The 288,358-nt window shown below is 40.5% G+C and overlaps 1 protein-coding gene and 3 long non-coding RNA genes across 5 annotated transcripts; 1 reads left to right on the top strand and 3 right to left on the bottom strand.

Annotated features, from left to right (window-relative positions):
* The first annotated feature begins 46,988 nt into the window (after nucleotides 1-46,988).
* Nucleotides 46,989-248,946, top strand: DYNLRB2 (dynein light chain roadblock-type 2). The gene is made up of 4 exons (XM_057401157.1): nucleotides 46,989-46,992; nucleotides 242,785-242,861; nucleotides 246,304-246,471; nucleotides 248,635-248,946. Coding segments are annotated over exons 1-4 (291 nt in total). The 5' UTR covers nucleotides 46,989-46,990; the 3' UTR covers nucleotides 248,679-248,946.
* On the bottom strand, nucleotides 85,300-88,437 carry LOC130594902 (uncharacterized). Its single transcript, XR_008971187.1, has 4 exons — nucleotides 88,348-88,437; nucleotides 87,789-87,936; nucleotides 87,064-87,212; nucleotides 85,300-85,385 (listed from the first exon to the last, which is right to left on the bottom strand). It is a non-coding gene; the product is annotated as an uncharacterized LOC130594902 (long non-coding RNA).
* Nucleotides 111,722-118,620, bottom strand: LOC130594901 (uncharacterized). Of its 2 annotated transcripts, none has more exons than XR_008971185.1 (3): nucleotides 117,713-118,620; nucleotides 117,317-117,405; nucleotides 111,722-112,634 (listed from the first exon to the last, which is right to left on the bottom strand). It is a non-coding gene; the product is annotated as an uncharacterized LOC130594901 (long non-coding RNA). The 2 variants fall into 2 exon arrangements; XR_008971186.1 differs by lacking the exon at nucleotides 111,722-112,634 and adding an exon at nucleotides 113,682-115,418.
* On the bottom strand, nucleotides 124,763-189,295 carry LOC130594903 (uncharacterized). Its single transcript, XR_008971188.1, has 3 exons — nucleotides 188,152-189,295; nucleotides 126,871-127,092; nucleotides 124,763-125,125 (listed from the first exon to the last, which is right to left on the bottom strand). It is a non-coding gene; the product is annotated as an uncharacterized LOC130594903 (long non-coding RNA).
* Nucleotides 248,947-288,358: the final 39,412 nt, after the last annotated feature.

The following is a 288,358-nucleotide window of genomic DNA, read 5'->3' as shown; positions in this document are numbered from 1 at the left end:
ACATATGATCATTAGTGCTATTTACTTTTCATAACTGCAAAATCATGATTGGCCAAATGACAGACCAAAGGCTTAAACTGATAGAAAGAAACACCACTGAGCAGCAACACAGAGAGGAATCAAGCCCATATTATGTCTAAGCTGATAACAATTCTGGAGTACTTTCTGAAACACCCAAACTTTGAATCGCTTTTCTGACTAACTCAGTTCATCAAACACATCATGGTCAGAGAAGCTAGCACCGCCTGACACTGGGGAAAGTCCTCACCATCAGAGGGTAAAACCAGGGGAATTAGCACAGAAAGTCTCTGTCAGTTGCGAACTGCTACAGAAGGGCTGCGATGAAATGTTCACATTTCAACCCAAAAGAAGCAAAGCCATCCCAGCTGGCAGGGTAAGTGACTCCGATTGGCAGTTCTAACATGAGCCTGAGTCAGAACCTCTCCACATTGCTCCCCATTGTTCTGTCAAGCCCTGATGCTGCACACATGACACCAACCCAACCCCGCGATTCAAATTCATGGGGCTGTAAAGCTCTGAACAATGAAGAAAGAAGGGCCTATGGGCATTAACAGAACATTCACAAATAACAGCTAACAAGCTGTGGCACAGAAGGCTTGCCAACCAGACAGCTCAAAATGACCAAGACACTCGTTCTTTGGGTTAGCTCTTTTAATATTAAAAACAAACAAATAGAGAACATCAAAATACTCTGAAATTAAACTGCCCTGCCCTCCTCTTCCATCTGTATTCTCACATTAAGCTTTAATCCCTTTGGAAAGTACGCGTGCATTTGGTAGGCACATGAAGGTGAGCTCACAAGGTGGGGTCCTGAACCACAGAATGACACAACAAACACAGAGGTTGCACAAGTGCGCACAAGTGCATGTGTGCACGCACATACACAAAGGCACTTTCTATTAACAGCCTCCAAATCTCTGCCTTTACAACTGCCTTTCTGAGCAAATCCATTTTTATTTTGTCTCATTTTCAGGTTTATTTGAGGGGGGCGAGGGAAGGGAAGATATAGGCTAGTCAACTAAACTACTGTCTGCCCTCATTATTTCAATTCAGGGACTGACAGTACAAGACTTAATATTACAATAAAGCAAAACTGGTGTCAGCAAAAAAAAAAGTTTCGATGACACACTGATATGGAACACTATGATACACTGGTAAAAACTATGTGAAAACCAGAAACACATAAGACTGCAATTTAATCTTTTTATTTGAAATATAAATATTGTTACTATCAAGCTTGACAGTATAGAAAATGTGTGCCCTGCAGCCTTCTGACAAAACAAAATTTATATTTAAAACTTCCTGAAATAATGCCTTTCATATGTGGAGTTTTGTCACATTGCAGCGGCTCTGAGCCTACCTTATGGTCCTGCACCTTTAATTATTTTATGCCTAGAAGACACATTTTAAATAGAAGAGGCGGGTTACAAGAGTTTTGACAGCTGTGGATGATTAAAATACTGACAACATGCACTATATAAAATTCCCTGAGGTTTTAGCTGGGTACTCACGCGAAAGTTAGCGATTTGATTCCCTCCCCCTTGCCAAATCCCACCAGCATGAAATGTTCATACTACTGGCCTGTTACCCTCTCCTCTTTAGGCAATGTAAACCTGTTTCTTTCCTTTTTTCTTTTTCTTTTTTTTTTTAATATCTCAAGGCCACATACTTGAAAATTGGTCAACAAATTTGATTTGATATTTGACAGTAATCTGTTCCCGTTTAACAAATATGCAGCCAGGTTTCATGACCAGCTGTTCTGTATCATTGCATGAATGGAGGGAAGGGAAACCATTTAAAATGTATGAATGGTTTTAGGTTTTGTTTTCACCCTCCCCCTTTACACGAGTTTTGTAGCTTGTGTTAATTTTCTGCCCTCTTGACCTACATGTTTTGGTTGGGCAAAATATTATATTATGAGGGAGAAAAGAGCACTCCCCATTTCAGAAAAACACTGAAGTACATTCTTAATCTTAACGCTGTTAACTGCCTCCTGACTTTGTACACTTGAGCTAGGGACATATTTATGTATTTTGATTAAACTGGGACTTTACCATTCAAGTTCTTTGAATTAAAAGCTGCATGCGAAATAGCACTAGTTGCATCAACTTTGAGTTGTGGCTACGACCATGTCAGTCTGTACCTCCCTTTATTACACTACTGGCTATGGAGTCAAATCCTAGAAGAAGCAAATCACATCCAAAAATATATGAGCAATTGCAGGGTCAGACTATCTGAATGTGGGTCATAGGTTATTGTACATTTTTATTATCTTCAATTTAATTTGTTTAGGCACTTCAAAGTGCAAGAAAATACAAAGAAGAAAATCTTATCACCCAAAGAGCAGACATCATTTGGACCTGGACCTTCCTTTCAGCCTCAGAAGAGAGGTTTGTGACAAAGGAAAGATGGATCTGGGATAATCCACTTTCCACAGTGACAGTGGGAAAGCACATCTTTCTTCAGTCTCATGAAACCCCCTGGCAGAGATGAAGTTTAAGGATGGATGGTAAGGAACAAACTCTGTGTTCTAAATAAAGCATAAATGATCCAGAGATAACTTGCAAGCCAGGAAGCAAGAACAACATCAAAGCTGATGCCCTAGAATATGCAGAAAGACACCACCAAGTTCCATACACCATAAGGGGGAAAGGGTGCAAAATCTCTTTGATTCAACTCAAATCCTTGTAATTCTGCTAAAATCTTTCTAAGCAGCTATTCCATCAAAATCAATACACTTTGTGACACCAAACATAGTACTTATTTGCCAAGCAGCAACCAAACTAACATGGTGGAACTTAAACTCTTAATTTGTGTAATACATGTTTCTTTTCTTCAGATTCAATAACAACCTCCCTGTTGACTTCCATTCCTGAATACTACCAGCTACTGTGACATCTCAGTGAATCCAGATAGGGCTGAGCAGGAGCAACACCCTGCTCTGCTGTCCCTGTGCTCATCCTACCCCATTCCCACCCCAGCCAGCCCTGGGTGAGCTCATCCCTCTGTGACCCAGCCTCTCAGAAAGAAACCCACATATCTAGGTCGTATGAGAAATGGGTTCAGCTCCTGGTTTGGGCAAGAAGAAGACAAGGTCTGTAGCACACAGGATGCAGCATACCTACCCCATAGGCTAGCATACCTGTGTGTTACCTCCTAGGTAGCATACCTACCCATAATTCAGAGGCAGCTGCTGATACCACTGCATGAAGAAGTGACTTTCTATCAGGAAGTTTCCACATGCTTTTTGTTTGTTTAGGAGCAGCAGAAAGTGGCTCTGCTGTGCAGAAGGCTGCAGCAGTTATTTAGCTTCTAAGCTCCTACTCTCCCACAAGGCACACAGAATACTTGCAACTATGTCATGGTTTTTTTTTTGCTAATAATTATGTATGTAATCTTGATAGTAGAGCTGCGTAGGCTGTTTTGGTTTAATAGCCCTGATATTAACAAAGACAAGGAAAGGACAAAGTTTTCTCCTTACAGTGCAGTGCAAATTACTGAAGCAGAAGTAAAATTGCAGAGACAGGAGCCAAAATCAGTTGAAGTATTCAATTAAAGAACAAGGACATAATAAGAATTTACCAAATGCTCCTAATATGTCTGGCCAAGGTACAAAATACTCCTTTTAATCTTCGATATTTGTAAACAGAATGTTGGCTATCTTTTTTTCCCATTAGAAACAAGGATTCTTCAATCCTTGCAAAATCAGAAATCCACCAGTTACATGCTGCAGGAATGAGTCACAACAATACAATTTCATACAACACCACTTCACATCACTTACACCAAAATGTATTTGGGAAATGATGCACATAAACAAGCACCTTCAGCCATGTGCCTTGAGGATTTCAAAGTGCATCAGACAAGCAAATAGGGCCTTCTTCCTTCCTGCTCTTTACCTATGTGGAAAAAAACAATAGCTCTGGAGGCAATTTATCTAAAAAGTGAAACATATGTAAATTATTGGAGTGGCAATAACCACTAAAATCATCCAGGGTTTTTAACCTTCAAGACAGTGAGAAATAAGCCTAGGATTCAGTGCCAAGGAACCGGTTGTGCAGAAGATGGGCATCCATGCACCCTAATTATGTTGTCTACAGTGTCATGGAAAAGCTGTAAGTGGGGAATATGGGTGCTCCTCCACCCCTTTTTCCATCACTTGGTCATCCCTGTGCAATAAGCAGCATCTGCCCATTTCCAGATTGTTGTCCTAAGAGAACTCACATTGACAATCACTCCCCTTCACCCAGCCAGCACCTACTCACAGCTGAATTCCTCAGGGGACTATTTGCAAGAAGTGTCTGACACTACCAGAAATCTGGGAGCTTCTCTTTTTTAACAAAGACAATCAGGGAATATTTAAAGCATCTCCATTACCCTGCCCCTGGGAAAATGAGTTATTAAAAACACTGGAATGCATTCTGTGTCAAAGGAGACATTACATCAGTTACTTGTCCACCTGCTTTTTGTTGTTTGTGTTCTCAGTAAAGCAAAAGAATGAAATACATAACCTAGTGTCCTTGTCTTCAAACCTTCATTGTTATATATAGGATACTGCTGAGTATTTTATGACTGCTGCTGTTTCCTCAATAGAAACTACCCGATACAGATGTTCCAGCATTGGTCTGTAAAACACTATGTCTATTAGAGCAGTTAAGCCACACAACTCAGCTCTTTCTAGCTTCCCAGTTCGTTACATATATCACACTGTACATTATTGGTTGAATCATCACTTTCCAACTGATTTTGCATTTTCACAATGCACAGTTTCTAATCCACACGCTGATCTGTTCAGGGTCTGTCTCCCATCTTTCTTCACATAAGTAGTTACAGCTTAGTATTTTTGTATCCAATTATGAAGAAAGATGAGAATGAAATGGGAAATGAAAAGAGTGACAGGTAGTATTACAGAGCAAAATGGCATTGTACACTTGCTTGATGCTTACTTGATGCTAATTGGTTTTCTTAACTGTTTAAAATCTGGGATGTAGCATAAAATAACCCAACAGGAGGGGTCTGCCATCAATTTCATTTACTTAGTTGTTGCTCTAATACATTTTGGTTGCTGAGGATCACAACAGACACACCAAGGATGACCTTTATGGCACACAGAAAAGGGGTTATAAAAGAGGAAACATATTCTTTTCTTAAAGAAAATGTGAGCTGGTTTAGATTAGGTGAAGTTTCCTTCTTTTTTAACTTATGAAAGTGGCAAAATTTAAGTAGATGAGCTAAACGTTCAGCACTCCTGAGCTTCACCATCACCAGTAACTTGTACTTCCTTTCACGTGTTACTGCTTATTGTTATTGATAGAACTTTTAAAGTCAGCTCAGCTGAGACTGCAGAGAGGTCACTGTGATGAGCAAGTGGGAATGAGAACCTCCAAGTGACAGCACACCAAAGTAATTTCCTACAACTGAGCAATTTCTCAGCACATGTTGCCTGGGTTTGATTCTGAGAACACCTAAAGAAATACAGAGAGTGATAAAGAACTGTTAAAATATCTGTGCACCAAAAATTATGATACTAACGTCATTCTGCTGTTGGGATGAGAGCAGCAGAGTTGTTTGAAGTGCCTTTATCCTGTCTGTCCAAAAGACAAAGTGTGCTTTACAGCTCTAGCATCCTAAATCTGAGTAAATAGATGTTTACTTTTCATATGCTAAGAATGCTGGACATCTAAACAGGTGTGTAAAATGGTATTTCCTCCACAAGCATTGACACGATACACACATATACTTTATACAAACACTGGTGAAGGATTCTCACTTCTGAAAACATGGCTTGTGTATGGCAGAGGCATGACAAAAAGGAATTCACCCATTAGCTTTCAATAAAAACCGAGCTTAGAAGCTTCTGTTGCCTTTGTATTTCTCCTCATCAGTACAAAAAGTGACGAAATTAAAAAGGTGCAGGAAGAGAGAGAATAAACTTTTAAGCAGTCTTAGACACAAAACCAGATTTTCAGTTTGGGCTTCAGGAGCAAGGTACATAATAATCTTAATACCACCATTTTCTCTGGAGGATGATGCTACAGAATACTAGGCATAAACCAAATAATGACTATCACTTTCTTTGGAACTTTGTGAAACTCATCTCATTCAAACTTGAAAGCACTCTGAGATCCCAGCAGCCAAGTGCTGTAGAAGAGCAAGGCGCATTTAAAATTGAGCACTTTGGGCTTAATTTATGTTGCCAACTACAGCTTTTGGGATCCTGTACATTAGCTGTATATATATTTTTATATATGTCTAAGAAAAATGGTCCTCCGAAGATGATGAATAGCATGCCTTACCAGAAAATATATGACAGGTTCTAAAAATGGTACATTTTTAAATTGGTCTAGATATTTATTCTTGCTCTGATCCTCTGAGATGTATATTGAAATTTGTAATATAAACAGCAAAGGGCATTCCAAGACAAGCAAATTAAAATGAATTCTGCATCATTCTCTCCTGTCCTATTATTTTAAGTTCTCAGGAGGCCTACAAAAATTTGTATGTGAGCTAAAACTGTATGTAAGTCTAGTAAAAGTTACTTTAAAAAAAACTAATCTTTTATTAGATCACAATGTAACTGATGTTTAAAATAAGAAGTTAGGGCTATTATCACAATATATAAACACAGTCTGTGGTAGATATCACTAGTATGCTATGTCCTTATAGCGCTTTACATTGCATTTTCCTATATATATTAAAATGTATATATTACCATCAATTCACGATGAAAGAACTTTATTTTTTAGAAAATAATATCATCCCCATCTCTAAGAGAGAGCTGTTTATCACCATCTGATAACCCCACCATTCATTCATAGTCTCTTGGCAGTAGCTTTTTGCTTTTTCCTCTTGGGTCGCTCTTCACAGGTAGTAACATAGGCCTAGATAGGACCTCCCCAACCTTCAAATCATTAGTAGTGCCAGACCCTCCCTTAACATCTGTCTACCCTGTTCTAGAAACCCTCTGATGAAGTCTGCATCATTACTCAATTTCCCCCTGTGGTTAGAAAGTTTTCCTCCCAGTCATCCTAATGCATCTTGGCTGAAAATTAAATTGGTTTCTTTTGAATTCCCTGAAGTGGAGAGAGAGAACAATAAGCACCAACCTTTGTGTAACTTTCTCATGTTGGAAAGACTATCAAGATGATTTCTCTATAGGTTTATCAGTTCCCACAACTTTTCTTCATAGATTATGTCCTATAAATCTCAGATTTTCCTGTCACACTCCACTCAATTTGATATGCCTTCTTGATATGTAAACTATGGTGCTCAATTAAGTTCTTTGCTTGGTGCTCTCTACTGGATGCTTTTCCCCCTTATTTTTCACAAAGACATTAAGTGAGACAAAAGCTGAAATCAGGATAATTCAGCAACATCTTCCCCCTTTCCCTGCATAGTGGTTCTCTCAGACAAAGAAACCAGATGGATTTGCTGAGAACAAACCATTTCAATCTTATGCTACCTTTTACAACCTTTTCAACATTTGAATAGTTAGAGAGAATTTTTATTTTTAACATCTGTTCCAGTATATTTCCAGCAATAGCTGACTGGTTTAGGAATTCCTTATCCCTTCTTTTCCTCCTTTAAAAAGGTGGGTACAACATTTACACTTCTCTCATGCCTTAAGGTTTCCCTCATCCTCTAAAATTCTCAGAACATGATTTAGTATTTGCTGAACAGAAATCCATGCTGCTGCTTCATTTCTAATATATTGATGGACTTGTTCTAAGACCTTCTTAGAGAACTAACCAGCTAAAAATTTAATTTGAACATACAGGAGCAGCCCAACTTCCAACTCTGAGTGAACCTATAGGTGAAGTTTCCCATTATAGTTAAGGCAGTGCCCCACATATATGATCACACATGCCTGTGCTTCCTGGCTCTGTACATACAAGTAAAAAATGAAAAAATCTTTGGCATTAAATTGTCAAAAAAAGTAGGTAGGGGTGCGGGAGGGAAACAGTTTTCTGCAGATGCCATTGTGTAGCTTCAAGGGATTGGAGACATCAGTGATATGGAGGGATGGAGAATCAGAGCTGCTCCTTCCACCTACTGCTGCTTATTAGATTGGTTTTCCTATAAAGTGGTATCTAGCCAAAGGGATGCAAGCAGCACATCACCAAATCCTGGCTTATTACTAACAACAAAGGATGAATTTGAAGCCAAGGAATACCAGCAGAATTCAGATCTCCAAAAGCTTTGACTTTTGGGTTTTAGGGTAGTTGCTGCAGTTATTCAAGGTTCTTTCTGCTATCCCACAGGACTCTTCCACGAGTTTCCCAGCCTGGCCTCTCCTGGAGTGCACAGCCTATCATTCATACTATCATTTGGTTATTGCAAATATATGCCACTTATAAGTAACTTCATGAACGCTCAAAAACTGGTATGTATGACAACACTTCGGAGTCCTCAGTTTTAAGCACACTGATCCAAGCTACAACTTACAAGCTGTGGACCACTCCTATAGAGCATAGAAACTGCAAGAAAAAAACAATACAAATGTCATTTTCTGAGTTGCAAGGGAATTACCCTGCTCTGCACTCCTCCCACAGTGCCACCCAACTGGCAGTCCCCCATGGGCACCACAGTAAGGACACTAAGGACTCAGTTAACATAGCTGTCCCTCTTTTGGTAGCCTAAGGAAAAGGAGAGAGCACTGAGAATCAGAGCCAGGGATCTGGTCCCAGCCTTGCTACCACCTCCCAGCTACAAGCATCACTGCAGTTATTCCTGTGCTTAAAGTTACACATGCGAGTGAAGTGGTTGCAGGATGGGTTTCAGGTTTGTGCTTACCTGAAGAGAAACTTTAATAGTGGAAAGTAGGCAACTTGAAACCTTTAGCGAGTGTTGAATGTTCTTAATAAAGAACAGAAAGCAACTTCTATCTTTGTGTGCTGCCCCATCTGAGTATTTTTAACATACCATGGGAAAAAGAAGTCTTTATGAGGAGCTGATTCATGTGTTATGTCACTTGTACACTAAATACTATGTTATCTTCTGAAATTATAGAAAGGAGGAAGATATTTTTAGTAATTGTTCACTACTCAAGCCACTGAAAGAAAGTATGTTTCTCTGGGTACAACTAATTCTGCTTGTGGTTTCAGAGACCACTGCCAATATTTCAATAATATATATATTACGAACTGCTACAGCTGGCAAGGTGTATCTGTGTTGTCTATTCCAGGGAACGATTTTGCTGCCTATTCAAAATGAATAGATTCAGAAGTGGAATCCAGCATGGAAAATGAAGGAAGGTCAGGGGAAGGGTAATATTTATGGAAGATTGAGCATTTTAGTGTGCTACTGGCTTCAGGGTCTGAACTCCCTTAAAAATACCAGGTTTTGTGCACTGGAGTGCTGAGCAGACAGAGTATAACCAAAGCATTTGTTTGAACCTTCAGAAACAGATAGTCGCTTTGTATTCAAAAAAGGAAAGCAAGAGAACTTTTGCATTTTATACCACGTTACTCAAATAAGCAACCCCAAAAAGGGCTTTTCAATCAACGAGAACAAAGCTCTCAGAAACACACATAGTTTTGACAGCTAGTATAGCAGTACCTCACACTCTCTCCCCATTTTAAGTAGAAAGACACAACATTCTGAATTGTTTGTGCATTGAGGGACTGGATAGAACAAGTGCACGGAGTGCTGCAAGACATATCTGAAGGTTTGAGAGAGATGTGGGGTAGGGTACCTCACACCATTCAAGAATTACCAGCTGTAATTAAGATGCAAATAAATAACAAGACTTAACACTCCACGGCTGAGTTAGTTTTTTGGAAATACATGACAGCTAGTCAGATGAAGGATGCCAGAAAACTGTTCAGTCCAAACAGGTGCATAGTTTAGATGCAGAAATCCAAGAGGAAAAAACTCTTATCTTCATGTGACTGCATTCATTGATTTAATGCTTGTGGTCTAAGCACATCCCACCTGTAAACTACATAATCTTTCCATGCTAGTAGTCAAATATGTATAGTCGAAGACCGAATGGACATGAATGCTATACAACAGGACTTCTTTTCTACACCTACAGAGACATTTTGATAGAAAAGAGGATGAAAATATAAAGTGCTGTAAATAAAGAAATATAGAAAACTGTCCTCACAGGTAACCAGAATCAAATCATTTTAAGAGCTTCCAATTTTCTATCTTTAAGCATTAAACTCAGGGGGTGGGAGGACATGAGGGAAGAGGCACAACAAAGTATAAACAGTAACTCTAAAAGTACCCTTGCAGAACGCAGCAAAGAAACCCCATGCATTGGGTAGCAACAAGAACGAATTGAAGCACTTTGCTTCTTTACAGCACAGTGCTTTGGGTCCTTGATGCAAAACACATGAGCACTGATGCATGCTTCCCTGTTTTTCCACACCCTTCAGAAGTCTGAGGCTTCCCATAAGAACATTTTCAGCATGACAATGATGAAAAAAAACCCAAACTATTATTTACTCAATGCTCAATGACTCTTCCCAGAGAATTTTGCTCAATGGCTCTTTCAGAGTTCTTATTAATATCAGTTAATTACATGTGGAATATACTCTGTATTTCCTAACGCCAACCGGGAATTGATTTTTGTCTTGGTTAACTTAATGACCAAACTTGCATTCACTTTAGTTGGAACATATTGGACCTCCGACCTCTCAGATTTATTTTTATGTGCCTGGGAGCAAAATTCCAGTTATATATCTGTATTCACTCTGCAGCTACTCTTTCCATATCGAGCATAAAAACCTCCCTAAGCAAGAAATGAGCACTGCTCCAAGGTTCAAGCAAGCAGGTCCTGCTCCGTGCTGTTTCTATACGCATTTTGTTTTCCTGCAGTACATAAAGTGACTTACAGGAAGCTTCCAGTAGTGAAAAGTTGTAATTCATCTGAAAAGAATCTGTGCTTTAAGAAACAGGCAATTTCTTATTGGATCTTAAATAACATAATGCATATAATGCAATTATTCTACATCTCCTGGTCATCACATGGCCTGGGGAAAATTGTAGTCAGTTTTTTAATACTGGGAATATAAGTAACCTATGGAATTACAGACTACACAGAAAAGTATTCTTCTCTTTGCATAATCTAACCTCTCATCAGAACAAGCCATTTTAAAAAATTATGATCCATTCTCCATTTCATATGTATATGCATAAAAGTAAAACGCTACAAATGTGCTTTGGGGTGGTTGTTTACCCAAAACACATCAGACAATTATATGGTATGCTGTTTTAATTAGAAACTTTCTCTCAACAGGTCCCATTCGAAATGTGCGGCACTCCTCTGTACTCCATGGCTGAAGTTGAGTTGTATTGCAATCACATCCCCAGTCAAAGAACATTGCCATTTTTTCCTAGATCAGACACCTGCTATCAATTTGAATGGTATCTGATTGAATATTTGCACAGGAAGGACAAGAATCAATTATTCATGAGTACTAAACAATAGACTGTATAAACACAGTTCATGAACCTGAATCCTTTACAACCCAGCTTATCTTCGATACATTTATAAGGGCAGTCACATCTTTTAAACAACTGACATATTTATGGCACCAAAAAGGGGGGGGGGATGGGGGAGAAATAAAAGAGGAAACAAATGTTTTTGTTGAAGAAAATGTGAGATGTTTTGGATTAGGTGGAGTTTAGTTTCTTTTGCTTATAAAAGTGGTAATATTTAACTGTTTAACTAAATTTAACTAGACATCTCATGTGACAACCTTTTCCCTGAGACTCTCAGCTCAGATTCTGCTGAACCAGGCCATTTGAGTAATTCAGACGAACAAGAAAATATACGCAGCTTTTGGATCCTTAGCCAGGAGTCTTGTGTGAGTTCTGGACTTCTACCTGTTCTTAGCAATTTAACAGAAACAAAATATTTTGAGGTTCTCTTGTCATTAGGTTTTCTCCATTGACACAACCAGTGTTCTTTCCCTGGCAGCCTCTTCTCTTTTAGGTTTCCAGTGCAATTCAATTAAGCTCTGCTAGCTCTGCAGTGCTGATCTGGTTGAGTGCATGCCAGCAGAAATCCTGCACCTTGTTGTCTCATCTGAGCTTCATAGTGCAAATGTGGGTGATGTCAGAATGGGAAAAGCCCGATGCACAGATTCAGGGAAAATATAAACCTGACATTGTGATGGAACAATACAAATGAGACCTGTAAATAATGTGCTCTGTTAAAATCCTTCCTCCCTCCAAATAAGGCTGTTAGTGTTGCTGTCACGTTTAATACATTTTTATGTATAGCCCTTTTCTGTGCTGGTTTTGGCTGGGGTAGAGTTAATTTTCTTCACAGTAGCTGGTAGGAAGCTATGTTTTGGATTTGTGCTGAACACAGTGCTGATAATACAGAGATGTTTTAGTTACTGCTGAGCAGTGCTTACACAGAGCCAAGGCCTTTTCTGCTCCTCAACCCATCCCACCAGAGAGGAGGCTGGGGGTGCATAAGGTGTTGTGAGGGAACACAGCCAGGACAGCTGAGCCCAACTGACCCAAGGGATATCCCATACCCTGTGCATCATGCTCAGCATAGAAAGCTGGGTAAGAAGGAAGGGGAGGATGTTCAGAGTGATGGTGTTTGTCTTCCCAACCAACCAATAGATGTGGTGGAGTCCTGCTTTCCTGGGGATGGCTGAACACCTGCCTGCTGGTGGGGACAACTGAATGAATCCTCATTTTGCTTTTCTTGCACGCATGGGTTTTGCTTTACCCATTAAACTGTCTTTATCTCAACACAGAAGCTTTCTCATTTTCACCCGATTCTCTCCCCCATCCCATCAGGGGGGACCGAATGAGCAGCTGTGTGGGGCTTAGTTGCCATCTGGGCTCAAACCGCGACATTTTCTTACGGCAATCGTTTAAATTTCAATACAAATGTTTAAAGCATGTGACATTCTGAAATTACAGTATCCATATTTAAAGACTCAAGATTACAGCTTCTAGTAGTGAGCCCTTAAACTAGTGTGAAATACAATTTGATTTAAAATCAATCCTGCAACTGACTTTAAAAGGCAACTAGTGCTGTTTATTTGTTTTTATGGAAAATAATACAAGCAATTAATTTATTTCATACTTTAAGTGTCTGAGTTATGAAAGTCTATAATGTAACACGGCATGCTTGATGAATAACATCTGAGGTGATTTAGTTTAGAGCAAGTGATTGGCAGTTAGCAATTTTGATAAAAACTCACTGCATGATTTGCAATGGGCAACTCAGCTGTACAACTGATTCAGTGAAAACTAACTCAGAGTGAAAAGGAATTTTATCATGTTGCATTTTTTGCTGGAGAGTCAGAGAGAAGGAGGAGGATGTAATTCTTTCCTAGATCTAGTAGCTGCTGCTTTAAGAAAAGAAATGACAAGGTTATGGGTTCTCCCTCTGCCATGCATCTCCTTCATAAATTTTAGCATTAAATTATAAATAAAACATATGAGGCCTCAGCTCAATAAGAAATATGTCTGGACTTTGGCACTGTATAGGTCTGCACAAATCCATACGAGCTGCTTAACATTGATTTTCTTTGGCGTCTTTTGCAGCCTTATGCAGGCTTTGCAATGCAGAAGGCAGACATGCCTTTTATTGTATCAGGCCCCTTGCCATTAATTACAGACATGCCTTTCCTTAATGACTGGGCACAACTGCCTGTTGATACCATGGCTGGATCACCAGAGGATGTAATCAACAGCACAGACCAGGGCTGTCGACCATTTGCTGTTCCTGGCCTCCCCATTCTCCCCATGCTCTTTGCCCTCCTTGCCAATGAGAGGTTGAGGCCACTATCTCAGTGGGCTCAGTCCTTCTTGCTCACCCCTCCTTCTGTACCAGTTTATCCAAAGGAAAAATAACCCAGTACACATCTCCATTCACCTTCAAGCTGAGGTCAGTGGGGAAAGCAAGGGAAAAGACTCATTTTTCATACACCTAGAAGTGAAAAACTCCAGGGCAAAGCCAAAATTATCATCTTGCTCAACATGGAGAGCTAACCAAACACCAAACCTCCTGAGTCTGCAGAATGGAGTGGAAAACTTGACAAAAAAATAAATAAAATTGTGCCTGTGGTATTTTCACATCTTCACTCTGGCCCTGGATAGAAAAGTAAATGGTCTTGGTGGTTAGTGCACGGGGCCAGGAGTGAGGAGGAGCCCTGGGCTCTATTCATACCTCTGCTACTGACTCACTGCAGGAAACTGTTTGGACAAAATTCTTGAAAAGCATTCACTAATTTGGGGAGCCAAATCTTTTGAGTAAACAAGTACAGACATGCAGGCGCAGAGCACCTACCGCTTCCCATAGAGCCAGAGGGAGATTCTGGCACACACCGCACTGTCAACCATCCAGACCATGATCTGGACTTCTGTTTAGGAAGATACAAAGCACTCTTCCATCTGAGTCAGAAAGTTGAGAGCTCCTCCTGTGCCCATGAGAGATGCTTCCAGGGATGCAGGACTTGGTGTTTAAGCATGACAGCTAAAATTACTGGACACATGAGTTTGAGCACTCCCTGCTTCTCCCATATGCTACATGGGCATTATATATGTGTCATAAGAGTCCTCTGACCTCTTATTATGGTGTCTCACAAACCGCGGCACTTCCTCAGGATGGCATCTGTTCCAGAATAGCAAAAAATTGCTATAAGGTTCTTAGAAGAAGGTTTGGTTCAGGTCTGTGCATCTTGCAATAGACAAATATTTGTTGGAGGATAATTTTAATTTTTCCATATTAGTTTATCCTAAGCAATATTCCTCTGTGTATAACTGCTTTGTTGAATTCCTTTTCTTAATAAACCTTTCATACCAATTGCATCCTGCTGATTAGATTTTGCCACTTTAGGAAGAACTACTGAAACATGTATCTGATTAGGAAAACAACATATTCATGTTAATTTCATGTTTTATCTATTTTTACTTAACTTTGACATATTTCCTGGAAGATCTATCAATAATAGCCAATCCCCATGATTGGTTCATCCAAATAATGACTGTTGAGCATGTAAAACAAATTGGGCAAGACCCTGCCCTAAAGAGCAGAGGTAGAGCTCTCATCAAAATCAATTCTCTCTCAGATGTAAAAGGTCACTGATAATTATGCACATGTATCTAAGAATGGAATCTGCCTCATTGAGTGATATTACCTCTTCACTTGCAATAACATAGTAAACAGTAAAAAGACAGAACTGGCTGAGACATCCTCACTGTTGTTCTACTGGCTGAATATCATGTTTCCGTTCTCAGTTCATTTTCTGCTGAATTGCTTGCATTCAGCACTCCAAAACCTGATGGTTTTTTTTGCCCTGGGCAGATTATATATGGCATGTTTTTCCCCTCAACTGACTTGACAATTCTTGTGCTCCTAGAGAATTCTCCCCCCCAGTTTATTCAACTCATGTAAGAATTTAGTTATTAATTGAAGAAAAACATGGCTTTTCAAAATAAGATCTAGATGTGAAGTCCTGGATCTCCTAGTGAATTGCAGAGAAAGACTTCATGTTCAAGGGCTCTGCCCTGTCTGTTACAGTGCTAACAGAGCCTGTACTGTCATGTCACTGGTCTCCATTGGAAAGCACTAGAGTACAAAAGTATTTTACTTCCTCTACATCTTTCCACCCTCTGAGCAAATCATTAAGAAAAAAAAAAAAAAAAGAATTAAAAAGCCAAATAGATGCTATTGCTGCATGAGCAGAACACAATCAATAATATTGTTACAATTTACTATTTGAAAGAAATATGTTTAGAGAAAAAAAGGAAATGAGAAAATCAAATCAACCGTGTCTTAAAAACACACGGTGAACATGTGCCCGGCCTTATGTCCTTTATGGAAATTGTGCTTATACAACAGATAACTCAGCAATGCAGTCAATAACTGGCAAACTTGATACTTCCAAAGGCACTAAGGGGAAATGTCAACCAACACTGATGAGCAGCTTTGAACACTTGGCCTTTCAAATGCAGGCTGACATGTTAACAGGCTTTCCTTCCTCAGTAGGAAGGAGAGGTTTCATAGCCTGTGTTCCTGTGAATAAAATGCAATTTGAAAGTACTGGGCACATGCCACGTTTCATAAAAGGGTAAGATTACCAGCCCCTCTTCATACACTGCAGGATGCCAATGTATGTTTGTACTCAGTGTGTTTTTTCCAGTGAAAAAGGGGAACAAAAAATCCACAGAATCTCCCATACATGGGAAACTACATCCATTCAGCAGGGAAGCAAAATGGAGTCTACTTGAGTTAATTTCTCCTCATGTATTTATATTTAGCTCTGCAATAATGGTTCAGCAGCTCCCATTCCATTGAAATGGCTCAGCATTACCTCTTGAAATTAAAAAGCTGCTGGATAATCACCCAAAGTGCTTTCTACATATGGCACTGAGGAGGGGAATCCTTTTATTTATTAAACAACAAGCAGAAGCAAACCAAAAAGGATTCTGTTGGGCTGCATGGTCAAAGAGATTAAAGGAGATCTACTGGTTAGTCAGATGCGTTAATCAGGGAAAGTTACACATTTATTTCTTCAGTCTGACGTACACTATCAGAATGTCACCACAGTGGAGCACACTCACAGAAACAGGCATTTTGGGTTCAACAGGCACATGAAGACCATGTCTGTGGCACTTGGCTACACCCATCCTTAGTCTACATGTGAGATCCTCATTCGTAAAATCAGAGCAGCCATCTTAAAGCCCCTAAAGAAATAACACTTTGTATTCCCACTTCCAGACTTTTTATATACACTTAACTACTTTGAGAAATGTTCATTATTCATTGTACAATTCACAAAAGCACAGAGATGACCTAAAAAACATCTAGGAAAGCTTAAGAAAAGGAGTAATGCTCTTAATCCTCTCGGGCACAGATTCTACAGCTCTGATTTCTCTTTTTTTCTTAGTTTATCCTATGTTTCCATAGCTACAAACATCATTTGTGATTGGAAATGATCCTACCGCTTTTTACCCCCCTATCCCATAAATACATAGTTGAATTTAAAACCTAATTCTAAGGTTTGGGTGATTTTTTTTGTTGGTTTTGTTCGTAAGTACAATATTTCCATCATGTTGTAAAAATTGTAAGTATTTTCAGGTTTTGGGAGTACCAAGAGCAAAAGTGTAGGATATGTAATTTTCAGAAGTGGACTTCAGTCAAGCTTGGTATTGGATCCCACAGAATGCGTTCTTTAGCAACTCTGTTGTTTGTATTGAGATATCTGGTGAGGTCTTTTGGGAAAACATACCACATATCTCTTTAAGGTCCAACCAAAATATCATCTGTCCTGCCCTCAGTACAACAGCCTTGCTGAGATAAATAGTTCAGGGGAAGGAGGAGGGTGAAATCTTCCACTAACCAAACACTGTTGGACAAAATTCTCTACCCTCTACTCCACTGAGATGCTGTTTGCTCAGTAGGGAGTCTGATTATTTGACAAAATTTAGGAGGTTAAAATTAAAACAACATAACTGCAGCCCTCTAAGAAATTATTCTGTTCTTATTTTCTTGCCTCTCTTTTTCTTGGCACCAGGGGACTCTGGGTCAAAGCTAAACAGCTTATGAACTCATTTCCTAAAATCTTCAGTCTCCCAAAAGCTTGCTTTCCTTGGATTATTTTTAATTCAGTCAATTTGTAACACATATTCAGCCTGTATCCTCCACAATATTTTACGATAAATCCCATTCAATTTCACATGTACAGTTGCAAGCTTTATTGCTTAACAAACATTTCATCTACTCTCCCATAATTTATATCTGAATGGGTTTATTATAGACATAGCATTTCATTCATTGTGCAGTTAATTCTATAACATGCTGCCTGTTTTCTGTATGGCCGCTCTACCATTATGTGCTTTCAGTACAATTGAATTTTTCCTTGGGAGCTTTATAAAATGGTTTATGAATATGTAATACAAATTGTATTAACAAGGCAAATGTACTTTTTATTCCTTTTGTGAGCATTTCCAGACAATGACTAGCAAGAAAGCAAGCATGGTAGCATGTGTCTCCCTAAATTCCTGTTCACTAGGGCTACCCATGCAATATTATTTTTGAAAGGCTCATCACTTCAAAAACAAAGATGTTTTAAAGTTTTGGTTGATGCTACATTCAGCTCCATGAAAGAGAACACAACACGACTTTTCCCCTTGTAGAGACTTTTCATCTTCTGCTTTGGTAAAAGGATACTATTATGAAAAGGCATTTCAGGTAGTTTATTGCCTTGATTACCATTACCTATTTGTTTTTCATTAACACCTAGAAACACCAGTCCTCTTGCATTACATGACTAAATGCATATTAAAACAAAGAGGCAATCCTTGCCCTAGGGCTGTGATTGACAATGCATCTACCAAGACAAGAGCGGATATGATCAAAGAAGTGGAGTAAGAACATGGTTAGAGAGGGTTGCAACACATATGACATATTCTGTGTGCTCATCAACTGCTGGAGGGACTGTACGAGGGGGAGGTATAGATGATGTTAATGGTCACACAGATTTTTGAGGGAGCTCCTGGGATGACTGACAATATATTCATATACTTGAAAAATGAGAAGCAACATGTTTCTTTACCTAAATTAGGTTGTTTCCATTTGATAGAAAGTAATTTACACACTTCAAAATTAAGGTAGGCCCTCTGAGAACACAGAAAGCTTCCATACAAAGGGATGTAGAAGCTTATTTTACATCACAACCTCAAAGTTCACCACAACGCCCTTGATAAACCTCACAGGGGGGTTTGCTAATGCACTTTACCTACTAACCCACTTCCTAAATCTTCAAATCTGTCTCTCATTTGAGAACATAACTCCTATTAAAAACCCCATCCTTCCATGCACCTTTTTCCGTGCTCAAGATCGGAGCGTCCCGACACGTAGGAAGTCAAGGAAGAGGGCCAAGAGACCTGCGTGGCTAAATAGGGAATTGCTGGGTATGCTCAAGTGGAAGAGGAGAGTTTACAGGTCATGGAAGGAGGGGCTGGCCACTTGGGAGGAATATAAGGCTGCTGCTAGAGGATGTAGGAAGGCAGCTAGGAGGACTAAGGCATCCTTAGAATTAAACCTGGCAAGAAGGGTCAAGGACAGCAAAAAGAGCTTTTTCAAATCCATGGCAGACAAAACTAACACCAGAGGCAATGTAGGCCCACTGATGAACGGGATGGGTGCCCTGGTGACAGAAGATACAGAGATGGCAGAGTTACTGAATGCCTTCTTTGTCTCTGTCTACTCTGCTGCAGGCAGTCCTGAAGAGCCCTGTACCCCTGAGACCTTAGATGAAGTCAGGTCGACGGAGCGGTTTGCCTTACTCGATGAGGAATGGGTTAGAGATCAGTTGAGCAATCTGGACATCCATAAATCCATGGGTCCAGATGGGATGCACCCGCGGGTGCTGAGGGAACTGGAGGAAGTCATTGCTAGACCACTCTCCATCATCTTTACCAAGTCTTGGGAAACGGGAGAGGTGCCTGAGGACTGGAGGAAAGCAAATGTCACTCCGGTCTTCAAAAAGGGCAAGAAGGAGGACCCGGGTAGCTATAGACCGGTCAGCCTCACCTCCATCCCTGGGAAAGTGATGGAACACCTTATCCTTGGTACCATCTTAAGGCATATCAAGGATAAGAGGGTTATGAGGGGCAGTCAACATGGCTTCACCAGGGGGAAATCATGTTTGACCAATCTCTTAGCCTTTTATGAGGAAATAACACGGTGGATGGATGATGGCAGAGCGGTGGATGTGGTCTACCTTGACTTCAGCAAAGCATTTGACACAGTCTCCCACAGCATCCTCACGGCTAAAATGAGGAAGTATGGACTGGATGATCAGGTAGTGAGGTGGACTGCGAACTGGCTGAAGGAGAGAAGCCAGAGAGTTGCAGTCTATGGGGCTGAGTCTAGTTGGAGGCCTGTAACTAGTGGAGTGCCTCAAGGGTCAGTACTGGGACCGGTATTATTTATTATATTCATCAACGATTTAGATGAGGGAATTGAGTGTACTATCAGCAAGTTTGCTGATGACACTAAGCTGGGAGGAGTGGCTGACACGCCAGAAGGCTGTGCTGCCATCCAGCGAGACCTGGACAGGCTGGAGAGTTGGGCAGGGAGTAACCTGATGAAATATAACAAGGGAAAGTGTAGAGTCCTGCATCTGGGGAGGAACAACCCCAGGTTCCAGTATAGGTTGGGGAACGACCTGTTAGAGAGCAGTGTAGGGGAGAGGGACCTGGGGGTCCTAGTGGACAACAGGATGACCATGAGCCAACACTGTGCCCTTGTGGCCAAGAAGGCCAATGGCATCCTGGGGTGTATTAGAAGGGGGTGGTTAGTAGGTCGAGAGAGGTCCTCCTTCCCCTCTACTCTGCCCTGGTGAGACCCCATCTGGAATATTGTGTCCAGTTCTTGGCCCCTCAGTTCAAGAAGGACAGGGAGCTGCTGGAGAGAGTCCAGCGCAGGGCAACGAAGATGATTAAGGGAGTGGAGCCTCTCCCTTATGAGGAAAGACTGAGGGAGCTGGGTCTCTAGAGAAGAGGAGACTGAGGGGTGACCTTATAAGTGTCTATAAATATATAAAGGGGGAGTGTCACGAGGACGGAGCCAGGCTCTACTCGGTGGCAAACAATGATAGGACAAGGGGTAATGGGTACAAACTGGAACACAAGAGGTTCCACTTAAACTTGAGAAGAAACTTCTTCTCAGTGAGGGTGACGGAACACTGGAACAGGCTGCCCAGGGAGGTTGTGGAGTCTCCTTCGCTGGAGACATTCAAAACCCGCCTGGACACATTCCTGTGTAACATTATCTAGGTGTTCCTGCTCCGGCAGGGGGATTGGACTAGATGATCTTTCGAGGTCCCTTCCAATCTCTAGCATACTGTGATACTGTGTGTGTGATCTTGGCCAGCACACTTTCTAGAATTCTGTCCATTGCATTGGTTCATGACTGATGGCTTGCCATATATTCTTACTTACAGTGCAGGGAATTAATTCCTCAGTGATATGATGGGAAGGCTAGAGGCTTCAGTAGGAAATAATGTGGTACTGACACAAAAAGGAGGAGATGGAAAAAGTCTGAATATATTCCTGTTCAATTGTACAGATTACAAGAAGGGAAAGCAAAAAAAAAAATTGCCTCTGGAATTCAGATTCTTTTGAAGTTTGCCCACAGTCTCAGTAACATTTATACTACTACCTATACTAGGAGGCAAGCAACATTTATCAGGGTTGCTTTCCTCTTAGAATTAGATGTAATAAAAGTACAGCAAGATAGATTATAGGGTAAGGTTTGGATAACTTCTGTTCTCCAATGTCCTGACATACACATGGAAGAAAAACCCCTGGTGTCATTCGAGATCATGTTAGCTGGATTTGCAGGGGAACCATCACAAATGAAGAACAAGTAGAAGTATAAGAAGGGTCTCTCAAATTTCATGAAACTTACGTGTTTTGTAGAAGCGTTCTTATTTTAGCACAGGAAAGACCCCACTTCTAAAAGGATCTTCTTATCCACTTTGCATCTGCAAAGTGGGGTTCAGTAATACAGCACTCAAGCAGAACATCTTGTGCTTTTCTAGATTAGCATCATGGAAGGACTCAGAATTAGCAGCATGGATTACTGAGCCATACCTACTCCTTATTAAATTCCTCCAGTGACAATTTTACTGATGCTTTATATTAGTGCTAACAAAGGACCTGAATAAGATGTAAGTAAGAGATGTTATATTTTAAATAAAAGTCCAGGTAATGTGCCACTGGGGACCTTAGGATCAAATGAGCTTTTATAGTTTTGTGTAGAACGTAATCACTTTTTTCATTATTGTGGTTGCTACATTACTGTTATTAAAGATTTTATTACCCTGTGGGGGATACTGCTCATTGGAATTACATGCTTGCAGACCGAAAGAGACAGTGTAGCTTCAACTCTTAATTCATGATACAGCCACAAGACAACAGAACATTAGTACACTGGGACTGGTGCGACATGCTGGGTTCTCAGTATAATTCTGCAGGTACCACAGGAAGTCAGAGCTAGATGTAATGGAATTGGAAAGTCATTGTTATATGGTTATCTGGTTTGCAGACCTTCAGTACATGCTGAGTCTCTAGCAGGCTTTTAAGGAAACTGTCCAATATACAACATGTGAGGAGAGGGCAAATTGGCCAAAAAAGGCAAGGTATTACATGAAATGGAAAATTACCTAATGGGCCACTTGTCCCTATTAAAAACTTTGGAAAATCTTAGAACTTCTTAGACTGTTATACAGCTATCATTTATTATCAAGGTAATCTTTAGCCTTCTCAGCCTTGGCAGTATTATGCTTTCATGAGAATTATTTTTTAGCATAGCAGTCAATTTATTAGAAGACCCACTCAAGCTCCACGCTAGAAGGAAATGGGTCAATACCCTCCTCCCACTGATTTGTATTTCAGCAAGCACTACAGTGAACATTACAGAGAAGAAAGGGGCCAGCTCCCGGGACAATCCTACTGGCTCCTTCCTCATTAAATACCTCTTCTTCTACCTCAGCCCCAGCCTGCAGTCACGAGGACTGACATTTAGGAGGGAGGTTCATTCTACTAGGTTTGAGTTTCTGTGGGTCCCATTGTTTCCCAGAGCTGTTTATTCCTAACAGACACATCACTGTAGCATCTATTTGAATACTAGGTTGACAGTTCTGATAATCTTGCCTTGTGAGGTGGCCACCCTCCTCCACTGTCAATTACTGAGCAGCTTCCCCTCCACTGGTTATTTATTATTCAACACTCCTGCAGATACTCTGGACTACACAGAATCCTATGTCAGACTCCAACATCTGGGCAAGGGCTTTTGCAGGACAAAAGGGCTGTCTGGTGCCCTCAGAATGGCTACATTGGTATGAATGATGGCACCTTTCAGTAACTTGGAGTACCATCAGCAGTAATATAAAATCAGCTGCTGCTGTGCTTAAACCACACACCCTATTTTGCCTCTAAGGCAAGGCTAGGCTAGAAGCAAGCAATTTCCTAATTCTCCCGAGTTAAGGAGATTTACGCTCACCCTCACTGCACCTGCACAACATGAACTCAGCCTTTACACAGCCCCACAACTGGGAGGCACCCCCCTGTCCTTGTATACCCATTCACACATCACATATCATGTAACTCATAAACCATGTCACACATTAATGAGATCCAAATAATGCAGAATCTACAAAGTGGTAACATCTGTAGTCAGACTATTTAGCTTAAGTCACAAGGATTAACAGTCCCCCTGGTTCTCAGAATACACTAATCACATGCAAGGATCACAGAAGAATTGTTGCCATCTCGCACTGCCTGGCTGGCCAAGTGATTTTAATCTTCTTTTGGGATAGATGCTGGATCTTACAGACCACTGGTCTGTTGCCTTATAAAATGAAAGAATTCCACAGCCCCTGTATTATCTCTGTCCCCCCATTATGTCCTTTTTGTGTAAGAGGCAGGAAAATCATGTTTCAATGTGAAAAATTTAGCATTAAAAAGAAAAAGCAAAAAGCTATTTCAAGACCAAGAAAAAACTCTGGGATAGAGCTTTGGTTTTCATTTTAATGACCCTTCCACGGCCTTGTTTAACAAAATCCTATGAGTAGGAGATAACCTAACAAATCCAAGCATATCTGCAAATGCAGTGAAGCAAATAGATTACAAAACCATTTTCAACCAGCTTTTATGAAGAAAAAAAGAAAGCCCAAACCCCTGGATGAGCAGGTTGTGGTTTTTCATTTTTCTGTATATATTCTAAAGTTTATTAGAAATCTGGTTATTAAACAGCATCTTTTTAAACACCTGTTATAGTCCTGCATTTCCAATACAAGTATCTGTACTGAAATTTGATAGATATATTATTTTATTACTATTTTTTTTAAGGAACAACCAGAAATGACAGGATTCTTTTCACTGAATTCTACAGGCTTTCATAGATCACCCAAGAGGGTGCCACAGAAGAACAGTGTTTCAGTAATCCGTACTTTGAGTAATAGTTTGAACATAAAAGATTACTGTGCTGAAGGCAGCCAGTGGACATATTTCATACTATCATGGTAACTTTCTTTCTTATCACTTTTTTTTGTGATATCATCTCCCTTGAAAATATAAGACTGTCTGATATTTCTGTCTGCTGGAGTTGAGATGAGCATAACGATTCTATCTGGTTCAGTACATGATAGCACTCCTTCATGTTTTCCGTGAAAATATAGAAAATCCAAGGGAAGGATTTCAGGGAAACAAACCTCTATACTATGCTTATTCTGTGTATGTTTGGCTTTCTCTTTTCCTGCAGGCTTGTCACTACTGCCAGAGAGTGCTGGCCTAAAACTTTCTATAGAAAGAATAACCATAAATCTGCATGAAGTTCATGATGATTAGTTTCTCTTGAAGCTGGGCCAAAGTATAAGCCTTTCTCCAATACAGACTTCACATGCAGGCTCAGTCAAGAATTCATTTATTAATCCTTTCAATCAAGCCTGGATTAAGCCATTCAGGGGCCCTAGTGACATCAAGTAACTCTGTGTCTTGAGACATGCCTTCCAATCGAAAGATCTCCAAAACAGCATGTAGAGGTTACCCCAAACACAGCCCATGCAATATCTTTACTGAATTCTGAAGTCAGAATGCTAGGGCACCTGGATCAGGATGTCCATGCAGAGTCATCACTTGTCTCTTTGCAAGCACTGAACAGCCTGTGCCACATTTTAAGTGAGGATACACCACACAAGTGTGTTACATGCCAAGGGGTACATTTGAAAGGTATAATGTGTTGGAAAGGACAGTTGACTGAAGAAGATCAGGTCCAAGAAATCCAGTAGCCAACCTAACAGTTTCTTTACTCTGACTCTTTTATTCTAACATACAGCTATGAAAATATTTTAGCAGCCACCCAATGTGTCAAAATCTACAGACGTATTTACCCATGCATAGCATTATTTTTGCATCAAAGGCAGCCATACTTTGATTCAACTACTACATTCTATAAAGCTGTATTAAAACTCTGTCCCTCCATTTCCTAAGAGTTCAGCTGAGAACCAGTTTCTTTGGCTTTTAGCCGCTATAAGTTTCCTAGTTTAAATTCTTTGTCTTTCACTTTCAAATTCAGATTTACAGTTGATATCCTACTGCAGAAACAAGATTAAATTAAAAACCTAATTCCCACTTTATTTTATCTATTTGGTTATTCCATTTAAATAGAACTAGCAAGATTTTCCTGTTGCAAAGTTCCCACCTGGTCCTACTTGCCTGCAAGGTTAGTGTCTCCTCTCAAATGCAGCTGAGTTCAAAACCATCTTTCTCCCCCTTCCTATCACATCCCCCTCTCCATCCAGGCAAGATTTGTTGCAAACATTTCTCAGAGCTCTAACGTTGTGTGAACTCTTGCAGAATTATTGTTGTTCCAGGAGTGTCCTGGGGGATTTTCAGAGCTGCTGTGAGACAGTGATATCCCTTGTGGAGGACTAATAGACTGTCGCTGTTTCCACTGGGAACAATGAAGGTCAGACGTGCTAGCTAACCTATGTTAACACACAACTTCCTCGCCCTGCTCGAGAACAGCACTGAAAATAACACCATGCCTATATACCCCTCCTTGCCGTTTCATTGAGATCACATCGAATCAGCCCTAATAATGCAGTCTTTTTTGCTTCTGCCAGTCCCCAGCAAATCAACTCAATATCCCCACAGGGTCCACTGCTCTGGTTGCTCAGTCAGAAAGTGTCAAAGGACAGAAAGAGAGAAGCAGGGCAGGAGGAAAAGTTGCCTGCTCGAAGGGCCTAACAGCTCAGCCCTGAGCCCTTCCCTCACCCGGCAGCATAGCCCTACTACTCACTGTTCAAGCTCTGGCCTTATCAGCTACCCCATTAGCTGATTTTAACTCATTTGATAAATCCTCTAAAAATTGCCCTTTTTTTTTTTTTTTTCTAACCAACCCACCACCTCATTTTGGGGTTTGGGTTTGTTTTTTTGGTTTTGGGGTATTTTCTTTTTTTTTTACCTTTCAAGTCATTTGGATTTCTTCCAGAAGAAACAGACTGAATGTTCACAACACGGCAAAGGCTGGTGGATGAATTCTGCACCCCTTTGTATTTGAAACTAGGATTTTGTTGGGTCCTTCAGAACAGCCAAAGATTCAGGGGAGACCCGTCCAGGAGTCCCTGCATCCTTCCTTGTTTAATTCTCTATAAAAGATAAAGGTTTGGTTGACAGCTTGTGTACTTGCAAGTGCTATTCGACGTTTTGTTTTAACGCATCTATAAGCATCTGTTGATCTTTCACATCCCAATGTGTTAATGGCCCAGAATTTTACTATATTCTGAAAAAATACAGGAGCAAATGTAAAGCTGGGACATGGGAGGGAAGGGGATTGAGAAGTCTAAACGGGAAAAACTGTAATTCATAAATATTATGACTACAAGTGAAAATGAACCACAGCTTGATCACACAAGAAGAATAGCAATTAGGAAGAACTGTTGAATTTAGTTTAGGTATGCAGCATACGTAGGTAAATACACTGAATGCTAATGGTTTTATAATAGTCTTATTAATTCACACACATAGTTAATGTTTAAGATAAACTCCCCATCTTTAGAGTAATTTATGCATTCCGCTTTTATAGAATTCCAATTGAATGAATATGAACATAATCATTTTGCACAAATGTTCTCTAAGGAGTGTGCAGAGAGTCTGAGGCAATGCTGAGGCTCCCCACAGCTTTATTCATAATGGATCAGTCTATTCATTCCTTATTAATTTAATGGAGTACAACTGAGCAGTCTAGCAGCTTGAGCTTATGAGTGTTTCACAAATGGGGCTTTTTGCCTGTAATCACTTAATCCTACTGGCTAGGCCTCATAAATTGAATAAAGGAGTGAACTAGGTTTTAATTAAGTCTAAGGAATGAGCTTGTCTGAAAGATACTTCAGCCTCTTAAGATCACAGTGGTGAAGTGTGTTTGTCCAGGAGCATAGCAGGGGCAAGCATCCTAGGCTAGTTAGGTTAGAGACCAGTTGCTTTGATGTAAGGTATTTGTTAATACCTCTTTCCCTTTAATTAAAAATCCATTCTCCACTGTCAGTACCATCCAAGAGCACAAGTGAGAGAACTGCAGCAAACCTGTCCAGTTCAGGAAAATAGAGTGGTTTGGGATTCATTCTTTCTAATGCCGCAAAGCAGCTGACAGAGAAAAGCACTGGCACTGACAAACAGGGAAGAAAACATTTGGTCTTAACAGTTTCCAACTGCTCTGCCTCAGGGCTCTGTGCCCTGGGTTAAACACAGGTCAAGCAGAAACAAGGGGGAAAAGTGCAGAACTGTGGGCTCTCTTCCCTTTCGGGGGTCCTGTACATTAGGTCAGAGGTACCAAACTCCTACGTGTTACCCCATACCATCATTTGTGGCTCTGTGCACACCCAAGTACCAGCTCAGGAGGACTGACTTGGTACCAAATCCTCACTAAATCTGGGCGGGACACATGAATTCACAACTCCTTCCTCAGGGGTCCAATCCCATAAGACTTTTCTAAGGAAAACAGATCGCATCTCTTGCAAAAGGTATTTGCAGCCACTTTCTTTTAAAATTCAGGGGCTGCAGAAGCAATTCTGCTCTAGGTTTGAAAATTACCTTGGCTTTCAACCAGGCTAAGAAAGTGTAGCATTCAAATCCTTCCCTCCCCACAGCAGTCTCAAGGGAGCAAAAATTACCATGGTCTATGCTTTTTCTCCAGACTACCTGTTGAGGATATATCCTGGGCAGCAAAGATTTCAAGATTCATGGTGGTTTACAAGCCTTTCATATGCGTCTATTCCATTTTCTACTCTAGTGGGATGCCTGGAGTGTATGTATTAGGTAAAGCCAAGATGGTAGGAACTGAACTCGGGTGCCCTTCTCCCTCCTGGGACCTTGGCTGGAATGTAAACTATATTGTGCACTGTAATAAAAACTATCGATTTGGTAAATCATCTTCCAGGATGTGGGGTTTTCTTTTCATACATGTAGATAAAGAACAAGATTCTGGGGAATCCTAAGCCAAGGGGTTTGTTTGCTTGTTTTTCTGCATACTGAAGGAGGAAAATGCACTGTTTCTGCAATCATTTTACAGCTTATAGTACCCAAAAGTACCCAAAATTTTACAAGTACCCAAAAGTGTTCTGTTACCTGGCTGTAGTTTTCAGATACTAGTGCAACAGTACAGTGAAGTCTCAACAAAAATCAGACCTCTTTTACTGTCTGAATAAACATATAACAGATAGGTCCTGACCACAGACATTCTAAAGTATCCCACCTTGCAGCAGTATTTTAAGGAGATTTGGTATTCATTTGTAATTTTTCTTCCATCTTTGAAAACAAATAGGAAAATGTAAGGCTGGTGAAAGGATGGCTAATTTTCCTGGCTTGCTTCTTATGGGTTTTCCTGAATTATCCTGCTGCCCTTTAGTCATGTTTTGGTATTAACTTAGCTGTAGGTTTAAGTTATGCCAAAGGCAGGAAGGATATGAATTTTAATTAGGCACCCATCTCTCACTGAATTCTCCTAGGCTCCTTTGAAAATCCAGACCCTAGAGCTGTCATGTATGTGTACGTGCTTGTTTCTGGGCACGTTGTATATATTTGTGCATACACAAATCTACATAAATAAATAAAGTGACATGATCAGATTTTCAAAGGCATTCAATCTTGAGAAGCACCCCCGTTGCTCTCAACAAGAGCTGGTGCATGCTGAGCTCTTCTGAAAAGCCAGCCCAGATCTCCAACTACGGGGAACGCTGAACTTTATACAGCCAAGGTCTGAGACAAACATACATGATTTCTGATCACAATTAAGTTTTAATTGCTTTAAAAGATTCCAATCTGGGGATGGGCAAAACAATGCATCTTTCTAAATGGTTGGCTTTTCAGTTTAAACCCGCTTCTCCTAAGCGAGTGACAACGTTAGGCATCCTGCCAGCTTGAGTCTGGAGGGCTCCGATGAACAGCACACAGGCTGTGACAGGCTGGAGGAGTGCAGGCATTCAGAAAGCCTGCCGCAGATCTTCTATTATGTTAAAATGAGGTGAAAAAGAAATAAAGTTAAACAAACACCAGAAGTGCATGTTAAAATGTAACTGCAAGCTGTATTTATTTAAAGGGCTGTTATGATTGCTTAATTAGAGTTCTTTTTTTTTTAAAGAAGTAATAATCTCTGGTATTTTTTTCCTCTAAACATCTTGGGTTTTGTGCACAGCTAGAAAGGCAGGCAAGTCATCTCGGGGCTTGACGGACCTACAATGGTCAGCATTTTCAAAGCTGGTACCTATCCAGGGTCTAAGACTAAGGCAGTTTGGATTAAATTTTCTAAACTACTAAAAAAAATAGATCATTTTACAGGTAAAAAATAAGGGGACTCTAGTATATGAATATGGAGGAGTAAAGATTCCTACATGTACTTCTGAGAGCATTTCTCATGGCAGGCAGCCTCACTGGAGTCAGTCTCCCTGCGGTTTTGAAGGGCAGCCTTACTTTGAAAAGAAAACAGAAACACAGAGTTGCAAAACCACAAAATCTGTCAAAAGCAGAGACTGGAATGACATCCCCCTCCCTTATTAAAAAAAGGCTGGACTCCACAAGCAGGAATTCACTAAGGGGCAAAGAACTAGTTAGGGCGAAAAGGCATCCGTGAATTGTGGATGAAAGTACTGCACCCAAGGAGCTCAACAGCTACTGGAGTCTGACAGTCATGAGGGGCTCACTAACATGCTAAAATGGATGTTGGAACTTGTCTTTGACTAACAAATCCCTCAGCCCTAAGCAAGCTGCCTCTGTAGACACCACCTTCTTCAGCTCAGTCCCTTGCCTACAGTAAGCATCTTCCCCCTGTTTCCATACTGACAAGAGCCTTGGGTCACCACTACCACAGCTCAGCAACTGCAGAGCATAGAGGAAACATCCTATGGAGCTGCTGGAACATCCCAGAGTATGGGCAACTTAACTTTGGAAGGAGTCACACATATGCAAGTCAAAAAGACCCTTCTATATCCTTATTTTCAGTGTGAGAAGTTTATGGAGCAAGAGCTTGAAAGTACTTTTTGAATAAGCAGAAAACAGCAGGTACAGTGTCAACTGTCTACTGAATAAATGCATAAAGCCTTCTAAATCAAAAGCTGCATAATCAAAGTACTGCTGATCTATTTTTAAAACCAGATAATTTTCTCACATTTTAAACCAATGGCACTTAAAAGAGATAACATAGAATAGAGTGCAACATTTTCCAAACTACTGCAGTTGTTAAGGTGTTGCTAACACAGATCTATTGACTGATTTACACTAATTACTTAAAAAAAGATGCTCCAGGGCAAAACACACAATCATCTCAGTCAATTTCAAAGGAGGTCATTCAGTAACTGACAAGGTGTGCACCTCCTTTTGAATAGCTGTCGGACTGAAAAAGTAGTAAGTACTGAACTCAGAGAAAATATATAGAAAATATGGTTAATCTGACACAAAATTCTCATTATATTGTTAATTGTAAATGTTAATGCTAATGCATAATTTCTCTCCTTTTTGTCATCTGGCAAAGGAAAAGGGCACCATCAGTATATATATTAAATCTGCGTGAGAATTAGTCCAAAAGTGCTAATTTGAATATTTCCCAAAAAAAATATTTTCTGCTTTCTGTGAAACTTAGCACTAGTGACAAGGCAGGTACTAAGGCATGCAATTTCACAGGAGCGACATACACCTATGGAAAGTACAAAGTGTCATCCCCTTGTGTTCATGATTCGTGGGAGACTTTCTGTAATATACATAATCCATCCAGTGCCACAAAAATCTTTGCTATTATCTGACATGATGCGCAGCAAGCTGGGATCATTCATTTGGAAAAGAGATGGAACAATTAACAGCCCACAGTGGCAGGGTCAGGATAGAGCCCAGATGTTCATAAAGGCATTTGAATAAAATCTACATTTCCATTTATACCTCTGCTGCATGCCCACTGAAATCAGGACAATCAGCCCAATGGGCTTTAAAAAGATGTTGCAGCCACAAAGCTGGTTGTCTGCAATGAATGGGCAAATCTGTATGCATGCTCGCACACTGGTCACCAAGCTTCCCACTTCGCTGTCTGTAATTCCACACTATAAAGGTGCATAAACAGGTGGGACAAAAGGGTTGACAGACTAGTAGGCTCTTTCACATTCCAGCAATACGACAGAATATATATACAATCAAAAACCAATTTGCATTAGTATCAATGGTGAAAAATAGGATGCCAGCATTGTCTACTACAACAGCTGTTCAGCAATGGAATGAAATACTGTATCCAGTATTCACCCATCTCATAACATCCTTTTTGTAAGTCTCAGAGGTCACCTAAACACATTTATTGACTTCATTATTTTTATATACGGAGAAAAAATTGATGGTGCTACAGAGCTGAGCAAATAACTCACAATAAAATCTTTATTCAATATATTTCATCTTTTTTTTTACTGTTCCTGCAACACAGTGAAATTCTTACATTTAGCCATTATCTAAAATCACTATCTGAGAATTTCTGCAGTAAATTTTTTTATGTACAAGATGTTCTTGGAAAGTTCAGTTAATGTTTACCATTAAAAATGTGTTTATTATTTAGATAAACCATGCAACAAGGTTTCTGTTCTCCAATTGACTCATATCCTTCATAGTAGAGTGCGACTTGTGAATTTTACTGGTAAGTGTACCTGACAAATCCAGGAACAGTTGGTTAGAGTGGCTCAGATTCTAGGACTTGTCAATAATTAATTTCATAGGGAGTAAAATTAAAAGGCAATTTGGAAGGATCACATCCTAAGTGTCCTAAGTGTCCTATCCAGAAGAAACAGAGACCAGAAAATGTGATAGCAATGTACAAATCAGAGGTTGATTAGTTGTGCGTATTCTAAAATGAAACCCCCTGTGGCATTACATGAGAGCCTGGATATAGTTGGTTGTCTGCTTTTTTTTATTTTTACAAAAATATTTAATCCCAATGAGCACCCATTTCTCTCATTTCCTGAGTGGGAGACAGCCAAATCCTCAGATGCTATCAACAACCCCATGCCTTTTGGTAAAAATCTAGATGAACCCTGGATTGTTCAGGGGTACGATATCAATTCCTGCTGATAGAAATGGGCAGCAATTTACTACATGCAGCTCTGGAAAGTTGATTTGCTTAAGCAAGCTCCTCCTTGGATGTTTAGAAGCAGGGTAAGGAACTGAGATAACCTCAAGTACAATTCCATGTGTTTTTAGAGTGCTTTTAGGGGTGAGACTCCTCAAACTGAATGAAGTCTGAAATTTGCTTGAGAAAGCTTTACTCACCCTTATTAAAACAAAGGATCCAAAAAGTCAAGGACATAGCTCATTATGACTGTAAAAATAATTCAAAACAAGCCCTCCACACCAGCTCAACACAAAGGGATGGCTCATTCGTTGTGCAGGGTATGAGTAGGAACAAGCACAAATACAAAGTGTACTGAGGATGCAAACGTTGCATGTATGGACAATTTTCATCCTTTAACTGTGCACAGGAGGTTGTTCAGGTGTCTGCTTAAAAGTATGTAAGTAGCAAGTTCTGCTATTCTATGATGGGGAGACAAGTTACAACCATTTCTAAATGATAAGCCAAGTTTTATCCAAATGTCCTCTGAAATTTTGTGCATTCCTGGCCATACTAGTTTTGTATAATTAGCCTAGGAAATCTAAGTGAAGCACTGCTTGATTTCTGTAAATGCTAGAAGTACACCACAGGAAACATAAGCCTTGATATTACGGCATAAGAATGATACAAAGAGGTACCACGTTCTCAGGTGGATGGACTCCTCTTTAATCGGTAACCAACCATGAGCAACTCGGTAAACCACAGGTAAGGTCCAAAACTTCTCTTCATTAATATACAAACACAAGTCTAGCTCTACTGTTATCTTGTACGGACCCTGCTGCCACCACAGTTATATGACATTTTAATAGAAAAAGACAGGGTTCAAGAGCTGCTGAAAGGATAATTGTTTCATGCAGTCTGCACACACCATGTGAGGAATGGTAGAGAGAAGCTCTGAGACAGCTGTCTGACATCCTTGTACCAGAATTTTTGTATCACTGATATAAAGGCATTAAGACACTGTCAATCTTACTTTCTTTCCAATCCTATATACCTCTTAATACTACAAGTGATTTGCCAGACGATCACTCGGAAGAGGTTCACCGAGATGCCCACACACTGACACCCAAGTTTCAGCAGGTACTCTTTAAGCAAAAGAACAAAATGAATTTGTTCCTCTAATGAGCTCCTCTTGATCTGACACATGCGACATAAGTAGTATAGTATCATGTTAATTTCTAGCAGTCACACACATCTTTCAATTGCCCTGTCAGTGGGACTGGTCCCTTTGCAGGCAATCTCAAAAGAACAAAGCAACTGAGGGAAATAACTGAAGTGAAGTACATGGAGTACTTTCCTTTCTACCTGGTGAGTCTTTCAGAGGGTCTTCAGGAGTGACACACAAAAAACCCAAGGTTAAAATCCCCCATCTCCTTGAAATCAATGGGATTTTTGTCATCGGCTCCAGGGAACCAGGATTTCTTTCTCAGAACCTTTAAAAACTATTGCAGTCAGCCTTGCTTGGTAGTGCTAACCCCTGTATCAACGCTGGCTGCTGCTGCTTTACACCAGCTGAGAATCTGATCCTCTGTACTGCAGAGAGAACAGATTCATCCCACTATCAGGCTGCATTGTTACTCACCAGCCTGAGCCTGTGCTGCAGATAAACAGAGGGCTTTAATCCCCAGGACTCTCAATCCAATACCTTTCACCACTGCCAGATTCACATTGTGTTTTGTTTCTTTAATACAAGCTTATAGAAGAGCAAAACTGATAAACTTCTTCCTGCTCAGACTGCAGGAGCACAGGATAATATAATAAGTTAAATGAAACATTAGGGGAAATAGAAAGCACTTCAGAAAACATGCACTGCCTCTTTAACACTTCAAGTTTTTCTTTTAACGTAAAATTACAGCATAATGTAAGAAAGGAACCCAGCAAGATGCTTTATCACAATACTTGGGCAACTTTAACTCATCTCAAGTGTTATTATAAGAAATAGAATTTACCGGTATGGACTTACATTCAATAGCACTCCTTCCCTTTTTAATGAAATGTCATTATTCCAATACAAATCCTTTCATTCTGCAACCCGCTCCCCCCTTCTTCTCACTATATTTCATTTCCTGCAGTTATGTGATATTATTGCCTTTTTTTCCACAGCTATTGATTTAGGTGTATATGGTTATTACAATGCAAAATAAAACAGTTCCCCCATCCATTCTACCTTGTACCGTTGAACATTAACTTAATTTGTTTCAAATCTGCATTTGATTTGGCAAGGAAACCATTTATCTTTATGAAGAAAGCCCTCATAAAGTAGGGACTTCAGGACATCACTGCTTTAAAAATTTAATAGCCTTGTGTCTTATACACTAGAAAAATGAATTAAACCTTCAAATATTATATGTCTCAATGTACCCTTTTTTGCATTTCATACTATGTTTAATTTATTATATCCCAGGAAATAAATTAGATAAAACCTCACTAGATTTAGAGTGGCAGTTGGTTCTCAGTTTTGTTTTGACTAGGGTTGGGTATTTTACATTCCAGGATTAAAAGTTTATCAATACGATATTAGCAGCTGTACGTGGCTGGTGTTGTTAGGCTGGAGGTGATTGTGACATATGTGATTTTCCTGGTTTGGTTCTCAGCCCTGATGAGAACCATTAAGTTCTGAAGCCACTGCCAAAGTTAGCCTTCCAACCTGTATGCAGCATATCATCTTTAAGGATGATTTCTGTGGCACGAGCAAAGACCAAGCTTTGAGAACCTAAAGCAATCACAAATCAAAATAATTTATGTATTCTCAGTAGAGATGGAATATTTAGATTGCAGTGTAGGATATGATGCCTTTTGCATGCCTGGTGAACAAATAAGTTAGGAAGCAGAAGTATCTGTGACTGTAAAGGAAAAGTTCTGGTTTACAGAAATAGTCATTGTATGACTAAGCCGATGAACAACACTAACAACCAAGGGAAAATAATCATATGGTTTTGCTGGGGTGAGAATTGCTGTAAGTATTTATGTCCCTTATTTCCTGGGAAAATTAAATTTCACATTGCCGCATTAATGTAGTCATCCTGGACATCTTTAAAAGAGTGGCTTTCCTTCCTTCAGCTTGTTTTCTACTCTGACCAACAAAAGCTGTGCTAATTTCACTTATTCATTAATAATTCATATTTGCATCATCACTGAAGACACCAAAATCAATTGCAGTCAGAAGCCTAAATACCTTTCAGGACCTGGGCTGAAGGGCCCAGAATCATTGTCTGTCTCTGCAGTGCCAGAGCTAAGATAAAGGTCTCGTTCCACACACAGACCAACTGACCAATTACTCTGAAACCTCTAGGGCAAACCTCTACACCTCTGAACTCCAGCATATGAATTTGATTGCATCCTAGCACAATCCCTCCCACACTCTATTTCTGTGTGTGTTTCAAATTTGAGTCTTGAGCACAGGATTCCAGACAGCAGCAATCTTGCTATTCCCTGGTCTTCTCTCCCAACCATTCTGCCTACCCATACACCTCTCCTGTTCCCTTTGGTCAGAACAAGCTCAGCCAAATAAGTATCAGTTTTGTCAGGTTGATTCCTGAATGTCAGCTTCACAAATACAGGATAGACATGAGGCAGACTAGGAAGACAGCTCATACGGTTTGGTCTGGCTGAGTATGAGTTTAAGCCTTAATTCCTAAACCAGAAAAAACACAGCAACAGGCTCTCTCAAGTCAAAGCACTAGAAGTCAGTGAAACTGTGAGTAAAAATTAGACCACTTACTGACATTAAGAGTTATAAAGGTAAAATACCCAACTTCAGGCAGGTTGACCTTAGTAAATGGAGATGAAAGACACGATCTTAGCACGGCACACAAAATATGTATGTATTCTCTCTCTATGGCAGTATTACCTAATTAATTGGGTTTATGTTAGGACTCTCAGGAGTGAAAAAAACATAGGCTAAAGATACCTAGAATGAGAAAAGAGCTTTGAAAGGAGAGCCATCATGAAAGAGCTCAGCAAAACTTAAGCAGAAGAAAAAAGCATCTCAAAGGACTCCTTAAAGAGGACAACCGTGTAAAAGGAAAGGGTCAATAAACCAGAAAGAAGAAGCTCATAATGTTCAAATTTAATATAAATTCACCATCAGTACAACTTCCATCAGTCTGCATTGCTGTATTACTGAGCTATATTCTTTGGTACACCTAAGTTTTATTGATTTTACAACTATAAAGCAAACAGCGGACACTAGAAATACATTGGATAGGTCTCATTACAAATCTCCCTGTCTGTGTCTTAGAACATTCTTAAGCTGCATTTAGCAAGCAACCTGGAAAGTGCTGATATACTGTGTACACACATTAAGAGCCATGACTATATTTGCCTATATCTTCCCAGTAGGTAAAACCAGGCTGTTTTCATTGGATGATCTCCAGAAATGAAATCAGAGCACGGTATTGTGATTACTCAGCTCATACAATGAATTCCCAGTTTCAGTAAGAATAAGTAACATTCTAATTTAGAGTTGATATTTGACACTGGATAAGAGGGGAGGGGTCTACTTTCCATTTTCTCCTTAGACAACAGCAGTAAACTGCAAAACTCCCTGCTAAAACATATGATCTTTGGAGAATGCTAATTGACCTACTAAAGTTGGCTTATTTTATTTGGTGAAATTTGCTTATCACAGGCCTCTAGGTGCTGTACACAAACAATATAAACGAAAATAATGAATAGACCAAATACCTAAGTGACAATGGGGACTACATCAATAGCTGTCTGCCCAACAGGATACGATTCAAAAGAAACTGTATTATAGCATCTGATCACCTCAGAAGAGGGAACTTTTCTCTCTTCTGAGGTTTTTTTTATTTCCAAGCACAGGGGGATTTGTTAGTTTGAGGAAGATCAGGTTTATCCGCCCCTTGCAGACTGCAGAGCACAGCAGTTCTGTGGATTCAAGCGTGTGTAGAATGGATGCCATCCTGTGGGTGTGGGAAGTGGATATTCAGCGAGGTCAGGCGATCATGATGAGAACTGTACACACTCCCACACTGCCAGGGGAGACTGCTCCAGTGCAGTGGCTGGTTCGAGGCTACAAACAGAGCAAAGCTGTTGAGCTCACAGACACCCTTCTGTTGATCCCCTACACTCACACAGGCACGAGGAGAGGCACACCAGCAGCAGAGGTTATCTCTGATTTGATGCATTTTCCAAAATAGAGGCTTTCTCTCATGACAACATGAATTATTTTATTGTTGTTGCTGCTGCTATTCCATGCATTAAGTCTAGGGAGTCTGAACGGGACGAAGCGAGCACATTGTCTTCCCATGGAAAGGCTCATCGAGCAGCAATGTTCTCTCTAGGTCAACAAGTCAGAAAACAAACCGCATGTGTAGAAACATGGGCAGGATCTGAGACTAAAGCAGTCATTCAACGTGAGTCACAACAATGCTTGAGGGATATAAATTATGAAATTGCAAATTTAATATTGAAATAACCAGACTAGGCTGATGTCAGCTAGCTAATAAAACAAAGTTCATCACAGCTTCATTCACCTGGCTGACCAGGGAGCTTCGTTGCTCACTGGACTTGCCAAGTCTAAGTTGGTAGTGATTTGGAGTCTCAGATGGCTCTACAGTCCATTTGTCTCATGAGAGTAGCTTTGAAATACTAACTGCCCTTTCTGATGTGAGGGACAGAGGACAGACCAGCATTCATCTCCAAAAGCAGGATCCTAACAGGACCAAGACCAGACACTTGTGTTTCACTGACAGCAGCCCCTGCGGTGGAGGGTCCATGCTGGGATAGTAGACTGTGAGCTGGGACTGATGCATGTCATTCATGAGTCTCAGAACTATCCCCTGCCAGTGAAAGCAAAGCAGACAATAAACACCTGTTCTTTATAGATTTCATACCACTTAAGAGCAGGTACATGGTGTCAGAAACATTCCCCCTTTTCACAGTTTGGATAGGACATTCAATCTTCTGCTAATACAATACGAAACACTCTTCACAGCTGTAATTTCCTGTAGCATCTAAAATGTTTCCTGTTAATATTTTCCATGTTGTTGCTGGTTTTATGAAAAAAAAAATAAAAATACCCTAAATATTAACATTTTCAGATGGCAGAATGAAAAAAGCTAGCATCACTCTTAGAGACACAGCATACAAATCCAGAAATAGATCTAAAGCCAGATTTCTTAGCACTCCCTAAATTCTGGCATGGGGAACCTACCAAAACTCCAGTCCAGCCTTCTGCTTTTCTTCACCCAGTGCTCAGATGCTGCAATTTAACCTCAGTTCTAGCCAGAAGACAACCCTCATTTCTGTAGCGTAACACAGATCATGCACCTTCATTTTCTTATTGTATCCACACTAATTCCTTTGTTGCCTCCTCCTCCCATTGCCATGGCAAATAATAATCCTACCATCTATCTCTTAGAGTGTTTGGAGTAGAAAGCTTGGGCTCTTTCTCTCAGAGGAAAAAGGTATTTACTATCTATAAAGATAGCCACTCTGCTCTCGCTATTAGTGTTTTTAGCTCAATAGGAGTTTTGAGAGACAGGGAATAAACACAGTAAAACTACAAATTAGCCAAAACCAAAACTAAACACCATCCCCACCCCCTCCTCGATTTTAGTCCTATAATGGCTCTCAGCAACCCTTGCAAATTCCATTTTAAAACATTTAATGACTGTCCATGTTGTGAGCAGTTAAAGGATGGGGATGTCTACAAACACAACCAGAACTATGCCAGCAGAAGTGTGCTCATTGTTCGCTAGGAGCCTTATTGCCCCAAGAACACTAGAAACTGCCTTACCCTTGTAGACAGCAGCGACATATCCAGTAAACAACTTCTATTATTATTTTGCTGTTTCTTTGTCCACGCTGCCTGGAGGGCAGAATCAGCTTTGTGTATTTGTTTAGCTACCCTGGCTGCCTAGCTTAATTACTCAGCAAAAATCCAGTGGGCTGATTCCTCATCTGTAACTCAGTGAACCCTGCCAGTGAAGCTAGGTGTATTGTACCAGTCCTGCTCCAGCTGTCTCTGTATCTGCATCTCATCATCTGGCACGGGGCTACGGGATTTAGGCAGCATCTCCTTTCTAAATAAGCAAGAAAAATACCAAATTTGACACATTTGCAAGATTTTTGCTGAACTGTGTGTGCAGACTAACATTTATTCATCTATCTGCCTGTTCAGGAGCAAGTTTTCAGTAATGATCTCTACAGCTGTGGCCATAATTTGTGTACCCAGAGACCATGGCTGTTGGCAATCAAATGTCTTGTGTGTGCCCACAAATCTGGGAAATATCTAACATGGGATCAAGGCATGCCTTTTGGGAGTTTCCTTATTCTGCCCAGATACTCACTTATTCCAATGGAGAAAACAGCAAATTGGTTGAGATCCTTGACTGCCAGAGTGACAGAAGGCAAGCAGACCAGTCTGAAATGTACCTTTAATGTCAGAAGATCTTGCTGCAAATTGGCCTGGTTCGTGGCTTATACGAAGACTAAAAAATACTCAGCTCTTCCCAGATAGTATTTGGGTTCTGCCACAGACAGTTCTCAGCTGAATGTTGCATACAGCTTATGAAGATCTTTGGGAACTTTCTGATTGAAATCAAAAGTAAAACTACTTGTATCTTGTCAAAAAAGCATATTTTTTTTCACTGAGAATATGCATGTGTTTTCAGAGTTGTCATAACTCAGTCTGTCAAATTTCTAGCCAGACCTTTGTTAAAGAGTGAAAAGAATGCCCATTGCCCTGGCCATCTTGCTCCTGAATGGCGGCATACATCAGTCACATAGAGTGTCATTACCCGGTTTTCATATTTGTGATCATACCCTCATATCCTGCCATTTGTACCTCTTCATATTTTGATTTTTTAGATGCAAATCCACAGCACATAACAAATTCCCCCTCTCTCAAATTCAATCGATTTTAAAAGCATGCAGGCACAAAACTGGGCACTCAGAGCCTTTGCAAGTGTCCATGACATGAAAGACTTTAAGTGACTGTAAGCTATTTTCCTGGCTGTCAAGCTGCCAGATGATTTTCCTGCTATTAGCACATGCCTATACAGGCCAAACTAATGCTTGCTTTTTTGGACATATGTGAGGAAATAAATGTAATTACAAGCAAGATGTAATCGCAACTGCTTTACTATTAAAGCTGCTGTATGCTGTCATGGTTTAGTTAACAATACATGCAGAAGAGTGGAATTGCTTGATGTTCTCAGAAAAGGGAAAAAGAGGGAAAAAACCTTAAATATGGCCTCTTTCATTTATATCTGTGGAAACACAACATTTAAATGCAGAATTTGACTTTACAAATATCACACCAAAAACCTTTTAACAAAAACAGCGGGGAGAGAAAGCTCTTTAAACCATGATATTCCATGAAGGATTATGAAAATAGAGGTCATTGCAAGAAAGAGAATTGCAAATACAACTTGAAAAGCTTCTCACATTTGTAAATACATCGAGCAGAATTTATTCCTCTCTGGTTTTGCTACCAAAGGATATTTACAGGTTCCCAGGGAAAAAGGAAGAAAAAAAATGACATCAAATTTGATATACTCTGTGTGGTGCAACATGCTGATGTGTAGTAGTAACACTCAACTGAGCTTCAAAGGAAATGAGTTTTCTAGGCTGGAGTTACACATTACAGGCCTGATCCTGACAACACACTGAGCCTTTCCTGAGAGCTTTTGTGTGCCCTCAGCTCTCGCTGAATTCGGAGACAGCTTTTGATTTCTTTTAGTGCTGGATTATGATCAGAAGTAATGAGACAAAAAAGTAGTGTGTTTCAAAGCAAGAGCTGAAGCTTGTCTTCTCACAGAGCCCATCACGCTGGGTCCCCCGCTCTTCGTTAGGGCTCCCAAATGATAAAATAATAACAATTGTGATCCTAATAACAAAGCAAATCTTGGTTTGTCTGCTCAGACGTTGCCAGACTCTGCACGATGACATATCTTCCATACTCGGCACAAGAACAAAATGCATTTGGGCTACTAGCATAGGTGCTTCAGCACATCACTGACACAGAAGTGCTGAATGCGTTCCCAAGCCTTTGACTGACAGCAGTTACTGGCAGGTTTCAGTGTCCTGGATCAGCAAGGTCTGTTTTTCAGCAAACCCTAAGTACCAACAGTCTTAAAATTATACCTCTTGAATGCATAGGCTATCTTATTTCCAAGCATCTAACCTCACTGCCATGTGCAGACAAGGAGCAGGCAGCCCCCTCAGACTCGAGCCATAGGAGGTGCTAATTTGTGACAGACGCAGCTAGCAGATTGCATGTGCCATCCATTACTGATGAGTGACAGAAGCTCAGTTCAGGTGGTATATGCGCTCTCAGATGACCTAGGCATAAAACTTCTACTGCTTTGAACAAGATTGTCTGAAACTTCAGACATTTCCACAGTCATACTGTGAAAATAAACTGGAATAAAGTGACACACACCAGAAGCAGCCTTCCCTGCCCAAATTTTTGGTAAATCTAAACACTGAAGGAGAACTCTCTGAAGTCTGTGAATAGTTGCCCACACCAAAAATAACCCAGTCCAAACCCTGCCCATCTCTGTCAAAGGGCACATTGAAGTCCGCCTTCACTGCTTGGGCTGTACAGTTCTGCTTGAACTTGGCAGTTATTTTACAGCTGCAAGGTGAAACTGATGCCTGAAACCAATGGCAAAGCTCTCACTGGTTTTAGCAGAACTAGGATTTCACCTTATGATTTCCTTCTGTATGAAAAAAAATCAAGCAGAGACGGAGCTCAACTTCTCACTGCCCAGACATCTGATAGCAATAATACTTTTTTACTCTGTCCAAAACTATATTTAAATTGCATTTCTGGCAGGTTTTGAGATGTGTGATATAGATCTTCTGCTATCACATCAGATGTAGTTTCCTTCAGAACTGTTGAACCAGATGTAAAATGTAAGAGATGTAAGAAGTAAAATAAAAACCCTTCTCAGAGTAAAGTGTTTCTGGCATGTTGCTATTTTATATAGGGTTTTTAGATGTATATCTCCACTCCAGCCATTTAAGAAGGTACACAGTACCATAACTCTATTGGAGCTGATTAGTGCCAACTACTTGTGATCAGTAGGAATTTAAAAACCAAGGGCTGCCAAACACTAACAATTTATAAACTGTATGCCAGCAATGTGCTGCAACCGAATATTCTGTAGTGCACTTAATTTCAAAGTAGAGCCATATTTAGAACTCTGGGGGTGAGGGGGAGAAGAAACCAATATATCACATCAGTATTTGATTTTCAACACTTAGAACTATACATGTTCTGTTTCTTACTGACGAAGAAAATTGGAGGCACAGAGTGAAAGGAGTTCTTGTGAGGTTGTCAAGCGTTTGCACAGACAACAGGTATAGTTGTAAAGTAATTCTCCCTTTTCAAGCATAAAATTGTCTCTTACAAATCTCAGTTGCAAATGTGTGTAGGTATAGATTTGAGTTACAAATGAAGTGTGGTGAACAAATACTCTGGCAGCAAAGGTGAGCCAAAGCACCGTGACACCGAGGAAGAAGCAGCTGCACTCACAGCACATTAGCATCCTGATTGTATCCCACTCCCCACAGACTGCTGAATGATCACTTGCATAACATTCAACACTACCTGAGGAGCAAAGGAATTTAACCAACTGACTGCTCTTAAGAAAGAAGGGTAATGATTCTCTTGTCACTATTTTTATCTCTTTGTGACCTCTTTTTAATTTAAAGAAATCAACTCTGATTTATTGTACTGGGAGGAGAATTAGTCCGAGTCTATTTCATCACAAGACCACAGGTCCTCCAAGAAGCAGGGCTTCCTGTCTCCCAGGGACTCAACTTTGTCCCTCCCTGGTGATTATGTGTCTATTAACGTCCCAAAGACATTCTGCTGCACAGCTCCTTCAGTTAGCTGCTACAGTTTGGACCACACTAAAAATGAATATAATTGTTTCCTATGACCAAACCAAGAGAAAAAGGAGAAGGGGGGAAGGGGAAGAGGAACTATAAAACCTGTTCACCCAATCATCAGGAATCAAAAAAGGCTTCTCAGGAAAAAAATCCAATGAGACAAATATTCTGCCTAATCCCAGGAGAAAGGAGATGTCTTCATTGTATGCAGCACCCTGACACTAGCTCAGAGATGCAGAGATGGACACTACTGACAAATGGGCACAAAGAATTGAGTCTGCTGTAAAGAAAAGGAGGCTCCTTCTATCATTCTTGTCTATGAAAGATACCCAAGGGACCTATCTTTTTTTTTTTTTTTCAGTATGAACAAAAGACTTCCACAGTTTATCAAGCCAAAAAGCCTCACTGAATTGAACTGAGTTAGAAGTAGAGCTAAAAATATTCACCCGTAATCCTTGTAGTTAGTCTCTATCTACACAGTGTTTTCTGTAAGTACCTAAATCCCCTTAAGTAAACACAACATAATGGAAACTCTATACTTTGCCAAGCTCTTGCACTGGTATGAGCAACTTTTAGGAGTTCAAGGAAGCAAAGATGCAAATCAGATCTTTGACAGCACAGTTCCCTGATGCAAGACATGGGGCACAGGAACCGAGCGAAGAGGCCCAGCATGACTGTAGAGCAAAGAATGTGATAATTCCTGTCCTTGCTGGCTTCTGGCAAGTGCTGCTTGGATACTTTAATATCACTGTAATTTTTAATTGTCCAAATTGATGACATCCCAGTTAATGGAGCTATAAAAATTTACACGAGCTGAGGCTCAAGGCTCAAAGGCATGCCTGTAGCATGGAGATGGGGATCTGGGCAAGGGGACTTAAAGCGGCCTCCATGCTTGATACAGGCAACTTGAATTGGGACATTTTGATAAAACATAGAATCACAGAATCATAGAATACCAGGCTGGAAGGGATCTCAAGGATCATCTGGTCATCAACCTTTCCTGGCAAAAGCTCAGTTTAGACAACATGTCCCAGCACCCTAACCAGCTGAATCTTTAAAGCATTCAACACTGGGGAACCCACCACTTCCTCAAGGAGATTATTCTCACTGTGGGAAATTTTTCTCTTGTGTCCAAAATGTCTGAGGATGCCCAGGGAATGATTTTTATAGCACCAACAATCAGGAATCTTTCACACTGGCACTGGCAGGGCATCTTCAAAGCTTACCCACTGTATATTGCTCACAGCTAACATGGGAATCCCTGAAAACATGTTTGGAGCACCTTGCCCTAGTGCATCCAGCTGTGAGGCCAAGTGCTGAAAACAAAACAAGATCCATGATTATTCGTAACCAGGAGTATTGCACATTCTTCGGAAAGCACAGCTCATCCTTTGTACTCAGGAAGAGCTGTGATACACCCTGGTTTACCCAAAGGGCCTTAGCAGAAGCTGTGGAGTTAGAAACATACCTGTGATGACAAACGGAGTGATTTCTCAATAGGAATTTTAATTTGAGATCCTACACTGAATTACCACACCCCAGTCCTGCAAATGCAATCTGAGCTATGGCAAATACTTGGAGATGTTCTCTCATAGAGTATTAGAAATGATCACTATAGGCTATGTCCAGTAGATGCCAGTTACAATCTTTCACATACAATTTTAGAGAAATGATGTAATTTAAAAGAAAATAAATAAATTGATTCTAATGGTAAGTGACATTTTAGTTCAGTCACAATTACAATCAACCAGACTCACTCTTTACATTAGTAGCAGGATATGATCCTGAAGTTCATACAGGGTTAAGTTCATCATCTTCAGAGATTTCTTAATGACCCTTGTTATCTAAACCCCTCTTCAGAATGGTGGCTGTGTATTATGTTTTCAGTGCACATCCTCAGACATATTAGGACACAAAGTGAACCTGACAGGGAGAAGAATATTTCCTTTCTCCTCAGAAATGCCCCAGGAGGGTTTTCTGCAGGTGACCTCCTCAGACCCTGGCTCTACATTAGAGTTATTGTCCTGAGAGAAGATTCAGTTAAAACACCCAATTCATTTCATATAGTGCTCTTGAGTTTATTCTTGGTGGCAGCTAACTTGTAAAATTTTATTATGGATTCTTCTTTGGTTTGCTTGATGGAAAACAATTATTCTATCATCAGGTCTAAATGCTAAACCTTGGCAGATCACACAATTTTCTTTCCACTACTATTTTCAGATAAAATGTTAATTTCTGCTTAAAAAGAAGTTCAAAATATCCTTCCTAAGATGATATCAATATATTAATTTAGACCTCACACTTCTAAATGGTTGTGTTCAAATATGCCAGGTATCCTAATATTAGCTTTATGGCTTTTGAATATGTGTTCATGATGATGATGATGATAATAATAATAGTAGTAATAATAATAATAGTAATAATGATAATAATGTAGCAGCAATAATGTTGGTGTCTTTCACCAGCAGAGCTCACTATCACAGACAATACACAAATTGGTAGGTGTTCATCTATGCCTTAAAAGTGCTTACACTATGCCCAAAGAGAAAGACCCAGTGAAAAAGAGTCCTATCCTAGTAAGTGAAGCTGAGGCACACAAAAACACACGACTGCACATGAACAGACGGAACAATGTCTGAACAAGCGGATGTGTCTCCACAGCCTTGGAGGGACACCAACTCACACCCCAGCAGCAGCAGTGGCCCTGTTTTAGCAGTTCTGCTTTCTGAACAAGCTGATGCAGCTGCACTGATTCCAGGTCTAGCCTATCTAGAAGTAACTCAGGTAGCTTTGCACTTAATTACAGAGGGTAGACGTACCCCATGTAACTCGGATAGTTTGAGAAGGGTTATGCTGCCATCTAGAACCAAGAGTAGTAAATCCTAGCTAAAAGTAGCTCTAAATCTGTTTAGGTGTGGGGATTCTTATAGAATAGTCAGAGAATCATGGAAAAGTTGGGGTTGGAAAGGACCTTAAGATCATCTAGTTCCAACCCCCCCTGCCGTGGGCAGGGACATCTCACGCTAAACCATCTCACCCAAGGCTCTGTCCAACCTGGCCTTGAACACTGCCAGAGATGGAGCATTCACAACCTCCCTAGGCAACTCATTCCAGTGCCTCACCACCCTCACAGTAAAGAATTTCTTCCTTAAATCCAATCTAAACTTCCCCTGTTTAAGTTTGAACCCATTACCCCTTGTCCTATCGCTACAGTCCCTAATGAAGAGTCCCTCCCCAGCATCCCTATAGGCCCCTTTCAGATACTGGAAGGCTGCTATGAGGTCTCCACGCAGCCTTCTCTTCTCCAGGCTGAACAGACCCAACTTTCTCAGCCTGTCTTCATACAGGAGGTGCTCCAGTCCCCTGATCATCCTCGTGGCCTCCTCTGGACTTGTTCCAACAGTTCCATGTCCTTTTTATGTTGAGGACCCCAGAACTGCGCACAATGCTCCAGGTGAGGTCTCACGAGAGCAGAGTAGAGGGGCAGGATCACCTCCTTCGACCTGCTGGTCACGCTGCTTTTGATGCAGCCCAGGATACGGGTGCTTTCTGGGCTGTGAGCGCACACTGAAGCCGGCTCATGTTCATTTTCTCATCAACCAACACCCTCAAGTCCTTCTCCTCAGGGCTGCTCTGAATCTCTTCTCTGCCCAACCTGTAGCTGTGCCTGGGATTGCTCTGACCAAGGTGTAGGACCTTGCACTCGGCATGGTTAAACTTCATGAGGTTGGCATCAGCCCACCTCACAAGTGTGTCAAGGTCCCTCTGGATGGCATTCCTTCCCTCCAGCGTATCAACCGAACCACACAGCTTGGTGTCATCGGCAAACTTGCTGAGGGCTCACTCAATCCCACTGTCCATGTCAGCGACAAAGATGTTGAACAAGACCGGTCCCAACACTGATCCCTGAGGGACACCACTCGTTACTGGTCTCCAGCTGGACATGGAGCCATTGACCACAACTCTTTGTGTGCGGCCATCCATCCAGTTCTTTATCCACCAAATTGTCAGTGGAATTTTCTCCAAATAGCCTTAGTATTTACTTGGGAAAAAATGTCAATGACAGCAGAGCTAGGCCCGTACAATTCATTTACATGGCTGTTTTGTGACGATTGCAGAACGTACCTGACCTCGAGATATACTGCTCTAAAGGGACTTTGGCAGGGAGCTGTTCTTGCACTACAATAACATTTTCAGTGTTGTGGTGCCACACTGGTTTCATGACATTGCCTTTACACCTGCTCTGAGGCAAGAAGTTAAAGCCACCCTCTCTTCCCTGAATGCCGTGTGTTCTCTAAGATAAGTGGATAATGAATGTATCCAAAACCTTTGAAAACTTCACCAGGATTAATGAAAATAACCCAACCATCTACAAACTGCAGCAGATGCAGTCGCTTAGAACCAAAGGCATTTTCAGAAACAGACAAGTCTGCCTCGGATGAGCCCATTTTATGGAAAAAAACAGAGTATTATTACAGCTGCTATATGCCTTCTCTCTTTCATACAGACACATGCATTAGAAACCTGATATGCACTTACAGAGAGTGAAAAATTCCCACTGATTTCACAGGCTTCAGGTAAGGATGGTCTGTGCTTACAGGAGGTTGAGCCCAAAATATTTGTAACAAGCCTTTTCTTTTAAATCCCTGGGCAATGAGCATTTAAATCGAGGTTCACCTTTTAACCCACAAATTCGCTGTTTCCAAGTTGCTGTTTCTAGTAGAATTTTCTCTTGCAAAACAATTTGCTATCTACTAAAAAAAATCACAGATACTTATAGAGCTATTATTCATGTATTTGTTCTATATCAAGTGAAAAATCCAAGCCACTAGACATATTATGCAGTTTCTTCAGTGTGGTGTACAGTCAGATTGCTCTGATGAGATGGCAGATGCAACCTAGGAAATTAAAGTAAAGCTAGTGCTGAGGATTTGTATTTAGAATCTGGTTGAAAGCACAAGGAACGTTTGAAGCAGCTTTTGCAAAGCCCATTCACAGGGATGAATCTTGTTTTGTAGCAAATATCATGGTGGGGTTAAAGTCAGTTGAAAAAAAACAAGTCTCCTGGAAGAAAATGAATGCAACGTGATTTTATGTCAGGCCTAGTGAAGAGTCCTAAGAAATCATTAAGTGGGGTTTTTTCATGCTTGCATATACATTTGAACATCAATTTGGAGGCATGCAGAATTATATGATCCCATGGCAATTAACATGGTGATGAATATTAACATGATAATTAATAATACATTTAAATGTGTGTCATGCAGTTGAGCGAGCCAAGAATGAACCAAATGTATTGTACCAACTAACCCCCCACAGTTACAAGACAGAAATGAACAGCATTTTGTAATTATACACAGTGACATATTTTCTTATATCTACTGCCAAATAAAATATCACTTTTTGGAATTAAAAGAGAGAGCAGCAAATAGAAACAGCTATGTCATCAGTAATTGCAAACATGTTTTCAGCTCCAGCTTCTGATAACTATCCAAAGACATTCTTTTCATTGGTAAAATTGACAAATGTCCAAAAGGAAAAGAGTCTTTATGGGCCATGTTCACTCCCAGAAAGTCAGATAAAGAAATCGGAGTGCCAGAGGAGTACCTAGAAAGTTTTGCAAGAAGATGGGAATTAGCAAATAAGCAGCAGAGCTGAAAACTAAGTGGTGCTGCTTGTAAAGGGGCCTTTAGATAATACAAGATTCTATTAACTTTGCCCCATGGGGCCTGATGAAGCTGCCCATGAGAGATGGACAACAGATTGACTTACTGTATTTAAAATATAACCACGTCTCACAGGAACACTAAGAGGATTGCTTAAGCTAAGTCTTCTTAACACAGGAGCTCTCTAACGTGATAAAACAAGCTGGTGAAATCCAAAACAACTTTCCAGCTGATAGAGAGTCAGAGAACTTGGTTCCATAGCTTTGCAACTAAAAAATGATTTTGCAGGGCATTATTCTTGGATGCAGGTGAGATCCCAGTCCTGTTCCTCAGTGACACTGGGAGAAGCTAATAATCCCATACAGAAACCTCCACCCCACTCACAGGTAAAGTGGCTTATGTAAATGAGGTCTATAAAATGATCCAAAGGCAGGCAGAGGGAGACTGCCAGGTCTCCCCTGCAGCCAAAAAAGATACTTCACTAGCCTGCTCATGTTTGAACATTAATCCTTACTTAACTAGGATTAATGCTTGATAACATCAGAGGCAAGCAGGAAAGTAAGGTCCCTACTCTGAAGCTTCTTATCTAAAGAAATTCTGCCTTTCAAGTATCGTACTATACCCCTGTTAAAAAACGAAGCCAGAAGAAGCATGTAGATTCTGGTCCTTATGGACTGAACAGGAATTAGGACACTAGATGCTTCTGAGTCTAGGGAATCCAAAATCCAAAACTTATCTGCAGGTCATAGATGACATCAAGTAATGAAAAAAAAAAAGCAACCTTCAGAGATAATAGCCTTAGTGCAAATTCCAGCTGGAACTGGCCTAGGAGAGTTAGAATCGGAGAATCTTAGAATAGTTAGGGCTGGAAAGGACCTTAAGATCATCAAATTCCAATCCCCCTGCCATGGGCAGGGACACCTCACACTAAACCATATCACAGAAGGCATCATCCAACCTGGTCTTGAACACTGCCAAGGATGGAGCATTCACAACCTCCCTGGACAACCCATTCCAGTGCCTCACCACCCTAACAGGAAACAATTTCCTCCTCATATCCAATCTAAACTTCCCCTGTTTAGGTTTTAACCCATTACACCTTGTCCTATCACTACAGTCCCTAATGAAGAGTCCCTCCCCAGCATCCCTATAGACCCCCCTTCAGATACTGGAATGAGCTGCTATGAGTTCTCAGCAAGAGAAATATCTCTTTAGTCACCTGGCTGAATAACCAGTACTAAAAACCTGTATGTTCTACAAATTCCTGTCCACTCACCATACAGGGATATTTCATACATCCCATATCAATATTTTGCCATTTGCTACTGACGGTTGTGTGAGAAGTAAGTTCAAAGTGACTTTACACATCCTGACCTTTAAGTTCAAAGACATTGTTGTATTGTCGCTCCCTTGAAATCAGCATTTCTCCCTATGATTAGCTGCCTCCTGTCTACTCATACTGTTTAGGCTACTAAAAATACTGTACTCAAAGAATGATTAATAAAGCTTGTTGCGGGCCCAGGAATTGCCATGGGGATAGCTTTATGTACATCTTAAAGTATGTGTAAATATGCATTTGGACAGCTGTTAAAAACATGTATAATTTTTCTCAAACACCACAGCTCTTTCCAAATAGCATAGTTTGATGGCATAATGCACATTTAAAGATTTCTTAATAGTCTGCTTTATTTATAGTTACTTACTCAATAGAGTACATAAAGCCTTCAAAACCTTTGTGGGCTATGTGTTAACTAAGTAGGCATTTACCCATTTTTTTAATACGTGTCATTTGTGCAGTTGATCGATTCGTAGAAGACATTACACCCAGACAATGTGCTCAGAAAAAGTGAGACTTGAATATTAGCTGGGGAGAGTCACCATGATACTTCTACATTCACATGGGAAAATTCTGCTTTCAGGATGGCAATATAAATCCAAACACATACATTAAGGCAATGCTCTTATACTGTTTTTTTTCTTCTTGGTAAGTGGCAGAATAATTCAACTCTTTCTGAAACACATGGAAAGTTACAGAGAAGGCAGAGCTCACTGTTAGCAAGATTTCCAGTAATTCAGTTTAAAATACAATATGAGCAAACATTGAGTGAATGCTATCAGAAAATCCTGTTTCTGTCCATCTTACCTGGCCTCTTTCATGCAAAACTTGAACTGAAATCTCCTTTTTAAAGCTTTACAACAAGCTCAATTCAAACATGGTAATACATATTGATAAAGAAAGAATCCAATGAGTAGCACACCACAAGTTCACCAAGCAAAAATTATTTTGAGACATGCTTCTCATTGAATGTTTCAGTCACAAAAGTCTGGTCCTATTTCAGTGTTGTAACTACTCTGTTGGTAGTATCCTGGTCATCTCTTAACATAACACCTCAGTTTTCTCCCTCTCCACAGTCCTTTGCAATTTGCTTTGAGATATAATGATGCAGAGTTCTCTAATAACTAAAAGGTTATGACAAGTTTCGGTGTCTTTAATGTTGTTAAGCAAAGTTTCTTTAAATGCTTGAGATACTCTTCCCTCTAATGAAACCACTACAGTTTCCAGATACTGTTGCATCACCAACAAAGCTGGAAAATATTCAGAACACTTGAGAGATTTGCAGAGACTCAGACCTAAGACGGTAAAGTGCATCAAACGACTTACCACAGGCTTATCTGTATATCACAGATATCAAATTCAACTTTGAATGCAAGAAGGGGAAAAAAATGAGATACACAAAATTCATATACTGTAATTAAATGGAAAACACATGCAAACTGTAGCAGAAAAATAACAGAAACATGAATCGTGTATATTGAATCTGTCTGCTATTATGGTAGAAGTGGCAATGGTTAGTAGAAATAGGCTTGCAAAATGATTTCTTATATAATATCACTTCCTGTGCCCACAGGGTAACTGTAAATAAGGACAACTCACCCTTAGGCAAAGGCAAAGGCAGAAAGCACAGTTCTTTCTGCTGGGAAAGAGAAGCACCCAGTAGCACAGAAGGCTTGCCAGCCAACAGAGGTGCTGGCTTCTCATCCTTTGAAGGTACCAGCAACCAGTCTTGGGGTTGGCATAGTTATTTGAGAGAAAGATACCACTGTCAGGGACCTACAGCCTAAACTATCCTAGTCAAAAAAGAAAAAAAATCTGCTTCAAAATCATCCTGCACAAGGGAGGAATGGTAAGAATGCTCTAAAAGCCTTAAAAAATGCTGACTTTCGTGGGCAGTGCTATGCAGCTTCAATGGCGCATAAATGTGAGCTTTTGCATAGACAGACTGGGACCTTCCATTAAGCACACATATGAATGGCCCCACTGAGTGCAGAGAGACTATCCCCATACTCAGCATTATTCATGAGCATTGTGCTATGCCTTTCTATGTGTCAAAGGGTACAGACATGGGTGTCTCTCAGGGTCCTAGCACATGTATGACTTCAATGGGTAGCAGTCAGACATGAATATATAGTGGTGATGGGCGATGCAATTTTGATTTAAGAGTTTAACCCTGAGGTCTTCCAGAAGCAGAACTTAACACATTGCCTAAGACCACAAGATAAACCAGTGGCAAGCTTGAGCTGGCAATCTGGGTGGAGGATCTTCCCTCTCCACCCAAGGATGACTCATTGCAGCTCCCTGCAGTCTAAATATGAAGGGACAAGATCTTTGTTGGTGGTTGTTGCAAGCAATCAGTTTGGCTGCCTTTCAGGAGTGCTGAAATAGGGGACCTTAGCGGGGACATCTGAAGCTTGAAGCACTCAAGTTCCACATTAGGTTTCCTGATCACCATAAAATAGGGTGGTCTCTAAGAGATTTAACTGACACTCTTTTTGCAGCTGCACTGACTCCCAAAGGAATCAAGTGAAGGGAAGCCAAACTGGCTTAAAACATCTCTGCTTTCTCCTGATTCCAAGTTCTGCATCACTCAGGCACGTCACTCCAGTGGCCAGCTATTGCACACGAGACCAGTCCTTACACACATGCTGCTATGAGCCCTGCTGCATTAACTGAGCAAACAGAAACCCTCCCGGATTCTTTATGCACTGTGCTGGTTTTGGGAAAGGTGCAGGGAAGAGGCTATTTTTCTGCAAACAGAATTTTTCATAAAAGGCATAGTCACCTTTTGCTATTACAAATACAAGAGCAATAACAATATATACAGGCCTGAGCAATAATGGAGATTCTGGCAGGTATTTTTTTCCCTGTCATAAGCACACTGGGCCTAAGGCAAGGTTTTCCTCTATTTAATAAAGAAAATGGAAAGGTAGGGGGAAAAATAAAATTAAAAAAAAAACCTGCACTGCCTCTCAAATTACACAACCTGCTAAATATTTAGGGCATTCTTTCCCACAAACATTTCAAATGGATGAGAACAAGGTTTGTCTTCTTGACAGTTCGCATCGTCTTGTGGGCCAGACTCATTCCTCTGGAAGCTCACTGAAGTCAGGGATACAGTGGCAGGGATGACAGATGAAGCTCACAGTCCACATTTTCGTAGTACCTATCTACCATTCATACAAATCAGCTCAACATTAAGATGCAAGTGAAGCTGCTAAAGGCTCAGGTTGAGGAGACAACTAAGCAGAAACAGTCTAAAATCTGTGGCAAACGTGTGTTTAATTTCACTCTAAGTCTCTTACATAGAACAGAAGGGCTTGAATGATTTAACAGCAACTAACACTGTTCCAGTATTTGCTTAGAGTGACAAGTATTCTTGCTGTTTGGGTTTTTCTTTTCCCCCCAGTTGCAGTGAATTGCCACCACAAACTCTCATGGCATGGCTGGTTATCTTCATTGTAAAGAACAAAGTGACAAGTGCTTACAGTTGACCAGCAGTGGGTCACCCTGCAGCTTGCAAATCGTCCAAAACACACTTAACTTCCTTCAAAACACCAGAAACTTCTCTGCCCTTTAAACTGGAAATAGCAAGTCTGATTTCAATAACAGGCCTCTCAGTTTATAAGCAACTGAATTAGAAGTTCACCTCAAGTCTGAATGACAAATCAGTGAACAGTCATTAGGTAAGTAAAAATGAAAGCAAAGAAGACAAGAAGCCACAGCTGTAATCGTCCATCTAAAATTACCTTACCAGCTATCAAATAACTGCTAAGTTAAAAGCTTTGTCATGTTAGGCCACTTGTTCTTCACAGTAATTAAAATACAATACAATGAGGGTTTCATTTATATTCTGATAGTCAAGCTGGCACGTAACTTGACTTAGGGCTGCTCTCAATTAAAATCTGTTTATGGTCTCCAAAATCCCTTCTTGGATGCTTCTCAAGTTCTGCACCAGAAAGAGGAGGGGGAAACTGGCAAATAATAATAGAGATGTGAGAACTGAGCTGGGGGGGGAAGCAAAAACCTCCTAGAATCTGGATTCTGAACTCAACCAACACCAAGCTGCACTGAAATGTAAAAGTTTGGCCAACTTCCTAAATTCTAGTATCACGATTTTCATTTGCAGTACTTATTTCACAGCACGTACTGATTTCACTTTGAGTAAAGCACTATTCTTAAGACAAATTTTCACTTTGCAAGGTTTTCACCTGCACCTTCTCACTCCTGTCCAGCACACTGAACTTCCCACCCAAGGACCCAGCCTGAGCTGGATCACTAAGTCACACAGCTGCCCTTTGACAACCCTATCTCCACTGATCACATCTTTATAGACACACTAGTACAGTGAGGCTGAGCACGTTCCGCGTTGTGCTGGCCTTCCATCACCCGATGTTTCTGCAGCTGGAGGCTGCCTCGCTGTCTAACAACACTGCTGAAGCACAGCAGCGTGCAGCACACACCCTCTTGGATCTTTGCAACAGGGGAAAGGTAAGGGCATGACAAAGCAGCAGCAACTGTTCTTCCTTACTTCAAAAGACAACTCCATGCCGTTAATAATCCTTCACACTTAAGTAACAGCCAGCTTTATAAACAGTAATTAAAGATGCCTTCTGGTGTACCTGCGAAGGAAACATCATTTTCATTCTCCACAAAGACCACATTTTCTTTAGTGTCATTTGATTAAAGGAGCCAACCTTGAGCACAAAAGGCTTAATTTTCAGGGGGACAAGCAGATACAGGTCACATTGTCACACGCCACGTTAGCCTTCTAACAGTGTCTCCTAACATCAGCTAAATGTTAAAATCTGACATGTTCAGCAGAAAGCCTCACAGTTTTCCATTTCAGACACTTTCTGCATACTGCTATTCAGTAATTTTGTGTGAGGGGCAGGACTCGCACAGCAAAGTATTGTGAAATCTGTTAAACATTTTTACATACAGATATTAACCCCCCCCCTCCACACACACACTTAGTCCCCTGACATCTCATTGAGTAAACACCAGCATTCTGAGATTCACTACACGGGGGTTGTTCATCTGCCTGTTCATCTCCTGTTGTTTTTCATCTCTGAACTGGCCAACGCTTTCCCCATTCACCATTTAACTTCTCCAAAAACTAAGCCTTCACCGAGCAGTAGCTGGAAGTGAAAACTGGTGACAGTTACAGCCCTGCCCACCCCAAAAACCCAGTGCAACCAGGGTGAGCCCAGAGACGCCAAGTCACTGCTCTGTCTAATTACAAACCCGAGGCAGATTAACCTTTGATGACTAAATTAATCTTCTAAATAAAATGAATATGCATCAGCCTGCAAATTAGGATTAAATGCTTAGCAGAATCTTTATGTGATCAAGCAGGTTTTGTGGTGCAGATGTTAACCATTAACATGAAGCAATAAAATCATTCTTTTTTCTTATAATAACACCTAACAATTCTAAAGCCACCTTTCATCTGAGAATCTCAAAGGGTTTCATAAGCATAATTAATTAACCCTCTCAGCATCCGAGACAAGATCATAATAATATCCCCATCCAACAGCTGAAGAAACAGAGGCATAGCAACATTCTAGATCGCGTGCCTCAGACTGTGCATAATGTTACATGCTTTGAAGAAGAAAAGACCAGGTTTACAATGGCTTCATCCTTTCTCTCACGCAGACTGGCAGGGCAGCTTCTCCATAAGGCTGAACTCTGGTTCCATGCACGTCCCTGTCCCAGAAATGCTTGTGGTGGCTCTATACAGCCTTTAAGGTCAGGCATCACCTCTTCCAGCCATTGAGACACCAGACACATGGATACCTCACCCCAGGTTACCTGCCAGGGCACATTCATCTGCATCAGGACACCTTTTTACAATAAAGAGCAATGGAAGTTGTCTCACTACTGATCAAATAAAAACAAACAAGGACAAGGCGAAATGGCTTTAAACTGACAAAGAAGAGATTTAGGTTAGACATTAGGAAGAAGCTCTTCCCTGTGAGGGTGCTGAGGCGCTGACACAGGGTGCCCAGAGAAGCTGTGGCTTCCCCATCCCTGGCAGTGTTCAAGGCCAGGTTGGACACAGGGGCTTGGAGAAACTTGGTCTAGAGGAAGGTGCCCCTGCCAATGGCAGGGGGTTGGAACTGGATGAGCTTTAAGGTCCCTCCCAACACAAACTGTTCTATGGTTCTATGAAACACTGCACTTTCTGATCTACTACTAAATTCTGAAATAAATCATTCCAGTGGTGGGGGTAAACCTGTTATGGAGAAAAAAACTGTTTCTTCTTGGTTCTTCCCTTGGGCAGTCAGAACTACAAGTCCCTTAAATTATTTGTTCCTTGTACAGTTACAACAATGTAGTCATAAGGAAACCCAGATGATGGCAATCCCACTCCTTTTTCACTGCTGGTGGAACAGTTGTCCCTGCAACGTGATTCCTATGTCTACATGGAGTAAAATGCTTGCATGGAAAGCTACCACTTCCATCCAAATCCTGATACTCATGCTGGAAGAGATGTGGCCATGGTTCTTTCAGGTTCTCCCAGAACAACAAATAGTTTCAAGGAATTAAGGAAACCTTCTGCTGATGTCCACTTTCTGTGATTCTCCTTCCAATGGGATATTCATTTCCAAGTGGTTTACAATGAGTTTAGACAAATGTATACATCATGACTGACTTACAGCCTTACTACAACTGATTTGAATTTGATTAGTTTCAAACATTGTGCATTTGATTATTATCAAACTATAATGTAGTACTCTAATGAAGAGTACTAGTGAGCTATGAACAGACGTGCAAATTCATGTGTATGATAAATAGAGTTCATTGACACATTTTGTTGCGCAGACATTGCAGCTTCTCCTAGTATGTAAACTGCAAATGTAATTTTATTTGCTTAAAAGGGAACTGGGTAAGTTCTTAAGGTCAGTTTGTTTAAATTTCTTGGCTTCTAAAAGGAAACTTCAATTAGAAATTTACAATTATTTTAGAATACTGACATCACATACATAATTCTGGCATGTAAGTAACTTCCACTTCCACAGTATTGGACATTAGACATTTGAAAACATTTGTTGTTTTCATACAATGACTGCTAAAATCCAGGGAAAAATTCCAAGGACTTTAATAAGCTTTGGATTGAGCACATTATTACTACAAATGTAATTCTCGATACCTCTCATAACATCCCAGGCCATGTGAGAAACTTAGAAAAAGCAATTAACATTCCTCTATCAACTTCTGTATTCACATTTTATATTTACCATTTAAGACTTTAATTCTCCATAAAACTGCTTAAATATACATAACTTTGCTGTTATTTAAATGTTTTATGATCTTCCTGAAATGATCAGCTAATTAAAATCACTTAATTTAATACCTTAAATTTATCTTCCTTTATTTGGAAGGAATTGTATTTAATGTGTAGGCTTTGTTTATTTTCTTTCTCAGAAAATCTTAATTTGGAAGGAAAGTCATGATTACATGTTAAGGAAGAGGATATCTTCTAGGCTGCAAACATAAAACTACTGGTAATCATTAGCTACCATGTATGACATGGCGTACATAATTAAGAAATAAATTTATTATAGAAACTTGGAATTATCAATTAAAAAATAGTCAGTGCAGTCCCACAAGCTCCGATATGATTACCTACGTTATCTGGGCTGTCACTTCTGATGCTGGTTTGAATCTCAAAGACCTCTGAGGGGTGCTCCATGTGTCAAGTTAAATAAGTGAGACAACCTTAGTGGAAAAATGCAATGATAGAAGCAGGTGCAAACACAACTCTTCCCGAGGAGAATAAAGATGTCAGCTTCAACTTGAATATTATTGGCAAACTGTTCTTCCTTCCTACTGTACTTCTGAATGGACTGACAGGACTGTTCAATTCATGGCTGTGCCACAGTCTGACAGGTCAGGAGGGGCAGAACCTTGGGAGTACTAAAGGACACTCCAGCCTGTTATGGTTTTTTCTTACTTATTACCTTTGCAGACTTTGATTTTTCCTTCTTCAGAGATTCCTCAAGTTTAAGACCAGAAGAGACAGTGAAATTACCTAGCCTGACCTTGTATATATGCCAAGCCAAGCTACACTCACTGACCCACCCTCTATGAATCCTTCTGCTTTTCTCTAAGCTACTTGTCATAACACTGATCTACAAATATGTCTTAATTATGAGGCAGTAAAACAGTGTAAAAAGAAAATGAACAGCTCCTCCCACCAGTCTTTTTCTCCAAAATCCCAACTCCAGCAAAAAGATTCTGCTGCTCCCTCTGAAGTGGAATGCAGAATTTGACATCCTCTGATGAATCAGACTCTGTTCCTTGTGCTGAGTGTCTCACACCTCTATTGGGCTCTAGCTTGGACTAGAAAAAAAATTAATAGAAAGGGTCACTTCATAATGGTTTTCACCTGATTGGGGAAGATTAATCTTAAACTATGTTCATTTATGGAGGATGGGTATACCTATTTATGAATTCAGATACAAACTGTAATTAGAACACAATTTGTTCATCCACAGGCTCAAAATAAAGTCCAATTTTTTTCTAGCACTGTATAACTTCTCTAAACCAGTATACATCAGGAAACCTAATATACTCAGCACATGCCTAAGCAGTAAAAATTCTGACATTTATCAGAAACAGGGAAAAAAATTGTAACAGCTAAATCTAATGATACCGTTATTTACAATACAATTTGAAGACTGTCTCTTGGCTCTGAAATAAAAACTACTGTAGACACTGGAACACTGACAGACAGTGGTAATCTCTTTTAAAACTATGCTGACAGCATCAACCGTTGTTCAGTTTGGTCTCAGGGAGTGTCGCTAAAAGTGAAATACTGCTTACCTTACTGCATCATGCAAAATACAACATCTTTGTGTCTCCCTAAATTCACCCACAAGCGCTCCAAGACATGCGCAACAAAACCACATGAAACTCAGATGATTTCAGATCATGTTACAAAGTCAAAACACACAACAGATTCACAGAAACATTTGCTAAGGTTCACCAACCTGTTGAGTGAACCTGGGCCCAGTTCCAAGCAAATCTGGATTGATTAATGTTTTCTTTAAATCAACATCACCTGACATTCTTTGCTACTGAAGTGAATCTTCTCCTTGGAATTTTGTATTGGTTTAAGTACAGAGCGGAAAACAGCACATGGAATGCACATCCATCCATGTACTAACTGAGGAGCATGTATTGCTGTTTCCTGCAAAGCCACGAAATATTGCAAAACCAGCACCCTGCCAGCCCCATCCATATTTTGCACTATTATTAGCTTCTTGGTGAGGGCCAGGGGTAGGGCTCTTTTCAAACTGTTCATGCATTTAAGAGCATAGCAGTAAAGGAGTTCTTTCGACATTTCACATGAGGCCAAATCAACATACGCTCAGCTACATGAGGAATGGAACCTCCCTCTAACGGACCCCCTGAAATCAATGGCACTACTTAAAAAGTAATATACCATTTCACCATTGTTAGTAAGACCTACTGTAAATAAGCTTTGGAAGCTATATTCCAGCTCCAGTTGCGCTTGGTGGTTTGTAATATTCCAGCACTTGCTAAATATAAATAAATGAAATAAAGTGGGAGATAGTGATACTGTGATTTCTGCTAGCACTGACTGTACATTTGTTCCAAGTGTCTGAGCAAACAGAACACTACATAAATACCTTGCCATGCCTGTGGGATCCCATGCTAAGCTATAATCCATCACTGAAGCAGGCAGCCGCTCCTGAAGACATGCTAAAGCATTTCTGAGGTGGAATGTAATTCATTGCTACACTCTCCGGTTGCATGTTTATTTCCTTTAGCAGGAAGAAGTGGCTGCACACAGAGCAGCTGTATGCTGAAAATTTCACTCAAAATTTGCATCATATGAAACAATTATTGACCAAAGTCTCTGTAATTTATCAGCTGATTTATCTTCTCCTTTCTATAAAAATTCTCTGTCAATAACCTCTACATTCAGGAACTCTACCCTGACACATAGCTTACCTGTAATTCTACCTGTATTTGAAAACTGCACAAGTTTTCAGGATTGATCCAGGCAAAACCATTCACATAAACAAGAAGCTGTCCCACCTTGCCCTCACTACGCACACACAAGAACATGCATTATGTGTGTATAAACCCTCCCTTGCTTATCACAGAGTTGCTTTGTTTATTTTCTTCATTTCACACTCCTGGTTTCAGACAAACAAAAAACCGAGGAAAATGTTAAAGAACTGCCAAAGTTTCTGTTGGAATAGAAAAGGAACAGGAATATTGTAAGACAGACCGTTCCCTCAATTTCTTCTGGCCAATTTGTAGTCCCAGCAGATTTACACAGACTTTGAACAAGCACAGAGGCCTGGCAGTGCTGACATGAGCTGAACAGCTCTTGCTTTGTGAAATTCAACCACTGCAACTCCATAGACAGCTTTGGCAAAATAAAGAGAAGATCAACCCAAAAGAACAAGAGATTTAAAACCTACTGGATTCTTAAGGAGGATTTTTGTCAGCAAGTTGAAAAAGCCGCCAATATTTCACCAGGGAACTTTCTAGCAACTTAGTTTTCCACTTATACGTGTGTATTGCACTGGAGTGCAACCCAGTGTCCTGAGTTCCTGCTTTTTCCTTTTACTACTGATGCAGAGTCGGTGTCCACTAATGATCTAAAACAACAGTATCTTTAATGGTCAGGCTGTAAATATGCCATTTAGTCCCAGGAGCCTAACATCTGTCAAAGGCATGAAATGATGACCATGAAAGGGAACTCCACATCTGTGTTTGCTTAGCAGAGGAACTGCAAGGCTGACCTGTGGACTGATGTGGCTGTTTAATATGGTCTCTGCAAACTGTTCAATAATGTCAGAACTGTACTTTAATCCTCTTACCAGTACCATTGACATTATTTCATGTCCTACTAATTCAAAGCCATCTGCAGAAATACTTGCCTTTCTGGCAAGCATAGGCCAATTTTTTTAAAAGGCTCCAAGCCATAATCTTCCACATATAATTTCAGAACAAGATGATTATTTTCTTTCATGGGAACATTTTTGCATAACCATATAGACTGAGTCTCACCTCAGTTTTAGTCTCCAAGTCAGGAGTAAAGGTTATGCAAGGTGAGGATCAGAGCCCAAAGCTTCACGAGATTGAATTTTCTTAATCAAATATCCAAGTATATTTTGAGACTCTTATCTCCAAATGTGTTCAGATGCAAAAAATCTTAATTATCCGGCTTTTGGAAGAATTAATAATATATTTAAAATACAAAGGTGGGGTTTGAGAACCTTCAGATGTATCTATATTTCTATTTTGCAACCTCATGACCAGTTTTTGGTCATTTGGATTTCCTATGGAGAGTTTGTGGAAATCATATAAACGGACACAACCTGTTTTTCCACATGGCGAATTCTAATTCAGTGTTCACATTACAAAACCCACTTAAAAGTACTGAAAAAGAAAGAAGAAAACAAGTTGTTAATAGTACCTCAACAATTTTCCAGTGAATTTCCAGTCACAAGGAGCTCTAGACCTTGAAGGGGAAGAATCCAAGTGAGTGAAAACTTTCTGGCTTTGGTAAGGAACTAATGGTTTTGATGCTCTCCAATCACTCTTACTTCTCTTTGCAACCTTTGAGGAGCTATAATCCATCCAGGAGAATCAATTATTGAATAGAACAGTAAGAATCTCATGCTACCATTTGTGTCATGTCACTGCCTTCCATTGGAGAGCACAAGTGGATCTGAAAGAAAAGCAGACAGTGTGAAAGAACTGCAAAAAAACCCAAGTATTTCACAATCTGGAAGACTGGTTAACACCAGTGTCTTTCTGAGAGTATTGCACACCACAGAAACTGGTCGAGGAAAGAATGTTTCTATATACATTTCACTCAGGCTCCCACTATCACTTAATCCCTCTTCCATCTATGCCAAATCCCAGCTGCAGCCCATACTCCAAAGAACCAGAGCTAATAGCAAAGTAACAGTCATATCTTCGCCAGCATTTCACAACAGATATCATATGATTAGGTGTTAAGTGGGACTATTTGCACTTTTGCTTATGGCACATATAATTATGTAATTCTGTATAATGCCAAAACGACTGTTTAAGTAGCAGCTGCACAAAACAGAGACACTGGTTGGACAGCACAGAAAATACAATCTTAAATAAAACTAGCACAGTAAAAAATGCACATACATATACATATAAATGCATTTATATACCTTCAGGACTATCTAACATGGAAGGTTTTTACAAAAAGACCACATCAAGGGTTCTTAAGTAGGATTCTGTCTCTCCTCTTGCCTATGAAAGCTTTGCCAGTGACAGGCCAGAATCCTTAACAATACAAAGTTGGTTTGACAGACCCTTAAAGTTGTCCTGGGGTAAAGGCTGGACTTGATGATCATAAAGGTCTTTTCCAACCTAGTTGATTCTACAATTCTATAATGGATGATACCATTGGATTTCATGATCTCACCCATCAGCTGTTGCTGGTGTTTGTCACGAAGCACTGGCACTAGGTGGCTCTATCAGTGTTTTAGGTGAGGTGGTGGTGTAGCACATACTTGTGCACCAAGTTTCCAAATGCTTCAAAGGTCTGCCTGCAAACAACCTTGTGGGCAGCACAGCGATAAAGACGGGTATAGGTAAACCATATACAGTCACCTCCGGCAGAGTTCCTCCTGGGAAATTAAATGAATATTTATCCCTGCCATAAAAAATATGGAGGAAGGTAACTTATTTAACTTACTTTTATTATTTTTTCAGAGGAGATGTGTCCTAATTTCATGGCACAGTAACAGAGCTCCCATGAGCTTGACTAATGCAATCACAAAGTATCAAGGTTAGTTAGAAATACTGTTATATTTTAAAATAAATCCTTCTAAGCATATGGGTAAAGTGGTGGCAGTGGTAGGGGGCTGCCACAAAGGTGCTCTACAGATGTCGAAAGATCATCATTTGTTTAATTTAAATAATTCAATTTGTTAAGCAAGGAGCTGCTGAGATTATACAGTCAGAGGGTGGGGAGCAAAGAAAGATAATTATTTTTGTTTGCATAAATCATTTTCTTATTACTTGGAGATCAGGGTGGTATTGTTTGGGTTCAAGAAAGGAGGGCAAAGAAGATAAGTATATCAATTTGCTGATCGGGGTTACATGGGATTTTGCTGCTGGGGCTGAAGAAGAGAAAGAAGATCATTATTTTTATTTAAATAAATCAATTTGTTGTGATCAGGGATCATGCTGTTTGCAAGGAAGGCATAGGAATTTCTCCTTTATGGACAGTTTGGAGTAGAACAAATGTTCAGGTACTACTCTATCAAATGGAGAAAGGACAAAAAAAAAACCCTTCAAGACTATGAAGCTGGATTTCTGCTTCTTTCTTTTGAAAGACTGTCTTCAGCATCTTGTATTGGTCTTCAATTGGAGTTAAAACCATGGCTGTTAACTTTCAGTAGAATGAATCAGGATTACATTTAGGCATGTAAAGCATGTGTACATAAACCATTTATATAGATAATTAGATGGATAGGTAGACAGACAGATAGCCACATGGCAGCAAATGGGGCCCAATCCTGTAAAAGCCAGTGCTTGCTGCAACAACCAGTAAAACTGTGGTTGCCTTCCCAGGGTGCAGGATCCATCCTCCAGTGGGGAATATTCACTGAAATCAATGGCCATTCTGTGCACATACACTTTAAAGGCCTGATATTTGTTTCTTCTTTTCTGAGGCAATTAATGAAGCTCTGTGTGTAATTTTAAAGGCCCTTCATGAACTAACTGGAAATCTACAGTACTGAACATCAGTGAACTCATATCCAAAACTAATAGCTTCAGTATCACTGCCAAAAATTGACTAAGCGCTCTTTGTGCCTGCAAATGGGGTTCTGTAGGCAGTATCCTTCTATCTGCCTTCAAGGGATAATCTCCTCTTACAAATAAAACAATTGTTTCATTTGCTCATTGCAATGGTTGAATGAGGCTGCAGAAATGAAACTCACTAGTTTTGAATGTTCCCAAGCCAATCAAGTGAGGATTTGGGGAGTGGGGTTGCTTTCAATTAACATGTGTTGCTATTTGCAAAACTAGTTTAAAAGATGTCTTTTCACAGGTTTGAATGCAACTCATGCCAACTAATAAGCAAATAATTCCTCACACTATACCCAGTTAAAACATGGCTTAAATATAGTCTAAAAGTCAAAAACCTTATCTGAGGGATCAAGGTGTCCCGTTTACCACCTTGGAGCAAAAAGAAGGAATCATCTAGTTAGATCTTTAACAAATGAAACTACAGCTAAGTAATTACAGAAAACAGTGGGCCCCAAACATCCCTTGGACGTTTTCAGAGCCAGTGGCATAGTCCAGGGAGTGAATTTGCATTTGTAACAAGAATGATAAATCTAACTAAACATCTTTTTTTTTATAGTACGTTAAAGAAGCATTTTTATTTAGCGCAGTCATGTATCTCCACATTATTTTGAAGTATGCTGCTTTATTGCTTTTATGTCTTCAGAATTGCCTGAGGAAAGCATCCTTTTCTCCTTGTGTTTCATTGTTGTTACACTTGTAGAGTATAACTTGCACAAACTTGATTATGATTGAGGGTTCTGGCAAATTATGTTTTTATTCCTTTCCATCTAAGTCTTCCATCTGCTCAACAAAGAAAAAAAGGAAATTTTACATCTATAAGGACACTTAGGGCTTTCTGGGTAAATCACCAGAACAACTTGTTCAGCAGTAATGTCTACGGGTGAAGAAAGTCTTCCTTCACTCTTACATCATCAACACATTAATGCATCTCCATCCTACTAGTAAGTCTGAGCGAAGATGGTAACTGGTCAAACCACATTTGATCCAAAATCTTTGTTGCAGAGATTTCAAACTGAATCAAACCAGTTTAGAATATTGCTCAATTAGATCCTACCACTTAAGTACTAAGTCTGTAAATATAAACACCTGTGTCCTCCAGCCTAATGCATGTAACATCAAGCATGCTAGTTAGAAGAGGCTCTGCTTAAGTTCTTACCCAAGGTGATGCAGCTGCATATACCAGCCCATTAAGCCTGGTGTACCACATCAGATAAGGCCCTTCCTTCAGGGTTTATGATTCAGGTATAAGCGCCTGCCATCCACTGGAAACTGGCAAATAAAGTTGTACTTGGCAGTCTGGGGTTTTCTTAATGGGATGAATGACAGAAGCAAGAAGTCATATTTAACTTGTGTGAACGCAAGGAGGAAAAGGCAGGGCTTTTTCATTTAAAGACAGCCTTGCTCTCCAGTCACAGTATCACAGTATCACAGTATGTTAGAGATTGGAAGGGACCTCGAAAGATCATCTAGTCCAATCCCCCTGCCGGAGCAGGAACACCTAGATAATGTTACACAGGAATGCGTCCAGGCGGGTTTTGAATGTCTCCAGGGAAGGAGACTCCACAACCTCCCTGGGCAGCCTGTTCCAGTGTTCCGTCACCCTCACTGAGAAGAAGTTTCTTCTCAAGTTTAAGTGGAACCTCTTGTGTTCCAGTTTGTACCCATTACCCCTTGTCCTATCATTGTTTGCCACTGAGTAGAGCCTGGCTCCGTCCTCGTGACACTCCCCCTTTATATATTTATAGACACTGATAAGGTCACCCCTCAGTCTCCTCTTCTCCAAACTATAGAGACCCAGCTCCCTCAGTCTTTCCTCATAAGGGAGATGCTCCACTCCCTTAATCATCTTAGTTGCCCTGCGCTGGACTCTCTCCAGCAGCTCCCTGTCCTTCTTGAACTGAGGGGCCCAGAACTGGACACAATACTCCAGATGCGGTCTCACCAGGGCAGAGTAGAGGGGAAGGAGGACCTCTCTCGACCTACTAACCACCCCCTTCTAATACACCCCAGGATGCCATTGGCCTTCTTAGCCACAAGGGCACAGTGTTGGCTCATGGTCATCCTGTCGTCCACTAGCTCTCTAACAGACCCCAGGTGGGGTTGTTCCCTCTCTCCCTACACTTACTCCCTGCTCTCTATCCACAGGTCGTTCCCTCAAGTGTCATCAGCAAACTTGCTGATAGTACTGGATGAATATATTAAATAATACCTGGGAGTTGTTACCTGCCCAGATGCAGGACTCTAGTCACTTTCCTCCACTGTGTTATTTCCTCATAAAAGGCTAAGAGATTGGTCAAACATGATTTCCCCCTGGTGAAGCCATGTTGACTGCCCCTCATAACCTTCTTATCCTTGATATGCCTTAAGATGGTACCAAGGATAAGGTGTTCCATCACTTTCCCAGGGATGGAGGTGAGGCTGACCGGCCTATAGTTACCCGGGTCCTCCTTCTTGCCCTTTTTGAAGACTGGAGTGACATTTGCTTTCCTCCAGTCCTCAGGCACCTCTCCCGTTTCCCAAGACTTGGTAAAGATGATGGAGAGTGGTCTAGCAATGACTTCCGCCAGTTCCCTCAGCACCCGCGGGTGCATCCCATCTGGACCCATGGATTTATGGATGTCCAGATTGCTCAACTGGTCTCTAACCCATTCCTCATCGACTAAGGCAAACCGCTCCGTCGACCTGACTTCATCTAAGGTCTCAGGGGTACAGGGCTCTTCAGGACTGCCCGCAGCAGAGTAGACAGAGACAAAGAAGGCATTCAGTAACTCTGCCATCTCTTTATCTTCTGTCACCAGGGCACCCATCCCGTTCATCAGTGGGCCTACATTGCCTCTGGTGTTAGTTTTGTCTGCCATGTATTTAAAAAAGCTCTTTTTGCTGTCCTTGACCCTTCTTGCCAGGTTTAATTCTAAGGATGCCTTAGTCCTCCTAGCTGCCTTCCTACATCCTCTAGCAGCAGCCTTATATTCCTCCCAAGTGGCCAGCCCCTCCTTCCATGACCTGTAAACTCTCCTCTTCCACTTGAGCATACCCAGCAATTCCCTATTTAGCCACGCAGGTCTCTTGGCCCTCTTCCTTGACTTCCTACGTGTCGGGATGCTCCGATCTTGAGCACGGAAAAAGTAGTCCTTGAATGTCAACCAACTATCTTGGGCCCCTTTACCTTCAAGCAGCCCTGCCCATGGGATTTCCCCTAGCAATTGCTTGAAAAGGCCAAAGTTTGCCCTGCTAAAGTCCAGGGTTGCAATTCTACTTGGTATTCTACTAGTCCTGCCACACAAGATCCTGAACTCCACCATCTCGTGGTCGCTGCAACCAAGGCAGCCCTCAACCCTTACTGCTTCAACCAGATCCTCCTTGTTAGTGAGGATGAGATCCAGCAGCGCTCCTCTCCTGGTCGGCTCATCCACCATTTGCAGGAGGAAGTTATCATCCACACACTGGAGGAACCTCCTGGACTGCGGCTGGGTTGCCGAGTGGTCCTTCCAGCAAACATCAGGGAAGTTAAAATCCCCCACGACGACCACGGCCTGTGACTGTGAGGCCGCTCTCAGCTGCCTGTAGAAGGCCTCGTCAACTTCCTCACCCTGATCCGGTGGTCTGTAACAGACACCTACAACAGTATCCCCCCTGCCAGCCTGCCCCTTAATTCTCACCCACAGACTCTCAACTTGCTCATCATCTGTCCCTGGACAGAACTCGGTGCACTGTAGTTCCTCCCGCACATAAAGAGCAACCCCACCACCCCGCCTGGCTGGCCTGTCTTTCCTGAAAAGGACATAGCCTTCCATGACTATATTCCAGTCATGTGAGCTGTCCCACCACGTCTCTGTAATTGCCACCAGATCATAATCTCCTGACTTAACACAGGTTTCCAACTCCTCCTGCTTATTTCCCATGCTGCGCGCATTGGTGTACAGGCATTTCAGGGAGCGAGCTGAGCACACCGATTTCACCCTAGGATTGTAGGAGGCCTCCCAGTCTTCATTAATTCTGGAGCGCTGCCCCACTGGGGCAAGCCCAGCTACAACCCCATCCCCCTTCGAATCTAGTTTAAAGCTCTCCAAATGAGCCCTGCTAATTCGTGCCCCAGCATCCTTTTCCCTCTGTGAGACAAACCTTTCTCACTTGTCATTGTCCAGACTGGTGCCCTATAAAACCAGCCGTTATCAAAGAATCCAAAGCCCTGCCTGTAGCACCAGTCTCGAAGCCAATTGTTCATGAACTGAATCTTCCCATTCCTTCCCACATCATCAGTGGAAGATGGAAGGAGAGAGGAGAAGATCACTTGAGCCCCAGACTCTTTCACCATCCGCCCCAAGGCCCTGTAGTCTTTCTTCATCCCCCTCAGATTGCGGGAAGCAGCTTCCTCCCCACCTGTCTGGAAGACCAGCAGCGGGTAATAGTCTGTCGGGTGCACCAGGTTGGGGAGCGCCCTGGTGATATCCCTGATCCGGGCTCCAGGCAGACTACACACTTCCCTATGATGAGGGTCAACTCTGCATATCGGGCCCTCTGTTCCTCTCAGAAGGGAATCCCCTACTACAATGACCCTTCTTTCTTTCTTAACAGAGGCAGTCTTGAGGTGCAAAGTCGACTCCCTTTTCCTATGTGGCCTTGTGGGCTGGCCTTGCCCCACATTCTCACCTACCTCTCCTTCAAGATCCAGGGCCTCGAACCTATTATGGAGGGACACCTGGGGAAGCAGGGCAGGAAGGGGGGAGGGTTTCCCACGACGTCGACCCGGAACTCGCTTCCAACCCTCGTCGTCTTTTTGGTCCCCTACCTCTGCGCAACAGCTACAGGGCAGGGGCTGCCTCAGGCCATCCCCCTCTGTGTGAGAAGGCAGGGGGTCCTTCCCCTTTTGGGGGGTATCTCCCTGGAACCGTTTTGACTGGCCCGCCAGGGAGTTACTCCACCAGTCGATCTCCCTTTCACACTCCCTGATGGTCCTCAGTGTCTCAACCTCCTCCTTAAGTCTTGCCACCAGGCTAAGCAGATCTTCTACCTGCTCACACCTCACGCAGGTGGAATGCTGTCCTCCCTCCCCCGGCAGCAGCAGGCTCTGGCACTCCCTGCACCCAGAGACCTGAACAGCCACGGTCTGGGACGGGGTCTCTGTCTGAGTTGCTGTAGTCACCTTACTGCAAGCTCTCTTTCTGGAAGCAACCATATTGGTGCGCAGTCTGGGACACCAGCAACACGACCTGCTTGTTCCTCCCTGTGCCCGGTGGGCAGCGACCGGTCGCTGCCCTCTCAAAGGCTTTTTCAAGGCAAGCAGCAGGGGAGTGGTCGCCGTCACCGTGGGAACGCCCCCCTCCACGTCAGCCTCTCTCTCGCAAGGGCTGCTGGGGCTTCGGGGATCGGGAGATGTCGGGAATCGCGATGTCTCTGCGCTATCCCCTCTGATTTTCCTAATCTCCGTTGACCCTCGCGTCGCTGAAGCGTGCCGGCTGTGGCTCTAGCTAGGCTAGCTCCGATCAGCTGACTGAATGCTAGTAGCGAGTTTAGCTAGTAGCGAGTTTAGGCCGCTTTTAAATCTCCCGCCGTCACCGTGGAAACGCCCCCCTCCACGTCAGCCTCTCTCTCGCAAGGGCTGCTGGGGCTTCGGGGATCGGGAGATGTCGGGAATCGCGATGTCTCTGCGCTATCCCCTCTGATTTTCCTAATCTCCGTTGACCCTCGCGTCGCTGAAGCGTGCCGGCTGTGGCTCTAGCTAGGTGTGTAACAGGCATGGTTTGTGTAGAAAAAACAATTCTGTGGAAAAGACAGTATGAATCAAGATTCCTTATGGCAGAGCAAAAAAAGTAGAGAGGAACAGATGATTGCTACGTGGCTGGTAATACAGAGTCACTGCCCGTACTGCAGGAAAGAGCAGTCACATCTTAGCAAGGAAGGGTGTTCAAGTCCAAAAGGGATTTATTTCCAGTTGAGTCTCCCTAGATGTTGGTAGAGCCACTTTAACATTCTGTTTTCACACAATGGAGAGGCTGCATTTACCCACCACTGCACAGGGATCTTAGTAAGAATAATTCACCCAAGGACACTTTTCCAGTGATATGTATTGCCATTTCCTCCTGCAGTGACAGCTGGGATAGAAGTGAGGGGTGTCTGATGTTTTTACCCTTCCAAGAAGCAATCCATACACCTCCAGACCCAAACAGGATGTCACATAGAAGATTTGGTGTAGAGTAATAGAGTAATCCATGACAAAGCCACTGGAATGTGTGAACAGAAACCCCTGGAAATGTTGTCCCAGCTTTCTTAGGGGACTACTATAACATAAGCGTCCTGCCGCAGTCCTCCTTCGTCCCTTTGCTCACACATCATGTATACACAAGGGCACAAGAGTTAATTCAGTCTTCTGTGCAAAAGCTCTGCATGAAGCCTCTTTAATTGGGCTTTGTGCGAGTGTGTGAATCTCATCCTGATACTTCCAGGGTACTCAGGGAAACATTAGAATGGAAGCATGGCAGAAATGGAAAATGCATTCTCATTCATTGGCAGCAAATAATTTATTTGATATCCTCCCTTCTTTTTTCTTTCCCTGCTGGCTGTGTTTGTGATTGTATGTGAAGTTAATTTCTGAAGAGTTTCGCTAATAATTATTGGTAAGAAGATCCTGTCAGTCTCTCGAGATAAACAAGAAATGGTTCTGGCTGACACAGATTGTGTGTCACATGATTATCCTATTTTTCTGATTTAATAAATATTAATCTTTCTGCCTTTTAGGAGCATTGTGCAAGATTTTTTTTATCTTCTGATTTGACATGGGAATGGCTGGTACATGCCAAAACTACTCCTATTATATGAAAAAGCAAATTTTCCTTACTTCATTTCAAGACAAGACATTTTTCAAATTAAAATTAATATGCACACAGATTATATCTTCTCTTACACAAATCTATGCAAGATGCTATTTAGGGTGTGCCTTTATTCCTAACCGCAAATTCTTCTATCAGATAAAAGAGATTTATGGTCAGATTCCCACTTTATCTGCTAACTTTTGCCTAGTGGGAAAGCATAAAGGACACAGGTGACCCCTCAAAAAGTGTAGAAAACGATCGTACATCAAGGCACTTGGCAGAAACTCTAATGATCTCTTGGGAGTTGCCAACCTTGCTGAAGATTTTCCTCACTGCCTTGAGCAAATTGCTTTTCTTCTTTGTGCCTCAGTTTTCTAACTGTAAAGCGAAAGGGACAGGAAGGTATAATAGTTCTTTCTATTTTCTTTCTGTCTTATCCTATTGCAAACTCTTCAAGACAAGTCTGATTATGCAAATCATTATTTAGCAGATGGGGCCTCTAAATTCAGCTGGAGTCTTTAGGCACTACTATAATATAAATAACAATAATGATGATGAAGTGTTAAAATAGGCAGAACTTGTTCTTTGTTCTTGGTAATGTGAATCAAACTGTGGCTGGACTTAAATTTAACATCACCAGCTAGTTTGCTTATAAGAGGATTTATCAGAAGTGGTTTGGTTTAATTTCCTCTAATTCACACGGTATGAAAAATGGCAACTCTCTGATTTTAATCTATAAGTTGATGATAGGGCTTCCCAGAAATAACAAAAATACCACATTCAAGGTATCCAAACAGTTCCTGTAGGAGTGTAGCACAGGCTGATTATGCCTGCTGCCTCACACCTCCACCCCTTCTCCTCCCTGTCTTGTCTCTTCAACAGTATCTGCAAAGGCCAGAATCACTGAAGCAGTACATAAACTATTATTGGTAATAAAAAGACTTTTTAGAGTTCAAGTACCTTCCTTGGCATCTTGACTCGCAGAAAGAGTTAATCTTTTGTTCTTAGACTGTCCATTTTATTTTCCAACCAAGTGGATGTGTGTTTGTTGCTCTGTCTTTTCTAAGGCTGAAGGAGGAGGCAGAGGCTGTGAAAAAAAACAGTCATTTTCACATGGAACAATTGCATGAAGTTAAATATAAATGTGCATGGACAAGCTCACAGATTATCACAGAATGAAAAATAATAATATAAAGAAGATGGAATTCCTTTTCAAACCAATAGGAGAAAGATCCAAAAGCAGGGGCAATCAATACCACCCTGTGATCAACAGGAAATGCTAAGAATAACTGTATATCATGTGTGGCTTCAAATTTACAACCAGGACATATAATCTCATTCTAAGAAGAGAGTCAAGTTCAAGAACTTAGCCTCTACAGTAAAGCTCTCATTTTAACTAAAGAAGCTGAGGTCGACAGCCTCTCAAATGAAACAGATAAGGCGACATAGGGTTCTTGTCAGAAACAAATGTTATGTCTCTCCCTACTGAAAAGCTTAAAGATATTATCAGCAAAAGCCTAGTTGGGCCTGAAATGGGTCCCAGAGAAATAATATTAACCAGGCTCCTGGCAGATCATTTATTTATCTCAAGCTAAATTCAATAAAGAGAGCCATATATAAGTGAGGGAAAATAATGCAGCTGCTAGTAATTTATCATTGGATAGAAAGTCATTGTTATCCTTATCTCTCCAATGATGTTCTATTTCCAACTGGTAATGAATTATGGGGCTTGCCACATCTTTACTATGTGACAGGTCAACACTACCTCATGGGTACTGTACTGTATTTATGCAATCAATAGAGAGTTTGCTGAGAAAATATTGGCAACCATTTTGTGAGAGTGACCTAGAGCTGTATGGCCTTATGATCATCAGTGGTGGTCAGGGATAGAGCAGTGTTTCTATACTTCTTTAAAACAAAGATGTCTCTGAGTGCTTTAGAAGTATTTTTCACTTTGCTCTTTATAAAGCTAAGCATGTGAAGTGAACCACTGGATTGTTAATTATAAAGCATTCTGCTCATTTAAGCTGGCTCAGCCACCAAAGGGATCCTTTCTGTTTCTTGTTGCACTTATTAGAGGGATTTATTAAATCAAACTTCAGTACAGACTTATCCAAAATTATTTGTGCCTGTGGTGCTTGGGGCATAGCGGAGGCACGAAGAGCAGAGGTTTGTCCAGGCTGCTGCTGAGATGTAAGGACAGGCTAATGAGCAGCACTGGGTGCCCCACAGAGCTCCCAGATTCCATGCTGAGTTTTAAGGTGGAAGCCATGCAACACAACACTGCATCTACTTTCCTCAAATCAGTTGTGAGAGACACCCCCCCAGCATGACCCTTGCAACAGAAGCTGTGAAAACCAGCACTATCTGATGGATGGCTTCAGGAGGAAAAGCTCTGCTATGGGGACACTTGGTAAAGGCAGGGGTTTTGGAGGGGTCCCTTTTCTGGCTCTGCTCTCCCACTCCTGAACAAATTATGTCCGTGTTTTCTCTCTTCTCTACTTGTCCCCATTGGGTTTGGCCTTCATTATTCACAAGAATAGCTCATGTGGCCTGAAAAGTTTGGATTTATACTGAAAAACAGTCAAACAGAAATACACTTAATAAATCTTGTACAGAGTGGAATATATTGCAAATTACTAAAAAATTTGGATTTTGAAAACCACTGCTTGAAAAAGAACAAAGAATATTTCCAAATATATTACAATTTTTTAGGAAAATAAATAAAAAAAGAAAGCAAGATTTTAGAATAAGCAGCTTTTTGTCATTAGAAGTCACAAAAAAAAAAACAAACAAAAAACAACCAAACAACAAACAACACAAGAACCACATTTTGGCTTATACCTCCATTATGCCGTTTACTTCACCACCCCCCCTTGAGCCTTCTTCTCCATTGAGAAAAAAGAGACTACGTGGCCACGGACTGATTCAAGAACTGAACAAGCCAGAAAAAAATCCTATTTTAGTTTTGATTTTTTTTGTGGTGGGTATAGGTAATTGAACAATACACGTCCCTCAAGACAGAGCAGGGACTTATTTTAAAAAACAAAGGGAATAACACTTCCACTGAAGAGAAGTAGCAGCCATGTCAATGGTAAAAGCTACTGAGTGTAATATCACATGTTTTTTTTAGCCTTGGAAGGGGATGTTAAGATGAGAGGGACCACTGATGCTGAACCCTTAGACCTTTCTAAAAGAGCACAATAGGACAGGACCTGTGTGACATCCAAATGAAGCAACAAGGGGAAGAGGAAAGCTGTCTTTTCCCATTATTGTGGGAAAAGGAAATTTGGACACATTGGCCAGCTACAGTTCACTTAAATAATGAATTAGGTGATCTAAATTATATTAACTAAGGTGGCTAAGATTAATGCAGATGAAAAACAAATGCGGCTAGTTCTATCCATTGTTAAATAACAAGAGTGCTTCCTGGTCACAGAGACATATTGTGCCTTCTGGTGTGCATGCATGTGTTAATATGTCTCTTTGGCTCTGTTTGTTTAGGAAAGTCTTAGTAATGGAAAAACAAGGGTGTTGTAGGTGAAGGCTGAAGTCCTTTGGCAGAGCAGTGTGTGCAAGAGCTTGCCCAGAGCCTGCTGGATTGTACTTCACCCAAGCCTGTGATAGCAGTCGGTCAACTCCACGAGCATTAATACTCATTCACAAAGATTCAGAAGGTCAATGAGAGCATTACCATATCCTGGAGTAAGTAACATCGTTTTCCCATGTACAGACTGAGATATAAATTCCATATGGTTTGGCTACACCAGAAGGGGTCTTGCCCAGATCACGTTAACATATGAAAGCTCTGATACTTTCATAATCAGCTAACTGGAGGGCTCACCTAGATGATGCCAGGAAGATCTTGCCTTTCTTTTCATAGTTGAGAAAGTACAATGCATTTTTAAAATTTAAACAAGTAATGTAAATATCAAACAATAAAAAATCTAGGTGTCATAACTCATATAAACCAAGATAATCCAGAGAAAGACACCACTTGAAATCAGCTGTTGACTTCTGAGTATCACAACCAGCAAGGAGTCTGCTACTTGTCAGACACTCTTTCTCACGTATTTTCAAACACACTGTCAAAATTGTGTATAGCTTCAAGCTCCCAGGCCTTCTACACACATACCAATCACTCAATTCACTTTTTAATTTCCATTGTTTGGAGTCCTATCCCCAAATTTTTCTAAAGAAAAAAACTAAAAAAAAACTAAAATATTGACTTAAAACTAGTTAGGTTTACAGAGGTACAGTCTGCTAAGAATGATGTATGTGTTTAATAATATGTTCCCTGGCTAATAAAATACTAGATTATTTTTGGACTACAGAATTTAAATGGAAGGAAGCTTAACCATTATGAACCTGTTTACTATTACCAAGAGAATAGCCAGTTGGCAGGTCAATAGCTATCAGCACAAATAAAGAACCACAGCAGCCACCTGTGCTTAAGGCTTGTCCCTGTTAGGAAAAAAATAATGAAAGGTCAAAAACTGACAAGCAAACCTAGAGCATTCTGGGGCTTTTTTCAGCTTAAAATAAAAAACTAGAGGACATTGGTCTAGGACCACTGATTTCAGAGTTCAGAGCAAACGACAGCCAGCACTTCCAGGCTGTTTATGATAAAATAGGCAGCAAATATCTCCATCAAACTTTTTCTCTAAATAAACAATTGAATCTAAGGCATGTTGAAATGGACAGGTTCTTCATGGCATGAGGATTAGCTGTGAAAGGAAGTGTGCATGCAGGGATGTTTCCCCTTCCTGTGTGAATAGTCCCATCATTGAGCCAGTTGGAGATTGGCCATTTAGAGTTGAAAAGGCCAGTAGACACCTGTGTGAAGTGCATCCTTCCTTTACCAGATGGAAATAGTTGGAGCCCTGAGAAAGTTCTCACTTATTGTCAACTGAATGGGTCGAAGAGAATCACACCTGCAGCAGAGCTTCACTGTGTATCTCACAGACCACCACATACTGGTTAGAATCATGTTCCCTTTAGTGTCAATGGGACTTTTGTTGTAGAACTTGAGGATGAGGCTATCTATTGCCAGCAGTGAACATTTTCAGAGGCAATGAAATCTTGTTCCTACATAATCTAAGACATACATCAATGCTGAAATTCAACACAGGGGAAAGAGTTTTTTTCCTTGTGATTTCTTCCACATGAAGACTATTCTTCCCACTATTTTTCTGTCCTAGAGACTTCTTTGTGTACATATGTGTGTATATACTATATTAACATTTGCATATCATTAAAAGTAAATTAGTATCATGTGCTGATTCAGATATTCTCTACTATAAGCATAGAGAACAACTGTATTAGTAAATGACAAAATTTTAAAGGCAAGTACCCTACATAAAAAGTAAAAAGCTCCTTATTAAAGATACAGAAATATTATAATCCCAATATCAGCTACATATTGAAATATTGCATGTTTAGGTGACGGATAAACCTACAAAGGCTGTAATTTTTTTTTTTTTCTTTTATTTCTTTCCAATGCAACACCAAGACACTTGAATCCAGTCCAAGTTGGTGTAGTCCAAAGATGTGCCATTTTTCAGAAGGAAAGAAATCTTCATTTAGTAAAAAATGGGCTAAAAAAGCAGAGCAGAGGCTTAAAATTCCAAAAAAAAATCATTAGAATTGATCCAGTCAGAAAGGAGGCTGGTAATTTTTTTCAGAACATTTTCTGTAATCACAAATTTTCTATGACTTCTATGATTCGATATAGGGGAAATTTAGGAAAACGCTTGTTAACTGACTTCCCTTTTAAGGGCTCAGCATGTCATACAGATACAGTAGCAGCACCTGCAGATCACTCCTGTGCTCCTGACCACCTCCTGGTGGTTTCTTAAGGCTTGGGGAAATCAAACAGCACTTGGTAGTTTTATATCTGTTATCCTATTTACAAGTTCACCATACCTTAACAGCTGTTACAGATATTAATGGCTAATCAATTACTATTACTGCAATTATTCTTCTCACCCACAAGGAAAGTCTTAAATAAATGGTCAAGAATTAATTTGGGCTCCAGCTGATAAGGTTTCTTCCCCATGCTTGTTTGCATACGCTTCCCTTCTGAACCCTGATAAGACATTTACAGAGTAAAATAATTATTGTTGCCACAAACAACTTTTAATTCATTATCACAGGACCTTAACCTGGACTTGCTGAATGTTACATAACCTTCTGGTACCCTGACCCTGTTTGTACCGTTTAATGATGACTAGTAGTGAGAGCACAGACTTGCTTTCATGGCCTAGGACCAGCACACCACCCAAAGAGCTGTTCAGCCCACCCTGCGACCAAAGGAAATGCTTCCACAATGGTCCAAGGTAACACAGAATGCAAAAAATGACATTGCCTGCAGCTTTCTACTTGCCAAAACACTATTGCCAAGGGGTCAGCAAAGGCTGAGACCACTGCTCTACAGCTTGTGCCATGTGTTCCCAGAATGATCAAAAAAGCACAAGGCAAGGCATGAAACCTGAATATTGGGGCATGATTTATCAATAGAGGTGAGTGCAATGGGCTCAACAAACCTTCAGAAGGACAAGCTCACAAGGGTTTGACTGGATAACAAAGCTACAGGTCTAACTAGGCAGAGGCTGATTGCAGCAAAACCTGCATAAATCAAGACACCTTCTCAGCACACACAATACACTTTTATCTTCCTTTGAAAGCAAATTGTCAACTTTTAGTTCTATGTCGGCTTGCTAAACAGTATAAATTTTTTTCAACTTCACTATTTCCCAGAATCAAGCCTTTAAGTTTATAAATAAAATCTTTAACTGCCAGAAAAATGATGGGGTTTATGACATATAGGAACTTCACTACAAATATTTTAGAGGAAAAGCTCCAGTTCTCAAGGGTACCTTGTTTTAATGTGCTATTTCTTTGAAATCTTGAAAATATTTGTGAACTGATTTGTAAAAAAATAAATCTCAATATATGCAATTCTTAGTCTCATCTGAGGTAATAAGGGCGTTGTGGAGAGAGACACCACTATATTTGCTTCCTTTTCTTGTACAACCTAAATTCTGTAAGTCAGATAATCGATCCACAAGAACAAGTCAGGATGAGTGGCAAACTATCCAAGGCAAACTCTCCGTCACTTGAGTTTTTAAATTAAGGTTGAATGTATCTCTAAACTAAATGCTCCAGCTCTACCATAAACTCAATGAAAAAATTACTAAGTAAAATCCTCTGGCTTATGGGAGTCAGTCAAGATGATTTTAATGGTTCTTGCTGGCCTTAAAAATCAGTAATATAGGTGAAATGGAAACTATGGTTGGGATTCATCCACATGAAAAGCCCTGTGATTAAACCTTTTCATGCAATTTCAGCCAAAGTGCTTAGAAAATCTTAGACCACCCTGCATCCAGTGCAATTTCTAGGGAAAACCCCCTGAACTACACATGGAGAAGAATGGCTATGTCCAGCCTTATTAAGGTTTCATTTTGCATATTGTGCGAGCAAATAAAAAGGGCCTTCTGCCCCAGGGTTGCTGCTAGAAGAGAAAGACCAGCTGGGACCTCTTGTGGAATCCAAGGGAAGCTTAACATTTATCTGCTTTTGCTCTTGTTGTTGTTTGTTGGAACAGCACTTAAAATGTCAATCTCCAAGGAAAAAACCTCAAAGGAAGCTTTTTTGACCTATCAGCAAGTTTCAGAAGGGCTGGAGTCAGTGGTGGCTTTGCTACGTATCCTCCAGGCTCACCAAACACCCAGTCTGTAATGAATAACACTAAGGCGCCAGTGTAGGAGGACACGCACCTTGCAGCGTGGTACATGAGAACCTCTGGTCTGTGAACCCAGAAACCTTCTCCATTTAAATAACGTCTATTGTAGAAAAAAATTTATCACGGGAAACACTGACTCCACAACTCAGTAACATAAATCATTTGTTGAAAGGCAAAACACATGAAATTGCCTTGAGATTTGGAGCCGCTTGGGAAGCGCATGATTTTAGCATACCACATTTGGCCAAGGCTTCTCACTGACTCCTGAAACGGGCAGGTGCCCACTGCTCCTCCAGCACGCATACACAACCCAGGTCAGTGGGCAGAAACTGACCGCAAATACATTCACACAAACTGTACATGGGTATTAGTAAACACACAGGTTCCACCATAAAGAGATTATATGACTCTTCCCTGGCGTCTGGAATCCACATTATGTTACCAAACAAAGGAAATTATGCAAAGTTAGCCCCAGAGGCAGAATAACCATGATCCGCTTCTACTTGTGAATACTGGGCAAACACTTACTAGCCACAATTAATTACCTGCCTCTGCTCGTTTTGTTAAATGATCAAAGTAATACATCCACCGGTAGCACAAGAATGTGACTATTTGTATAAAATTACATATATACAGTAGCGGTGCAGGGCCAGATCCTGCAGTATTTGTCACTATTCACATGCAAGTCACCTCACTGCAGCAATTGCTTCCCATTACATAGCATCAGGACTGCAGGATGCAGCCGGACTCCTGCAATATTAAGGTGATAAGTTTATACAGCAAGAGCATGGGTACAATCAATTGTTCTTAGATTCCTTCTCTCCCCCATCGGCCCACCCTGACACACATGAAATATTTGTGAAATCCATTTCAGAATGACCAGACAAGGTACTGAAGTACCACAGTCAGTTCATTAGTTGGCTCTTACAGGAACACTTCAGGAATTAGGATGGAAGTATATTACTTCTTTTCCTACAGGATAACTTCAGTGAATAAAATAACCCTTGTTCCAAGAGATACTGCCTTACACACTCTATCAAATGAGCATCAATTGCCCCCTTTCAGCTGTGAAAAAGACCATTCTACAAGCTTAAACTTTCTTTCCTCATTTCTTCAGCACTGTGCAGCATTTTGTATCAGCAGCAAATCACACCGAGGTCCTTCAAAATCAGGTTTTCTGTCTCACACAGTCGTATTTAACCCTCAATCATATGTGGTCAGTTCACCTCCTTCACAATACAATCAGAACCGTGGATCTCGCTCACGAGTTTGGCTGCATATGAGAACTGTATTATCAACCCATCTGTAGCAGAAAACACAGAGCAATAAGGATTCTAGCAGGGATTGATTCTTGGGCCACTAATGTCCGAAGCAGAGTTCGCCTGCCCACAGTAGGTTTTGGAGGCAGACTGCTAAACTTCCATCTCAGGCAACTGAGTCCGTATTTTGCTCACAATAAAGCAGAAGTTTTGCAGCCTTAGCAAATCTGGCCCATGGTTTTACTTTCTTTATGAGAACTTTGTATACGTTCTCCTGGCACAGAAAAAGGAAAACTTTGCAATGAAGGTATGGAATTAGGTTCGCTAAGTTTTGATAAAAGTGCGTACAAAAGGAGCCCTACTTAGAGCCAGTGCAGACCCTTTAAAACACATACACAAATATTTATGTAGTTTCCCTTTCTTTTAGAAATTGTTTGTTGCTGTGTTTGATCACAGTACTTCTCCAGCTCCTAATATTTTTGGATAATGTTCTTGCTTTCATTTGTAATCGCTCTTTATTCGGTGTGGAAGATGGATTTTTTCAATTTTGTGCTATTATATACCTTAGCACGGAAAGGATTAGATGGGTTTTTCTTTTTCCTTTTAGTCCTTATTTAACTGCGTGTGAGCTTCAGGGATTTATATCCCAGTAGGTCTAATTCCAGGATTATAGGTATCTAAACATCCAGTAAATCATTTAGCAGCATATAGGTTTAAAGCAACTCCAAATAACCCCTCCGATTAGCTCTCCAGCTAAAAACTTAAGTTAGCTAGAAGCACTAGATTTGAGTAAGAGTTATAAAGTAATACAGAATCACTAATTTAGAGTCTGATTCTGCGTGCTTCAAAGGCGCTGAGATAAAATTTATACACACTCCAGCAGGAACAGGGCAAGGCCTTCATACCCTCTTGCTTTAGATGCCTTCCTTTTTCCTAGCCAAACACTAATCAGGCTCCTCCTCCTCTGATTTAAGGTTCAGCTCTCATTCCCATAACTGTTGCATTCTTACTTAGATAAACGCTGTCAGGTTAAGTTGACCCGAAGTTTAGATTTATTAAAAATGAAATGAGCAACAGAAAGCTTTCTGCATTTGTTTTTTTAAATTCCAGTGAAAACAGCTTCTTGGTTTGGACTTCAATTTTCCTTGGCATCATCTACAGCCTGAACATTGCAGCACTGTGCTCGTACATGAAAACAAATAAAAGGACAGAGAAAAGTGAAATTGAGTTATAGGTTTTTCCTTTTTGGGGCTTACTGACAAGTAAACATGTGGTATTAAAGATCAAAAGCAAATCTGGGTTTCTTGAGATCTATCATTCAGAACAACCAAAAGCAAAACTAATAAGCAAAGATAAGGGAAACAGCGCTTTTAACTGGTGCCTTTTAATTTGCTCGTGCCCCTTTAAACATGGCACAGCGAGTAAGAAAGGCTTTGCCCTGCCAGAGCACCGAGTACAACCACAGACCTGTGCTAGTTCCCACCAGGTGTGTCTGAGGGTTTGTCATGCTGCGGTTTATGTACGGCATTGTTCCACTGGCGCTAACACCAGGAACGCCGCACAGGCACAGGTGTTTCAAGGTCAGGTTGCTGGTTTGTATTGAGGTGCATGAGAGCGTTATATCCATCATTAGATGTATTCATAGCACCGATTCTCTCCAGCCTGTGCAAGTTGTACCTGACTGTTTTCTTGCAGCAGGGAGCGGGAGACTGCTAAGTGACACAAACCACAGCATGGAGGCCACTTACCGCACACGGGGAAAGAACCTGGTTGCTCTAACAGAGCCTGGAGGAAACCAGGACTGCATCTAGGGTGTGGTAAAGTGATAAAACTGAGCATCCCTCCCACCCTTAGGGGTAAGTGCTTGTTTAAACTCTCTTTGTATTGGGTGTGTCAGAGGTGTGGGCCTAGAGGATCTGTCATAGCCAGAATTAACATGTGTTCTTCTTCTGTAGAACAGATATAAAAAGGCCTTTCCAGACAGAGATTTTTCCCCTGCATGAGTGTCAACACAGAGTTCATTTCAGGCAAGTTCTGTGGTGAAGAGAAAGGTAAGGTTAGGTGAAGAGCCCTTCCCATCAAACCAAACTTGAAGGAAGGCCAGGACTGCAGGGCTGGATTAGGACTGGGCACATCCCAGCACATAGGGTGGTGAGTAAGATGCATCTCCTCAAGAAGGCATCGAGCCTCAGAAACACACCTTACATTTGAAGTTCCCTTCCTCGTACAGGATGGGAAGGTGGGACTATTCGTTTTCCATGCAATACCTACCATCCTATGCACTGGCTCAGGCAATAAGGCCAGTGAATAAAACGAGCAGATAATCATGATTTCCCTTGCCTCCATGTCCATCCTGCAAATGGGCAACCAAGCAGGTAGGCTTGTTTACTCCTGCATGCCTGGATCCATGGTCCAGATAGCTAAGCAAGCGGACAACAGAGTGTTCAGTTCATTTACTTTTAACTCCTGCACAAGACAAATGAAGTCACCATGTGGCCTTCCTTTACTGACCACTCAATCTTCTCTGCAAACCATTCCCTACCTATGGCCACAGCACGTTCACTTCAAGCTCTTCTTAAAAAGGGCTTGAGAAAGCTCATTTATAAATGGATGAACTGTGAATATGGAGAAATAACACATTCCATTGGTGCTGTGTCATCCTGCTCCATCATTCATAAAACTTCACGTGTATCTAGACCCTGTCAACAGATCTGCATTAAAGACCATGCAGTATCAGCAGTCTATAGCGTCAGAAACAGACAACATCTAAATCCACCACCATTTCAGTAACATCTCTGCCTGATTATGATAGATAAGGATTTGAGGAAGGCATGTCAAAGATAAAAGGAAAGCTACCCCTTGCTCTTGTTTAATTTCCCTTCCAATTTCCTAAAAGGCCTGTTGCGGGAATGACTGTCACCAGAAAGATACAGGGCCCAATTTAAAGCCATCGCACAGGACTGCAATAAGCAGTTGCAGTCTATAATTTTCAAGTAACACCACATTTATGAAAACTGCAATGATCCCTTTTGCTGTGATTTGTGGACTCTGATGGCAGAAGAGCCAACCTCTCTCTCGAGCAGCAGAGAACAAGACAGAAAGATGAAGAGAAACAAACTGGCTGCTGCCTCAGCATGTAGGCTGCAAAATAAATAAAAAACAGTCTTTAAAAGTGTTAATAAAATATCTGCTAAGAGTGGAAGGGGAGATTAGAGCTGACAAGTTGGCCATAGGGCCTTCTTCAGGCTCTTCCAGTAAGAACTGAGACAAGATGACAAGTTGAGAAATAGAACTCTGTTGACATGGCCTGCATTTTCATAAATTTCCTGTTTCTTAATATTAAAATAAATTAAAAAAAAACCTGCAAAATTGAAACCAACGCCTGGAATACTGCGCAGTTCTGCTGAGTATCCTGTACCAGGCTTTGGAACAAACACAAGAGTCACTGAAAAGCCCATAATGGACAATGTGCTGTATTTACTCAGTAATCACCTCTAATTTTTTTCACTGAGGATTCTATTTGAGTAGAAAGACTTCAGCATGAGTTGGATGAAGTCCCAGATCATCCTGCAGTGTTTAGGGAGAGCAGCGTTACTACTAAAAGAGCGAACCAGAAAATGTACTGGTTAGAGCTTATTATCTTTTGGGTTTTTTTCCAAATCCTAATAAAATCAGCAGAAAAGCTTTCATTAGGTCTAATCCCTGTCTGAAAACCAGTTAAATTCTTTCTGAATAAGGATTAAAATTGTGGCATTTGGGAAAAATTCATGAAGAAACCTAGATGTTTTAATAAACAGCTGAAACAGCAAGTGTTTAGTGCCATTATACCTCTGAAGAGTCAAACCCAGATTCCCCATTATCACCATTTCATTCATTCTGTGCTTCAGGCAGCTTTAATGCTTCAAATCTGAAGTATCTCCTCTTCTCTCCCCCCACCCCCCAAAGCAGCTTCATTATGAAATAAATTATAACTCTGCCTCTAGTTTTGCTGTCTGGGAGTTTCTTTCCCAATCCAACATTTGGGAACTAGGAGTTTTTCTCTAAATTGCTCAGACTAAGCAGAAGTAACACAAAAGATTTTCCAATTACATCATTTTATTTTTATCATCATCATCATCATTATTATTGTCATGATCTTTTCTTTGGCGTTTTAGTTATTACCTAACCGAGATGTATAGTGCCGCACAGCACGTACTCTGCTTTCACATTTCAAGCGAGCATAGCCACGCAGAGATTAGAGGTCCAACAAAGAGTTTATCATAAGTGCATCTAGTATTGTTTCTAATCAGTGAACTGCACATCAGTACAACTGTGCCAAAGGCTGGCAGGTTACAGAAGTATTCCTCATGCAGTGAGCTCAGTAACAAGGATGTTTCAGGAGAATGGGGTTTTATTAGCTTCACTCATATTTTCAGCTGCATGGATGTTTTGATATTCACTCCACCTTCCTTGGTGGATGCAGTAGAAGATGTAAATCTTAATCCCTTCTGAGCAGGGAAGACTTGAAAGGTAACAGTATAAATCTGTCCTCACCATATTAGGCATGGGGAGAAAGCAAAAAAGACCCTCAATATACAGTTTACACCCCTGTAATGAGAGCTACAATCCTAAACCTCAGCAGAAGAACTTAAATCATTAGTCCTGCTGGGGAAACCATGCCTGAAAAGGATAACATTTTGGCAAGGGCCTTCTCTTTGTTAAGGCCTTTGTTAAAGTTGTGTCAGAAAGTGGAATCATCTGTGGTGGAGTTGGCCTTTAAGTGAGAATACACTGGGCTTTTGAGAGATCATAAGAAAGCTGGACCTGTCAGCTATGCTCCTGTCCCTGGAAGAGTTCAAAAACAGTGTAGATGAGGCCCCCAATTATATTGTTTAGTGGTGGTCTTGGCAGTCCTGGGGGAATGGTTGGACTTGATGATCTTAAAGGTCTTTTCCAACCCAGCTGATTCGATGATTCTGTGATTCCTCAGACTATCAGGTGAGACTCTTAATGAAGAAGTTATGTAAGGCAGTTAGTTTGATTCACCAAGCTGCCACACTGGCAACAAGTTTACACAACTTCTCCACCCAAAATCAAGAGATTTAACCTGTAGGAATAATTGTACCCCTTTGGCAAGGGTGGTATCAAACGCTTAAAAAGGCAATCAAAGCAGAGAAAAAGGGAAAGCAACATCATTTTGGATAATTTGAGCAAAGAGGTAATACATATCTCTGTGTCACAGAGAAGATTGGCCAATGCAATATACATTTATTCTTATCTCAGAATTGTATTTCTCAAAGTAAACCATGCTTAAGTTAAAAGGAAGCACATAAATCTTCTCTTATTGTCATCTTGCAACTCAAAGAAGCTGCTAATTATATTATAGATCTTCCAGAAGTATGTATAGTAATTACCAGTTTCAGCCACATTATTAGACTTGCAAATAGAGTTTGCTCTTTGCAAGCCTGTCATGAGCACAGGGTCAGACCCAAAATTGGGTAAATAAGCACAGACTCAAGAAAGTAGGTGGGAAACCTTAACTGTACCTACCTACTCCAATATGCACTGGATGAAAACACCACCTTTAAGATGTACATAGCTTCCATTTTGATGTGCTCACCCAAGTCAGGAGTTACCTCAGGCTTTCCTGCATGGCCATCTCATAGCAATCATCGGTGTTTGACTTGGGCCCAAACTCAATGTATTGGAATCAGGTCTCCTCAGATCTCAAAATGTTTCAGAAATAAAAGTTTCCTATTGTTCTTAAAATAAGAGTAAGTTAAAGGCCTCTGGAGTCCTTGAGAATCCCTTGAAACTGCATCCACCTGGATGATGGAAGCAGCTTTTTTCATCATTTACATAAACAGGCAAAAAGGAAATATAGTTAAATAGCAGGGTCTGGTTATACTACCCACTTTCTCCATATACCATAGCTGAAGACAAAAAGTGCTACCAGCATTAGTCTTAAGTATTTACCTAAATTTTTAATGCTTATATCTAAATCTTAGGCATATATATGCATACATACATGGGAAGAACCAGTTCTATCACTTATTTGTTCTATTTGTCTGTGTTTTCTATCAACTGAGCACTGGCTGGAATTCTTAAACCAACAGGAATTATGTGGGCAAAAGACTGAATGATAGGCATGCAAAGTAGTTTTCAAAAGCATTATGTGACTTACAAGCTGAACTACCACTATGAAGAGTCATGTTTTTGATAAAGTACTCTTAAGTACAATGTATTATTCCACAGATAATATAGAATATAGATACTAATATATATCTACTCAGAATTAAACTTTCTTCCACATTACATCTCTCTACCATATGAAATCATCATTAAAATCTCTACCTCAAAAGGGTGGTAGAAATGTAATAGTGAGTAAAATAATAGAGTAGACAAATGGTTAATATTTTCTCCTAGGCCAGTTGTGACATTTAAATATCATCATCTTTTCCTACCTCAAGCATCCTCTGAAGCCACAATAATATGATACAAGTATGTGCTCTCATTGTGAATTTAAAGTTGCAAAACTTTTTGATACCTTTACCAGAAAGGTTTAACATGAGTGCAAAGCCATTTTTTTAATGAAAATAAGCCATACAGTCATTTAAACAAAGACATCTTCCTATTGCTTTGTGGCTGCAGTGTCTACTCTTGCAAAGTACCAAGGCTTCTCTGTTCTCATTGAGAATAAGAGTTGAAATAAAAGTGGAAAACATTCTTCTCTGCCCAGCTGGATGGACAGTGTTTAATGTGTAACATCCTCCTTGGGAAAAGACTCTAAAGAAGAGTTTCAAGATTAATATCCAATTTCCAGGCTTTCACACTATTTGGCAATCACTCAAATCTAACAGTGAACCAAGGGAAACGTTAAAAAGCCAAAGGCCACAAACCTGTTTAAACTAGTATAGGGTTCAAAGTTTCCTCCAAGATCTTGAGCTATAGTTTCCAGGTATCACTGAAGTAAAAAAAATAGGCAGCCCCACAGATAAGCTCCTATTTACTCTAGATGAACCAAAGAACTATAATGAATCACACTTTGGACCTTGTTCTTAGCCATAATTAGTACCTGATTATTTTGGCTGCTTACTGAAAAGTGACTTCAGTACAAACTACAACCTTTCTGAAGTGTTTAGGAGCAAAACAGCTGGAAAAATAAAAAAAAAATAAAGGAAAAAAAAAAACCAAACAGTTGCTACTAATGGGGAAAATGATGGTGAGGAGATATTTATGCCTCCTTGCCAAGTGCCTGCTGCAGTCATTGATATTCCTGTTCTTGCTGAAAACTTCGTAAGAATTCCACTGCCTCCAGAGATTGCAAGAGAGAGTGTTCACAACCAGAAGCGTATGTGTGAAAGAAAGCAGAGACAAAAAGAAGTAATAATGCAGAGTCCTTACTTGTGCTTGGCATCTACAATCCCCTGGTTGTTACACTGTCTTGACATAGTACTGGTTTTAGTTCTCTTACTGGGTGTGATCCAGATCCTTATATTACAGCTTTCACAAATGAGACTGCCAATAGGAATCCTTCCTCTCTTTCCGACCATCTTACAGGAATAAAAAAGGGTGCATTTTGAGGGAGGCAAACCATTTAACTGTTCTCCTTTAAATAAAGCACAGTAAAAGTCCATTTTACTATTCTAAAACTCCAGACACCGAGCTTAATGAAGGTAGAAGAACATAATCAGTATCATTATGCTCAAGTAGCACACAGTTATTTATATGATTGTTCATCCAAAATACCAAGTACTGAACACAGGTACAGCAAAGAGTGTAAACAGACAAGGAGAACTAGAAGAGGAGACAGAATACAGGCTAAGTCAAATATAGCTTTTTAAAAAAATCAGTTTCATTTTCTAATGACAAAATACTGAACAACTTTTTCCTTCCTTAGAGAAGACAAAGTTTTTTCTCAATCTGCTAAATATTTGTGTATTATGTGATGTCCTCATCTGATTACCTGATGAAATTAACTACTCTGCACGTTAAGGTCTGGGCTATGACACCTTATGCCAAATTACTTTTTTAGTAATGCAATCTTTTAGTAATGCAATTACTAAATTTAGTAATGCAATACTTTTTTAGCCTGCAATCCCTTTCCTGCAAAAGAGAACTAAACTAACCTTGTTGATAGTTAGGGAAACCCCAAAGTTTACAGTAAGTATGAAATCACCTTATATCTGAAGAGGGATATATGTCTTTTGCAGTGAGATTCACAGGATCTCTCTTGGCAGCTGATAAACAGTTGTCACAGCTGGGCAGGATCAGGTTCTCAGAAAAGTATGTTGAGCTTCAATACATTGACTCCAAGGTCACCAAGAAACCAGTTGAAAACAGGAAACATCTCTAGCCCCATGGATTATAAAGATTCCATATAACAAGTGGTTACAGTAAATTCCATTATAAGGAAATGCCACCAACAGCTAGGGCTGTAAGCTTTTAAAAACAGGGGGTGTGTCACTTGATTCTTGGAATCAAGGACTTTCTTAAATCAACATGAGTGAACTGGAGGGAAGAAAGACTGACACATTGTCCATTATTTTAGTCAGGTCTCATATTTTTCCATAGAAATTTAATACCAAGCCAGTTTTTACACTGTTGGGTCCGAATGCACCATCCTGAATAACCAGCCCTTATCAGTTCAACAGGCTGGCACCGTGTATGCCGAGGATTGTCACTGACCTGTCCTCCCTGGTCTGGCTCTGCAGTGCAGGTAAACAACTACTGTCTTTCTGTGTGAGCAGCTCCTGCTGGCAGCTATTCCCTGGTCTGGAAAACAAATTGCAGACCATTATCAGCTCTTCTGGTAATTGCTGCAGAATGGAAACTGAGTGCAATAAATCACAACATCATTATACTAAGGCCCAAATGGTCTGGCATATTTTTTGCTTAAGATGGTTAATACAGAAGTGGTGTAGCCTACAATGGTAGACAAAAATACCCTATATTGACTGGTTTGCCTGTGGGCTTTTTTTGTACTTGTTTACATTGCAACACTTTTTAAATTACTAAAAATAACTTTGTCTTTAGCTACAACACTAACATTTTGGGTTTTAACTCTGTGGGAAAAAAAAAACCCTCAGTCTTTACATATGCAAGCCTTGAACTCTGCATGAGGCATTACATCTGTAACAGAGGTACCCCACATACCTAGTGACTGTCGGCTAAAGGTTGCTGTATTTTCATTGTTTGTATACTGTCTTGAAGGCAAATGTGCAGTGACCAACAATATCTCAGTGTTTACATGGACATCACATGGTTTCCAGTAAAGTTTTTCATGCCCAGGCAAGAAGTTACCTGGGTCAAAGTAAAGTTCTCCGAAGTCCAATGTAATACATGAACTTCAAAACTCAGATCTTAAAAGAAAGAAGATGCAAAACCGGGCAGTTTCAAACAATCATTAGGTCATGTGAACAGGAGAAGTTTGATGGGATTTCCCTTGGGATATTCCAAGTACATGTACAAACCCAGGCGCTGAGCCAGAAGGATCCAGGCATGTCAGTGAGGTGCACGATAGGGAGAAGTCAGCAGTCGTGTTCAGAAATATGTGTTTAATGTTCAGCCAAGGAGCAACATTAACGGCATTTGTGGATTTGCCATATGCCCAGAGAAAAGTGCAAGGATGGAGTAGAGGGAAAGGAAATAAATAAAACTGGAGAGGGAAAATTATATATAATAGAATTTTGCTTCTTTCTCCAGTTCCAGGCCAGCTCATCAAAGCCAAAAGGTAATTCCATTCATTGCACTATCTTCCATCTTGTTCAGATTTCATCCATGAATAAGCAACTGGATTTCTACCAGACAACTGGAAACCTACCAAAAGCACAACCCTCTGACATGCTAGCAAAGCTGGAATTAGATAAAACATTCATGAGAAAGACCCACAGATTTAGTGGATGTGACTTTCATAAATGTTGGTGTTCAGAAAGAGCAGCTTTATAGAAAACATTTGCCCCTATTCCACAGTCTCTGCTAAAATGAGTTTAAACTATCCAAGTATCAAATGTATCTTCTTTTTTTTTAACTTTTTTTGATGGTGGCATCATTATTATTTTCATCCAGTTAAAAAAAATAAAAGTCTTTGCAGGACTTGTACTAAACAGGTTAGGATTATTATAATCAAGTTTTGATTGAAATACTATTAATGATCTGTCCTGGGAATACAAAGTATGATTTTTGGATTGATAGCATGTTTGTGATGGAAAGCACATTGTTTTAATCGGATTCTTGGAGAAAATACTGTAAAGCTTGTTTAATTCATATTTTAATCCAGACTGCCCTGTGCGCATGTACGTGGCTGCAAACATTTATGTTCATCACTACTTCATGGGGAAAAAGTATGGGACAGAGCAGCAGATAAGGCAGTATGCCTCTTTTCAACCAAGATCATGGAAGTGCTACTAGATGCTACCACAACTGACAAAGGCCGCATTGCCATCAGTGCCAGACACACCTCCCCTGGCCATTGGCCATGGTGAGCAAGGCTGTTCCCTGCCTGCACTTCAGTTTTTGTGACCCTTGTACAGCAACACATCTAAGCTAGAAGAAGAGCCATTAAGCATTTTCTTTCCTTTTAATATTCACTACTCTGTATGTTCAAAGCAACTGGTACCAGCAACATGCTATGAGCCGCACTCTGTACGCTGGTAGCTGCTCTGGCACTGAAAACAAGATGCTGACTAAAGGTAGGGTAAAACAGTGGTATGGAGCAATCCCAATTTAATTGAGAGCTGACAGCTATTTACATCACCAAGGATTTAGCTGCAGTGTAACTGCTCTTATGACAAGCTGTGCAGCTTTCAACATTGGACAGTATACTTCCAAATCTTTTACGTTTTGACAGTCTCCCTAATCATTCAGCAAATAAATCCCCAAATGGCATTTTCAAAAATGACAGGTTTACTGCTACCATCTTTACAGCAGCTATTCCACAGCAACTGTTATTTTTGGAGTTGTTGGGGGGTTTTGATTATTTAAGAAAAAGAAACAAAACAGGCTGCTGCCAGTACTCTTAACCCAATAAACACTGCCTCTTACATACAGACAGTGAAAAACTGATTACATTATGGAATAGTCAGTAACAATGGCTCTTATACTACCATCTATCTACATAAATGTAACTTCTGGTGCTGGTGAAACCTAAAACAATATATTCAAATGCAGACTACTTGCTACCGCTTACTCATTATTTCAGTGTTATCATATCGCTCAAATTAAATACAAGACAATGTCACGTCCAGTCTGAGCTTCTGGTATCAGAAAATGCTGCAGAAGTGCACAATTCACAGGACTTGTCTTTCTACAAAACATTTTGCTGATTGCAATTCTATCAACAAAAATGAAATTCTTATTTAGAAGAGTGGATACTGGCAGGGGAAACTCTAGAACAGCTTTGCTAATTCCAGCTCTGTCAGATACTTCAGTTTGCCAAATACCTGCATGGATTTCTGAGTGTCTCCCTCCAGCATTACCCTGTCTTACAGTGACCATTCTCAATACTAATGTTATTTCTGAAAAACAACTTACTGTGACGACATTTCAGCTAGAATCAGCATTGTCTTTAGGCATTTGGGCTGTGTCTGAACTGTAGAAGAGGTGTTTCCTCAGTCTACTCCTATTCTTCAGCCATGTCCACAATTCCATTTTAGGCCAAAATCCAGAAACATATCACAACTTAATCCTCTTGCTCTTTTTTATTGTGGGAAGGAACCCAGGTGCATGTGCTGGATGGGAACTTAGACGGATGCCTGCGGCACCGGGATCTCCTGGCACATTGCCACTACTTTTGCAGTCCTTGCAGTACAGAACATAGTCTCAGATATGAGGTGATGAGTGCTGCATAAGACACATCAGCACTTATCACAGCATTATTGAAGTTGGGGGTTGGAAGAAGATGGACAGATGGGATGAAATCTATAGCTGCTATCCAGTTCCACCTCCCTCCCAGTGCAGGGCTAGTGCAACCTGTAGATCAGACCTGGCTTTGTCTGTCCAAGTCCTGAAAGCCTCCTTGGATGGAGGTCCCAGGTCTCTCTGGGTTACCTGTCCCCAGCTGCACTGCCCTCCCAAATGCAGTGAGCTATAGGAGGAACTGAGGAGTTCAGCAGTGCTCATAGCACCAGGCCTCTTAAACACAGTCTAAATGAATTTTCTGAGAACTGTAATCAGCTAATAAAATATTTCTAATCTCTGAGCTGCATAAGAGGCATGGTATTTCATTGACAGTGATTGAAGCATTTATCACTTTACCACTTGTTTTCCTCACTGAAGAGAACCATTTATCTGCAGTGTCACCTGGAGAATGGTGGGTGTTGTCAGAAGATCAAGGTCCAGCATCAGGTTATGTAACGAGCATTAACCACTTCATCCCACTTCCCTGGGCAGTATTTTAACTTCATTTTTTATTGAGCCCGATTATTAGTTTACAACAGGCTGTAAATGATACAAGCAGCAAACCTAGATCACCTCCTACTGGCCAAAGAGAGAGATGACTTTTTCCTTCAATAGAACATCACTGCTCCTGAACCTGTGTCCTGCAAAGGACAAAGTTTCGGCAGCCTTAAAAAGCACTAAGATCAAAAGACAGTTCTAGCTAGGCTGAACTGCAGTTATTTATGTCAGCATTAGATCATTATAGGAGATTATCTTCTAACGGTTTGAATTTTTGGGTTAATAGCAGGGTTCCCCATGTATGTGCAATCAGCCAGTATAATAGGGAGTTTCAGCAAATCAAATTAAAGGGCCCAGGAGGCATCTGCCCACTTTCTGTAATCAGAAACAAATTCTGAAAATGAAAAAAGATTATTTTTTTTCTTATTTCTTGTAATCCATTTCTACAAAATGGGGTTTATGCAGGCTATTGTAATATGGGGGAAAGAGCGTATTAAAAGTGTAATATATTCTCTTTACTGATCATGATCTGAGAGTTAAAAGTGTGTTTGAAACATTGTGTTTTGCAATCCAGCCTATGTGATGAGTGATAAGTTATATAGCCATAATTAACAGTGGTGATAAATAAAATGTATTACATTCTGTACAGCCCTATTTGCATTGCAAAAATCCCTATTTAGATTACAATGAACTCTAAATTACAGAGTAAACAAGTTTTGGCTACATCTTGGGGCCCAGCAGGGAGGAAGGTATCGTTTGCCACCCCAGCAAAGGAATGCTGTTTACATCCAACTGGACTGTACTTGGAGACTTTGCAGCTTTAACACACAAGGGGCTGCAATCAGACCCCCTCCCAGCCTCTGTGCTTAGTGGTTTTTATTGGATGGCTGTAGGCTCTCTACTCAACACCAGAAGCTTTCAGCAGTGCTTAACTTTCCCAAAAGTGGTTAGGGCTCAGGGGATTAGGCTGAATATAGCCTACCTTTGAATCAGCTTGCTGGGCAGAAGACCTCCGGGTCACTGAAATGAAATGCTATTGTGTGCTTTCATAAATAAACAAGTCTGTCATTTCATTTTGGAATAGAAGTAGATAAGGGACAATAGGATATTTAAACTCGCTCTTGTCTTTCCCCTTATGGAAAACATAGCAACATTCCAGTGGCTCAGATCACCCTGACCTCTGTCAATCTGCGCATCAGCATGAGAATGGTACAGGCTATGCTAATTGTGATGGTTGATGATCTCTTCTTAGAGTAGTGTTAAGAAGAGAAGGATGTTCACCTTCCAATATCCAAACACTAACAGGTCACCAGTAGGTATTTGACATATACTCTTCTGTGCTCTAACGGGTTTATACAAAGTTCCAAGTGTATGCTTCCTTTCATTAAATGCACACAAAAGGCTATGAGGAGTGAGACAGCTCCAATTCTGATGATGTCAGGATGACAAGAGTGTCTTTTTTTGACCTGGCAGGGTAAGATGAGGTCTGGAAGTGGTACAGACTGTGAACAGCACCCAGAGAGGACTTGCATTAAAATCTGTTTCAGATATTGGAGGCTGACTGCCACCTAGTTTCACAACTCACAGAATCTCATAGGATCCCCAATCTCTTTTGGACAATCAGCTTCCCAGTTTCTATTCACTTTTCTCCATCAACGATGACATAAAATACTCCTCTCTATTGCCATCATGACCATGTTCCATGCAGTGATTTGTCAGGAGTCCCATCCTGAAGTCATCCAGAAACTGAAGGTGGTGCAAAAGGATCAACTCTCAGCTACAAGTCCCTTGTAGAGCCAAACCATACCAGACCCACAACTCAACAGCTGCAGTGCAGTGCAGCAAATTTTTGCCTATCTGCAAGCTCTCAGATCACCACAGAGAGAATCACAGCACTGATTACCCAAAACATTCAACCTACAGAACATTCCATACTTAAGGGTAGGATGTTCAGAGTAATTTGAAGGTACTTGACAGGAATTGATTTTATCCTCCTTGTCCAAAATAGCTTAAATTAGTTATTCTACAGATATGCTGCAATTTTCTTCTCTGGACGAAAGAAAGAGGCAGGAATGTCTTCAAAACAGAAGGAGTCATTAAGCAGAGTAGGGCATTTTTCTATTTTTACTTTGGTGCATACTTTTGTTACAACTGCTACTTTTTTGTATATAACCTTAAATTACAATCAATAAGGATGTGCTTTTGATTCTTGTTGTAAATCAGCCCATATAATTTAGATTTAGGAGCTAATTTTGAATGCTTATTCTTTTCTACAAATAGTTTCTATAAAAATTGGAGCCAGAATAAAAGCTTGACTGGCCAGATATGACTCCTGTTCTTTTGAATTAAGTAGAATTCTCTTCCTCTTATCTGTGCACTCACAGTGTTTTTCTTCTGCATCCTCCCATTTACTGTTTGAATTAGGATCTGAAGTGCAGAAGAGGCCTAGGCACATGCATGCAACCAGTTTAAAAAACAAAACATGGAGGGGGAAAAAAGAGAACAGGTTTGGTGCATAACCTGAGGTACATATACGCCGCAATAAGCAGGCACCAGAATCTTCTGGTTCAGGTGACAACAGGAAAAATAAAACACCTTGTTAAAACATTACCTGAAGCAGAAGTTTCTAACTCTGCCAGGTGTGGTACATGCTTGAGCAACTCTTTTCAATTAAGCTATCATCCCTGAGATCCCTCGTGGGTGGCATGGCTCCATTCTGTCCTCAGTGTGAGCTAGATGTTCTACCACATGCCTTTACACTAATTATTATCTTTGCTGTCATATGTGTTCATCAAGAAGCCATGCTTTCATCATCCCAGCTCAGCACCCACTCCTGTGAGGCAGGTACTACAGACCATGGAACTGATGCCTCAGTAACGTGAACAGCCAAAGAGAGCAAAGATGCTTACCACAGCACACGTTGCTCTTCTAAAAGTTCCCCAAGCTTCTTCCCAGATTCCCTCACGAAGCAGACATGTGCCACCAGTGACTGTAAAACCCAGCAGTTCCCAAGTCAAAAATGAATTTTCCATGCATCAGAGTTCCAAAGTCAAGGACAGAATATCTTAGCAGCCTCTGTATTCCTTGGCTACTAATTCCCCAACTGCTGAAGGCAATGGCAATGTAGCAGAATAACAGACAGATTTGTCTTGGAAAATAGGAAGACTTTCTGGCTGAATTAGCTTTTCTCTGCTGTCTCTAGAAACAAATCTCCCTAAAATATCAGAAACAAATCAATTTTACTGCTTTTCAGTAGAGAGCAAGGAAATTACCTTTTCTGATTTCAACCTTCCTCCAGTGTCACAAACCCATCAGGACAACTGATCTCCTAAGAATTTACCATACATTCAAATTGGACCCTGAAAATAGCCACAGAATGAAGTTTATGTTCAAGGCACCTTGAATCTGGAACCTCTCAAAACGTGAAGGGGTTAGGTCTGTACTTGTAGCTTTGTTTTCTGTTCCATTTCTACTGAAAGATAACTTAAAAAGTAAGGATTAACAGTTTATGGATAGAAATCTGTAAAAAGCTCTGCATCCAAGGTATTAGAAAGCAATATAAATTCTTTTGTGGAAATGTAAACGATACTTTAATTTAAGTAGGTATTATACCCAGTTGGTTAGATGGGGACAGTGAGAGTCTCTGACTAGCTTTTCTGGGAATCAGATAGGTCCCTAGATCATTAACTTAGTATTAAATCATCTTACAGATATAAATAAATTGAGGGACTTATTCAGGGATGTCTTGCAGAACCTAAGTACTTTCTAGATGAATGACTCATAAGATCAAAGTCAAGGAAGACACCCATTTAATTAGGGAGAAAAGTCTTGAGCAAATCTGTAACAACACCTTTGCCAGGGACAAAACTTTTCCTGTGTGCTCTCCAGTCTCACCTGGCTGTTCTGGAACACAGACTATCCTACAATCATTTAAATGAAGCTGAAAAGCAGCTGATCTAGGAATCCTACTCCCAATTCCAGACCTCTCCAACCTCCGATAAATATTCAAAGGGTTTTCTACAGTGCAAATTACCCAACAGAACAGGTTTGCTGTCAGAACCCTGCCTTGCACAAGTCAGCCTTTAAATTCCACGACAACTTTATCAGCTCTCCCCTTCAGATGCTAAAGTAGCCTGTGTTCACAGCACAGTTCAGTGCAGTCATTACATGGTCCCTTTGTATCACAGATGATCTCTGTCTGGCATGGTATACTTTCTCATGAAATAATCAATCATGCTATTAAGGAACAACTCATCCATCCTTGATGGCTTATTCAGAACTAACCAGAAACCACAAAATTCTTTCACCATTCAAAAATATGCAGCACTTTCCTATCGAGACAGCCAACATATTTCAGCTGACAACCTGAGCAGGGCAGTTGGACTCACTTTCCAGTGGACTTTCAGAAGTTAAAAAACTGAATGTATTCTTAAAGTCAACACCCAAACCCCTCCCCTTTGTATTTCTGTGTTTTGCATGAACTAGGAAGTCTGGCATGTCAATAAGAAGAAAACATTTTTCATTCTATGAGCTAATGTTTCCTCTGATGTAGTTATTAATTTAGTAGGTATGTGTCCATTATGGAGTGGAAATCATGGTCCTACATGCTTTATAGTGTGCCTTGGTTTTATACCAGCTAACTTTATTTCAGCTATTTATAATTACATTTCACAGTCATTGTTACTATTGGGTTTAGTATCACAGAAACTGAAAAATGGATATTCTCACTACTGAATTCTCCTTGTCCATTTTGTTCCCTCCCCATCCAAAGACAAGATCTTATTTTATGATCATTCACCCTGCATCCTCACAGCACTGTCTCCAGGTCTATTCTGAAGCAGCAGCAGCAGACTATACTAAATCTCTGCCATGGTTTGTTTCTTTGATCTCTCCACAATATAGAAGAGACAAGAGCACAGCCATTATAATGTGCTGCTTACAGTTTTCAGTGGATATCTCAAAATTAATCTGAGAATCTGTTGAAAATGGTGAACTTCAAAAATCAACTGCAATTTGTCAAAATCTAGTGCACAATTGTTTATGAAGGGACTGTCTTCCTTGGGTCTGGCTGCTAGCAATACTTCGGAATTTATTAATTCAGTGTGAAGATAAACTTATGTAAACTTAAGTGTTACTTCCCTATAACCCAATTGCTTTTGTCAAGCAGTATACACAGTTCCATTTCCCTATGCTGCAGAAGTTAAATAAGGGACGATGGCTTACATGGCCAAATTTTCAAGTCCTTTTCCAGGAAGCACTTAGCTCAAACTCTCTCACAGTACTAAAACGTATGTATGGCAAAAAAGCGGATGAGCCCTGAAAGCTAACCTGAGGAAGCAGAAGAGGATAATCATTTCTGCTCAGTTTGGAGCATCATGGGACTGTTGTACACCTCTGCTGCTCCCTCTCACACTGGCCTATGGTTTCTTTCATTCAGAAAATGTGAAAGTTGCCCTTATCTAAAAATTGACAAACATGAGAATATGTTGCACTGGCAAAAAAAGCATTTACCATTGTCCCCCCACATCCTTCACTAGAAAAGCTGATCTGGGTTTTCTATAAATGTCACAGTCTGAATGAGAGAACTATCAGTAAAATTATGATGGGGTACTGTCAACTGTCTGGACTGAGCCCTTTTTGCTGAAAAGCCACTGTTACCAACAACAGCAAAAACCAGGAGAATCTTAACAGCATGTAAGAAAGCATGGTGGAGACAGCTGAGAAGGACTTGAATGCAGTCTGTGCCAAGATCAGGCAGAGATTACTGTGATCTTTCCCAACCACATTTTCAGTCCTCATCTCTCTACAACTGTTAAATATGAAGAAATAAAGATGAATGAAAGCAGAAAAAAAGGCAGGCATTTCAGAGAATGTAGGGAACAACAATGGAGTGCAAGTGAAATAGTATCTCAGAAAAAAAGACACATCAATAAAAGTAATTACATCTTCTCCTTTATTTTTCTGTACTTATCTTATATGGTCTTCTGCTTTTCTATGCTTTGCTCAAAACAAAGGTATGACTGCCCTAATCATTCACCTTTCTATTACTGATTCTTCTCAATTTTGTAATGAAAATAAGAAAATGCATCCAGCATAACTAAAATTAGAGGTACAAAATGGGTTTGCCGTTTGCCATGTTGTATTCAGAAGCCTGGCATACCACAAACATAAAGAAAGAAAGGAAAAATAGTTATCTGTTGCCCTAATTTAAGGTGTGTAATTAGCAAAGCAGGAATGCAAACACTTTCTCTGTTCAACTCACTGTGGGTGTATATATATATGACATATTTAATAAGAAGCTGAGCATCCAGCCACTAAGATGCTCCTATAAGCTGTACCACAATCCTCTTAAGGATTTAGGGAAATCAGAAGCTCAGCTTTGCCATCTGTGGCTTAATAAATATTTTCTTCAGAGGCTTTGTGCCTTGTTTTAGCAACCAAGAAAATAGTCATCCAGTAATTTCTGAGACACAGCATTACCACAGAGCTCCTTTTGTCTTTCCTCAACAACACATTTCTCAAGTGGACAACCTGCAGTAGCTGTACTGTATGAAGCAGCTGAAATACACCTTCCCAGCTTCATCGTGTGACCCAGCAAGGCTGTGTTAGACCAAGGGTTTCTGTGCACTCTGAATCCCTACCTTTGGGAGAAAACTGTCAAAAATGTCCATAAAAGCAATATTGCCAGGTCCCTTTCAGTCCCCGATGGACTTACAAATTGGCATGGTCCCACAGCAAAGCAGAGGATCCCTGGGGAGCAATTCCCACCTCTGACGCAGACCTCTCACATCCTCAGCTCTGAGGAATGTGATATATCAGAAAAGATCATGTGAAAATGTTGGTATATGACTCAAAGGATCCAAAATAATCCCTTCCATTTTTGCTCAGAGTCAATAGGCACACTATTTTTACCAGTGCTGTTTAAGCAGCATCAGCAGATGTAAAGCTTTTCTGCAGTTTTGTAGTTTCTTCACCAGATGCAGTGGTGGAGCTTCATTCTGTACTATCTCCACTGAGGACTTCAAGTTCTGCTTGCTTTAACAGTGCTATCCATACCTTCAGGCTCTGAAGCTTCAGAACTATCCAAACCTGGTTTAGAATGAAGGAAATCAGAAGAAGCTGGTCAGCTTCTAAGAGAAAGACAAAGAAATAAAGATGGATAGCATATCCCTCTAGAACTTCTGATTAAGACAAAGAGGGCTTGTGTAGACCAAGGGATGTTAGCATAAGAGGTGCTGGTATTTAACTGGGTTTAAGAAAGCTTCCTAGGGAATTCAAGAAAAAGTCAATAATTTCCAAAGCTTTTACAAGAAACTGGAAAAAGAGGGAGAGGAGTTTGGAAATAAATATATAATAGCATATGGAAAAAATATATTATTATATTGGCCCAGTGTTAAAAGAAAAAGGCTTAGAGCCAGAAAGCCTAATTTCCAGTGCTGACTTTGCCACTGGCTTGGTGTATGATGTACTTGGTGTATGACGGTGGTGAAGTTGCCATTTCTCTCTGAGCCACAGATTCCCTTCACACGTGTGTATCAGATGTAATCGAGTTGAAAGCTCCCTCTTCTTACTTATGTTTCAGGCTTTGAGGGGGTTTCAATTTCTGCTGCAGCCTGAAGCTGTTAAGTTATAAAAATAAAGGCAAAACAGAATGGAAACTATAAAATACTGTTGGCTGGTTTGTTTTGATTCTTTAATGGCTTCAAAAGTGATAGTACTCATAATTGCTCTGCTTTCAGAGGCAGATCCCGGGCCTGTGCACATGGTAATTTTTGCATGTATTTTCATCAGAGCCCTGTGCACAACGAGGCTACATTTTAGCTGGGAAACACATTGTGGTGGGAGTTTTGATGTACTGCACTTAGCACATGCAAATCTTAACAAGCACATCTGCAACTGCTTCAAGAAATGTTCTGTGAATAGAACTACACAGGAATAAAATGCTGCCCATAGGATATTTCAGAAGTCTTTCTTTTCTGAAGAGCCATGTCCTGGATTCCTTTGTACTACCACACATCAAAGGGGTGTTGAGAGGGGGGGGACGACACAGCAAATGAAAATCCTTTGAATAATTTGTCCTAGGAGAGGATCTGCCCTTGTCAAATGAACACACCTCAGCCTATAATTGTCAATTTTAAGGAATGACTGAGAGATGCCATTTATTTAAATTGAAACAAGTACTTTGGAAAGCAGGCCACAAGCAGGGGCAGATTTGCAAATCAGCTGCCAAACCAATGCATGCAAAAGACAAGAGCATTTCCACTTCGCATATCCAAATGGACAATTCTGACAGTTTCTATGTGCAGTTTATGTGAACTGCACATGTAATCATGGTAATTGCATGCAGAAATTGGATGCAAACTGCACAGCTAATTTGTTGGTTTTTTTTTAAAGGGAGTAATCTTACAACACTGTATACAAAGGAGTCAAACAATAATTACAACGTGCTCTTCAAACCCTCTTAGAACAAACTCAGTGTTTCCATGCAGTTGTGTAAAACATTTTCCAGCTGTCAATGTGCCTGCACACTGATGCAAAGATACTTCTTTTTTCTAATAACCAGGAGAGATTGATGAATTTCAGTTGCTTGACAGAATGCTTGTATAGTATTTCTTAACGAAGGGTATCAACAGCAGCTTATATTGCTGGTCTAAGGAGTGCAGATCTGTAACAGAGCTCTTACCAGATCCATAAATGCATTAGAGAATGTGGTGAGGAGTCAATGGAGTTAGGGCAGTTTGCTCAGAAGGCCTCAGCTGAGACTGGGCATTTTGCCTGGGATGGCAAACTGAGGATTAAGGGCTTTATGGGACATGTGAACTCCACTCAAATGCAAACATAAGCATGATTAAAATTTAGCAAACTATGATGTACGAGCCCTTGGGCAAAATCCAGTAGATACAGCTGTATTTATAGGTTGATACAAAGAAGAACTGTTAGACCCAACAGCAATTCAGCAACATGGGGTACACAGAGGAGTTTGAGATCTCTCACAGCTCTACAGTGCTATGAGTCTCAATCTCATGCAGCATATCTTTCTCTTTACAGCTCCCTTTGGCAGCTTTGACCATACAGTTACTATTTGGGACTATTTTTCCTATAGATCAATACATTAGCAACTATAATTAGGCTCACAGGAGAAAACAGCATTGTTCTTTCAAAAACCAGGTGTCTACACTGCTAGTTAGGACATTTTTAGATGTTGGCTGAGGGCTGCACTTGAATGGTCTGTGCTGATAGTGAGAACAAAAGAAATTTGGAAACAATAAGAAAGATTAATGGAGAGGAAGGCAGTACTTTCTAGAATGGCTGTAGGGTATCACATACAATGAAACACTTCACCAGTAGAAGAGAAAGAAGTGGAAATGAGGTGTTAGTATCACTCAGGAAAATCAGAACTTCTGCTGCCAGTTTTCTGCAGCAAGAAGAAATCTGTAACTTCATTCTCAGGGTGGCAGGGACCAGTAACTGGTTATGAAACCTCCCCCTTACCTTCTCCAAGTGAATCAACTTTATTGCTAGAGGGAAAGGCAAGAAACACACATGGGAATAATCATGGATTGTACCTTTATGACAGCAGATTATGAGCTACCTCTGCCCTAAAGAAAACCACCTGTAGGACAGCCACCTGATTCTGAATCAATGATGGGAACAGCAACCTCAGTGCTGCTTGTACAAAGAAGCAAAGATCTCTTACTTTCACCCTTCAGCTACAGTTGTACATCACCTTGCTGCTATAGTAGTGTAGAGCTAAGCTGTTTTCAGGGACCATGTGGCTTCTCACCTGAATGAGGAAAAGGGGTTTTTGATTGGCCAGAAAGGATAGTGCACTGGAGCACTCTGAGATCCCTGATCTCTGCTTCATCTCCCCACAGCATCCCTCAATAAATTCAACACTTTAACTGTCAATTGTCCTGTGAGGCTAGAGTTTTTTAGGATGTTATATATGAAGAAGTAATTCATGCATCTCAAATAAACAATTAAGTTCCTGCATTAAATGCTGAACCATTCTCTTGATTTCTTTTTACAAATTTCTTCCTACATCTGAGCTTTTCATGACTGACAGTGAGTATTAGGGAGGCATTTGCTCTGCCCTGAGAGTAAATGACTGCATGACAACTAGGAAGAGCCAGGTTTCTCTAATCTAAGTAGCAGTGTGTCACATCAGCCTTCCACGTGCTCTCCAACAAGCAATGTTGATGCTTCTCTTCTGCCTTTCACTGAGGAACATCAGGAAAAGGACCATTATTCTGACTTGGATACTAAGAGTTTTCAGCATCAAAGCGTACTGCAGGGCCTGACCAGAACTGCAGGTAAAAAACAGAGTAAAAGAGTCATCCTGGAAGTATCTCTGCCTCCTGCTGAGTCTCAGACAGGAGTAGATATTCACCTGTGTTGGAGTGGCACTGGAATGCAGCTTTTTCCCGGAGATAGAGGGCAGCGAAGCGCTGGATTACATGGCTGTCATCACTGCTTAGTGGCTTTTGTTCTTTTCACATCGCAAGGCAGCAGTGAGTGGGGTGCCACGGTGCTGTGCCGGGATATTCTGAGGAGAAGCTCATTGTTCATGTACTGCAAAAAGGCACTAAAAATGAGGGGGGGGGGGGAAGTAGAGCAGCTTTCCTTTTGGAGCTCCAGGAGGCAGGTGCATTGCTGCTGACCATGGCAAACAAATATTCTGCACTTTATCAAAGTAATAATATTTAGGAATAGATTCAAATGACCTTAACTGTACTGCCTGCAGTTCTCTTGGAACTGGTGCTGTGTTCATGGAGTAAGACACATTTCTACACTAGTAAAAGTATAAAAAAGTATCAGTAGCATTAAAGGCTCAGAATATTGCATTCCTGTTTACAGAGTAGCACGTGCCAGTAGAAGCTTTAATTCTTGTAATGAGGTTCCTCAGAGATCAAGGAAAATCCAGGCAAAAATGGGATCAACAAAATCTACCCTTAATATAGTACAAACATATATGTGATATTTGACTGTGTGACATCAACTAACTATGGATTATCTTGGTTGTACTCCCCAGTTTTGGTAGGTGAGAGTCTCAGACTAAAGGCTTCACACTAAGACAAAGGCTGTATAACTTTTCTAGTGTGCAGCATTCTGCAAGCTGCAAATATTCTGTATATTCTAAAGCAGAGTATAGTGCAGGCTCATAAAAATAGAAATATTTTTTCTAAAGAGGAAGCAACAGTAATTATGAAAGTATAGCAGGTAATAAAACTATATGAAACAGTCAAAACCAAAATGAAAGAAAGATTGAGAGTAAGATGAAGTAAGGTTTATGCCTTTACCAAACATAGTAGCTATGGCAACTCATGCCACTTCCACCTGAATCTTGTACCAAAAAAGCTTCCTGTGTCAGTGCATTTCAGTGCTTAGGTGAAGTCTGGGGCTTTTTGTGCATATTTAAAAGCAGCTATAGGCAGTGAGAGGTTGATCTAATCATAAGAAGTGGTCTGTGAAGCACTAACTGTGGTGATGGTGCTTCAACCCAGCAAGAAAGCACTCCTTTATGGGGAAGTCTATGTTCCGCAAAGTGGAACAATGCAGCAGATGAGCTGCATTCGTATCTGCACCAGGGCTCCCAGACCATCAGCTCAGTTCTCCCAGGTTCTGGATAGCCCTCAAGTCACTGCTGCAGTCAAGAACGACTCTCAGCTAGGCTGAGCCCTCATCTTCCCAGAAAGAAAATCCATGTTGCTCTAATGCACGTAATTATAACTGTACCTTAGGTACAAGCACTTCCTCGTGCAGCATTTATAGGGTCTCACTTGCTTTTTTGTCATTCTATTCATTTGTGCGTTGTTTTTTAAATATTTTAAATTAACTTCAAAGGCCAACTTATTTATAAGGGGAACAGTCAACAGAGAGTCTCTCCTTCTCCAGTATCAGTGTGAGCCAGGCGGCCACACTTTAACCATTTCCCTTTAATCACTTAAAAAGAGCAACTGCAAGTAAAAATATATTGGGATAGACGTGTCAGCTGGTGCAAAGAGCCCTAACTCTACCGACTTTAGGGAGGAAGGAAAATTCATAGCAGGGGAGCTGCTCGCCCCACTCTATGTCGCAACCTCTAGTCATTTCATTGAGTCTTGCAACAGCTAATGTTTTTCAGTTTAGCTTCAATCAAGAGACTGAACAAGAACATAAGCTTGTGTGATTTTTGTGTTGGTTTTTGCTTAGGTTCAAGTTTCTAGTCTGTATGGCTGTTACAAAAAAAAAAACATTAGATGAATGCTCTTTTGTAATTAAACAAACTCCATAATCATTATTCTTTTGCATTCCAGTGCATGTTTTTTATTTGTGAGTGGTAAACAAATAGTAAAATCAAATAGGAATCTTCAAAACATGTTCCTAACTCTCTCTGAAACATTTACAAAACACAAATGAAGACTTCTGAAGACGGCAAAGGTGAAAATCTGGGTCGATTTCACTAGTCAGCAGAGCTGGAAAGGAAGGAAGGATGTAGCAGTAAGACCTGTCCTTCTTTTAAGAACAGAAAAGACTTTTTCATTCCATGCTTCACAAACACTGTGTTACCTTCTTGTCCAGTTACTTGTGCTATACAGATGGGATATGGGTAAGCAGGTGTTTTGCTTAGTCTCTGCAGCTTCTTAAATACAAGCAATACTAAAATACAAACAAAGTAAGAACAAGAAGGGCAGCATTTGAAAACTGATCAGCTGAAATGCATAGGACTAGCATGAATACGTGTAGGGATTGCTCTACCCTGTTGGGATTGCTCTACCCTGTTGGGATTGCTCTGTCCTGCAAGGACAGTGCTTATAGTAAGAGTAGGAGTTCCCTTGGCAGTGATCACCTTTTTATCCTTTTTCTTTGTATTTACCCCCTCACTGATTCTGCAGAAACCTGTGGAGTTCTCTTCAAGGACCAGGGATCAAAGTGTTAAATACAATTCAAATAGAATATGTTAATAAAGATAAAATTCACTATTAGGAGCACACTCAAAACACATCAGCATAGCACATAACAGCTTGAAAGATAAACTTGCCCCTTCCCCTTCCTGTATTTTTTTCACTCAAAACACTAAGCTAAAATGGCAGAAAACAAGGCTCCTTTTTCCTCTTCAAATACACAGCAAGTCATAAAAAAGTAATGTGCAATCAGGCCCTTCATGTTTTTAAGGTAGTAGCAGGAACTGATACTGCCCAGAGCAGCAATGAGTTCCACAAGTGGTAAGAGAAACTGAAACAAGGGATGCATGGAAAATCCATTAGCAGAAACCTACATGGAAACAAAACATTTTGGTTTTTGACAGATCTCAAGAGGTCCAAGAAGAGCATGCTAATGTTTATGATAGAAGTCAGTCAGTCTCCAAGCTTATGTTATTTTGTTTTGGTAAAAGAATATGAGATGTTAGAATAATTACTGGTATTTTTACTGACTAACTCTTCTTAGCAGCTTCTCTCAAGTGTAGCTGGTTTTAATTTGTGGAATGAGGGTGGGCAGAGCTTAACATTTATAAAGCTCTACTTGAGAGCATTTCCCTCACAGAGAACAATAACACGACATTTATTTCTTAGAAGTTTTTAAATTGGATGTTTTGATTTCAGTTGGCAAATTTCTGGAGCAGGTTTTTTTTTTTGTTTTTTTTTTTTTTTTTTTAAAGTCCTCTGCTTTTCTAGTGTGACTAAATCCAAAATGTTTGTACCATTAAGATGACAGATGACACGGCCCAAAGGCAAACACATAGGATCATCTGTCAGGAGCTTGGCCCTGCTGTGGTTTACTGTGTGCTTTGCCAGCAAGTCTTAGCACCTTTGTGTGCTTCTGCTTCCTTACCTGTAAAATTGAGATAATGACACAAACACACTTTGTTAAAAGCTTTGGCATCCTTTCTTTATAAAAAGTGCTATACAGCACTAAAATACAAATGTAAATGCTTAGATAACCCTATCTCACTACATAAAAAGGAGAGTTGACAGGGCAAGAAACAGCAACCTTTCTCTCAAGGGATCTGGGGTTGGTTTTGGTTTCTAGTCTCTATTAATTTCTTTTTACCTTCCAGAATTGTCTGAAACATCTGCTGAATTGGCACAATGTGAACGGAGAGATTGCACCTCATCCTAATTTTGTCCTGATGCAAAACTGTCAATGTCTGGTGTTTTCAAAGGCAACAATTTTTTCTGAGTGCAATGCCAGGAATAATCTCCTGCTCTTAGACTCAATCTCTAAGCCCACAGGGTTATGTATTTATTTACTTATTTATTTTGATGTCTCTAAAATAGCAATGCATGTTGCTCTACCAGGCTGCATGCTGTAAAACAGTGGAAACAAATAAACTGCAATTGTTAATGTTAATTGGTCTTACTTTACCATGTCATTTCCAATTTTTTTCAAGATGGAGATTAAAGAGGGTGGGAGAAAAAGCTATGATTTTGTCATAAGCAATCCAGTTAGCAGAGTAAACTGAAGGGATTTGATTGTTCAAGCCCTGCACAACCAACGAACCGCAGAAATTCACATTAATCTGTCTGTCCACACCCCTTTGGCCTTGTCTGCATAGACCTGTGTTCCTGTATACAGGAATCGTGTAAGCCTCTGAGTGTGCACACCCCTGTGAAGAAGGGTCATACCATCCTGCATGTTTTGCACCATTCATCTTTGCGCAGACCTTTGGAAGTGTAAATGCTGAAATGCTGATAAGCTTGTAACTCCATGAAGTCTCGAATGGCCTGTTCAGGCAAATGGCAAAGGTGATTTTGACTTTTCACTTGTGGTTGACATGGGGTTTGTTCTGTGGAAAACTTTAAAGTGAAATCCCAGGAAGCACAGCATCTTGCAGACTTGAGAAGCTCATACAATCTAATAAACAGTTCAACTCAGCCACCCTTCAGTACAAAGGCAAAACTGCATCCCCACAGCGCTGAGCAGAGTATGCTCCCCAAACTGAATTTAAAAGACTCCAAGAAGAATGTTCCACCCTAAATTATCTAATTCATTCAGGATGCTTTCATTAAAATCCTGCTTCAATTTTCCAGTTGATAGTTTTAGTCCTATTATTCTTTGCAATCCCGTAATAAACTGCCCTATTGTCTTTTTCTAACACCATGGTGTTAATGCCCTTCACACTCCTATGCACAGTCACTGCCCACTCCTATCCTTGCTCTCAGTATCAGGAGCTCTCAGAGAGACTGAGCCACTGTCACTTGGGTGCACATAAACACATCCACATATGTACAGGTAAACTTGCTGATTTTCTTTGAATTTCCACCCAGTCTGCTCTCGAGGTGCACAAAATGGAGCAGGCTGTCCTGAGAGAGGTTATTTTTCTGGTCAAAAATTCCTGCCTCTATTCCTCATTCCGTCTGGGACTTTATTGTTGCCACACCATCACACCAAAACTTTGTATTTCATTTTCTTTTATCTATAAACTTGGATCCCTATCAGCAAAATGTTCTAGGTGTCTCCCACAGAATGAGGTTTCCTTATGTATTAGCTTCTCGTTTTCCATACTGCATGGCATTGTGTTGTTTTTTGTTCATATGCCCACCCTCTGTAGGTCTATTTGGACATATCTGGGGAGCTTTACTGTCCACACAATCTCCCAAGTGACTGTCATCTAAAGCTTTTATTAGCACAGCCTTCCTGCAGATTATTACCAGGAGCTAAAAATCAACATAAATCCCATCTTGGTGCCAACCTCTGCTAAACACCTTCCCAAAACACAATACATTGCTATTAATAATTATCCTTCAGCCAGTTCTCAGTCCTTATGACACAATGTTCATACTCAAATCAATGTGCAAACTCGTTTTGCAAGCAAGACTGTTATGAGAAACCACATCAAATGCATTACTAAAATCAACAGTAGATCCAGCAAATTGCCTTTTAACCACTAATTTTGTAATTCTGTTTTCTAAAAGAAGTTTGAAAAATCTATTTTCAATTTTTTGCTACTAAGGCTCATTTTTTCCTCCTCCTGTAAAAAAATTTCCACAGTGGTCCTCTTTTTCCATTCCTGCATTCCTGTTCTCAAGCTGAGATATTCCCAACACCTTTATTTAATTAGCTAGGAAGACAGGATTTGTCTTGGTTTACCCTGCATTGCAAAAGCCCATGATAAATTCAATGTTTGTTGCAGCTGTGAAGCAGATGTGGGCCCTGAACTCTGAGATTTTTTTGTTCCCTCTGTGTAACATGAGTCAGAATTTTTAGGGAAATGCATATGCCAACAGTTACCAGAGTGTGATACCTGGAATGCCTCAATGTTTGTCTTTTGAGGGAGCAGGATTTAGCTGTAATATCTCAGATAGTGACATTTGCTCTTGCTGATGCAAGTCATGCCAAAGAGCTGTTTCGGGCTTGGAACCTGACCTTGGAACCTGGAGCCTCAGCTTCCCTAGAACTATGTAAGACTTCTGGCACAGATGAGATTAAAGTCAAACACCACAAGGGTACCCTGAGTTGTCCAGGTAGTTGGCATCTCAGTTGTACTGAAAGAAGACTGAATTATTCACTGCTTGAACTCTTTTGGCCCCAGATGCAGAGCAAGAGGCTACAAAACCCCCAAATACCAATGTGGTGGCAGAAGAGACATCACTCAAGACCAAACATTTTGTTCTATTTGATTGAAAAAGAAACCTTGTCATTACAGGAGAGGAGGAAAACAGGTAGAAAGTATGAAAAGTCTGGAACTGAGTAAAAGAAAAGAGGTTACATACACTGTTAGAGAAGATTCGAGCCTTCAAACCCACTAACAGTAAAATTCACTGCACCTTTGAAATATACAGAATTCTGCCATTGAAATCAAGTACAGCAAAATGGAAAAAGGATATGCACAGACAGCACAATCATATGGCCAACATATGGAAATCAAATGGAAGAGCTACTGGTTTTTAAGCTCCGCAAGAATGACGAATTGAAGATGAGCAAGAGACCTCTTTCCCTCCCTGCTGATAGCCCTAAATACCCCACCACCTCCCAGCACTCACAGCACAAGTAGCACTTGCACTGTTTTTCAGACATTTACCACTTTTAATTCCTAAGAAGCCTCAGACTGTCCCATAAGTACTCTAACTGCTTTCCTGAGCAAAAACACGAAAAGAAACAGAAGATCAAAGTCAACAGAAGACTTGGGATGCAGTTTCCTGAAAAAAAAAAAACCTGCAAAAAACCCACCACCAGTACTGGGCTCATTCTTACAGGCAGATGAAGAGAGTAGCATGTAAGCATCACTGTGCACACACATATCCAGTGTGTTTAGTTAACCACACACTTATAAAAGCCTGTTGAAATCACAACATATCATAAGCCTAGGCAAAACGTTTTAATTAAAGGAAACACATTTTCTTCATTAATGCATTGTATGAGTACCAAGGAACATGACATACTCCTGTGGCATGAGGGTTTTTTTTGTTCTCTGTGTGTGAACATCTGTACATTTCCCCAGAAGCCGAATTCAACACATGTGATGCAGGAACAGAAACGTCTTTTCAGTGGAAGTCTAAAGCAAACAGACGTGTCAAGCATCTGCCAACAAGTTACAAGGAAGTTACTTCTGCTCCAGGACATAATAACTTATGCACTTCTCCTTAGAAGAATGCTTGTCTTTTGTGGAAAAGATACACCATACTATGAGATGTATTTCCAGCTGTATGAAAAATACCCACTGGATAAGAGGATCATAGGGTTGGAAGAGACCTTTGGAGACAGCCTAGTCTGATCCATCTGTTCAAGAAGGGTCAGTTACAGCAGGTTGCTCTGGAGCATGTCCAGAGGCATTCTGAGTACTTCCAGTGATGGAGACCCCACACACACACTGTGTAATGTGCTCTGGTGTTTGACCACCTTCACATTGGGGAAAAAAAAAAAACAACAAAACTTATATTTAAGCAGAATTTCCTATATTTCAACGTGTGCAGCTCTGAGAAGAGTCAGGCTCTGTCTCCTTTTCTCTACACCATCAGATCTTAGAATCACAGAATCATAGAATCAACCAGGTTGGAAAAGATACTTAAAACCATCAAGTCCAACCATTACCCCAGGCCTGACAAGACCATCACTAAATCATGTCACTGAGGGCCTCACCTACATGGTTTCTGAACACTTAAAGGGATGGTGACTCCATCATTTCCCTAGGCAGCCTGTTTCAATGCCTGACCACACTCTCTGTGAAGAAATTGTTCCTAATATCCAAACTAAACCTCCCCTGGCGCAGCTTGAGGCTATTACCTCTTGTCCTATCACTTGTAAACTGGGAGAAGAAATGGACACCCACCACTCTCCATCATCCTGTCAGGCATCTGTAGAGAGCGATAAGGTCCCCATTGACCCTTCTTTTCTCCAGACTACCCCCCCCCCCCAGTCCCTCAGCCATTCCCCATCACACTTGTGCTCCAGACCCTTTGCCAGCTTCACTGCCCTTCTCTGGACCTGCTCCAGCACCTCAATGTCTCCCTTATAGTGAGGGGCCCAGAGCTGAATACAGGATTCATCAGTGCCCAGTACAGGGGGACAATCACTGCCCTGGCCCTGCTGGCCACACTGGTACTGATATAGGACATGATGCCGTTGGCCTTCTTGCCTGCCTGGGCACAAGCTGCTCATGTTCAGCTCGGTCAGTCAGCAACCCCAGACCTTTTCAACCAAGCAGCTTTCCAGCCACTCTTCACCAAGCTTGGAGCATTGCATGGGGTTGTTGTGACCCAAATGAAGGACCCTCACTTTGCCTTGTTGAGCCTCATACATTGACCATAGCCCATCGATCCAGCCTATCCAGATCCCTCTGCAGAGCCTCCCTATGCTTCAGCTGATCAACCCTCCCAGCCAGCTTGGTGTTGTCTGCAAATTTACTGAGGGTGCACTCAATCCCCTCATCCAGATCATCAACGAAGATGTTAACACTGGCACTGACACCGAGCCCTGAAGGACACCACCAGTGGCCAGTCACCAATGAGATGTGATACCATTTATTATCACTAATTGATACAAACCACCACCACACCTTGATACAAACTGGCTAGATATCCCTTGAGCCTTCTCCTCTCCAGGCTTTGTCTCCAGGCTGTCTGTCTCAGCTGTCTTTGCTTTGCCTCTACCCATATATCAGATCCACCTGTCCCTTAATCATCTCTGTAGCCCTTCACTGCACACACTCCAGTACATCCGATCCTTTCCTGCACTGGGAGCTCAGGTCTGGACACAGACCCCAGATGTGTCTCACCAGTGCTGAACAGAGGGTAAGAATCACTTCTCTTAACCTGGTGGCAACGCTCCTTCTAATGCAGCCCAGGATGCTGTTGGCTGCCTTTGCAGCAGATGCATGGAGCTGACCCAGCTTTTAGCTTGTCATTCACCAGGAGTCTTACCCAGGTCTTTCTGTGAGATCTCTGGCTTCTGGTAGCTCTGGTACACATGGACACTGTTTTTAAATCTGCATATCTAAGCCCATGCACATGAATCCATATCAGGCATGAAAAGAAAAGGAGGTTGCTATTCCAAGGCACTGCATACCTACAGCTCCCAATGGATAAGAGTGAAGTGTTATGATTAAAGCCCTGTTTCATGTTTCCAGGTTGCCTGCAGCAGAGCCTTCATCATCAAATTGTGTATAAACGAAGTCTCTGTACAATGCTACATTTCAACTAAGCTCTAACAAGAACCACTCAAGAGAAAAGTGGATTTCATTCCAGTTTATCCCTTTGTTTCCAACTGTGGTAAGTTACAAACCTATTGTAAAATAGATACCACACAACATAGGGGCATGCAGCTCTAAGATAACTCATCCTAAAACAGTGATCTATATGGAAGGCTAGATAATGCTGCATTATACATGAAAATATCAGCTGCTTTATGAACAGACCCCCACTGCCATGTGCTGGGAGGTATGAATTAGACATGATGAAGATAATAAAGCAAAAACACAGTGTTTAGGCTATCTTTTTACAAAGCACTTGTCTGGTTCTGCACTTAAAATAGGAACCTGCATCCATTCCCTTATTACCCAAGACAGACCTTCATCATTCTTGAACCCTCTTGTTAAGGTGAATAGCAAAAAAGGGAAAAATTAGATATTATTGCTAAAGCCCCATGCCTGGCCCCTGGGGTGCCTGGTTGTACAAGATAGTTGCAGAATGAAAATGCAGAAATGAGCACTACAGAAATGCTTATGGATGAGGAAATAGTATCATGAACTGTTATGTCAAGTGAGACCCTATTTATAAACAGACAAAGAGCTTCTTGGTGTGTAAGTGATGGGAGGCAAGACATTGTTCACTGTAAAAATGAGTGCAAAATATGACAAAAAGGAACTGTAGGGCTCTCAGGAAGAATAATACATGTGCCATTATCATTTGGACACCAAGGACAGTAGCATATTCATCAGTATTGAGTTGCAGAGAACCTGCGCCTATCCTTTGTGAATCCTGTGGGAGGTTATGTACGTGTTATGTTTTTGGGGTAGGTCTGTGGAAGATCCTGGAGTTCCTCATCAATGCCAGGGATTGTGTACAGTAAGGCAGGTTTGGGAGAAAGGCACAGGTGTCGTGGTTTGAATGTACTAGCTCTTTCTCTCTGCGTGGATGAGACGTTTCAGATGTCCACATTGCCTTGAAAGCCATGGTTGGAAAGGTACAAAAAGGGGGGAGACAGACTGGTCACTATTTCAGAGAGCAACAATAGCTCAGCAGGTTACAGGGGCAACTATTTGCACTACAGACAAAACAAAGCAGGGACCCTGCCTGTAAGATGCCTGCTATTTTTCTAGTGGTTTCTAACACTGCCTTTTTTATCCCCTAGGTAAATGCAGCAGTGTGTCATACCAGCCATTTATTCAATTTCTTTTCACTTCCTTCCTCCTTCCTCCCTCCAGATCAAGCAGTCACAGCTGGACAAGCATTCAAGCAAAGATGCCTGTCTAGGCCAGGTTGGACAGGGCTTTGAGCAATCCAGTCTAATGGAAGGTGTCTACACTCATGGCAACGGATTGGAACTAGATGATCTTCCAATCCAAGCCATTCTATAACTCTATAATCTAAGAGTTAGATCCCAGGGTAAAAACCCAGACTGACTGACAGCTTTCAAGATGCAACAGAAAGCTTAGGACTTGACAGTCAGTGTCCAGGCTGAGTTTAGACTCTGGAGGCTTAAAAATCATCATCAGCTGAAAGTAGCATGGTGAGTTGACTAGATGCTGCCACAGCATTCACTCACAAAATTGGGGTAATGGTGTTTTCTGTCACTAGTCATTACAGCCTACAACTACACAAATCTCCTAGTGCTATAAGAAAAGCTATACCCAGTTCTGTTCCATCAATACCATGTTCAAGACAAATGTTACAGTGCCTATGCCTTTCACAGTGCCAAACCAGGACCTGCTTTGGAGGCTGAAAAGCACTTTCAGATGGAGGAAATCTCCAAGAAGGAATCAAAGTCAAGTTACTCTGAAAGACTACAGTGCCTTTGCATCTTCTGTACAACACGTACAGACACATCAAGTTTAACTTTTCCAAGGACATTGATGGGACTTGGAAATCAAATCCCATTCAGAAGGTACACTCCGGACATGTATTGCAACTGTAGTGCTACACCGACCACTCCAGACAAGACGCAAACAGGGGACAGTGGGTAAGACGCTGAGTTTGCAGTGTTAAATATATTTGTCGTTCTCTGTCATTGCTTTAATAGGAGCCACTATAAAGACGTTGTTCAGAGGCACTGATTTTTTTCCTTTTGCATTTTCCTAACCTTGCCAGTCTTTGAGACAGGGATTATAGCAGTGAGTAGTTTATCTCTTCTGAAGAAGTAACAAAATGCCATGGCTTTCAGACCTCTTATCTCATAGACCCTTATCTTTTTACTTCCAATTGTACCTGGGGAAAGGATGAGGAGCCCATAAACACCCAGAAATTTAGCACATTATTAGTATTTTTTTAACCCAGGGGGCAAGGAACAAAACAGGGGAGCTGAGTGCTGTGAAGTAGCGCGCTTAACTTTGTCTCCTGATCTCTGAATCTAGCACATTAAAGGATGGTGTTGCCATTTGATACCTGCTGCTGCTAAGAGAATGCATAATGATAAAACCACCAGCTAAGCTCTTACATCATTTTACAATCAGGCATCTCAAAAACTGTTTATCTGATCAGCACCAAATTCTGTCAGAGCGTTGACATGTGCATTTCTAAATAATTTCAGTATGTCAACCTGAATAGACACACAGAATAAGAGAGTTAATTATCTTTGACAACTTTGCCAGCTAATTTCCTATTTATATGTACCAAACTAGGGGCCTCTTTTATCCTTCCTTGTCACAAAGAGTTTATCAATCAAATCAAGGCCTAAAATTGGCTGCCAAGGCGGTCTGCCATACCAAAGGGGAGTTTATCTGTTTGAAATCTTCTCGACTACCTAATGACAGCAACATTGACATGAAACATAATAGGCACTGGTTTTTGTTGTTCCCTCTCTCTCCCTGCCCCCTTGCTTTTTCTGCTCAAAGCGGACATTGCCTCTATGGGAGATGGTGAAGCTCAGACTGGTCCCTCCCCTGCCCTCCCACAGCTCCTCGCTTCCTAAACATGCCTGCTCCTGGATGCAGCTGTCAGGACCGGGTTTCAGATACACACAGTTCACCTCTGGATTTGAGCTGACAGAACCTGCCCGTGTCAACTCCATCCTTGTCTCTGCCAATTCAAGCACATTCGTTGAGGAATATGAACAATGTTAAAGACTAGCCGCTCTTGCTGACAGGCATTAGATGGCAGAGCTTTTGGTGCATGTTGTCACTACTTTTCCCTGACAGGCAGTTATGTTTTACTTTAATAGCCATATATCTCCTCTCCAGTTCCCTTTAACTGGGTGGAATTTTACAAGGATACCAAGAGGTTGTCACTTCATCAGTGCATGCTGCTGTTATCCCACATCAGGGAACTCCCCCTTACGAGCATCGTGTAAAAACGTGCTGCAACCCATGGCAAAGGTAACAGAAAACATCATGGTCCTTGCTGATACCTTGCTAGGATTTTCCTTCTCATCCTGGGTTTGGAGAGGCCAAGCAGTCAGGGCCTAATGGTCAGCTGAACCCACACAGGCATTTTCTCTGGAGGAGTTATGCTGGTGGTGGCAAGATTCATTACACACGATGTTCATAATCAATCAAGCCACCATTACTAGTTAAAAATAAATAAAGCCATAGATCTCTCTAAAAACATTGAATTGTTGCTTATACAGTCACCACTCCTGGGCCAGACCACACAGGGAAGATTATTTATTATGTGAGGAAAAAACAAAACGTGGTGTCATTTGCCTTCTTGAAGATAGGGCCATTTCTTTTCTCACCAATACACCATGTGGTGGAAGACACTCAGTGCTCTGTCTTGCATTCATGCTGAACTCTGTAGATCCAGAGAAGATAAAATGTCTGCTCCAGTGCTCTCCCTTACCTCTGGGTGTCTAGGCACTTTTATCTCAAGGTTGTTCTCCTTGAAGTGAGCCACAGAGAGATAGAATCACAATTTTTTAACACTCCATTAACTTCTGTCCTTAGAAATTGGCTTCTTTTCTATTTCCAGCCTTCTATCCCAAAAGCTATCTCCTCATTCCATTTGTTTCAGAAGATGGCGGGCACTGCGCTAGCCAATACCCGTGTCTGTAAGAAGAGCAACTGAGCTTGTATTCTTCCTGTAGTTGAAGTAGACATTCAAGATAAGCACCCTACCCCTTACCAGATGGGGTCTCACAGAAGGTACAAAGCATCTGGAATGAAATGTCTCATTGTAATGAGGTCTTGAAAGCAGATTATATGTTATATTATTACTTACTATCTGAAAGAAGACGTGAGAGGGGAAAAAATGATTGGCAGATTCTTTAATGTCACCCAAAAGCCTCAAGGGCCCAATTAAACAGGAAATATGTTTGGTTTTTGGACTACAGTTGTCCATTCCCTGGGGCTTCTGCAGCATGGGGGCTGGACATATGTTACTTGCTCATGCTCTAAGAAATTATATTTGCATGGGGAGTGATACCTGCTTGTCCAGAATTAAGATGTCAAGACCTTCTCTCATTCAAATGCCAGTGCTCTCAGACAGAATGTGCCTGGAGAGGGCCCACAACCCAGTCAAACAGCTTGGCTTATCACCTTTGCCATTCCCATGAGAGTCTGTGTGAAGATCCAGCTGTTTGGGAAACACAGTGGAATAGGAAATCAGAGAATGTGCGTTCTACACACTCCTCTTTTATCACTGAAGATTATGAAGTCACTCACCAAATAACTCAGGTCATAAGAAAAAAAGATTTCACAAACTCACAAAACCGATACAAAGTCCTTTCCAGGCCTGCTGAGTCAGTGGAGAAACCTCTTCCACTTTTGAAATCAATGACAAAACTATTTGGGTATTTCTCCCCAGATATACAAGCCAAGAATGGCTTTAAGCTGTTAAAGCTGAGCTGGTTTCTTTGCAAATTGTCAACATCAACTTCAAGGTTTATGAGTCTTTCTCACCTGGGTTTCTCATCTTTTCTGTCCAGAAGCTTTGGAACTTTTCAAAGGTACCAGAAAACCTAGTAGTTTTAGCACCACTGAATAGCCAACTTGTATTCACAGAAAATACTCTGGCAGCCTAGAGGTTCCTGTGTACAATTTATTCTGGGACGCACAAATAAACCTTTCTTCTGATGCTTGTCCCAAACAGCATACACTTCAAATGGTAAAACCCAGTGACTGCTGGACTACTTTGATCTACTGAGGCTTCAGAGCAAATCCATATTGCAAGCTCCCACTGCCTGCAGAAGTCCACTTTTCTTGGGAGGAGTGGCTGCAGGTCAGACCTGTACACAGATAGGTGCATTCAGACATATTCAGTATGCTCCGGGAGACTTCTAGGGACAGATCTCAGACTAGCTCCAGCAGCAGAACAAATGGCTCATGACACAGCTAGGGGAGTAATGGTGTGGGCTAAGGTTGTCTGTACAATGGCTATTATTTTTATTTCACAGTTTCTGTAAGATGAAGGCTCAAAAATATTCTTAAATACGGAGCAAAATGACGGAGCTCAGACCCTAGAGAACAATCCTCAGTGATTAATATCCTGGTGGCAGTAGCCCTGTTAGTGCTGTGAAAGGCTCCTTATAGCTAGTGAAAGATCGCTAACATTTCACCGAATGCACATGCAAGTCACCAGACAGGAAAAACTGGAAAACAAAGTTCTCATCATTCCACTGTATTAATAAAGCCACTGCAGCAACAGTGCAAGATCTCACATACCACAGAACCAATTCTCGGCAGTGAACTTACATAAAAAGGAGGAGATTACTTCTGGATGGTGCCTTTGCTGAGACACCCAGCACACGCTGTTGGTGATGCAGATGCTTATCCAGTAGAAGCTGGGCAGAGATCAGCAATTCATTTCCCATTAGCCGGTATTGAACATCAGTCACTACAACCAGCACAGTCCAGATCTGAGCCAGTGACCTAAGGGTGAAAGGCTGCAGCTTCCCAAGCCGGTAATCATTACGTTTTGACACAACCAATTATTCAAAAACAGTCACTCAGAGCTCAATTAAAATTTTGGTAACTTAACCTGTTCTTTGCTTCTCCTTTGTTTCCCACACATCGTGTTCCCCAGTCTAAATAAACAGAACACTTTGTCACTGCACTATATAATTCTGTATTCAAACTGTCAGGACCTACCCTAGTCACCTCTGTCACTGTCTCTACCAATCCCAGTGCACTCGCTCAGGCCTCTGAAGAGTATTAAAGTGCTTTTCCTGACAGACACTTTGATAACATCACCAAGCACATGCATTGAGGAAAATTCCTTCTGACAGCATTCACTCAACAAGATGAAAACTAAAGAGGTATACGGGTTTGTTTTACTTACCCTGCTTTTGTGATAAATGTTATAATTAACTCTCTGTCTAATACTGGGAAGCTATTGTTAAGTTTCACGGCCTTTGAAGATTCACATTTGTAACAGCAAACCACTCAAATGAACACATTTAGCAATGACTGCATTTTTCAGTGATTTCTTAATGTTGCCAAACAGCAGCACTGAATATTTATAGAGTTTCTGTTAAAAAATTACACATATCATTGCTTGTTTTTGCTTTGATCTAGAATTTATTGTCTATGAAGTAAAAAAAGACAGACCCTGCCACACACCTCCTATCTTTTTTACACCTCCCAGTGTATGTTGGCTGCTTAAGACATCGTTTAGAGGCAGGTCATCTCAGACTCCAGTACAAACCTAATTAAATTAATGCAACTCCTGGACAACACAGAATCATTATTGCTGCAATCATTCTAACATTTATCACATCCACAGAGTCATCCATCAGAAACTAAATGCTTAGTCTCCAACACTGTTTAATGGTTCCAGTTACATTTTTTCTCCCCAGCAAGAGCAAATTATTACAGATGGACCCTACAACGATGTGTCCACCTTTTGTATTACCAGCAGAGTCTGCAATGCAGCTTAACAGTGCGTACTCCTGCCCTGGGAGCTTCCTACCAAAGCAAACACCGCTCGAGACCTTTGGGAATGGTGAAGAACATGGACTGACACCAGTTCCTTGGGACGCCACCACAGGTAAGGTGCATGGCTGAGTAAATTACTAGCTTCAGAGACAGCCTAAGCTCTCATCACTGTGTTCTGCAGTGGAAAACTGGTAGAATCATAGAATCACAGAATAGTTAGGGTTGGAAAGGACCTTAATATCATCAAGTTCCAAACCCTGGCCGTGGGCAGGGACACCTCACACTAAATCATATCACCCAAGTCCTCGTCCAACCTGGCCTTGAACACTGCCAGGGATGGAGCATTCACAATCTCCCTGGACAACCCATTCCAGTGCTTCACCACCTGAACAGGAAAGAATTTCCTTCTTATATCCAATCTAATCTAAACTTCCCCTGTTTAAGTTTTAACCCATTACCCCTTCTCCTGGCACTACAGTCCCTAATGAAGAGTCCCTCCCCAGCATCCCTATAGGCCCCTTTCAGATACTGGAAGGCTGCTATGAGGTCTCCAAGGTCTCCACGCAGCCTTCTCTTCTCCAGGCTGAACAGCCCCAACTTCCTCAGCCTGTCTTCATACAGGAGGTGCTCCAGTCCCCTGATCATCCTCGTGGCCTCCTCTGGACTTGTTCCAACAGTTCCACGTCCTTTTTATGTTGAGGACACCAGAACTGCACACAATGCTCCAAGTGAGGTCTCACAAGAGCAGAGTAGAGGGGCAGGATCACCTCCTTCGGCCTGCTGGTCACGCTCCTTTGGATGCAGCCCAGGATACGGTTGCTTTCTGGACTGCGAGCGCACACTGAAGCCGGCTCATGTTCATTTTCTCATCAACCAACACCTCCAAGTCCTTCTCCACAGGGCTGCTCTGAATCTCTTCTCTGCCCAGCCTGTAGCTGTGCTGGGATTGCTCCGACCCAGGTGTAGGACCTTGCACTTGTCATGGTTAAACTTCATGAGGCTGGCATCAGCCCACCTCACAAGCGTGTCAAGGTCCCTCTGGATGGCACAAGGGAGGAAGTGAAAAAAGCAGCTAATAAGAGGGTAGAAGTTTATGTCAAAATAGGTCTCTGTTTAGAGCTGCTTGAACGTCCATCAATTCAGAGTCCCTCAGACACTCCTACCATTTGCAATACCATGGATGTCACCTTTGCATTTGGCCCAGGGTCATGGGTTTCTCTGTTCTGTGAGAATGCAGAGGGATAACAGCAACTGCTTTTCACACTGTTACCTTTCTGAAATGCAGCTCTGAGGATAATGTCTCTGATGGAAAAAAACTAAAACAATCCCCCTTACATGCACTGATACTGCTATATCCATTGCCTGAACTGCTGTTCCTCCTATTTCTCCTTGGAACATGGATGAAATCAGTCATTTTTGATTTCTACCTGCCAGGAAAATGATAGTGAACTAACTAAAAGGGCTTCAAGCTCCCCTACCGCCCCAAGCAGCACACACAGGTGCCAGCATTTCAGGTCAATGCTTTGCTGCACTATGCGAAGACCAGTGGGGTCTTGCTCTTTAAGGCAGCCACAAAGTGCTCAGCAACCATAACATTCCTGACTCCATGCTGCAGAACTCACTGGTCAGCAGGATGTGACGAAAGGAACTCGGCAACTTCAGTTTTGTGAGTTTGAAAATAAACAAACTGCATCTGGAATTTACTCCCCACCCCTAGTTCCACCCCGTTCGTTACCATTCTGGGTCTTTGCCACAGTGAACTTCACAGTACTCTCGTCTTCATTAGCTCTGCAGGCTATCTAAGTTTTATAATAGCCACAGTGACAAAAACAAAGACACAACCAGCCTGCCTCAGGGAGACAAAGAGTCTTGCATTTTAAACAATTTGACCACACACGGCACATGTTTCCTATAGAGCTACTTCAGAATGTGAATAGAAAGGATAATTTGTCTGAACTGCCTTCACATAAACAGTTATTTAAATCATCTTTCTTCTTTTATTACAATGATTTTTTGTTTAATCTTGAGATTGATTTTACATGAAAACCTGTCACTACTCTTTTAGCAAAAAGCAATAGATGAGGGTTTGTTTTAATAATTATTGTCATTCCCTAGGCTGTCTTAAGCACAGACAATAGTATTGTTCTGATGAAATCTAACCAAAGACTGATTGAGCTGGGTCCTCCTGTCTTGCTTTCTAGGTAGGTGAGGTGCTGCCATTCTGTTCACAAATATGGCACTGGAGCTGAGTATACCTTATTGCCATGGTAAATGCTGTGTCCATGTTTCCACTGAGAAATGTTTCCTTTGGGGTTTATTCTGTAACTTGCTTATGCATCTGCCTAAAGTTTGGTGGAGAAGTTTAAGAGAACACGATTTTAAAGAATAATAATAATAAAACATTTCAGCTTCTTTAAACTACAAGAGTATTAAGAAAACACAAGTTAAGCACTTTAGGAAGCTTAAATTTTTATAACTGTTCTGGGGTATTGGTATAATACTTCAAGAAAGTTCTTCTTTCAGTGTACATTTCTGCAAAATGCATAACAATACCTGCTTAAATTCACATTTACCCAGGAGACCAGAACATCTTTGAATTGCTGGTCTGCTTTTTCATGCAAATTTTTATTTATCCTAAAACATTCTAAGGGATAAATAGTATATAGTTTAAAAATATATATTATACTTTAAATATATGTGCAATGTTTGAGAGAATAAAGATTAAGGATTAAGTTTTCTGGGCCAGTATAAACAGAGAGACTTCATTTGCTCCAGTAACTTTTCTCAGATGTACAGTAGTATCTCTAAGATAGAAATGTGGATTCTTTACTGATTATGGCCTGAGATAGATGTGTTCATTATATCCTTTTTGGGATGCAATTTATGGATACACATTGCATTTAGCCTCAGTATGCTGCATTAAAACTCAATATTCTTAACAGTCCTTAGTCTCAGAAACAACTGGAGCTGTGACCCACAGCTGTCTGTTTCCCAACAGGATTTTACACACAGGGATGTTTCCTGACATGAGGAGATTCCTTGCTTAGAGCCTAGAGATGACCCAGCTACAGCCTCTTTGCGCTGAGAGGCACAGGGGAGATATAATGCAATGAAATGCTACCTAAAGAGCTGGTTTGGGCATGCAAACCTCCCTCAGCATTTGTTCACTTCACTTCACTCAGTATATAGCTGTTTCCAGAGACACTTGCTGCTGTAGATGTCTGGAATTAGCTGTTCTGCTGCTGGATCTCCTGATTTCACCTCGCACATAAAGATAGAATTTTCTTTCTGCTGAAGAGGTGTTATTTTTTTAAGATATTAAGATGTACATGTTTTATTACTAGATCTAATTTAAACTGGTGAATGCAATCACTTGCCTGCCAACTTGTGACTTGATTTTTTTCTGGGTATCCTTGCCCCTTGACCAAACCTGCATCAGATTGGGGTTTTTCCAACATTTGTAAACCAATTCATCTTACTGTTTCTTTACTTTCTAATACCACATCTGATCTGGGAGACACTGAGATTCTTGCTGGCTTTGCGATCATTTTTAATTCTTTCTTTTTTTTTTTACTGATATCAACTTCTGGAACAATGGCCAGTGTTGCACAGTTCTCCTGGTTGTTAGTCGAGCTGCTTCTCAACTACTAGACATTATTATTAACTACTAGATAAGGGGAGGTTTCTTTGTTTCTGGTTACTGGTTGGTACAGAACAAGATTATAAAGGATTTACTGAACAAGGTGCCTACTGGCTGAGAAATATGCTGGCAGTCCATGATGTTCATGATTGACAGTGATGAACTCAAGAGGTGCCTGTGAAGTTCCCTCTTAAGATCTATGATTATTTTTGTGATTTGGTATCACTTTCTCCAACAGTGAAAATATGAAGAGGTCAGGATCAGCAGGTCAAACATTAGTCTAGCCTTCTTTAATCTGCCTTTGATTTGACATTCCTAGCAACTCAAGTCATCATTTCTTCCTTACATACTTTGTTGAGAGGAATTAGTTTTGGTTTAGCTTTTGCAGCTGATGCTATCCTAACTTCAGAAAAACCGTCTGCTTCCCTGAGGTTTAAATGGGTGGTAAAGGTGTTATTGCACATGCTAATGATAGAGCTTCATCAGTTCTGAGAAGCTTTTTAGCACATCCAATTTCAAACTAAACCCATTTGCCACCAATGTCTCGCAGTGAATGAAAAGATCAAGGACATCTGATTGAACTCTTTATATAGATTATAGGAACATTCATTTGTTCTCTTGCCTATTAGGGCTACATTTCTATGAATTCATTATGAGATTAAATGGTATTTTCATATTTGGAAAGCAGAGCAGATATTATACAAAAGACAGGACATATTTGATACGTGACCATTAGGTTAAGTCAAAGGACATTAACCAAAACAGAGTGGATCTGTATAATTAATCCCCACTATCGGAAGTAGGTTTAAACAAAATTCATGTAAAAGAATTCATAACTGATTGAATGAGAAGTTCTACATTTCCTTCTGCTAGTAATAATACCATTAATTTAAAAAATCTAGATGTCCTCAGCAACTCTGTAACAATCGTTTGGGAAAAATCATATATTCTTTTCGACCATGCAAAAAGCATATTTTAAACACATATTTTATTTTACACTCCAGCACCAATTTCAGGACAATGTACACATATTGCAATATGCCCAATTAAATGAGACATAAATGGTTCACCTTTCATTTTGTATCACTTGAGCGACCAAGAACATGGGAATTTGGGACAGACCTCCAGGGAAACAATAGATTAAAGCAGGAATGAGGAACCCAAAAGATTGTACTCTCCTAACAGCATCTCATTGCTAAGCTGAGTCCTACACATGGTACACAGTCCTCCCATTTGCTGGAATAAAGGACAAACCCAGTACCTTTTCTAAGTAATTCTGTTTCCTGCTGCTGAGTCAAATAACATCTTGCTGTCTGCCAGAAAGGATCTGTTAAACTCAGAGCCACTCTTTTCTCTATTCTGCAGTTTAGCTTCTATCCTTATGCCCTATTGCTACATAGGTATAATAATTACACAATTTAACTATCATTAACTATATAATATAATAAATAACTATAATATAATAAAATAGCTATAATAATTAACTATATACAGAGTTTATATAATCCTTAACAGAGTCCATTGTTAGAAGATCTTCATATTTCTCAGCTGCTTCTTTTTTATCCACTGTTCGTAGGTGGATCCCTTTGTAATCCCCTCCAAATTATACCAAACAAACTTCACAACTTTAAAGTACTCTCTAAGTAGAAATCTAGTAAGTTCACATGCTGCAGACAACTCACACAATTAATAACCTAAGTATTTTAATGGAGATGTAGGATTCTTCACATCCAAATGCACAGGGTTTTTATCCTGTCTGCTAAATGCAGCTCCAGAGGCAAAGGGAATGGAAAATGGATATCAAACTAGCTGGAAAGCCACACAGAACAGTAAGCACCTTGGACAATGCATGTAAAGTAGCTCAGATACTTACTTATTTGTTTGCAATAGTCTCCCAAGCAGCTTCTCACTAAGGCAATATTTTAAGCGCACTGCAACCTTTGGAACCAAAGAGGTTTCTTTTTAATAATAACAATAACCAACAGCAATAAACATCACAGGTCAGCATCCTAACTCCCATATGACCAACACAAAATACAACACTGGAAGCTGACTTTGGGAACATTTCAACTGTTGGAAGTCAGAATATTTCTATATCCTCCAAGAGAGTTGCACTGATTTTTATCACCTAAGAATCTGACCGTTGTAACACAGTATACACAAAGGAAACCTAACATTATATCAGATAACTGGTTAACCAGCCCTTTGCTTTTCTGTCTCCTGTCTCCTCAATTGCTGCAAGCAATTAAGTGCCCACCACTTGTTTGAACAACCAAACCAAAATAATTACAAATGCATGTTGCACTACAACAATTGCATATTAACAAAGGCTTGGGGCCAATTAATCATTACACCATCAATATCTAATTTGCATAAAACTATCCTCTTTAAAGACTCCATGTTTGGGGTGACAGGGTTACCTCATTGATTATGCAAATTCCCCATCAAGCTTTGCAGAAGCAGTCAAAAGAAATAAAAAGGCTTGTCTGTTTGCAGCCAACATCCTACAGCCATGAGGCAAGACAAAATTGGGGGAAGAAAGCAAGCAAGCAAGCAAGAAAACTGAAAGGAAGCAAGAAAGAGAAAAGCAACATAGACTTCAGTGTTAAAAGGCCGCAGCACAGCTCAGGCTTAGAAGAATAAGGCTGTAAAGAAACCAAATCCAGAGTAGCTCAATGAAGGCAGCAGTGGTGGATTGACTTCTTTACAGCCATGCCATGTCATAAACCCTAGTCTCAAAATCGTTTTCTATTTTACCTAGAGCTTCCTTAAAGGCGCATCCTTAAAGTAGATATATGTTATATAAGAGAAATATACATGTCATATAAGACAAACCAAAGTCCTACAGATGAACCCACCAATAATAAAATGATGCATTCCTCCTATGATTTGGGACATTCATTTGCATGAAGATTTTCTCTGGAAAAGCACTATCTTCTTAAATTAGCAATTTTCTCCTTGAATATGATGAAGAATTCTCACACTGACTGTGGGTGACAATTGTAATTATAATGTTTTCCACTTGCACAACTAGGCTGTGAAATGAGCAGGCCATGAGCTCTAACCACTTTGGCCTGGCTCTGCAGCAAAAGCCAAGGGATCTGTTGTGCTGCAACATACAACCCAGATTACCCAAAGTCATGGCCATGGCACAGCTCGGTGTCACCAGTTAGCTGCTGGGACAAGGCAAAAGGAGCAAAGGACTCTCTGTATCTGGACTCCATTTTCGGGGTGATACAAGGCAAGCCAGATTTGCTTTTTTATCCAGACCCGTGCAAAGTGGGAAGTACTGTATGGAATTCTTTTAGGAATCTTTTTTCTTTCTGAGACTGGGAACTGGAATAAGCAGGCCTCCTACAGGATAATTAAGCCCCTTTCTTATGGTCAGAGAAAGGCACAGCAGGCAGATTTATCTTTCCTCAGAGTTAGAGAACAAGCCTCTAACATGGATACAAAAAAAAACCCTCATCTCTGAAAGGCAGGATTCACTGCAGTCACATGCTTTTAGTGCTGCAGTATGGTAGACAGCAAGACATAAACCAATTTGACCAGGTTTCACTCTATCCAAAGTACATATACCTACAGAAGAGGCCAAATACTTGGAAATTCAAAATAGCAAGCGTCCAAGAAACAAGGCCACTGAGTAGGGAAAGCAGAAGACTTCCCACAGCAAGTACTGTAAAAAAAGCACCAGTGTAGCACACAGTATACCTGCAACGTACTTCAAGCTCTGTTTTCCATGGAGGGCTTTTCAACACCAAAATGGGGGACAAGGTGAAGAGAAGGGAGTTTAAAGTGCAAGCTGCACTCTCTGCTCCAAAAAGCACACTGTGCTGATTCAAAAAAAACATTTTCAAAAATGCCTGTGGGTAAATTTGAGCTGCCCACAGCTCCCCAGGGGCAGTCGAACTTGCTGTCGAGCCATTTATGTGGATTTCAGTCAAATTCTAATTTTAGTGTTCATTAAACATGGGTAATTCCCAAGCCAATCCCTGCATCACCTAGTATACATAATACCTCTACAATATAGGTCATCCTAGCTTAGAAAACACATACAGACATCAAAGTGCAACCATTTCATTGTAAGTATTAACTTTATAAATAATTATGAACTTCTTAATTCTTTACAAGATGCTGTATAATCACAAATATTTAAAAAACATCACAATAGGAAGATGTGTGGGCGGTTATGGTACATAGGTATACATGTATACAACCCACCCACACATGTGTATTAAAGCAAGCAGAGAGGTCTAAATATACATGTGTCTGCCTACCTGCGGCAGAAGGAAGGATGCTTCCCTGAAATGTAGGCTGCTGAGAAGAAAGACTGGTTTCTGTTTCAACCAAAAAACAGCCTCAAATCTACTGGTCTGATAGGTGTTGCTCTCTCTGTCCTGATCGATGTTGTTCTCTCTGTTCTCTACACAGCTTTTCTGTGCAGGGAGGTCCAACCAGGCAGTATGCTGGTTTCAGGTTCCTTTGAGATGCTACGGTTGCAGTAGGGTGCAGTAGCAAGGTTTTGAGTATCCTGCATCAAAGTTCGGTGCTCGTGGATCCCTGGCAGTGTTCAAGGCCAGGTTGGATGGTACTTGGAGCAACCTGGCCTAGTGGAAGGTGTCCCTGCCTGTGGCAGAGGGTTCGAACTGGATGAGCGATAACGTTCCTTCCTGTGACTCTCCACAGAAGTGTATGAGGTTCAATCATATTCTTCCTTTCCCATTCCCCTTACCATCTCCAGCCCTGTGACACTGAGGCTGCAGGACAGATGCTCCACTCTGTGTTTTTAGCAAAGTGTAACACTTCTTTTGTTTGTCACAAAAGAAGCACATGTTTATACCTACCTTTTGTGTGCGGCACTGGGGCTTGAGAGAGACTTACACTTTCAGAAGCCACCTGGAACTTGAGTGAACAGGTTGAGCCTGATTACTGGAGAGGGGATCATTCTATGGCTCTACGAAAACAAAGCAGAAAGGAGATAGCTCAGCATGAGCTGATCTAGATTATGCCAGAACTCATAAAATAATTAAAACTGGATGATTATGTTGAACCAGACAACTCTGACACACAAAGCAAGAAAGAAGTAACACCAGAAGTAAAGACTGTACTGAAATTAACCCTACAAGAGGATACATTTCCCAAAGGACACAGACACAGCATTTAGTATCAAACACTGCTATGTTATCAGAAGCACGAACACCTCCAGTGAACCTCAGAGATCTCCAAAGATGCTGTCTTGAAGCCAGACAGGGCCTGGATTGGGAACAAAAGGATCTCAGAGCAATAACGCAATTGAGCCCATTTTTTGACAGCTTCAAAGATGGCCCAAAGAGCACCCACAGGGCTCAGAAGCCCTGCCCTCAGCTGCTGCTCTGTCCCACCAGAGAAGGTGGTTGTAGAGTCCAGCCTGGCTGTGCACACATTCAGAGTCACTCTGCACTGAGCGGCTGGTGCACACATATGACCCAGGTGACTGCTTCGGATGGCCCCAAAGAGAAGACCCCTCTGAAATAAGTCACCGCAAGAATCATTTATTGTTTCCTTTGAACAACATCTGTTACTAATCTAATAGCAGCATTTTAAATATTCACCCTTGCACAGCATTAACGTGAGAAAGTGGATTAAATGTAGTTTGACTGCTTGTGTTTTAACAGCTCCATAGCTAATGTTGTTTATGGGCTGATGGCTTTTTATTAATTTATATTGATTTTAAGTGCTCAGAAAAGCAAATCCTGATAGAAAGAGCTCGAGCCAGGCAAAGTACTGTTCAGCAGTAGGCACACATCCCCACACAGACCTGCCAGGGGAACTCATTTGCAGCCAGCAACATGCCTGCTACTCTGTACCAGGTCCCCTCACATGAGCCTGTTTCCCAAGCCAAAGCATACTTCACTTTTCCACAAGGTGAGCCAGCAGTATCCTAGGTCAGGTTGGGGTTACCCTGCTTCTCTTAGTCCTGGTCTAACCTAAGAGTGCTTTTAATGTTGCTTTCAAGAACTCAACCTAGAAACACACAGGTCTATATTTCAGAACAAAAAAACAATGGCTATTGCAAGAAAATGGCAGAAAAATAGTAAATTCCTGATCAAGGAGCTGCCCATTCCATTGATAACACTTCTGCACTGAGCAGGCAATGAACAAGTAGCAATTGACACGGAAACCCTAGAGTTGCACAGTTCATGGGCAACTGCTTTTCTATCACCTAGAAGCAAACTCAGACCTTCATTCCATCTTCTCCCTCCAGTGCTTTATAGTTTATACAATTATACCACCTCACCATTCCCAGGCAATTCAGGGTAAATGAGGCTAATCACTGCTGCTCAGTACAGATGACTCTTATCCCTTCTCCAATCTTACTTAGGAAATTGCAGCGGGATTGATTATTTGGGATGTGATTTCAACCCCTCACACTCCTTGCTAGGTCACATGTTGTGGTTTATTTATATCTACCTCAGTCATCCTAAGGACAAGTGGAAATTTGTCAGTCACCATTCTAGGGCATTCAGACAGAGTAAGAGTTGAGCCAAATGGAAAGGACATCTTTAGATTTCTTTCTGTCCCGGCCCTTCACTTGCCCTGGATCTGACTGCTTTTGAGAAGTTATTGGCTAAACCAACCTTGCCACTTACAGTAGTAGAAGGAATGTAAACAGAAAGTTGTGATTGATACAGGGAGCATCACTAATTAGCTCTGAAGGACACAGTTAGGAAAGAAGGAGTCTGGGTAAAATGGAGAGAAAGGAAAAAGCAGCTATTTATGAATGCTAAGTGCGCATAAATAAAACAGCAAACAAATAAGGGTGCAAAAAAGGAGGAGAATTTAAAACTTTAGATAAAAATTAGAAATTAAGAATTGTAGAAAACTGATAAGAGAGGAAAAAGGATATAAGGGTCAGCAGAATTAACAGCAATAAGAAGAATTTCTTTTTAGTATGTTAAAAACATACGAAACCCTAAGAATGAAATGGAAAGATGCCAAGAAAGGCAGATATGTTCACCCACAGTAAGAAGCTTTGTTCAACACTGCAAGAGGCACAAACATTGGCAAATTGACAAATATTTACAAAATATCACTTGCAAAGTGATGAAAAAATGCGTAAGTTCGGCATAGCTGTATGTGTTGAAATGTCACCTTCCACATGAGAAGAGGCAGGCTGATTTTAAGCAGTTCTCAAATATGGTATGCAGTGATCTTTTCAGGCTCTAAAGCCTTCACAGAAACACCACTTTATTAATCTGTATGAAATTTACCACCATCCAAACCAAGTGCTAATGTGAATGCTGTCACAGCTATAAAATAAATTTGAGCCAATGTTAACAGAACACATGAAAAATAAATCTATTAGGAAATCTAGAGTATCTTTCTGCCCCAGTTCTGTGATTAAATACAGTTCATTTTGTCACTTGGTTTTCCAGTTTGTAAAAGGAGGAAAATAAACATCCCTATATAGCAAGTTTCTAAAGTTAAGGAATGATTTGAGATGCTCTAGGATTGGCAGTTTAAGAGTATTATACACGATGCTATGCATTATCTAAACCACCTTTCTCAGCGAAGAAAGATCTACCCATCACATATAAGCACCACACATGTTTCACAGCACTTCAAGGACAGAAGAAGAATAGGGGGAAAAGATCTACTGAGGCCATTTAGATAGTCCAGCAAAAATCAAGACAGAGTATACCCTGCAGCTCCTGACTGTCAGTGGGATCAGGGAACCTCCATCCCTTTGAAAAGCTCAGCTTAAATACTTCTTGGTTTTGTCCCATTAAATCCTGCACAGAAATTAATAAATACCTCACTTCAGTTCCTATCATCTCTGCTTCCCTCTCTTGCTGGCAGACCAATACTGAATTCATTAAATTTCATTAAAATATACATCTGGTTCCTGCTTTTACAAGGCTATGAAATCTATGGGCCTTTGCAGAGCAAAATTGGCTGCTCCATTTAATACGGCCTTTCTGGCATAGGGACACTAGCTGCAAGTTAAAGATCCCCCTTACTCAGCTGACAGTCGGGGGTTTGTGTGGTACAAGAACTAGTTCAGTTGAAGATCATGGAAGATTAAGGTTGGCTTAATGATGGCGAGGTTTGCTGCTCTGGCATATGCAACACTAGAAAACTACAATTCCCATAAGACTCCCTGGCAGTCAGGGTAGAAACAGATTACATGTCAATGGGACCCAAAATGTAATTTGGTTCTAAATACCACAAACTCATGAAGTCCAAGAGGAAACAAAATACTTCATTTGCTTTCCCCAATGGAGGATTAATATTTTTGTGACAATAATGAAATTTCCTCTCAGAAAAATTCCATAAATCATGTTTTCTATTAAAAAAAAAAAAAAAAGAAAAATTTGTGGTAGAAAGTTCCAGCAGTAATTGGAGGTCTCGTGGGATTCTCCATGCATTTGCCTAGTCTGGTTTCACTCATAAACGCATGGAACTGAAATGAACTGCATTAACACTGACAATTGTTCCTTGTGGCAGATCCAAAATACATCATTTTGACTTGGGACAGATCCTGCTAGGATAGGTTCACAAGGACTTGGCATTCCATCTACAGGCTACAAGGAAGTGATGTGCTTCTCCCTTTCTTTCTCTGAAACCCAGCAGCTGGAGCTCTCACCTCGGGTGTGGAAGATTCAGGTTTAATTCCCACCCCTGTGGAAGTCACAGTAAAAACTCACCTGAGAAGGCACTGTTAACTGTTGGGCACCCACAGGCTACAGGCTGTCACAATCTCCTTGTTAATACTGACAAAATAACTCCATTTAGTAGAAACAACAAGTGTATTGTGCATAAATCTGCACTGCACTTTTGCAAGGCACATATACAGATCCCACTGTAAAGTGAAGGTGAAATGCAGTAAAATCTTACTCTACTTCGTTATTGTAATGCAAAGGAAACTTAGAAAATTATTCTTACCCTGAAAATGCAGAGATTACTACCACCTTTTCAAAATATGCACTTAACCTTATTGGCAAAGACTAAAATATCCCCAACCAGCACAACCCCACTGTACACACAGACACGCTGCCACCTAAATCCCTCTAACTTCTCCTTGGAGTCAGAAAAAGTCATGCCTTTGCCATCCCCATTCAGAAGTTTCCGTACCTTAACAGTGGCTATTTTCCACCTCCTGTGACCTTGAGAAGTGCTGTTCCCGCCAGGCATGCCAATAGTTGTAAAACAGGGAGTGCAGTAGGAAATGGATATGGATAGAGTGAAAGTGATTCTGTTGTCCTTTCACACACCCTCCGTGAGATGTTGAATGTGTTTGAATGTGATCCATCAAGGCATTGATCCCTTGGGGAAGTGGAGATGTGTAAGGAAACTTCAAGTGCTTTCTAACCAGATCTACCTACAGGAGGATGTACTGAGCAGTATAGTAAGAAGATACATATATTATCTATAGTCCCATGTCATGGGACAAGTCACGGCAGAGGTGAGGGGAAATCAGATGTGTTCTGGGGCTCTGGAGGTTATACATTCACTCAAAGCAATTTCTCCTTGAAAAGTAACGAGCAAGCTGCTCTCTGTTGTGATCTCTTCAGCTACCTTGTGTTAAACTCAGCTGCAGGAAAAAGGGAATGCAAGACAGAACAATACTTTTTAACAGAACATTTTACAGGAAACACTGAGGAGATGGTATTCTATCTTAAAGCTGCCAAACTCCACAATTAAAAGAAAAATGCACACTTAACTATAAGAATTTTCTGCTTATGTTTAAGATCCAAAGAATTAAATCAAAATCCTTAAAAGCCATTGCTAAATGAAGGAAACACATGAGCTGGCCCTAGCAGTGAAGTCTGTCACCAACACAGGCTTTATCCAGCTTAAGCCACTTCATTCTTTGATCAGAAAGAGTGGCTTGAGTGGGTTTATTTTAGAAGGCTGGCAAGTGTCTCAGCTAGGACAGCTGCGTGCTCAGAGCTCATCTCTAGGAGTAATCCTGCTTCCCCCTTTTTCCAAACCCCAGGGTCTGATCTTGCAGCGGTGCTGCCAAGTACCAGGAGTTACATTCCGGTCAGTGGGGCTGAGCACAGCAGTAGACATCACACACTTTGGGCTAGTTCAGAAGGTCACTGCAAGCAGCACCATATAGGAAGAGTGAGCTACAGTTTCCCTCATTGACTTCAACCCTCACCTCCCAGGACCCACTATGAGACTACAGACCATGTCAGCATAGGAAGATGCTGGAGAAGGGACCTTCCGAAGGCACTGCCTCAGCTGCACAGTGCTCACCTCTGTTCTCAGTCCTGAATTGTGCACCCCTGACCACCCTCAGACTTGCTGCGCATGGCTCCCATGAGGCCAGAGCTGGAGAAAGCCGCTGCTACCACACTGCGAGCACCAGATACAGAGCAATGGAAGGTCTAAAGAGCTTCTCACTTGACTATAGATAAGGTTTAAGGCTCAGCAATCCACCCCAGTAGCACGCCACATATCAGAGCATAGCCTTAACTGGATTAGACAGAGCACTGGGTTAAGGTGCAGAATCAGATTTAATTGTCACTAATTGCATTACAAGACCAAGGACTGAAGCCTTCTAAAGCCTGCTTTCTCTCTTATCCACCACATGATCTGCCCTGCGTACTGGGGGGGAATTGGAGGAGCCCTAACATTTAACCCTCAGAAACCAACAGCAAGCCCTTTACAATCTTAATGGTGACAGAGTAGGGCATCCCTAACTAGGAAGTGCTTGCAGGATCACACCTGTGTTCAACTTCTAAGGCGGGAGTTATTGAACATGAAACTAAGCATCCTGCATAGCTGCTTTGTGTACTTATTTTCACCAGGATTGACTTTTGGCAGTGATTCTTACTGTTGGTGATAGAGGTCTTCAGTGACGGTGTTTTGGATTTAATTCAAATCTAAATTTGATTGGCTAATTCATCAGTTTGGTTTCTAAAGAACCTGGAGACCAGTGGAGCCCCTAATCATGAGAAATGTGATGCTGCTCTTTGATTATCAACTGGGATCTCCAAGCTCTTTTGGCCTACAAAGCCACAGTTTCTCAAAATATACAGCAACTAATATTTCATTTCATCTGGCAGGATTCCATAAAATGGTTTGGACCTTACACTGCACTTAAACCCTTTGATAAACAGACTGTATAGATTGAACAGATGGTGGTTCAGGAGTTCAAAATGCTCAGGTTTCTAGCCGAACATACAATAACCTGTAGGCAGGAGCAGAATAACATCTGAACAGGTTGGAACTATGTCTAGGATGATCTGTTCTACTTGTTAAATGCTGAGAGCTGGTCTGAAACAGTAACACAGGAGTGGTTGAGATAGGTCTTGCTATAGGAAAAAGCATCCAGTCATCTACTGTTACAGGCAGCTGCACCATTGCATAGCCCTTTTTACAAGCCAGCCTAGTTCCATCACAACAGTAGTTGGCTGATGTGCCCCCATCACTTCATTTGGAGGGCTGAACACAAATCTAATTGCTCTAAGGGACAGATATGGACATTTAATCTAACTTTTAAGAGCACTTACAAAGAAATTGAAGCTTTAACCTACCCTCTTTACCTTTGAAAGGGAGATGCCTCTGGGAAGTCAGAGCCATGTGTGGAAAGGCAAGAGCAGATTGGCTTTTGAGCTGAGGTGCAAAGCTAGAAAAGAAGACAGATTCTGCAGGTTGCCACTGCTGGGTGTGCAGGGTGTGAGCCATGGTTCCCCACAGAACCTGCAACTCCACAGCTTCCAAGAGCACAGAGTTCAAATGCATTCCCATTGGTGAGGCCTGCAGGACTCACTTCAAGCACATTTTTCCAGTGTTTTCCCTTTCCAGGGTACAAATGACCTCATGGAAAACATGACTGGATGGGCAGAAAAGGAGATGCTGAGCTAGCCATTCCTGTGCTTGAGTTACATTCTCCTCTTGGGATTCTGATGCCCAAGACCAAGCTTCTCCTGTAGAAAACGGCCAAGTGTAGCTGCAGGAGTTGCTAATTTCCAACTAGAGGAGTTGAAAACCTTGCACAAGGCTGGGCAATTTGATCCCACAATCTCTCACTCCCTTGAGTTGTCTTTGTTAAGTCAATGGATCTACTTACCCTGGTTACATGAAGAAAGAATACCAGTGCTGAATGGAACTTAGTGGTAGCGGTTGAAAAGGAGAAGGACAACAAAGAACTTCTCATATGCCAAATATTAAACCTTTCATTTGCATGAATACTTTTCCTCCTTACAGGGCTGGATTTTTGACTAGCAGTTGCAGCAGTTATAGTGCCCAGCAGAAAAGCAGGAGTTCTGGCACCACATCACCATAATATAAAAAATATTAACTCAGGCTTAGTAACTGTACAATTTCCTGGTGTTCTTTTAACAATGGGGAGGAAGAAAAAGATCTATGTCAAACATGCACATCTAATGAGTCCCATGACCTTATCTGGAAAAGACTCATCAGGATGCTGAAAAAAGCCAGACCTGAGGCACTATAGAAAGATCTGCTCCTTAAGAGTTGAATTTACAGTCATCTGGTAAGGTGTCCCCAGATAAATGCCAAATCATATTTAACTTCTGAAAACAGAAGCTTTCTTTGATATTCTGGCATCTCTCACACTCTGATATTCTCAATTAATTAAGCCCTCAGTGAAACCTAGAGCATCAGCATCTAATGGCTGATGTATAAGTACCAGTGATCTGGTCTCTGCTTCCACTCTGGTACCAGTCTCTTCTACAGCTCTGGCCATCAGCCTAAGCAGAAATATTGGAGTGGGCCTCTGATAAATAAATAAAAATTCTTGTTTCTGGTAGTCCTTCTTTCTCTCTTTAAATTAGCTAATATGAAAGCCAGGCTTTTTGTTTTTTTCTATTAAAAAGACAAAAAAAAAAAAAAAAAAAAAGAAAGAAAAGAAGCAGGGAAAAAGAATATTTCCAGAAATTAAATGGCAAGTTGTGTTATTTTTAGGGGGTTAGATGACAGGAGGCATCACATTTGAAAGTACTCACTTGATCAAAGAGCCCTAAAAGGATTCAGCAGCACTGAGAACTATATATCAAATAGGATTATGACAGAATTAAGGGACTGAGCCATTTATAACTTAGGGCAGTCTCCCTCTTTGAAGCCTGCCTTGGTAATTGATCCATTTTTCTATAAACCAGAACCATAGCATTGCATTAAAAATCTGTATCTATTCCAAAACTATTAGCTTTCTACAAGATAATGGGGGAAAAGGTAACATTTGTATGTGACACCAAATTTTCACTTGAAAAAGAAAATAGTCATGACATCTAAATAAGAGAACATTTTTCTATCGGTATTACCGTGTCCAACAAATTCTCCTCTGCAGCATGTCAAAGCACCAGTTGGGCATTATGGAAACATAAATCACAGAACAGAAGTGGAAACTATTGTTTTATTTTACACAGATTGAAAAGTTCATGAATGCATCAGTGGCACTTATTTTACTTCTTGGGACATTCAAATAGTGCTGAGAAGAAACCCAGAGTCATACACAAATCAGCCCAGATGCTCTTACTCATGCAAGATGTCTTTATTTGTGGAAACACCCTCCTAAGGAGAAATACTGGCCCTGTTCAAGTCGAGAGCAGAACTCCCAACTGCACCAAAAGGACCTACAGATATCAACAGACTGCATGGAACAGCGGCTCTTTGTCTGACAAAAAGGTATCCCTATACTTGTCCATTTATTAGACACATTAAAGTAACTGAAGAGGAGAAAAGGAATCATTCCAAACTACAGACTCCAAAACTCATCACAATTATTAAAGCACTGTGTTCAGTCAGGTCAGGGATTTAGCAAACTTAGTGGATGAAAGTGCTGCCATGCGTCTGTCTCATCCTACAGCAGACAGATCCTATCTTTTCAGACGATGTAGATATAAATAGGACCAATGTTAGCATGTCTGAAATTCAGAGAATATTTTTACTACCTAATATAGCTGCTAGAAAACATTTAATAGCCTAACTTGTTCAGGCACTCTGGTTTATCCTCTGGTGGCACTGACCTCCCCTCATTGACTGTGACAGGAACTTCATAAATCAAAGTTCAGAGTTAGCAACAAATGCCCACTCCTTCACTCTGCACATGGCTTCATCTTAGGAAGTCCCCACTGCAATTAAATCCATGGCACTTTCTAAAGACATGTCTATGTGTGTGCATATAAATATGTAAGACTGAGAGCTACCCAGCTCTTCTACTGAATTATGCATTCATTTGATTTGATACTCAGGTTTTCCCTTTTATTAATAAATACTCTTGGTATGATTTAGCCTATTGTATAGGAAGTATCTCACAGCTCCTTTATCTAAAGCAAGCAGAAGATGTGCTGGAGGAGTATATTCTCTCCCGCTATTAATAGAAGTTGCACCTGGCAAATTCTTAACTGCTTTTACACATGTATTTTATGCATGCACACACAGAGATGGAAGAATCTTTACTATAAATGCTCTTGTGAGGTGGAAAGGATGTACATAAACTAATGCATAGATTAATGCAACTGCAGATTAGCTGCAGCTTTAGATCCCACCTTTTTGATATTAAATTGTAGTATATTACTTATAGAGCTAAACTGCTCCCCCACCATCAAAGACTGTAAGAGTTTTCTCTGCTGATTCGAATAGGTGCAGAAGCAAGATGCTAGGTGACAGATGAGCACCCGCTCTGTGTGTATCTAGACTGACATGGTGTGCTCCACAACAGGCAAAAACTTCTCTTATTCTCCAGGTGTGTTTCCACAATGAAAAGCTCCAATTCTTGCTTTGGAGGTGAAGAAAAAATACACACAAACTGTTTAAATATATTTACATATGAAGAATTCTCTGGTTCCATTGATGGATTAAATATTACCATTTAGAAAAATAAAAATGAAATTCTGAATGTGAATATTTCTTCTACACATTTCTAATGTTGGATAAAATGGAGGCTTTTGGTCAAAAACCATGAAAAATTGTAAGCTTTTTTAATCCATGTCTACTCATTATTCACTTGGGTTCCCTGCCAAAATTCACCCTGAAAGTCAGCAAAACCCACTCAACTTCATAGACTTAGACTGCAAATGAATTTTTCACTCCTGCCTGCCTACTCCAGGGGTAAACAAACACCATTTGACCTTGTATTGATTTCTTTGATTAATTTCCCATTTAAGCCCCATTCTGAGGGGTTTAAGTGGGATATATGAGATTCAAGGCATTCATGCAGGCCCTTTACACAGGGTTGGATTTCTCCCTTACCGCATGCTACAACGCAAAATTATGAGAACAATCCGTTCCTAACCATTCACTTCAGTCCCAATTACCAGACACACCATCACAGCCAGCTGGGTTACTCTAGCTAATCCAATATCCATCAGATTCAGCCTAAATTTTGCATTACATGTTGCCTATGGTCTTCCCATTTAAAAATATTTACATAAGCTTACATTTCAGCAGTATTTACAGTTACAAACCAGCAATTTCTGTTAGGAGAGTTCATCTCAAATCAGGAAATGATGTTCAAAATGTCACTGAAAATGTATGGCAAAGGTTGGTTTGCTAATTCTGTGCTCTGCTTGTTTCTTTTAACAATCAAATGAAACTTGACTTGCTTATTTATTTTGCAAGAAGGCTCGGAAAACAACACTAACTCTAAAGGGGGAAAACTGAGTGTTGGTTTAAATTCTCCTAAACTTCCTATCTCAAAGTTTCACATAGCAGAACCGGTTCCCACCGTGTGAGCACAGGTTCACTAACCTTAAACTCAAAGCACTTCATGGAACTGAGCTGGACAACTAGTTCCCATGTTAAACCATGCACATCTCATAGCACCTGAAGCCAGGGATACAGGGACACAGCGTGCAGATACAGTAGCAGGCCTCTTGCTCTATTTCTCTAGAGCAAGAAGGGATTTAGGGGGAAATCCCAGCCTCAGAAAACAATAAATGAGAGGTCTGCTTTTGACTTCAGTGAACTGAGTGATAAGTCTCTTGAGGGAGATTAGCCCACGTTTAATGGGCCAGCGTTAAGTTTTGTGCGCTGATATTCAACAGGAGCATTATGAAACTGTGAGCGTTGCAGAGGTCTGATTCAGCTGCAGAGCTGATGCAAATTGCAGGGAAATGTTGTTATTACACTACACACAATTACACTATCACCCAGAGACTCCAATTAACAGTATAGTCTCATTGTACAATCCCAGCTTCAAAGGGAGTTTGATTTAAATAGACAAGGCAGGTAACTGAAGCCTTAGGATATACACTGTACAACTGAGAAATGAGGCAAAAGTAATTAAGTGACTTGACCAGGATCATACAGGAAATCTTTGGCTGAGCCAGACCCTGATTTCCATTATGCTTAGCCCTTGCCTGCAGCCATAATTACAGCAGCATTCTTCTGCTCTGACCTCAGCCTAGCTGCAAATGCACGCACACGTCAAAGGCATGGCTCCAGTCCCTTCACCCCTGCAAACCCTGCTCCACAGCACTAGTCAGCGTGACCCAAGAAAGGGGAAAAAGGGCTTTTCAAGTGTCTGCATATCTGCTCCTGCCTACCCTCCACACCCCAGTGCAGGCACACAATACTGCCACACAATACCTCACAGCTCTGAGTTCTGCACCCAGCCTGGCTGCTGTTTCAGCAGCCATAAACTAATCCAACAGTTTCAGTGTGTTAAAAACACTGTTGATTATATGCTATAGAACCAAGATGAACATGATTTTTATGGGTCTTTTTCCATTTCTTTAGTGATTACATTTTCACAGGAAGCCTACTAAAAATTATTGGTGGTGGTTTGGACAAATGCAGCCTTGAAAACATTAACTGACGCTTGGACCTGCCAACATTGTAAACGATCAGTACCTGCTGTAATTTCAAGAAGAAAGTGAATAAAACGGGGTATTTCAATAACTTAGTTTTCTTTTTTTCTTTAAAAAATACTTCTTAGAATATACCTGACATATTTCTTGCCCCAGTTTCATCTTCTGATGCTGTCTGTAAAGACGCCAAATAAACTTAATTGAAGAATATAAATACCTTTCTTTCTTTTCTCTCTTCCTTTCTGTAATAGCTACTGGAGGAAAAGCTCTTCAGTAAAGCTTACTGTTAAAATTAATAAGAAAAAGTCAACTCTAAAATCCAGGAGCACCAAACCACCAGCTACTAAAAGCTGACATAGGTCCACTAGCACTTGGTACAGGTGAGCCCTTCCCCAAAACCTTTGGAAAATATAACAAAAGCAGACCTGCAACAGAAGGTCAGTAATCAGGCGGAGAGCTTGCCTATACAAATAAGACAGGCAAGGTATGTCTCGGTTCCTATGAGCTCTTTCCTCCTTCTTACTTGTTTTTATAACATAACTTACTGCTTTTTATATATCTTTCTATACCCAGCTGCTGATCAGCAGGTTGACAGAGATCCACCTGCAGCTAAGTGTTTGTAGCTTGTTACCTCCTGTTAACCTAGTATGATTTAATACACAAATTAATTCTTCTGGTAGAGTTGACTGAAACAGAAGCACGTTGCCTTGTGCGGACATCTCCATAATTTTTTATTTGGGCAATACTTCCTCTCCTGGCTGACATTCCTATTAACTGGCAGGACATTGCACCATTCTACAGTCCAGGCAGTCAGGAAGGGAGAAGCTTTGCAACATGTACACCAACTGCAAAGACACAGTACTGGGTTAACCACGATAATCTAACACCACAACATATCTATTCCCCACATCTCATCCGACAGAACACTGTGTTTAAAACTGCAGATGACAACATCTCCTCCAGGCTGGGGTTAAACACACACTAATTTGCTCTAGTTGGTGAGGAGTAAGGAAACAGAGAGGTTTCTGTTCATGCTTTTCCCATTGAGCTACAAGCTCCCAAATATCACTTCTCTCTGGGCCGTGCACTCTTCAGTACATCAGGAAGCTCTTGAGCACCTCACCCATAATTGCATAAATCAGTTATGATCCTAGGTCTGGAAATACTGAGTACACACTACCAGGCACTCAGCTTCCCCCAGGCCTGTAGCACAGGTGTAGGTATCTGTAACCATAAGAAAAATGATCAAAAATATATATATCAAGGATTTACATGAGGAAGATGAGCCACCTAAGAGATGCATTACATATTTTAAGTAAGTCATTATGAATGAAAGGCAAAGACTGCAGATTAATTATCCAGCTTGCTCTTCCATTGCTGCTTAGTGAGATTATGACTGTGACTCTTGCAGAAGGGGGACACTGCAGTGTAATTGTCTTAAAAGCTCTCTGTAGCTTAGTGAGATTTAGCCTGTTAGCGTGATAAATCTGCATCAAACAGAAGCAGAGAGCTCAGGTACCTTGTGCTGCCTCTCCACCTTTTCTGAGGCACTGTCACATCACAGATAGATCCTACAGTGATATTCATTTTGCATGTTGAAAGCATGAAATGGTCAGTCTGACTGATCACTGTGCTGATTTCACCTTAGCATATTTCACTGCTACCATTTACTCAAACTTCTGAAAGCAGGAACTGCATGAAAATGGTCACATTTTCTTAGCTGGCAATTTGTCTAAGATTTATAATGACATTACAGTTTGTTTATTGATTGATTCACAAAGGAACGGAAATTAACACATCGTGTCCCTCACACCGATGCCTGGTGCCAGGGTAATACTTCGACATGCCAAAGCGTAAAGTCCTTCAAAACTGAAAACAAGCAGTACTGCCTCCAAACTTTACTTGCAAAGGAACAACTAATGAGTTTTTGGGAGACACATATTAAATATTTTCTGACTCTGCTGTCAGAGAAAAAGTCATCATTTCCTCCCTGAAACAACCCCAGCCACTGCACTGCTGCATTGCTCAGTTTTGGTCAATAAAAAAATATCATGTCCTTTTATTTTAGTACACTCCTGCCGTTAAGAGCATTTCATAATTGCCATGAACTCCCTGAAATCAGTTGTTTCTACAAGCAGTGACTGATTACACACAGCACTACATATTGCAGGCAACAGTTCATTAACTCCCAGTATCAGACAGTATGAAAGGACTCAGTTTTAATTCAATCAGCTTTGTCCACAGAACTTCACAGCACAAGCAAATTGTTGTGGGGAATTGTGTTTATGTGTCTGTGTGGGTGCAGAAATATTCCTGAACTTTAAGGAAGTTCCTAATCCTGACCTGAATCTAATGTACCTGGCCTTGCAGGTGGCCTAACCAAACCTCCAGATATGAATGGCATGATACGATGAAACCTCTAAAATCTGAGATAGATTCTGCAGCTTGGCCAATCTGAGGGTTTCTCTGTAAACCTGATTTACACTCACCTATAAAAAGACAATTGAGGGCTAAGGGTCAAACGTTTTTCTAAAAGGAATTACTTCAGAGCTTTTCTTTTTGAAGTGCATTGATTAGAAATATACTAGAATTAATCCAGGTAGGGCAGCTAAGGAAAGCACAGCAGCTGTACATCTCCTTTAGATTATGATTGGGATTCATCATGTAATGGCACATTATTTATAACATATAACCTCTGCTACCAACTTCGGAAGCAGAGGAAATCTCTGTACCCGCAGAGCCTTTCAGTTATTGACCTGGGTGTTAGTAGGGCCAAAAAGATAGCGACAGCCGCTAGTAAAAAAAGCAATCGAACAACATTCATTGACAGAATTCACCAGTCCCCATGGACTAGCTGCAATTGGCAGCAACTTCTCAGTTTCAATGTCCAAATATAGTAGAGTAATCACAGATTACTGATGTATCCACTGTCCATTCTCCTCTTATCAGCAATTTCTTTTTTTTTTCTTTTCTTTTTTACCATGGAGATTAAAAGACTAATATCAGAAAGCAGTTCAATGCCAGAAATAAAACAATGAAGAATTATACAAGCAATAATCAGGAAGATTTGTTTTTTTTAATGAATGGAAAATAAATACCTTGTTCAAGCACCCTGAAGTCAGAGGAGAAATTCTTATTGACCTCTCAGGGGGTTAAATCAGGTTCTTAAAGATGCTACTAAATGCCCCAGGAAATGTTTCAAATCATTTATGATATGATCTTTTCCCAAAGAGAGCTTTAGGAAAAAAAACTCGTGTATTGTCAAGGTGGAACTCTGTATTCTAGCTGCAAATCAAATGTCATGTTCAAAAGTCCTAAGGAGCCTCTCTCAGGCTGCACTGAGTTACTACAGATGCCTCTTTATCCAGAATAAAATCATAGCAACAATCTTGTTCACTGTACAAGTCAATACAGTCTTCCAAGAGCAAGACTTCATGTTCATCAGTCTTTAAGACCTTAACATTGTACATTGTCCAAATGTGAACCCTTCTAATACGCAAGGAAAACCTTGGGCCCACTTGTAAGTAGTAATAAACCACCTATTAGGTATGCTGTGTCAATGAAAAGTGAGATGTCTTTCCTACAAGGATCTGGATTATGAATCCTGAAAGTTAGTCCTGGCTGGTATCATTCTCTTGGGATGATCAGTCCAGTTTCATGCCTTACATACCATGAAGCCAGAATTCAAACAAAATGCTTTCAGTTCTAAGTAGAGGAATAAACAGGGGAGACAAAACTTCTAAAACCAGTAGTACTCTTTCTACTACCTCTCACTGCATGAGAACAATTCTTTTGCAATACACACATGCTCCTCTCCATTGTACATTCTTTCCTTGATCAGTAAAGAGAAAAAAAAGCAGCGCTGCAGGATTTCCTCTTTCCAGTAAAAAATGTTCAAATGAATGCATCCCAAAACATCAAGTAGAGACAAAAATAGATAACACTTTAACAGGGCTGTCATGTTTGTCTGTGTGAGAACATCTTCAGTGTGTACGGAATACAGGTTGTTAGATTACTCTAAACCAGTACCACAATTAAAAGTCCTCTTGCATCTAAAGTGGCTGTTGAGAAATTAAAGGAGAGGTCATGTATTTAAATTCCTCAGCAAAATCCTTGTGCCCAAAATAACTTCTCAGAAAGTAGCTAACATGGTACTGAAGAAGGAAGAGAGGCGTCTGGTTCCAAAATGAGGGAAAGTAAATCAGTTTGGGAATACCAGTTGAGAACTCCGTGTTTATAAACACTTGCATTTGTTATGAATTTATCCTTATATTTTAATTCCTTGTCTTCCCTAGTATGTTTGTTTTTAAAGCTGTCACTCCAGAAGTAACAGGCACCCAAAAGAGAGATAAAAGTAAATTCCAGGCTGAGAAACTGTATTCGGATTTATTGGATGCAAGCTGTAGAAACGGAGATGCATTTCCCAGCCTTTTTACTAATTACAACCTCTTATATAGCCAGGACTGCCTGGCAAGCCTGGCCGTACATTATTATAAAGCTTTCTCCAAGTCATCCAAGGTGATAACCCATGGTTGGCAATTAAAACTCTCCCTCAAGTTTCATATTGCTTCCCATGTAGGCAGAGGATAGATGACCTCATTAAGAATGCACACGACCTCTGGCTGAATACACTGCACGGAGCTGCCGCATGCTGCAAAGGAAGACACAGACACGGTTAGGTTTCTGCTTCCTCCCCAATCTTTAAATGTTGGCTACTGTTGCTTTAAATATTTATAGCGGATGCAGGAAGTGCGGCTTGAATATAATGCAAGGGAAGAGATGGCAAGAAACTCATTCTCTCCAACTTTTGTTTCACTTTAATCCCTGGTTGCCAGAAGTCAAGAATTTTGATACGATATGTTAGTGCTAACAGAGGCTGTTGTAGATTTAGCAGGCTCTGGGCCCCTTAGCATAGGGTTAAATGTCAAAAGCAGAGGAAGAAGCTGTCTGTAGTGAATGTGAATTAAGTTTTCCCTTTCTCAGCAAACCAGGAAAGAACATTTTCCACCAGAAAGCAGCAGAAACTTCTGTAGCACAGTACTGTAATACCTAAAGTCTTCTTGAAGACATTATAGCAAGCTGTCATCTGCTATGCCTCCAGTACTACCTATGAATGAAATCCAGTGGCGCTATGTGGACTGTCTTTGTTTCAAGGTATTGGCTTTAAATCTCATATTCCTCATCAAGAATTCCACCATTTATCTCCCCCATCCATCCTGGTCTTGCCATATACAACACAAATAAACTGCTATTAATTATATTAATCAATTATGATCTATCCTGTTCTTATAATTAATCCCATTCATTACAGTGGAATCTTGCATAATTATGACCGTATGTTAGCAGGTTAAGATAGCTAAACAAGCCAGTAACAATAATAATGCTTCCCCCTCCTTACAAAGCATCATTATCAGGTGAGCTCAGATCCCATTGGCTGCTCTCAGAGAGGGAAGAGCAATGCTTGAGCACAAAAGGTACCTCTGACAGCATGTTATGTTGGGCTCGGTCTGACTGCCCAGATGGACAGATTATATTACCTGCACTGTCTAGGGTGGAAACTGAGGCATGAGAAATTACCTGGTAGAAACACACTGAGGTGAGGGCTGGGAATAAAACCAAATCTTTCTGTTCTAGTAATAGGATATTTTCCTACATCTCAAAAGCGTTTCCTAAAAACAAACATACCCTGACTAGACTTGACTCCAACAAAGCTGTGTTACATTATGATGCCAAGGGAGCTGAGGAAACAGTAAATAAAGAGACACTGCTGGCTTTTAAAAAAGAAGGGGAGATGTCTTCACCCTAATTTGTCAGTGGATTTGACAGGCTCAAGAGCAAGTGGACATTATTGACAACTCCGTGAGACAAGAACTCAGAATGCCAAGTATATTTACCCTGACTTTCTGGATCCAACAGCGAGGGAGTTTGTCTCTGGAAGTTTTGTCAGACCCGTGACACAGAGATGTCAGTTATGAAGGGCCAGGACCACAGGGGAAACACTTTCTTCCTGTGGGCATTGAGCAGACCTCAGGACAGTATCTGCAGCTAAACTCTTCCAGATGCTGAAGATGGAGTTCAGGCTTGATTCCACAGCTCACCCTCACCTTCTGCTTTAAGAGGAAAAGGGGACTCCTACAAAGATCTTCAATTACAAGACCAAACCATGCTCTGGTCGATGACAGAGTAAGGGAGGATATGAGGGGGGATATGTTCAAAGTTTACCTGTGTGGTAACTTTTTGTGGTTTTGCCAGGAATTAGTAATACTGGCTTGGCCATGCACATGCTTTGCTCAAGAAGCTGGGAAGCTAGGAAGCATGTGTAACGATATGGGCTGCACACTGCACAGCAGGGAGAAGCAACTGGACAAAAAAACCCCAACAACAAAACCAAAACATTCCACACAATGCCAAGTGCTCTGGAGTGATTTTTACCCTCCATAACTAGAATTAATATTTTCACCTTTCACATTTTTCTACATAGTATTTTTTTCCCCAATATTTCTAGGTTCTGAATTACCAAAAATATTTTTTCCCACTTTGTTCTTTTTATAGTCTTTATTTCCCACAAATTTGTGCAAATCTAAATGACCATTTCAGGAGGTTTGGGGTTTATTTTTTCACTTGAGTTCTTTCTTAGGCCACACAGAACTTTCTCACAAAACAAGCTTTGGAAAATTACAGGCTCAAAAGGAATACTTTTAATCAAGTCATCCTGAGAGCACTGGAAATTAAGGCAGTTGCCTCCTACCCTTCCCTGGGTCTTAAATGTGAGCTCCTGAATGGATTCTCACGTGTCTGGTGAGACCTGAGTGCACCCATGCATCTGTTTTCACAAAAATTGAAGGCACTTAACCTTGACACCCATGTTGTCTGTCAAGTTTTGTGAAACAGGCCCCAAAAAGTCACAAAAAAGAGCGACGAATGAGCCTTTAGGATACCATGATATAAAGAAAAACAATAAAAAAGAAAAATTATAAAAGTTCATATATAGGTGATAAAACAAATAAAGGAAAACTCAATATTCTGAAAATTCAAAGTTCCATGTAGTGGTTATAATTATTTGACTGAAAAATTCCAGCCTTATTCTATAGCACTAAACTTTGTAAGTACGAATAAACGGAAATTATCTGAAGTCCTGGTTTTGCTCAAACAGTCTTTAAACAGCGATATTTGTGTCACAAAAGCTATGCCGTTTGCAATGACAAGAAAATAGGTACATGAGGTTATAATCCACCTTTGTTCTACAAGAGAAATTTCCATGGAAGATGGAGCTGCTGGGTATTTCCATCCTCTGATTAAGACACAGAGCAATCCTGTTTGGCCTCATGTACACTCAAAATAAGTACAGACACATAGTGTGTTACAAATAGTAAAGGGAAAAGCTTTTCTAAAGTCCTCCAGAATTACACAGAAAGGAATAGTCTGGTCCTGTCCGACCTACCAAGAGGTTTCATCTTAGTACGATAGGCTTGACTCTAAGAGCATCTGGAGATCTCAGGTCACCAGAGCCTTCATCTCCTCTCAGCCTGGCTCCAGCTACAAGACTGAAAGCATCCAAGGTACTAGCAGTTCATTTGTTTTCACCTTTTTGCCATTTGCTACATGCAATTGCTTGTACTAAGCATAGGAAAGTCGGAACATCACACAAATGACTTGTGAAGCGCCAGCACTGGATAAATTACTGAGCCTGCCACCTGAACACAAAGCAGAGCTCCAGGAGCGAGGGCTGTAAGATTATAAAGGCTGATGATGTATAAGTACACAGAATGTTCCTCCAAATGCTTAATGATGTGAGTAACCTTACTTACAGACAGAAATCCTTTGAGTAGCACAGAAGTCGCAGCTGGGTCCCTGCCTAACGTTTGCAATTCTTGGACATCATCTTGCATTGTTAATTTTAACTACACTTTTGTGAAGTGACATCCATTGCAGTTCTAGGCCATTTAGCAAAGGAAAATTACATGCTAAATCCAAGCTGTATGGGACTGTTGCTCTGAGGGGTTTTTTTGTGGGTTCCTAGGAGGCAACAAATGGCTCATACACAGGGTGTATTAGGTGATGAGGCCTTGAAATAGGAAAACATGCAGGCAACCAAGATCCAGTGCAGCGCACGAAGCTGCTTTTCTCTGCTTGGCAAGTGGCTGAGACCACCTGCATTCCTCCAGTTGCCTGTGAGCTGATGAGGAAGGTGACAAGACAGCCGAAAACTGCTGGGAGCTGGCATGGTCATGCATGCTGCTGTAACACAGGATCCTGCCTAAAGAAGTGCTGCTGGAAAGGGATTTGTCTCCCTCCTCTTACAGCACGCTTACCTATAGCATTTACGAAGGAGATACCACGCACAGCTGCATCCAATTGAAGGCCCTCCATGGGCTGCAGAATTTGACTTCCTGAGAAGAAACCACTTGTCACAGATGTGCCCAGCCAAAGAGTAAGTCCTTTAGACGCTGACCAGGTAACAAAGAACAAAATGCTCAGTATAGTTACCAGGAGACCCACTGAGGAAAACAGCAGTAATGAAGTTAAACTGGACATTTTGAAACTCCTGTCTTCTTTGGAGTTCAGATGAAGGAGGTGAAGGAAGCCAGTGCTTCATGAGTTCAGTGCAGTACAAACCTTTCTGTGAGGAGGTGAGTACATGCCTTTCTTCCAGGTGACAATCCATCTAATCTGAGTATTTGCATGTTCAACCAAAAACTTCTACCTTTATGATCTGGCCTTAATTTTCTCAACTTTACATAAGTGAGCATAACCAAATTAATACAACTTATGATGTCCTTTGGTGGCCATATTCTGGCATGTTGCTCTTTATTTGACAGGGACTTCTTTAAATCTCTATGCATAACCCCAGCACAACTCATGCAAGGCCCTTTGCCGTCCAGCAACAGTTTTGTTTATCTCTTCACCTTGACTGTCCCACATTCTTTATTCCTCCCTGAATTTCCCTCTGCACTGCTTCATTCTTTGACCTTTGTCACTGCATTAGTTCTGGGGAGATTCACTTTTCAATGAAACAAACAAAGAGAAAATAATTTACTTGGAGAAAATGGAAAATATTTAGCCCTTTTATGTAACTTTCTTTTCTAGTGCAGGGGGTTTGGGGGTGACTTTTTTGTTCACTTTGACTTTTATACTAATTAAAGGCACCTCGCAAAGTCAGATTTACTTCGAAAAAACGTGAAAATCAAACTTTGGCATTTATACAAGAACCATTTTATTATTATTAAAAAAAAAAAAATCTCTAGGTAGAGTTTTTTAACTGTTTCCCTTGCATCTGAAAGTATAAGGTAAACTTTTCTCTTTGGAAAAAACACAGTTTTGCAAAAAACATGCAAAATTTTTTTAGGAAGGACCTCACTGCATCCCAAACCTGGATGACTGGAGTGTTAAGATCCTTTCTATATGACCAGAACTTACTGCAAAGCTAAAACAGGCTGACAAGAGCAGCAGACAAGAGTTGGAGATACACACCTCTATCGCTCTAGGCTTAAAATGCTTATTGTACAGCATACAGACATCACAGCCCACCACCTACAGGAGCACCATCCTTGGAAGCTACAGCAAGAAAAGGGTTTCTGACAAGGAGGACTCTCTGGTTAATGATCACCTCTGGGGGCAACATCCAGAGGAAAATAACAGCTGTAAGGACAGCCTGATGGGTTCCATGGGGCTTTTTACAGAGATAAGCAGATAGATAAGTCTTCCTGCCCTCCCCAGTAAGCAGGGTAGGAAAAGGTCCTGGAGATTAACTGATGAACTTTACTTCAGTGGAATTTAAAACAAGCCTCTAGGAAAATGCCTAAAATATACTAAAGGAAGAACATGTCAATTTTGCAACTGTCACACATCTCAAAAAAAAAAGTTGGCATTTAATTAAAGATAACTGCTCTACTCCAGAGAATCTTAACTTCCAACTCACTTGGGTATTGAAACTCAGAGAGGAAAAATTATTAAGGAAGGTGCTTAGGCATGTGAGAGTAAAACACAACTCTGCATTTATTATTACTGTTGTCATTCAATCTTCTGTTCTTTGAACATTTGGGCTTGGCAATATTGCTTCCCCGATGGGCAGAACTGCTCATTAATACATGTGATACATCTGCTTCTCCATGCTGTACAGCACAAGCAAAATCAATCCTGGTTGTGAGTTTGAGCTTGGAGCTCAAATAGAGACAATAGTACAATAGAGACTGTATCTGACAGTACTCTAAGCCCAATTTCCCATTTCATAAAAAAAAAATATGCTGTGAGATGATTAAGATGTGGCCTCTTCTTCCATTCGTATCTGCTGGAGTTTCACAAGCAAACAGAGAAGTTTTCAACCCAAAATTCCACACCTGGTACCCTGGCTTTGCTCTGAAACTGGCACTAAAAACTGATCATTGATTTCAGCAGTTTGTAACCACCTTTGCTTCACTCAGGATGCTTCACTACTCGTGTGGCCTATTATCCTGAACTGACAACTACGACATTGTGTGCTGCTGCTTCATCACACAGTCAACAGCATCTCCCGGCCTAATGTGCATCCACTTCAAAACACTGCAACCGCTTTTCCAGTATAATGTTAGTAAAATTATACTGAAGTTATTCCAATACCCAGCAAAGTAAGAGATGTCACTTTTCCAGATGCCTTGGTTATTTCGATACCTCAGGTCTGCCAGTGTAACAATTTAGCTGAATGGACTCACCGGGACAAAAAAAGAGAAAAGGAACATCTTTAGTAATACTGCTGCATCAGTTATCTGGTGCTTGTAAACCTGCCTTCCCGACCTCTTGACAACAAGGGAAATCAGACATTTTCACAGCAGTGGAAGAACTTATACAATTCTGTTTTATGTAGAACTCCACTTTAGGCCCTAAGGAACTGCTTTTTCATTTTATCGTTGCCCTTTTCTCTTCACCCTGACCTGTCTCTGTATTCCCAAGTTGCTCAGCCTTTATCTCTGCGTATAGAGGGCAAAAGCCTGCGATTCAGTGTGTTATTCTGAAGTGGAATTCCTGCCACATGAACACTTGAACATCACTACGGACTGACAACGTCTCCCTGAAATATCATTACTGAGCACTCACTATGTAGTCAAATTGCACTAAATGATGTGTGCTCTGCAGATGAGAGAGAAAATAAATAAAGGTCAATAATTAAATTTTCAAAAGCCTGCAGTGTACAGGTTACCATCTATGTGTTAAAGGTTGCAAAAATCCTTCAGGAGTGGGTTACTGTTACTGGTAAAATACCTTCAACACATGTATGTGTAAAGCCATAAGGTCAAACACATTACACACTGCTGCTGATGTGCCAAAACCAGAATAAAGCTGCTAGAACTTCAGGGCAACGTGTATACAACGTGTATACAAGGTTTTGAGTGAACTTCTTTATGCTTAATGTTTAAAAATCAAAAAAGCCTAAAACACATCAATCCTGGGAACTATTTTTACATGGAAAGTTAGTTTACCTGTCTATTTACCTAAATATCCATTGGGTTTCTTGTGTTTCTACTGCAGGTGGATACTACTAGCATTGATAGATCTAAGTATTTTTAAAATGTCACATATTAAATACTTAGCTGGGAAGGAAACCTAAAACCAAACCAGCAGCAACCAATCTCTCACTCCAGTGGGCTCTGGATTCCAGAAGCCTATACAGGCTCCATGTCCTGACTATGGGGTCAAGCTGAGATACAGTAGATCTTCACAAGCCTCCACCAGATTCACTCCTGCACTCATGTAATTCTGCAGCTTCTGGTCCTGAACCCCATACAAACCACCACACACTACAGCCAGCATGTAAGCATGCAGTAGAAACATCATGACCCAGTGTTATCAGTCACTCTTTTTACACAAATAGGATCCTAAATACCAACTGATTGTTAAAAGGACACTTACCAAGGTTTATTAAGTACATACAACATAAATCCATTTGGCAAGTAATTAATTCAAAATTACATGAGCACTAAATGTGCAATTAACTCTGCAAGGAATGTTTAGGCCTTTAGCTGGCATTTATAAAGGAAGCTACAAGTTTATTAGCTAGCAATTTATTGCTAAAATACTGGCAATTCATGAGTATGTTGATTGAAATCTAACTTACTATCACTATACTGTTATAGGGCAATTAAGGATCTAAACAACCCTTTCAAGTAAATTAAGAAACAATGGAAGTTTTATGCATTAATAAGAATGCTGTTAACCACAACACTAACAGGTCTTTTACTAATGCCCAACAAGTGTGCTTTTCCACAGCTGTGGAGAGCCCTTTCCAATGCACTCAAAAAACTCCTGCAACATGTTTCTAACCTTCAACAAGATATTAAGGATCTGCAGGCAAAATCCTACCACTATTGCCAGACAAATATAATGGAGGTCATTGAGCAGCAGGTTTTAGCCTGAAAGCCACATTTTAGAGACTCTTCAAGTCAAAACCATACGATGTCAGCACACATGCTCATAAAGAACGGAGCAAAACCAAGAAAGGGTGTTACTGATCTCTTCACCTGATAACTCGTCCACTTGAGCACACAACCAGCCAGCATGGAAGAGCACACTCACACACATACTGCTCAATATGTTCTCCTGGTCCTACCATCCTGGCGCTCAGATACACCAGGCGTGTTGGCACAGAACTCCAAGCTGGTACAGAAGTGCCCTCATCAGCCCAGGAGCCTACATAATAGAATGGTCTTTGAGGCTCTGTTGTTTCTTTAAGTCATTGTCAACAACAAAACTCCAGCTCAAAAGGGAAACACTAGTTTACAAATTGCTAAGTTTGGATTCAAGCCCAAGCTTCATGGCCTGGAGCTCTTTTTATGATGAACTAAATACTGAATCTGAGAATCCACAAATTTCTTGTAAATACATACTTAATATGAACTTGGAGACTAAACCCATAGTCCAAGTCTATTACTCAAGTATATATACTCTCCTGGCAGGACATCTAGTTTATGATTACTCCTTTATCTCTGGAAAACATAATCTGTCCATAGCAATGTCAACAGACAGCCATCTGCAGCACATATTTTGCTTCAACTTATAACCTCCACCCTGTGATTCTTTTCATGTAAACTAATAACTAGCTCCCATGCGCCAGTACTTTATTGCAGTTGGGGCACTGCACCCGTTCTCTGCTGTAGTTATTGCATACCCCAGTTTACATTTATAGAAGCCAGTTCAACCAAATGAAGAGCTGACAACAGAGAAGCTGCCCCCTTGCACCAAGCCTAAGCAAAGTGGTGATTTGCCACCTAAGATTGCAGTAGCATCATTTTTTGGCTTACTTTTCCCCCAGCATGAAATTTTGTGTTATCAGTGAAAATTAATCCCTCTGCATTTTGCGGAAGAGCGAAAGGTTAGAGAGAACCACAGAAAAAGGGAAAAGACAAATTGTTCTAGGATTATCTTTTAGTGTCAGGATCTTTTAGAAGACTGAAAGATCAGATAAAGCAAAATGAAAATAAAGATGGAAAAAAAATAACACTCCAACTGATAGTCAAGACGAATCTTATGTCCCTAAGATACAGATCAGTTTGTTGGCATGCTCCTTTGCCTCACTGAAACCCTCCTAGCCGGATCAGGCAATATCTCGAGGCATCACACAAATTGCTCGAGCACACATCACTCCGCGGATAGGCTTCACCACCTCTGCAGCACGTTTGTGGCCCTCTGTATTGTATACTACCCATAACATTGTGTTTCCTACATGCTATCTATTACATTTTTTTTGCAACAACATAACTCCATTTGAAAAGCCACAGATGTGCTGTTTCACTTGACAAACTATACTACAGGTTGAGTTGCAACAGCTATTTTCTGGTTCCGTTGCGTGGTCAGGTGCTGACCACCTGATAGTGACCTGCAAAAGGATCCACAGATGCACAGGATTTAAATCTGCAGAGGACAAAACTGGTGCTGAAGGCTTTGAGCAGAGAATGGTGAGACTGGAATAATTAGACTTAAAAACTTAATGTACAACCCCTCCTCCCACAGAAATCCATGATTAAATCCAACACTGAGGAAAACCAAGACAAAAGAAGTGAGGAATTGTGTTTGTTGATTTTTAGTCATATCCTTACATTTCAGTATTTTGGGGAAGGTTTGTTTGGGTTTTTCTAAGGAGCTTCGCCTTTTGCCTTGCTCAGGGAATTGAGAGTTAAATGTAACTTACAGAATCCAAGGGCTCTGGCAAACGTTAGTGTTTCTCTTTAGAAAATCTGAATGCAAATATTACAGGTGACATTACTTTGAAGTTCTATTCTTAGCTCTCCAGTAGATGTTTAATGACATCAGAAAACATTATCCAAGGCAATACAATTAAGCTCACTCTAAAATCCCTGAACAAAAGATGCCCAGGACTGAGCACACATGCGCAGGATAGAGTGAACTGTCAGATCCCCACACTTTCCTACGTGTTGGAGGGGATGATTCTGAGCAGAATCAGAGCTTAACTTGCTTAAAGTTGGTTAAACTTGCCTAAACCTCCCTGTGGACACCACAAGTGTCTGACTGGCTGTTCAGCTCACACATGCATTAACATCTCTCAGTTTTTACAGCACAAACTAGTAGTTACCAGGCTAACTTAATACCAGACACCCCAGATAATGAGAGTTAGCAGACAGAGGCTGTGCTGGTGCCTTACAAATGGTAGGATTATATACTGTGAACCACGGAGTGCTTTCCCTGGCCAGGACTCCGAATTGGAGATTGTGGAGCAGAGCAGTGGGAGACAGAGACTGTGGCACTGCCCTAGCAATTTCTAGCTCCTATTTAAATACCATCTTGCTTGTTTACATTGGATTTACAGTGTAAAGTGACGTTCAAGCCCATGAGACATTGGGAGAGAGGTTTAATATTGGGGTAAAGCTGATATTCTTCTCAGGGTCTGTATCATGCTTTGGGTAGCTGTACACCAGGACAAATAGTCTGTGCTGAGCTTTTGTTTTACATATTAATGCTACTAATTTACATGCAACCTTCATCCAATCCTGGCCAGGCCCTATTTTCTCAACCTCCACCTGTTCCTAAGCCACAGGGCATTTGTCTCAAGCCGAGATTGATGGAACAGTGGGGGAAGAGTTGATGGGGTAGTTCCATGGAGATGCCTAACCCTGGTAGACGTCGAAGAGGGGTTTATATGCACAAATATATTCACGAACAACAACAGGGGAGCAGGATTTACTGGTGCCTGCCACCGAGTCCTGAGTTATGATGAGGACTGTGTCAGTTGAGCTATTTTCAATGTTCTTTTGTTTAGGGTTGATGAGAAGTGCAGTCTGAACTGTGCAGCTCCCACTGGCAGCCTGATAAATACAGGCACAGCAGCTTTGTTGATTGTCCTCCTCTCCTACCCCTTTCACTCCCTCTCCTTAAAAATGCATTTTCAAAACTGCTCCATTCATTCTGCAGTCAGGCCACCAAAGGAAATCAGAATTTACTGAAGGCCTTTAGTTTTCAGAAGGTTATTTAGGGAATGCAGGAGAAAAAAAAAATCCCTTGGGAAAATCTCATCCAAAAAAACCCGAAACAAAACCCAAACCCCACAGTGCACAGAGAAAAAAGATGAAATACAAACATTAGGCATGAATATACCAACATGCCACTAAATAAAAATAATCTTTAGAGCTTACACAGAGCTTTTTGATGCTGCAAAGCAAACATTAACCAATTAGTTAAAGCTAAAACACAAGCGTTAAGGTCAGCTATGCACTAAGCTGCTGCACTGCAAATCTGAACTCAGTCCATAGATTTAAATCATCATGCTCTGGATTTCCAGCAGCATGCCTGGCAGCAAAGGCTGGACAACTGATTAAATGCAAAAGATGTTCTAAACTTTCACAAGCCACTTTCTACATGCATGTGTACCACTAGAACTTGATTGTTTGGCTACATACATTTCTTCCACAGATATCCAGATATCCAGGACCAGTTTTCCACTGCCATCCCTGTTGTCCTCAGCAGCTCTTTGGAGCAAGCAATTTCTTTGAAGCTCAAAGCTTAGTAGAGCCAGGAAAAGAAAACAAATCTCCAAAGGAGCTTACTGAACTTCCAAGTTTTCCAGCTTTAAAACAAACACGCTTCTATCTCTTTAAATCTGCTTCCTCATAACCACAAACATGTATGTTTTTCATAAAGCTCTGGAAATTGTACTGGACCCAAGGGAAAGTGCCAAGTGGAAACCCTGATATCTTGAGATTAGAACTCTACTAGTCCTGAGGTACAATGTGCTGTTTGTAACAATTATAATAATACACCTGTACTACCATTGTCAGTGTGGAGTAGCCACATGGGGTCTCATTAGTATTGTATTAGGACTGCATGGGGAAACAGATAATGGCCCATAATGAAAAATGCCAAATTTTCTATATAATAAAAATGAACTTGATTAATGAAAATCACTTTCAGGGAAAGAGTTACAGCGTTGTTAGAAATAAAAAATGATGTATTAATCCGACACTCTTACAGATGGTCCCAACCTCCTGACAACTGCTATTCATTTGAGATGCTATTAGCATGCATAATTATGCTAATTAAGTTGTAATTAAGCACCAATTCTTCAGAGGGCTTTTTTTGTCTATCATTTAATACAACTCAGCTTCAAAGAGTGCTTAAAGCTTTACACAGTGTTTCACGAGAAAGGGGTTCCCAAGTTTCCTAGTAAAGATTCAGCAGCTGAGCTGTGGAATAGGGCCTGTAATCTTTGTTTTGGTTAAAGGGAAACCAGTAAATTGAAGCAGGGTCTGCCAATTGTTGATAAAATAATTAACACTTTCTGCTAAAATAGCACAGTTCATACTGGGACAATTATGAAAAGGAGAAAAATGGTATAATTATCAATGGAGCCAACACCAGTGGCCTATTATGGCTGCTACCCCTAATTTGAAAAAAAAGTAATTCATTGAAAAGTAGATTCCTGTAAATAATAATAACGGTCCTGATTCAGATACTCTTACTCATACTGTGTACAGTCCCTCTTTCCAAGACTACTCCTGCAGGCCTCATTTAAATAACAGGGCAAATTGCATCAGCTCAATTTATATTGATCTGAAGATCAATTTAATTAAACCAGGGCCAATCTCAGTGTGAACACTCCTGCTTCATTTTGACTTACACCAGTTTCCAATTGATCAAGGATTTGATCTAGTAAAGGAGTGCAGATAAAGCCACTCTTGTTTCAGGATTTCCACTGGTTTAATGCAACTTTCCTGTTTAAACAAGGTTAAATCAGATGCAAAAATAATAATCCTGTTTGACAGCTCATTTCTAACATTTTTATTCAAACATTTGTTAAAATGAGGGAAACTCTTAAAAGCAAGCAGAAACCGAAGCCTCTGTTTGCAGTTGCTGGCAAATCCTCTCCTCCTTTTTGGAACAGGACCGAGCAGCATCATGAAAGCAGTATTCTTACAGTTCCCCATCTGCCTCGTTCTAGCACAGTAGATATGTACTCCTATTTGGGCAAAACTCTACTGTCACATTAAGCCAAAGGAAGATTCTTATTTTTAACTGATTCAGCTGATTTCTTGTCTTGTGAGCAGAGCTGAAATGGCAAACAGCTTCATAAAAAAACAGAAGATTACTCGTGATAAAAATATTAAACTATGTACTGTACGTGCAAGTTGACATTGTGACTATCCAGGCTTGGCCAATTTCCTGGGACCCAAACATTTGGCTCTAATCCTCATTTAAAGAGGCTACAGGACCAAACCATTTTGCTTTCTCTTACTACAGATCACAACCCAAACATTAAATGTATTGCCAATAAACCCTAAAGCAATGTATTATTTGCCTCACGTGGAATACTACACGATATATATAAAAGCATATAAATATTTTTTTTTAAAGTAAATGGGGAACATGCACTGTAAAATCAAAAGTCTCTGCACTAATCTTCGGATAAACACAACTGGTTGCTGTTAAGAAAATGGCACAGAGGGGATTATCTAAAATACTGTTATGCTGCTGACAACTTGGCTGCCTCTCTTTTTATTATTTTATTATTTTATTATTTAGTGCTCTGTTCTATCATCTGCTGTAATTTCAGATTGGTCTTTATTTCTCAGTTAATTCAAGTTCTCGAGCCCTGGCAAGGTCGTTTGGCTCACATTGCAATTAAAGATGTAAAAAGCAGAAAAGCCCAATTTTCCTGACTGGGATGTTTTTAACATTTGGGGTCTTCAGGAATGAAAAGGCAAATTGGGGGCAGAGGGTTTGACTTTCTTTCTGAAAACAAACAATGACATTTTAAAATCAGGTTGGACTGCTTTGAACACAACTGATAAACTCCTCTTAGCCAGATGTCAACTAGAAATCCCTTGAACAATGTCTGGAGCCAAACTATCATATTCTTGTATGAACAAGCTCATAGGCAAAATGTGCATGACTTCCATAATGTATTTTTCCATTCCCATATATGCAATCTTTGTAGGGTCATCCATAGACTGAACCCTGTTGCAAGTTGCTTACAAATACAGGCACACATGTGGCAAGTCTAACATCACCCCCTGCGTCATTACTTTTCTTCAAAAGTAAATATGGGTGCTTAAAATGACTATAGGAAAAGCCACTGAAAGAGCAGAATATGGGCATGCTCAGCAGTTTAGCCCTAATTATTCAATTCTGCTAAACAAATACCTACTAAAAAACTCCAACTAGCTCATGCTATGGAGGATAGACACAGTGAAGTCATGATCTCAAGTCTGCAATCCCATACTCTGTATGTTCTGAGTATCTTTCATTGTAAGGCATCATGAGAACTTACATTGTGCTTACAAAAGACATTCTCTGGCAGAAAACACAGCATCCATATCCTTCAAAGTCTTTTTCCTACCAGGAAAATATCCCAGGATCTGTCCCAGAATGCTTTGTTCATCTGTTCATTCATCTAGTAATGTTCCTGGATTTGCACTGGTGGCACTGACTTCCTATCGCAGTGTAATTACATCAAGGAGAATACGTGGGATTTCTTACACTTTCCTCATTCCTCTGAAGCTCATGAGCACTAACCAGTGCATTGCAGCAGGAACCCTGTTGTGCAGACACCCCAGTCTCAGACAGTCAGTGCTTCCTAAAAGGGCTGTGTGACACCAGCTTGCTGCACAGCTGCCTGGGCTTCAGGCAGTCATGAACAACATGAACTCCAAATTTTCTCCTGTCAGACAACTACAGCACCATGATTCCCTGTAAAGGTAATTCAGTGAATCTTAACAAGGTGGCTATTGGGGAGCAACACCACCTAAACTGTAAAACCTTTGGCAAGATTCCAACAGAGTTTATTGCCTCCTTGTGCAAAGCACTGAGAGCACACAAATAGGCACCAAGCCTGGCACTGCACACCACATTGGAATGACACAGCAGAACAGGAAGCTTACCAAGTCTGCCTATTGAGATCTCCACTAGCAATATAGGATTAGAGCCAAAGAAGTCTTACCACGTGCTTGTCTGCACCTTTAGACACATGTATTATTTCAGCAATGGGTTAAGTAAGTAACTTACATCATCTACAAAAGAAAGGATATACAATACACATGATACATGCCCAAATGGAATATAATGGGGCTCTTCATTAGGGACTCTAGTGACAGGACAAGGGATAGTGGGTTTAAACTTAGGGAGAGGAAGTTTAGATTAGATATAAGGAAGAAGTTCTTCCCTGTGAGGGTGGTGAGGCACTGGAATGGGTTGCTCAGGGAAGCTGTGAATGCTCCATCCCTGTCAGTGTTCAAGGCCAGGCTGGGTAGAGCCTTGGGAGATACAGTCTAGGGAGGGGCATCCCTGTCCATGGCAGGGAGATTGGAACTAGGTGACCTTAAGGTCCTTTCCAACCCAAACCAGTCTATGATTCTGTGATAATATAGCAGATACTGTTTGAAAGCTTTTTATTCAAAATATTTTGTGCATTTACTTTCAGTCTGCTGTATGTCAGCTATATTGACAACTACCCAAACAACACGGTAGTTCAAAGACAACAAATACAGGTTGCTCTTTCAATACAGATTGTATTAAAGCAATCATGTGTTCTATGAATGTCAACCAACCACTGAGTATTGGCAAAAAGCAATTTATTTAATAGCAAGGTTAATTGAAATATCATTGAAAGCTGGTTTCTATTGTACAATCGAAATTAGTGGCTTTACCTGAAAAATCCAATTGGCATTGAAAAAGGTTGCTAGCTGATCATAAGATGGTGAGAAGACTGGTAGCTGAATGAGTAAAATCATGTACAGGCAAAGAGAACATGAGACATTTGGGTGAACCGTTGAACATGAATATTCTCTACTGCAAGAAAATGATAATAATTGAGTCAATCCTGAACTTACTAAAAATGTTAGAAAACCATAGGAGATTTTAGATTCCCATGCCTGGGAAAGCATATCTCTGAAATTCAGCAATCTCAGAGAACAAAATGTAGCAGACTCACAGCCACATGGGATGAGCTGCTTTGTCTGCCTTCCCTTGCTCCTGAGTACTGTACTCTTTTTTAATGTTGTTGGTATGATCCAGACGTCATCTATACTCTTGTTTCACTATAATAGGAGTTTCCAAAAACAAGGTCTTAAAAGAATGGTACAAATTTGAAGTTTGTAACAAAATCTGAAACTAACAGATATTTTCCTTCTAGGATTCTGCTTACATGCATGAAAACAGTTTGCAACACAAGTCTGATGCAAGCACCAAGGTAAATGGCAGCCTTTCCATTGTCCTCAGTGGGGTTTAGATGAGGCCTACAGTGTCCATTTTTAACTGGTTTAGGCAGGAACAGAAAAGATCCTTGATCCATTGCATAATTCTGACCTCCAAGCTCAATCAGAAAATTAAGCAGTGTATAAAAACTATAAAAATTAAAGTCTAAGTCTAATTCCTGTCTCAAGCAGAAGTAAAAATGGGATTCCGTGTAACCTGTTTACCCATCCTCTATGAAAGAATCTTCCCTTGACTGTACTTGATAAAAAACAAAACCACCATTGGCTTTCTTTGAAGAACAAACAGAAAACAATCCAGGGGCTGCTTCCCTCCCTCCCCACCGGTGCAAGAAAATCAGTGAGAAATGACCTTTTGTTTATAGCAAACTCAAAAAGCATCACAGTCCATATTGTACAGACTGTGACACCTTCAAATCAGGCCTCAGCTGCAGTAAACTCCTATGAAGAAGACATAAGAATGTGAGTTGAGAAGGAAAGCTTGTAGGTATTCCTTACACTGAAACTTTGTCCCCATGTAGTAGAAATCTGAAGTAATTAAGTGATGTATTTTAGAAACCAAAGAATGGAATGCTTTTTAGTGACTCCTGCAGAAGACACTTGGGATTATTTTTCAAGAATAAACACTGCTGTCCCTATTGCCAGGGTCTATCATAGCAGTGACATTTGGCTGTTTCTCATAGGGGAGAATTTCTTCCAGTAATGCACCAAGTTTATTGTAAACCACAGAACAGGTAACATGAATATTCACTTTGAGCGAAACAACAGCTCTGATGCTGTTTTGCTTTTCTTTCCTACCAATTCAATAAGATTAACACTTATCCACTGGAAAGTTTATTCACAGTTAAGCCAGAATGAATTTTACTCAGCAGAGCAATATGCCCTGAATACAAATAAAGCCCTTACATTTTTTGATTAATATTATTTCATGCTCCCAGGACACTGGGACAGTATCACATGAGGAGCTGGAAAAGTCCTGGTAAAACTAGAACATATGTTAGTGTAAAGAACAGAACTGCACACACCAGGGAAAGAAGTATTGGAATTACACCCAGAAAAATGCTTTTGCCCACACCTTTTCTAGGACAGGTTCCCTCAAGGACACTTGCTACAAGAGCAACCAGTCTATTCTTACATTTCCAGAGCAATGGTATTTCCACCACCTCTTCTGATAGGCTGCATGTATAAGGTCCCTACACAAAGTCATCCCATTGCTGTTTTCTCTCACCAGTGCCCTCCTGCTTCAGCAGTCATGAAGTATCTGAACAACCCTCAAAGAATACAAAGACATGCTTTGTTCAGGACTGAGCATAGTCAGACTTTTATGGTACCAATCAATACCTTCAGTGGACCCTTTTAGTTCACTCACTGCCTGATGAGTTTGGCAGTTGTGCACTGTTAACCTAATGGTTAAGCATATCATTTTTGCAGCTGGCATTCAGAAAGCACTCTTGGGTAGTTTGAGCTCTGAGAATCAGGATGACTAATTCCTGCATTGTTCATCTGCCTTTTTTGTCTGATACTGAGTTAATTACTTCAGATCTACAGCTTCAGTCTGTACACCTACACAACAGGACCACCGAGAATCATGGCAAATGACCACTTTTTTTAATCAAATCTCAGTGGGTTTAACCTATAATACTGACAAATACTAGTAATTCTTTTTTACAAAATAAAATAATATCTTGATGCTATCCCTTTTAAAGGATATTCCTTACCTGAGAGCTTCGTTTTCTAATTAAATTCTAAGAACTAAATATGTTTTCCTTTTTTAGGAGATCATTCAAAACATTATAATCCTCAGTCACACAAAGGCATAGCAGCTCTACTAGGTTTCCAAAGCAGACATCTGGATTCATATTTTCATCAGTTATGTTTGCACACCATATAGGGAAAAGAAACCTCATTAAACACCACTAAGGGATCCTGACAAAGGAAAGGAGTCAATTGAGTGATCCACACAGAAAGCTCCTAACCATGCCTGCCACTTGACCTAGAATTAACAGAACTGCCAAGTTTAAGAGTAAAGTTTCCTCACTGCAAAAAGGAGGTGGGGGAAATCTCTACCCTTCTTTTCCTAGTCACTCCTTCAAGGAAAATCCTGAAGCCAGAATAAAGTTTGCACAGGGTTTTAGTTACAGTTAATGTATAAGCCAACGATGTTTACTCAATATTATATAGGCTTTGCAACACACCACGGCAGTAAATTAGCTTGATATATTAGCTCTGTGCTGAGAAAATGAGACTGTCTCCAAGATCTGTAAAGCACTGCAAGTATTTCCCCTATGGTACAAAGATGAGTTCAGGTCACAGCAATAAAATCTAGGCCAACGTGCTGTGTTGCACACAGAAGAAAAACAAGCTGTAGGATCCTTGCTGCCCTCACGTACACATGTGGAAAACATCCACTGACCACCGCAGCGGCAACACTTGCCAACCATAAGGACAGGGGCTTTTTCTTCTTGTTTTCACCCCTATACCCATCCCAAGAGAGTTTTCTATGGAGAAAAACAGATTTATCCTTCCTGTTCTTTATCTTCCTTCTGACTTTCCCTAAAGATAATTTTCTCCTGAAATATAAGGAGAATTAAGGACAGTAAGATAATTTCAAGCATATCTTGATTCCTTGGCTGTGTCTTTCCACCACAAGTTGCTTAGAGCAGAGCTTTTGCTCATCACCAATGCTTCCATTCTCATCCTTGCTTAGAGGTAAACAACAAAATGGAGCTGAGAGCTCAGGGTCTTTGCACAGGTCTCTCATGCAAATACAGACATCCTGGCACTGTACCAGCTGCCTGCTACAGGGAGACCTTCTAGAACTGGTAAAGCTATTCAGCTATTTCCATGTTCTGTTCTTCTGTATACCCACTTGCAAGAAGGAAAAGTAACAGTTCTTCTGTGCTAAGGAAGGAACTGTTTTGTTCAAGAATGCTAAGAAGCTGAAAATAGAAGCATTTGTAAAGAGCTTTAAATTATTGACTAGAAATAATTCAATAACAGCCAAGTACTCCCAGCAAAGCTACAATTTGAAGTATGTCCCTATTTGCTGACAAAGACCCTTGAGTTACCGTCTTTTTTCATGCTTGTGGCTTGTCATTTAGGTGTAAAGTGATGAATGAAGAAACAGCTAGCTGTTCATTTAAAATCCAAGACCTTGGACTGAAGTCACTTATCTCTACAGTTTAACCAGAAGAAAGAAAACACTATAACCAAATCAAACACCAGTCATGTGATCCTCACTATTGTACAATGATAACAGAGCAAACAAAAAAGGTATCTGGAAGGACATACAAGCACTTCAGCTTCCAAGAGGTAAACTCCACATTTTGCCAAACTGACATCTTTTCCATTGCTGGACTGCCTCTGTAACTGTGATAACTAAGAACAGAATAAAATTACTTGACTGCCATCTTGGGAATTTTTAATTACTTCTCCAAATCAGATGGCATAAATCCACACTAGAATATGGGTAGGTGAATTCTACATTTGACAGTTGATGAGCATTTTCATACATTCTGAAGTACTGTATATATTATCGCATAAGCGTAGCGTCCTTAGGGAAAAGTATGTGCAGTACCAGTATTTAAGACTACCATTCAAACACACAACCTTTACAGTAACACCACTACCCTCAGCAAAAGCATATGTTTTGATTGTATCTTATTGAAAGCTATTGTTAGCAAGGTTGTAATAGCTCCCATTTGACTACAGAACTCAAAATGTTTATCTGCTGAACAAACAAATGCTGCTGGATGTTTCCACATTCATGCAGTGTGAACTTTGTAATCCTAGCATAGTATTATCCAGGTTTCACTGAAGTTTGCTGATTTGAACAAGTGATGAACGACTTCAGTCAAAAGGATCCACTCTTTTGCTCATACTTTAAAATCATGATTTTAACATGACTTTATACGTTTGATTTAAACTTAACCCACTCTTCACCTTCTGCTTCATATGCTTTATTCATTTATTGAAAAATATCTGTGCGTGATTTGTTAGAACGTAGATGCTGCAGTGTGAATATCAGAGCTGGTTAAGCGTGGGCATTTTTTAAACGTTAAAAATGTGACTTTTTAAATGTTAAAAATGTGATTTTTTTCTTGTAGTAAGAAAACTAAACTGTGGAGCTGAAAATAGAAACAACAGAAAATAAAACATCTGGGCTTGTTTCATAGTTTTCTAGTGAAAAAATATTTAGAAAAACATCTCCACTGACGGCAGCAAACATTGCTATCAAATAACTCAATACTCAGCATAACATTAGGACACCATGGTTAATTAGCACAAGTTAGCTATGCTGTCCTATACTAAAGTCAGGATTAATTCATTGTCCTGTTACTCACACCTGGTACAGTCACGATAGGAAATCCAGGAACTCTCATGGAGATTTTGGAAATGGCAAAGGGTTTCAATAATCAGTGCAAGACCAGGATTTGTCGGGGCACAACTTTGGTTCCCATTGAAGTCAATGGCTGGTAGGGACACTCCTCTCTTCAGATGAATAGTTTTGCAAACAGAAGTTGAGATGACTATGACTCAGACAGTTCTGAGTATTAGATATATGTGGAACTTGTTAATGATAGCAAATAAGTCTTGATAGCTAAAACCATGTGTCGTCAGGTCTTACTAGCATATGAAACAGTTTCATCTTGCACTGAAATCTGGGACACCATTCTTTCCATAGACTGACCCTGAGCAGCGTTTCTCTTTTTGGTACTATTTGTACACCTGTCCCAGTAAAAATTTATTGCCTAGTCATTACTTTAAACCATCAGCACTGCTCAGTAACGGGGTTAAAACCCATTAGCACAATATAAATAGTACCAGTGCTAACAGCCTCCTATCTTTTTCATCAGCAGAGGCGATATCGGATCTACTAGTTAAGGCAAATAGGGGTTATTGAGGAAAAATAAGCTCCTGCCCTAAAACAGGACATAAATGCCTAGGCAAATAAATTTAGAGCTCAAGGAGGAGACAGCGAGGGATGACTAGAACATCAGCTAAACATCCCAGAAATGGTCACCTAAAACTGCACTGGAGGGTGTACTTTTTTTCTGACAAGGCTTACCATGACAGCACTAAGATAACAGATGCCAAGCGTACTCCCTTACAGATCATGCATGGAAAGCTTCTATTTGCCTGGGTATTATAAGCTGATCTTAACCAAGTGTTCATGACAAATCACAAGGTAGAGCAGAGGTAAGTAAACTTACTTTCTTTATTCAAAGTTGCTGAGAAAATCTCACCACATCTAGTGAGTAAATCTCACTAGTATGAAACCAAAGGGCATTTACAAAAATGAGAAGTCAGGAACTAAATAATAAATAAATGAATTTATCCAGGTATATATACAACTAGGAAAAAAAAACAGTATGTGGTAGTAGGAAAACCAACAGAAAATGAAAACCAAATGCAAAACAACCAATATTTTTTTTCACTGGGACATTCAGTATTTGAGTTCAGTTGATCGCACCATGTTACAAGGTCCACAAAACTTGTTTCTACAGGCATTAATATGCTTGTCAGTTTGCTACACACCGGTTACTCAAAAATATATGGAGAGTTTTGTTCAAAATTGCATGCTGGCATAGGAGAAGAGTAAGTCTTCTCAAGTCTTGCAGTTACCATTCACTGTTGGAACTAACATAGATGGAATGGGAATAGCAAGTTCACACTTGCATTTTCACGTGTATTATTTTTGCATGAAAATAAGCTGTAGCTTAACTCTTGCTTTAAAGGGCAGCACACATGCCCACACAGGACATCAGTGTGACACACCCTGCCTTCACACCTGAAACTACCACAATGACTTCTTCATATAGGCAAATCCACAGAATGACCTCCTTAGTGATATGTATAGATGATCCAAGCAGACTAGGTCGAATCGTGCACTTCTTGCAATTAATGGCAAAATTCCTGCAGACATCAATGACTGTCTAAGAGCCCTTGTTTTGCTAATGAGAGGATTCATCTCTACAGGACAAAAAAATAAATAAATAAAAATGCTCCATTCCCATTGAAATCAATGGGATTGGAAAACATTCAACATGCTCCAGCCATTCTGGCCCTTCCTACAGTACCCCTCTCCATTCCTTTTTTTCTTGATATATAGCCACCCACACACACAACTACAGCTAGTAGCATTTCTTAATAAATGGATCTTTACTCACTAAGTGCTAGGCTACAGAAATAGCACATTTATTGTTGTGTTTTTTTTTCTCTAAGCTGTAAACACCCCCAGGGAAAGCCTTTATTTCACTTGCATGACAGTGGGCTGGTTAGATATTCCCAGGTTAGCACTCCAGATCTTGTGCTCACATCTGCTCTCTGCAGTCTTCATGAAACCTGGACAACAGTCCAGATCCAGAAGAGGAAATGCAGTTGCCTCTTTTCTATCTTCCATGTGCAGCTGCCATGAACATTTTAACACCTAGTTCACTGCAGGTTTGGAGAAAGTAATGATGTACATCTCCATTAACTGCAGCATAGCTCTACATACTTCTTAGTTCACATTTATATGGTGCTAGTATCCAGAGGCCTCTGAAAGGCCTCTCTCCAGCTCTAAAACTAACCTCAAGTATTTAGTGAGATGCTACTGGAAATAGCTTTTCCATTTGCTTAAGTGTCTTCTGCTCTACAGTTACTTTGAAGTGTCCATAAAAGCTGAGATTCACAGAACATTGATATTATTTTTATGCAATCATATACTCTTTCTCTGGTTCTAAACTGCATTTTTCCTTGACTTTATAAATAACAATAATAATTTATTTAATGACTGCTGCTTCTGTGATTACAACTAATCTTACATATACCATTCAGGGCAAGGTTCAGCTATTTTTTAATCTTTTTTTACCTGCTTTATGTACTTTTTTAATTTATACTTTGAGTCAGGCTACCAAAGAGTATATTTGAGAAGGCAGATACTGCAAGGGCAAAGACTACTAAAAAAAAAAATGACATTAAGTTTAACATCCTTTTGAGGGGACCTGCTTAATTAAAAGTGGCCTTTGTTCCATGAAGTTGAATAAAATATCATTTCAATAGAGTACTTGGGGAAACTTTCCCTGACTGTGACAGCACTGCCAAAATCTAATTAGAGATTCATCTAGTCATATATATCAATGTTATTGTCTGTCAGGCAGCCACAATGTATCACAGTTAAGTGGATTTTTAACTGTCTAAATCAGTCTGTCTAAACAACATAAAATAGGAAACAAATCACAAGACCAGTTAAAATCATGGAAGTGACACGTATTTATTATAAAACAACACTTGTTGTATTAATTGGTTTAATGGCAGAGAGATGGAGCCAGGTGTGTCACAGCAGTGATTTTCTGCACAAGAAGATGATGTTAGTGCTAATATAAGAGACAACACTCTCCAGCCTTTATAACTAATAGGACACAATAGGCTTTGCCGTGTTTCATCAACATCCCAGCATGGTTTTAAGGGGCAGTAGCTGTCACAGTACCAGGCCTTCTGATGTCTTACAAAACAGTCTTAGAAAGCATCACATATGCATTACAGTGCCAGCCAGACTTCACCTCAGCCACAGAAGAAGCCACTTTTCCCGCAGGAGAAAGCTGTGCGCCAAGACTCTTCAAGAACCCTGTGAACAGCACCACCAGGGCAGGATGATTCCAAAACAGTACCTTTATTTTAAACCCTTTTATTCTCAACTTTCCAGTCTTTAAATTTTTAACTAGTATTTCATTTTTAAAGTTATGCTTTAATCACCTCAGCTGTTCAAAAAGTAATCTGTGCCCTCTACATCATCTCTAGGGGAGACCTTTTTATCACCTCTTCCCTAGCAAAGAGATGAAGCTAATAAGGAGCTGATAGAGAGCAGAGATGAACTTCCTGCTCTGTGGCTCCATAAGACATGAGATAAGAAGAAACAGCACAGCCTTCCAGCTGAGGCTGCTGCCCCTGGGAAGCAAGCAGAGGAGCTCAGGTCAGTGCGGGTGCTTTCCAGCACTGACCACAAGGCAAAGACTGGAATTACTCAGCTCTTCTCCATCCACCCCTCAGGTTTTGAGGTTTGGTTTTGGTTTGCTGTTGTTTTTTTCTTCAAATAAGTGGGGTTCCCCTTCCTCCCCCCTCCCCCACAATACCTTTGTGCTCCTTTATTTGTTCATTTTGTTCTTCCATGAGGTTGAAACCACTTTACATTACACTTGCACAGCGCTATGCACAAGGCAGATTTAATCTATGCCTGTAACACCCATGCAGCAGCATGTTATGACTATAATTTTCCGTCACATGTATGTTGTTGACAGAACTGCTTTTTTTCTCTTTATAAATAAGGATTTTTTCAATACTGAAAAGTTTCAATAATGAAAGCTTTTTACAAAGGGATACTTGTATATCCACGAACCAGACAAGTATTCACTGACCAGCCCCGTTGCTACTCTAAGGAATGATTTATGCTGTATTAGTACTGCAAATACCACTGACTCACACATAAAGACCATTTGCAGGAGAAACCCACAGCCAACCTACCACCTAAGGCTGAGGCTGCCAGTCACTGACACAGTGTTTCTCTCAAACAGCCACAGCAAGGAAGGATTTTGGTTCCTGAAACTGAAAACTAAGTGGTTATCGTGGCTGGAAAGGCTGTATTTTAAAGGAACACATTCATTCTTATGCAATGACATGTCATGAATTTTGCATGAGGCATAGCACTTGGTGTCAGAAATTATATCAGCTCCTGCTAGGGGGACAATGATACATATGTTTGTACAAAACACATAATATGTTTTATTTAAAGTGTGCCATAAATATTTTTGCCCTGAAGCGGAGTTTAAAATGGGCTCCATAAGGTGTCATAACAAAATCTATGTTCAGAAAGTAGAAAGAGGTGCATCTCTTCCTAAATGTCTAACTTCATCTGAAAAAAAATTGCTGGATATTCACTGATAAAGCTGCCACTCCATTCTGAGATGGCTGATACTAATAGTAAAACATACAAGGCCACATTTTCTGTCATGGCTTGCAATTTATGCATCAAACCTTTTCTCTTTCAAGCACCTGAAGACAGCAGTGCACTGAGAAAAGCAGCAAATCACACCACACATTACAGAGGCACGACATTCAGTACTATCCAGTGTGAGGAAAATGAAACCCATAGCCTGGTCTACAAGGAAAGAGGGTTTTGGAAGCAGCAACCTCGAACACACTGACAGGTCCCACCACCTACCCACCCAGACAGCCCTTGCTCTTAGCTGTATGTGGGCCAGACCCAGCCATAGACAACCAGTGTCTCAAGAGGAATGGTCCTCAGGGCAAGGCACCTCTCCTCTGCTCATTGCTGCCTTCAAGAACCTATTCCAATTGTATTTACGGCCTTAGTCAAGCAGATAATGGGGAACGTGGATTCTGGAATTGTGCTCAATGACAAGGCACAGAATAGGAAGTCAACTGGTGGATCTGTGTTTTACTGCAGATTTGTTCAGCAGAAATTATTAGAAAGAGTAATTCAACCACTGAGACGTCACATCTACTTATAGTAGATCACTGGTCGAGCAAGGAGAATGTGTTGCTTTCTTCAGCACTGGGGTGAGATTTGAATTTGTATGGATGTACACACACAAGTACACACATCCAACAAGCAAAGTAGGAAACAAAGCCAGAATAGCTCAAGGCAGCCTGGAGTTGCACTCCATTTAACACTAAGTCACTCTTAATAAATCAGAATTGTCTGTCTCCTTTCTCCAAGAAATAGCTTTAAATTACTCCAAAATCCTAATCCAGTTAATAGCCCTGCTACAGCAAACTGCAAGAGGCAGATAGTCTGTGTGCTTTCTAGTCACTAAGAAAAATTAAGGTTAACATTAAATGTGCAAAAGCAAAATAAATCCACAATAGGATGTGACAGGGATAATATTTTGGAATTATTACTGTGTTCACAGTTGTAAATGAGGCCAGACTTAAAGCTGTGGGCAACCATTTCTTTCTAGGTATCCTTTTTCCAATACATAGGTTCAGGTTTCACAAAACCAGTGAGAGCCACAGGCTTCATGCTGCTATCTCAACCCTATTCTGTTACTGAGGGAGCTCAAGGTGTCACTTAAGATTTAGAACTACCAAAACAGCACCAGAAATCAATGAGGGATTCTAAATAGGTATGTATGGGCTTCCATTCTCCATTAATGAAAAGGCTTAGAAATGGTCTTATTTTATACCTGTCCCCAGCCAATAGGTGTTTGGCTGAACTATAATTATCTGATTAGACAGGCATTAGAATTAGAACCAGTTTGTTCAGAGTGATTTGGAATTGCCCAAATGCCATCATCAGGAAATTACTGCTGGTGGATGGGATGTTAAGTTCAGATCTGCTGTCCTGAACACAAAAGGACACAAAACCACTGATGTCAGAATGTCAGAAGTGGCTATAATTTGCATTAAGGAAAATTAAAAGTTTATTTCAAAAAATAAAAAATTAAATTAAAAAAAAAAAGACATTCAAAAACTAGCACAAAAAATGGCAGTAAAAGGCTGCCAAGGTTACAAAGCTCCAGTACCAATCTTAAAAAAAAACCCTATACATGAACTAGACAATTTGAATCAGTATCTTACATGCTTAACCTTGCCCACAAAGAAAAAATACCCTGGGAACACACCCACAAGGTATGGTAGATCTGTCCTGTTTGATAGAAGGAGAAGAATTATATTTTTAAAGCTTAGAAGATGGTAGAAAGAAGGAAAACTCCTCCGTTTTTACATGCAGCACCTCCATTGATTCTGAACCATCTTCTATGAAATCAATGGCAGTCTTTCCATTGACCTCAGTAGAGGTTGGGCTGGACCCACAGGGGAATCAATCCCATAGGTAGTAAAACAAATGAAGGCAATGGATTTCTTCATGAGCTAGTCACCAATAGAATTAAGCCAGTCAAATAGAATCAGATAATGATTTAAAATTCAAAGTAAAGTCGTCTTTCTCCCTAGCCCACACTTGTCTTCCTCAGATATATAGATGTTCAGGATCTGAGCCAGCCGCTTTCAGTGCAAGAAATTCAAATACTAGAACCCCTGTATTTGTGTGTTAGCTAGCTCAACAGCACTCAGTCTAGGTGGAGACTAACTGAATAAAATAAATATCCACAACATTGGGAATTGGAACTCAGACAGGTCTTTAAAAAAAACCCCAACTTGTATTTGTATTTTTGATGTGCAACCTAATTAGACCAGAGCATCTTTAATTAAGTGTGTCAGTCCCAGTGGAAGCCACAGAGTTCAACGCTAATAAAGCTGATAAGGTTTTTATTTTTCAGACTTAGTTTATTTAATGCCTCATCCATGTTAAGCCAATCTGTAACATATGGGCAGTTCTCCCACTATGGATTTATCATTTGGGTGTTTCTTTTTGTGAATTAATGCAATCAAACTCCTGCCAGTGTTAATTATTTTTCTCCAGGAGCAAATCCCAGAATTGAAAAAACACACCTGTTATTTGCTGCATAAGCCATGGCATAACAACCAAAAAATGATTTTAAAAATGCTGGGAGAACCCAGAATATTTCTGGATTGCACAGAAGAGATTTGGAAAAGGGTCAAGAACATACTATTTATATTTCCAGTCGTGTAAGTCAATCAGTAGAGGTGCAAAAAAAACCCAGCTATATCCATGTAGAAAGGAACAATCATTTTAGACTTGAAAGATTTCTCCTTTACTATTGCTTTACTTAAAAGAGTGGGAAGAAAGCCAATTTCTGGAACAAATTTTAAAGTATGGTAGCAAATTACTTACGTTTTAGAATACTAAAACCTAAACCTACTTCTGAAAAGTTCAATCACAAGTAAAAGAACTTCACAAGACATCACTAGGGATATTGCACAGAGCTTATGTTACACATGAGAGTAGGCAGCCTTTGCTGCCTTTAAATCTGTGAAAGGATCTTCCAGCCTCCACCGCTGGACAACATAATGGTGGTCTTGGCTACTCACCTTGAGTCAGCAGCTCTTTGATGTCTCAAACTCTCTCCTGTACAAGCCATAAGACTGGGAACAGCAAGTGCTAAATCTGAAACATGATTTCACTGTGTTTGGACTTCAACAAAGCCACTGATCATTTTCATGGCTCATTTGTGCAGATTAATTGGTTAATATCTATGCAATGTTTTAGAGGTGGAAAGTACTAAACCATTGCTCTCATCCCTGATAATTCTCTGTTGCAGTCTCATCCTCCCAGCTCTGGGCTCTCCATCACTATTTTAAATCTCTTCTGCTCCATACTTCCTCCTTTTGCAAGCAAGCATCACTTTATAGGGGGAGAGAAACTAATAGGATTTTTCACTGCTAACTTTTGGCATTCCTTCATCACCAGAACTACAGAACACTGACTGCAGGATTGCTCTTTTTGTTTTCCATGCATATTAGTGATGCTGGCAGTAGACACACAACTGCTTATTACAAGACTTGCAAAATTCCATTGGTTGCTACTTCTCACAAAGCTCTTGTATATCACGTGCCAAATAATGCCAGCTCTATCTTCTCAAATTCCCTGCACAGAGCAGGTGCTATTCTGCATGGAAAGCCACTCCTGAACTTACCTGTAGACTCTCAAAGTCTCACTCAGACTCCATGTGAAAGATCAGTTCTTCTCTGAGGCATGCAGGAAGCCAGCAAAACCAGAACCTATTTCTTCATGATCACTGCATGATTTTGCCGAGGAAATTCAACACCTTCCTTCCTTCCTGGCCACTTCTCTATCCATTGCTTCCTCCCTTTTCTTTCCAGCTACGCATTCATACCTGGTTAACTTCATGTGCATATCCTGTTTGTCATGTAAGGTCTTAACTGAAACTTAAGTTCCTTGTAGCAGGGACCTTGTTCTCACAGGTGTTGACAGAGCATCCCCTACACCCTCCTATAGCTGTAAACCAATCTCTTCCATATAAATAACTACAATGAACTCCACAATCCATGATCTGCTTTGTCCCAAAGTTTAGCCAAATTAAACAGGATTTTATTTCCTTTCTCCACCTTTTCAAGAATCTGCTGCAAGCACCAAACAGGTAGTACTGACCCACAGCAAGGCTGTAATTTATTTAGGTTTGCTGCTGCTAACAACAGCTCTCTATTTTCCCCATTTACACTATGACAGGCTGTCAATAAGGCAAGAAGTTCAAAAAAATCTATTTAAACAGCATCCTTGTATTTGTCTTTTTTTTTACTTATTCAGTTGCTGGTCATTAGAGCACTTTGTATCTGCTTTCTTTACTTAAACTGCAGAATTCCCAAAGGAGGGCAAAAAATGACTGGTTTTCAGGCCAAAACAGGATCTCACCTCAGATATAGATTCCATCTTTCTAAGTGCATACAAGTATAAACCAGTGTTATGAGTGACAGAGCTGTATAAACTTGTTATCCTCTGAATTCTCTACAAGGAAAGAATTGGGCTTCCACAGGTTATTTGCTGATACTGTTTTAACAGCAGGGATATTACTACACCTCTGATTATTTATCTCAGGGATTCTAAAGCAAAGCAGCTGAAAAAATAAGTGCAAATACAGGGTTATTAGAATAAGGAGAGCACGACTGCTGTCTTAAACTGTGGTTTAACTGTTTCCATGACCTTTGCAATCTCCCTTTGGAGTCCTGCTTTTTACAGTCCGAAGATACTGAGAAAATAGAAACTATTTTGTTTTGCTCTGCCACTTTTAACCCTACAATATGAACGTTATTTTAGAAATTGCCTTTTGAGGTGTTGATTAGCTATGCAACGACATTAAAAGCTGACAGCTATACCGTTATAAAAAGGCTGGCTTAAATTAATATAGTCTAGTATATATTTATGCTATAAGCACTTTTTTTCAAACTCATTTGAAGAATCAGGATAAAAAGTTCCACAGAAGAATAGCAAGTGCTGTGACCCTGAACTCATATATCAGAACAGCGTTCTCTCAGAGCTATTGAAAATCAGTGAACATGAAAACCTAAACATGCACTAATATCTGTCCCTTCTGAACCGCATAACAGGCCTTTCAGAAATTCAACTACAAACCACTCAGAGAGTCTTCTTGGCAAGTTCCTTTTTAAAACTGTCTTCTATGTCTGACCTGCTCTCTTCCAGCCTTTCCAAGACATGAAGGTACACCTGAAGCCCACTAGAATATAGATTGTCTCCTCTATAGGAAATTAAAGGAACACTGGGAGCTGGAAATCTCTGAAAATCAAGAAATCAAAGTTACCACATTTCTGAGAATTACTTCTCTCACATTCAAAGTAGAGAAAACACAGGAAAAAAAAACGGGGGGGGGGGGGGGAGTAACAACAAACCCTTGGGAAGTATCTCACAAACAAAAGCCCAGTATGAAGCAAAAAGAAAAATAATCCATTTGGAAACTGGGCCAACTGGAGAAGTAGTCCATAAGGAGAGGACTTTTATCACTGGCTAATGTAGGCTTCTATTAATGTCAGGACCTGAGAACAATTAATTGTGCATGAAGTTATTATTTTTAGGTATTCTTTTTAATAAAATAAATTAAGACTTTTCTAATAACAAAACACAGAAGTTAATATTGGTGTTACTTATAAAGCAAACACACACAGTAATAATTCCCATACCTGTTGGGGGGTGAGTACGCCATCCAGGATGATTCTTAAAGGTTTATCATCTGGATTCCTGCTACATCTGAGAATTTCAGCCTCCCTTTACTCATGAACTTGAGTGGTTCAAGATGACATTTCATACATAGAAAAATATACCAGAATTTTCCACACAATGACAGAACAATTTTTAAAATCTAAGTTTATAATGTCATTGGTGAATAAAGTATAGCTTTTACAGTATGGTGTTAGCAACTGTATTTTATACAACCAGCCCTAGAACTCCACACATGGAGTGACTAGAACAATACTCCTGTCTCTATCAGTGCAAATAACAACACTCCCAGTCAATTCAGCTGGAGCTAATGTCCCCAGACTTATGTGGAATCAAGACCTGTCTTTGGGAACAGGCATAAAACTAAGGGAAAGCCCCAGTTTCTTAATCCATCAGTTTATTCAAACTAAGGGTGAGTGCAGCCTTCAGGACACAGCAGATGCCTACAATGGTCCTTCTCTCTGCCTTGTCCTATTCACCCAGAGCTGCGGGGAAGAGGACAGCACAGAGAGGTCAGAAAACAGTTTTAAGCCACACACTTGCTCTTCTCATTCTCTTCCCTCCACATGAAATCCTTGCGGCAACAGAAGGGGAGGAGGGCACATAAGCTTTTGTAAGAATTTGAGAGTTCCCAGATGTGCTTTTTCACTTTGCTAGTGGCCCTGCACAAGAAACTGAGCCAGTCTTATGCACGGACCTCACAGGTCATGTGTGCAGGGAAAAAAAGCCAAGATAAACACAGCCCCGAAGCATCCATAACTGTGCAGAGAGAAACAGGGGAGCCTGTCAATCCACACGGCAGATTTCATGCTGTCTGTGGGAACTCTGAAATGGCACAGAGAAACACACAAAACTGCTCCTAATCTCATCACTCTCCTGTAACAGGGGTCCAGGCAGCTGTTTAACAGCATATGGGGCTTCCTTCTATGGCCTTACTGCCCAATATGCTTCTAAGCAGCAGAACTTTGTTGTTGCTGTTCATAAAGGAAAGGCTGCCATTCGCCATATGGGCTGAGCCTGCAGAGTCCCTCAAAGCCTGAAAAAAGTCCTATTTTATATGGCATATAGATAAGTGTCTTTGAGTACTTAGGTCTCCTGGGCACGGTCAGACCTTGTCTTCTACTTGAGCTCAGGGTAGGAGATTCTGAGATTTCATTTTTTGGCACCATACCACACCCTGAGCCAGACAAAGCTTACCTCTACCTACATTACACTCATAGTTCTGCATCCATTAATCAACCAAATTAGGATGTGGCTGTTCATATTATTTGTTTACTTGCCTAAGAGTGGCCTGTACTTATTTGCACACTGCAAATTACCCTTCTGTGTACACAGTCCCAGCCTTTTCCATTACATGGCTATGTATTAAGTTTCCTGCATTTTCACACTGCTAAGGTATTGCTTGCCAGCTAAGAATCATGTTAGTTAGAAGATAACCATTCATCTAACATTAGCGCTTCCATTAGTGTGGACAGTTCAAACTGGGCAAAATGCACATCTCATGCATAATTTAATGGACTTCATATAGTGAGTCAAAAACTGTTAGTACAACAGCATAAACCCCAGACTATTTCTTTGGAGACTGGGAGCTACTGAAACCAAGGCAATTGCCCAGGACTGCCACAAGATCAGCAGTCTTCTTTGCATACAGCAGCAATAAATGGTTTGCACACCACCTTTGCTCAGCTTCTGAGATGTTCCACCAATATCCTGTAAAGCTTTTCTGAATCAAAAAGCCATCCTCCTCTTTCACCAAAATCTCCTACTTTTCCTTCAGAAACTCTTCACTCAGTATCTCCAAAGCTTCTGGCTTTTGATCCCAATGGTTTGTATCTGACTGACAGAGAACACAATTTTTTTCAGGGGACAGTGTAGCTTTATGATACTATTTTTGCTTGTTTAAGAGATAACTAAGCTTCCACACAGTATAATAACCTCTCAAAAGAAACAAAGCAAAACTAGAATCCCATGCAGATTCTTCCTCCCAGACAAGAGGCATGATAGGCAATCAACAAAACTGAGCAAGGATAGTCTTTATTCTCTCACCAGACCCACTATCGCCACTGATTTTACCTGAAAACCACTTACATTGAACAGATTGGCAGAGCAGTAGAGCACTCCAAGACATATGCATGCACACTACTCCACATGCAATCTTCAGACAAGACAGGCTGAATCCTACCCCTTAGATCTGAATGACATCTGCTGCAAAGCATCAGAGGCTCTGCCTGATACAGACAAGACAGGCTTTGAGCCACCACCACGGAGGGAAGGCATGGACATGGGAAGAGGTGCTGGGACCAGAACCCTTATATGTTCTGACCTGCAGTGACCAGTTTCTGTTCTTCTGTTCCTCCTTGCAGTGCTTTACCTGCATCATGCTACACATGGCACCCAAAAAAGGAGGGCTACAGGCACTGCAGGCTGCTGCTGAGCTAGCAATGTTACCAGAACTACTATACCTTCCAATAACCCATTTGATTTGCTAGATTGTTTCATCTGCATTTTTGGATTTCCAGAATTTATCAGTTTATTTACACACTAGGAAAGTTTCTAGCTAACTGTTTCTAAAAAGCTCAAGTATCTCTAGGTAAAAGGAAGAGAGAATGGGGCAGTAATTTATGACCTTTACCTGGGATCATTCACACACCGCAGCCCAATCCTTTTGTTACTTTCCCAAATCAGCAATCCAGAAAAGAGGGTCGGTTACCATTCAATCCCTGTTACTGTGACTGGAGAATCATCCAAATATAGCGAGAGGAAATGACTGATAGAGGATAACACAAAGGCGTAGTATCACAAATTGTCATTGACTTACACCACTTGTCATTCCCACTTCTCCCTTTTAAAGATTCTTACAAGTGTACTTGGGCTGCTTGTGTGAAGCTGCAGTGAATTAACATGACTGCATGCTTTCCACATCATGCCTTTCCACTGCTGCACTGATCTTATCCTCTACCATGACTATCCACCCAAATCTAGCATCACTTTGACCTCTAGTACTGACTTGATCCAATTAAACCCCAAAAGGGGAGAGCTTTCAAGCTGTAATAACAGGCCAAGTCTCAATGCAATTTTAGGACAGAAACTTCTCCAGTAATGGTCCTCATACAAGACTGAATGATATTACAGTTGCCCATGCTGTGCTCGTGCTTCCTCTGATCTGCTTCCTCTCGCTAAGCAAAATACTCATCTCAGTGTCACAGTTCTCCCTGGGTTGAAGAAAGATAACCAGATTTACCTTTATTGAAAGGCATTTTTAGACCCTTAAGAAAATGCTTTAGGTGAGATCTGAGCATTAGAGAAAAACCTGCCACATAAGTTTAAAAATCGAATAAACACGAAATGTCATTTCTTTAAAAAAAAAAAATAAAAACCCATCAAGACAGTTCAATTTCTGAGCTTAAAAACTAAGAAGAAAAAAAAAAAGACCAAATACCTGACAATGAGAAAAATAAAACTATAGTGTTTTTAATAGTGAAAATATCAGGAGAATGAGAGAATGATAGCAGAGCATGTCACACACTAAAGGAGGGTCAAGAGAGAAAAGAAACAATTGTGATCTATAATCAAACAATAGCAGTTGGGATGCATAATGTATATAATACATGTAATATACTGTGTGCATTCACAGTGCAGAGATTTTTTTCATTTTTTATTTAAATCACCTTACAACAAAGCAATATTCTTCTCCCCCATCCATGGAGAAGGTTCATAAGGCTAATGTGAGTGATCACTTATGAGACCACTGGCCTCAACTTTAAATGAATGCGACTTAGATAATGATTTCTCTCCAGCTTCAAAGTCAAGACTCTTCAAAACAGCCAGCAGAAACAGTACAATAGATCTGTTTTGAAGACAGAAAACAAGAATTACTGTTCATGCACTTTTTTTTTTTTTTCAGTCTCCCAGCTGCCAGACCCATTCATATGAACAATGTTTGAAGTAAACTACCAGCCCCAGATCAAGTACACTTGATGTCAAAAGTGACTGGCTGAGGCAGACAAGTAACGCTCGGTGCCTGAACTCCAGAGTCACTGCAGGGTTTAACAAAGATGAGCCGGAATGGTGGTGGATGAAAAAAACATGAGCCTTCCTTCTTGAAATCATCAAATGTCTCTGGAATCCTTGGAATCAATATTTCTTCACAGATGTGTGGAGATGGACAACTGAAACCTGTCCTCAGCAAACTAAAGTCCTCGTAGGAAACGCATATTTGCCCTTCTCCGTTCCTATGCAGGTCCAGGTACCCTGAAGTTAATTTACCAGAATTGTAAAGAGTTTTATGGGATAATTTGTTGTGGATTGAACAAGTCAGCATGGATACAGGAGCACCAAAATTGGTCAGAAAGAAGTGCAGCTTAGAAAGAAAGTACTTTGAGTTGATTACGCTCAAGGAAGCTCCTTTACACATTTACATTAATATTTACATATTTACAGTTTGAAGCTGAACAGCAAGACCAAGAATTTTCTTGATAAAGAACGATACCTGAATTTCAACGTGAGTACTTTGCAGAGAAGAGAGATTAACCTGAAATGTAAGGTCCTTTGGCTTTAGGTAGTAGCCCTGGATGGGAATCCTGCCCAAGAATGCTGGGCATTAGAACAAGAAATTACAAGCACTGTGTCTTCTGAGTGACTTATTATGCTCCATGAAAGTAGTGAAACATTCGTGTTCTCTGTCCCAGACACTCTAGAGCAGGATGTTTTATTGAAGTGCTACGGTGTTTTCTTTCTGTGATTTATAACCTTACATATTCCCACATGTACTGAAAGACACTCAAAATACACAGGCAGTCTCCCGTTTAATAAAAACCAGATCCTGTTTCAGCTAACTGTATTACCTGAGCAATCTCCATCTTAAGAACAACAATGAAATCGAGGGAAGAGACAAAAGGTAAGACTTGCAACCAGAGGATTAGATGACCATCTCAGATCTCTGTTTTTTCAGATCTCACCACAATCTTGCAACAAGCTGCCACAACTTACACTCTAGACAAATGTCACTGAAGCTTTAAGCTCAACTGTGACCCAAGATTAGACCAGCAGATAACTATTAAATCAAAGTATATATGCTTTCCCTGTGTAGCTCAGAAGTATAAAACCAAATAACAACCAACAAGGAAAAAAAAAATTGCAAGAAATAGTGGGAGAGTGTCTAAATAGAAAATGAGATTGCTGGGTTACAAAAGGAGAAAAAGCATTAAATACCACTTACTGTAAAGTGTTGAAATATTTTTTAACCCAAAGAAAACCTATCTGAAAAGCGTACGCTACAAATATTACTCTTAGTTTTACAAATCTAAATGAAAAAGAACAAAGAAATAAAAGACATTAAAACAGAACTATAAAGCTTCTTTGTCTTTCAGACTTGGGTTATTTTAGGCCACTTATGGTGTCTTCCCCTGTGGGGAATATTGTTTTAGAGGACTGCAATACACCATATGACAGAACTCTGAGCTTAAGGTTAATGGAGAATTAAGTATCTTGTAGTGAAAAGCTCTTTAAAAAATACAGGAGAGATTGCTCTTCTTACTCAGTTTGATAGTAGGCAAAATGCACTACTATTGGATAACTATTACTAAGCACATTTTAAAGGGTTTTTTTTAAGTTTGAGTCACAGAATATTTAAAGAAAATGAGACATTTCCAAGGGAATGCTATCAGCCTTCTAAGGAACACAGTCCACACCAACATGAGCTCACACTCAGCTCTACACCCACCCTGCGCACAGCCTCCTGAGTTAATCATCTCCATCACAGAAAGGGGCCTTGCAAACGCACCACCATGAGCTGAAAGACAAGACAGATTAACAAAGAAGCCATGCCCAAACCTCAAAACACACCTTGGCCATTACTTACTAGGGAATTATGAAGTAGCTCCTGACAAAGGTTCTTGTTGTTGTATTTGTTTGAGGTTTGTTGGTTGTTTGTTTTTTTTTTTTGTCATAGTCCCCCCTTTCTGACAGGTAACCAAAGCCACCACCCTATGTAGTTACCTAGGCATTTCTATTGCTTCATCACTGGATAATCTTGGCATTGATGGCATTGGCATTGGCATTGAAATTGATCTTCAATTTCAACTTTATTCTCAAAGTTCCCAAACAGCAAAGGAACATTACGGTGCTATCCCACAGCTGTGAAATACAGACCAAAGAGTTGAATTAATTGCCCTTGGTCACACATGATGGCTACAAAAGAGCTGAAAATTCAACACTGAACCACAAGAACGTGCCACACTGTCACTAATAGTTTCTGTTGCATAAATCAGCCAAGTGCTGAACATCTTATTAGGCTGAGAATGATCACTTTGCAGCTAGACTTCAAATGCATGACACCCATAGCTAGTAAACTAGATGGTAAATGTTTCTATAATTCATTATTTTACAGCATTTTTATGTGGCAAAGCAAAAATGTATTTCCACTTACTTTTCCGTAAGACTATAATTAGCTGTAATTTCATATGCAATATAAAAGACTCATGCTTTCTGATTTTCTTTAGTCATACACACCCTGTTTCATATACATTCAACAAAAGAAACTTCACTGTCACTTGGTTGGGATTTTGTGTGTGTGTGTGTGTGTGTTTTCTTTAAATTAAAAGAACAATAGGCATATTCAAACCTTTTCTTAGTGCACAAAGATTTATGTTCAGAAATCCCATTAATCAATGCATAAATCACAGTACAAATATGCTCCCATGAGACTGATGACAAATAACAAAATGGAGATTGTTTAGGATTTAAAACTCTTCCAGCAGTTCAGCACCATGGGGCACATTTCAAAGCTAACTGTCCATCAATTTGCTAATTAAGTTCAGTTCACAGCCCTTCTACCAAAGTCATAAGGGGCTTCAAATGAGATGTAACTGATAAGATTTGATTGCCCATCAGTTAGACCCATCAGAGGAGGAGTGCCTACACTGAGAACCAGCATCTTCCATGGTTGTTCACTGCTCATGACTTATGAACAACATCCAGAATAAATCAATAATTGATCGTTTGAGGAATTTCCTCATTGTTTGGCTATCCTGAACAACTCCCAGTGCCATTAACCAGCTTTATTAAAGAGTTCAGATGCCACCTTTCCCTAAGATGCTCAGAGAACAGAACTCCTGAAGACTTCACTGGCTATGTGTTGTCACATACAATGCAGTGTACAGAAAGGACATACTTTAACATTGTCCTAATCAACTAAGGATCATCCTCATTTTTTGTTCCCTAACAAACTTGATAGGACCATTTTATTTCAGTGGGAAACACAGATACTCTGTATTACACAAGTTTCAGAAGGTAGTAAATTCATGGGTTTCAGCAGAGTTACATCTGTTTAACACATGCATACAGAGTAAGAGAAGAGCCCTACAAGGTGCTCAGCGCATAGCAGGATCACTTCTTAGCATGATATTCTAGTGAACATTATAAAGAAAATAATCTCAATTACAGAAAGCCACACAGAAAAAAAGAATATTCATTTATAGATTTTCTACAAGGGTGAATTTCAGCCATGTTCCCCAGGATTTGTACCAGCCACACAGACACTGGATTTACACAGTGGATAGATTCGGCCTTTCTTACATATGTACTTGACAGTGAGGCAAATTGTATTAACTCTAGTAACTTCCTCAGTTTGTCCTAAGCTATGTTTTATTCTTTCACATACACCTCAATTTGAGAGGAAAAGAAATAGATATTAGATGTGACAAGTGTATGGTTTTTTCCCCTGATATCTGACTGTTCATTTTGCCTTGGAAGGGCTGAAGCACCTTTCAAAAGTTTTAGCCCTCTGTTTCTGAGGAACTTATCCTTGTGGCATGTCTGTCAGTTTTCACAGTGCTCAAGCAAGTCTTTGCAATTTTCACATAATGGCAGTTGTTGACAGGTTGTTAGGGCTGACAGTGAATATGTTTGAAAAACTGTCAAGCTGGTGGAAAAAATTAGAGGGAGGGAGAGGGAGCCTCCTTATATTTGCAACAGCATGTTAAACTGTAAATGCATTCTCAAAATGCATAGGCCTACTTCCAGTCATGTTACTTGCTCTACAATGACAGCATATGTGAATATGTGATCCCTAAAAATTAATGTCAGATTGCCACTTTATAGGTCATGGCCACGTTACTACAAAACTGTTTACCTTTATAGAACTGATTTTACCTTTAGTGCTCAATAATAGCTGTTTTAAGAACAAAAAAAAATCAAAATAAAAAAAGTGGCTAGAAATATGACGCTACTAATCCTAGCTTTTAATTAGCTTAATACTGCTTTTTTCAGAAGTAGGACTGGCTTCTGAGCACCCAACAAGGTATATATAACCTGCCTTATATCTGAATGCCTTTTCCAGCCTTCTAGAGGTGGTATGGAAGGTCTTCCAAAGCAACTCAGCTGAACAAAGACAAGTGACCAACAGCAGCTGTGGCCAAGCCCCATCCTTGAATCCTCTTCCACAGACACCAATACCAGGTTCATTGAGAGTCCCTTTACTCAAAATTGTGGCTGTCTTCAGAGGAAGCAAATCAGTATGAATTGCAGCATCTTTAGTTACATTCAACAGCAGGGTGCTCCGAAATGGTCCCCTGAACAAAGCAGGCTAACTTGTAGCACCATCAATGTACGAGAAGAAAAATTATTTTGTCTCCTTACTTAAGAGAAAATCTGCTCATTTTGGTGACAGTGTGGTCAGTATCTGATATTAAGGAGGAATTTCTTCTCTTACATGTTTGCATCATGCAACAACTTGGCAAGACTGATTTTTCTTCTGCAACAAGTTTTAGGATTCAGCTTATTTCTGTGAAGAATTAACTTACCATGTTCTCCCATCCAAACTCTCCTTCACATAAGAGATTTCTTCAATTAATTTTTATTCAGATCTTAAACACTTGTTCTTGCAGTCTGTTTATAGCACTGCTTTGGTTAGCATTTCAAAGGAAAGACTGTGAATCCAAGTTGTGAGGCAGGTCTGTCTTTGTCTAATATTGGAACAGACTAAAATAACTGGAAGATATAAAGGGCAGGTTAGCATAATCACAGCCATGAAATTATTGTAACCATGATAGAGTACTATGTACAATATTCACAACAAGAAAACTGGTCTAAAATGCCTCTTAAGTAGGAATTTGATAAGGTCAATTATGTAGAAGCAGTGTTCCAGTAGACAGCAGTTAAGTTTGCAATAACACATCCAGCAGAAAAATAAAGTCATTAAAATAAGGCAAAAGAATTGGAGTGGATAAATCAGTGAAGGAAGAGGATTGCACAAGTGATGTGGAAAAATTCATGGATGATATCTCCCAGGGTAACATGCAGTGTCAGGAAGTGAATACGCTGGGACTCGGAAAGATATCAAAAATATACATAAAACATAACCAAAATAGAATAATAAAGAAGATTAAAAATGGATCATGCAAGAAAGTCTATATATAATATGACCACGAAACACCAAACTCTACTAAAGCAAGGAAGGAAGGTCCACGAGGTTGAGCATAGGTTGGCATCTCAGACTGAGCTCAAAACTTGATGTGTCACAGAAGACTACTTCCAGCTCCTGCTGAAGTCAAGAGAAGAACTCCCATTTATTTGAAGAGAAGCAGGATTAGGTCCTAATCCTTCTGCCTCACTACCCAGTAAAGTGAGGATAATAATTGTATTGACAGGTAATTCTGTCTCACAGGAGTATTCTGAGGATTACGTAGCGTCTGCACTGTGCTGTGAAATGCTAAGTGCTAAATATGATTATACAGGGATTTCCATCCCAAGATCTCAAAGCACTTTCCAAACATTAATAATTGAAGCTTTATAATACCCTTAGGACTGCACATGTAAAGAAGGCAAACAAGATTCAGGGCTCAGCAAAGCGGGTAAGGATTATTAGACTTATTTTATAGTGGATAAACTGCACCACAGTGAGATTAAGTGACTTGCCCAAAGTAGAACAAATCAGAGACACTTCAGAAAATGAGCCTACAAGACCAGACTCCTTTGCACAGGAAAGGAAAGATGCACATGGAATGAGAGGGTCAATCAGCATTTGGAAGGAGCTGGATGGGTCAGGGCACAGCAGAGAAGTGGAACACTCAGAAGACTGAAGAAATAACAAGAAAAACAAACAAAAAGTCACTTGTTTGGAGAGTGTGCTAGTTTATTTTCAGGTGCGCAAGCAAGAACCTATAGAAGAGACAATGCCTTAAAGCAGCAACAAGTATAGTTTATTGGCAGGAGGTATAGCCACTACTAAGATCAACATCAATTCTTTCCCTCACAGATTCAAAGATAGAGAACACATGTCAGAACTCAGATTAATTTCCCAGGGGAAGAACAAGCACAGAAGGAAATTAAAATCATGTTAGAACAAAGAATCAAGAAATCAGAATAACTGAACACCAGTAAGGAACAGTCTTCAGTTATTCTACTGATGGAATAAACTCTTTTCAAATTCTAGAGCAGAAAACTAAGCATTTACAGAATCCTCCAAAGTCATTCTGGTATTGCAGAGTTATAGAACCTAATCTGACACTGAAATGGACTTGAAACTTGGGATCGCTAGGATGGTTTCAGGATATCCCAGTGGTCTTGACATAATAAGGCAAGAACACAAATGTAATCAAAGACAGCTTCTGAGAACAGTTGAGAATCCAGTTTTGTACAAAATGCCAAAAGATCTTGTCTTACAAGTATGACTGAATATCAAAAAGATGACTCAAACTGAATTTACTTTCTGTTACAGGGTTTGAACAGTGACAACCAACCACGTTACAAAGTGCTGATATCCTAGCACATTAAAAGTGACCTTCATCTGACAGCCAGCAAGACTTGGAGCAAAGGGCTCTGGTACAGTGTTGCGATATTCAGATGAGGCATCACAGCAGATGCTGAACATGAAAGTCTGTTGTCAGGACCAGCATTTGGAGATGACTATTTCTCTCACAGCAGTAGGTACAAATCTCTTAACAGGCTTCTGAGCTAGAGGGAGTGTAAGACAAGGTTTGAAGGAAGCAGCAAGTGGAGTACACTGTCAGTGATTATCGTGACATTGCTCATTCTCATTTCATCCCAAGAGTGAAAAGAAAGGTTTCCACTGCCTCAGCGCAACAAAGTGGTTTGTAGCAAAAAGTGAACACTCCTAGCCCAAGACCTGGTTTAGCCACTAGAAAGGTTTAAAGAGGATACTGCAAATCTATACAAGCATAGTTTGTTTTATATACAAAGACGAAATTGAGAAAAAATACATTACAGTGAACTCAGGAGGAATACAGAAGTGTTACAGTTATGTGTCTACACAGTTACACACAGAATCACAGAAAAATCAGTATTTGCTTTTGCAAATACTTGGTTTTGCTTTTATTTGCTTTTGCTACATCTTTTTCTTCTATGTCATGCCATATAATACTAGGCATTTAGCTTGAAAAGATAGTACCTAGTAATTCCTCAGAATGCTATACGTGGTTAGTACTGGCCAAAAGAATAAACTCCACAGTAGTATTTTCTCCTCTTTAGTGGAATTAAATTAGAGCTGAGCAATAGGATTTGATACAGACAGGAGCCTCATGACCACCTTTGTTACAAATAAAATATAAGCAATTTTTAGTTAAAAGTGACCTGAAATGTATTTAGTGTTCTCCTGCTTAGAAACATTTTAGACTCATTGTGAAAGACACTACAGATCTGGAGAAAACATTTGAAACTTCTCTGAAAACAGACATCTGAAGATCTCAATCAATTTCCTTTTAAGCCAGTGTGAATATTTCCATTCATTTTCAAGAAATCATTGTGAAAAACAGATACAAGTCAAGCCTATATACAGAAAGATGAAATCATAGAATCATACAACAGTTAGGGTTGGAAAGGACCTTAAGATCATCAAGTTCCACCCCCCCTGCCATGGGCAGGGACACCTCACACTAAACCATATCACCCAAGGTCTCATCCAACCTGGTCTTGAACACTGCCAGGGATGGAGCATTCACAACCTCCCTGGGCAACCCATTCCAGTGCCTCACCACCCTAACAGGAAAGAATTTCCTTCTTATATCCAACCTAAACTTCCCCTGTTTAAGTTTTAACCCATTACCCCTCGTCCTATCACTACAGCCCCTAATGAAGAGTCATCCCTATAGGCCCCCTTCAGATACTGGAAGGCTGCTATGAGGTCTCCACACAGCCTTCTCTTCTCCAGGTTGAACAGCCCCAACTTTCTCAGCCTATCAAATCCCAAAAGGATTTGGGCAAAGGCAAAAAAATCTCCTCTTAATCCTCATTTCCTAAGTTTCCACACTTCAAACTAAGTTAATTGGTGTTTTGCCACTGCAACAGGACCAGGATCAACATTTTATGATATAAAATGATAAACTATAACTCAATTCCTTTGCTTCCTACAAAAAAATTTAACATCTCCATCACCTAGATGCTTTTTTGAATACAGCCGATGAGGTAAGAAGCTGATGACCTCTCTGACATACAAAGACTTCTTACTCTAAATAGGGTGCTGTAAATTCAGTTTTGATAAAATCTGACTCCCTGGCAAGTCAAGAAACATATCAGATATCAAACCTTCATTCCTACACTTCTCACTGACATGAGAGTTTTGGCAGATTAAGGAATTTTTCCCAGCATCAAGACCATGGAATTTTATCCATTATCTTTTCCTATAGCCAGTGCAAACAACTGGCACTATTCTTTTTGTACATTAGAAGCAAAATAACCACAGCAATCAAAGGAGACTAAATAAGAGCAGTCTCTAATTTGTAATGGATTTCTATCTTTTAGACTCAGGACTGTACTTCAGCATTTTAAAATTACAGATTTAATGTATTTTTTTACAATACTTTGGAAATGAAATCATTTAAGGCACAGACTGTACAATCCTCACATTGAAGGAAGTTTAAGTACTGCCAGCATAAACCTTGTATATCTGACTTGAGATTGAATAATTCCTGCTACCTAGAGTAGAAGAAATTGGCTCCGATGTAAACACTTGTATTACTAAGTGACTAACAAAAGCACCTTCTGATTACATTTGATTCTTGATATTTCTGCAGTACATGTCATGTTTGGCATCACTAACTAGTTTATGTTCGAAAAAGAAGCACAAACATTGTGTTCCACGCACAGATTCCCAGCTTTGATAACTTAAGACAGTAACATTAGGAAAATTTATAACATTTATAATAAAATAAGCAGCTTTTTTCCATTCTAAAATAAGCAAATTTTTTTGCTATTCATTGCCATTAACAAGGAACTTGTGATCTAATGTCACAATCAGTTTCATTTAATTAAAATAATAAATATTATACAGTAATGCAGATTGACATTTATGTCTTCATTTACGTGAAGCTGGATTTACGATCAACACTTTGTTTGATGGAGGCCACAAATAATGGCTATTAAACTGCCACAGGATGGACACAAGATCACATTAATGAAATTAGACAAGGCAAGGCACTGATATATGGAGCCCTCCTGCTAGAAAATAAAGTAAGTCATGTCCAAAGCAGATGTTTTCTTTGGCTGCAGTTTAAGCTTGCTAAATTTTCAGTGGGCAGTTTAACTTCACATACACAAGGATGGAAAGGAGCAGTACCCCCATGACAATGCCTTTCGAGATGTATCACAATTAATGCAGCACAGGAGATCTGCTGCCCTTGTCAAACATAACCATGCAAGAATGATTCTTAAGGGTAAAGAAATGTCTAATACACTAATTATAAAATTTCAGTTAAGAAGCCTGAAATAAGGTTTTTGTGCTTATTGGTGGAATAAATAATTCATATCTCTATTTTGCTAATTAAACATACATCCAGGAAGCTAACTAGAGATACAGTCACAAGGTTTTGGATCTTATTTTCTTCCTTTTTAAAAGAAATATATCAAGAGTTCCAGAACATTGGAGTAAGGTTATTACAGGACAAGCAGAAGGGATGAGAGGGAAAAGACATTTCTATGAGGGAGGACTCTCCTCTTACCTCTGCAGCTGCACCCCTACCAGTTTTTCTAGCCCATCCTGGAACATGATGCATTAGGCTGTTGTTCATTGCTCCTCACTCCAAAGTTTTCCACAGAAGATAGTACTGCAGTATCTATCCTCACAGTGCTTGCTTAACGAATCAGGGTAGTCCATAGCTCTGCTGCAGTGAATAAACAATTTCAAGTAGCAGAACATTGTGAAAAATGAAACTAACTTGCCTTGTGGGCAAATTATCTAACTGGATGCTGTGTGTGAAGTTCAGATAAACATTCAGTTACATGGAACAGCATCTCAAAGTTTGATATTTATCTTTGTGGATTTATTTTCACCTCAGGATCTTCATGTGCCATGCTAATGTGATGCCACACAGGTTCAGGAGGGAAAAAAAATAGTAAGTCATTTTGGGAGGCAACAGAGACAATAAGAAGCACCAAAACAATGAAAGTCATTATATTTTCTGCTTCTGAACTAGACAAATGGCTTTGAAAGCTCTGCCTTCTAAAGAATGGCTCAATTTGGTCATTTATGCTAAAAATTAAGCATACAAGCCTAAGGGTCTGGTCTAAATAACAATACCATCATTAATCAATTTATAACAGCTGAGATTCTATTTCTGGCTCTAGAGAGGAATCCAATATAGTCAGCTGAAATTTGGCCTCACATTCCTCAGGCTCAGGTGAAAATGGCACCGCAAATAATTTAGACATCTCTGGACAATTTATTCAATAAATTGTCCAGCTTCTTGATCTATTTATCACAGGGAATGGAGCTGATTTAACTAACAACTTTACCTGCCTTATTCCAGAATAATTTCTGCATTCTCTTTCAAATTCTCCCTTGAACAAAATTAATTTCCCTATACAGATAAATCTATGCTTACGTTTTGAGACACCATCCGCAGATAAATCTGAGGCCTTAGGCACTTTTACCTCCACACCACAAAAATCATGCAGTGATGAAATACTGTTGGCTCAACTTGTGACTTTCAGCCATTGTCAGATGCAATTCCCAGGTCTGCAAGACAACACAATCCCTTCCCAAGAGTCCTGCTAGATGGGCTCAATCTACAGCCTACACTATTTCCCCTGCCCTGTGCAATTTGGTCTACCTTTCAGAGCCACAGAGCTCTGCAGAGTGATGCAGACCTGGTCAATATTACAGGCCTGTTCTCCTCATTCCCTTCTTGGTACAGGCAGTCGTGAAGCAATCTCTGCCTCACACAAGACAACCACAGAGAGGTCTTGGGCCAGTCTTCACAGGTGAATCATATGAAATCATCAGAAGGCCTAAGCTAACTAAATGATTCATTTGCTGATGATCTGACCCCCTCAGTGAGTCCTTGGAGCCTGAGGGATTCAGACCCATGGTAATGTAATTGCAACACCCCACCTGCCTGTGGCCTCAGAGTGAAACGATTCTGTGAAAGGTCATAACAAATAAGATGAGCATTTTATAGGAATATTACCCTTTTGCTCGGTACCTGCCTTTATCCTCATGCAGAGACTCAGGAATGCTGTGAGTGCAGAACACACCTGGGTATGTGAGGTACACAGAGTGCAGTACAGGGTATGCTGGTGTTCACACATTATTGACAGCTCAGCTGCTTATTTTGGAGGAGGAACACAGCACACCATTACCAGCACATCTCAGGGCCCCTCTACAACATGCTACACAAAGGTTCAAAACTGTGCTTGAGAGCAAGCACTGAGAGAAGTCAGCAAAAAAAAATAAACCATTAGTTGGACTAATTTCTTTTGGTTTATTTTTTAAATATGCTTACTCAGCATTAAGTCAAAGGACAGATTGAACCCTGAGGTTCATCATCTCTGTGATGAGCACCCACTCTAAGCAGAATTGATGATGGGGCTACAGAACTAATGGACAGGGGTAGAGCAGTTGATGTCATCCGCCTGGACTTGTGCAAAGCGGTCGACACTGTCCCGCACGACATCCTTGTCTCTAAATTGGAGAGACATCAATTTGATGGATGGACCACTCGGTGGATAAAGAACTGGCTGGATGGCCGCACACAAAGAGTTGTGGTCAATGGCTCAATGTCCAGCTGGAGACCAGTAACGAGTGGTGTCCCTCAGGGATCGGGGTTGGGACCGGTCTTGTTCAACATCTTTGTCACTGACATGGACATGGGATTGAGTGCGCCCTCAGCAAGTTTGCCGATGACACCAAGCTGTGTGGTTCGGTTGATACCCTGGAGGGAAGGAATGCCATCCAGAGGGACCTTGACACCCTTGTGAGGTGGGCTGATGCCAACCTGATGAAGTTTAACCATGACAAGTGCAAGGTCCTACACCTGGGTCGGAGCAATCCCAGGCACAGCTATAGGTTGGGCAGAGAAGAGATTCAGAGAAGCCCTGCAGAGAAGGACTTGGAGGTGTTGGTTGATGAGAAAGTGAACATGAGCCGGCTTCAGTGTGCACTCGCAGGCAAGAAAGCAACCGCATCCTGGGCTGCATCAAAAGGAGCGTGACCAGCAGGTCAAAGGAGGTGATCCTGCCCCTCTACTGTGCTCTTGTGAGACCTCACCTGGAGCATTGTGTGCAGTTCTGGTGTCCTCAACATAAAAAGGACATGGAACTGTTGGAACAAGTCCAGAGGAGGCCACGAGGATGATCAGGGGACTGGAGCACCTCCTGTGTGAAGACAGGCTGAGAAAGTTGGGGCTGCTCAGCCTGAAGAAGAGAAGGCTGTGTGGATACCTTATAGCAGCCTTCCAGTATCTGAAGGGGGCCTACAGGAATGCTGGGGAGGGACTCATCATTAGAGACAGCAGTGACAGGACAAGGGGTAATGGGTTAAAACTTAAACAGGGGAAGTTTAGGTTGGATATAAGAAGGAAATTCTTTACTGTGAGGGTGGTGAGGCACTGGAATGGGCTGCCCAGGGAGGTTGTGAATGCTCCATCCCTGGCACTGTTCAAGGCCAGGTTGGACGAGGCCTTGGGTGATATGATTCAGCATAATGTGTCCCTGCCCACGGCAGGGGGGCTGGAACTTGATGATCTTAAGGTCCTTTCCAACCCTAATGATTCTATGACTCTATGATTCTATGATACCTGGCTCCCTGCACCAGAGTCCCAACTGTCCTGAGGACAACCATTAATTAGCCCACCAGAACTGAGTGCACCTCAAGCTTTGCTCAGATCAAACCTACCCGCAGTACCCACCTCTCTGACAGTGGATGCAGCACCTCTTCCAAGTTAACAATACTTTCTGGGTTTTCTTCCACATCTTACTCCGCCACACCACAAGGTTGAATTGAACAGTTTTCACTGACATCCGCTTCTGCATTACACACATTACACCAAAATCCTAGAAAGGCAGGGCAAATACAAAAGCAGAAAAAGCCACTTTGTACATGTAAAAGCAAAAGAGCAGCTGGAAAACCAAAATCATAGTGATCTTAATGACTGAAGAACTAAGCCCTTCATTTTGGTCAGCTTTCTAGGTAAGTTATAATGTGCTCTCTGATACATCTTTCACATCACAGATAACCTTCATTAAAAGCAAACAAGTTTCCTCTGGTGCACAAAACCTGTATCACATTTCAGCAGTAAGCAATGTGTAATCATTGTGTAAAGCAGACATCCCACAGTATACTGTTATTTTATGCATACATATAAATTGAATGAAATATAAAAAAACAGCTTCAGGAAGAGAAGAGCTCCAGACAACCTGGTTTTTTGTTCCTACGCATCTCATGATATTCTGTTAAGCCAGCCCTTCAGGAAAGGGCTTCACAACATTAAGTGCTTTATCAGTTCATGCAGATGAGTCATTAAAAATCAAAAGTTCGTTGTCAGAAAGCCAAGCATCATTCATTCCTTTACAGATAGTGACTTCTGGAAAAAATAATAAAACCCTTGTCTGCATCAGGTTTCTGTACCTTGTTTATGACCTTAGTCATAAATATGGACACACAAAGCCGAATTATAGTCCTGGTGAAATCAAAAGCTTTGCCATTGTAGTGCTCAGTCTACCAAGTTTCAACTCCATCCTATCACAAATTAGGCTAACTGAAGAGACAGGATTCCTTTAAACAAACCCAATTGCCTTTACAAGCTACACTACTTTTCACATTCCTCGTTTACCATGTGAAAGTTAAGGCAACATTCCTCCTGTCAGGCTGCTCACCATGAATAATAGATACATCATTTTTTAACTGTCAACAAAGTATCTGTAAGAGGTGCACTTGGTCCTTTTAAATATCTACAGCAAACTGTTTATTTGGCATTACACCAAGCTCATATTTTCCAACTAGCAAAGAAATTACTAAGACAGACAGACATGGCAAACCATCGGAATAATTTTACTCACACCTTATTATCCTCATGTAATATTTAATTATCTCCTCTCCTACTTCCCTGCTTCAGTGACAATTTGCTCAATTATGTGTCAAGGAGATGGAAAAAAACAAAACAAATGAGGTCAAATCTGTGCAGTAATACACTGGTGTTTATTTACTGAGGGTTGAAGCCTCAGCGGCTGTTAATGGTGCAACTCCCGTGCAGCAGTTGAGCTCTGCTGACTTACACCAGATGTGGACTGGAGCACAGCCGCTGAGAAGCAGATACCATTTCTATGATCTGAAGTGTAAACCAGGTCGTGTTTCAGGTACAAAGAATAAAGACCTTACAGGAGAGCTGAAGCTGCAGTGATAAGGTGACAAATACTCCATAAACAGAAGAGGACAAGTTCTGGAGCAGTGTAAATGGCCACACTTCCCTGGAGCTCAGCTCAGGACCACCCAGTGTTTGTCTTGCTGCGGTCTCAATTACTTCCTTCATAACAATTAGTCTCACTTCTCCTATTTTCCTTTCAATAGTCCATTCAGAAGTGCTTCAGCATCACTCTTCTGTCAGCAGCCCATCTGATGCCTTCAGCACTCTCCCCTTCACCGCCATTCCCCCTTCACCACCACACACTGGAAGCGTCCATCCCCCCAGTCATGCTAATTTGACCCTTTCTATGGCCATGTTCCAAATCAAGTATGCAAAATTATACTTTTCAATAATAAAAGATGATGACTGTTGGAGATGTAGAGCCCAACCACACAAAAAGCTGAGCAGGAAAAGCAGAGCAGGCAGTGGGAACAGGAGTTACGGGTGATGGTGGGAAAGGATGAGCCTCTGAAACAAGATCTGCCACCACAGAATTATTCAAACATCAGCAATAAATCACCTTATTTCTTTGGGTTATAGCTGGGCTTCAAATTTTGTGAGTTTCTATCACAGATTATTCCAAGAGCTACCTGATATTTAAAGGGTGAACAATTCCTTCTCAGGGGAGAATACACTACACTGGACACTGTCAACATTTAAAACTTTCCTGCATACACGTGGATATATAAGTAACCAGATACTTCTGTGCCATAGTATAACAATTTGACAATGGCCAAAAAGTGGCTGGTGGCGGGGCTGGCATCAGAACAACCATGTTCTTAACTAGATGACAACAAACACGCTGGAAAGGATCGCAGCTGTCTGTGCAGTGACCAGCACTTACCCGTCATGCTCTGGAAAGAGTTCACGTGTACGTATGTGTGTGTGTGTGTGTGTATGTGTGTGTGTGTGTGTTCAGGGTGCCACACTCTCCTCCTTGTTTGGAAGGACCTTCCGATTTCCCTCCAATGTAACTGGCAACAGGAGCAATGGTGGGTACACAGCATGGTGGTTTAGGAGTCGCATGCATTTGTTCTCAGCAAGGCAAGAGGTCCCTTTAAAAAACAACTACCCACTTCCCACACACCAGAGTTTTCATTCTTGATAGCTCTGCTACAGCTGAAAAGCTGATAGGAGACACTGGGGAAAATTAGGACAGAAAAAAAAAGGAAGGAATAGACAGCCCTAAGAATGAGGATCCCATTACTGTAACTTGACAGACCATTAAAAAAAGGCCAGTATCCACTTTAAATACATGAACAAATTAACAGAATAGACCATGTTCAGCTACATGTTAAGAAGCATTAATGAGAATAGTTTGCAGTTCAGTTTACTTAGCTCTTTAAATAAACATGGGCTATTGGAAATGTTATACAACGCAGGCACCGTAAGTGTAGCTCCAACTCCTGTCATTCCTGCAGATGAGTTACAAATCTACAAGAACTTGTCTGCTCCATGCTTGCAGCCACCGCTAAACTTAAATTAGTAACTATGTAGGCCTCTTCCAAGGCATATCAGAGACCAGCTGTGCAAGGACCTGTCACCTTCTTGTCAGTGAAAGTTTTCTGTCCAAAGAACTTTCGTCATCCCCCATTCCTCAAGTAGCTGGATGTCACTTGAAGAGACAGCTGAAGTCACTTGCAATGAATGGTCTCAAATCAGAGCTCACTGCCCTTGTCACAGAAAGTCTCACCCCGCAGCTAAAACTGTCACTGATCATGTTTAGATATGTACACTGAGGTATCAGATTAGAAAAGAGTATGCACGAGATGGGAGCTTAAAAGAGGCCAAGTTGCAAGGAAAATCTTAATAGGGAGAATCGAGGGCTTGAAGAGTTAGCCCTTTTCCAAACCCAATTTATATTTCCCATCAAATCCAATAAAAAAAATCTAGCTTCTAAAACCGGCATGTTTCCAACCAACATATTCAAGAAGAAGCTATAACTTTAAGTACTTTGGCCAGAGAGAGTGTAGATTGCTAGGCTATTATGGCATCTCTGCAGCAAGGTATTTCATTAACAGGAATACCCAAAAGGCATATCCTGACCTCAAGATTAATGCTCAACATGGTAGATGCATATCCAATAGTTAATAGAAAAAGAAGATATTAAATTGGTATATTCTTAAGAATCTCTTGAGAATATGAGAATATTTGCTGCTTGTTTTTGAACCTCTTGCTTATATTAGTAATAGGAGCATCTCCTACTGGTTATGGCAAGAGATGGAACAATCCAGGCTCCACAGTTGCTTTCCCGTCTCAGGTACTGACTTTGGGGTGACTCGTTTAGACTCTCGCTAACTTCTAGGAAATCCAGCTTAACTGTTGGCAAACCTAACTGCGTGGGCTTGCCAAAGAGCACTTCAGGACACATTTCTAAGACTGACCTCTACACTAAAAATAGCAAAGCACAAGCTGGGTTGCAGCTGCTAGCAGAAAGACAAAGGACACAGAAACATCCAGAAGATGCTCACTATGTCCTACATAACTTTATTTTACACTTTTCTTCTCAGATATTTCTGTACCAGTGCATCATAGGATCTAGATCCAGGAGAATGCTCTGCAGATTTGCCCATGCTGCACTGCAACCTCTGGTGCTCCTCAGAAGCAGCCCCAGAGCAGTGCAGGAACAACAGAAGGTCTAAGGGACTGTATTTCCAGTTCAGCAGCTCCAGAACAAGGGTTTCTCTGCTGTGCATCTTCTCAGATGATGAACTGTAGTGGGACAGTTAGCTAAAAGCATGGAGACTAGGGCTTAGTCAACAGCTTCAGAAGACATTCAAAGGAGAATGAAGGAGTGCTTTCCTCTGTACATAGCTACCTCCTCAGAAGCTGGAGATAGCCAAGCAGCCCTGGACAAATCTCATTCTGTTGCAGCCTGGAAATTAATACATACTTGAGCTTTCACTCATGCCTGGTTCTCCTTCAAGGCTTTGAAGGCCTTGAATATAATATTTGGGCTCATCTCTGTCTTAGAAGTTGAATTAGCCTGTACTTTATTTTCCATATAAAAAAAAAAACGTAATCTTCAGTCAGAAGCATCATAAGCTTCTTTCCTTCTGCCCTTGCACTGTTGGCTTGAAAGCAAAATAATTTGTTACAGCTGCTTATTTGTAAAGACTTTGCTTTGTTTATGCTTGAAAACAAGGAGAAATTTTACTTCGAATTTCATATGCCAAAATTGTCTCCACAAATGAAGCTCAATAGCATGAAGGGAATTAATTTCAACATTTTTTTAAAGTATATTTCTTTTGTTCCTGCCTGAAAGTACAGCAGAGAAACTGTATTGCAAAAAATATGCAAGCATTCTGTTCAGAATAAAACCCCAGGTTTAGCCCAGGAAGTTTTATTCCTGATCTTCCAGGCTCTCCAGAGATCATAAGCATGTACAGAAATACAATCAAAATTAGTTTGCAACCAGCCTTTACAGTTTTTGAAATACCAACTGCACACTAAGAACCAGCAGCAGCTACCACAGTCCACTTCACACTGGAGATGTCCCAGTGGGGTACTGTGACCAATCAATGAAGCCCTACCGTGGAAGATGGCTGACAGATGCCACGCAAGGATGATGTGTTTGTGATGCTCAGAACAGGAGATAGAAAGTCACCACAGCTATGGTGAAGTTGAACTTTCAACACAAAGAGGATTGAGGGTGAAGTCTGTTTTAAACAAAGACTATCAGTTCAGTGGGTAAACTGGTACATGAACTTCCTTAAAATAACTGATAGAGAGTATTATCTTCTGGAACCAACCAGGCCCGCAAAGGGAAGCGTATTATGTGGCTCAGCTCAGGGTATAAAATTGAACAACCAAAGTGACCTCTGAAAAAACCAACAGGCTTGAGCTGGCTCCAACCCACATATTCCTTCCCAGAGACCAGGGACACCAAGCATAATGACGGTGAGCATGTGGAGACCAGCCAAGGGAGTTACATTTGTATTGTGATCGAGTGGTAGGGTGCCATCACTATACTGTGTGTGTTGCCATTTTGGACTATTGCTGTATCACTCCACTCAACCAAAATCCCATAAAGCACCAAATACCTACAAGTAAATTTTATATTAAACACTAAAGCCCCTCATGTGGAATATCTAAAAACCTGCCCAGAGAGCACTTATCCCAAACAGGAGCTCCTGGATGCTCAGTCCTTTCAAAAGTTAGGCCACTGCCTTAGAAACCTAAACATAGACTGAGGATTTTAACTGTAGGCTCCTATTTTTGAAAGTCCTTGGTCTTTAATTTTCATAACATGGTAAACAAAGCACCTTTTCCTCCCCTCTAGAAAGTACTCAGAGTTCAGAAGTTTATTGGAAACATAGCTGACATCCAAATCAACACAGACTGCAAAAACAACAGGGCTGACAAGACAGAACGCTTTCAAAACATCACACTGATCATTAGAACAGCAGAGCAAAACATTAATATCATAAGCTCTTGCAGTCAAGGTCTCTGCTCTAGCTGGGTATAGCTCTTTAAGCAACGGAAACCTGGGAAAACAGACTTTGAAGATAAATAGATGGATTTGCTTTCCAGCAAACAAATACAGGATAAACAAAATTGAACATGATGACTATTCCATAGGCAACAGTGATGCTGCCATGCAGATTTTCAGAAGTGTCACTATAGCAAATAAGCCTCTGTTTTGCTCCTGGGAGGAACAGAAGTGAGAAAGTATATAGCAAAGGACCTTTTGGCAAGAAATAATAGATGAAAAATAAAGAAATTCTTCCCATCATTAAGCTCAACTTTCAGTTTACCCAGTCTAGGTCAGGACGGTGGGGGCATAGATTTAACAAAACAATACATTTTTTAAAAGATCTTCAAAACAGCAAAACCATTATTTTAGCACTGTGGAAGAGAAACACACTCAGAAATAGCAATTCAGCTCTAATAGAGAAGAGTCCTATGTACAAAAGATGTTTAGAGTAAAATCAGCCCTATTTCCCCTAAATTCAAACCCATTACTAGATGAAAGCCTCATTCTTCTGATCCAGACTGAAACAAATTGCAGCTTTTTACACTAAGACTGGAGATACTTTTTTGAACACTTAAGAGTCTTTATTTCACATGTGGAGCTTGACAAGAACTCCCTACAAATATGAACTTCATACATTTTAGTGACATGAGTGCCTGTAGTCCTTTCACAAACAGACCCTCTAATGATCTCAAAGGGAGTTGCATGCACAGAGAATCAATACTGTTGACACTGAATTAATGGCGTGCAGATATACTATGTTTGATACATGAACATAAGAAATAATAATTCAGCAGTTTGGTCTTCAAAGTTGGTAACTGTTACTGGAGGTGCTGGGCCCTTCACTATTTATATTATTTCATTATTGCATTCTTTTCCAGAGCAATGACTTTGACCTGGCAAACACCTTTTCCTTGCCAAAGTATGTATATTTACAACAGGGAAACGAAAAAGCATCATTCCCCTAATGTCCACACAAGACAGTTTGGCAATAAAGCATATCTTTATTATTGTGTCACACACTCTGCTGTTATAGTTAAATATCTGAGTTTCTCAGTATTCCCATTATAACCCTGATCATAAAAGCATGTTTTGAGTGAGACAAGTGAGAGGAGAATCAGGGCCTTTGACTTGAAGTCATATAAATTAGGAGTTAGTGCACACATGGCATGCAGGAGAAGGGGGAGAGACTTGAGGTTCTGGGGAAAAAAGGAAAAGAGGATGCTTTGCACACATGATGCTCAATGTGCAGACATCTGCAGATACAAAGGTGAGCCCATTTTGGCCCCATTAGCTCAGACTTTCACTACAAAAGCATTTGCACAAGTTCTATAGATAATCTTCTACATATTTAACAAATATGAATATGCTGTGCTAATTCTAGGCTTACCTGTCTCTAGAAAAGTATAATATTGGTATGAGGGAGACTACCTTTTAATTGAACAGGTCAAGTTTGAAAATTGCGTTTTAAATTAAAGGCAAATCTGATCCAAGAAACAAACACGGGACTATAAAGACAGGAAATTTCAGATATTTATCCTATTTCTGCCCATGATTTGATGGATCCCCTTATTAAGTTCACTCAGTGTTTGGATTATCACACATTCACTGATTTTTAACTGAGGATACCAGCACTTGCTAATTTTTTGTATCAGGGTGTTGTGAAGATTCAGTAACATTTCCACATGTGAAGCGTTAGAGAAATGCTAAGCAGTTATAGCGTCTGATTTAATGCTCCCTTTTCTGGAAGCTGGGGTAGAGTTACACTTTTCGTTCTAAGCTTACCTCATACTGCTTGTCTTGGTAGAGGAAAGGTCTCTCCTTAGCTACATATCACACAGCATATATTCCAAAACCAGAACCAGTGAGTTCCAGGCCATAAAAGAAAAGCTTTAGATGGCCATGACGTGCATTCTGGTCAACTTTAAAGGACAAATCCAACCCCATGCGCCAGTGTTTTATTCTCATTTATAAAAGCTCTTTAATTTTTCCTGCATATTTTTCCATTTTTTCTGCCTTGGTTATTTTGTTCATCTCTGTACTTCACCAGACTCGCCAAGGTCACACTGCTGGATATGACATCACACATCACAGTCCCCATGGCAACTGCCATGTTGTCACAAACAGTACCCCAGAGGGAAGAGGGGGAGTAGGGCTAAAGAGTATTTACACACAAATATCTTGGCAATCTCAAAGACTGGGAAAGGAAATGCACAAAAGAGCCTATGACAGCTTAATGAGGTTTTGGTAACATGCTGTAGTTTCCCAACTGTGTTCAAGTGTGATCTTGGTTCTTAAAATCTGATTTTTCTTACTTTTATGGACTTAAAAGAACTACATCCATTTTGCTCAGCACAGCAATCTGAAAGTTCACATGTCTGATTTTATTATTTAATGTGTAGGAAGAATTGCATTTCAACGCCTGCCAAAGAAACTGCCTTTTATAAAGACAGTCTACAGAGATATGTTTGGAATTTTAAATCCTGGTGTTTTGCTTTTTTCTTTAATCTTTTATTAATGGTTTGTGTTCCCATTACTCCAAAATGAGCCTTAGGTTGCTGGGGAAAAGCGCCAATCAAATGTGTACAGTGACTGGAAATTATTTGAAAAAGAATGAGGGTTAGCTGATCAAAATCACTGCTGCTGAGGGTTAGGCCTGTGATGGACATCTTGTACTGAAGGAAAGAAATTAGAAAAAGGAGAATCATCTTGACAAGCAGCAGGTTGGGAGGCAGTGAGAAAGACTGGAAACCGGCTCCCATTTTGCTTTAATTCTGACTGATCAATCTCAAGAGGTTACGACAGAATCAAATTCAAATGCCATTTACTTTTTTGTGACAGAGATGGGCATAAATGAATTCTGCCATCTGAGCTGACCACAGCTCCTCCTGGGGTCCTTGCAGCTCACTCCTACAGAGGATTTGTGTCATTTGGGTCATGAAGGATAATGGCCATGATTTGCTCATTTGAACTCAGCCTATGAGAGAAATGAAACTAAAACTTTTTCTGTCAATACTGACAGCTAAACCTCCATTTTCTGTGCTTCCTCTGCAAACCTGAGCAATTGCTTGCCATTGTGTTATAACTGTATATGTGATTATAGAAAAAAATTAAAATAGAAGTGTGTGGCTGAAAAACAGTATGTTCACATACCAACCTTTCCCTCCACAGGCACAAATGCAGCCCTGATTAATCAGGTTGCACAGTAACCGAGTTCTTCACTACGCATGAAGTCCTGGGATAAGAGATAGCAACTCATTTGCTACCTCCCTGCGAGAAGACAGCACAGAGCAGAGATGGAGGCAGAGCAGCTGCAATGGGCCCTCCTATTCCAAAGAGGATGCAGGTCTGCCCTTGCCAGAGCTATGCATATTTGACTGCTATTACTACTACCAGAGCATACTATCCTTCCTTCTCCACAGATTATTATTAAACCATCTTACAGCACTTAATAGGAAATTTTATCACTGCTAAGGAATTCTGATTTAAAATTATCTACAAGAGTCATTTTAGCCTGGCCAGTGACACTGCTCATTGCGTCCTGATTTTAAGGTCACTGTTTTGAGCAATATTAGCAAAATATTAACATAAATTATTTTTCTTGTGTTCACCTGAGGAGTTGTGTGTCTTCAAGTGCAAACTATACCTAAGTATCACCTTTAGGAAAGTCAGACAGACAGAAGGAAGGCAGCATCACAATACTCCTTCCTCGGAATTCACATGAAAAAACCTTGTTGGGGTGCTGATCAGCGTGCATGGCCATCACTCCAGGGGAAGACAGGGTAAGAGGTCAAAGATGTGAGTAGTATTAAAAGAAAATAATGAAATCAAGGGCATTATATTAAAATAAAGTTAAAAAATTGGAGATGATAGGATGTCTCCTATTTTCCTAGCTATTGATATTTGAGTTAAAAATGAGTAACACCAAAGTGTCAGAAGGAGCACTGTAGCAGTAATGCAGCATTTGAATACTCAGTTGAAATATTCTATTTCATGCAACCAACATATGATTGACTAAACACTACATGATAGATACTGACAAAATCTTAAACCTGTGAAGAATGACAAATGCACAATGTAAGAAAATCGAAAGGATTACTTCAAGATGAGGCATGTTGCAATAAAAAAAAATGGCCTTAAGTTATCTCAGCAAAGTTCAACAGGAGCCATTTGCAGCTTGAAAACAGACTCCTTAAACAACGAAAATGCATTTCTAAAAGCATTATTAAAAGCAGATATGCTTAGGATAGTCTTTTTCTCCTTTGGTAGTTAGGATCAGCTCTGTTCTGCAAGTCTTTTCTACCTATACAAATCAGCTTGGTTTCAGTGGTTTAAAAATGATGCACAAAGTGTTGTAATCACACCCAGAATAGATGAAACATGATAAGGACCTACAAGAAGTGCAGCAAGTTCCAGCTACCCTACACATTTTCACTGCTGAGTATACATGCTCACCTCTCAACCTCACTTTGCTGCACTGTTGCTACTGTTTTCCTTTTGAATCTTCCCACAGTTCAGAAATGTTGTAAGGGTTCAGTCCCAAGACCCACACACAAGTCCCAAGTCTACTTATACACATCTTAGACTGCCATGTAATCTTGTGAGCACACGCTGCTGTTGATCATGTAAAGCATCCAAACATATCCTTTTCAATCCTCATACATGTAACAGACATTGGTTTAAAGTGATATTAAACATCAGAAGTATAGATTTTAAAGCAAACTGAGCAGCAAGTTTTGTGTTCTGTAATTACCAGTACACTGCAAAGGCTGTAGGATACTGTTTCACAAGTGTACATTACATTTAAAGCAAACTATTTTGATGCTGTAATACAGATTTTATTCTGTATTCACCTACATAGTGCTGCACAGAAAAAAGCCTACATATTGCAGCCCCAGAGCTCAGAAATTACATAGTCTATATCCTTGGTGGTGCAGAAAACATTTTCAGCGGAAATGCATCTGCCCCTCAGGCAAAGAGGATTTTTAGGAACCAAGACAGAAGATGATTAGCTGGTTTAAAGGGGCATGAGGGAATTCTGGCCAGAGAAAGAGCAGGTTGGAGGGGCAACTGAGGATCTTGGAGCCCAACAGAAACAGGGATATAGTGTGAGCTTTCCCCTGGGGAAGTTACGCCAAGGTTCCCTGACAACCTATGCTGCATAGAGTGATACTTCTGTATAAATACAACAATATTTAAGAAATTTCCACTAAAATCATTAGTTTCTTTCATTTGGGGTAAATCATCTGAAACCATTATTTTTTTTTTTTTCCTGCATACCAAGTCCTTCCCCTTCCCCACTAAATGTAATTCTGCAAACACTCTTTTTAATTAGAATCTCACTGGTTGAGCAGTTCATTTTAAGATAACTCTGAATTTTTTTACATCCAGATGTTCAGACAGGTTGGCGTGACAGCCATTTCCTTGTTCTGAGTGGATGATCATCTCTTACACAGACTCAGACTTCCACTGTAACTCTTTAGGAACAGCAATTAGAAGTATCAGCTACTAATAGTCAGATATCGCCTCTTAAAAATCCCTGGCATTCATGAGCTTTCCAAAACCGGAACTGTATGTGAGACTATTCCAACAAAGCAAGGACAAAGGAACCACATACATATCTGAGGGAATTCTTTTAAAAAACAAAGAAGTATCTGCTGTGACCTTCTGCAGTGTTTCTCTATTGCCTACTGTCCATAAATGAATCAAAAACTCCTGGTATGAAGCTCTGTTAGGACTGCCTTTAAAATCACTTTCTCACACTCCTGTGAAATGTCACATTGCATGTTACAATTTCTTTTTCCAGTTCTGGGACTGAATAAAATGAGCTCTTTCAAAACATGCAGGCAAACTGACCCGAATATATTATTTGAAACAGTCAATGAAAGCCAAGTGCAGCTGAAATAAAACACAGTACTCTTGAATAATATCTTAGTCCACTCTAAGAACCTGATAATGGCTATCAGTAATCTAGTCCTCACCTCAAAATAGTGACCCCCCGGCACAACCTAGTGAAGAGAACATGCCCAAGACCAGACACCACAGGCTAATTTTGACCTCCTAAATACATCACCTCTGTGCCCTATCCTGTTGCCAACAAAACTTTGTGCAATAAGAGATACTGCACATCCCATTCAAACAACAAAACCACGCCATTTCTGACCATTTCTGAAAAGCACTGCAGTTGAACAGTAACTTTTGCTATTGCAAAACATGGAACATTCTCAGGTTGTTTCATGGCTTATTGCTTTAATCACCAGGTATTTCTGTGAGTTCAGGCAAGCAGCTTATCTGTAATATACAGGACATGGGCCTCTGCTCCACCAAGTCCTTTACTGTCTCACTTAGCTGAAGTTACAGATGGGCTTCCCTCTTCCTTTTTGCTTAGTTAACTACTAAGTTAACTACTTAGTTAACTGCTACTGTTCCTTATTTACAGCACTCTAATTCTGCTACATATTGAGCAGTCCTTGAGTGACCTATGCCAAACAAAACGAGCTGCTTCTGTGAACTTACAGTTCTAATTACAAAGGAAACACTACCATCTGGTGGTCTGTTTGAAAGAACTGTTACATTAAAAAAAACTGAAAACTCATATAGTGCTCTTTCCAGCCTGGTGCTTTACAAAAACCCAGTTCCTTTTCCTAGGACTGAAGAAAGCTCAAGTACTCAGATTAGATAAGGAAGCATCCTCTGTGCTGTTTCTCCCCTCTCCTTCCCCACAACCATCATAGGAAAGATTTGATTAAATCCTATCTGAAAGAGTGGGAAAACCCACACCTTGTACAATTTCAAGTAAGTTTTTGCTTGTGTGTTGCAGTCACTCCACAATGGAGCAAGTTATAAAGGTGGGAGAACCTTGCCTGATGGGACAAGCTTTTGTGTCCCTTGCCATCATAAGCAAAGTAAGGCTTTGGCAAGGCAGAGTTTTCTCATCAACAAATGGGGCTCATATGGAACACATCTTCCAAACCTGCCCAGATGTACAAGATTGCAGGCTGCACGCTCCAGTCTGAACTTCACTGATGCTCTCCACCACAGCAGGTTAGAAAACAACCCCCGAAACAACCAGATTTAATGCAAGTGTAACTTCCCACAGGATATATGATCCAGTTTGTCCAGCTTCAGTTCTGTTGCCCCATTCACATTATGTAGCTCCATTAAGGGGCTAGGAAATTTTACTTTTTCCACTTCAAGAAGCAACCTTTGCTGCATGGGGCTCTGTAATTTATTTCCTTCTAAAAATCTTATTCTTTCAAGTATACAAGGCATGCAGAATTCAACACCACCTGTCAGTACCCAGGGAACAGCTTTACAAAGACAATCTCCTTAGATAAAATAAAACCCTATTGTTTCTCTTCTTTAAGCCATTAACTATTTTCATACCCTTTGCATCAGCTGGGAACTATATATCACAGACAAAGACAACCTCATTTGTTTTAATGGCTAAGTAAATTCAGAATGGAAATGACTAGGCAATTTGTTCTTGTGCTTTTTTAATTTTGGTCTCTTTATTCCTCACACCCCTCACCACCATCGCCTAACTATCCCCCCAAAAAATCATTTTAGTCAAGGACTAGACTTCTGGCAAACCATCTTATCTGCACTGAATTCAATATAAACCAAGTTTAAGTAAATCAAGGATTTTGCCTCAAAATTTCTTTAACCTGCTAGTACTAGGTTAAAATGCTTTATTACTGGCATTCTTCATTAGAAGGCTTCAAAGTTCATCTTTCAGTGTTATCCTCTCTAATGGCCAACAGATAAAGGAAAAGTGTAATAGATAAATAATGGTAGCAGTCGCTGTTAAAGCTATAGCTGTACCAGGTGCTGTGCAGGCAGATATAGGTCAGTTCCCGATGGATGTACTACTTTGCCATTTAACTGGGGCACACTAATCCTTGGCAAGTTTATCAGTCATCTGCCATTCCTACACTTGAGCTAATCCTAATCTGCATTTTGCAATGAGTGACTCCAACTCGATTATAATTTTTTTCAGCATTTCTAAAGACTGAAGTACTTGAGAAGACAATCTAAATAGCAGTAAGAAGGAAAACATTTTTATTTAGTTATCTAAAGATTCAAAAATTTTGGATAACCAACTCCTATCATTGTGCTAGAGTCTGTTTCCCTCTACAGAAGCTTCTCAAAAGTCTGGAGCACATGATTGTTAATACATCCAAGGCCTGTGGAACAGAAGATACTGACTTCATGTTCTCATTACTTTGAGGCACCTTTAACTTACCATGCACAACATTTCAATCCTGCACAAAAACTGCTCAGAACATGCCAACAGTAGATTTTAATAAAACAAGTACACAAGAAGCATGAAGTGTCTCAGAAAATTGGTCTTTCATTATGATATAAAACACATGTCAATCAGTTCCTGAGAGCAAAGCTGTGGTCCAGCCCTCTACCTACAGGTCTGACAACTTCTAACAGGAACTGATGCAATTTAGACTCTGCCTGCCCTGAACCTCTTAGCATAGGATGCACACTTATGTAGCAGTGGTTATATGCTGCTGAGCTGTGCTGCACACAGCATGGACTCATACATACCAGTTCATCTGATTCATAATCAAACACCAGTTACGTACAGCTTGGTATCAACTAAAGGAACTAAATCAGGTTTTAATCCAGTCAATATACCTGCAGAAGTAACCAGCATTCATTTGAACCTAATACAACCAGGTATTCTTAATATGATGCCATGAGGCAATCAATACTATTCACTCTGCAAACTGCAAGGAGAACAGTTTTGTTTATTGTTGGGGTTTTTTGGTTTGGTTTTGTTGTTATTTTTCTGTTGAGGTTTTTTAAAATCAAAACCAGTCTACTTCATTGGCATTCATAGACTTTAACAAAGGGAAATTTGTGCCCAAAAGCCAAAGGTTGGAAAATGAAGTGCTAAATGACTGGATAACACAGGTAGAATGACCAGGGTACAGCTGTTTCAGCCCAAAGTACAAGACTGATAGACTCGTAGAAGAAATTTAACAAGATGAGGTTTTCAACAGATGTACAACACAGACAACAGATTACTGCTAGCACACAACTACAGCTAAACTGTGAAAAAAGAGAGGTCATTTCTGAGCTGCAAAATGGATTATTTTGATTAAGAAATACAAGAAGGTAATACAGAGAGCAGCAACAAGAGTTTCAGATCATACAGCAATAGAAAAGGAACTCATAAGCTCCTTTGGGACATCAGGCTACCCACCCACACACAGCTTATATTTCAAGTCTTCATTTTAAGGCCATGACTTGACCTCTGTTCGGAGACATATTAAGGTCTTGGCACAGTATCAGATGCCTAGAATAGTGACGTATCGTAAACAGATTTAGTGTATGGAATTTTACACTGGCCAAAATTAATTGGCTAAGAGGTCAAATTACAGCTGTTAATATTTGGCAGCACAAGCCAAAGCCCTCCGACTGCCCTGAAGTCTATTAACCATTTCCTTCGTTGATTTTTATGTCTCTAGTTACTTTGTTGGAAAAACTCACAATTCTGGGGTTTTCAGAAGGTGACAACAAGCATTACAGTGGAGCTCAGCCCTGTGCAAATCCTGCTTTCAGCCAGCAGCAGGAGTCACTGATACAGACATGGCCTGAAAGAAAGTTGGAGGAAGCGAGGTCTGGGATTTATAATGCTAACTTAGAATCACAGACAACCCAAGTTAAAGCAATTCTTGCAGCACTACCAGCTTCTTGCAGGAATTTAGGCAATTCATTCAGGCACTATCAGCACACATTGCTGATTGTAAGGGCTAACATCAAAGGCATCATCATGCTCATGAGACTGATAATAAACTCTAAAACACTATTTTCTGTAGCAGTACAGTCCACTCCTTGAAGGTCTGAAATACTTCCAGATAGGTCAGTCACTGCTGCAGCCCACCTGCAGTTTAACCATCCCTAAATGCACTTGGTTATTACTCCCTTCCTTCCTCTTTCCCTCATGCCTGCTAATACATACAAGGGTTGAAAGAATCCTAACCAATTCCTCCAGCAGCTGAGCCCCCCACTATACACCTGGGGTACATCTTAGAACCACTCTGGAGTAAGAAAAGCCACATATACATGGTTGGCTTTAGTATAGGCCCCAAGGTTTAATACAGATGGAGGACTGACTTCATGGCCAACCCTAATTATCAAAGGATGAGGAAATACTTTCTGGCTCCACTGAAAGCAATGGCAGCAGTCCCATTCTCAGGATTTTAGCTTATAGTACTACAGCTCTATCATCAGCTCACTTCCCCAAGTATTTATGTACTATTGCTAGAGGTGGGGTATATTTGAGCCAAATTCCAAAATTTAGACTTGGATGTACACTAGTGTCAAATGTAAATTTTATAACCCGTGATCCCCTAAACTTTGTGCCCATATTTCAGACCCAAGTAATGAACTGTTGGACCCATTTCATAAATTGTATCTGTGCCTGGCTTGAGCCCATAAAGTCAGAGATGCTCAGGTTTATAGATCTTGAAAGTCCATGTGTTCTAGCAATTCCTAATTGTTTCTAAATTCTAATCTGACTATAAAGTTGGTTTAGAGCCATCAAGTTTCATGAAGTTTACACAAGTCTACTTCAAACCCAGGATGGCTCAGCTGACCTGTACATCTTTTAAAGTGTCAGGAAAGTATTGAACACATGAGCTTTTTTAGGATTGGATACCAAGGTGACTGGGACATCAATGAATACAAGTTTTTAAATCAGCACATCTTCAAAGGTAAGCACCTCAGAGTCCTCTTGTGGTCTCTTGCAGAGGACTGTCCATATCTGTCCTCTCCAAGGACTTTTGAGGAAAAAGTTAAGTGCTAAATCCCAAAAAGCTATTCAGTAAATCCCCTCCTTTCCTATCAGCTTTGCTAAACATCCAATATTCTTATATAGCCGTGCCTGTAGTCCTTTCAGATGGTGCTTATTACAGAAACAAGGAATATTTTGCAGGAAACCAAAGTACCAAATTTTACTAAAAATGCATCATAAAAATATTTTTGGCCACATACGAGATTCCACAAAAGCTGGAAATATATCTAATACATCTAAAAATAAAACTAATCCTGAAGTTCAGTTGTTTCTCTTCCTTAGTACTAGAAATAGGGCTATACTAAAAAGCAAGCTAACAACGCACCTCAAACCCAATTCTTGATATCTTTATGACTTGGAAAATCAACAGTAGCATTTTTTCCATGAAGGTCTCTGAAAGGAGGCTAACTTGCTTCACCAGCTATAAGGTAATAAGAAGATTGCATCAGTGCACCACTCCCCTCCAATCCAGCATTGCTTAACCTCCCCTTTCTGCATCCCAGTTGGCATCATACAATCATCACCTCACAATTATAGAACAGCCATGTGGCAGCCATAGCACCACTCGCATTAAGAGTATAATTGGGAAAGCATCAGTATTGCTGGTTGACTTAAAAGTGAGAACAGATACATTCTTTGTGAAAGAAAAGACAAGACAGTATTCTGCTTATTAATTCATCTTTTCTTCCCATATATTCAGGGTTTTTTTCTACCAAAAAACAGACAGAAATACTGCAAGACGACCAAAGTTATAACCAATACTCAAAAGTAAAACTGGGGTTTTGAACTCAGATGTTTCTCAAGCACCATCCTCCCAGTCCCAAGGTACTGTTGTTGTCTTATCTCCATATTCCAAATTTAAAGGCCTAGTTTACTTATGAAGGTTTGCCTTTTCTAGAGCAAAATTTATTCTAATGCCGCCTCAAGTCTTGACTAAGCCAGGGTCCCACTGTGCTAAATATCACAATGAACATAATCCTGAACTGTTTATAGTGACTATCCCCCTTGTATACCAGTAATAAGAGATTCTGGTGTCTTCAAATATAACTCTATCTATTTGCTTGTACTCTGGTCAAAACCCTTGATGTCTCAAGGCTTTTTTTCAGTTCTCAATGTTGAAGAGATGGGTGCTAAGAAAGTGAGATTCTAAATGAAGATTTGAAGTCAAAGCCTTTAGTTCTAAGTGATTTACAAATCCTAATCTGTACATCATGATGCAAAATTGCAAATAATGTATTGACAGGTCACTGACACACTCAGATCAAAGATGAACACACAAACTCACAAGAAGCACAACTTCCCAATATTAGAGAAGTTAACTTCTCTTCTGCCCTTACTGCTAGTGTTCATAAAACATTTCTTCTTCCAAAAGGCAAGAAGGGTATAAGCAGGCCTAACATCTGATCAGTTTACAAGGCCAGAAGGTGGAGTTGTAATGTAGAGGCTTATTACAGAACACCAAAAAGCAACACATCCAATTGAAACATAGCTTTTCCTTTACTAGAAAAATACACTATGGTTTTGTAATCATTAAAAGAGAAGCCACTCCACTATATTCACATCTCTTAGATGCTAGAGTACAGCGCCACTGCACAATTGCATAAAAGCCAAAAGTAGAGTGCACTTAAAGCCAGCAACTAGCCTAAAAAAGGCAAGCAAAACCCATGCATAAGTAGCAGTACATGCAGTTTTTACTTCTCATTTTTTCTAACTCAGCTCATTTTGGTAATATCTGCAAGGAACCTTTTAAGTCAGTCATTCACTTATAAATGCATATTAATAATGTGTAAAGGCAATGTTGTTATTTTTTATATAGACCACTGGATAACCACTTATATACATATATCTGTTGAAACACACAGCCAAGCCAGTCAGCTGGAAAACTATGCACTGAATGGAAAATTTGAAACAAAATCATGCTGTGATTACATCTCAACAGTATCCCTTTAAGCCAAAATAAACATTTAGCACCAGTCTATCAGTAGTTAGTAGGAGGATATATTTAAGCTGACTCCCACATATTGGCACCAGTGTAATTGCGGGTGGGATGTTAAATATGCCACCCTTTCCAGCAGTGCTGATTTCCCATCCTGGACAAATGAAAATGAAAGCACATAACATCCTTGAGAAGCCCCAGAGCCCTGCACTCACAAATGAAAACTGAGTCCTCAGTTAAGACTTGGCAGGAAAGTAACTCCCTGACATTCATCAGAGCTGATGCCGCTGGTGCGGTGACCATCATTCACATTAATATGTTCAGTGCTCAGCTGTCCCCATGGCCTGACTGCAGAGTTGGAGATCCTTGGGTATAGAAGTAAAGATTTAAAAACACCACACTAACAGATCCCCATATCCAACATATCCAGAAGCTACTAAGGACTAAGTTCTCAGTTTACTTGCTACAAAGCCGAGGTAAGGACAGACTTCAAGACCAGAAACCAGTTGTCATAGAATTTATTCGGATTAAGACACTCTGTAAAAATTCAGTGTTATTACAAAGCTCACTTTACACCAAATAAATTCTGAATAAGTCTTTTCTAATTTTTGAAAACTAAAGTGAACAGAATTTAAGGAATAATATTTTTGAAGAGGAAACAGGCTTTTTTTTGGTTGGATCAGATGCTATCACCTTCAAAGCTTACTGCAACTTCAAGCACAACTAAACCATCCAGTAAGAAGACCAAAGCTTTAACCTAATACTAACAGCTGATAATCTGAGAAAAAAACTTAAAAGGAATCAATGACAAGTTTTGCAGAAACACTACTTTTGACATAGGAAATTTTAACCTCTGCACTAAGTATTCCACATTGTATACCTAGCCCCTATGTTGCAGTGAGTTTTGGAAATGCAGAGGTCAGTTTTTGCAGCAGGGTGATACAGTTAGTTACTGCAATGCTGGGAAAAAACAAAGCATATGGCCAGTCAAATCAGAATTTTAGGGACTATTCAGAAGTTTTAGAATTGGGAAACTAAAGTGAGAAGACTTGAATTGTAGACTTAAGGAAAATGTGGTATTTTGCTTTAGGAGAATAATCAAAATAGAACCAAAGATAAGACTGAGCACTATATAAAATGCACAGTGAAACCAGAATCAATGCATACAAATACAAATTATAATAAAATTGAGGGGGAAAATATGATAGATGACATGGCTGGCAGAGGACTCTCACTAAAGAAAAGACAGGCAGTTAAAAAGCAAAATACAGTTCCTGTTGGAGTAAGTCATATGCTCATGAATCCCACAACATTGAAAAAAGAGTAGCTTTATTCCAGATGAGACTGGATTCTTTTTAAGAATTCTGCTGAACTGGAGCTTACAAGTATAATAAAATAAATCCTTCAAGAAACTGTAAGTATAGGGAAGAAAGGTAATGTGTGTGGGACAGACATCAAATGATGTTACATGAGCAAGCACACTGGTCTAACAAGCTTGTGAATACAGGAACATAAAGGAAAAGAGATGAGGAGGATACAGCAGGAAAGCTGTCAAGCACTACAGACTAAGGACAGAAAAGGACATGCTGAATGAGGAAGGGAAAGGGACAAGCCACTGCAACCATAATTTCCTTGAGAGACACAAGAAACTGGAGAGGGAATGACACAACAGTTGTTCATCTTGAGGGAGGAAGAGGTTAGAGCGGGGATGCCAGGAGGTGGAGGAAAATGAAATTACTCATAAGCTTACCTTTTGTTAATGATCTAAATACCTACTTCAAAAAAAATTACTTCTACAACCAGACATATTTCTTGGAGTCTTGAGTCACCGTGTACTACTTTCTTTAAAAGATATTAAACATGTTTTGGGTTTAGCTTCTTTCCTTTCTTTTAGATTCAGAGTATTTCAATTCATCAACTACTATACTTAGCAAAGTTCACAAAACATTTTAAATAAAAGGTCACGTAAGAAAGATGTTAGAAATTAAAGGTTTTAAAAAACAGCTCTTCTTGAAGTGATCTAACGTGAGCAAAGTATTATCAGTTGCTTTACAGTTTAATCAGAATCACTACTGTCATATCTTCCAATTATTATTTTAGAGAATGCAATGATAAGAATCAACTAGATCAGCACACTAGCAAACTGTTTCTTATTAGGGTAGTTCCTACAATTAAAATAGCTATTACAGTACACATCATAGACCATTAAGTACCCCAGACATTAAATTTCTATTATTCTCTGATGGAAATCATTGTAAATGATAAAAATACATTTGAGATTCATTGTGAAATGTGTGGGAGGCAGTCTGCTTTTTTCTTTAAACAACAAATACATATGGTATGTAGTCTAGCGTGAGGTGTCCCTGCCCATAGCAGGGGGGTTGGAACTAGATGATCTTAAGGTCCTTTCCAATCCTAACTATTCTATGATTCTATGGTAAGTCTGTTGTGTAGGCTTAGCCACTTACCTTCCTTCCAATATTTAGTCCATATAAGTGACTAATTTGTTTCTTTCATTTGTGCTTTTGCTTTGCTTTTTCCTCTTTTCTTGAATGACCTAAAGTACAAGCAAGCTGGAAAAGTACACAGCAATAACATAGAATGAAGCCTTGCAAAAGGCATCACACTAAATTAATCTGTTTGTATCAAATCCACTGCTCAGCTAGTTTACCAACGCAGTTGGGAGCTGCTTTGCCAACTAAGATTTCTGCTTGGACAGAATGCATGCTTGCAAGATGTACGGAGGTCCTGTTAAAGTCTTCTTCAAAGTGACCTCATGTAAAGCACACACAGAGAGCAAAACCCAGAGCATTTGAAAAGAAAGCAGTATTTGCTTGTAACAAACCGTGCAGGGAATGAAGCAGGTGCAAGAGCCTGCCTTCTGAGAGAAAGAAAGAAATACGTTAATATTTAACTCCCAAACAAATGCCGAGATTACTGCGGAAAGGCTTACAATTTATACTGCATTGAATCGAGCAGCTGGGGAAACATTTAAACGCCTGTAAGGTAATATGGTCATTAGGACTATTTAAATTCCTTTGAAGGAATTTAGCAAAAGATTCCTAGGCTGCTTCAAATGAAACATGCAAAGGCATGTTGGGACAGACATTGACAAGGCATAATGGGACAGACAGGAATGTTGTGGTGTCAATAAGAGGACCTTTAAAGCTGAATCTTGCTAAGGGTAAGTTTTGACAACCCGGATGACAGCTCTGAAGGGAGAATATATCTGAAGAGGCAAGAGGTTTAGATTCCTATCACCCTTCTGAAGAACAGCAAACACCCAGGTTGTGAAAAAATCTGTCCAAAGATGCTCTGAGCTATAACATAGCTTCATATGGATAGCAACTGATCTTTACAATGTGTGAGGGGCAGCAGATAATAGCTGTCAGCAGCAGAGATACTGGATTACAATGATGGGAAACCTGCCTTACTATTCTACAGAGATATCTATCAAGACCAGCCACGAGCATATGCTGCCTTTCATTTAATCAGTGGCAGACCTGGACACTCATAACCTGAACAAAACTTTCCATCTGTTGCACTGTTTAACAGCTTTCAGATCAGAAATTGCTAACATTTCAACTTTATCTGATATTTGGTGACCCACACAACAGCAGAAAGAATTGATCATTCTCAAAGCTGTGTATTTTCACCACTCAAACCCAAAATTCATTTGTAGTGAAGTTTATTATTACACTAAGAGAAACTAATTAATTAATACTATTGGGCAGTATGAAACTAATGAATTTCTCATTCCCTAAATTAGAAGAAACAAAGCAGTAGTCTAACATAACCCAGTTTTGTACAGTTTTCTCTCCCTCTTAAGTGCAATCTTCTCAGTTTCTACTTACACTGCAGCAGTATCTCTGTACCCTCAAGCTCTGGCACGTCCTGGATCTTTCTCCACTGCAACACCCTAACCTCTCTTTCCCAGCTTGTCTCCACCATAATATCTCCACATGTTTAGTCTAGTTTTGCTCAGTCTTCCAGATGGAGAGGAACAACACCGGCTGTGACTAGAGAAGACCTATACATGCAGATAGGCCAAACAGCCCTTCCTCTTGGCTGCCAGGCAAACCAAACACAAGAGCAACCTTTCAGCTACTGCAGCTCTGCCAGCTAGATTAGGGGGACTGCAGCTCCCAACCTGTTGGCAGTCCAGGCTTCCTGGAAAAAAATCAGCTTGCTTAAGACCATTTGCACTTGTTCATCAAGGGGTTCAATTGATACAGAGGAATAAAATACAGGAGAGAGCGCTTAATTCTTGTCTCCTTAAACCAAGATAAATTCAACAGCAGTGATTTAGCACTTATTCTGTCTGTTTGCAGACCTGTTGTCCAACGGTGATAACACTTCAGCAAGAGCCACAGTACTTGTTCTCCACTTACCTGCATCAAACTTCTTGCTACCTGTTGTGGAAAGGGAATGCAGGAAGGATGGAAAGGAAAGGAAAGCAAGCAAAATCCTCGCAACTCAAACGTTCAAAATTTGAATACAGAAAGTTATTTTCAAAGATATTCTAAATGTTCCAAAACTCTGAAAGAAGGAGTTCAGGTAGGAATACTTGTCTTTTTTTAGTTCAACTTTAAAGTATTAAGATGGGAAAGGAGGCAGCAGGTACCCAGTGTTGCACCAAAATAACATATCCACAAACACCTATGTGATATTTAAATGGAAAAGGAAAGAAGAATGATTTAATAAAAGTACCACATAAAATAGTGCAAAGCTGCCATCATAGTTGGACAGCTAAAACTAGAAGGTCAGAATAAGTGGGAGATAGGAGGCAAAACAGTACTTACTAATGCCATTGGGGAGCAACACTATTTTATGCAATATTCAAAAGATCTAATTTCCACCAGCACTTCTAATAAGTATGCTATTGCTGCATTAAATTCAGCAAAAGGATGCTTCCAGCCCTTAAAAACCTCACACATAACACCCTGGTCAGAAGAGCTCTCAGACAGAGGACCAGATCCCATCACGCCTTTGGTTTATTTCTTCGTTTTACTACACCTATACCTACAGAAGACCCTTGAGTTAATGCTTACGCACTTTGTTATCACATGAAGTGTTAAATGAACAGAAATGTAGTCATTCTTGAATAAGAATATTAATACATATTGAGCTTAATTACACAAGTTTTCACCTGAATGGGAGATTCTTGCCAGTGAGGTGAACGAGGCACCACATCTCTAGTCTGCTCAAACAAGTTTTACTTTCAGTAATGAGAACTTGTCATCAGGACTCAACAAGGACAGCACCAAACTGACTATACATATACATATATATGCAAAGATGGAAGTTCCAAAAAAAAAGGTTCTCCAAGATTAGAGGTTAATATTTTAATGATCTCTCTTTAAAAAATACATCATCTTTTGAACAAGCTAATACTTTATAGATGAGAATCTTTAAACCAAGTGTAATTGAGCAACAGTGTTTCTATAGTGGTGACCCCTCATCCTGAATCTCTTTTAACACTCATTGATTTCTGCCAGACACCCATTGGAAGAATTAATTTATTTATGAACTTGTCATTACAAGTCATTGATTAAGATGTCCTTCCTTAAAGATTTAATTATGCCCAAAGATAAAAGATTTGCTAATTATTGTCTTTTATCTAATTGAAGCTTTGTATTACAAATAAAGTTCAAAGGTTTAAGACAGTTGCCCTTTCAACCATTTGGGCAAAGATGAGAATTTAATTAGAGGGAAGCCATGTTCTCAGCAGCATATTCAGATGTAGTCCAAAAGTCATTCTGGTAACACAATTGATGACTGTTCAGTGTGCAGAGACCCCAGAAAATCTTTTAACCTTTTTTGTCTTTCCACATGTTTTCACAGCATTGCTCTTTGTTTTGGATCCATCAAGCAATTTGACAGTCTGACCCAGCTAGTGAAATACATTAAATCAAAGATTAAGTTTCCATGTTTCTTTTCCTCCAATTTTATTTTGCCTTAAGTACCAACAATGGAACAATTCCTAAGACTGTGAGTTTTCAGGTATTCAGAAAAAGATAGCTGCAATAACCTCACTTGAGAATTGCTCTTAATTGAGGACTAGAGCAGAAAGACATCAATGTCTGAATATCAACATCTCTTAATAAGAAACAACTCAGAAAAATACAACCAAAGAAGTTTCTTTCTGTGTCATTAAACAAGCTCATTAAATTGTTGGCTCATTTCATAATAGCACAAATCAAGAAATGGATGCATCCACAGAATAGCCAACATGGCTTTACCAAGGGGAAGTCATGTTTGACCAACCTTATGGCCTCCTATGAGCAAGTAACTAGGTGGATGGATGATGGTAGAGTGGTAGATGTGTTTTTTCTTGATTTCAGTAAGGCATTTGATACTGTCTCCCACAGCATCCTCATAGATAAGCTAAGGAAGTGTGGGCTTGATGATCAGGTAGTGAGGTGGATCAAGAACTGGTTGGAAGGAAGAAGGCAGAGAGTTGTGGTCAGTGGGGCAGAATCTAGCTGGAGGTCTGTGACTAGTGGAGTCCCTCAGGGGTCGGTGCTGGGACCAGTGCTGTTTAATATTTTCATCAACGACCTGGATGAGGGAACTGAATGTACCCTCAGCAAGTTTGCTGATGGTAGTAAACTGGGAGGAGTGGCTGACACACCAGAGGGCTGTGTTGCCATTCAGCGAGACCTGGACAGGCTGGAGAGTTGGGCGGAGAGGAACTTGATGAAATTCAACAAGGGCAAGTGTAGAGTCTTGCATCTGGGGAAGAACAACCCCACGTACCAGTACAGGTTGGGGGCTGACCTGCTGGACAGTAGTGAAGGGGAAAGGGACCTGGGGGTCCTGGTGGATAGGAGGATGACCATGAGCCAGCAACGTGTCCTTGTGACTAAGATGGCCAATGGCATCCTAGGGTGCATTAGAAAGGGTGTGGTTAGTAGGTCAAGAGAGGTTCTCCTCCCCCTCTACTTTGCCTTGGTGAGGCCGCATCTGGATTACTTTGTCCAGTTCTGGGCCCCTCAGTTCAAGAAGGACAGGGAATTGCTTGAAAGAGTCCAGCGCAGAGGCACAAAGATGATTAAGGGAATGGAACATCTCTCTTATGAGGAGAGGCTGAGGGAGCTGGGTCTCCAGTTTGGAGAAGAGGAGACTGAGGGGTGACCTCATCAATGTTTACAAATATGATTTGTAAACTTTACAAAGGGTGAGTGTCAGGATGATGGAGCTAGGGTTTTTTCAGTGATGTGCAGTGATAGGACAAGGGGCAATGGGTGTAAACTGGAGCATAGGAGGTTCCATGTGAACATCAGGAAAAATTTCTTTACTGTGAGAGTGACAGAGCACTGGAACAGGTTGCCCAGGGGGGTTGTGGAGTCTCCTACTTTGGAGATATTCAAGGCCCGCCTGGACAAGTTCCTGTGTGATGTACTCTAGGTTACCCTGCTCTTGCAGGAGGGTTGGACTAGATGATCTTTTGAGGTCCCTTCCAACCCTTGGGATTCTGTGATTCTGTAATAGCAAATCCTGACATACAAATTACTTAATTTCCAAACTGCCTAGGACGAGACCACATATGCACAAACCTGAAGCACAAAGCTGTCCTGCTTGGTGCACACACACATCTATCGGTACCACATGCAAATATCACCTGTGGGATCTGTACTTGCAAACAATAGCAAGAATCTCAGATTGGGTTTATAATTATAAGGTTTTGCACACAGCTGCAAATATGCAGCTCTAAAAAGCTGGCCCATTGGGAAGACCTTGTTCCCCCAACAGTATTTACTGTTACATTACAGAGAATCCAAGGCTCAATTGACACTTCCACTACACTGATAGCAGGACTTTATGGCAAAGGCCATCACAGTCCCATTAGACACAGAATGATTGCTCTAAAACTATCAGCTATTCCAGGCAGGTACTTGATCATAATAAACACCCACTAGACTACTACCTAATAATATTGCTTGATGTCTATACATATAATTAAAATAAGTATAGTCAATCAATCCATCCATATAAAATCAAACTCTAGCTTTGAAAGTCTCCTTGATTTATGACATAGTTTATAGGAATAGAATATTTAATACTTCAGTGAGACAGTGTTTTGTCATTTTTTATTTCTCTTTTTGAAAAACCATACTGGACACTTGAAACTGTAAATGAACTTTGAATGCCCTCTACCAAAATAACTTTACCAAAATATTCTGGAATTCAAGTACTTGGCCCAAATTTCCTGTAGTTTATTACTTTTGAGAAGAACTAACCAAGTAAACTGCCATGCACACAGTGGAGCCATCCAGGCTGAAAAAGACAGACTCTCATTAAATTACCAGATGATACATGAGCCATGTGAGCACTGCCATAAGCATCAGTCATCTCCTATAGAAAAAGAAGCAAGATATAGGATCAAGGAAATGTATTTTGAGTCAATGAGTTCTGCTCAATAGCACATGTCACACCAAGCGTCAGCCACCAAAGACATTCAAACAGGTCTGGAAAGATAGAACAGATCTGTAGAATGGGAAGCTTACTCTGTCCTACTTAGTGAATTACCACCTAGCATACCCAGGAGAAGTACCTGTTTGTCAGGTAAGTTCACACTGTTCCTAGCATTCAGAGTACCACACATCGGGATGTTTACACTGTGCTACTCACACTAGAATTGTCAATTCCTGTCAAAACTACTAATAGTAAAAAGATACTTCTAAGGTACAGGAGCTGTATTTTTTACTTTTACAATTATAGAATTACACATGTATCTGCCTACAATTTTTTATAGTCGTTTCTGGAAGAAATGGCTTCTGGCAAAAGCTATTAACCCCTGCTTTGCAACTAAACTTTCCCAAAGTTAAAGCACAGTTTTCATCAGTATGATGGGACTCAAAATGGAATGGAATTCCATTGGAATGGAATTCCAAAACTACTGAAGATGGTTATGGTTCAAATCTTGGGTTTCATCTACTGCTTTCGGATATAAGTTTCAATACCCACCATCTTCAGATGGAATTCAGCAAACTTTGCATGTCATTGACAGTCAGTTGCTTAAATCAAAGCAAGATGAGATTTTCTTTTTTTTAAAAAAGTTGGCAAAATAAGCATGGACAGGCACATATTCCTTTACTTGTCACCGTACAGCTGAAGCAAGTCTTAAGAGCATCTAATCAAACACCTTTTCAAAATCTATATCACTCTAGAATGTCATGGCACAAATAAACCTGTTTTAATTACTTGGCAAGCTCATATTCTTCCATATCACTTCAGTTTTCACCCAAGTGAAAACAACCAAACTGAATAGTCATCTGGTCCCTTACACTGCTTAGTGCATGTAACTTCTTCCATTTTTGTTGCATGCAGACCATGATCACAGGTTAAACACTACATCCTGAAGAGGAAACCTGCAGCAAGAGTGCCACAGTGCCCATAAAAATCCCATAGATACTTCAAGGTTACACCTAGCTTACTTCCAGCAGAAAGGAAAACTTAGTTTTTCTGCTGCCTTCTTCAAAACCTGACTATGATGTAAAATAAAATTGACAATAGAAAAGAAAGCAAGCTTTCCTCTCTATTCTAAATGGTGTTTAAATATTAATATTTTCTTCAAATGAAACAGTGGGTTATCAGAAGATAACCCACTAAGCATTTGCTAAGACCTGAAAAAAAAAAAATCATGGTAATTTACTGTAAACCATTTGTCTTTGTACAAAAGACAGAACCCATGAGACAGTGATTTGTATGTGCTCCCCAGAAACATACCACACTGATCTAGGCAAATACAATAATCTCTGTTCAAATAATATTTCCAATTTAAAAACTATTCTGTTCAGTTCACTGCCATGTTTTATTTTTTTTTACTTTCAGATATGCACATTGTAACCAAATTTCTCCACTAGTGAGGCTCACTAACATTACTGATGCCAGAGCAGGCTGATTTAGTGATCTCACCAACAGAAACTGTGCACCTCGGTTTCTGAACCTGTTAATTGACTAAATTCTATCACACATTACATGAAGCCTCTCAGAAAAGAGTAGTATTGACAGCAAAATGTTTGATGAGAAAGTGAAACTAACCAGAACTAAAACACCTCAAATTCGCCTAAAAAAAAAATCTTATGCAAAAAGGAGCTATTCCAATCAGTGATTTTTAATTTAGTAAGTGATCTTGCCAAGTGAACAGCACAGCACTCCACCAGGTAAGTGGGGTGGTCACCAGAAGTTAATGCATTATTGCTCTGAGCACCTTTGTGAAATCTGTGCGTAATGCCCCCCACTGAAGTCAGTAGACAATCTGCCTCTTCCTTCCATCATACCAGAATCTGCATTCTCACATTCAAATGCTCTCAAATTTCAGATTCTACTTTTTCTTTTTTTTTCCTCTTAGATTCAAAATCTTTAAAGGATACATAGTTAAGCATGCCTGTAAGTTTTCCATCCTTGATGCTTTCATGCTGTTTTCAAGGTGATTTACTTCATTGTCTTAAGGGACTGCAAGGTAAGGATGAGGACCTAGTCCCTGCACAACAGGTCCTGCTCTCAGAATAGAGTAGCAAAGGAACATGAAGTGTCCTCATATGGGAGAGAAGCTTGCATCTTGTCAGATTTTTATGTGGTTTATTTATTTTCCTAAGAAAGCTGTAGTATCTGGGCATCTCCTACTTTATTTATAGGCATTTCTATAGAGCTCATAATCACAGTATCTGAGTGCCTCACACTATTTATGACATGCCATTTATCTCTAGAGGGTAGAATTCTCCTCCTTTCAGCTTTGAAGATGGCTTCTCACAGAGATAAGGTACAAATGATTAATGCCTACTGTACTTGGCATCTTGTGACACGGCTGTTTGGGGAAATGTAAGCCTTGAACCATGCTCTAAAGCAGAAGATTTGGGCTCAGTTTGATCTTTATTGGACTGTACATTTTTTCTCCAAATGCAGAACATATAGTCAATTTCCAAAAAGTAGGGAGAGAAGAGGAAATTCCATAGAAAAATCAGCAAATGCAGCTTTTCCTCCTGCAGATGACTAAGTATCTTCCTTAAAGGAAACAACTTCCATAATGTCTCCACATCAGCTGGGTGCTGCTCCAGTGGGTCTTCATTTCAAAGACGTCTCAGCATTCCAGGGGACATTTTTTTTTTTCCAATCTGAGAAGGTCAGGATGTTTTCTAAGACGCTGAGAGAAGGGAAAATGAAGCATACTTCACACTGACTGACACTAAGCAGTAGTTTTCCTAATTGGGATGAGCTCACATCTCCAGTGAGAGGATTCTGAATTGCCTTGATGAATTGAGTTTCTTTAGTCACACTGAAGAAAAGACTGAGATTTATCCTTTTATACAAAACATACAGAAAAACACAATCAGCTGATAATCAGCAAGTCTCTGGTGATGACAACTCTTCAAAAATATATTTAGGAAAAGGAGTAAGCAGATACCATATCAAAGAGGTTATTTAAGAGCAGCATGAAGTTTCTCATAGCTCAGGACTATTAAACATTGGTTTCAATTTCTGAACAAGTTAAGTTTTTAAATGGAAAAAATGTAAGTATGAACAATATATTTCAGTCACTAAGGAAAGTTTTCTCATCCTAATTCACACCTCTAAGGATGTTATTGATCCTTAGAAGACCTTTTTAGAAAAGACTAGAGAAAGATCAAAGAAAGAAAACCATCTACAACAGTAACTTAGACTTTTAAAGTCCACCATCTTCCTTGGTTATATATCTTCAGCATAGGACATACTGACCTTAAGCAGAACTGAAATACGAACAACAGGCGCTTTCCCACTAGAGTAACTACTGAAAAATCTTCTCTCAACATTCCCTTCACTGGTTAAATTAATTTTCATGTACTTTGCTGACACTCAAATTTCACAAACATTTCAATGATGAAGATTTCTGAAAGAAGGGCAACTGCCAAAGGACAAAACTCATGAGAACATAATTTAATTCTAATGATCTCTAAATAGCTCAAAAAGACACACTATGAACAGGCACTTCCAGAAGCTTAGCACATGTATCTTCAGGAAGCGTCACCAGAAGTATATTCTGAGTGAAGTGGTGTCAACTTAGACAGACAAACGTTATTTCTATAACATGACTCATTTACTAGTTGCCAGACACTTTCCCATCCACATCTTCTAGTCTGTTAGAAAAAGGAGCACGATTTTTCACATCACTTATACAGAAATGCTGGTTATAAAAGAGCTGAATTCTCAGATATCTGTTGAGCACTTGAGAAAAGTCTGTCTAACTAATCCTTCCAGCGTCAAAATAGGAACAGAACTCTTGACAATTATTTCCATAGTGATGGGTGTGGGGTCCTTTGGAAATCAGCCCCAGGGTACAGGATAAAAAGCATAAAGCTTCTTACTTTAGGAAGCCCTCCGGGGTACCACTCAATTTGAACAGATCGTGGCTGTAAAATAAATTCCAACCAGAAAACAAAGGATAGCAAGTAACTATGATAGTATGCCCAAGAAATCATAATGCTTTCACAGCTAATCAAGCAGAAATGCCACAGTATACAACTGGCTCAGATTCCTAAACGTATTTGTCCTCCTAACATACCCACACACGGTGTACAAAGCACTGCTGATGTATGACAGGTGGGGTTTTATTTGGTTTTGAGTAGCCCAGCAGCAGAAGATCATGGCCTTGGCCAAGCATCTCACAGTTTGTGGCAGCAGTCCCATTTACCAGGCTACTTTATACACAGGCAGCCAAGGTCAAGCTTCATTTCTGAACCCACTGTTCTTATCCAAATTAAGTACATAAATTGAAAGAATGGAAGGGAATCAAATGTAATCTCAGAACCAAATGCAAAGAGATGTAATTCAGCTTTAAATTACTGAAGATATATTGGTATGGAGTTTGGAAATTTGACATTAGAATCAGCTCAGTATTCCTTACTAGGAATTTAGTTCCTTAGCAGAGAGATTACCAGATAAAACCATCTGGGTAAAAAACAAGAAAGCAAAGATGAGAGACACCAAAATGTATAAACATGAAGGGTAAATAAGCTACAATTATTTAGCAATTTTATGAGGAAAAGTAAATTCACAATATTACACATCATTCCATTCCCATCTAGTTCAGACAAAATATTTGTAAAACTACAAAGGTACATCAGAGGGCAGCTAAAATAATTCAGGTTTTTAGAAAATGATATAACGGTGAGTGAAGATTTGCTGGGATGTGCCTCCATGCCTTGAGAATGGATGAGTGAAGGGAGAAGGATTCAAATTCCAGTAAAGGCTGCAAAGGCAAGTGATGGACTGATGCAGATGAACTGTTTCTTAGTTGCTATTCCAAAAACAAGCAGCCGTCAGCTGAGGCCAGGGAGATTAATAACATACAACAATTCAGTCGCATTTCATAAACTGTGTTGGCACGCAGCAAGAGGCCAAAGTGAGCAATAGATGTAAGCACCATAAATCAGATCAAGAAGCAAGCTAACACACACAAGGCCTGATCTTCCTATTGATACCAGCACACAACAGGAGGGAAAGCACTGAAATCAATTCAGCTCTGAGCATAGTTCGGGTTTGGGTTAGTTGGTTTTGGTGAGTGGGTTTTTTGGATGGGAGTATGTGTTCAAAGAACACAAATACAGGTGACTAGTTGAGGCATCCCAGCAAAGGACAAGGTGCTGTGGGCTCAACTGCTGTATGTCAGACAGATGATGTTAGTTGAACACTATTTCCTTCCTGTGGCAGAGGTTCTCAGAAGTATTCTACCAGATCCAGTGCTGGAGCCTGCATTTTTCTGGTGCTGAGCCTAGATATAGAAGCAGTGATGTTCTCGTGCAAGACTATGTAAACCGAGTTCTCAAATGGAAGCTATTTCAGACTGAGAAAGCTTGCTGGATTGCATGTGGGAAATGCACAAAAAAGGATACTGGCAAAAACGGATAATGGCAAAACAATAAATGGATAAAGGATAAACTAGAAAAAGGATAATGGCAAATTTTTGTTGCTCTTTTGCAGATATGTTGCTAAAACATGATGGACTTTGTGCTCCTGCCATACTCCTGTGAAAGCTCACTGCAGACAGAACTGACAGGATGACAGTCCTTGTTGACATCCCTGCTAGGCAATGCCAGTCACAACTCACAAGAATACTTTTGCAAGGCCTGACATGAGGCTTTGCAAGTGCTAAATTTTTATCCTCTAGTACTGAGGTGGGACAAAGAGGGGGTAGGTATCTTCAGTCCCTTTTCAAGCATTTTATAATGTTCCCAGATGCTGCATGATAGTAACTAAGAGATTCACATTATCATAAAATTTACCTCCTCTATGGGCTGAAAGGCACTCCTCAATGACATAATAAAAGGCATATTATTTTAATAAAAATGATTAGAAGATCGTGTAAAGATATATAGAGCATGCAAGGACATTGCAAATAATCTTTCCCAAGGACTTGAAAAAAATAACAGCAAAATAAAGCACTTGCACTTTTTCCATGATTGTTCACTTAAAATAATCCCTTGACAACAATACTGAACACTCAGCATCTCACACACCTAAAGCACAATAAGAACCCTAACTGGAGTTCTAGGAGCAGTCCTGTAGGTTGGTGTACAAATTCTTTGCTAAGAACACATGGGACATCCTTTGATTAGTACATTATCAAGAACACTAAGTCAGACTTGGGCAGTGAAGAACACGTACACTGAGTAACATCAGAGTGTTTTAAAGATGGGATGCAGTATACTTTCTTTAACATTTAAACAAACCATGGTATTTTAGGTTGGGATACTTGAGACACTATGCAGAAAAGATGTAGTTTAAAATACGCTGTGGAAAACAAGTGATAAAGCATCACCCTGACAGCAGTATCTAAGTTTCTCCAACAGGTTTATTTCCAGACATTTCAAAGCCTGGCTCAAGGCCAAGTGCAGGTCTACACTTACCTTAATATAGCAAAAACACAACCTGCACAACACTTCAGTCCTGTTAAACTTTTCAACCAGAAAAGCAAAAGATATGCTTTAGTCTGACATAAAGACATAACATAGATTCAGGAAACACCTTGTAAACTCACAGGATAGAATGTATTTTCCCATGAATGACCTCAACATTTTATCCTTCCATGTTTTGGCTATGCAGTATCATCATCTGATCTCACAAGATCAATACCTGGGGTTAAATCTTTTTATGGGCTTCTCTGTAAGTGTCTAAACAGTCTTCCCAAGGCATTAAACTTGAGAAACATCAACTACACAGTAAAACTTTATTTTATGTACAACCACGTAAATGAACCATGTCTACTATTTTCCAGAACTGATATCACTGAAAGCATTTAAATACTAAATTTGAACTAAGCAATGTTCTTATAACCACTTGACAGGAAAATGTACCATCTTTTTTATTACACTCATTTACCAGATTACAAAAAAAAAACCAAACTAACAAAACTGCACACTATAGCTATTAAACACTCAAATACTACAGATTCAGGGAGGACATGCCAGATTTATACTAGCTTTCAGGAATGTGGGCACAATGATACACTGTGGTTTGAGACACTGCAGTTATTCCCATGCTACCTATAAAAGACAACTGTGATAGTTCAAATAGCACTGCATAGTAACTGTTGAGATTCTAATGATAACTATTAGTAATGTAGTAAATTAATGCTAAGATTCTTTTTTTAACTACAGTGGGTAATAAGAAATGGATCCATTTAAGCTTGTTTGCCTGTAAGTAAAAACGAATTCCACAGAAGCTACCATTCCCCCTCTCACCTCTCACACCACAGCAGGACAGTAGTGAATTGTACACAGAGTATCCCAACAAGCCAGAAATTCTCAAAAGAGTTTGCTGATGAATTTTTACAATGACAGGCTTATGTTGGTGCTCTGAGCCAGTAGTTTTTCCAGTTTTATGAGACAGCCTAATAAATTATGCTAGATTTTTCTTTTTTCCTTATTTCTTTAGAATGGGAGGAAGGATTCCTGTAGACATCCTGGGTCCTTTTAAGGGCATTTCTAAGGCTGAAGTCAAATTTGTTTTGGAGAACACAACGCAACATGTACCAGCTTCCAAATCATACCAAATACCCACCATTATGAAGATCTATTCTCAATAATGTTTTGGTGTCCTCAGCACAAGAAGGACATGGAGCTGTTGGAGAAAGTCCAGAGGCCATGAGGATGATCAGGGGACTGGAGCACCTCCCATATGCTGAGAAAGTTGGGGCTGTTCAGCCTGGAGAAGAGAAGGCTGCGTGGAGACCTCATAGCAGCCTTCCGGTATCTGAAGGGGGCCTATAGGGATGCTGGGGAGGGCACCCTTGTAGTCTTCACCTGGGACTGTAGTGATAGGACAAGGGGGAATGGGTTTAAACTTAAACACAGGAAGTTCAGGTTAGATATAAGGAAGAAGTTCTTTACTGTGAGGGTGGTGAGGCCCTGACACAGGTTGCCCAAAGAAGTCGTAAATGCTTCATCCCTGGCAGTGTTCAAGGCCAGGCTGGACAGGGCCTTGGGTGACATGGTCTAGTGTGAGACATCCCTGCCCATGGCAGGGGGGGTTGGAACTAGATGATGTTAAGGTCCTTTCTAACCATTCTATGATTCTAATACAAGTTTCTGGAGGTCACAGTAGAACCTCTACTCTTTTTTGCTGAACAGGAAGGTACCATTAACTTCAGCAGAATTCCAGGGTTGATAAATATTGCATTTAAAGGTCATATGATTTATCATGACCAGTAATACTTTCTTGACAGCTGCCAAGATTTTAAAATCTTCTGATGGATCAAAAAATACCACTACTAAAAACTGATGCTCATTAACAACAGCTTTCCCTTCCATAGCTTCTCACTGTCTTAACCATGATAATCTGTTAATCCATGTTAACTTGATAATCCTAAATATATGTCAAAGTGTAGCCCAGAGGAAACAGTTTGGCAGTTAAAAGAATTAAGGTTCTTAGAGTTATCTAGAAATAGAATTTTCATTAAAGGAAAAAAATAATCCACATTTTAGAAGTTAATTTTCATTTTTTGTAAATGGTGTGATTTAACTGTAAATTACATCACTGAAAATTATAACTAGTGCTACAAGTTGAAAACCCAAAAAGCTGAGTTCTGCCAAGTTACTGGCCTATTAATCCCATATAATCCACATCCTTAAAATAACGTCTTCAGAAGGATTGTGGTTATATGCATCTGTTCAAGTGCTGAATATTTTATTATGTCTTACAGAAACGCCAACACATTATAGAAATGTCATCTAGTGATGCTTTAATTCTTTCTGTATCTGACTAGCTGAAGACATCTCTGTTCCAGAGCAAAAGCTAGCAGGTAAACTAGCACCCTACTTCCATTCAACAGGCCACTGGAAGTTAGAACTTCAGGTAGGATAAAAGAAACATTGCCAAATTCCAGAAGCAAGAGTAACAAAACATGATATCCACCTTTTCACATGGTACTTCAACACTGATGTGGCTGCAAACCCCATATGACATCCAGCTTGTTTCATGGGCAGTGCTTGCAGGGGGGTTTCCTTGAATCATGCTGATAACAGCACCAGGATCTGATGGGATGCTTGGTGACATTATAACTAAGTGAAAAGGAGATGCCACACAATCCACCAGGTACATTACTGGTTCCTTATGCTCATTTGCAAATCAAAGACAAAAGTCTTGTCCACCAAACATATCAGAGGATTAATTCCTCCTTCACGGACCTCCACCTTTTCTTGTTACAACAGGAAAAAAAACAACAGTGGGGCACACGTTTAAAACCAACACAAATATAACAAATCAAAGCAAACACAACCTATCAGAAGAGAATTTTATATCTTTAATTCACTTAAGCAAATAGCCAAAGCTACTTATCTCAGTGGAACTGAGTCTCTAGAAGAGTCATAGTACTTCAAAGACGCATGTCTGGACCCAGGCAAACATTTCTGAAGTTCAGAGATGTCTTGAAATTTGTGAGTGGACCCTGCTTCTCACCAATGAAACCACATTCCTGGCAGAACTATCACAGACATGGGCATTTAATTCCACTCAAAAAGGACTGAGAAATCTAATGTACTTGCATATTAGGCAGTCCCTTTTTATATGCCTCAGTTTTCAGTTTAGGATTAATGGTAGAACAAAGTAGGGTCTGATACACATTTACATTCCACTAGTGAAAAATGGTCTTAAAATGGGTATCAGCATAATTTCAGTGTAACCAAACTCAAGGATAAAAGGTCAGTTCCCAAAGATTTATATCCATGTTATCAACTCTCTCCACTCACAGAAACTACAAGAACTCGAGAGTAACAGTGATGAAAAACTGCTTTTTTTTTATACAAATGCTACTAAAAACACACAGAAATCAGTAGAAAATTATAACTACTTTAAACCTAGCTGTTGAATTTTATGGTAAGGATATAATTTTCTGCTAAGTTTTATAGACGTGCCCAGAAATAAACCACCAGGCCTCTATTGAGTTTTATAGGGCTTTTCTGTAAGAATTACAAACAGTGGTATTCAAATAATACTTGTGGATCAGTCTGCCAGCAGCCCTGAAGCTAAAACTGCATTGCATAAACCAGGCATTGAATAATTTGGGGTAATGAACAAATTCATAAAAAGTCAGTGGCTGTTTGTCAGTAATCTGTGAACAGACAAAGTGGTAAATTCATTGAATAAAAAACTCCCAGCTGTGAATAGTTCACCCAGCTTTACTGCTTTGCCTTTAAGGGACTGCCTGAAGGGCTTATAACTCCACAGCATTCTTGCCAGGTAATTTGTGCAGCATTTTTTAGCAACAGTTAAATTAAAAAGCCCTTATGGGAAAAACTCAATGAATTTAATAGAGAAGAAATCAATATGGTTCTGCAGAAATTACTCTAAAACCATCAGTTAGATTCTCTCCCCCAGTCTCAGCCCCTTTACAGAGCACAGTATGGTCAAAGCAGCATAAGAGAATGCTGAAGTGATTACAACGGCAGGGAGTCTCCAGGGAAAGCACTTGTGAGACCCTGTTAGAGTGTGTTTTGCACTTACAAAACACACCTGGAACAAGAGGACAGCATGAAACTGTGAGGAGTGAGGCAGTTCTTAGGACAACCTGAGGATGTTGATGCAGTTTCACTAGGAACCAAATTACACCAATAGCCTCTCCAATAGTTTAGTGCAAGGAAAGCTGAAACACTTTTCAGCTTCACATTTAGCATCACAGAACAGTTAGGGTTGGAAAGCACCTTAAGATCATCAAGTTCCAACCCCCCTGCCATGGGCAGGGACACTTCACACTAAACCACACTAAACCGTGTCACTCAAGGCTCTGTCCAACCTGGACTTGAACACAGCCAGGGATGGAGCATTCGTAACTTCCCTGGGCAACCCATTCCAGTGCCTCACCACCCTCGCAGTAAAGAACTTCCTCCTTATACCCAATCTAAACTTCCCATGTTTAAGTTTTAATCCATTACCCCTTGTCCTATCACTACAGTCCCTAAAAAAGAGTCCCTCCCCAGCATCCCTACAGGTCCCCTTCAGATACTGGAAGGCTGCTATGAGGTCTCCATGCAGCCTTCTCTTCTCCAGGCTGAACAGCCCCAACTTCCTCAGCCTTCACACAGGAGGTGCTCCAGTCCCCTGATCATCCTCGTGGCCTCCTCTGGACTTGTTCCAACAGTTCCATGTCCTTTTTATGTTGAGGACACCAGAACTGCACACAGTGCTCCAGGTGAGGTCTCACAAGAGCAGAGTAGAGGGGCAGGATCACCTCCTTCGACCTGCTGGTCATACTCCTTTTGATGCAGCCCAGGATACGGTTCCTTTCTGGGCTGCGAGTGCACACTGAAGCCGGCTCGTGTTCATTTTCTCATCAACCAACACCCCCAGGTCCTTCTCTGCGTGGCTGCTCTGAATCTCTTCTCTGCCCAACCTGTAGCTGTGCCTGGGATTGCTTCGACCCAGGTGTAGGACCTTGCACTTGGCATGGTTAAACTTCATCAGGTTGGCATCAGCCCACCTCACAAGCGTGTCAAGGTCCCTCTGGATGGCATTCCTTCCCTCCAGGGTATCAACCGAACCACACAGCTTGGTGTCATCGGCAAACTTGCTGAGGGCGCACTCAATCCCACTGTCCATGTCAGCGACAAAGATGTTAAACAAGACCGGTCCCAACCCCGATCCCTGAGGGACACCACTCGTTACTGGTCTCCAGCCGGACATTGAGCCATTGACCACAACTCTTTAGGTGTGGCCATCCAGCCAGTTCTTTATCCACCGAGTGGTCCATCCATCAAATTGATGTCTCTCCAATTTAGAGACAAGGATGTCGTGTGGGACAGTGTCGAACACTTTACACAAGTCCAGGTAGATGACATCAACTGCTCTACCCCTGTCCATCAGTTCCGTAGCCCCATCATAGAAGGCCACCAAATGGGTCAGGCAGGATTTCCCCTTAGTGAAGCCATGCTGGCTGTCACCAAGCACTTTGTTGTTTTTCATGTACCTTAGCATGCCTTCCAGGAGAATCTGCTCCAAGATTTTGCCAGGCACAGAGGTGAGACTGGTCTGTAGTTCCCTGGGTCATCCATTTTCCCTTTCTTGAAAATGGGGGTTATATTACTCTTTTGAGACAGTGTTCTTCCTCTGGAACAGACAGGTAGCCCAGAGAATTAATACAGGAGTTCTATCTCAACTAAGGAACCACAGCCAATTTAATATTCCCACAGAAAAGCTGGCCTTCATGGCTCAGTTCAGTAAAATACTGCCTTTGCCACTCCCTTACACTTAGCCTGCCCCACTTAATAGGAAGGTAATATGGAGAAGTCAACAATAGAGAAAGCAGGACAAAGCCCACCCTTTCCCAGATGAATAAGTGCACCCTGAAAATTCTAAGTGAGGCCCAAGCGATGAAAGTAAGCATAGGGAGTGCAAGCCAACATTGACAGAGTGTCTTGAATACAGGGAGATCCTAATCAAATTCCATTTAGGAACAAAAGTCTCACAATAAAGGTGTCTGGGGTGGCAAGAATAACATTAGTAGTAAATTGTACCCTATTTTGCACTAGTATTGCTCAGATTACATGACAGTATACACCCACCATCGCCTGTATTCCGTTTCCACAGGACTGAGAAGTCAAGCCAGTTAAGTCTAACAGACAGAGAGGTGGGGCTGCACCTAAGAATTCCTGATTTTAACTGTAACTATGCTTTCCACTTCGTGAGACACCATGTGAAAAACACATTAAAGTCTGAAAGATACAGTGGTTAGCATGGAAATTAGAGCAGCACCTTAGACATGGGGGGGGGGGGGGGGGGGGGGCAGACACAACCAGACGACTCTCTCTGAAAGCAGTTATTCAGTTTCAAAGAAAATATTTAATTTTTTGTCTCTTAATTTTACACTCTCTCCTCATGAGCTTTTAAAGCTTAGTTCTAGTATCAAAGATCACCTAAGTGGATGACCAAGGGAATAAAGTGAGGCTGAAATCAACATGCTCTTAGGAGCTGTTAGATTTTGTAGCTTTGTTTAGTAGTAAGTACATTCATTAAAGTGCAATTACCACAATAATAAATATAGATATTACTAATTATATTACTAGATTTTAAATGCAACTTGAGTGTCTCCAGTGGCCTTTAAAGTGGTGTAATACCACAGACAATTCAAATTTAATTAAAACTATCAGTTTTATTTAGTCTACATTTACAGCTAAAAACACTGAAGAAATCCAAACTTTACAGTCATTCTATAACTTTATTCCAAATACTCATATTAGGTACAGGGAAAATCTGAATATTTATTTTGATAAATAACTTTATTTATCTTTTTGCCCATCTATGCTTACATCTCACCTTATTCTTCATTTGACTTAGCGTAGAAAAATGCACACACTTCCCTTTTCTTATGGGATGCACATGCATTTTTCCACTCAGTGCTTAAATAATTGTACAAATAAATCCCACTGGTAATTATAACATGTAATCTTATCTGAACTTCAATCTGTTGCCCTAAAAGTCTCTCTTGTGACATCTAAAAGAGTAGACAGACACAACGGAAGATTTCTGGAATCTGTTCTGCTGTCTTACATCACTGAAGCCAACAGCAACAGGACTGGTCTCAAAATTGCCATAAACCTCCATGCATAAAGCTTTGATTTTTTAAAGGAGTCCATGAAAACTGACTCATTCTTCCATCCTTTTGAAATTCCCAGTCCACACCCCTATTTGTGAGGAGGATTATTTTTATTTTATACAGTGGTAGTATTTAGAGGTCCCAGCAGAGATCAGGCCCTGTTGTATTAGACACTGAGCATGCACAGCAGAAGCCCTGTGCTCTGGGAAACTGACAAAGGAAGGTGGGAAGGGAAGCAGAGATACAAGGAACTGGTTTGCTCAAGATCACACAACACATCATTAACAGGCCAAGAACTTCTGGCTCTCTGTGAGGTTAAGGAACTAAAGATCCCCAACATGAGGTGAACTTTTAGCACTGAAAAATGATGCTTTCTAACATTTATATAGCAAAATGTGCTTTCACCTGACTGTAAAAACACAATATAATGAATATTGTCAAACAAGATACTGGTTTAGAATACTCACAGCTCTGATCCACCATGGAAATGCTGATACTCCTCCATCTAGCCTTCAAAATAAAGGCAGATTTCAGTATCATGTACTAACCAAAGAACTTCCTACACGTGTTAGCATATAGTGCCTGTCTTCAGTTCATTTTCACTCCATCATATCCAGTCCTCTTCAAGCATTGTAACTATTAATACCAATTTGCTGTTTTCCTGGAAGAGAAACTTGCCCCAGCTCTCATAATACAGATGTACACCTACTAAAATTGCAGTGCTGCCATTGATTTCAATGGGAGGAGAACCAAGACAGTGCAAAGAAGGGAGAAGGGCATTTCAGCATCACAGGTACCGTATGACTTGACTGCCTCAAATGGCCATCCCCATTTGCTCAGTACAGCGTCAAGCCCCAGAGAAAGCATAAAATTTGTTTCAGGGCAAAAGTGTATGTTGAGTAGCCCCTAAAAAAATGCTGTTCTTTAAAATCTGAGCAGGAAAAAGCCCGACAAGTGGCAGCAGTCCATAGAAGCATAATCATAGAATAGTGTGGGTTGGAAGGGACCTTCAAAGTTCACCTAGTCCAATCCCCTGCAACAAGCAGGGACATCTTCAATAGATCAAGTTGCCCAGAACCACACCCAGCCTGGCCCTGGATGTCTCCAGGGATGGTTGTACTTAATCTGCCAAGTCAATTCTTACAGTTTTTCCTAGCATATTTTGAAGTTCCAGACAAAGGAGCAATGAAGGATCTGCACTAGATTGGCTAAAATCTGTAGCATACGTTAACTCTTTGTTAAAGACCATTAAGGCCCAGCTGGGATTTAAAAGACATGGAAAAGCCCAGGCTTACATCAAAGCTTTTATCTTTGCCAAACAGTGGTCAGCCATCTAGACATTTATGAAGAGTTTACAATTTTATTTCTTAAGTATGCTTTCTAGAAAAGCTAGTATGTGGCCAAAGTTTAAGATAAACATGCCTTAAGGCAGTGCTCATTCTAGCCCAGAACTAGGCCAGAAATAGAACTACATAGTTTTGGTGTCACTGATTGGTCAAAAGTATCTTTTAGTCTAAATTTAATCAAAGATGAACATTAAAATAGAACCATCCTAAAAGGTTCCCTTTCTAATACCACATTAAAGCACTTCATCCAACTGCAAGAACCACTGTATGATTTAGTTCTTTTCCAAAAATTGTAAAATTTCCAGTAAAAATGTGTTCAGGACATTCTTCAAAGTATTAGTCTTTCTCAGAACCATGTATCTGCTCTAACTGCACTGTGTTATCAGTCAAGGAGTCAAGTGCACTGAAAGCAGGAGAGGTGTGGTGCTGGTTGTGTCACAGAAAAATTACCAGGACTAAGTGCAACCCAGGATGAGATGGGTAAGGTACAGAAAGCTTAGAAATTACACAACAGGAAAACCCTTGATCAGCAGGGCAGAGCGCATAAATGCACACATGAAGGGATCCTAAGGAACTGACCGACTGCTGGCACTAACCCAGCACCTGGAGGGCAAACCACAACCTCATCTGCTTGCTTACCTTCTTTAGGCATGGGAGTTAGGCTCACCTTCTCATGGCTCCACCTTCTGTCAATATTGCTTGACCAATAAGTGCTATTTAAACATCATTTCTAATCAGCATCAACTCAGCAGCTAAGGGACTTGCTGTTGTCACACTTCTCAGTATGCTACCATGAACAATGATTGCTGAATCACTGTAAGCAGAGGGAGAAAAAAACCTCACAAGAAGGTGAGGTCATATAAGACACACTCAGTGTATAGCATCAAAGAGATAGCAGCTGGCTCAAGTGGGCAGCCAGCAAAGAACATCCCAGGGTCAACAGCTGAGGTGATATTCTAACATTCTCCCAGCAGCCCTTGAAGCCAGTTCCCATCTCTCCCTCATTCAAAATTACAGCCAGTAAGTCAGCACAGCTAAACCATCATAAGACTGGCAACTGAAAAGCAAGTAAAGTTCCCTGGATTAAGACACAGGAGCTGATTAAAATAAACATTAGAATAGCAGCTTGCCAGCAGGAAGACTTAAAAGCTGACTTTCTAAAGAAAATTGTACCATCTGATACAACTCAAGAATTTTTTTTTTTCATTTCTATCATTTAAAAACTGCTTTAGTGCTGACTAATAGCTATGTTCTACTTGCCTGAATTGCATCCTACCTGCACAGTGAGTATGCTGACACCAAAATTTCACTTATATCCAGTGAGCTTAATCTGGCATCAGAAATAAAACTTTATTGGAATTTGAATGTGAAAGAAAGATTCTCTCAGGTATCCTTTTAACATTTGTTTGGCAACTATCACTGGCATTTTTTTTTTAAGGATTTTAAGTCTAGAACCAAAGCTGTTTATTATATTGACATGACAGTCTCCAAGCATAGTTTATTCAGCATAAACCCTTGGGCTGTGCAGACTGAAAAGGCTCAGATTCTCTTGTCAGAAAGGAGGAAGAAGACACTGACAAATGCTGTCAAACAACAGGCTCGTACCACAGTAGAGATCATTTCTTTGATCAAGAGAATCACATCCTGATTCTCTGTAAATACCAGCACTCTGCACTATCACAAATTGTGATAACAGTTTAACATCAAATCACTACCGAACATATTTACTCATAATAGCTGCTGCACATAAGGAAGCTGGCAACAGTTTTGAGTTTTCGTTCATGCGCAAACCCTCCCTAAAAAATCTTAAATATTTAATGGGTCAAAGCAAAACAGCAACAAAAGGAGAGACTGGGAAAAGGCCACACAAAACATAGGGGGCAATAAAGCTTTAAAACAACTGCATAGAAGATGGGAAAACTGCCTCAAATATAGAGTTCAACCTGGATATTACATAAAATCCAGGAAAGATGTTAGTATAAAAGGAAGGATATCAGCACCTCTGGCACTTCAGTTTCCCATTTCACTTCTTCCCCTGAGCTCAAGGGGATACTGGGACATACTATCCTGCCTGTGATCTACTCAGGCATTCTGACAATTGGCACCTTCTGAAAGGTCAGTTTCTAAAGGTGATGAGATCTTCCCAAACCAACATAACCTCCCCTACTCAGTAAGCTGTTGTGAAAACATATGTTCGAGAAACAGGGTATTCTCTGTTGATAAAATATAAGATACACAAGGGAGAAGGAAAGGAACTGGATTAGACTGAAAAGCGCCTTCAACATTTGGCCACTGGCAACAGCTCCTACCCTGACACCACAGATCACTGCTATGGATGATACACTGAAGTGTCCACTTGAAAGAGAATGCAAAATTCCAAGAGTCATGATTGATGGTGTAATGCAAGTTGTGTTTAGAAAGCCCCTACCCGTGTTTAAACATTGGTTACTTGGAAACCATGTACCAGTGGCTATTTTTCAATTTACATGTACAATCTCACAGAAACATTTACTCCACATGAAAGACAGCATACAGTATTTCACCGTGGTTTCTGGTTCCACTCTAACGATGTCAGTCATTCCTTTACATTTACTTGTGAGCTTGCCAGTTCCAAGAGCACTGCAGACATTCGTCACAGGATGCTTCTTTGATGCCACTTCAGGTTACTTTTACAGCTATCATTCTGCTGGCATTTTTCTAAGCTTTCTAGCTGTAGAAAGACTGAACTTAACACATTTTTCTAGTTAGCTTTCCTGGTAAATGTGACTAAAGCATGTAAAAGTTTACTAAGTCACAGTGACACATCCAGGAAGAACGCAGCTGGTGAGGCTGCAATGCTGGGTTACAAAACAACTTGATCTAGTGCAAATCCTTACTCATCCCAACAAGTTTTGCAGTGGCCACATACCACCTCTAAAAGCCTTCTGGTTTACTACTGAATTTATTTCTGGTTTTGGACACAGACACACCACATTAAGATGCCTAAAAAGAGAAGCTAAAAACAATGCAAGATTAAAGTCAATGCCAAAACAACAAGTCTCTAGTTACACTAATTTTGATTATGATAATAACTACAAAAAAATCCCAGTTTTCACAATGGACAGAAAGTTCACAAGCAATTTGAGTTATGTCAGACAAGTCATGGATGTGAATCACAGAACAAGTGTCTCTGCCTTCTCTTGGCTTTCAAGTAATCCAGCCTAGGAGTTACTGGTAACAGCATTCTCCTGCTGAGAAAGGGTCAGTGTCATGTATAAACACAGAAGTCTTCCAAGCAATAATTGATGTAAAAAAAAAAAAAAATCTGCAATTGCATTTGCTTTTCTTTAAAACCAGGAATTCTGATTTTTCCAAAATAACAAATTTAAATTTAGTCTGCCTCATAATTACTTCTGTTGTAACTACTTTTCTCATCACTGTTCTATGAACAGTGGTCCCAGTAACTCTCATAACTAAGTTTGTAAACATATTATACATTGAAAGAAAGCCTTTAGGAAAAATTCCTAACAGCAAAATTGCTCCAAGCAGTTACCTCTTACCCTGCTAAATGAGCTGGTAGCAATAGTGCTGGAGAAATCTCGTGATGTTTAGTCGTGTGTATACTTAGTGAGGTGTTTTCATATTTCTTTGGTTTGCCAACACTGAGTATGATATTTTGGAACTCTTCCAGACCTGAGATGAAATAATACATAAGAATATTGCATCATCAAAATACATGTTGCATTTTTGGGCAGTAGTTTAATTGGGACTTCCAAAGATCACCCAGAACGCTCAAGTAATGGCAAATATAGCTCTTGTCCAAAGAAAAGGTGACCAAATGCAGTCCAGCCTCACAAAGAACCTAAAATGCAAGGTGTCAACTTACATCAGAAAGGATGGAATTATCCAGGTGAAATGAAGTTTTAAAATACAGTTCAATGGCTCAGGCTACTCCTTTATTATTGTCTGAAAACACCTTTTATGGACAGATGTCTTAAAAAGATGGGCAAGCTTTTTCTTGTTCTTACAAAGGACACATGGGACACAGTCTATACCCTTGAGCTAAATATAAGGCTCGGTTATAACAGAGACTGGATAGCAGTCCTGGATAATAATCCTTCCTGGATTATGCCCCTCTGTTTTCACAGTTCTGGAGCCCAGTGCTTCCATACAAGTTAACCAGAAACACAGCCCTCACTGTCAGCAATGGTGCTAACTTCAATATCATTCAGCCATCAGTAGAGTCATTCTCTAAACTCTTACTGTTTCAGTGGGCATTTCCTACCAGACCGGACTGTGGAACATCAGCATATATGGCACTGCATCCTCCTTTGTGATGCACAACACTTTCTATTGTATACTCACAGCAGACCACACAAAGGTCATCAAAAGCTGAGGAATACTGCTGATAAGCTGACATGCCTGTTCTGACTAAACTTAACCCACTGAAATAACCAAGGTAGCAGGGGAGTATCTACCTTCAAGGTGATAAGGTAAATGTACTGGAGCAGATTCACATGCCAGTCTGAAAGCCTCTGAGTGGATGGTTTAAAAGGCCAGGCAGCAATGTGCTCACAATTCAGATTTTGCTTAACTACCTCAGTACAAGAAAAGTTAGCAGAATATAAAAAAATTAATTTTGAGGAAGTTCTGCATAAGCTTTCTGCAATTAACAAATAACGTGCCTCTACAGCCTCTGCCTTCCAACTGAACCAAGGTTATTATCAATTTGCTCTTGATATAAGAAAATAATTTTCATGTACTTACATCTGCTCTCGGAAGAGAAAATGGTTTGTGAAGTTCCCATTAGCATACAAAAGCAGCAACATCTGCTGGGAGTTTAAGAGGCTCATTGCTGTCACTTAATCAGCACCACAGGCTACAGCTGGCCACCTCTGCCCTTGTCAGCACTCAAAGTATGGTTTCAAGAGATGAGGGGATAATTTGACCACACAAGACAAGGTCCCTGCAAGATTTCTGTATCTATAAAAGAAGTTCTATTCTTACTTAGCTGAGGATAGCTAATCCACCTATGCGGATTCCTCCTTGCATAAACCTGTAAGTAGTATTGTAGCTGAAGTCATTAATCCTTCAGTACAATATGTAACTTAAGTGGCATTTTAAAAAGCAAGACGAAACCTAACAGTTCATTTCCCTGTGCTGTAGCTGTAGCACCATCTAGAGGATTCGAGCTAGAAATTCCTCACACGATGGGGAAAAAAAAAAAAAAATTTGCTCTCAAATGTTAAAAAAAAAAAAATCTTTACACAAAAAAATATTTTGAGAAAATTTTCATTCTAATATTTATCTACAGAATAAAATTGCTTCATACATGCCTACATGACTTGCAGGTTTTTTTAAATACTTTCCCAACTTAATATATTTGGATTCAAGAAGCTAAAAAGATAAGAACAAATAAAACTTTATCAACTGACAGATAGGGAAAGATCTTGAGCTCATCCACTCTAGGTGACATGATTGCTATGATCCATTTTTAGGTGGAGGAAGGCAGGATCTTCCCTGCAGTTTTGTTCATAACATTGAGAGGACAACTAACTTTACTCTGTTTTTCTCTATTTTCACTTTTTAAAAGAATTTTTTAATAAAATCAAAACCAAATTTTAATCAGGGGATAGGGAAGAGGTTTTCAATTTAACAACAGTGATTATAGTTTTTATTATATTTCACAGATATAAGGAGACACAATAGATTGCTTACTGCAGAGCTATTAAAAGATATGGAGAAGGACCCATACAGCCCTGGAGCACTGTGGATTATTTTTTCCATCCACAGACACCCCAAACCTCACTCTGACTACTTTCAGCTTAGCACACTCTCCCCCATAACTTTCCTCTGCTGCTGCCACAAAATAACACTTTTGCTCCTGAAGCCTTCTGAGGATAGCAAAATTCAGCCTCCTTGTTGCTTCTACAAAAGTGAGCCAGCTTCTTAGAGACTGAAAGACAGAATTAATTCAGAACATTCACAGTGTAATTGCTCCACAGAGGTTTAAGGAAGGAAATCCAGACTCTACCTCCCATTCACTGGTTGATATGTGACTGCCCAGAAGCATGATATATATATATATATATATATATATATATATATAGTGACACATCCTCACTAAATATTCAAACTTTTTTACACCAGAACACAATTCATATTTCTCTTTCTGTCAGTATCATGTCAAAATGATCATGTAATACCACACAGTCATCTATTTTTAGATACTCATATGGACTGTGTGCTAAGAATGGGCTTCAAGCTACTATGCCACATTATCTGCTTATATAAAATTTCCTTCAAGAATGTTTGGCAGAGAGGATTAAACTGAAACAACCAATGGTACCATCATCACCAGCAACACTATTTGTCATGGATGAGTTCATTGCACTGTACAGGCCAACAAAACTAAAACTTCTCGAGATCTCCCACCACACAGGCAAGGGAGTTATTGTAATAGCTGGCAGACCTTTAGAGTTACTTGCAATCAAGATCACTGGTTATAAAAAACAAATTTCTTCCTGTATAGAATGATTTATGCTATTTCATAATGGCTGGCAGCAAATCAAGACTGTTTACAGCACTTCAGTATAGCTCAAGTCCCTCAGAGTGCTTTACTCCCTCCCTACCTCTTCCTGGTCTCTCAGTTAAAGCAGCAAGGAAATAATAAAATTCTCATGTACTTACCAGCAAAATCCTCTTCCTTCCTAGCTTCCATGTGGAGAATTACATCTTGTGGCAAATATGGGGAGCGAGGGAGAAAGAACAGTTGAATATTTTCCATCTTTCAGCTGATTTTCCTGTCTTAACTATAAATGCAGAAATTAGTTCAAACACCAGACTACAAGCGCAAGCACCTGAAGTTTAAGCATCTCTGGTTACTTTTACTAGCAAATACTTAAACTTATTCACATAGACAAGCATTTGATAGATTCCAGTCCTAGACTATGAAGGGTTTCTGGTTCTCAAGCAGTATCACTGCGTTCCTAATACTGCATTCACTGCTGCATATCAAAATAATAAATCTGTTGCTTGGAATCTGAATTCTCAGTTAAATTTCAAGTAGCAAAGAAAGTATTTTCATTTATTGTTATGTGCCTAAGTCTGAGACAAAGCCTGAGTATCTGTAAAAGTCTGCATGTTTCAGTCTTTCATGCTGAGCATATATAATGCTTCCAAGAATAATCCAGCATCATGCTATCTGTCATTTTGTCTCCAGTTCAGTGTTTTTGTAAAGCTGAGCTGGTATTTTTATTGGTTTTAAAAAGACATGTAAGCATCTTGCAACCATTTGGGAAAACAGTGGTCTTGAAAGAAGCCTTTGAAATTAAAAAAGAGCAATAGGGCAGCAGAGTAGAGAAGTACCTCCTTTTCATTTTTCTAAATCTCTGCAATTGCCAGTCCAGTTACTGGAGGTAAGATCACCACTATGCTTTACAGTATGTTATCCTACAGTGTGTTGACTTCAATTGGACTGTAATAGCAAGGATCACTCCTGTGACCAACACCAACAGTAGGACCCTGTTTATATTGTGTAATCTGTAAGTTTCCATTTAAGAGCACCTACTGACTGTATTATAACAAAACTGTTCAGCAGATGTTCCAGTCAGATTCAATAATCACACACCAGTGCTTCCAATTTTTCAAATAAAATGAAAACAAATCTGTAAAGATACCTCATTTCCAAAAAAAAATCAGAACACCACACACCTCAATGTGGCAAACCTGCATAAGTGCTATCGAGGCAAATTGCAGCTCTGGCTAAACTGTTTGCAAGTGAAAACACACAGCTGAAACAGTGACTTACATGGCAGGGGGGGTGGAGTAGATGACCTTTGAAGGTCCCTTCCAACTCAAACTATCCTATGAGTACCAGCTACAGGCACAGTGTGCTTGATTGCCTTCTACAGCATGTCATAGGGTGCTGGGTTAACTCCAAATAACAGCTTTCAGAATATAAATACTGGTAATTCTGGTAATTTCCCCTTTCCTTCATCAACCAGATTTGCAATTCTGTTACATACTTACCTGAATACACAGCAACATCAACACTTCTGATCTATGCTGCCCCTGCCAGCCTGAAACTTAATAAATGCCTAGAATAATATGGTTGCAATAGATAGGGCAACCCCATTCACTGATGTTACTTGCACTGCAACATCGGGCCATAAACTGCATTAAATTACATGCTGATACTGTTGCAACTTTGAAACACAACTGGATCTTTAAATGGTTACAGATTAATAACCAGATTGTTAATTTGTTCTTAAGACCACTCTGTTTAAAAATAATAGGGAGAGGCAGCTTCCCAAAACACCAAACTGTAAAGTTGACAGCTCTTTGAGGTAAGCAGCTAGAAGTGGCAAGGTGCCCAAAAAGCTTCATATACAACATATAAAATTGAGCAAAACTAGCCTCTCTTAAATACACACGTAAGAGCCTGCTGAACACATCAGCACTATTTAATGTGTGCATACAGAATGATGGCTCTTCAAGCACCTTGCACGTGAAATCCATGCCTCTGCTACTTCAGTAAAGGGGAACAGAAATACGTGTGTAACTTATTTACACTCCAGTATTATAAAAGCGGCCTATTGCAATTTTAAGTCCTGTAAACTATAGCAGCGGCGCTTCTTGCAGAGGTGTTTTACATACCAATACACAGTGACCACAGTACACCTAGACCTGAAAACATCTATTGATGAACAAGCAGTTCCACACACCCACATGGTACGTAACCTCTGAGGGAAAACACAACACGGGCAAGGCCCACACTTACAGGAAAAAGAAAAAAACGTTATTTCTAATAACAATAACCTAGTATCTCTGGCGTTTAGCTACTATCAGCCTCATCTTTAAAGTAAGCTAAGTAAAAACCCTTCTACACCAAGAATTAAGGCAACCTGCGTTACCTCCACCTCACTACGCAGCCGGAGCCCTCCGGCACCTCGGCTCGAACCCGCGCTAACCACCGCAGGGGGCCGCACGGCGCGCGCCGCGCCTCCGCAAAGGCCCCGCCCACGGCAGCACCCGCTCCGTCGCGTCACTTCCGCCTCTCCATAGCAACGCCGGCGTGGAAGTGGCGGAGCCATGGTAATGGCGCTGCGCTCGCACACCGCCCCGGCCAGCGGCTGGGGAACGGGGGGGGACGGCGGCGGGCTCAGCCCCGGGGTTGCTCTGCGGCACGGCGGTCCCGCGGCCTCCTCACAGGGGTCGCGCACGCCGCCGGACGGAGGTGCGGTGTTGTGCGGTGTTGTTGTGCGGTGTTGTTGTGCGGTGTTGTTGTGCGGTGTTGTTGTGCGGTGTTGTTGTGCGGTGTTGTCCTCTCTCCCCACAGGCTGAAGTGGAGGAAACCCTAAAGAGGATTCAGTCCCACAAAGGTGTTATCGCTACTATTGTGATAAACGCCGAAGGTAAAACGCCATCTGCTTTCTCCAAGTAACAAGCTTGGTAGTGGTAACGCACATTGTAACTCCGAAGCACAAAACTGCAGATTTTGAGGTGTTAATGCAGCCCACTTGCGATGTTTCCTGAAGGTGGTGTGACTTTGAAGAATGTATGTTTCATTTCAAGACACGAACGTTTGGTTAGAGGCCATTTCTTCAACCTCTCCCCATATGATGTAGTTTTTCATTTGAATTAATGGAAAGCAGAGCCTTGACTTAAGCTTTCTCTGAAGAAATGGCTAGAAATATCATAATCTAAATTTAAGAGGTCCCATGTTGTTACTTACCCCCCTTGTTTAACTAAACTATACTTTCTTTTTCAGAACCACATCTTGAGTGTCTCTTGGTAGGTTGTAGAAGGGGAGAACACGTGGAGTTGAGATGTTGCTTTTACCGGTGTTTAGTCCAAAATTCTTTGTATAAACAAGAAAATTCACTGCCCCCCTCTTCTGAAAAGTTACGACAGGACAAAAACATCAGGAGAAAAGTTTCTACTGAACAAAGTTGTTTCCTACTCTGGGGGCCATTCCTCGGCACTGTTAAATATTCACAATTTCTTTAAATTGCTCTTTAAGTTGTGTTATGGTGTGTTGTCATAGGTGGAAGAGCAAGCTTCATGTCAGGCCAGCTTTGGCTGTGATTGTGAAGGATGCAAGCCAAAAGCTTGCAAAGAAACCAGTTTTCAAGAGCTAAGCTTCCCAGGTTAATGTGTTTCAACCATTCCCTTACAAAGTAGACTCAAGTGACCTTGCCTATAATTTATCTGACCTCTTCACTTTTACAGTCTCCCGTGTCCCCAAAACTATGGTGCTAGCAGCAGATTAGCCACAGCAGGCAAGAAAACTAAGAAAGCCTAAATGTTGTTTAGTGTTTAGAAAATGTAGACAATTTAATTCGTGTGCCTGGAAACGTTGAGTAAAAAGTGCCTTTGTTCACATAATAGATGATGCAGGTCAAGAGAGAAGTGCATAGGAACTGAAGTGCAAATAGGAACTGAAAATCTGCTTTTTGCTTGCACATGCTCATGTCTAGATGTGACTGTTAGCTACAGTGAAATGCAACCTGGCTGCAGAACAAGTACTGCTTCAGCCATTTCTGTATTGTTTCAGTGAACAGAATGTGACTTGATCCAATGAGTACTTGGACTAAGCTGCAAATGAAAAGTGCACAAAATCAAGCATTTAGATAACACAAATGATCCTTTCTGAGCTTGTGGACTGATATACTTCTTAAGGCAAAACCACCAGTGAAATCAAATAGAAAACTAACCCAGTTTTCTTACGTTCTGCTACTTGGAACAGTAGACTTCTTGGCATAATGTTGGTCTCATATGCTTTCCCAATCAGATGTACTACTGCTGTGCATCATTACCTCAGGTAGAGCTCTGCAGAGTTAGTATGATACCATGCTTTTTAAAAGACTATTTTGGATTACATTTGTCTCAGTTTTGATTTACTAAAGAATGAGATAATTCCACCTCCCTTTTTTGTACATGAGACTGTTCATAGCAAGGTATAAAGTTCCCTGGGTCCTGTTCAGACTTCCTCATCCTCACAAACTTGTAGAACACGTGGCCAGGCTGAAGCTGATGGACAAAACTAGTGCAGGATTTTTGGGTTTAGTTTATCATTTAGATATGTTTCATTGCCAGTTGTGAATACAACAGAGACTATTCTCCATAGAAATGTATTTAATCTAAAAAGATAAAACTCTCTTTTCACTGACATAAATGGTTGTCCCTCACTAAGATTTTATAGTAGTGTAGGTACATGTAGGTATAATAGTGTGCAGGTGAAATAGCAAATTAAAGCTTCCTGATACAAACATTGCCTATCACTTACTTTAATGCTTAAAGTTGATTTGTTCATTGAAACACTATGCTAAGTGTACCTTGTTTATTTGGAAAATCTCACTAACTGTTGCTGTCTTTCACAGCTGAGAAAGATCACATTGCAGCATTTCTAATGAAGGATTTATTTGCCTTTCTGTAATTGGGAGGCAGAGGCAAAGAGAATTTGTCCTAAAGCAGTCATAGCTGAGTTTTAATCTAAGGATGTCACCAGTGTCCATGCATTTTCATGTTATTATTAGACCTTGGAGGATCATTTAACATTTACCATTTTTGTTTAAAGTGCTGTATTTGTTGAAGTGATCATCTAGGTATAAGGTCATATAAACCTGACACTAATTCATTGCTGCTTTTAAGTGACTTACTCTTTAATGATGTGATTATATACATATTCTCATGCTAATGCAGTGCTTGGGAACACCTGGGTGTTTCCATTAAAACATCAGTTATAATCTGTGTAATAAACATTCAACAAAAAGGGTCCACTGTGTCATTCTGTACTCTTCCCTACACTTCACATCCTATGAACTAAAAAGTATTTTTCAAGTGACAGCACAGACTTCAAGTGAGTCAAATAACACTTTACTAGGAAAACTATGGAGTAGTCTAATATCTGAGGGGGTTCTGTTATTTCTTTTACTCCTTTGCCTTTAACACTTTATGTGGCTTTCACTGGTTTTACATGTTGATTCTTCATTCATAATCAAACTCTTCAGCTCAAGTCATATTGCTCTGTTTTTGTGTTGCTATCCTGTCCATCTGGAAGGCACAGTATAAATGTATGCAAAGAGAAAACTGCCCTGCCAGCCTGTAATCAATTGTCTTTGCTAGTAGGTCAAATAAAATTTTTATTAGTGGAACATGCTTATTAAAGCCAAACAGTTTGACACTTCTAGGATTAGAGTGAACCCTGATTTTAGTTTCACCTGGTAGCCTATTAATATGAAAAGTATTATTTGACAAATCATTGATAAGCAGCAATTCATTAAATCATTAAAAATTAATCTGACTTATGTAGTCATATTTTTAGAAGTTGGGATCAGGACACTGTGTACTACCAATTGTCAATATTTTGCTGCTAATTGGAAGGGGTTGTTCCAAGGGTGGGTTTGCTTGCCAAATGCAAACATGCTACTTCTGCCCTTTGATTGCTCTTGGTTTTTCACTGGGAATGTGTAATTTCTACTGCTGCACATGCTAAATGCTACAGTTAAAGTATGGGCTGGATTCTTCCAGCCAAGATGCAAACTTGGTGACTGTTTAAACTGATGAGGCACCATAACTGGTTAAATACTACAGAATGGAACTTGGTAGGTATTTAAGAGCCCTGAACAGCAATTAGGCTCTTTCCAAAGTTTCACAGGACAACTCGATGTTTAATTACCAGTGATTAATATAAATGATACTTTTAAAAGTATATAGATACCTGAAATCAACATAACTCCTTTCTGCTACAAAACAGAAAACACTATGAAATCCTTCTTTTTCCTCTTATGATCTGCTGTATATGAAGAATATACAATTAAAGTGAATGATTATTAGAGAATTATTTGTTTTCAGGAATTCCAGTTAGAACAACTCTTGATAACTCTACAACAGTCCAGTATGCAGCTCTTCTTCAGCAGCTCATCATGAAAGCTAGGAGCACAGTACGAGACATTGACCCTCAGAATGATCTAACCTTTCTTAGGATCAGATCGAAGAAACATGAAATTATGGTAGCTCCAGGTATATTTCTATTAAAATAACAATAGAATTGTATGTCTTTTCAAGTTTGGGATTTTTCCTTTACAAAAAAAGGCTACTGCAGAAAATTTCTATTTTTGAAAATAAATGTATGAAAACATAACCATATATTCATCATATACCCAGATGTGTTAAGATTTTAATGTGCAGAGTTCATATTATTCAAGCTCAGAAACGGCAAAGCAAGTCTAGATCTGATTAATGTTCTGGTTTCCATGGGTTTGCACAAAGCAAAACTGGACAAATAAATATATATCAAGCAGAGTGTGTCTATATATATTATTAAAGGCAGGAAATATATTTTAGCTCAAAACAAATGCAAAAAATAATCTTTTTTCTCTTAAAAATGTTTTTTTTTACTTAGTATGTTATGGCATGTTAGCCATAGATAGGATTTGTGTCACAGATACACAGTATTATCACCAACATAGTAACTGTGATGCAATTATTTTCCTTAAAGCAACCACAGGAATATAGTAATCTGTTTCTCACTCACAATAAATACAAATATATGTTAATTTGTTAGTTGTGTCTCTAAAATAGGTAACAAGGCCAGATGAAACAGATTAAACTGAGAGTAGATTTAGATTAAAATCAAGGAAGAAATTCTTTACAGTGATGTTGGTGAGGCCCTGGCACAGGGTGCCCAGAGAAGCTGCGGTTGCCCCATCCCTGGCAGTGTTCAAGGCCAGGCTGGATGAGGCTTGGAGCAGCCTGGTCTAATGGAATGTGTTCCTGTCCATGCCAGGGGTTGGAATTGGATGAACATTAAGGTCCTTTCCAATGCAAATGGTTTTGTGATTCTGTAAGCTATGGTGAAGCTGTGCTCAATTACCAGTACAAGGTGACTTAGGCAAAGTGGAAGTGAGATCAGAGTGGAGCAGAGATCCTGCTGTGTGCACTAGCTGAGCGAGAGACCAATAGTGTGCAGGACTGTGACTGAAGTGTCCAATGGGGGTATGCAGAACAGAGAGGAAGCTTCAGGGATCTCTTTGAGTGACTGTTAGTGATAACCAGCTTTTACTGGGGCAGTCCTCTAATTCTGATTTCATAGCAAATGTGGAGCAGAGGTACTGCACTAGGTATGCATTACCATGCCTTGCTAGAATTATTTATAATGCTGCTATGAAACCAGGATGTGTGAAAGAAACCTGGCACTGTCATTAAGTGTTAACATTAGTCATCAGCTGGTACCAAGATTAAAATTTTAGTTTAATTTCTATTTTGGAGTGTAAGCATAATGCATTTTTTAAATCATGGGTTTTGCTCATTGATTTAAACTGATGCACTTGATTCTTACTTTGCATTTGCCCTTCACTTATTTTTCAGAGGTGACGTTTTGACTAGCAACTATTAAAGCATGTTGGCCTGAAAATAAGTGGTATAAAATGTGAAGCGCTTTTGCTAACAGGGAGATCGGTTGTTCAAAAGCTTGACTGTATGTTACTATAATAGAAGGTGGCAAATGAGCCACCTGTGATTTATATTAAGTTGGTTTTGCATGAAAGTGACAATGCAGGAGTGCAGCTTCTAACTCTCCAAAGCAGATATGACCCTGCTAAATTCACTGGATGCTTCAAGAAATGTTAACAGATAATGTTAAATAGCTACCCAACTGAATTGTTTCCAAATCGTCCCTGGGCATTTAGAATTAGTAGCTGAAATCTGACATTCTTAGAATTTATTCACAAAAGAAGTCTATTCAAATCTTTTCTGCTTTTTTTTTAAATGGGGTTCTTGATTCTGAATAAACTAGGTAGTGAACTGAAGTAACTTCTCTGCACCTGCAGGAAAGGCTGCAGATGTCAAAAGTATTTTTATTATAACAAGTGCTAGCTTCCAGGTGCTTATCCTGTGACTTTTTTCATCTTGTTCAAATATTTTTACAGCTTCTTGAAGGCATACATTCTGCTTACTAAAATAGTTTTAATTTGGTATAGTTAAGCTGTATGACACAGATTATTTTCTTATCCGTAATCTCAGATTTTTGTACAAAGTGCTTACATTTTCTAAATGTGTTTTTCATATAAGTGCCATTGCTTTTATGTTTTAGAAATAAAAAGTTGAAGGGGAATAATGAATAAAGGGTATTTATCAGCAAATAAGATAAAATATTGAACTAAACATTTTTACATCTTTTTGCAGATAAGGATTATCTCCTGGTCGTTGTTCAGAACCCATGTGAATAGTCCTACTATGCCAATACTTTCAGAGACAATGATGTAGTTCTACCTGTTAAACTACTACTACTTGTTGATATTTAGTATCAAACATAGCACTAACTAATATTACATGAAGTGTAACTGTCATGGCTGAAATGTAGACAATGTAAAGCTCCCAGCTGTAGCTATGTCAGTTTGTGTTGGAGCAAATCATAATGCATCTATCAAAATATTGTATGTTTATCTTGATACTCACGAGAGCAATAATAAAGCAAAATGCTGAAAACTCTCTTAACGGATGTTAAAGCTATTCTTGCAATTAAATCATTCTCTTCACACTCCTAACATTATCCAGAGGGAGAAATCCTACCTCAAGGGAAGCTGTAGACTGCATATTCATATATCTGTAAGTGTGTCTTTATGAACCAAAGTACCCCCAGTTACACAAACCAAAGAACACAAGTATAGTTCATGGTAGTTACAGTGGACTGGATGTTGCCCTGTCTTTTACTCCTGGGTTTTAAGTTTTCAAAGGAAAGGAAAGTGAAAGAAAAGCTCTTTTAGTATTTTCCAACTTCCGCATATGGAAGCAATAGCTTCCATTTAATATTTTCAGTACTGGGGATTTCAAGCAGACAAAATTGAGCCTGCATTCTGATGCAGAGCTACTGTTTGTTGGTTAACGGTAAACTAGTTCTGCTTGGTAGCTACTTGAGCCTTTAGATCCAACACACAAGCAGCACACCTTAGTGACTTTGGACAAAGGGTGGGTTAATGCTTAGAATGTTTCCCAAATCAGATCTGTTTTTATACAGCAGCACTAGAGATCAGATCTGTATTGCTGAGTGCCTTTAAAACAGATGCACCGACAAAACGCTGCTGCAGCTAAAGCTACCTACAAATCCATTCTGCTCAGAAGATATGCTGTGTCAGTGCTTTGAGATGAGTCTCTGGTGACATAATATCCTGGCTGTGGGAGGGCAGTACAGAGGGGGTTGCAGCACCCCTGTTCTGCCAGCGCTGCTGGCCTCAAAATCCCAAAACCATGTGAAGCTTTGCATTTGAGTACATGAAGAGACAGTGTGAAAGGGCAGGAGTTTGAGCTGACCCTGTGCTAGAAAAAACATCCTGTCATGCTTGTTGTACTATAAATCACCTCAGGTTATGGAGATTATATGTAGATTTTATCCATTAATTAATTAGACTTTAAAACTTCATATTTTCGGTTGGTTACAAGAAGGTTTTTCTTCTAGATATAGGAAAGAAGAACAAATGGGGGAGGGGGAGGGGCTGTGAGGATGAAAGGAAAATGAATCTGTTGAACACTGCTCAGGGATCTTTGTGGTACATCATATGAATTGTGGTTGAGGTTATGAAACTGATAAATCATGGTCCCGGTGGATATGGAGTCAGCGATCACTGTTAGGACTATGTTACATATCACTCAAAACTTACACAAAGGAGAGTATCAAAGCCTGGTGCTATATTTTTCAAATCTGAGTGTTTGCTCAGATTTTGCTAAGTAGCTTGAAAATGCTAGATTTCACTGAAAAATCTGGGAGAATTGCTCCTGGGAGCTTAAAGTATCCAAGTGCTGAGATCTGAAAGGCTACCAGACAGATCCCACACCCAAGCAGTGGGCATGGGGACCAAGGAAGATTCTGGGCACTGAGAGGAAGCAAACCCGGAGGCCCAGTGTGTTGGAAATTAAGCCCATAAGGGCTATTCAGCATGCTAAGGCTATGTAAATCAACAGGATACTACTGGTTGCACTTGATGTAGTCAGTGCTGTGCCAGAGGAATTTCCCTACTGTGGGAGGGAAGACAACCATTTGAAGTTGTTTGTAATGAACCGATATATTAACATGTGTCAATGCTTTCAAAACCCTAAGTTTTTGTTATCTTCTCTGCTTCTCTTGTGATAATTTTAAAAATCCAACCTATTTATTGCTATGCATTAGTGAATATCTATTAATATCCTGGCATGTCAGACGCCCACCAATTCAAAGCCCAGACTTCTCAGCACATACCCAAAACTATGGCCGAATTCCAACCAATATTAATGAGCTTTTAGGCAAATAGTTTTATTTTCATGGTTTTCTCTAACAGCATTAAATTCTGTGGAGTCTTCACTGTGTAAGTCCAGAAAGCTGCCACAATTACCGTCCCTGTTACACTTTTCTATTGTCAAAAATAATATTGCTGTTGCAATTTCCAGCATCATTGAAAAATGTCCTTCATCTCAAAGAACACAATAGTGCACCACAAAAAGGAAAGCTTAGTGTCTGGCAGTGTTCTTTGCTTTTGGTCTTTCTGATACATGTGTTCTCTTTACAGACTTTAATCCAATATTTATGAAGCAGCTGATGATTGCTGCTTGATAGTAGCTTGATAGTAGCTTGATAAAGCACTCAAAAAGACACTTAAGCCAAATCATTAAAATTAAACACATGCTAAATCATTTTGCTGAAAAGTGGTTTTATGTGGAAAAACGGCCTTCAGCAGATGCGTGTAGTTCTCCATGGGTCAAACACTGCTCTCAAATTAGGCTCTTTCCTGTTCCTAGGAGAGGCATAGGTACAGATAAGAGGGCAAAGTTTTGTCTGTTTATAATGATGTGTGTAGTAACGAGCGCTATGCAAACACACGGGCTGAGCTGTGCTGCTGCCAGGTACTCTTACCAGGGCAGTCCATAACTGGGTTTCCTCATAAGCACTGGAGTATTATACAGTTTTGGGAACATCTAGGGAGTGTAAATTGAAATGCTTCATTTCATTGCCTGATAATTTGTTCCTATTTCCTGTTAGAAAAACCAGCTGAACGTGTAAACTTTTCATTTAGGTCTTTCAGTGGGAAATGGAAGTAACCATGGTTAAATCTCTAGCAGTCCTAGTGAAAAACCTTCATCAGCCCATTGATCTGAACAAAGGTGGACCATTGGAAAGGAATGGAATTGTCAAGACAAAACACAAGGGAATAAATCTGTAAGCTATTTGAGCACCTCAGAAGTGTTACACCAAGTTATTTAAGCTGTCTTTTATGTGGACTGGCAGAGATTTTACTCGTTAACAATAAACTGGGGGGGAGGTTGAGGAAAAAAGTAGCATGAAAAAGATTAATTTCATAGATGATCATTTCGACAAGGGGATGTTGGGAATGTCAAAAAGGGCTGTTCACTGAAAGGCAGTGCTTGGGTTGAATTGTAACATGCTAGTTAGTTAGGCAATCAGCCAAGTAATAAATCATGTTGGTATCACATGCTTGGGGTCCTCAAAACACACTAAAAGTTCTTGGAGAGCCTCCCACTTTAAAATAAAGTACTTTGTATTTTCCTTAACATTTAATTGTTCAAAATGCAAGGTCCCTCATGGGACAATGGCTTAGGCCAGCTGACTCCATCAAGGCAGTTGTTCATTTTTTTATTTTTCTCATCTGCCAATTAAATACTTACTTTAAATATTTCATTTAATGCACATTCGGTGGGTTCCCTAGCAAGAAGACAAATCAATCCCAGCTCCACTGTCTCAACTCTGCAGGACACAAGTTCTGGGGTAGACCTGCAGAAAAAGCCACAGTTTTGCCAAATAAAGTGATGGACATCCTTTTAATTATGTTTTAATTATTAAATCACAATCGAAAGACAGTAAAATAATTGCCCTATCAATTTTTCAAATCTCAGGCTGCTAAATTAGAGCACCGTGAGAATTCCAAGTTTCTGTTCCCTTTACCTGGCACCTATACAAATTACATCCCTCAGTTTGTAGAAAAAATAGGTCATAACAAGAAGGTTCACTGCAGGACTTCACAGTAGCCATGGGAGAAAGGAAGGCTGATGCTTGGAGAAAAAGCCTAGAATGTCCCAAGTTAATTAAACATAACAGCGAGGATCTGTTCAGATCATGGCATTGATTTGAATCTCTCTGAATTTCAGAACATTCACAGTGGGACTAGAAACAGGCCCCTGTAAAAAAAACACAGCAACTAGCAGGAAAGCCAGAGAGAGATGAACTGATTCCTTGGGCTTTGCGAACAATTTAGAGAGAGAAGGGTAACTCTCCTTCAAGATGCACCCAAGCAGAAAATCAGCCAGTCCAAATACATGCAATTTTCAGCCATCTCTACAGCTTATCCTTAAATAATAACGAAAGCGCTCAGCATTTGTTTCTGAAGACTTTTCAATAGTTACATTGAACAAAGTACACTCTTTTCAAGAATACCAATATAAGTCAAACGTCTTCAAAGTAGGTGATTAACAAGAGGACATGAGTTGTACCTGCCCGCATCACACCTTGGGCAGTGGGCGCTCTCGGCTCTGCATGTTGGTTTGAGTGGTGGTCTAATAAGAAGTATTCTTCCTCTCCTCCAAAAATACCTAAGTGTGCCTTTAACATGAGTTCCCCATTAGTTGCTCTGGCTCTGCACCATTGGTGTCTGTGAAATTGGTTCTTTCTAAAGCAGGTAAAACAATACACAAAAGATACCATCACCTTGAGTATGTGCTAATCGGGTCAGAAGGAAATCTCAACATGCTTTCACTGCTTTGTCTTTAAAGATAATGAGCAGGAAGACAAGAGCACTAGACCATTTTTTGATGAAGATGGACAGAAGTCAGCAATAGGTTTATGAAGTATTGTTCGAAGGCCATGACTGAAGAAGCAAAATAGCTAAACAGGTTCAGGCTAAGAAAATTTGCTATAATATGGCTCATCATTAAAAAAAGCAGTACTCAGTGGCACTTTGCATTTTCAAAGCACTATAGAAATGCAGAGAATGTTGTACTGAAGTACCTCAGATACCACAGAAGCAAGAAGGAAAAGCAAAGATTCAGCTTTCTTTGATATACACGAAGTCCAGTTAGTGGAGATGAGTGTAAAGTACAACAAGAAGGGATGTGTTCATTAGCACTCTTCAAACAATTTAAAATGACTTTTAAAACATGGAAGGGAGACTCTAGGATCCGGTAAATTATTTCTTTCCCTTCTTGCCCCTTGTCCTCAGGCAAGTGTGCATTTGTCAGAAGAATCCTACTGTTTGTCAAACTTGTTGCTAATTTTGCCAAAGGTGACCTCAGAATCTGGTCTCAGGAGCAGTGTCTAGTTACCACAATGCTAAACCATAATGCCCTCCCTACAACTGTTACTACTGCATTTAAACATATTCTTCTGCTAAAATCAGATGGAAGTCTCATGGCCAACCTTCTACAAGATGTCTGAGCTCTGAGTGGCTTTGCCAGGCTAAAACCCAGAACAGTGTAGTAAGCGGTGATAAATAGTGATATTTTAAATAGCAATGAAACTGTACCATTTCTGTAAGGAATTCTTACTACCATACTTGTGAAAAGCTGCCACTTTTCTTCTAATTTACTAATTAGCGATCTGTAAGAGAGAACACCCATTGCTAGAATTACCCTTTTGTCAGCAAAAAAAAATTACAGCTGTATCAGTCTGGAGCTCAATATTGGCCAACCATGTGACTGACAGCACGTGTGTCAGGATGGTGAACAAGGAGCTGGAAATGCTCTTACCTCCAAGCGAGTGTGAGAGTGGAGCTAGATGGAAAAGTGAGAAGTGCTCCTGACTAAGCACATTCTGCTTAGTTGCTGTCGTATTTTGTTAAAGGAATTTTACAGCTAAGCCATAATACAGATTAAAAAAAAAAAGAGACTAACACACAATCTTTACAATTCCAGATTATATTATATTCTAGGGGGATTTTTATAGTGTATTAACTCCAAGAGCATTCACAATATACTTGCCATAGTCTATCTCCCAGGACAAACCCATCCTAGGCCTAAAGGGCAAATGGCCTTTTTCTTCAGGCCTGTTTTGTTCCTTTGTGCCAGTGTTTCATTCAGCAGAATAACTTCACCTACATAAATGATTTTTTTTTGCATTCAGATGAGCTTTACCTTGCCCCTGTGTGTTCCACTTGGGAAGAATTTCAGAAATAAAGGAAAGACTCATGGTTCAGCAAACTTCAAAACAGGAGAAGTTACAGTCAAGGAAATTTAGTACCTACAAAATATCCCTGCATTCAACCAGTTTTCTCTTTTCAAACAGTTTTATTCCTTTCCCTTAGGGAACCAGAGGAACCACAGACAATTTCTACTCATTTACCCTACTGCAATCCATTAAGAAGACCACTGTAACTCTCCCATGGTTACCAGCAGTATTAGTCACAGAGGTGCCTGTGCTAATGCACTAGTACAATACGTTACTGCTTAGATGTAGGTTGGTTTTAAGGATAGGATCTGAAACAGGTTGTGGGTTTTAGAGGGAGCAGCTATGAAGCCACTAGCCTGCTAAAAAGACAAGGCAGTACTGATACACTGATTATCTGCAAAATCTCATACCTTGCAACACCAGTGAAGACAGCGCTATAGTATGTTGCAACTGATGGGTTTCTCTTTGCAAAGTGAGGATGTTTTACTGGGTTTTCATATATATCACACCCACAGTATCTCACTTTAAGTAACGCATTTCACCTTCTGCTTTGGGTTAGAACATCAGAAAACATTTTAAAGACATCACATCTTTTTTTCAGAAACTCATAGTTACGCTTTTCACCCATTTTCCCTCCCCTGCTGATGTTCTATAAGATAAGGTATGAAGTCTTTCCTATTGTCACAGTTCTATACTCAGAAATGTATTTTTAAGTGTTCCATTGATCACCATTTCCTGTTGAAGGAGGTAATGTCTACTTGCACCATTTGCATTCAAAACAAGCAGAGCTACAAGGAGAAAGGGATTTATTCACACACACCATTACTTCAGCCAGATGTCATTTCAGAAATTGCTCTAATTTGTGGTATTTAGATTGAAATTACCAACCACCCAAAAAAAATTCATAAGCCCTTAGGGTGTGGAAATTCCCTAAATTTCCAGGAAAGTTAGAGGAAAAAGGAGATCCCTACTTAGGAAGAGGAGTTCAATTTTACAGTGTCTTTTTTGACTTCTGTTGCAGATCATACTCAAAGACAATATTTACCCAGTGCTTGTGGATCAGATAAGCATGGGGAATAATGGATATACAAATATTAAATGTGCACAACTACAAAAAAAACCACAACCCTCACATGAAAATTTGGCAACTGAATGCTTAAATTAACATTAGCATATTCAAATCAGGGCTTTTGTGAGCAAGCCTGCTATCTTCAGCTTCTGTTTCACAAAGAATAACAAAAGTGGGTATTTTCTTAGAGCAGAGGAAGACATTTTGAATAACATTATGAAATTGAAAGGCATGTTTCCTAAACAAACACACCAGCATGGCAAGTGGTGGTCTTTCCTTCACCCAGTATCCTTTACTACTTATAAGTATTAATGTTGTTGTGGGAGATAAAGGTATCTAGAAGGCGCTTCATAATTTCAGCTCTACTCAGACACCCCTATTGACAGACGTTTCTAATATAGATAAGAAAGATGGAGCGGATATTAAAGCAGCACTTTGCCCCATCTATTCTTTGTTGTCCTAGCAGAGATTTACCTCGAGCACTCTCTCCATGTTGTGGAACTGGGGTCAGTTATTGCAGGTGCCACCTTAGTCTGCCCGAGAGGAAAAGGCATAGGTGTGTGTTAGCGCTCCCCATCAGGGAGAGATCTTATACAGTGCATAAATGGGGGGCACGTGCCAGTGCAGGGGATAACTGGAGAAAAGAGGGAAGCACAGAATTATTCATTGCTCAATATGTAAATACAGGAAAATTTTAAATGTCTCAAATTATGTGTTTTCATTCATCTACAGACTGCTCCTTGCTTTCAGGTATGCGATGTTTAGAAGCAACGTATTGCAGGCAAAGATGGGAATTCTTTCATAGTTTTTAGCGGTTTTCTGTGTCATCACACTATTTTTAAATGAAAACCTAAGCCCCCGTGTAACACAGTTAAACCTGTGAGCAAAAGCTTGCTTTTCTTCTTAACTGTCGTGTGTTTTTAGTTCCAGAACCCCCAGTGACTGGGATCCCAGAGGCTGGAGCCAGGTTAGTTTGCTTTCTTGTCTGACCATTAGATGGCAGACAACTGAACGGCCACTGCAGTGCATTGTGCCCTTGAGTTGATGAAATAAGCAGGAAAACGCTGCCTCTCTCCAAATTAGCTTACCTGTCATACACTAACAACAAAGCACACAGCATCCCAAAGGCCTTCAAAGTCCCTTTCCTTCTTTTTTACTCCCAAATCATGCATTGCAGCAACTCAAACCCTGTAATAAACACATAACAGTGATTCCTTCCTCTTTCCCTGGCAGTCAGTCGCACTCAACTTTAAGCAGAAAGCATCATCCTAGGTTCCATCCCCTAACATTTCAGGATTAATCTCTGCAATGAAGTAATTGGTCTCATCTAAATTACTACTTATTTCCCCATGGCAGGATTTCTTAACCATATGAGAAAATGCCTGATGTTGCTCTCCTACTAAAGAGCTGTTTAAGCAATGGAGTATAACTGCACACTCAGCCTCCTTTTTGAATCAGCATTGTGCTATTTGCAAGGGGATTTAACTACCTGTTTTTCGGAAGTCAGTGATAGCATCTACACTCACCTGCTGACATTGGGAGAACATTTGCAATGCACAAAACCAAACATAAGCATGGAAACACATCTTATAAACACAATCCATTTCTGTTCTTCAGACATGGCGATATGAAAACCCATTTCTTGGTGTAATTGCATTGTTAATCTGTGATGAATGACAAAAGAGTAATGGAAAAGCACTGCCCTCGGTCACATCAACAATAGGAAATGTCCATCTACAGAAACTCGAATGAGGTGTGATTGGTAGCATGACTTCCTCACTGGTGACACACCTGTGAACATGTGCATCCACAGCACAAAAGGCGTTCCCGATATAAGCTGTGAAAATCACGTTTTATATACATGTGGATTACCTGTGGCCTCTGACCCATGTAAATGGCATCCAATCAAACCGAAGTACCCTGCTCTTGCCTACTTCATTCTTGCACAACCTTTCACTGAGAGCTTCTAAACGGAAGTCCTACGTACATGAAAGGTGCTCTAAGATAAGTCAGAATCAGGTTTGTGTGTGCTTTTCCAGGAGTCCAACTCCATGATGTGTTTGAATAATGTTAGTATAAAGCACAGCCAAGAGTAAGTTAATGAAATACATTTAGAGTGAGGATAATGCACATAGTACATGCAGTATATTCCTATGCGTCAGCACTGAAAGCAACACCAGCATTAGCAGATGCAGTGAGGGTAAAGTGTCTACAGGAGAATCTTTGCAAAAGATATAGGAGGCTGTCCTGGGTTCAGCAGTAGCAGTCATTTTTTCTCCTCCTTGGTAGCTGGTGCAGTGCAATGTTTTGACTTTCGGCTTGGGAACAGAGCTGATAACAATGATGTTTTGGTTTGGCCAAGGACTTTGTGAGCCTCATGCTCTGCCAGGGAGGAGGGGAAGATGGGAGGAAGCAGAGACAGGACACCTGACCCAAACTGACCAACGAGGTATTCCATACCACAGCACGTCATGCCCAGGATGTAACTGGGAGTAGCTGGAAGGGCTGGGAGACTGCAGGGTTGGAGGAGGTATGGGTTGGTGCTTGGTCGGGCTTGGGGGGGTTCACCATGTCCAGGCCAAACTCTGCATATTGCAAGCCTTCTCTCTAAGGCTCCAGTATGTTCTGACAAATTGAAAAAGGCCCAGGTGTGTCAAGAAGTAAGTAAGTGGTGGGTAGATGCCCTACAGCCCTACTATGAACTGGGAAAGCTCATCTCACCTTCCTCCATCCAGTGCACCAATTCAAAAGCAGCGTGATGAGCAGGTCGAAGGAGGTGATCCTGCCCCTCTACTCTGCTCTCGTGAGACCTCACCTGGAGCATTGTGTGTAGTTCTGGGGTCCTCAACATAAAAAGGACATGGAACTGTTGGAACAAGTGCAGAGGAGGCCACGAGGATGATCAGGGGACTGGAGCACCTCCTGTATGAAGACAGGCTGAGGAAGTTGGGTCTGTTCAGCCTGGAGAAGAGAAGGCTGCGTGGAGACCTCATAGCAGCCTTCCAGTATCTGAAGGGGTGTCCTGGGTTCAGCAGTAGCAGTCATGTTTCTCCTCCTTGGTAGCTGGTGCAGTGCAGTGTTTTGACTTTCGGCTCGGGAACAGAGCTGATAACAAGGATGTTTTGGTTTGGCCAAGGACTTTGTGAGCCTCATGCTCTGCCAGGGAGGAGGGGAAGCTGGGAGGAAGCAGAGACAGGACACCTGACCCAAACTGACCAAAGAGGTATTCCATACCACAGCACGTCATGCCCAGGAGGTAACTGGGAGTTAGCCGGAAGGGCTGGGAGACTGCAGGGTTGGAGGAGGTATGAGTCGGAGCTTGGTCGGGCTTGGGGGGCGAGTTATCGGTCGGCTGGTGGTGAGGTGTTGTATTCTCTTCCCTTGTTATTTCCTTTATCATTATTATCATTGGTGGTAGCAGTAGTGATTTGTGTTATACCTTAGTTACTAAACTGTTCTTACCTCAACCCGTGGGAGTTGCATTCTTTTCGATTCTCCTCTCCGTCCCTCCGAGAGCAGGGGGAGGGAAAGAAAGGGGGGGAAGTGAGAGAACGAATTACCTGACTGGGTTTAAACCACGACAGTTCTTTTTGGCGCCCAACGTGGGGCACGAAGGGTTGAGATAACGACAGATTTGACTGGATTAATAGTCACTCGTCACAATGCTGATTTATTGGCTCTCAGAGTTGTTCTTGTTGATCTCACAGCTTCAGAATGTTGTAACTTACGTAGAGCCGGTATTTGCTGTGATAGTGTTTATCAAGTGTGGGGCCTGGGCTAAGGTTCTTGTCTCACTGTGCTTTATGGCAATGGCTTGTAATACGGGTGGGCTCCAGCAGCAGGGCGGGACGGACGTGGCCGTGGACTTGTACCTGGCCGTCCGGCTGCTCTTCACCGTCCTGGCCCTCACCCTACTCTCCATCTTCGTGAGGCTGCGGGGAGCCGAGGGGGAGCGGCCCCGGGAGCCGGCGGCTGCTGAAGCGGCCCGGGAGAGCGGCCCCGGGGACCAAGCGGCGGCGGGAGCGGGGCCGGAGGCCGCGAGGGGACGGCTGCCGGTGGAGGAGGTCGGGGCGGTCGAGGAGCAGAAGGAAGCGGCTGCCGAGCAGCGGGAGAAGGCGGCGGAGGAGCCGAGCCCCGCGGAGGAGCCGAGCCCCGCGACGGCCGAGAGCATTCCCCGGAAGCCGCCCGCCGAGCCCCAGGAGGATGCAGGAGACCACGCAGCATTTCCCAGCAAGGCAGAGGAGGAAGAGCTGGACTCCGGAAAAGAGAAGCCGGTGGTGGGAGAGCCGGCAAGCACAGCAGCTACACCAGCCCCAGTGACAAGCACAGCAGCATCAACTGAGAGTTCTGAAGGCTCTGAATGGCCTTTGGGTATCCTTGGGACCTGCCTGCTGATTGTGATGGGGATCAGCATGTTGGCACACACACAGACTGTGTGCTACCCACAACCATTTTGTCTGATCTCAAAAGTTAAGCAGAGTCAGGTTTGGGTCTTGTCTGGGGTTAGACGACGATATGGGGGGACCAAGAGATTTTCCCCAAGGCTGGACAGTCATGAGTGGCAGGGTGTGTGGGACAGTATGGGCAAGTATCTAGTCCACTGGGCCCCTCCAGTGCTTTGGAAGCGTCGGAGATGGAAGGCAGCTGTATGGAGTCCCCAGCAACAAGCTGCAGAAACTGCTTAAGGGGACAGTGAATTATTTTAAGCCTGGTGGGCCCATGGCACTTCAGGCCATCAGAGCAGAGATGCAACATAGAGATGGACTCATGATCGAGGGGTGGACTTAACAATGGACACTATTGCCCAGGTTATTCACGAGTGTGAACACTGCACACAGTCTCTCCTGCTCTGGAAGACTGTTACAAGAGATGGAGCCTGACATGGACCAGATGGACGCAGTAGCTTTATAGGGACTGGTCCATGCACTAAGATAAGAGTGCACCGAGATAAGAGTGATGGTATATTGAAAATGTGGGATCTGAGCATGACGTGAATGGTATGGAATAAGGGGTGGATAATGTCCTGGGTTCAGCAGTAGCAGTCATGTTTCTCCTCCTTGGTAGCTGGTGCAGTGCAGTGTTTTGACTTTCGGCTCGGGAACAGAGCTGATAGCGATGTTTTGGTTTGGCCAAGGACTTTGTGAGCCTCATGCTCTGCCAGGGGGGAGGGGAAGCTGGGAGGAAGCAGAGACAGGACACCTGACCCAAACTGACCAAAGAGCTATTCCATACCATAGCACGTCATGCCCAGGATGTAACTGGGAGTTAGCCGGAAGGGCTGGGAGACTGCAGGGTTGGAGGAGGTATCGGTCGGCGCTTGGTCGGGCTGGGGGGGGCGAGTTATCGGTCGGCTGGTGGTGAGGTGTTGTATTCTCTTCCCTTGTTATTTCCTTTATCATTATTATCATTGGTGGTAGCAGTAGTGATTTGTGTTATACCTTAGTTACTAAACTGTTCTTATCTCAACCCGTGGGAGTTGCATTCTTTTCGATTCTCCTCTCCGTCCCTCCGAGAGCAGGGGGAGGGAAAGAAGGGGGGGAAGTGAGGGAACGAATTACCTGACTGGGTTTAAACCACGACAAGGGGGCTATAGGGATGCTGAGGAGGGACTCATCATTAGGGACTGTAGTGATAGGACAAGGTGTAAGTGGTTAAAACTTAAAGAGGGGAAGTTTAGATTGGGTATAAGGAGGAAGTTCTTTACTGTGAGGATGGTGAGACACTGGAATGGGTTGCCCAGGGAAGTTATGAATGCTCCATCCCTGGTGCTGTTCAAGACCAGGTTGGGCAGAGCCTTGGGTGAGATGGTTTAGTGTGAGGTGTCCCTGCCCATGGCAGGGGTGTGGAACTTGATGATCTTAAGATCCTTTCCAACCCAAACCATTCTATGGTTCTATGATTCTATGACTGTCAATTGATTTGCAGACATCTCTCACTATGTACTTGCTTTGTTCCCATGATAGCTCGGTCCTGGAGCATAGCTGAAATATTTAGAAAACAGACACTGCTCTTGACTCAACACTGCAAGGGTCTGGATATGAGGTCAGCCAGCTCAGACCTTGTCCCTCACTCAACACTGAACCATGCATCAGATCATCCTTGCCCACTTGCACACCCACTTAATTGATGAGCTGGGGATTCAGTCTCCAAGATTACTTGTGCATATTAAGTTCAAGGACTGTGTGCTATGTTGTCTTGATCAGAAACGAATGCTTTGGCACGGTGAGATTTGAAAATGTGCCCAAGAAATAGAGACCACTGATGCTAGTGCCTAGGAATGTGCTACAAGACATTTCAGAACCTGTCTACGGTTCAAAGCTTCTTGCACCCTGTTCTCAAAACGAAGCACAAGGTGCACCATGGATGGACTTCACACACACTGCTGCCAGCCTCTGGATGCACACTTTTATGTGTTGCCATTATGGCATCAGTCACTTAAATGTGGAGCTTGTTTTAAAATTCCCCTTGTGGGTAATGAATAACACTATTTTATTTCATTAATAATGTTAGGAGATTAGGAAGTATTTTATGGACTGTATTGCACATGTTCTGGAAATAATTTTAACAAATACTACATCAGAGTAAGTATGTTTGCTGCATAATAGATATCATCTACTTATGCTATCAGTATGTATCCCACATGTGGGAAATTGTCAGTCTTGTAGCACAGAAGAACTTTTAATGAATGGTCTCATAATATATTACTCACTACACATGGGGCTTGAAGACCAAGAGTTCCCATGACTACAGTATAAAACCAGTTTACTCACAGTATAAACTGTGAGTACAAAACCACATCCAGCCATAGCTAGGTACACTTTAAGTTGCCCCAGAAAAGTGCAACGATACATAACAAAAGTGCAACGATACAAGTGACTGTTCAGTGCAGAATTACTAAACAGGGGCCATATTTATCATAGATGTGATCATTTACATCACACTTCACTGTGTCTTTATGTCGTCAGGACTCCTGTATCCCAGATTTCCAGACCAAACTCTTGCACTGTGATAGCACTACCTCACTAGACCCTTAGTTCTTCCCTTGAACTGTAGGCTTAGATTAATTTCTAATACATCTTCATTTAGCATCACTAGAAATTTAAAGTAATTTGAAATACACATTGCATATGTGCTGAATTGTACATGCTAATGCTAGTTCAGTGCTGTACTATACTGAAGACACTATATGAGCCAGTATTACAGTTTTTCTGAAGTGCTTGCATGACTTTAAAGCCCATGTGTTTGAATCACTTCTGGCCTTTTTCTCTGAGGTTTTGAAAGTGTGATCCAATTTTGAACTTGCGGTTTTATAGGCAAAAATATTCCTACTTTAATTCCGAATCTTCAATTGAGCCCAGTTGGATGCCTTAAAACTTTTCTACAGCATTAGTATGCATGTGCATGTCTTATCACTCCTGTTACAAAACTGCTTTTCTAGTGACTCAAAAGATCTCAGCTGGATATTCATGTATAATTATTTTCACACAGTCATCTTCTGCCTGGGAGAATTTACACTGGCCTGTCACTGGAAATAATTGCTGTAAATTATGTTTGGCTGATGTTTTACACATGAAATGAACAAATTCTCAAAGGTCACATGATGGATAAGTCCAGTTAAAATCTTTCAAAAGCCATCTTAGTTCTAGACTACACATGGCTGATTTAACATTTTGATGGTGGAGTGGGGGAGTCCCTGAAGGGCCACCAAGAAAAATGCACCCTGCTATTGCAGAGCATGTTTCTATCCATGTATCTGAATTATTAAATCAGCTATCACTGTTCTAACATAAATGTTCACAACTCTTTCTACAGCATCCATACTGGTGGATGTATTTGCTCTTTCTCAGACCCTGGCTGGGTTCTCCATTTCTACCCTTATAACTTGTATGGTTCCTCACATTAATACATTCAGTTGTCCTTGCTACATCATTGTGGTGCATTTAGTTCAGATTTTTTTTCCTGGCTTTTTTAGAGCATTTGGCTTTGGCTTTTACAGGTTTGACTACATAGCCGAATGTGAAAAAAAAAAAAAATCTTTCTGCTCCAGTAAGAAGGATCCCAGAGAGCACAACTTTCCCAGCTCCCCTGACACACAGGAATTAGTACAGGACTTTTCCCAGCTCTCTCTTGCTATCTCGTAACACAAGCTCAAACTACCCAGCTCTGTAATGCAGACCAGAACCAGAGCAGCAATACCAAGGGCTGTGCAGATGCAGCCAACGGGGAAACATCCTCGAAGTTGTGCTACTGATGTGCATGGAGAAAATATAGTTAAATGCCTCTGAGCATCTGGCTGGGTGTCTGGTTCTCTCCTGCTTCTTTCCAATGGACTAACATTTTCCAAGGCCATATTGGACAGGGCTTGGAGCAACCTGGTCTAGTGGAAGGTGTTCCTGCCCGTGGGAAGAGGTTGGACCTGGATGAGCTTTAATCTCTTCCAGTCCAAACCGATCTGTGGTTCTACGATCAATGTTTTTACTCCTCAAGCACTGAGTATAACTAACAGGTTATCTTCTTAAACACTGTGCAGCCTTCTGAATCTCAGATTCACAACAAAATGAAGGTACCTCTTGAAGTGTAATCATCTGTGTGATTACAGGGTTTTTATATAGGATGTGCATTATGCAAAGCCAGGCATAATGAGGGTGGTTGACCAGACTTTAAAGGCTGTGAGAAAACACTGTGCGTTAAATGTAACTGTTGTGACTTCCTCCTGCCCTGCAGTTGCCCAAGCCACCCTTGCTGACCATCTTCTCATTAAACTCAAAGAAAATTTGGTGTCTGACTTCATTAGGAGCTGCCTCAAGCCTCAACGGCTTGGAAAAAAAAAAAAAAAAAGGCTTTTAACTACATGCTTTTTCCTTAAATTAAAACAACAAAAGCATCTCAAACACCCAGGAATTTTTATTTTGAACAGCTTTTAAAAAATGAAAAGGAACTTGGAGGAAAGTTAATTAGCCTTAGAGCTAATTAATTAGAAGACTTGCAAGGCAGTTTCAGCTTGGTATGGTTTGAAATAGCTGATCTATAAACTCAGGAGGAATGAAGTTTCTGTCACAAACAACAGATAGTTTACACTTACCACTCTTGTTGCAGGAATAAACAAGAAGGACACAAACTCTTATTTTGCTTAGTTAATTGATATTACTCTGATAACTGTTTCCATGACCACCATCTGTGCATTTTTCCATGGCTTCGGCTTCTGGTAGCCTTCAAGGCACTAAAATCATCTCACTTTGGAGCAGGTAGAGCCCACCCAAAATTCTCTTTAGAAATCACTATGCCTTTAAAAAAACCCATGCAGTTTTGTTGTCATACCAATCATCATGCCTTTGGATCATCCCAATGAGTAATAGCACCTATTATGACTTTTAAACTTGACAGATGTCAGCTAAGCATCATATTGGGAAGATAATCATGTGTAACTTATGCTGCAACTAAGTAAATTGCAGTAAACAAGCAGCAAAAGTCACTGTCAGTAAACAGAGCAGACGCCAACTCTAAAACAAGGTCTGTGGTTTCCAAACTGGCTGCATTTCATTTTAATCCTTCAGAAGAAGTAGCATAGAATAGACCTTTGTTAGTGTGTCTCATACTTCTTCTTATGGATCATTAATTATAGTTCTAAAAAAACCCCACATAATTCTGAATAGAATTGGCTGAATAATTCATAACAGTTACACTTGTCTGTGAGTGTTGTCTGCAAGTAGATCATGATCATCCTAGCTGTACTCATTATTTTAAATTATTTGCCAAATACCTCCTACAGAAAATTCTTGATCTGTAGTTATTTGGGAGCTGCTAGTTACAAATATTTGAGATTTATGTGATCGGCATTCACAGCTTGATATTTGGTCAAAACCATACATATAGTCATTTGCCTGTGTATGCAATTACCATGCTTGCAGAATCACTCAAGCATGCTCATGTAAACAGCGACCTGAATTAATAAGACTTAGTGCCATGAACCTTCAGCACTGACCTGTAAGTGTATCCATCAGGCACAAGCCATGTTATCTCCTGGAGTCAAGATCCTTCTGCTCTGTGGATATACAAAAAGAGAGCAAAGATCTTGCCTGGGAACGTGTCACATAGCAGAGACAGATGGTAGGGACAATACGGAAACAGCATCATGAAGCTCAGCATGCAGGGACAATCAGTTTGGGAACGAATTTCCAGAGATGAGAAAAGGTGAACTGAAATTACTGCATCCCACCTTTTCATGCATGAGGCAGTAAACTAAATGACTGAAATGGAGACAAACTGTCAGCTGAAATACCAGTATGAAATCCCCAGCAAAAAAATACAGCCAACTTGGCAAAAGCCGGTGTGTTCCAGATGTGGATTGTTCAAAGACTGTTTGTTTATGCAAACAACATCCAAATATTGAAGTAGTTTAAAGTATTTAGTGAGCCAGAATCTGCTAGCAGAAGCTCCACTATAAACCCACCTTCCACCACTGAAGCCACTGGAATTACCCTACATTTACTACAGCATGAAGGAGATGAATGTTTCTGAGTGAGAGCTTCTGCTCTGTGATGATCTTTAAGAAACCAGAATTCCTTAGACATATTTCTCAGAATTACTACAATTAAAACTGTGATCAATCTTTCACATGTATTTGGGTGCAAACAAACCATTCTGCTCTAGTTCAGTACGAAGCCTGCTCTCAGTGCAGCATTAGGAACAAAGGCTCTTGCCACTCTAAGTCCCTGAAGCCAAGGTCTCAGAAGTACAACCTGTGCCATATGTAAGTACAGGGCTGAAAATTATCACACAGAAATGTCCTCTATTTCTCCTGCCCAGAAAGAAGATGGAAAGGAAGGTGGTAACAGGAGCCTAAAAAGCAAAAGGCAGTAGTGAAAGAAATAGATTCCCATGGTAGAAAAAGGAGTCCAAATTATCTTGACATGGCTCTGAACGTAGACAACTGTACTTTAGTGGGATCAATACACCCAGATAACCAGTGTAGCTGATGTCTTTCACTAAATGGATCAGCAAGCTCTTGGAAATAAGGCACAATTATTTCTAGCATTGTTACCATTAAAACAAACATCCCCTGTACATGAAATTTACACCTTTTGTAAGGGAAGATCCAAATCATCATTTTATATATATTAATAAGACCTTAGATTAAACACAGAATGAGTCCCACCAGGAAAAACATTGACCTGTGCAGATATTTTTTTATTGTTTTATTAGGCACAGAATACTAAATGGGCTGTCATCCATGTAACTGCTTGTGCATCATTTGCCAGATGTTGTTTGTGTGTCCACGGCAATGCAGTGATATTAAAATGTATGAAACTGTTTATTTTTGCTGGCTGCTCAGCAGTACCACAGCCTCCACTGAGCATCCTCGCCTGATGCAGGCTTACAGCAAGATACAGTTAAGCAAACATTAACTGCAGATTTCACTTCTTCATTGACCTACAGAACAAGTCAATTAGTGGCTTAATATTACTCAGGCATTCATTAAAGCTTGAAGTGGGAAGGATTTCATCTGCTTGATTCTTGCTGTTGAAGAGTGTCCAGGGAGAGTATTTACAGTTGGTGGGTTGTGACCACCTACTTTTGGAAGAAAACCAGAGATTTTTTTCTGCAGTAAGCAGTATGTTACCCTGATAAGTATTTGCACTGAGTCAAAATATAGAGATATTTCCCTATTATTAGAGTTACTCAGTGGCCAAGTTTTACTGTGGTCTGAGAGAGGTGCTGCTTCTGTTAGCAACTGCCTCATTTAATGTATTACATTTTGACAACTCCTGGCTCTGTGGTATCATTTTCTGTTGTCCACCCCATTATCTGATGGTCTATTAACAGCACTTAGGGAAGAAAACTGTGTTGAGTGGTAGTTGGGTAATAACAGTCAATAATTATGTTTCCTTTTAATAATTAAAATAGGAAACATTTTGTTCTCTGGTATTATTAAAATGTTATGGGTTCACATTGATTCAGTTCTGACCATCAACAGTCACTTCCATTTGTATTTCTGTACCATGTCAGAGATGCCTCAACACTCCTGATGTGATACATAGCCACAGATTCAAATATGTCAGGAGCTTGAGGGACTTCTCATCAGGGATTAGCACAGACACTAACTGCAACAATTATAAATCATCTTGATAGGGAAAGCCTGGAAAGTACATTTAGGAGTATGCAAAGTAAATCAGAATGGTCCAAATGCATCCCATCTGCTCCTAAGTACCAGCCCTCATCTCCATATCCACTATTGCTGCTCAGCTCCTCCAGCTCTGCCAATCTGGACCCTGCTGCTTCTCTCTCTTGCCAGGCAGGCATTAAGTATTGATTTTTGGAGTACATCTTAAGAAATGCCTGTGCTGTTATGTGCCCAGTCGCTGTGAATGCACACAGCTAATTAACTGCCTAGCAGATCTAACACGTAGCTGCTCTAGTTTGTATGTACAAATGGTCTCATCCAAAGTTTTTTGCGTGGTGACCCTGTTCCAGCTCACAACTCCAGCACAGGAACCTCACGCTTTTGGTCTCTTGCAAAGAAAGAACAGAAACAGAAGGTGAAGAAAGATCCTGTATTGAACTCAATAGAGCTATGATGATTTATACCCCCCGCAAATCAGCTCCTTAATCTACAAAAGCAGGCTGTCAAAGGGAGGCCTGGGCAGCTGGAATGAATACAGCTGTGTAACAGCCACTCTGATTCATTTTTGCTCAGGAATCATTTGCAAAAGCAGCTGGCAACAGCTCCAGTTCTCACCCCAGTATTGATTGAGGTGGTGCTGATGGATGAAGCAGAACACAAGTTAATTATCAGATTCCGGGTTAAGTTTGCGTGACTGGCAGTTAGAGGAAACTTTATCTTGATGTGTAAACTCAAGGAATATTTTAAGGCAGAGAGATGAAGGAAAGTAAACACAGATCTCAAAGACTGCAGCCAGTGGGTTTGCCTTCTTACACATGCAGCCCACAGTCTGCAATCTGCGAACAGCTTTAACTCCACAGTTAAAACCAGCATATGGGAAAAGATACTGTAAAAAGCAACTGTATTGATGATATATAGTCCTCTGGCTGTTATCAAGCACAGAGGGGCTTATCTTCAGGTGATTTGTGCATGGCTCTATCTTTACAGAACAGTAAAAAGTATGAAATAGCTGTCATGATAGCACACAAATATCCGGGCTTTGTCCCCTCTTTCTAATGGATGACCAAATACAGGTAACAGTGGGTAAGAAAAATTAATGTCTCAAGAAGGAATTAATAAGGCACTTTCATGAGGCGAGGAAATGACTGGGGGTCCTTTCAGTTATATACACCCCACCTAAAGGCCTGCGCCTCAAATATGTTATGGATTGAGGTTACTGCTTCATGAGCACTGATGACTTCACTTGTGAGAACACAAAGGGTCTTTAATACAGGGGAAAGAACAGCACAGACCAGCACAGCAGGGCAGTAATGATCTGTAACTGTTCTATTGCCTTTCCCATTTATATGGGAAAGATAAGACCATTTGGCCTAAAATTTAGCCTAGGTTTTCCTTCCTCAATTCAATTCCAATACCATCCCCTCCGACATGGTATAGTTTAATAATGATAACACTTCAGGGAAGTGGGATGCAAATCCAAGCTCTGCCAGCCTGACTATGGATACAGTAAGAGGAGGGGGCTACAGTAAGAGGAGGGGGCTATTGCCATGGCTACAGTAAGAGGAGGGGGCTATTGCAATGATGCCTGCAAGCTTTAGAAGAAGCAACATTTATCATTGTATTTTGGGATGAGGCTAATCAAATCAGGGTGATACACATTCCCTGAGAAAGTCACCCAGATCAGGCCTCTGTGTGACATGGAGGGAGAGGCTGGAAATCTGGACCAGATGCTCGGTCTCATCAACACATTGTGATGTCTTGGAATATCAAAGATTTTGGATGGCATTTTTGTGTCTTGTGGGGGACTTTGCACAGAAAATTAGTTAATTTGAGAGCTAAGAGAGCTAATTCCTGAGTCACAGAGTTAATTCCAGCACAAAGGTTGACAAAATACACAGGATGTACAAAAAGGGGACAAAATACACAGGCTGACAATTTTAGCCTGAACCGTTCCTGCCTGGTGGAGCTGAGAGTGGGACCAGCTGCATTAATTCATCCTTTCCTTTTGCGCTTCAAAGGAGGGAGAGTATATCTACATACCCTTGCCATCCCACAGCCCAGTTCTGCAGCTTCTTTTGTTACTCTGCCTGCAGTGAAACCCTTCTTGGCCATACAGCACACACCACAAAGCAGTCCTATCCAGCCTGCGCAGAACGGATTGTAACAACAACCTGTCCTCAGGCTGGAACACAAAAGGTTTCTCCTGAGCCCACAGCCCTGCTCCCACCAATAATCCCCTCCTCCATAATTTAATAAGCTTCCCGGTGGTGAGGTTCACCCTCCCCCAGCACACTATTCGCTTTCCCATTCCCCAGACAAGCTATGACAGCCGCAAAGAAGAGCTATTCCCCAGTGCATTGTTAAAGGCCCAACTCCCCAAGCCAAAGACAGGCTCAGTTAACATTAAAGTCTTTTCCCTTGTGAGCAATCTGAGCTGAGATTAAGGAATGAGCCCACACTGTCAACCTTAACCCTGATATGAGGCTGGTAACTAGGGCAACAGCACCTGACATATAACCCATGCCATGGTATTCTGTCTTCTTCCACTGCAACAGAAAATATGATAGGTCAGTAGATGGGTAAATAGAAAACAAACATCACCCACTCCTCTGGCTCATGTTTTAGACCTGGAGTTTGCTGACAGCCATGATTAGTTACTTATTAATGCTGACATTAACGCGAAAAGATCACCTTTTTCACCCTTTGCATGGCATACACCATATGACAGTGTGATCCATTCTGGTTCAGACTCCAGCGTAATTATTTGCAGGAGATAGCACAAAATAATCTTCCCAATATTAGACTCAAGCTGCTTGTCTGGTTTAGCTTGATCTTTATTTATAGACTCCAAGCTTTTTGTATGCAGAGCAGGACATAGTGACCTACTCTGGCTCAGTTATATAATAGTTTCAAAGCAGACTTAGCATAAATTGACCCTAATCTGATCTTGAATTGTAACACATTATAATTCCAAAAATAAATCAGGATTTATCTGACTCCGTGCAATTAATTTATTTTCAGAATTGGAAATGACCGAAGACTGTTAAATCTAAATGTTATTTAGTAATTCCTTAAACTTTTTTAAAAGTCCCTCATAAATGGTGAATATTACAATAATTGACTAATATGTTATCATACCACACAGCTCAGGTAATACACTTAGCTCTGCTTTAGAGTCAGTTTCCAAATGCAAATACTATATTCACAGAAAACAAATTTAAAGACAAAATTTCCCTGTGGTTTTGGCAGCATACCCTTAAAATTCACCCAGCCAAATGTTCAAGGAGACGGAAACCTGTCACACATTTAAGTATTCAGGAAGCACCCTTTCCCCATCAGTATTTGAGCATGTAAATTTACAACTCCATCCCCACAAACACTTGAGCGTGCAAGCACCTTCCATGGGCACCTTTACTGTGCATTTCAGTTGTGCTCATGGAAAGGGAATACAGAAGAGCTACAAACATGGCTCATAAAATTAATTTGCAAACCTGACTCAGTATTTACAGGTATTTTTACAACACTGGCTTAACTTGCTGATGAATAACAGCTGTATGAAAACACAGAGACATGTTTGGAGTGGTTTTTAACAACTTGGAACAAAAACTCCCTGCCAAACAACTGATTTAAAGGGTCTTAGTTCCAAAGGAAAACAGGTCCATCGCATCCTTCCTTTATATCAGTATTAACTAATTAATCAGTTATGCTGACCATGAATGCTATTAGAATTTGGCCTTTCTAAAATGGCATAGCTTAGGTTCAAAGTGATTTCTGTGGTTCGGTTGATACACTGGAGGGAAGGAATGCCATCCAGAGGGACCTCAACATGCTTCTGAGGTGGGCTGATGCCAACCTCATGAAGTTTAACCATGACAAGTGCAAGGTCCTACACCTGGGTCAGAGCAATCCCAGGCACAGCTACAGGTTGGGCAGAGAAGAGATTCAGAGCAGCCCTGAGGAGAAGGACCTGGGGGCGTTGGTTGATGAGAAAATGAACATGAGCCGGCTTCAGTGTGCGCTTGCAGCCCAGAAAGCAACTGTATCCTGGGCTGCATCAAAAGGAGCGTGACCAGCAGGTCGAAGGAGGTGATCCTGCCCCTCTACTCTGCTCTCGTGAGACCTCACCTGGAGCATTGTGTGCAGTTCTGGTGTCCTCAACATAAAAAGGACATGGAACTGTTGGAACAAGTCCAGAGGAGGCCACGAGGATGATCAGGGGACTGGAGCACCTCCTGTATGAAGAGAGGCTGAGGAAGTTGGGGCTGTTCAGCCTGGAGAAGAGAAGGCTGCGTGGAGACCTCATAGCAGCCTTCCAGTATCTGAAGGGGGCCTATAGGGATGCTGGAGAGGGACTCTTCATTAGGGACTGTAGTGATAGGACAAGGGGTAATGGGTTAAAACTTAAACAGGGGAAGTTTAGATTGGATATAAGGAGGAAGTTCTTTACTGAAAGGGTGCTGAGGCACTGGAATGGGTTGCCCAGGGAGGTTGTGAATGCTCCATCCCTGGCGGTGTTCAAGGCCAGGTTGGACGAAGCCTTGGGTGAGATGGTTTAGTGTGAGGTGTCCCTGCCCATGGCAGGGGGGTGTGGAACTTGATGATCTTAAGGTCCTTTCCAACCCTAATTATTCTATGATTCTTCTAATGTAGTAGTTATGCTAATATGTAGTAATCATTTGCATGGTAAAAAAGGCTCCAGTCCCACACACTGGCCTGGTGTGAGCAAATCATTCTCCGTAGGCAGGTGCCGCTGAAGTCCTGCACAGATCAGATTGCGCAGAGGGTAACTAACTGACATTCATCGTTACCATCAGTGGGTAACACACAGATGGGTTTTGGCATTGCACAACAGCAGTAAGTGTGCACGGTTTCAAGTGCAGCTATTAAAGTCCGTACTGATAGTCCTTGCTTTATACAGGTTATAAAGCATTTATGGACAATTAGAAGCCACCTTTTGAGACGCTTGTCCATTCCTCTATATATCACATTATTCACTGTGTATTTGTTGAGTAGCATACAGCCTCCTGCTTACCTACAGTATTAGAATATGTCGCTTTGATGTGTATGAGGGGAGGCAACAACTTTTCCTATTGCTGACATCTCTTCCTAAAAAGCTGTTTCAACTGTGTTTGTCCAACATCTTTTGCAAACATATGTTTGTTTGTGCATCAGGTGGTTGATTCTTATCAACAAAACTCTTGACGCAAGGCCTTCAGAATGCAGTCAGTGCTCATTTTCAGTGCAGGTTTCTATGAATAACAGAACACCATTTAGAAGGGTATTCTCCTTCAGATTCCTTGGCAGCTTGGTTGTGGACAAAAATACCTCTCTGGACACTGGCAGGATGTTATCACATGGAGACACATCTGATCTTGCTGTGATACCCACAGAGAGCTCCAAAACAGAGTTCCTTACAGCCTTCCAAAGCATTACCTAACTTGCATTTTTCCTGGTACAGATTCAGGGTCGGGTTTGTTTGTTTGAATGAGGTTTCAAGGACAACAAGCAGGGAAGGAAAAGGTCTTATTTTTGCTATTGTGTTTTTTCCATTCCCTTTGAGTCCTCCATAGATGTCTCTTTCTTTTCAGAGGAGATGGAGGAAAAGATCTCACCAGGGCTGCAGGTAAGAGGAAGACAGCTTCTCCCACAGGAATCCTCAGCCATGCTGCCAGCACCAGCTTTGTCTCTGCAGCTGCTCCCCTCCATCACAGCCTTAAAGCTGTGCCCAAACCCCACTCCACACATCAGACAAGAGATATTTCATAGAATCATAGAATGGTTTGGGTTGGAAGGGACCTGAAAGATCCCAGGGTTCCAACACCCTGCCATGGGCAGGGGCAATATCTAACACCTCCTATTAATATGTTAATATTTATCATCACCTACTTTGACCTTCCCATGCCACACAAAAGGTCTGACATCATGATGATGGTCTTATCTTCACCCCTGCCTCAAAAGAAACTCAGGTTTGGGGTAAATCCTTGCTGCATTCCTCTGTTTCTACATGTACAATCTCTGAGCAAAATAGACAGAAGTAAGGCTGCAGGACACAACTTTAAAACAAAATTAAGTCTTACTGCATCATTTGCGTTCTCATTAATGTGTTTTAATAGGCACCAGTATTTCACTTCTTCAGAAATTATCTTTCTGAAGACACTTGTGCTTGCAAGTAGACGTTATTTTTGGCACACTATATGCACTGTGAGGGGAAGACTTTATTGTATGCTGCTTTATCTGGGACTGAATAAGGGGTGATAGGAGTGAATTGCTCTAATTCCAGAAGAGATTGGATTACAGATGCTTGTCATGAAGGCAAATAAAAAGTGAAAATGGTGAGTACTTCTTCTGAGATTTTAGAAAATAAAATTAAAGCTTCCTTTAATTGAAAAAAGCCTTTGCTCTGAATAAATACTGTTATTCTTTACCCATAATACAAAATACCTAATCGAATGCGCACTAATGAGCTTAAAATAGTTCATCTTGCCATCGATTTTCCTTTTTATTTACTATCACCATCTAGCACTTTAATTAAGAGTTGAAGAAATTGTAAGGAAAAAAAGAATCATTCCCAAAATATGCCTTCAAAGAGATTTTTCAAATTATACAGGAACAATACAAAGATAAATCAAAGTGAGAGGCAAAAAAATGTGTATGTGTATGAATCCTCAGTAATAATTCTGTGTTGATAGCATATTTTTTTTCAGAATGGGTAAGGAACAATTACTACTCAAAGGCAGGTAACCAAGTTGTGAGAATATGGCAAAGCACTCTGAGGTAAGGAAAAGCAGTTTACTGTTACAGGCATTTACCAAGCAAACACAAAGACCAGTCAAGCAAAAACCTATACAAACAAATGGTAATAAACTTCAAATCCCACCAAAATAAGTTAGATAATCACAGACTGCAGAACTGTAGAGTGCAGGAATGAAACTTTCCAGAGGCACAATTACTGAAGAAGTTTGAAATAGCACCTTTTAAAAGTCAGGTTTTAAGGCTATCTAAAACTGGACCCCTACTGAGTACTTACAACTCTACCTGAGATAAATTTTTTGATATAGATGGTTGGGGAGTTTGTGCACAGACCCTCCAGCTCCACAATAAAATGAAGGCTCCAAGATTAGCAATGTGTCAAGAAGATCGGTACCCAACCCAAGCTGATGTTGGCTCTCAGATGTTGTAATGTCCTGAAGAGCATTCTTGACTTAAAATACACTTTTATTTCAAAATCAAAATTCAGGAGGCAAAAGCTATCTCTCCTTTATTTCCTGATTATAAGATTAGAAGTCATGGCTTAAACACAAGCCACCTGAAGTCAAAAAATCAGCACCTCTGAAGAAACTACAAAGGCCTCAATACACCGAGCATTTAAAAACTTGTCTTTAATGACACCACCTGGGTGGTTTCTTTATGGAAGCCCCCATATAACTGGCAATTCAGTTCCACAAATGCTTTGCATGTAGCATTTTGTCTAGTCTTGATAATGATGCCTGGATTATAAACATCCTTGGGACACAGCCTAGCTCCCATCTCATAGCTTTGCATGCCATTCAGGAAAAGTGCACCAGGAGCTTTTGCTTGATTAGATCCCAGGGTACTGCTATAACTCAAATATTTATTAAAGAAATACATCTGAAATCAGTGAGCCTACATTGTACCTACCCCCCATAGTCTTGCAGTCTTCGGACAATGTGCCTAGACCTGCCTTCCTAGGATAGTTACATCAGTCATTAAAAGAAAAAAACATGAGAAAGAGAATTCACAAGAGAGCTGAACCAGGTCGCGAAGCAACCACCAAGTCCAAGGGAAATATCTTCATTTTGATTACAAACACACTCTGAACCTCCACTCAGTACAGTTTAGAACTCTTGGGAGGGTTCACATTTTGACCCTTTCCTGCTCTGTGCACAGATAAACTGGTTTACGGTCTGGAGGTGAGCAGCAGCCATGGCTTCCTCACCTACCTCATGCTGCAGGAGGGCAGGGGTCAGCTACTGAAGCAACATGAGCAAATCCCTGCTTTCCACCACTTGCTCCATGGCTCACTGTGAACAGTGTAGTTCCAGTGTGCAGGGTGAGGGATATCCATCCAGGTGCTGGTCCCACCACTGCTCCCCATCGAAGAAGGAATTTTCACCTAAACCAGCCTCCCCACAAGTTCCTCTGTCCTTACCTTTAGGAGAACAAGATTAAATTGTTCCCCTAAAGGTAACATACCTTTATGTATGTAAACAGCTTTACGTATGTAAACATACCCTTACGTATGTAAAGGTAACATACACTTGAGATGTCTTGTTCCACTCTGCCAGCGTAGCTTTACAGTTCCCTACCTTCTCCTTTTCCAGCATATCAGCTTCCTAAGGGACTCATCTTCCTGTGTACCTACCCAGTAACAAGAGTATTTGTACTGCAGGTCCTCACTAACTACCCCAATTACCTAAACAACACCTGACAATCAGGTTAGATGGGAAAAAAATAATAATATGAAGGAACCAACCACTTTTCTATAAAACTATGTAGCAAATAAAAGGATGCCAAAATATTGACTGACAAATGATCCTCTAGTCTGTATTTTTAGTTTACCTTTCACCTGATGATCTCAAATTTGTTGATGAAGAGAGAAGTGCAAACACAATGCTTTGGAAGAATCATTATCATTTTAAGACTTACAGTTCCTTAAAAAACTTTTACTTTTTGCTACTGATAGCAATCACAGCCTATAAAGAGCACTAAGAGAAGGGAAAAAATCCTTTTCTCCACAGAATTCTCAATAGGAAGGTGCCATCAATTCATCATTTTCACCTGAAAATTACTACATAATCTCTTTCAAAATTATAAACTACCTAAACTATAAACTACTCATACCTTTTTATAAACTTCCCTTTCCCTGGACAGGTCTCTGTGCCAAAACTATGCAGAAAATCAGGACTGCAGTGCACACTGTGTGCCTTTGCCCTAGCTTGAGGATAGCACAATAATGAAGCAAGTCCATGGCAAAAATACTTCCCACCTTTGCAAGAGAGTAAGGATTCCACTCATCTTCATTAGGTGTTACTCTCTTAAATTATCCAGATTTGGGTTTCTTTTAACCAAGGTACATTGATTTAGCAGCAAATAGCCACCACTTTAAAAGTGCTGAGCAACGGTGTAAGTGACAAAAACCTCTCCATGCAGTTTGGATCAGAAACTGATGCCTCAAAGACCCAGCGAGTAGGACCTTTGGCACCTGTCTGCCCACACAATTCAGTATGTATGGAAAGCCAAGCTGAGCAGTAGCAATACGTTTGTGAACAACTCTGCTTCCCTCCAGTCTGTGTTTGGCATGTGTTTTTTTCCCTGCAGGGCTTCTTGTGGGAGCCAATTCAGTTTCTCTGAGTAGATTTCAAATGTCATTTTCAGGAGAGAAAAATAATTTGTGTTGTACATTTCTTCAAGCTTCATAAGCATTACCAGCTCAGTATAACATTAGTCATATCCTTACAGTCCAGCAGTGCTATAATCACTGCTCTACTATGCAAACACTATCAGTCATGCTTAGACTTTAACTAACTCTTTTCTCAATGCACTCAGCCTGTTAGAAATCTTGCTTGACAGCTCTTTGATATCTGCACAGTATATTTTCAAGTCCTCAGCAACAAAACTGAAGCATATACAATCTCTCGTGATGTTGAACCTTATCCAATTGAAGGGCTGAGTTTAGACTTCAATTATTTATGAACTATTATTTTCCCGAGTTTATCAAATAATTTCACCTAAACAGAAGAATAGCTTTTACCATGTAAGACAGTGCAATACTTTATAATCCTTCTTGACAACCTGCTCCCATAGGCAGGGACAAATTGCTGTTCTCGTGCCATTTAGATTTAAAATTGATAATGGACAATCAGAAGATAAACATTGATCTTGCAGACATATTATACCATACAGAAAACAGCGACAAAAATGTTTGGGTACAAGAAATGTCTGGCTGCTTCAAAAGCAGTCTAGGGCAAATAAAAAAAAAAAAAAAGAGACATTATTGCAAGTGAAGTTTCTGTATGGGGAGCTGTATGATGAGTGGTGTCCCTCAAGGGTCAGTGTTGGGACTGATTCTTTTCAACATCTTTGTTGGCAACGTGAACATTGAGACTGATCTGCCTTCAGCAAGTTTGCCAATGACACCAAGCTGTGCGGTTTGGTTAATACACAGAAGAGAAGGGATGCCATCCAGAGGGACACCGACACACTTGTGAGGTGGCCAATGCCAATCTCATGAAGTTCAACAATGCAAATTGCAAGGTCCTACACCTGGGTCGGGACAATCACAAGCACAAATACTGGCTGGGCAGAGACTGGATTGAGAGCAGCTCTGAGGAGAAGGACTTGGGCGTGTTGGTTGAGAAGCTCAGTGTGACCAAGCAGCATGCACTGGCAGCCCAGAAACCAGCCCTGTCCCCAGCAGTGTGAGCACCAGGTTGATGATGGGGATTCTCCCACTCTGCTGTCCTCTGGGGAGACCCCACTGCAGTCCTGCATTCAGCTCTGGGGCAACAATGTAAGATGGATATGGAGCTGATGGAGTGAGTCCAGAAGAGGGCCAAAAAGGCCCTCTGGGGAGAAGGCTCCAGGAAACCTGGAGAGGGACTTTGGACAAGGTATTTAATGACAGGACAAGGAGGAATGACTTTAAACTGACAGAGGGGAGACTGACATGAACCCTTAGGCAGTTCTTCTCTCCTGTGAGGGTGCTGAGGCACTGGCACAAGGTGCTCAGAGAAGCTGTGGCTGCCCCATCCCTGGCAGTGTTCAAGGCTAGGTTGGACACAGGGGTTTGGAACAACCAGCTCTAGTGGAAGGTGTCCCTGCCTGTGGCAGGGGGGTGGAACCGGGTGAGCTTTAAGGCCCCTTCCAACCCAAACCAGTCTGGGATTTTATGATTCTATGATTCTGTGAATCTATTATTTTGTTCTAGCTATTGTAGATCCAATCTATTATGTAATGCCAATGTTGTCCCCTGAGAAAATTTACATATATATTTACTTGAAGGACAATGTTAACTGGTCAAGTAAGTGCAGCATTGCCCTGTACTATAATAACCACAAATAATGCCCCCCAGAATCATTATATGAACTTAGAAATTCTGTGAGTGTCTCTCTTTAGCCTGGGTCCTCATTCTGCTGTAAGTGTTTGTATTGGTTGAGTATTTTAAAGGCATCTCCATTTCCTTGACTTCAGGTGGACTTTGATCGCGTGTTCACCCGGTTCCGTTGCTGTGTACATTAGCATCTCCCTTTTCCTCTCCTTCACCCTGACTACAAATTACAGCCTTCATTTAGATTCCCAATTTACTACAGAACTCAGCTTTTCCAGCTATTAAATATAGTTTGATCAGAGCCACTGGACCTAACCATCATGAATGAGTGACTGTATCTTGGTCTTCTTGTTTGCCTAATAATAAGAATCTGATAGGAATTAGTGAATTACCAAAAAGATGTATGACTGGTCTAGTTTTATTGTGTGGCTCTAGATTATTTTTGTATAAACAGTGGTCATATTTAAAGCTTCTTTATCCAGCAATAAATCTCTTTTTTGAAGTAAAAAAAATCATTTATTTAGAGGATGAGCTTCTACAAACATCAGTATTTTATCATTTATGACAGAAGTGTGGAAGCTGGCAGTACTGTAAAGCCAAAGATAGAAGAATACAGCCTAATTCTAACAACACACAAAAATGATTTTCACATTAGAACATCTTTTTCTTATTATGCTTACCTTTGAGTTTTCCAAGGTTGCTTATCTGTTAGTTCACAGAAGTGTCACCTTGAGCGTGACAACTCATAGTACCACCATCCCTGGAAAGAATTTTTCTTTTTTCTTGTAAGATATTTTTCCAAACAGTTTATGCTGATAAAAGAAATATTGTCATAGGCTGATAACCTCAAATATTTGCCTTGACGGGGCATTAACTGCCTTTTATGGTATGAATAAGTATGGCTAAATATGACCTCACTTTCTAACATATATAGCTGGCTTTGCACAGAACTTCCTTTCTGGACCATTTTATAGTGAATGAAAATGCATGTTCACGATATTAGATTTAAAAAATACTGCAGTCAGTTGAAAACATTCTATCAATGTAATCACATTCTGAAGTCTACTGTACATTTTATCTGCAAAATTCTTGTCTCTTGACATATCATTCCTACCTATCCATTCTGAGTCCAATCTGCAAAGGCCTATGCATCTATATGCTCCAGTGTTCATGCTATATGAGCCCAGATGCATTCCTAAGGTCTGAGGAAGGTGAAAAGATCTTTGCAAGTCAAGCTCTAGTAGATTTAGGACTGGCAGTTTAAAACATTAAATGTTTCTAGGTCTCTGCCTCCTCCTTCTGCCAGAGGTTAATGTCAGCCAAATGGGATGCAGTTATGCTTGAGATGCCACAGTTTATAGCCCAGTACTTTGAATCACTGTTGATGATAAATGGATACCTGAAGTGAGGTGGGTGGGACAACAGGAGTGACAGTTCTTTAAACCACTGCAGTTAAACCATCACAGCTGGAAACTGCATCTTTACACACTGCTGAATTTGGCCGTGCAACTCCAATTTGTACTGGTAAATCCAGAAAATGCACTTCATGAATGGAACTTATCACTGGCATTTTATTTTTATGTACTATAATTAAATTTCAAAGTACTACATTTTTCTTTACTCACAGGATTCTTAGCTCTAAGTTATTGCTTTGTATAACTAAATTTCAAACCAATCCACATGCCATTCCCCAGAACCACTGTACTCATCATACTGTGATGTTCTGTAGATACATTTAATGCCGAATTGTTGGGCTGGACTATAATGCTATTCCATTAAAAAAAAAATCCATCTTGGGAAAGTGAACATCTAAAGAGATGTAAAGCCTAAACACAAGGACTTGGATTCTGTGTCGGCACTCTGCTTCGTAGTAAGAATCTATTTATATGCACTATGCTATGTTCACCAGGGGAACATTGGAAACACATTCTCAAATTAAAGTCTGAGTCAACAGCCTCTTGCTCAACTAAAAACCAAAAACAGCAACAATGACACAGAGCCAGAGTAAAATAGCTTAATTTGTGTCTATAGGAAACATGTTTTCTTCTAGTTTGTACCTTTAAAAAATTGAAATCATCTTATGGATGATTCATTTCAAATGCAGTCACTGGTTATTTTCATAAACGTGGCATTATACATGGCAGGTCACCACTTCTGATTGCTGCTGCCCTCCTGCTCCACCATGCACTGAACACAGCCTTGTCTGCAGTTCTCTGCTGCAGCTTCCATCTTGGTCAATGCCAGACATCACAGCATCACAAAATATCTCAATTGGAAAGGAGCCATAAGGTTCAATACTGTGGCCTCCAGTCCCAAAACTGCACATTTCCATAGTCTTCATCTTCAGTTCTGTAAGAAACCCAGCTTCTCATAGCATCAAAACTAATAGGAAAGTTTGCCAGCACACGGGACGCAGGGAAGGAGGCTTCGTTTTTGGGAAACCCACCCTGTCCTGACTAAGTGCAGAAAACAGAGCATCCTCCTGAGAGGTCTTTGTCATCCTGTGGCAGCTGAGGACAACCTGCGCCGCCACCACACCAGAAGGACCTTCCCAAGAGCCAACTCCTTCTCCACTTCCAGTTGTGCTCAGGGAGACAGATGCAAACAGCTATCTGTGGCAACATCAGCACAACTCCCACGCACCTCTGTAGCTCACTTGAAATACTGGCAAAGGTTTATGATTCTGGTAGGAGACATTCACTCTGCAGAGCGATAAATCCTCTGCTCACAGCTCACTGCAGGTGTTAAGAGTGATGCTACATGAGACTGACTGATTCCATGCTTCCTTGGTTGTTTTTCTTACCCATGGCAACCTACAATCACCAAAAATGTGGGCATATGTATGCAACAGTGGAAGAGTTATAGGATATTATATTGTTATAGGATATTAGAATACAAAGCAACATGAAAAATTATTTTTCGATTAAATACATACATGGAAATATTTTCCCTGAAGTGCTACTGACTGACTTTAAACTGCACCTGACCCCCATTAACCAGAGATATGTGCATTTGTAAACAGTGATGCAGCAGCGTTAGGAATGTATTAGCCGTGTCTTATACATACGAACTATTTAAGCCAACAGCATAGACATAACCGCCTCTGTGCAGATGACCCATGTGACATGCCCAGCTTTCACAACAAACTCAGAAAGATCTTTAGAGGGAGACATCCTTTCTTTGTCCCCCTGTGTAAAACCACTGATCTTATAGAATACTGAAGACGGGCAGGCAGGGCATGGGTAGGCCATGGGAGCCAGAGCCCAGCTAGGGCAGGCACAAGTACACAAGGAGACCTACCCCTGCCAAAAAGCAGAGAAGATGACAAGGTGTTTAAACAGAGGGTTTAAACAGGAAGGCATGATCACGCTTTGGACCTCAGAGCAGCCTTCCATTATCTGAAGGGGGCCTACAAGGATGCTGGAGAGGGTCTCTTCATCAGGGACTGTAATGATAAGAAAAGCAGTGACAGGTTTAAACTGAAATAGGAGAAGTTCAGGTTAGATATACAGAAGTTCTTCACTGTGAGGATGGTGATGCACTGGAACAGGTTGCCCAAGGAAGTGGTAAGTGCTCCATCCCTGGCGGTGTTCAAGGCCAGGTTGGACACAGCCTTGGGCGACATGGTCTAGCGCGAGGCGTCCCTGCCCACGGCAGTGGGGTTGGAACGGGGTGATCTTAAGGTCCTTTCCAACCCAAACCATTCTATGATTCTGTGATTCTATGTTTAAGAAACCCAAAACTACAGAGCCAAAGGGTAAGTAGAAAGCATGATGTGAAGCCAAGCGAAGGGCCAGGGAAGCTAGGGTGCATGTACGATGAGAGGGATTTGCATAAGAGATCAAAGACAGCCAGTGATGCCTGGGCAGGGCAGTCTGTGGAGAAACCAGAAGCAAAACAGACACTTACAGCTCCAGCCGAGGGACACATCCAACTGCCAAGAGCAACTGGAGGTATTCCCACATCTGACTGCTGGATGAACTACCCCCCAGGAGCCCCACAAGCCACTCCTCTGGGTCCCTGGGCTCTGCACCCCAAGAGCCCTGCAGAAGCCCATGGCAGAGCCTGGCTGCCCTGCCCCTGCACAGCACTGCTGGGGCACTGCACACAGATGGACTTCAGAGGGGTTTTAGCCATTTCTGGGAATACTGTTCCCAAATTAAAGATATCTTCACAAGAGCATGAAGGAAACACTTCAGTGTATCAACAACACAAGGCATTTTTTCCCCACATGGGGTTTCCTGATGCCTTTTTCATCTGCTGTTATTTTCTTTCTGAATTACACAAGAGCCACTCTTTCTAGTAAGTGTTCTATTCTTAACGGTCTGTCAGGGAAGACCTGTTAGTGCCCTGCCAAATTTATCCTTAGCAAAAGAAATAACACATACGTCAACTGAACCTGACTCTCTTTCTCATTCTTTCATACTTTTTTGGATATGGACCTACTTTCCATAAAAGGTGTTATAGTATACACCAAAACTAACGGTACATAGTCTGATTTTGACTTGCAGATGTGCTCATCAGCCAAGAAGATCGACTACTGCCCACATTATTGATTAGAGAAAACATATCAATGCACACTGGCTCTACGTTACCAGTGGAACCCCTTAAAGCTAATGACTTTCAATTACTCAGTGCAGCAGTGGCAGATGTGACAATTGCTTATTCAAATATTGATTCCAAATATCACATGAGTGATGCTCTTTGGATTTATAGAGCACTAAACTATGCCTTTCAAACAGCAGAATCACCTTTTTATCACTGATAGAGTTTGTATGGGTTTTAATCTCAGTCAATAATGGGGTGAGTTTCAGTGTTCCAAGCACTGGTTTATAGACGTCTCCAAAGTCATCTCTCTAGGACCTGTGCCTAATGCCTGACAACATCTTTGTCTACAAAATGAGTAAACTATCAGACAAAATCTGCAGAGTTGTGCAACTTCCATAAAAGGCTGATAATTGCTTACGAATTGTAAAAGGTTTGCACATCATTAAAATGTCTATAAAATCCACTGATGACAAAAAAACATAGAAGCCTGTAACATTTTACGTGGTATTGAAATGTGAATATTTTGTAGGTGTCAACTACAATTACAGCCTCTAAGAGTTTAAATTTCTGTTCTCACTACCCTTTCCTTATTTTCTTCAAAGTGGGAAAAGAGGTGTGATTACAACTAGCCAAATGCTTATGTCTTCTTCTGTTAATTTATATACATCTTTGCATTTTTCATGCTCTCAGATATTTTTTTTCATATGTTATTGTGGTACTGTGTCATCTATAAAAATAAACTCAAGAAAGGGAAGAACCAATCTTTAGGAATGCCATCCAGAGGGACCTCAACATGTTTGTGAGGTGGGCTGATGCCAACCTCATGAAGTTTAACCATGACAAGTGCAAGGTCCTACACCTGGGTCAGAGCAATCCCAGGCACAGCTACAGGTTGGGCAGAGAAGAGATTCAGAGCAGCCCTGCGGAGAAGGACTTGGGGGTGTTGGTTGATGAGAAAATGAACATGAGCTGGCTTCAGTGTGCGCTCACAGCCCAGAAAGCAACCGTATCCTGGGCTGCATCAAAAGGAGCGTGACCAGCAGGTCGAAGGAGGTGATCCTGCCCCTTCTGCTCTGCTCTTGTGAGACCTCACCTGGAGCATTGTGTGCAGTTCTGGTGTCCTCAACATAAAAAGGACATGGAACTGTTGGAACAAGTCCAGAGGAGGCCACGAGGATGATCAGGGGACTGAAGCACCTCCTGTATGAAGAGAGGCTGAGAAAGTTGGAGCTGTTCAGCCTGGAGAAGAGAAGGCTGCGTGGAGACCTCATAGAAGCCTTCCAGTATCTGAAGGGGGCCTTTAGGGATGCTAGGGAGGGACTCTTCATTAGGGACTGTAGTGACAGGACAAGGGGTAATGGGTTAAAACTTAAACAGGGAAAGTTTAGATAGATAGGATATAAGGAAGAAGTTCTTTACTGTGAGGGTGGTGAGGCACTGGAATGGGTTGCCCAGGGAGGTTGTGAATGCTCCGTCCCTGGCAGTGTTCAAGGCCAGGTTGGACAAAGCCTTGGGTGATATGGTTTAGTGTGAGGTGTCCCTGCTCATGGCAGGGGGGTTGGAACTTGATGATCTTAAGGTCCTTTCCAACCCTAACTATTCTATGATTCTATGATTCTGTAATAAAATTATGTTACCAAACACCTCTTGCAGGTATTCTAGAGAGACTGACTACATAACCTTGGGTATATGTGCATGTACATACAAAAAACATTCACATAGACCTTCATATTGTATATAAATGAAAACACTAGTATGATGTAGTTACTCATTTGCTTTATCCAGTCCTGGCTTACACAATAACATAGATAGCTGCCTCATTTTTTGATGTTCCAAAAACTAAACTGCAATCAAACTTGGTCTAAAGCTGCATTCTCACAACCAATATACACTGGCGTTTGGATCCATGTGATTCTGAGCTGGATAAGGCACCAAGAGAATTGACCCATGCCTGCGTGTTTCTCATTAATGCTGCCCAGATATGTCACTTCAAATTTTTCATGTTGACCCCATCATCTCCTTTGCTTAGCTAAAGTGTTCAGTCAACTCTGTCCTGCCAAAAAAATTCTAAGCGTAAAACTGATACTGAGCTCTTCTCTTGACCCTTTGTAACACTTGCAATAGTAGATGCCATGAAATGCTTCAATAACACTTGGGTTAAACATTCCTTTTCATAACCTTCTTTAGTGTTTTGCATTAAATGTTCAGTACTTCAAGATGACAATGAATGCCCTTAATGAAATAAATGATGTGGTTTTGTATGGCTGTGGCCAACTGTAAATATATTATCTTTGAAAAATGGGCTGCAACTGTGGGATATTCTCTACTTCATAGCTCTTAGTTATAGGATTAACAGTAAATCAGAAAATCCTCTATGTTTGACCCTGGTCTTTGTACAGCCATGTCCACACACTCTCACTGTGTTCCTGTCCAGCTGGCACAAGGCTGAGGAGATGCCAAGGACTCAAATTCACCTTAAGGATCCATTGCTGCTTGTTGTGTTTAGCAAAGAAGGGGGCAGTTCCAGAGGGTGCCTGTAAGGAGGAATGTGTCTCTTAGCTTTGGGATTACTTAGTCCCAGACACAGCGCACAGAGCAGGGGGAGCAATCTCTTACTGCAGCTGCCACATGAGGACAAGGCTGGAGGTGTGCATGCCATACCTACACATTGTTATTGAATTGGGTCTCTACTCAGTACAGAGTGAACAGATGAGAAGGGTGATTAGCATGTCAGCCTTGCATGTCCATGGAGTATAGAGCATGCACCTATTCTTGACTGGCTGCTGCCTTTCCAAATACTGTGATTTGGAATCTGTTTCTAAGAGCTTCTCCAATAAATGACATTTAAATTTAACACTACATGCACTGTAAACTACAATTCACTGGCCAAGTTCTGCTCTCATTTGTCCTTGCAAAGTCTGCAGTCCAAGAACAGTGTTAGAGATCATGATAATCACCTTTCAAATTCATCAGATATATCCTGCTAGGGAGAATTCTTAAGGATCCTTATGGAAAGGGGATGCCTTTCTGTGTGGATATAACCACATATAATATTCAGCAGAGGAAGCCCCTGCAGGACAAGACCTGAAGGTGTGAAGGTGGTTCTGTGGGTTTCACCAGCCACATTACCTCTGAGGAGGACCCGAGCTTGTGCCACCACTCGCACTGTGCAATATAACACGTCCTCACAACAGATAAAAGCTCATTTCTGCATACGTCCACCGTCTATTCAAATGACAAATAAACCAGTCATGGTGAGTTTTCCTAACTTATGTCTAGGTAACAGCAGAAGCAGTTGCATGCCAAAGGCCTGATCCAGTCTGGTGGAAAAACACTGGCCAGATGCTGCAAAGCATGGATGTACAAGTGCCATTGATGTCAATCAGACTGTACCAAAATTTGCCTCCTAAGCACACAGTTAAGTGCTCTACAAGACTAAAACAAGATTACTCAGCATCCTTCAGTGCTTTGAGTCCAGCTGAAGTTCAGATAAAGGGAAATTTTTTTTCTTTCACTGCAGTTCTCATGTATTGCCACAGAAGTGTACTTGGGAAATAAAAAACCTTTGGAGGCCTGTGAGAAAATTCCCTCAGTGCAATCAGTGCTGTAAGAAACACAGAATCTCCTACAAACTTCAGGGTAGGAGGCAAAGGGTAGGAGGAAAAACTACTCCTTCAAAATGTGCTTCGGAGGCAATTCATTGTGCTGCTTTATTCAGATTGGAACAGTCATCGCTCCGGTATCTGAGTGCCTAATTATTGTTCTTGAGAAGCAAAGCAAGTGCTAGTAACATGAGATTTGCCTTCCAGTTCAAATTTTGCCAGAGGGCATTCAATGCCTTCATCAGAAACAATTAGAAGTATGGTTTTATGTTGCATATGGGACCAGAAAGGCTACTTTATAGATCTCTAAAGAAAACTGAGGGCTTTAGTGGAGAAACTTTTATGTCTGAGAGCTCCTTCCCTGCCAGAAAATGTCTCTTGTACAATCATCAATCTCCTCTACTCCTAAGTAGGAGTATTCAGAAAATACATAGCTCTCAGAAGACAGAGCCTACAACTGCCACTACTCCTGCAATGATGGGGCTTTCTAAGTTAACGTGAAGTGATGTAGGTAATGCACCCATAGCACATTCACAGCACTCTGCCTGAAGCCCTACTCTGTGTCACCTAATTAGGTGCTGGGTGCTAACGAACCCAGTCAGGTAATTCGTTCACTCACCCCCCCCCTCCTTCTTTCCCTCCCCCTACTCCCGGAGGGACGGAGAGGAGAATCGAAAAGAATGCAACTCCCACGGGTTGAGATAAGAACAGTTTAGTAACTAAGGTATAACACAAATCACTACTGCTACCACCAGTGATAATAATGATAAAGGAAATAACAAGGGAAGAGAATACATCATCTCACCACCAGCCGACCGATAACTCGTCCCCCAAGCCCGACCAAGCGCCGACTGATACCTCCTCCAACCCTGCAGTCTCCCAGCCCTTCCGGCTAACTCCCAGTTACCTCCTGGGCATGACGTGCTGTGGTATGGAATACCTCTTTGGTCAGTTTGGGTCAGGTGTCCTGTCTCTGCTCCTCCTGGCTTCCCCTCCCCCCTGGCAGAGCATGAGGCTCACAAAGTCCTTGGCCAAACCAAAACATCATTGTTATCATCTCTGTTCCCGAGCTGAAAGTCAAAACACTGCACTGCACCAGCTACCAAGAAGGAGAAAAAATGACTGCTACTGCTGAACCCAGGACATTATCCACCCCTTATTCCATACCATTCACGTCATGCTCAGATCCCACATTTTCAATATACCATCACTCTTATCTTAGTGCATGGACCAGTCCCTATAAAGCTGCTGAGTCCATCTGGTCCATGATGTCAGTCTCCATCTCTTGTACCAGTCAGAGCAGGAGAGAATGTGTGCAGTGTTCACACTCGTGAATAATCTGGGCAATAGTGTCCAT

Source organism: Pezoporus wallicus, unplaced genomic scaffold (genome assembly GCF_028554395.1).
Source record: "Pezoporus wallicus isolate ANWC-B61680 ecotype Strahan unplaced genomic scaffold, APGP_CSIRO_Pwel_v1 contig_420, whole genome shotgun sequence".
NCBI classification, from domain to species: domain Eukaryota; kingdom Metazoa; phylum Chordata; class Aves; order Psittaciformes; family Psittacidae; genus Pezoporus; species Pezoporus wallicus.
Note: the sequence above shows the minus strand (reverse complement) of the source record. Positions and strands in the feature narration are given on the sequence as shown.

Excerpts from the sequence above, each read along its gene's own strand:
- DYNLRB2 (XM_057401157.1), top strand. Across the intron at positions 242,862-246,303 it reads TATTGTGATAAACGCCGAAG|GAATTCCAGTTAGAACAACT; the intron begins GTAAAACGCCAT and ends ATTTGTTTTCAG. Across the intron at positions 246,472-248,634 it reads TGAAATTATGGTAGCTCCAG|ATAAGGATTATCTCCTGGTC; the intron begins GTATATTTCTAT and ends ATCTTTTTGCAG.